This window comes from Podarcis pityusensis (genome assembly GCF_964106645.2).
Source record: "Podarcis pityusensis genome assembly, chromosome: 15".
Taxonomy (NCBI): domain Eukaryota; kingdom Metazoa; phylum Chordata; class Lepidosauria; order Squamata; family Lacertidae; genus Podarcis; species Podarcis pityusensis.
The window spans coordinates 24,913,038-25,148,725 of record NC_138040.1 but is presented as its reverse complement, the minus strand read 5'-3'; the positions used below and the strand labels follow the sequence as shown (position 1 = coordinate 25,148,725).

General features: G+C 45.6%; 6 protein-coding genes and 2 long non-coding RNA genes across 19 annotated transcripts; 5 read left to right on the top strand and 3 right to left on the bottom strand.

Moving 5' to 3' along the window:
• The first annotated feature begins 9,580 nt into the window (after positions 1–9,580).
• Positions 9,581–31,622, top strand: NLRX1 (NLR family member X1). The gene is made up of 9 exons (XM_080983417.1): positions 9,581–10,258; positions 17,539–17,688; positions 18,784–18,865; positions 20,368–20,465; positions 21,539–22,155; positions 22,948–24,368; positions 26,401–26,487; positions 27,949–28,200; positions 29,303–31,622. The coding sequence occupies exons 2-9, from the start codon at positions 17,565–17,567 to the stop codon at positions 29,619–29,621; spliced, it is 3,000 nt and encodes a 999-aa protein (XP_080839543.1). The 5' UTR covers positions 9,581–10,258; positions 17,539–17,564; the 3' UTR covers positions 29,622–31,622.
• A 2,065-nt stretch (positions 31,623–33,687) lies between these two features.
• Positions 33,688–55,288, top strand: NHERF4 (NHERF family PDZ scaffold protein 4). 3 transcript variants are annotated; one of them, XM_080983606.1, is made up of 11 exons: positions 33,688–33,746; positions 33,937–34,092; positions 36,810–36,837; positions 37,208–37,272; positions 45,300–45,472; positions 46,503–46,689; positions 48,016–48,152; positions 49,000–49,204; positions 50,403–50,599; positions 52,337–52,543; positions 54,983–55,288. In XM_080983606.1, exons 2-11 carry the CDS (start codon positions 34,044–34,046, stop codon positions 55,010–55,012), a joined length of 1,278 nt encoding a protein of 425 aa, XP_080839732.1. In that variant the 5' UTR covers positions 33,688–33,746; positions 33,937–34,043; the 3' UTR covers positions 55,013–55,288. The 3 variants fall into 3 exon arrangements, with proteins under 3 accessions (XP_080839732.1, XP_080839731.1, XP_080839733.1); XM_080983605.1 differs by having other exon boundaries at positions 33,689–33,746; positions 45,300–45,511; XM_080983607.1 differs by lacking the exon at positions 33,688–33,746 and having other exon boundaries at positions 45,300–45,511.
• A 145-nt stretch (positions 55,289–55,433) lies between these two features.
• DRC12 (dynein regulatory complex subunit 12 homolog) lies at positions 55,434–65,349 on the bottom strand. Of its 4 annotated transcripts, none has more exons than XM_080983668.1 (8): positions 65,168–65,349; positions 62,320–62,601; positions 62,009–62,091; positions 61,586–61,642; positions 59,544–59,663; positions 57,063–57,155; positions 56,180–56,310; positions 55,434–55,688 (listed from the first exon to the last, which is right to left on the bottom strand). In XM_080983668.1, exons 1-8 carry the CDS (start codon positions 65,332–65,334, stop codon positions 55,560–55,562), a joined length of 1,062 nt encoding a protein of 353 aa, XP_080839794.1. In that variant the 5' UTR covers positions 65,335–65,349; the 3' UTR covers positions 55,434–55,559. The 4 variants fall into 4 exon arrangements, with proteins under 4 accessions (XP_080839794.1, XP_080839795.1, XP_080839796.1 ...); XM_080983669.1 differs by lacking the exon at positions 65,168–65,349 and adding an exon at positions 63,785–65,148; XM_080983670.1 differs by lacking the exon at positions 65,168–65,349 and adding an exon at positions 64,703–65,144.
• Positions 65,350–65,523: 174 nt separating this feature from the next.
• Positions 65,524–115,567, top strand: CBL (Cbl proto-oncogene). Its single transcript, XM_080983429.1, has 16 exons — positions 65,524–65,872; positions 76,837–77,084; positions 95,484–95,630; positions 96,706–96,862; positions 97,573–97,694; positions 98,677–98,814; positions 99,562–99,649; positions 100,202–100,333; positions 101,279–101,482; positions 104,477–104,608; positions 105,016–105,393; positions 106,590–106,684; positions 107,586–107,741; positions 109,049–109,152; positions 109,507–109,689; positions 111,430–115,567. Exons 1-16 carry the CDS (start codon positions 65,726–65,728, stop codon positions 111,711–111,713), a joined length of 2,715 nt encoding a protein of 904 aa, XP_080839555.1. The 5' UTR covers positions 65,524–65,725; the 3' UTR covers positions 111,714–115,567.
• Positions 115,568–116,396: 829 nt separating this feature from the next.
• Positions 116,397–173,321, bottom strand: MCAM (melanoma cell adhesion molecule). 6 transcript variants are annotated; one of them, XM_080983498.1, is made up of 16 exons: positions 173,149–173,321; positions 144,732–144,862; positions 141,940–142,153; positions 140,464–140,534; positions 139,227–139,314; positions 136,125–136,304; positions 134,697–134,824; positions 133,152–133,302; positions 132,426–132,553; positions 131,443–131,590; positions 131,219–131,340; positions 130,509–130,650; positions 129,338–129,370; positions 120,173–120,314; positions 119,112–119,229; positions 116,397–118,226 (listed from the first exon to the last, which is right to left on the bottom strand). In XM_080983498.1, the coding sequence occupies exons 1-16, from the start codon at positions 173,219–173,221 to the stop codon at positions 118,197–118,199; spliced, it is 1,899 nt and encodes a 632-aa protein (XP_080839624.1). In that variant the 5' UTR covers positions 173,222–173,321; the 3' UTR covers positions 116,397–118,196. The 6 variants fall into 6 exon arrangements, with proteins under 6 accessions (XP_080839624.1, XP_080839622.1, XP_080839623.1 ...); XM_080983496.1 differs by lacking the exon at positions 173,149–173,321 and adding an exon at positions 156,663–156,777; XM_080983497.1 differs by lacking the exon at positions 173,149–173,321 and adding an exon at positions 145,951–146,187.
• Positions 120,327–124,302, top strand: LOC308464413. The gene is made up of 2 exons (XR_013980027.1): positions 120,327–121,674; positions 121,720–124,302. It is a non-coding gene; the product is annotated as an uncharacterized lncRNA (long non-coding RNA).
• A 38,198-nt stretch (positions 173,322–211,519) lies between the features above and the next one.
• On the bottom strand, positions 211,520–222,474 carry LOC308464386. 2 transcript variants are annotated; one of them, XR_013979990.1, is made up of 3 exons: positions 222,284–222,474; positions 220,870–220,969; positions 211,520–213,615 (listed from the first exon to the last, which is right to left on the bottom strand). It is a non-coding gene; the product is annotated as an uncharacterized lncRNA (long non-coding RNA). The 2 variants fall into 2 exon arrangements; XR_013979991.1 differs by having other exon boundaries at positions 222,280–222,472.
• A 40-nt stretch (positions 222,475–222,514) lies between these two features.
• RNF26 (ring finger protein 26) lies at positions 222,515–228,791 on the top strand. Its single transcript, XM_080983571.1, has one exon. The coding sequence runs from the start codon at positions 223,534–223,536 to the stop codon at positions 225,037–225,039; it is 1,506 nt and encodes a 501-aa protein (XP_080839697.1). The 5' UTR covers positions 222,515–223,533; the 3' UTR covers positions 225,040–228,791.
• Positions 228,792–235,688: the final 6,897 nt, after the last annotated feature.

The window sequence follows — 235,688 nt, the reverse complement described above, 5'->3', positions numbered from 1 at the left end:
CCAGAAGTATGAATTAGGTAGGTTTCCCTTAAAATGTGGACCAAGTCGGATTTCTTCTCTGTCCCTAGTCATGAAAGAGCAGGTAGAAATCACAGTGGTTTTCATCCTGATCTTGTGCAGCCCTCTCTCTTTGCACTTCCAGCTGCTAGAAATGAATAAATTCTATCTGTAAAGCAGATTTTGGAGGGGATTCTTTCTTTTTAAACAAAAAACAACAAAAAAGCAGGCAGCTAGGGTGGATGCTTTGCAATCTGCTGCAGCACTTTAATGCAGTCATGTGGTGTCCTAAGCACTGCCTTTCAGGAACTAAGCTGCCCACTGCATCGGCAGAGATACAGCTTTCCATTTTTAACAGAGACTTATAGCCCAACCTCTCACCCAAACGCTGAGATGGTGAGCATCATTTCCTCATCTCATTTATTATTTTAATAGCATGCCACTATTATTCCTATTTTACAGATCTTGAAACTGAGGGCTGTATCCAGCGTTCTCTGTCTATTGGTGCAAAGGCTCTTTGCACTATCCAACCAGGGAGTTTTAATGTTGCACAACGGAGGAATCCAGCACAACAGTTGCCCTAGCAGACTGCCCTGGCAGTTGCCCTGGCACAATCTGTTGTGCAAGAAAGTTGCTAGCTTCCTGCTTAAGCCTTCTGCTGCGCAACAATGTTCTGCCGGCACTTAGCCAGCGAAGCAAGGAGATCGCTAGGTGACTTTAACTTTGCGCTATGTGCAATGTTGCGCTCTCCATGAGCAAATCCAGAAAAATTACCCCTTCCAGTTTCAAACCTGCACTCCCAGCCAGTGCTAGACACCTGATCTAATCCAGCAAGACAAACCTTGTGACTGCATGGATAGGGGGGAAGCCTTCCCTTTAACTTCCTCCTTCATTAAGCAGATGCCCTTTTATAAATATTGCTGCTGGGACAGGAGCCAAAGACAGTACACAGACAATGAATGGAAATGTATTGTACCTAGAGCCAGCCCTGCCATTAGGCAAAGTAGGACAATCGCCTCCAGCAGCAAATGCTGGAGGGTGGCAGTGACAGAACCCTGTTGTGCCTCTTCAGCCACCCCCTTGTCCATCGCCCTGTTGGAGATCAGAGCTGTGTATGTGCCACTTGACCAACCATGACCCCTGGAAGCTAGCCTGCTGCCCTCAGGTGCAACGGAGGATACAGTCCCATTGCCAGTGTTGTAGTGAGATTGAACTGCCAGTCTAATCAGTTTATGTTTGTGGAACAGGAGGGACACCATCTTGTCCTTGGTCTTTGGCCAGCTCTGGATGTATCCAAAAGTTGTGGTTCAAAGGTGCTATAGGATAGCAGTAGGGATGCGGGTGGCGCTGTGGTCTAAACCACCGAGCCTCTTGGGCTTGCCGATCAGAAGGTTAGCAGTTTGAATTCCCACGACTGGGTGAGCTCCTGTTGCTCTGTCCCAGCTCCTGCCAACCTAGCAGTTCGAAAGCACACCAGTGCAAGTAGATAAATAGCTACCGCTGCAGCAGGAAGGTAAATGGCTCTGGTTTCCATCATGGTGATCCGTTGCGCCAGAAGGGTTTGCCATGCTGGCTACAGGATCCAGAAACCTGTCTGTGGACAAACGCCAGCTCCCTCGGCTTGAAAGTGAGATGAGCGCCACAACCCCATAGTTGCCTTTGACTGGACTTAACCGTCTAGGGGTCCTTTACCTTTACCTTTATATGGTAGCAGTACTCTGTTAAGGCTGTCTTGTGCCCATGTTCTGAGAGAATTGTTTGGGGAATCTATGGTTTATTGGAGACCTGCCCTCAGGCTGCCTGTAGTAGGGCTGGTCCTACCATTAGGCAGAGCGAGACAGCCATTTTGGGCGGCAGGTGCTGTGTATACCATGAGACCTGGTATGTGCCCCCTAAACTGGCCTGTGGCTTTTGGTTTCAGTGAAGGCCACTGTCTCATTGCCAGTGTGGAAGAAAAACCCAGCTGTCCTTCTGGTCGGCTTTCATACATGGAATTGTGAAGAGTAGGGGGGTGTGTGTCATCTGGTCCTTTGCCTCAGGCGGCAAAATATATTGGGCTTCTGAAGGCCTGTGGCTACCGGAAGAAGTTCTGAAATGGGGACAGCCTTTAAAAGAAGCTTCCCTTGCACTGTGACCCTCCCCTACCCAAACAGCAGGCAAATAAATGCAAAAGGCAGCCCCTGCATGGTGATGCAGTTTAAAGCGCGCACACTTTCAGAAGAAAGCAGATTTGCAATCGAACCCGTTGGTGCTAAGAGACTGAGGATGGAAGATGAGATGCAAGAGGGGAAGGAGGCCCACTCATTCCTCCCTCCTCCGAAGTCAGGCAATAATTTTTTTAAAGGGGTTTTGTTCTCCATCCTGCATAGATTTGGAACAATTCCGCTACAAGCCTTGGAAGGTGTGTGTGTGTCTTCCTAGACATTTTGATCGCTGTGAGCTTCACGGTATCCTTTTCTTAACCATGGAAATCTGGGGCAGGGGAATGTGTGGTTCCCTTCCTTGCTTTCCCTTCTTGTCTGTCCTCTCAGTGTGATGGTGTTATTTGCGGGTGGAATCCTGTATGGGACTTTGTACATACAGCTTTGATGGTACTAAAGCAAAACAACTTAACAGTGCTGTTTTTCTTGAAAAAGAGGTGCCGGAAGTCACCATAAACACCTCCCTTGTTCTCTTAGAATGGCAATGACTCCCATTTGAGAGGTGCCAGGACTGAATTCTGGCAAGTTCTGGCTGAAAAAAAGCCCTGCTGGCCACAGGATCCACTGGACCTTGATTGCAAGAGATTTCTGCTATTTTAAAAAAAAAATTAAGGGAACTCAAGGAGCTCATGCCAAAACTGGAAACACCCACCACTGATGATTAAAAGATTCAAAGACAGCACAATACCTTAGGCATGTTGACTCAGAATTGAGTCCTGCTGCGTTCAATGGGTCTTATTCCTGAGTAAGGGAACATCTAGACTGTTGTTATTTTCCAGTGGGGTTTCAGTCACATGCTGGCAAAGACTGGGAGCTCTTACGCAACAAACCGGCTTCCCCCTTTCTGCGATAAGGAAAAGTTTCGGGGCAAAGTAGTGGGAAGTGTGGGTAACATTGGCTTTGACACAACAGCCCTCTTAGTATTGCTCAGCCACTTCCAAAAAGTGCCAGATTTTTTTGCTGGTTTCCATTTTGAGCCTAGTTCAAGGAAGGTTGCTGAATTCAGTCAAAGGACTCTTAAGCATCCCTCCCTTGCCACTGTGTCTGTCTAGAGGAAACTACCACACTGGGAGGAAAAGCCAGTCTCTCTCAGCACCGAGAGCTCTCCGCGTTCACACAAGGTGGGGAGCCAGCTGAAAGGCCACCAAAGCAAACAGATAGGGAACTCCAGATCTCCAAAGCTGAGTCTTTAGTGTAGGACCAGGGAGGCCTGCAAGAGTTGCTGACATGACTTGTTTGTTTCAAGTGTACATGTGGAGACCTCCAGTTGGATTTCACACATTAATAAAACCTATATTTATACGGTAATGGTCTCTCTTGTTTCTGGAGGATCTGTGAAAACGGCATGAGGGTAGAAAGAGGTCTGCTTCCGTGTTCCTAGAATGATGCACGGTTTTGGCATCCCAATTTCTGCGGCATTTCCTGGGGAACAGAGAAGATCTTGTTATTTACTTGCCCTTCACCCTAATGTTCAACAAATAAAATACAACATTAAAAACAACTTCCAATACAGAAACAAGGTGGGTTCTAAAGATAGGCATTTCAAGCAGCCTCTTACAGCAATCGCGGTACCATTTTGTGTCATGTGCAGAGGCAAGATACTATTGAGGTTCCAAGGGCTACTGTGCCTTTGAGTAAAAGCTTCCTTTTTCATAGCTTCTGCCCACCGTTTTACTGCTTCCTGTTTAAGACCATCCTCTTAAATTTGTAATTTGTAACCTTCCAGATAGAAGTTCTAATGGCAGTTCATCATGACAAGAGACAAACAATGTAAAAAGCTGATCGATACGAATCAGAAATAATAAAATAGCAGGTGAAAACACAACAATAAGGAGGAAAGCTTAAAGCATACTGTGGCTTTAAAGGACTAAGAGAAACTGGGGACTGGGGGGGCACAATTTAGTGAATAATTGTCACTTAATTTCCTTTAATTAGTCTGATGCTGTCCCTATTATGGGACGGGCAGGCTTTAATTACTGCTTTCCTTACATTCTTATGATTTTTTATTTTAAAGCAGAAGAGAACCATGGGTGTTTGTGTGGTAGTGGAGATATGCATAAGAACCTTATTTATGAAAGGAGGGAGGAATGATGTATTTCTGCCCTGTTCAGTCATTCATGCAGGCCCAGGAAACTGGAAAAGCTGGAAAACTCTTCTTAGTCACTTCTCAATAAGATTCCCTCCCCTCGGTCCAAGACCCAACACTGCTTAAGGGTGTTGGGCGACTGGCAGAGAGAATGTAGATGAGGAGAGCTGCTGCCAGTCAGTGTCAAGAATACTCAGCTTGATAGGCCAATGGTCTGACTCAGTATAAGGCAGCTTCCTACACTCCTGTGGGTAAAAATATATTCAGTGGTACCTTGGTTCTCAAACTTAATCTATTCCTGAAGTCCCTTCCAAAACCAAAGCATTCCAAAACCAAGGCAAGTTTTCTTATGGGAGAGTAATGCAAAATGGATCAATACGTTCCAGACTTTTAAAAACAACCCATAAAACAGCAGTTTAGCATGAATATTACTATCTAACGAGACCATTGGTCCATAAAATGAAAGCAATAAACAATGTACTGCAGTCACACAATCAATCAATCAGTAGCTGAACTGGGTTCCACACAGACACAAAAACAAAACAAAAAGAGCTGCAAAAACAAAAATGCAAAATAAATATAAAAAACAGACAGACCTCAGCATAACACTCAAAATGGAAGTGTGGCACTCAAATCGGAAGCATAACTCTCAAAACGGAGCACATTCAGCTTCCGAAAAAAGTTCGCAAACTGGAACACTTACTTCCGGGCTTGCAGTGTTTGGGTTCCAAGTTGTTTGAGTACCAGGGCGTTTGGGAACCAAGGTACCACTGTAAATATATTTGAAAACCTCAGATTGTTATGGCCCTTCAGTTAGAATGTTTATCTGAAAATACATATCATACCTATCCCTGGATGATAATTTGGGTGTTGTTGTTTTTTAAAAAAGTTTTTGTTGAACATTTTTTCACAAAAATGTAGTACAACAAAGTACTACAAAATCACCATAGTGACACAAAGCCATGAGGAAAGTGAGGTGGGCAGTGAGAGACATAATACAGAGGGATTTTTATTATTCTGAAATTGCAGAACTGAGTCAAACCAAAAAGCACAGATGAGATGCTGGATTACAATTAGTCACATCCCAGGAAAAACGTTGAACCTGGATGCAATGAGTCATCAAAAGGCACACCTTGACGATATTTACATTATCAGGTCAACACACATACAAACACACCTTTTGATATTGGTCGTAGTAAGTGGGCTGTTTTCCCCGTTTCTAAACAATATTAAAATACACAAAAAAGGTACAAACTGTATACAAACACTCTATTTCGCAAAGACTGTACCTTAAATTAAAAAATAATAATCCTGCAGTTTACATCACAGGAAAAAAATGGTTATACCTATTAATATCTAGAATGCATTGATTTTTCATGAAATAAAGTGAAGAGAGACTGGTTTATTTGTTTGCTTTATATCCCACCTTTCCTCCACACAGCTTAAGGTGGCAAATATGGTTTTCCTCCCTCCCCATTTTATCCACACAACAACCCTGTGAGGTAGGCTAAGAGACAGCAACTTGCCCAACGTCACCCAGGGGGCTTCATGGCAGAGTGGGGATTAGCACTCTGGTCTCCCGGGTCACGGGTGGCGCTGTGGGTTAAACCACAGAGCCAAGGACTTAGAATCATAGAATCATAGAATCATAGAGTTGGAAGAGACCACAAGGGCCATCGAGTCCAACCCCCTGCCAAGCAGGAAATACCATCAGAGCACTCCTGACATATGGTTGTCAAGCCTCTGCTTAAAGACCTCCAAAGAAGGAGACTCCACCACACTCCTTGGCAGCAAATTCCACTGTCGAACAGCTCTTACTGTCAGGAAGTTCTTCCTAATGTTTAGGTGGAATCTTCTTTCTTGTAGTTTGGATCCATTGCTCCGTGTCCGCTTCTCTGGAGCAGCAGAAAACAACCTTTCTCCCTCCTCTATGTGACATCCTTTTATATATTTGAACATGGCTATCATATCACCCCTTAACCTCCTCTTCTCCAGGCTAAACATGCCCAGCTCCCTTAGCTGTTCGTCATAAGGCATCGTTTCCAGGCCTTTACCATTTTGGTTGCCCTCCTCTGGACACGTTCCTGTCAGAAGGTCGGCCAGTCAGAAGGTCGGCCAGTCAGAAGGTCGGCGGTTCGAATCCCCGTGATGTGTTGAGCTCCCGTTGCTCGGTCCCTGCTCCTGCCAACCTAGCAGTTCGAAAGCACATCAAAGTGCAAGTAGATAAATAGGTACCACTCCGGCGGGAAGGTAAACGGCATTTCCATGCGCTGCTCTGGTTCGCCAGAAGCAGCTTAGTCATGGTGGCCACATGACCCGGAAGCTGTACACCGGCTCCCTCGGCCAATAAAGCGAGATGAGCGCCGCAACCCCAGAGTCGGCCATGACTGGACCTAATGGTCAGGGGTCCCTTTACCTTTACTCCCAGGTCTTAGTCCAATACTCCGCCACTACACCAGACTTGGCTTTGAGAGTTCTCAATCTTGTTTAAACTTGTACAAAAAGTTGCATACATTCCAAGACACCTGCCTATCAAATATTGTATTAATGGAGGAAGTAAATTACGCACCAGTCAGGTGCAATTCTCGCATCCACATCTATCCAACAGTTCTAAAGGAATACGGTAATGAAACATTAGGCTGACTGAATACCGGTATATAATTCTCCCACAGACCATTCAATCTCCATGAATTTAGGTAAGGACATGAGAAGCGCCTGCTGGATCATGCCAGCGGCCCGTCTCACCCAGAATCCTGTTCTTACAGTGGCCAACCAGATGCATATGGAAAACCCACAAGCAGGACCTGAGGGCACCTGCAGTTTCCGTCAACTGGTATTCAGAAACCTCCATGTGTAAGAAATGGGTCCAAGCTCAACTTACCGTATTTTTTGCTCTATAAGACTCACTTTTCCCCTCCTAAAAAGTAAGGGGAAATGTGTGTTCGTCTTATGGAGCAAATGCAGGCTGTGCAGCCAGCGGCGTAGCGTGGGTTGTAAGCACCCGGGGCAAGGCAAGTAATTTGCGCCCCCTAACCCGGGGCAAGGCAAGTAATTTGCGCCCCCTAACCCGGGGCAAGGCAAGTAATTTGTGCCCCCTAACCCCTAACCTGCCGCCGCTGCCAGCTTCTTCTTGCTGCTGCCTGGTCTGGTCTGGTGTGGTTCTCTCCCGCGCTCAGCGCTGCGCTGGGCGGCCGCTGCACTGTCCCTCCCCCAGATAGTCCCTCGCTCTCTCTCCGCACTGCACGCCTGGCACCCACCCCCTCCACAGTGGGCGGCGACCCAGCGGCTCGGATCGGATTCGCACAGCCAGCACTGCAGTGAGAGAGAGTGAGTGAGCCAGGTAGGGGCAGAGAGCTGCGAGTGCGAGCGCGCGCCCCCCCCGATGTTGCGCCCGGTGTGGCCGGCCCCCCCTGCACCCCCCACACTACGCCACTGTGTGCAGCTATCATAGAAGCCAGAACAGCAAGAGGGATTGCTGCTTTCACTGTGCAGCGATCCCTCTTGCTGTTCTGGCTTCTGAGATTCAGAATATATTTTTTCTTGTTTTCCTCCTCCAAAAACTAGGTGAGTCTTGTGGTCGGTATTTAAGCAGCTACAGAGGTTAGTTCAGGTTGCATACTCCCATCGAATTGCATCCATTTTATATTAGGCAAAGAAAGGATGAACTCATTTGATGCCCTGCATTTCCTTGGGGGATGAGAGATGAGACGCTTTTCACTGCCACGGATTCGGGAGGCAGCCTGAGCACCTGGAATGACTCCCTTCCTGCCAGCAGCCAACACCACCCTTAGCTGCTGATGAAGGCGGCTTGACTAAGAGGCCAAACCAGAAGGGCTGGAACACCATCATTTCTGGTTTCACAGGGAGTGGTGCTGCAGCTTAAACCAGTGTTGCAAATTCTGGCCAGGCACATGGGTGGGTGGTGAAGGATGCTGAGCTGAAACCGATGTGCTGAGCCACATCAAGGGGTAAACACTGCCGATTAGACTGGTGACATTTGCACATCACAGTAGGCAAGGGTTCCTGATCGAGCAGCGCAATGCCACATTCTCCCTGCACTTCCTTTTTGTGCGGTTGGTTAAAACATGCCAGGACGTCACTGTTCTGCTCAGCTTCCCATGACACGTGGACCTGACATTCTGATTTGTTAGGAAGAGATGTAGCTCAGTGGATTGAATATCTGCCTTGCATGCAGAAGGGCCCAGGCTTGATCTCTGACATCTCCAGATAGGGCTGGGAGAGATTTCCCTGGTTGCAGCCCTGGAGAGCTGCTGCCAGTCAGTGTGGACAGTACTGAGCTAGATGGACCCAAGGATGGACCCAAGTCATTCTGGACTCACAGCTGTCCATGGAGGCGCAGGTCAGTTCTGTGTCCAGGGCAGCTGTTTATCAGCTCCATCTGGTACGCAGGCTGAGACCCTACCTGCCCGCAGACTGTCTCGCCAGAGTGGTGCATGCTCTGGTTATCTCTCGCTTGGACTACTGCAATGCGCTCTATGTGGGGCTACCTTTGAAGGTGACCCGGAAACTACAACTAAGCCAGAATGCGGCAGCTAGACTGGTGACTGGGGGCGGCCGCCGAGACCACATAACACCGGTCTTGAAAGATCTACATTGGCTCCCAGTACGTTTCCGAGCACAAGCGTCTCCACCCCCATCGTTCTGCCCAGACACTGAGGTCCAGTGCCGAGGGCCTTCTGGCAGTTCCCTCGCTGCGAGAAGCCAAGTTACAGGGAACCAGGCAGAGGGCCTTCTCTGTGGCACCCGCCCTGTGGAACGCCCTCCCACCAGATGTCAAAGAGAAAAATAACTACCAAACTTTTAGAACACATCTGAAGGCAGCCCTGTTTAGGGAATCTTTTAATGTTTAATAGGTTATGTATTTTAGTGTTTTGTTGGAAGCTGCCCAGAGTGGCTGGGGAAACCCAGATGGCCAGATGGGCGGGATATAAATAAAAAATTATTATTATTATTATTATTATTATTATTATATTATTATTATTATTATTATTATTATTATTATTAGGATCTGGCTGGGGAGAAGGTAGCTTTCTATGTTCCTGTTTCAATCACCATCCTCCCCCCCCCCAAATGCATCTGAAATTAAAATCTGCCATGTTGTTCTTTCTGTTTTCCCAAGGCCTCTACTCTTCTCTCTAGCTGTGCTAGACAGAGGTGGCTACTCAGACTGAGCAACAGCCATTTAGTATTAGCGTGCAGAGAACAGAACCTCCGTATTCAGGGCAAAAAGCACTCTGCCCATGCTCTTGGCCACTCTTGTTTAGCATTGCTTCTCACATTCCAGGGTTCTTTGCAAACAGGTTTTGCAGCTGAACCTTCAGGTAACCCCCAGGAAATAATAAGAGGGTTGCCAATGGCTTTCCAGACCCCAGCAGCATGTCTTGCACATCTGGAGAAGGTTTAGGACAGGCAGAAATCCCACAGGTGCTTGTTTCCAGCAGAAGGGATGCAGAGTCACAGGAGTGGATATCTCCACGTTTACGCAATTCTGCATAGAGGCGGCTGCATCTGAAGCAAATCCAGTGGAGCAGTAAGCAAGCCGTTCTGCCTGTGCCAGAAAACGCACACAAATGCACTCTGTGGTAATCCAGCGCCTATCTTGCTCGCCTTCTCTGCTCAATCTTCCCCTCCCTGGTTTTGTGTTTTTTTCCCCCTTCTGGAAGCTCTGCCAGCTGCGAGAGAGGCAGTTTGTAAGGCCAAGTGGGAAGGGCTTTCTTTGCAGGAAGTTACGGCTGCAAAATAAACTGACAGAGGGCAGGAGCCTTCACAGAGACAAAAATAAACCGCCGGGGAGGCGAAGAGAAGCTTGCTCTGAATGCAACGCGAACCTCCCAGAGGCCTATTGAAAAAGCAGATCAACACAGACAGAAACAACGGCAGACGACAGAAAGACCCTGATGGAACAAAGGGCACGGCTGCATCGGCCATCCGCGCGGAAGATCCTTCGCCGGAGGTAAAATTTCGCGGGTGGTCAGAGGGGTCACGCCAGCGCAGGGCCAACTCTGAGCCGTTTTCCCGCGCTTCTCTCTCGGAGGGCTCTGGTGACAAGGGAGGGTTGGTAAGGGAAGCAGTAAAGTCATCCCAGCTGCCCCGATTCCCTTCGATTTTTCCTTGGTAGGGGCTCAGGGAGATCATGCGTTCTGATTTGCTTCACAAAGTTTTTTGGGGGTTTTTTCCCCAATTTAAAACAAATATATCAACAAACATAAAAAGAAAACATCAAAAAACAAGCAAGCAAGCAAACATATGTTGTTGTTGTTGTTTAGTCGTGTCCGACTCTTCGTGACCCCATGGACCAGAGCACGCCAGGCACTTCTGTCTTCCACTGCCTCCCGCAGTTTGGTCAGACTCATGCTGGTAGCTTCGAGAACACTGTCCAACCATCTCGTCCTCTGTCGTCCCCTTCTCCTTGTGCCCTCCATCTTTCCCAACATCAGGGTCTTTTCCAGGGAGTCTTCTCTTCTCATGAGGTGGCCAAAGTATTGGAGCCTCAGCTTCACATCTGTCCTTCCAGTGAGCAAAACAAACATATATCCTAACTCTAAAAATTCCACTTTTGTTAACATCAAGTGACTTCCTCGAATCCCCCTAGCTGAGTTTCCATAGAAATCATTGTAGCAGTTTTCCAAAACTAGTTTCACGTAAAATTTACTTAGTCCAATTAACACCTTTCTTTCTTTTCGTTTTAACTTTTAATCCATGGTATTCTACAATATCACATATTTAAATCCTAGGCCAATTTGGTACTTGCAAGTAATTCTATTTAAGTTATCTTAACATATTTAACTGAATAATCTTTGAATTTCTTCCATTCCTCTTGATACTCTTCCTCCTTCTGGTCGCAGACTCTTCCGCTCAGGTTGGCTAGCTCTGAAAAATCCATCATCTGTTTCACAAAGTTTTAGGTGTCAGCTGTTGGTTCACTATTCATTCTGATTTGTTTCCTGGCAGAGGTGCCAACTTAAATAAAATATTGGGGGGTAAGCCCTGCCCCACCTAACTGATCATAAGACATGGGGCACACACACAATTTTAATGGCAATGCCTATCAACTATTGGGGGCAGGCCCCCTCAAATATTTCAGGGGGAAGCAAAGGGCCCTTGGACCCCAGGAGTTGGCTCCTATGTTTCCTGGGAGGTTATATGATGTTGCTTCGAGCAAATGTTGTCCCACATTTTCCTTTGCCTTTCTCTGTCACTTTTCTTATTGCAAAAAGTCTGGAGCAGGGTGGGGGGGGAGCAGGTTTGTTGCACAAAAGCACCAAATTATCTTGAATTGCGCAAGCTGAATTTGCCGGTATGTAATTGAATTTCGTCAAAAGATAGCAAGAGCCTGGAAACGCCCACAGACAACAAAACAAAAATATACTGTATATGGTATAATCCTGTCAGGTGTTTTTCTCCCAAGAGTAGAGGGAAGTGCAAGGTAGCTAAAAAGCTAGCTCCCTATATTCCTACTCTCTACATTCATGAAGATTTAGCAAATCCCTCCCTATTGCGATATTTAAGATCAGCTGAAACACCTTGGCTATATTCTCTGAGCACCCAAGTTCTTCAGGCCATTATCATTATGGGGGAAATGCAGGGGTGGGTGACAGCCCCATGGAGATAGGGGAACCCCCAGAGTCTTGCCAAAGTGTTGCTATACAGTGGTACCTCGGGTTAAGTACTTAATTCATTCCGGAGGTCTGTACTTAACCTGAAACTGTTCTTAACCTGAAGCACCACTTTAGCTAATGGGGCCTCCTGCTGCTGCCGCGCCACCGGAGCATGATTTCTGTTCTTATCCTGAAGCAAAGTTCTTAACCTGAAGCACTATTTCTGGGTTAGTGGAGTCTGTAACCTGAAGCGTATGTAACCCGAGGTACCACTGTAACTTCTTGTTTGTGCTAGCTTTGAATGGACAGAGTTCATTCATTTCCAAGGCTAGAGAGCAATCCCAAGTTATTAAGGATCACCAGCCCCATTTTGTGATACACATTAAACTGTTTCCACTGTTAACCAATTACGAATTGCACAGAAAGGTTCTGAACTTTAAAACTTTAAAAGAACACAAATGTTCTACCTAACTGAAATTTCGAGGAGAGTGAGTTACAAATGTGTTGCATCAGTGTTTTCCTTTTAATTGCCATTCAGATGTATCACTCTTTGGTCAATCTCTCTGCTGACTTTGAGGGGACTGCTGGAAGCTGGGCTGAATCTGAGCTGGGACTCAGTCCAGCATGACAGAGTTCAGTGTTTGATCAGAGTTCCAGAATTTTTTATTAAAGTTCTCACAATACAATAAAATACCTATATCTATATATCTGCAACAAATGTTTGATCAGAGTTCAGGATACCTGAAGGCTCCTGAGCATGTACAGAGTTAATTTTCCTCTTCATGCATCAGAAACAAAACCTAAGCCAAGAATGTAGCTCCCAGAAGTCTGAACCCGAGTATCTCTCCTTTAGAAATGAACCAATAGCTTTAGATTAATTTCATGTTAAAGCTTTGTATACACCGCTTTTCAAACACTTGTAGTAAAGCAAATCTACAATAAAACAAATTTATTGGAACAAAAAAAAGGAAAGTCAAAGATGAAATGAAGCAGTAGCAATATACCCCAGCATTAAAAATGAGAGGCTCCTCCCATTTATTCAGCATTCAGCATTTGTTTGAACAAAGTATGTGCAGTGGTCTTTATTGCACATACATCCTGATTTGTTTGCAGAGGGGTTGTGCAACAATGAACATTCATCCCAGTTTGCTTGTGTGTTGTTCAGCTGGGCTGAGGAACAACAACTTACTTGTCCCTCTCCCCTTGCTGTTTGCCTTGCCTTGCTCAGCAAGGCTTGTTGGTGTGAAAACACACACATCTCAAGGTAACCAAAGAACAGCAGCAGATACAATTCCTTAGAGATAGGCCTGGATTTACAGGTAATGACAGGTGTGAACAGGCACACTCTCTGATGCTTTAAAGCCTCTCATCTTAACTTTTTGATGCCTGCCATGATGTATTCAGCTGCATAACTTTAGCCAAGATTCCAGACTCTGTAGTTTGACTTAAGATGCAGTGGCTGAGCCTTGCAGTCTCTAGGATTCTGTTACCAGTTAAGCCAGGGGTAGGCAACATAAGGCCCAGGGGCTGGATGCAGCCCAATCGCCTTCTCAATCCAGCCCGCAGACGGTCCGGGAATCAGCGTGTTTTTACATAAGTAGAATGTGTCCTTTTATTTAAAATGCATCTCTGGGTTATTTGTGGGGCATAGGAATTCGTTCATTCCCTCCCCCCCAAAAAAGATAGTCTGGCTCACCACATGGTCTGAGGGACGGTGGACCGGTCCATGGCTGAAAAAGGTTGCTGACCCCTGAGCTAAGCTATAGCCACAGGGCTGCCAGCATGTGCTTTTGTTTTAGCTTCTCAGATGTCCACTGGAGTTTTCCCTTTAGCAGGAGGTGGTTGTACAGCAATTGTATTTTTTCTGCCTATCGATTTCTGCACATAAAAGCTACCGTTAAAAGCTCAAGGGAAGGCAAGGCTGATTTATTCCTGATCAGTTGCAAACCCCTGGACACACATGGGGATGTAGCAGGTTCTGCAAAATTGAGCCCATTTTTGCATGCATTTGCTCGGAGAAAATCCATGCCTTCTCTCTCCGTCTTTTGCTTATTTGCGAATGATTGTACCATGAATTCTGAGAGCAACGTTTAAGCTGCCTGGCCTCAGAGCTCAAATTTCATTTGTCTTTTCCCCCACTTTCTAACGGCACAGTGTTCTGAGCTGGCCTCTGCACCAGGAATTGCTAAGAGCCCTTCCGTTCCAGGAAAGTTCCAGGCCAGGCCACTGCGGCAAAGCCAGCTATAAATGTGTCCATCTTTGCCAGCTTGGTGAAGTCCTTTAGTGAGGCCTGCTGCTTTAAGGGGAGAGAGAGGAGGAAGAGGAGGACAGCGGATTATTATTTCAGCTGGCTGTCAGTGACAGCAGAAAGGCACACAGCGGAGCCACAAACAGGCTGGCATTGTGATGATGTGCAGCCACTGGAGATGGCAGAGAATGAAGCGAGAAAGACCTGCTAATTCGCCCCCAAGGTGCATGTGTGAATTTTACAAGAAGGACTCCCTCTTTATTCACCTTCTTTCCAGGTTCTCTTCTCTCCTCTGTTTTCCCTTCCTTCCGAGGGCCTTTCTCTCTTTCTTCTCCCCTCCTTATTTACACAGCTAGTGCTGCCCCGTGTACTATGGCTGCATGCAACTTTTACATACATGTAGGCAGCAGGCGGAAGTCAACAGGTGAAGCTCATCAAATTGGGGGTCTCCCAGAATGACAATATGTAGATTGGTCTGATGCATGTTTCCTGAAAAGTTCATTTTAGTGGGACTTGCTGTCAAGAAAGCGCACGTAAGGTTACTGGGACTAAATGTGTTGGCTGTTTTTCTTTAAAGTTATATTTTTCCTTACTTCGTAGTGGAAAAGTATAATGAACCATGTTTGGGGCTTGTGTTCAGAGGGCTGCGGAGAAGAGACAGTTGCATGGATTATTGTAAGGTTAAAGAAAGTGGAAGAGAGGGGTTGAAGGAAGCATGGAATGGGAGGTGGGAATTTGCTAAAATGAAATTTGAAAATAATCTAGACTGGGTGATGTTGTTCCGTGCACAGCCATTAGCACCTTGGGCAGTGCAACCAAATTAGCCATCCTCACAAGGTGCACTTCTAAGCCCACCCAGTCTAAAATCCAATCATACTAGCCAAGGTGTGACTATGCCAAGGAAAGATAACTAAAGATAATCCTATTAGGGCAGGGACCCACCCCACCTTGTCATGAACCAAAAGGATTGGCCAGGAGCAACACGTCACTAATCCAATCAATTTTGGAATTCGCTTTGAAGCTTTTGTCCCCCAGAGTATAAAAACCAGGCTCCTGAATCCACTCTTGGCTCCTTTTCTGCTGGCCTCCACTACCTGCCTGAAGTCCTTCTTGCTGAATTGCTTTGCCCTGGACGAAACCCCGGTCTCTAGTGCTGCGTTCTCGCCTCTGCTTTTCCTCCACTGCCTCCAGTCTCCTGCTTCCCTGGGTCTCTACTTGGTGAAGCAGAAGTCCTTGCTGTTTCCAGCCTTACTTAGGACTTTCAACAAGCTCCAGGACTCCTTCTTTGCAATTGTCCACAGGGACTGAAAAGGTACCTTTGGCTTCCTCCCCTGTTTTCTGTTTTCACAACAAATGGTAGCCTCCAAACTTGCTCCTCCTTTCCTGTCTCTGAGAATGTGTGACTGTGTGTTTAGATCTGTTTTTTGTTTCCTACCAGTAGTGAGCATGTGTGTTTTGGAAGCCACCCTCTTGCATCACCTCTTGGCCTCTGTGGCCTTGCTCCTTCTTGGGCATGTGTAGTCAGGGAAGGGCTTGTGGGGTAGGTCATCTGCCTTCTATGCAGAACATCCCACATTCAGTCCCTGGCAACATCACCAGGTAGAGCTGGAGGAGAGACTTACCTGCCTAAAATCTTAGAGAGTCCCTATCAGTCAGTGTAGACCAACTTTGCCCCCATCCTCCCGACCACTTGAAAATAGCGGATAGTCCTGGCAGACCACTTAATGATCTTTTCTTCCTGTTGTAGCAATTGTAATGTGCTGTGCTGGATGCTGTGCAATTTCTAATTATAATTCTATTTGTAATACAATGAATTACGGCTGGGTGATATATCGCTACAGCACCCAAAACCAGTTTGCAGTCCATATCATATCGGTTTCATAATATTTGACCTGGCAATATATTGCAAATCATGATGTGTCTTAGGGCTGGGCAATATATTGCCCAAAACCTGTTTGAAGTCCATATCATGATATCGGTTTCATAATATTTGTCCTGGCAAAAAATCACAAATTGTGTGTGTGCTATGCAAAAAAATCACAATGTGGGGAAAACCGTGAAGCTAGCCAATGTTTCTCTCGATTCCTGTGGTCCCAATAACTTTGCTGGCTCAGCTCTCCCCTGCCTCATGCAGGGGGCAGAGAACCACAAGAGCAGGCGTCAGCAAAAATCACAATGCAGGAAAAACTGGGGCCAGCCAATGCCTCTATATAGCTCCATCCTTATTTCAGACATTGTGCTATATCAGTATATTGCGATGTTTAGCAGGTGATTATATCATGATGTTGAAAACCAGATATTGCCCAGCCCTGCAATGAACTGCAATATAAAAGAAGCAATAAAATTACAATTAGAAACGAACACAAGTACTTAATGCAGGCATGTTGTGGACCACAGTTTGGGGACCTGTGGCATATAATAGCTCGGTTGTTTGATATGGTACAAGGCAACTTCCTATGTCCCTGTGGTTTAGAATTAGCTAATTCTCCCAAACCATTCTCTTGAGTCGTTCGCCATAATAGAAATGTACTGTTTGCTGAGCTATTCCCCACTGAAGGGTTAAATGTGTATATTTGATTCTTTCTGTGTGCGCTGTGAACATTCTCCCCATTCTAAGATCTGTGTGAGTGCAAGTTTCTAGATAAAACCTGCTATCGCCGCTGTCTGGAGTTCCTAATTTGTGAGACTCCTAGAATGTGTGCATGTGAAACCCAGGTCTACCAAGGAGGATGGGGAGGAAACTGTAATCCTTAGATGAAGGGTGGTATATAAATTTAATAAATAAAATAAATAATAAAATCAGAACCGTCTGTGAGACCTCTGGTTCCACCTGCCATTAGCTCCCCTGCCACTCACCCCACTGTTCCCAATCTACAGTGGGCTCTGAATCGGCTAATTCAGGTTGCTCAATTAACGTTGATTTTGCACTATTGTGCAGCAAGCGTGCTCCCCTCCCCATCCCCCAAAGGTCAGATTGTTTGCTGTAAGGACAGTGACAGGTAATTTGCTCTGGGAGATAATGCTTTTTTGATGCAACACTGTCTAATCTCCCCATAATCAAATCGAGATGAATGCTCATTAAAGAATAGCTCTCACTGCAATCAAATCATGCTAAATGGTCATTAAACAGCTTGTCTGGAAGTGACCCTACAGTATTGATGTGAGCTGTTTTGAGGAAGGGAATTATCTGAAAGAAGTGAGAGAGAAATATATAGTATAAAATAGATATAGTGACAGAGGCAGGCTTGCTCAGGAGGCCTCTGGCCTCCAAGCTATGTCTGCCTCAGTGATGAGATTTTTGCAAATCTTGATTATCAGATTCTGGGGGAAAGGGTGGTGGTGGAAATTCCAGCTCTGCTTTCTGACCTTTTTACGTGTGTCTTCCAGTTGAAAGGCAGGTTCCTTCTGCCACCATGCCGTTCAGGAGATGGCCGTGCCAGGCAGGGAGCAGCTGGAGCAGGCTGAAGCAAATAGAGGCCAAGCAGAAGGCCGGCAGAGGCGTTGTAGCTTCCGCGATGCACCTGGACTCGGCGCTAGGTAAGGCAGAGTTCAAACTCCAGGCCCCTGCTTGCAGAGTCTGGAAATGGCTGAAGTAGTAAGAGTGTCTCTGAGCACGTTTGTTCTCTGGGCAGGGTGTCTTTCCTTCCTGCTCCTTATCCTTAAAAACTCCCTCTCTCAATGTCCAGGGGGTGCAGAGGTGATGGCTCCCCTTTTGCGGAACGCTCTCCCCAGAGAAATGCACCTGGCACCATTGTTGTCTGTTTTTAGTTGCCAGACATTTTTAAAAAAATAATTTGCTTTCTCCTTTGAACCTTAATTTGGAGGGTAGCTGGTTATGTTTGTTATCTTTATATTTCCCTCATCCTTTTAAGTGGGTTGGGCAGGGATTGTTTTTGTGATTAGATAGATAGATAGATCTGCATTTTGGAGTCTTCTTTTATTGCTGTTTTTATATTTGGTTTTAACATTTATTTATTTTTTGTTCGTATTTTTATTTTGTAAGACGCTTTGAGACACATATGTTTAAAAAGCGATGCATAACTGTAAAAAATAATTAATGTATTAGGTAATAGTGCATTAAAATATGTATATTAGGAGAAAAATTTACACTAAGATGCTGATGAATTTTCATGTCACCTTTTTTTAAAAAAAAAATATGCAAACTGATATGGAAATATAGAGAACTGAATTTAAGACTGGAAAAATTAGAAACAGAGAAACTAAACTTCAGCCTTCCCTCTCCCTACTTTTCCTTTAAGGCTTTCCTTAAAACCAACCTGTGAAGCCCTTGATATGTCCCCTTCAACCTCATCTGCCACTGAAATTAAGCCCAAGTGCATGCTCCTTAGGGCAGAGACCTTCCTCCCATATTCCTAAGGACTAGAAACGTGCTTTTGATTTTACACATAAGATGGGACTGAACTTGGGCCCCATTGAAATCAACAACCCACTCATTTCAGCTAAGAGAACTAAGTTCAGCTGATTTAGTCTGGATCCAGCTACCTTACACGTGGTTCTGTGGCTTTGTTTCTCAAGTTACGTTTATAATAGGTAAATAATAAGTAGTAATGTGTAAATAATATAACATAAACCAATGCTGTAATAACTTTGTCCTGGAATCTCTCCTTGAAGGCACTGGGAACCGCCTGGTCCTCAAGAGGATCCTGCATGTGGACCGGACCTTGTTCTTCTTAAGATCAGCATCTCCTGTCAGGTAAGGATGCCCTGATGGGGTACTGAACTCTTGGCAACCTAGAAAACGAGTGGGGAACCACAGGCCCAGGGTCCAAATGCAGCCCTCCATTCTTCTCTACCTGGCCATTGGAACTTTAATCAGGCCACGCCCCTTATATGCCCTGCTACGCATATAAGTGTTTTTGACTGGCTGGAAGGTGTCCTTGATCTCTGAGAATGCCTCTCGCTTTTCTGGACAGAGGTTAGAGAGAGGTGCACGAATGGGTGCAGAGGCTAGCCTTCTGTACAAAGGGGCCCTCTTTGGTTGGACTACAATGTCCAGGGTCCTTGGCCATTGGCCAATCTGGCTGCTGGGGCTGATTAGAGTTAGAGACCAACAACATCTGGTTAGCCACCCCTTCCTTGATTAGATAAAGAAGTGGTTCCCAATTAGCAAAGTACTGTGGACGCCCTGTTTTTCAAAAGCCAACCCACGAACCCCCTACTTTTGGTAGTTTTTGTTATGTGAATGGCGTCACCGTACCCTCCAACATGTCCCAGTGATGTGACCTTTTTGAGAACACGGTGCCCAAGAAATGTGCATTTTGGGGTGCTACAATCTTGTTCAAGACACAGCCAACCTCCTGGATGGGTTATGTGGACCCCTGGAGTCCACGGACCACCAATTGGGAACCACTGAGACAATGCAAGGGAAGCCTTTTTGAACATTCAAAAGTGTTCTATTACTTTTATACAGTCATACCTCGGCTCCCGAACGCCTTGGGAGTCGAGTGCTCTGGCTCCCAAACGATCGAAAACCAGAAGTGAGTGCTCCAGTTTTCGAACATTCTTTCAGAAGCCAAACGTCCAACAGGGCTTCTGATTGGCTGCAGGAGCTTCCTTCAGCCAATCAGAAGCTGCGCTTTGGTTTCTGAACGTTTTGGAAGTCGAACGGACTTCCGGAACAGATTCCGTTTGACTTCCAAGGTACGACTGTATCTGCCTTCCTCCATATTTACTTTTATCATCTCTTGCTACTTTGTTAGCCATAAATTTATGTTGAAGATCTGTCTGTCTGCCTGCCTGTCTGTCTCTCTATCCAGACATAGGAAGCTGTCCACAGTCTGTTCTTTCTGGAAACAACTGAATACATTTTTGTTTGTTTGTTTTCAAGCTCTAGAATGCATTTGTATTTGCAAAAAACAGAGCTGCCAGCTTGATAGGGGTTCCCTCTTCCTTAGCCACCTTTCCTTTCTTTTCTTTTCTTTTTTTGAATAAACATTCACAAACTTTTTATTGATAATAATCAGTTAAATAATTTAAGGATGTATTTATTTATTTATATTAAATAAATTTTATTAGTATTTTCCACACAACAGCAACATGAAAAATATCGAAAAATAACAATACACAACACACAAAAACCAACATTCGAAAAACTAAAAAAGCAACAACAACAACAAACAAATCAATATCTTACAAATTAATAATATAAACACTAAAAAAAAACACCTCACATTTTCTTTCCCCTCTCTCTTTCAGGGACTTTGTCTGTCATGTGGGAGGACCCCAGGGGTTCCCATCTCAGCCAACCTCCCCCAGACCAAGCCAGCCAGCACTGAAGAATGTGCCCACCTCTGGTAAATCTACTACTTTATGTTTCTAAGGAGCGATGCTGTTGCTGATCACTAATCTGTACCAGGGAACACAACTAGATTGCGTGGCGGGGGTGGAGTGGGACATTTCTACCACTGCCATTGGGGTCTGGGCAAAAACCCTTTGTGGTTTTCTCTTTTTAGCCATGCGCAAGAGATTTATGCAATTCTGCAATTACATTCAGACGTGCAATTTGATATCGAGGTGTAGACATGAGCAGCTTGGGAACCTTCGCTTTGGTTATTTTTAATTTTTAAAAGCAGGTTTCTATTTCTGATGAATTAGAAGGGATGCTTGAAAGCTGGGATGGAGAGCCTTTTCTGGCTGTGGGTGGGGGCAGATCTTAATCTCTCCAACCCCTGACGGTTTGGTTCCGACAAACGACTAGGGGTGCCATAGTGACGTCAGGTGATGCTGTGCTTTGAAGCCCCACTTGTCAGGACTTCAAAGCACAGCGCAGGACTTTCAAACAGCCTTTTGTAAACATCTCATGATGATCCTTTGGTTTACAGATTCTTTGAAGTTAAGGAGCAACAAAGGACTTTCAGACATCCCCGTGCTGCTCTTTGAACCTCCAAAAATCAGAAAAGAGCAGTGGAGGAATGTTAGCAAAGGGCTGATTGAAAGTCTTTCTCCTGACATTGCGCTGCTTCTTAATCCCCTGAAAATTGGAGGTTTAAAAAGCAGTGCAGGGCTGTTTGGGAAACGGCTATCAAACAGCCCTTTGAACATGCAGTTTTCCAGTGGAAACTGCTTTTCCTGCATGAGCAAATAGGAACGTGGCTTGCTCCAGCAAAGGAACAAACTGTGCGCTTACCTGCATTGACATTGTGTATGGCTAACGGGGAGGATGTGTAAACATCCCACAAGCAAATCAGGATGAATGCAGGAGGAATGTTCATTGACTTGCAACCTCTCTGCAAATAAATCAAAACGAATGCTCAATAAACCCTGGATCTAATCTAACCTCTCTATAAGTGTTGTGCTAGCAAATCGGAACCAATGTGTAATAAATAGGTCGCCCAGGAGCCCTAACTCTCACTTTTCTCCTCCGCAGAAGCCATCCAGAAACACCGCAAAAACCTCTCTGACTGGTTCCGCCAGCAGCCAAACGAGGAGCGTCAGTTTGGCCCGTCGTTCTCACTAGACACCACCCACGTGGACCCCGTGATCCGGGAGAGCTCCCTGGAGGAAATCCTGAAGCCTTCTCCTGAGATGACCATCCAGAACCAGCTGCAGGCCTCCCGTAGCCACACCATTGGCCTCCAGAACCTCTTTGATGTGGACGCCTGCGGGAATCAGGTGAAGAACGTGGTCCTCTATGGCACGGTGGGCACCGGGAAGAGCACCCTTATCAAGAAGATGGTGATGGACTGGTGTCACGGCCGCCTCCCGCGCTTTGAGCTGCTTATCCCATTCTCCTGTGAGGACCTTTCCCAAGGCAGCGCACCCATCTCCTTGCGGCGCATGATCACCAAGAAATATCTTCATCTCCGGGAGCTGGTGCCCACGTTGGGTTCCAGCCACCTCAAAGTGCTCTTCATCCTCAATGGCCTGGACCGCCTCAATCTAGACTTCCGCCTGGCGCACACAGAACTCTGTTGCGACCCCAACGAGCCGATTCCTCCATCCGCCATTGTGGTCAACCTGCTGAGGAAATACATGATGCCAGAGGTTTGTGTTCAGGGAAGATTGTTCTTTATGTATTTAGAGCCTTTGAACCCGTTGTTCCACCAAAAGCTTCCCAGAGTGTCAATTAAACAAGACAGACCCTGCCTGCGAGCTTAAAATCTAAAACACACGGAAAAGGAGATAGGGAGGGAAGGGGGGGGGAATCGGAACTCAGGCACCAGTTCTTACTTAAGCAATTGTTCTTATAATGACTGTCTGGCACAGTTCAGAGGCAGGAGGCATCTGATGGGGTTTGATGCCTTCGGCAAAGCTGATGGATTGAGCTCAGCTTCCCATCTTTCATGCTGGTGGAATGGGTGGCTCCCTGAGTGAGACTGCTCGCCTCTTTCCCTTGAGGTCCACAAATGGTAGATGCTTAGAGAGAGAATCAGCAGCAGAATGCAGTTGCCTTCAGCAAACAAAAACCCATTTAATGGTGGTCCATTAAATTAAAATACAGCTGAGGAGCCTGTGACCCTCCATATGTTGTCAAACTCCAACTCCCTTCATCCCTGACCATTGACCATGCTGGTGGAAGTTGAAGTCCTACACATCTGGAGTGCCAGAGGTTCCCCATTCTGTGGCATAGACAATACTGAGCTGGATAGACCAATGGTCTGACTCAGAACCCAGGGGTAGAAAACTATCATTATGTTCTCAACTGACAATCAGTGTCAACAATACTGAGCTAGATGGAAGAGTGTTCTGCCTTGGTATAAGGTAGTTCCCTAGGTTCTATGTCTTGTGTTCTGACCTTGGATTTCATTGACCAGCCCATGTCTCCTGTCTCTCCAGGCAAGCATCATCGTCACCACACGGCCCTCAGCAGTGCGCCGCATCCCCAGCAAGTTTGTGGGCCGCTACGTCGAGGTCTGTGGCTTCTCTGACATCAACCTCCAGAAGCTCTACTTCCATTTGCGCCTGCGTAGGCCTGAGTGCCTCGGGGCCTCTGGCCCTCCAACGGCGGAGGAGGCAAATGAGCAGGACAACTTGGTGGAGATGCTGTCCAGGAACTTGGAACGGCACAACCAGATTGCGGCCGCCTGCTTCCTGCCATCCTACTGCTGGCTGGTTTGCACCACATTGCACTTCCTTTACTTTACCAAGTCGGTGCCCCCCACTCAAACCCTCACCGGGATCTACACCAGCTTCCTGCGGCTCAACTTCAGCGGGGAGGTGCTGGACAGCACGGACCCCTCTGACATCTCCATGATGAAATACGTGTCCAAAACAGTGGGCAAGCTGGCCTACAAGGGGGTGATGTCCCGGCAGACCTCCTTCTCGGAAGAGGACCTGCGCCGCTGCTTTGAGGTGGAGATGAAAACAGAGAGTGAGCTTAACCTCCTGAATGTTTTCCGCAGAGACGTCTTCAGCTTTTTCCTGACGCCCAGCGTGCAGTCGGGCAAGGAGCACACCTTTGTCTTCACCATCCCTGCCATGCAGGAATACCTGGCGGCCCTCTACGTGGTCCTGGGCGAGAAGAAGACCCTGGGGCAACGGGTGGGCAAGGAGGTCTCCGAGATCATTGGCAAGGTGAGTGAAGATGTGACTGTGGTCCTCAGCATCGTCTCCAAAGTCTTGCCTCTGCGCGTCCTGCCGGTGCTCTTCAGCCTCATCAAGGTCTTCCCTCGCTACTTCGGCCGGTTCACCAGCAAGGACCGCGACACCATCGCCCACACCATGGCGGTGGAGATGTTCAAGGAGGAGGACTACTTCAACGACGACGTGTTGGACCAGATCAACTTCAGCATCCTCGGGGTGGAAGGTCCCATGCGCCACCCGGACGAGGCTTCGGACGACGAGGTCTTTGAGCTCTTCCCCATCTTCATGGGAGGGCTGCTGTCACGGCGCAACCGGGCCATCCTGGACCAGCTGGGCTGCTCCATCAAGAACCTGGCAGCCTTTGAGATCGCCAAGGCCATGAAGAAGACGGTCATCCGCAACAGCCGCAAGGGCTTGCCACCGTCCGAGCTCATGGACTACCTCTTCTTTCTGCACGAGTTCCAGAATGAACGCTTCACAGCCGAGGCCATCCAGTCCTTGAGGACCATCAACCTCTCCTCTGTCAAGATGACCCCTCTCAAGTGCTCCGTCGTGGCATCTGTCGTGGGCACCACCAGTCATGAAGTGGAGGAGCTGAACTTGGCCTCTTGCCACCTCGACATCAACAGCTTAAAGATTCTCTTCCCTGTCTTGCTGCGGTGCAAAAAACTCCAGTGAGTGTTGGTTGGTTGGTTTATTGAATTTACATCCTGCCTTTCCTCCCCAAGGAACCCAAACAGACAATTTAGAAACAAAAGCACAGCAAAAACATTCTAAAATAGTTTAGAACTTTCTAAACTAAACTTTGCTGACCTTTAAAACTCTAAACAGCCTCAGCTAAGTATACCTGAGGGAGCGTCTCCACTCCCATCATTCAGCCCGGACATTGAGGTCCAGCTCCGAGGGCCTTCTGACAGTTCCCTCACTGCTAGACATGAGGTTACAGGGAACCAGGCAGAGGGCCTTCTCGATGGTGGCACCCGCCCTGTGAAATGACCTCCCATCAGATGTCAAGGAAATAAACAACTATCTTTTAGAAGACATCTGGAGGCAGCTCTGTTTAGGGAAGTTTTTAATGTTTGATGTTTCTTCATATTTTTAATATTTTGTTGGAAGCCGCCCAGAGTGGCTGGGGAAATCCAGCCAGATGGGCAGGGTATAAATAATAAATAATTATTAAAGCAATTATAGTTAGAAACTTAATTCCCATCTAATATTATTGAGGTCCCAGGAACAGTATTCTTCAGCCAACCAAATCCCTAGGTAAGCAGGAATGTTTTCAAATTCCTCCTGGAAGTTAATAATGATGGAGGCAGGTGTGTCCCAGTAGGGAGGGCATTCCACAATTGGGGAACCACCACTAAAAAGGCCCTGCCGTGAGTCAATACCAACTGGGCACATCCCAGTGTTGGCACCACCAAAGAAGACCTCCTCTGCTGATCATAGGGTCCGAGATGGTTGGATTATGTATTCTCTCCAACGTTGCCCTAAGGAGAATTGTTATGTCAGGGCGAAGATTTAAGTTTGCGCAATGGAACTTGCCCTTCTCTCCCCACACATGTCCTGTATCCTCCCCTATATATGCTCTGAAGGGCTGGAGGGACCCCTAGAACTGATTCTGCAGGGCATGAGTGGGGGGGGGGATGTGGAGGGGGAAAAAACCCATGTTACTCAAGCATAAATCCTTGCATGGATGGAGTGAGTTAGTTAGATACCGCCCTGAATGTTCCATAGTGACTTAGCACTTTGTTCACAAGCTCACATGACCAAGCTGTTGCTCAAAGACAAGCTCAGGTTGTAGAAACATAGGAAGGTCCTTTGTACCGTCCAGCCCAGTATCTTCTACTCTGACTTGCAGAAGCTCCCCAGGGTTTCAGGCAGAGAACAGTCTTTCCCAACCCTTGCTTCTTGCCATCTTGGAAATTGGCGGTAGCAGATTTTCTGCCTCTGGGCTATGGAGGACCCCTTTTGCACCCCAGATTCCACCAGGCACCAGGAAGAACACCCACTGAGTAGACCTAAAGAAATAAATAGCCATGGCTCCTTGCTTTCAGCGGGTCTACTCTGAGTAAGACTTAGCTGGATACAGTCCCATGTCCTAACAATTTGCCAGGTTCGTTGTAATGTGTCTTCCCTCCGCAAGGTCACCACAGGTGACCAGGAATTTCATGCAGGCTGCCAGAGGAAGAATGGACTGCTCCATTACTCCTCCATCAGCCCACCTGGGAGAAGCCCACAAAAAGGATGTTTCCCCAAGCTTTGAATCACAGACCCTCCAGGTGTCCCTATTTTCCAGGGATGTCCCTGATTTAGAGAAGCCGTCCTGGTTTCTGATTTGATCCCAAAATGTCACGCTTTTCCTTAGGATGTCCCTATTTTTATTGTAGAAACGTTGGATGGTTATGGAGTTATTCGACCCCCGAGCCGTTTGGAGGCAATCCTGTATACAGAATATTTTTTAAAAGGTTTTATTATGCTTTTATATATGTTGGAAGCTGCCCAGAGTGGCTGGGGTAACCCGGAAAGATGGGTAGGGTATAAATAGTAAAATTATCATTGTGGAATGAGACGTCCCTATTTTCATTGGAGAAATGTCAGAGGGTATGTATTCTTGCCTTTCGCCAGAGGGTGGCAAACTGTGATTAGGAAGGGAAAAGAGGAAGGAAAAAAGCAAACTGATTTTTCTGTGTTTGTGTCTTCCCTCAGCTTGCAGCTCAACAGCCTGGGGCCAGAAGCATGCAAGGAGATCAGGGACCTGCTGTTGCACGAGAAATGTGGTGTGAGTACCCTAAGGTGAGTGTGAACAGGGAGACTGCAAGTCCGGCAGAGAGGAGAGGGTGCACTCTGTCTCTAAATCTCTCCCAGTCCCCCCCCCCCAAACAGTTTGGTAGAGCAAAACGAAAGGAATTCTCATCCAAATAAAAGCTGGAGAATCAGATTATTATTATTATTATTATTTATTATTATTATTATTATTTCCAAGCTTTAGTAAGGAAGCCCAGAGCAGCAGGAAACACACCTATAAAACAATACACTTTTTTTAAAAAGCGTTTTGTTGTCTCCAGTGCTTGTCCTGGGCCTGACTGAGGTGCATTCATTTCAGTGAGTCTACTCTTGAGTAGAACTGAATTAGATACAGTCCAACTCTGGATGTCAGCATACTACCACACCTTTCAGTTTGAGGTTTTGGAGGTCTGGAGGTTTTTTTAATAAAAAAAACCCCCGCAATCAAGCCGCAAATAAAATTTATTAAATAAAATTTATTAAATAAAATAAGTAAATAAATTTCCCACAGTGCCCAGGTGGACATGGGGTCAAAGTGCATTGTGGGACATCAGTAGAGCAGCCAGATTCTGCTGCCCCCTCACCGCAGCTCTGAACCAGCTGCTCTTGCTAACTTTTAAAGAAAATGCAGGAGGTTCTCCTTATGGTTCTCCTACAGTCAAGTGTCTAGTCAACTTTGTCTCTTTGAATCCAGGATGAAACCCCTACACCCATTTACGCAGAGTAAACACCACTGAGTTTTTGCTGGGATTGCCTTCCCACTCAGTGTGCAGAGGAACGCAGACAACTTCTTTAACAGAGCTAGCTTGGTCTGACGTTCTCATCTCAAACTGTTGTTTTCTGACAGTTTAATCAGCACAGAATTGATTTGTCAAACTGTCTACTGCCTTGCATCTATCCTTCGAAGCAGACTATAGGGAACCTTGATTTCCCTTCCAATGAATTCCTGCGTGTCTCCCACGCAGCGAGTCCTGGGCCATATTCCAAGGCATGCCCACCCATTACATGCAAGAGGGATGGCAAACCTGTTAGACTTCATTGCAAACCTGCATGAACAGGGCCCCAGCCCTATCGTTGAGTAGGGGGAGGCAGTGGCTTCAGCAGGCTCTTCCTCTGTGGGCAGCTCTTCCCGCTGTCTTTTCACTGGGGCATGTTTTGCTGTTGGTTTAGGAAACTTAAGAAGAAACTATTTCCAGGGCCAAAGGTGCTTGAGTTGAGAGGCCCAGGGTGCTCCTTTCAAAGTCACAAAGGTGCCCAGAGAGCCTGCATGATAAATATATGATGAATAAATTAGGGCAAAAAATAAAACTTCTGGAAAACCCACTTTGAAAAGGACTGTTTTAGACCGCGGGTAGGAAATGCGACAATTATTCATCCTCAAACAGCTGTTGATGGACCTTATCTGTAGGGTCACAATCTTGGCTAACCCAACTTTCACTGTCTGCTCTTCTTCATTTTTGCCACTTGCAGGCTGGCGGACAACCCCCTGACAGAGCAGGGTGCCCAGTACCTCGCTGAAGGCCTTGCTGGCAACACCTCTTTGACCCACCTATCACTGCTGCACACCTCGTTGGGGAACCGGGGCGTGGAGGTGATCACCCAGCACTTGGCGCAAAACCAGCACCTGCAGGAACTCGACGTAGCCTACAATTCGGTGTCCGACGCAACTGCCCTCGCTCTGGTGGAGGAGGCCAAGAGGCACGCCACTCTGGAAACTGTCCAGTAAGTCTCAGCATCCTTTTCTGCCACTTCCTAGCTTAATATACTTATGTACGCAGGCACAGAGGCAAGGGAATAAGCTCCTGGGTAGCTAATGATTTTCCGCAGGGGCCATACTTTGAACAGTCTGCTCAGCCAATGCCTTGGCCAAAAGATCTTAGGTTCCATCATCCATTACTAGGGATGGGGGAGGCATCCAATTCAGTTCTCATTTAAAGGTGAACTTACTGAATTTGCACCTTCTGGTGCAGTACATGAGCCGAAATGCAGACATCCTTTATAGAATTGTAGAGTTGGAAGGGTCATGTTGTCCAACTTCCTTTGAAATCCAGAGTTCTCTGAATTTTGCAGTGTGGCTGTCTAGCAGAGCAGTGTGTAGAGAAATTAATATTGTAGGGTAAAGTTTGCCTAAAAATAACATTTCTACTGATGAACACAGCATGGTGATATGCTTTATATTAGGGGGAAATGCTTTGCAAAGATGTGCTTATTAGACAAAGGTGCATACAAACATTTATATTAGGAGAAATTTGCAATGAAATGTGCCATGAATTTTCAATTTTAAACTCTTTTGGGGGGGGACACACAGGATAAGTGGGTGTAGCTTGTTAAATGGCGGTGGGGATTTCCTCTCCCAAATTTGTCAGAAATTGATGCACATCTGCGTTCTAGCTAACTGCCTAAGTCTGGGTCCATGCATGTGGGTGGGAGAAAAGACTGCACCACTTTGGACTGCAGGTGAGGGGGCACTCCTTTTGGATACTTCTCTGGGTTTTTTGTATCTTTTTACCATTTTCCTGCATATAGAAAGCTAATATCTCAAAGTAAGAGGTTATAGCCCTTTGCCTGCTGAGCTGGCTTTCTATTTGCAGGGATGTTTCGACATAAATAGTTGTTCGGAAACGTGACTCTCTCCCTTCCACCCCTCTACCTCTTCTGGGCCGAAATGGTGCAGCCCATTCTAAAACTCCACCCTGTTAGCACCACCTTCTGCTGCCGGCGTTGGTTACTGCCTCAACATGGCGGCTCCTCCAATTGGCTGTTTCTTCTTGGGCGCAGAGGCCTTTCTCGCCTACTTCAGCTCTTCCTCTTTCCTTCCCTCCAGCTTGTACTTCAACGACATCAGCGAGGAAGGCAAGCAGGCCCTCCATGCGCTGCGCAAGGAACGCGACGGCATCAAGGTGCTCATCTTCCTGACGATGGGGGCCGACGTCTCCGACTACTGGGCCGTCATCCTGAACGTAGTACAGAAGAACTTGCCCGTCTGGGACCGCGACCGGGTGCGTCAGCACCTCGGCCTGCTCCTGGAGGACTTGCGGTGCAGCCGCCAGGAGACGGCCAATCCTTGGAAGAAGGCCAAGTTCATCCGCGTGGAGAACGAAGTCAAGCGGATGCTGGGAGACCTTCAGCAGGGCACTTCCTAGTGCCCCACTCCTGCTGGAGGCTCCTGGAAAAAGGCAAACGCCAGGGGATAGTGTTGAGCCGCAGGGTGGGTACAAACAAGCCGTTGCACAGCAGATTCATCCGGGTTGAGCGACTGCCTTCATGACTTGCCTTGTGAGCTTCCTGGAGCCTCCTGATTGGCCGCTGTAGGATACAGGATGCTGGGCTACATAGACCTTTGGTCTGTTCTAACAGGGATCTTCTGGTGTTCTTATGAGCAACAGCCAAGCAGGGCTGCTGCCTTCATGCCCTGCCTGGGAGCTTCCCGGAGCCATCTGATTGGCCACTGTGAGAAGAAGTTTCTGGGCTACATGGACCTTTGGCCTGTTCCGACAGGGATCTTCTGATGTTCTTAGGAGCCTGGCTTCCTTCCCAATTCCTTCACAATGCATGTGGCAGATATAATACCACCATTCGAACTCTGATTCCATAGTTGCGTCTCCCACATCTCTCTCATATTTCGGATAAGCTGCGTGCCTTAATATAGACCGTATTTTTCTGTGTATAAGACGATGCTTTTTGCTAAAAAAAGAGGCAAAAATTGGGTGTCGTCTTATACACGGATAGTGAATGCAGAGGGGGGACGTGTGATTAATGGTGGCATCAAGCAGGAGATTGACAGCGGCAATTTGGCGAGTAATTGGTGGCTGCGGCAAGTGGGGGGGCTGTTGGTGGCAGCGAGCGGGCAGACAATTGGCGGCTGCAGCGACATGTGTGATCGGCAATGGCTGTGTTAAGCGATCAGCAGTGGTGGGCAGGCAGGCAGGTGAGCTATTGGTGGAAGTGACCTCACCCCCCCCCCCAAAAAAAGCTAAACAATTTAATTTCATAATTTTGGGTTAAAAAAATTAGGGGTCGTCTTATACATGAGGGCGTCTTATACACAGAAAAATACGGTATATATGTATTTCATCTATGCATATTCATTTAAATGTTTATTTGCTACCTTATTGGTGTTTCGTTTTTAATTCAATAATGTTTGTGACGTCACAGGCAGATGCCAATCTGTTCTGTGCAGTGTTGCTGAAAAGCTGCAGAACTGATTTTTACCCAGAGCTTGATCGCCCGGAAGAGAAAACTGAACAGCATGCAGTGGGTCAGTTCCAGACCGATCCCACTCTCCAATAAGATATTGCGTATAGATACAGACCCTGTGGGAGCCAGGGAACCCTCTTTCTGACTGCTCAGCAAAGGGAGGTGATGCTGAATGAAACTGTTCTCAGCATCCCCACCCGCTATGCATATGAGGTGCTGTTTTCCAGGGAAAGGCAGACTGAGGACCACAGTGAGCTGTGCACTGGCAAAGCTGGCTTTTGTGTGATCAAAGTGAGGGGGTGCTTCTGTGTTGCCTTAAGGAACACAGCCTTCCAAGTGACCCTGCTTCTCTCTAACCTCTGCCATCAATTCTAAACACAAATACCTCATGAGCCATGCTTCCTTCCCCGCAGTGGAGCAGCTCAGCTTTTCGAAGATTCACAACTTCACACATGGAATCCGCCAGTCGTTTTTGGGGCCAAGGACTAAAATGGTTCACTTTTATCACTGAGGTCTAGCAGCATGCAGAATCTGGTAGTTCATAGCCCTGCTGGGCTTCTTCCCTTTGTTTGCTGCGGCTGTCCTATAGCTATGCAGTGTGTGAGTCATTCCCACCCGCTGTCTCCCTAGCGATTGGATTGATTCTTTTGAAGAATCAGAAAAGGAGCAATTGCCTTGGCTCAGTTGTTCATCTCAGGCCAAGCTTCTAGGCTGGGGTTCGGATTGTGTCCTTGGGGGTGGAAGCAGCAAACATGAAGAAGGGCTGAGTTGGGTTTTTGTGGAGTGGGGGGCTCTTATTTGTTATGTTTGTTTCTGTAAATTGCTTTGAGTTCGCTTTCCTGTGAGGGAAGCAACTAGTAATTATTATTATTATTATTATTATTATTATTCACAGTTGTTCCGCCATTGTGCCTCCTTAAAAATAAAAGCACTTTGTTTCAACAGAACACATCTGGTTCCTGTGCCTCCTTTTGATACTGTCATCAAAAAAGTCTAAATAGGTTTTTGGGGGTTGGGGGGGGTTGCTTTATCTGCCGGTATGGAGTCCAGCTGCTATGGGGTGAGAGCTGGTTAGACAGACAAAAGGAAGTTCTATTTCGCACAACACATAATGAGCTGGCGGAACTCAATACCGCAAGACGCAGGAATGGCTAGTGGCCAGAACAGCTTTTCAAAGAGTGAGGTTATGGCAGACAGGAACCAGCAGCTCTTCGCTATGAAAGCAACAGAGAGCCTCCAAAGCCAAAGGCAATATACCTTGGAATTGACTGGGGATTTAAAAAAAAAAATGTCTGTATTATGAGTTTTCAGGAAACATCTGGTTGAGCATTGAAGGAAATGGGATGCTGGATTAGGTAGTTCAGGTGTGGGGGACCAGATGCTGCTGAACTACAACTCCCATCAGCCCGAGAAAGCATGGCCCATGACTAGGGGTGTTGGGAGTTGTAGTTCAGCAACATCTGGAGGCCCAAAGGTTCCCCGGAGCTGGACTTTTGCAAGACTGCTCTTGTGCATACGTTCACTGAAGAAGTAAGTGCCACTTTGTTCGGTGGGGTTTACTCCCATGTAAGTATCCGTAGAGGGACGCGGGTGGTGCTGTGGGTTAAACCACAGAGCCTAGGACTTGTCGATCAGAAGGTCGGCAGTTCGAATCCCTGCAACGGGGTGAACTCCCGTTGCTCGGTCCCTGCTCCTGCCAACCTAGCAGTTCGAAAGCACATCAAAGTGCAAGTCGATAAATAGGTACCGCTCCGGCAGGAAGGTAAATGGCGTTTCCATTCGCTGCTCTGGTTCGCCAGAAGCGGCTTAGTCATGCTGGCCACATGACCCGGAAGCTGTACACCGGCTCCCTCGGCCAATAAAGTGAGATGAGCGCCGCAACCCCAGAGTCAGTCACGAAAGGACATAATGGTCAGGGGTCCCTTTACCTTTACCTTTAAGTATCCGTAGGAAAGTAGCCTCATTTGTTTAAACTTAAATTCCCCACCCCAATCCTATTGGGCTCCAGGCAGTAAAAAGATCTAAAAGCTTTCTTCATTAAAATAAAATAAAATTCAAGCAATTCTTTCAATTCTTTTAATCCCCTCTTGTTAAAAAAATTGTAAAAAGTAAACAACAGGATGTGAAATTATAATATTAATCCATGCTATAAAGCAACTGTAAGCTAAAGATCTGGAAATCTGCAAGGGAAATGAAACCTGACCTGGAACATGTTGATTGTTGCTTATATATTTTACTAATCACGCTCAGTCACAGCCCTATCAAAAGGCCTGGGTGGCGCACGATCAATGTGTAATGGTAAAAAACAAAGAAACAAAACCAGGTCCTCTGAGCATGTGCTGAGTGCTCATCCTCTGCTACACATATGGCTTGCAGAACTAGAGGTATTTGCTTTATTGGCATCCCCCAGTTAATTAAGCATCGTTGGTGGCTTGCCTATCTATCTATCTATCTATCTATCTATCTATCTATCTATCTTGCTAGCACATTCAAAGCATGTTCCTTCCCTCAAAGAATTCTGGGCATTATGGTTTGTTATAGGTTGCTGGGAATTGTAACTCTGTGAAGGGCAAACTATGGTGCCCAGAATTCCTTGAGACAAAGGACGCACTCTGAATGTGCCTTAAAGCTATAGTACACATTGCCCCAAGCAATTGTTATTCCACACCTTCCAGGCCATTCCGCCATCCTTATAGCAAGAAGGCTGATTTCGGAGGGAAGTGGGTTGTGTTGCATTGAAGAGCGTGAGGTCAACTTCAATTGTGCAACCTGGATTTGCCGGTGCGGCACTGAACCCCACCTGAAAATAGCAACAGCCTGGAAATGTTTGGGTGTCCCGTTCCCCCCCCCCCCGACAACTCCCCAGGAATGAAAGAATAGCTTTCCTTTCCTTGGTCAGCTCCTGAGAAAAGGTGGAAGTAAGTAAGCACAGTTGCAGTGAAGACTCCTGCCCCATTTAAACATTAAACTCCGGTGATCTCTTTAAAAAGGCGGGGTCCCCAGTTTCACTTGCCACTTCAGGCTGGACCTTGGACCTTCACACACTCAAGCAGTCCTGAAGCAGAAGGAAGGTGAGCTGAGAGAGGTGGCTGGCTGGGGGCACCCTTCAAGTGGTAGCTTTGGGTTCCCCAAGGAAGGGATGTGTAGAGTTTTGATGGGCACTGGGGTGGGGGTGGTTGTCCCAACAGGGAAGTAAGCAGGCAGGATCTTAACCAATGGGACTGTTGGCCACCATGAAAAACTAATACTTTCTCTCTTGAGTGAGGCTTCCGTGTGTGAACAGCTGCTTCCACTGTACAAGAGATCAATGTCCTACTTTACACCCACATTGTGCAAATTGCGACACTCCTTTAAGACGGAGCATTTCGATGGCATTGGTGGCTACGAAGAAGCATCGGCGACGACTCAGCTCAAAAGGTAGATGGGGTTGTGACTTTGTGTGGTCCTCCTGGCTGCTATTCGCAGGTTAGAGAGACCAAAAAACAAACACCATGGTGCTGCCCTTTTGCTCTAGCAGGCTCCTATGCCTTGAGCAACTGCAATTCCACAGGTGGAGCTTTCTCCATTGGGGTATTCCCAGGTCATGATGCTCCTCACTTTCTTTAAGGCAAAGCACGGGTGCCTTTGCAAGGTGGTGGGGGAGGAGATGCATATATTTAAAGCACACACGCAGCCCAGAAGGAATCCTTGTAGCTGTAGTTTACCCCTCACAGAGCTACAATTCCCAGCAACCTTAACAACAAACTGCAGTTCCTGGGATTCTTGGGATGTGTGTGCTTTAAATGTGCTTTAAAAGTATGGTGTGTACACAGCCAGAGAGTGAGAGAGAAGGCGAGTCCACTGTACAAGAGATCAATGTCCTCCTTTATACCCACTTTCCCTTTACTGTGGTATCTCAGGTTACATACGCTTTAGGTTACAGACGCTTCAGGTTACAGACTCCGCTAACCCAGAAATAGTACCTCGGGTTAAGAACTTTGCTTCAGGATGAGAACAGAAATCGTGCGGCAGCGGCGCAGCGGCAGCAGGAGGCCCCATTAGCTAAAGTGGTGCTTCAGGTTAAGAACAGACCTCCAGAACGAATTAAGTTCTTAACCCGAGGTACCACTGTATTTGAAAAGCAGGGGACTAATGTCTTACTATATTAACTCTGAAGTGTCAAAAGTTAACTGTGGCAAATGCTCTTAAGACAATCCACTGCTTGGATTTGCCATTGAGTTTGGAGATACGTACGTATCTCACATCTCACCTTTGGACTTTTGCTTGGAATCTTGTCTCTCTGTTTAAGGTTGCTTTAGGACAACCCATCTGTTGAGTATTCATTCTTATTTGTTTGCAGTTAGATGACAGGTTAGATGACGTTGCATCGAAACAAGTGCTATCCCCCACCTTCCGGTGCATTTTCCTATCACTTTCATTATCATACTAAGTATTACCTTTTGGAGAAGCAGAAGATTGCTTGTGCAAGAGCTTCCAATCCGCTGCAATTGTGTGGTCGGAATTGCTCCCCGTGCCCTGCTAATTGAAAATTCAAATAGTTGGCCCCAGCCAGTGTAGCCAGTAGTCAGAAATGCTGAGAGCTGGAGTCCCACAATATTTGGAGGGCCACTGACTCCCCATCCCTGATGTAGACAATTCTTGGCTAGATGGACCACAAGTTAAAGCATATTCCTATGTCCCTGGGATCCAGGGATTGCCTGCTTTTCAGATCTGCTGCTGGTCATCTGACACAGAACTTGATTTTGCAAGTCTGCACTATAAAGAAAGGCACAGAATTGGTCACTGTCAAGCTGCCAGTTCTCAGCTTCACTTCCTTCCCTTCCGTCCCTCCACAAACTGGCTCAGTTTTCCCCAACCTGTTGCCCACCAGACCTCTGGGGCTGCAACCCCCACCAATCTCCACCACCACAGCCCTATGTTTCTGCCCGAGGTTAGCGGGAGTTGCAGCCCCAATTGCCTGGTGGGCTGCCAGTTGGTGAAAGGTTGAGCCAGCAGGAGAATTTTCATTTTGCTCTAATGGCAAGTCGGGAGGCGGGGTAGCAAAGAGGAACTTGCAGAAGAGAATCCAGTAAGGAGAAGCTGCGACCATATCCTCTTTCACTTGTGATATGGCTTCTGGGCTCGCAGGCTTCTTCATGTGACTGCTCGGGTCAGGGGGAAAGCCACACCGTCTACCCTCTCAGGGCTGTTGGAATCAAACAACATTTGGAGACCCCAACTTCACCATCTCTAGCATGGGCCCCATCTGCACTATACATTTGAAGCAGTATCGTGTCACTTTAAACCAGTGGTCCATACCCCTCAACTGTCCTGATTTAAGCAGGACATCCCTTTTTTGGGGAGTGGGGACATGCTCCTGTACGAGTCACCTGGCTCCTGCATGATTGCATCCCCAAAAGATGTGCATTTGGGGTGGGGGCTGTGCTCTCGCGTGAATACATGTGCAATGGCTGTTTCAACGGTACACACGGCAGCTATAAATGTGGCTTGCTGGTTTGAGGGAAAGCACATTGAACATGGGGGACACGGGTGGCACTGTGGGTTAAACCACAGAGCCTAGGACTTGCCGATCAGAAGGTCGGCGGTTCGAATCCCCACGATGGGGTGAGTTCCCGTTGCTCAGTCCCTGCTCCTGCCAACCTAGCAGTTCGAAAGCACGGTAAAGTGCAAGTAGATAAATAGGTACCGCTCCGGCGGGAAGGTAAACGGCGTTTCCGTGCGCTGCTCTGGTTCGCCAGAAGCGGCTTAGTCATGCTGGCCACATGACCCGGAAGCTGTACACCGGCTCCCTCGGCCGATAAAGTCAGATGAGCGCCGCAACCCCAGAGTCGGTCACGACTGGACCTAATGGTCAGGGGTCCCTTTACCTTCACCTTTACATTGAACATGAGCATTTTCCAAGATCCTACAAGGTACCTATGGGTTGCGTCCTTGGCTTCACCAATAGTTGGAACGCACTGGAGCTGGAGTAAATGGGAAGATGTAGCTACCCTGAGTTACTCCTAAAAGTAAAACATAGGTATCTTCATCAAAGGGGAAGAGGATATGCAAGCCTTTGGGATGAAGGAGGGTATCTGCCTTTCAGGAGTGAGTATGATGCATTTCATTAACCCCCAAATCTTTCTTTTTTGCAGGGCCCAGGGACACTGCAGAGCCAACTATGTAAGTGCCAAGTTGAGCTACTCCACTGAAAATGAGTGGGCATTGCTGGCATCCCTTGGACAGCAGGTCGAGGGCACACACACACACACACACACACACACACACACGGGAGAGCACTTTACACAATCAGATTAGCCTGGTGGGTTGAAACTGGAAGCACAAAGCCAAACACTCCTGTACTGAGGTTTGGGGCAAGCGCAAACATATTTAAATTTAACCCACTCATGAAACGTATTAAAAACGCAGGCTGCGAATGGGTTGCCAAGGCTGATTGGATTGCCTTTGCCTGACGTAGGTTCTCAGGAGCCTGAGAACCCTTGATTGCCTCCAAGCTGTGGCTGACACTTCCTTCTCCTTCTTGGTGTTACAGGAAATTTGAATTTAACCCCAGAGATGGGATCGATAACCCAGCCCTGTCACTGGCAGAGGATTCTGGTAACAATGGGGAGCGACATCTGGGGCTGCTGCGTGGGTGGCAGAGGAAGGACCAGCTGTTTCCCTCTTGGTGCTTGCAAAGTGGGAGGCTTGCTTCCCCTTCCACGTCAGGGACCTGATGGCTGTTTACCACCTCGTCCTGCAAATAGCACATTCAGTGGGGCACGCATTTTGATGTGAATCTACTTTATTTGCACTTAGTCAAACTGTGTTTATTTATTTACAAAACAAAAAACATTTAACTATCACTGTTCAGGGGTGGGAGGGAAATTAGCATGATTTACAATAATTCTACATCATTTGCATCTTTGAGTGTGGCAACGCCTGCTCTTTGGTACGTTCGACAACCAAGGGACTGTCACACACACACCACAAAATGCCTGCTCCACAGCCAAAAAACTTTTCAGAAACAATATCACCACCCAGGGCTTGTCCACACTGAAAAAAATGTGGCTTCGCACTGCTCTGTCTCCTCATTAATGTATCCACATAATATTTTCCCTATCCATAGGAGCCACTCACACGGGATGAAGTCTCTTCACCCTCCCCCATAAAATATTAGAGGGGACAGCCCCCTCCCCAGTTGATGGGCATCGCCATTCAAATGGTGTGTGTGTGCCGTGTCATGTGATTGATTATGTGAGGTGGGGCTTAGCTGCCCCCCCATATTTTCTTCAAATTGGCACCTCTGTCCCAGTCTTGTCCCGGGCCTTCCCTGTTTATATGTGGGTTTTATCCAAACATCCAGGATCAGTGGGTGGGGTTAGGGGGCAGGAAGGCTGCATTTAAGTGATGTAAAGGTTGGGGTCAAGGGACGTGGGTGGCGCTGTGGGTTAAACCACAGAGCCTAGGACTTGCCGATCAGAAGGTCGGCGGTTCAAATCCCCGCGACAGGGTGAGCTCCCGTTGCTTGGTCCCTGCTCCTGCCAACCTAGCAGTTTGAAAGCACGGTAAAGTGCAAGTAGATAATAGGTACCACTCCGGTGGGAAGGTAAACGGCGTTTCCATGCGCTGCTCTGGTTTGCCAGAAGTAGCTCAGTCATGCTGGCCACATGAGCTGTACACCGGCTCCCTCGGCCAATAAAGCGAGATGAGCGCCGCAACCCCAGAGTCGGCCACGACTGGACCTAATGGTCAGGGGTCCCTTTACCTTTTTAAAGGCCTGAGTCAACCTGGATGGGAAGGATGTTGTCAGAGTTGCTTCCAGATCCAAGCTCACAGAGGATCACGCTAGCCAGCGATCATTAAATAAAAGTCTTTATTGAGTTACAGTTTCCATTCTCAAGCTGCTGCGTGCAACCCTACGTCTAATGGTTAGATCGGCGAAGCCCCATCTGAGTCTCCGCCCCTTGTACACCAACTTAATATCCTAGCCTTGCTCCACCTTTTCCGCCTGACTGTTCTTCTCTGGGTCCCTCTGCCCCCCGGGGTCTCTTCCTTCCGGGATTCCTCTGACGCTGACGCTGACCCCCCTGACTCTTCTCCCTCCTTTCGGCGGGCTTTAGGACCTGGCTCCCTTTCCGGGCTGCCTACTGCGCCACCTTCCTGTGCATTTGAACTTGTCGCGCGCGCCCAACCTTCCACCTTCCGTCTGACCGTTTCTTCGCTCCCCGATGGAGGTGTGGCCACTCCTGACTCGTGCCCTCCCCCCTGTTGTGAGCTGCCAGCGCTTGATCCCTGGCGCCCTTCCTCTTCCCTGCTCTCTGGCGGTGACGCTGGTCCCGATTTCCAACTGCTCCCCTCTGAGTCCCCTCTGGCTCTATCTTCCTGGGGTGTCCCCCTAGGCTCCCCCCTTGCCCTGGCCACTGGTGCTCCTTTCTGTGAATCTTCTGATTCACTGGAAAGACTCGGAGATCTCGGGTCGTCGTCATCACTCATCTTTTCTTCTGCCTCCTCCCCCTCGCTCTCTGTTTCCTCCCTTGCCCTTGCCTCTGCTCCTGAACCCCTGACATCCATCCCCCCCTCGAAGCCCCCTCTTCCCCCCTCCCCTCCTTCCGGTGCGGGATCTGGGTGCTGCTGTGTCAGGGGGACGAATGTCGGATACAGTTCGCTTCCCGTGGCGGGCCGCCATCCGAAGTCTTCCGGTTCTTCCTCCCTGCTCTCGTTGACGACGGTCACTTCCGCTTCCATCTCTGTGCCGCCGTGCTCGAAACCCGGGTCGTCCCCGAAAACGTCCATGTCCGTCTCTCCCTCGTTGCCTTCTGGAGACGTTGCTCGTCCTGGACCCTCCAGCCACCTTCTGCGGAACTGCTCCTCTGGTCGATCATCCCACCAATACGAGGGTTCTGAAGCAGATCCCGAGGGTGACCCCTCTGGGGAACGGGCGCCTCGTGTCGGTTCCTCGTCCGAGTCGAACCCCCGGAACGTGCTGGCTGAAAGCGTGGGCGTGAAAAGCCAGTCGTCGAAAAAGTCTGCTGGCATTGGCCTGTGTGGGAAGAGGGCATGAAACTCTTCTTTGAGCAGAGGTTCGTCCAAAGCGTAGCCCGGCACCCAGCTGTTGGCACTGGCCGGGGTGCCCTCCTTGGCGAGAAGGTATTCTACCCCCTCTTCCCCCCATCTGGAGTCCAAAATCTCCGTGACTTCGTTGATGCGCTCCTCCTGTGCCACTCCCCCTTGCCCGGTTCTCTCTCGGAGCGGACCCGGTGCCGTTCCTGGTTCCTGAAACCTGTGAGGTGCCTTGTAGGGAGTGAGCACCGATCTGTGGAACACCGGATGCATTCTGGAACCCTCCGGAAGAGCCAGCCTGAAAGCCACCGGGTTGACCTGTTCTTCAACTTGGTAGGGCCCCAGTTGTTTATGCCCTAGTTTCTTCTTCGCCAACGACCTGGCCGGCACTGCGTGGGCTGCTAACCAGACCCAGTCTCCCACATGGATCTCTTCGCCAACCCTTCTGTGTTTGTCCGCTTGTACCTTGTATGCGTGTTTAGCCAGCTCCAGGTGCCGCCGCAGCTGATCGTGGACCTCCTGCAACTCCGACGCGAACGCATCTGCTGTCTGCGGCTCCCCCTCCCCCATTCTTTCCAGTCCCGGGAAGGTTCTGGGGTGCCTCCCGTTGTTGGCGAAGAACGGCGTGACCCCCGTGGACACGTGCTTCGTGTTGTTGTAGGCGAACTCGGCGAGAGGCAGGTAATCCACCCACGTCGCAGGCTGTTGATTCGCATAACATCTCAGGTACTGCTGCATGATGGCATTGACCCGCTCCGCTTGCCCGTTGGTCTGCGGGTGTCTAGCCGACGCCAGGTTGATCTTGACGTTCAGGAAGCCCATCAGCCTCTGCCAGAAGTTCGAGATGAACTGTCGCCCTCGGTCGGACAGAATAGACCGCGGCAGACCGTGAACCTTGAACACGTGGTCTATGAACAGTTTGGCGGTTTGTTCCGCCGTGGCCACCTTCGCACACGGAATGAAATGTGCCATCTTGGAGAACAAGTCCACCACCACCAGCACAGCCGTCTTGCCCCTCGAGCTGGGCAGATCCGTGACAAAGTCCAGGGCCACTCTCTCCCATGGTTCGAACGGAGTTTGCAGCGGTTCCAGCAGTCCGGCCAGCGGTCTGTGCACTGGTTTGGCCCTCTGGCAGGTGTCACACCTCGCCACGTAGTCCGCGACTTCCCCTCTCATTCCGGGCCACCAGAAGTCTCTGGCTACTAATTCCACCGTCTTCTCCTTGCCAAAGTGCCCGGCAGTGGGCGCGTCGTGCAGCTGCTGCAGTACCTTGGCGCGAAGTTCGTCTCCCGGCACGTAGATGGCCCCTTTACGGATGAGCAAACCATCTCGCAGCTGGAACTCGTCGGTCGCTGCCGTGCCCCTGTGCACCTCTGCCATCTTTGCTTGCGCGAAGGAGTCATCCTGCAACGCTCGTCGCACCGCATCCAGGTCAACTGTTGCCGCCGCGCACGCCCACACTGTCGGTGCGAAGATGTGCATGGCGGCCGCTGGCGTTGCCTCCTCCAGATACTGTGGCTTACGGGAGAGAGCATCCGCCATGATGTTGGTGTCCCCCGGGACATATTCTATTCGGAAGTCGAAATTCGCAAAGAACTCAGCCCAACGTATCTGCCTCTGGTTCAGGAACTGTGCCGTGCGCCAGTGCTCTAGATTCTTGTGGTCCGTGCAGACCTGCACCGTGTGCTTGGCGCCGATCAGGAAGTGCCTCCACGCTTTGAACGCTGCATGAATGGCCAGCAACTCCCTGTCCCAGATGGTGTAGTTCTGTTCGGACTTGCTGAGCTTCCTTGAGTAAAACGCTCCCGGCCTCCAAACCCCCTGCGGGTCTTTCTGCAGCAGGACTGCTCCCACGGCTCTGTCTGAAGCGTCTGTCTCCACCCTCATCGGCCTGCTGGGGTTGACATGAAGCAGCTGCTCTTCCGACGCGAAGAGACGCTTGAGTGCCTGAAAGGACTGCTCCGCCTGCTCTGTCCAGATGAACTTCTTTTTCTTGGAGCTGAGCGTGTCCGTGATGGCCGCTGTCTGCATCGCAAAGCCTTTGATAAACTTGCGATAGAAGTTCGCGAAGCCGACAAACCGTTGGACCTCCTTCCGGTTGCGTGGGCTTTTCCAATCCAACACTGCTCGGACCTTGGCGCTGTCCATGGCGAGCCCTTTATCAGACAACTTGTAGCCCAGGAAATCCACCTCCGTCACGTCGAATTGGCACTTCTCCAGCTTGGCGTAAAGCCTATGTTGCTGTAGCCTGCTCAGCACTTCCTTGACGTGTCTGTCATGCTCCTGCTGCGATTCCGAAAAGATCAGGATGTCATCCAAGAAACAGACGCACGTCTTGTAGAGGAGCCCCGCCAACACGTGATGCATGAAAGCTTGAAAAACGTGGGAGCCATTTTGCAATCCAAAAGGCATAACTCTATATTCGTAGGTGCCCAGGGGCGTGAACATGGCTGTCTTCCACTCATCTCCCTCCCGCATGCGAATGAGGTTGTATGCCCCTCGCAGGTCCAACTTGGTGAACACTCTGCCCTTCCGTACCTTTGCGAGGAGGTCGTCGATTCGGGGCATGGGGAAGTCCGATGGCTTGGTCACACTGTTCAAGATGCGAAAGTCCACTACAAGTCTTTTTTGGGGCGTGTCCCTCTTCTTAACAAAGAATACCGGACTGCCCCCCGCTGCCTTGGACTCTCGGATGAAACCGCGCTCCAAATTATGATCTATGAACTCTTTGAGTTCCTGCAGTTCGTCCTCAGACATGGAATACAGCTTCCCTTTGGGCAGCGCCGCCCCCGGCAGCAGGTCAATTTTGCAGTCATATGGTCTGTGGGGGGGTAGCCTGTCTGCCTCCTTCTCGCAGAAAACCTCCAAAAATTCTGCGTACTTGTGGGGAACCGCTTGCAGCGTGCCTAGCTGCAGCTGTGACTCCTCTTCCTCTCCTTCCTGCCTGGGCACGATGCAGTGTTCAGCGCAAAAGGAAGAGCCGAAGGTCAGCTGCCTCTGGTACCAAGCCAGCGTCGGGCTGTGCTTGTCCAGCCAACTCATGCCCAATACAATGGGCGTGTCCGATAGTTGAGTGACATTGAAGCTGATGATTTCCCTGTGATTCCCAAGTCGCATCACCATTGGTGGCGTCTGCTTCACCACTTGCCCCCCTAGCAGCTCCCTGCCATCCACCGTGACAACCTGCAGGGGCAGCGTGGCAGGCAGCAACTGTATAGCGTGCCGGTCGACAAAGTCCTGCCCTATAAAGTCCGCATTGCTTCCGGAGTCAATGGTGATTGGCACGTCCATGGTGATTCCATTGGGCAGCTGGAGCGACGCGGTGAGCCTCACTACCGGTTTGGGCGGGAGGGGGTCCATGGGCTGTAAAATCTCTGGGGACTGCTTCACTGACACGTCTGGCTGGGCCCCAGTGCCTCTTCCAACCAGACTCCGTCGTTTCCCTGCTGTGGTTGTCCTTGCTGCGTTGCTGCAGTTACCATTGCTGAGGCTGCAGTGTGCTTGTGGAGCCTCTGGGGACACTCTTTCGCCATATGCTGTGGATCATCGCAGATGTAACACTTCCTGTTCCCTCTAGGAGGCTTCGCTTTCACTGCTGCCGGTGCTAGGGCTCTGGCTGCTGACTGAGCCCTTGCACCTCCAACCTCCATAGGTTCCGCTCCTCCTCCTGGCGGAGGCGTGGATTGCGCACGCGCTGCTTCTCTGGGAAGGAAGGAGGAGCCCCTGGCTGGTTCGCGCCCTCCACGCCCTTCGCCACTGCTCCACGGACGTCCTTCCAGCCGCACCCCCACCGCCAGCGCCCTCTGAACGATCTCCTGCGTGGTCCGGGGTCTCTCCCCCCTCGCAATTTCATCTTTAACCGAGCCGTGCAATCCCTCCCAAAACAGGTCTCTTACAGGAGCCGAATCTCTGTCCCATTCCAGAGCACTGACCAAAGCGAAAAAGCGGGCATGGTACTGCCTTACGCTGGCCCTCCCTTGCTTCAGTCCATGTATCTGCTGCCGAGCAAGATCCACGTCAATGCTTGACAAAAAGCACCCATCCATCGCTTTAATAAAGGCATCCGCATTTTGGAGCGCTGGATCATTATCTCTCCACAAATTGCGCAGCCATGCTTTAGCATCTCCATGCAAATGGGACATGATGAATCCCACCTTCTCTTGCTCATCTCTAAAGTCTTTGTTCAGCAGTTGCAGTGCACACATTACATCTGCTCTAAAGTTGGGGTACTGTTGCAAATTCCCATCGAAGTGAGAGACCAGACCGCCTGTTCGTCTCCCCAACCCAATCCCCTCCGGTTTGGGTGTCAGTTGCCCTTGCTTCGTAAGCACTTCCAACCTGACCTGGAGATCCCTGTAGGCGGCAGCTGCGTCCTCCTCTCTCTTCCTGGATGCAAGAGCCTCGGCATTCAGGCGCGACACTGCTTCTCTGAGTTCCACTATCTGCTGTTCGGCCGTCATGTTGTCTGCCGTTCGTGAGCTCGCTAGTAGGCACCCGCTTTCTCTCCTCTCCGCGAGGCTGTAGATGCCCACAATTTAAGAGATGGGGCTTACTGTCAGAGTTGCTTCCAGATCCAAGCTCACAGAGGATCACGCTAGCCAGCGATCATTAAATAAAAGTCTTTATTGAGTTACAGTTTCCATTCTCAAGCTGCTGCGTGCAACCCTACGTCTAATGGTTAGATCGGCGAAGCCCCATCTGAGTCTCCGCCCCTTGTACACCAACTTAATATCCTAGCCTTGCTCCACCTTTTCCGCCTGACTGTTCTTCTCTGGGTCCCTCTGCCCCCCGGGGTCTCTTCCTTCCGGGATTCCTCTGACGCTGACGCTGACCCCCCTGACTCTTCTCCCTCCTTTCGGCGGGCTTTAGGACCTGGCTCCCTTTCCGGGCTGCCTACTGCGCCACCTTCCTGTGCATTTGAACTTGTCGCGCGCGCCCAACCTTCCACCTTCCGTCTGACCGTTTCTTCGCTCCCCGATGGAGGTGTGGCCACTCCTGACTCGTGCCCTCCCCCCTGTTGTGAGCTGCCAGCGCTTGATCCCTGGCGCCCTTCCTCTTCCCTGCTCTCTGGCGGTGACGCTGGTCCCGATTTCCAACTGCTCCCCTCTGAGTCCCCTCTGGCTCTATCTTCCTGGGGTGTCCCCCTAGGCTCCCCCCTTGCCCTGGCCACTGGTGCTCCTTTCTGTGAATCTTCTGATTCACTGGAAAGACTCGGAGATCTCGGGTCGTCGTCATCACTCATCTTTTCTTCTGCCTCCTCCCCCTCGCTCTCTGTTTCCTCCCTTGCCCTTGCCTCTGCTCCTGAACCCCTGACAGATGTCATTAGCTGGTGCACACAAGTCAAAACATCTACTTGCACCCTAAAAGAGAGAGAGAGAGAGAGAGAGAGAGAGAGAGAGAGAGAGAGAGCAGCAGCAGCAGCAGCAGCAGGTGACTTTCCAGATCAACAAGCCAAAAACTCCAATTAAAATTAAAAATTGGGCAATGTCAGAAGGCTGTGTCTGAGGAGATTTCAGTGCCCACAAGTGCTGCGTTGGGGACCCCGGGTCTGCGGGGTCGGCCTCTGATCTTGTTTTCCACAGAGCCAGAGGAAGGTGCTCAGGTGCGCTTCTGCTTTCTGAAGAAAGAGGACAGGGAGAGCTTTGGGTTCTGGCTACGGCAGGAGGCAGGCAGCAACGGGCACATCGTGCGACAGGTGACACCGGGGGGCCTGGCTCACCGCAGAGGCCTGCAAGATGGAGACCGGATCTTAGAGGTGAACGGGGCTTATGTCGAAGGCCTGGAGCACTTCAGGGTGAGGTTTGGCTGGGAGTAGTGGCTCCCTGATTCCCATTTGAGGTGGGCTTCCCCCCCCCCATAGAATTCACATAGCAATACAACAGAATGTGATGCAAGAAATCAAAGGAGCGATAAAAATGCAAATTAAAACCATCCAGCACCTAGCACAGTGCATCGCAACTGCTGCAATAGGAAGAAAAATCGTTATGCAAGCCATCAAGGCCCTTATCAATTTTCAAGTGGTCCAGGGGTAGGAGGAAATTTGGGGGTCGCTACTCATTAAGAACTTATGACCATAAGAACAGCCAATCTAGTCCAGCATCCTGTTCTCTCAGCCTATGGGAAAACCTCAAGAAGGATGAGAGCACATGAGTGCTTGTCCCATCCTGTGGTTTCCAGCAACTGGCATTCAGAAGCCTCTGACTGCATGTTCAGAGCATAGGTATTCTGGTAGTCCTCTCCTCCATGCATGGCTGTCAAGCGTCCCTTATTTGGCGGGACAGTCCCTTATCCCAGCGCCATGTCCCGCTGCTGTCCCTTATTGATGATGTCCCTTAAATAAGCTACTGAAGGTAATGGGGCCCTTTCTATGTCCAGCTGTCCTTTGTCAACAACAAATTGTTGCTGTTTTTTTTGTGTTGAATATATGCTATATGGTAATTTATGGACCTAATAGGTATCTAAATCCATTTGCATGCAACAAAATATGTATTTTATCAAAGTAATTGTTGATCCCTTATTTTGGCTGCTGATCCCTTATTTTCAAGGCTGCTGGTCCCTTTTTTTCAAATCTGTAAGTTGACAGCTATGCCTCCATGACTCTGTCCGATCCTCTTTTAAACCTTTCAAATCCCTGCCTCCTGCAGAAGTGAGTTCCATAGTTTAACTATGCGCTGCGTGGAGGACTTCCTTTTATCTGTCTTTGCAACACTCGGCTTCGTTGGATGCCCAGGAGTTCTACTGTTACGAGTCTCTGTTTCTGAGGTTCTTCCCCTCTTTCTTGGCAGGTGGTTTGGAAGATCAAGAGCAGTGGGAAGCAAGTCTCTCTCACTGTCCTGGATGGGACAGCCTACGAGTTGGCAAAAGCCCTCGACCGGGACCTTGGCCAGCTCTTGCCCCATCACAACAGGCCACAGCTGTGTTGCATCAACAAGGACCAAAGTGGCTTCGGCTTCAGCGTTTCAGCTCCAGAAGGTAGTGAAAACCCACACTGCAGTTCGTTGCGTTTTTCACCACGAGTAACCAAATTCTGCCATGAGGAAAACCAGAATTTTACCATCAGATTACACTGTGCAAATCCAAGACAGTTTGCACACACTTGCTTTCTTCCGCGTTGTTTATTCTGCTGCCCAGATTGAAATTTGCCATTTATTGCAAGGGATATTATTTTTTATTACTTTTTATTGCAAGGGATAATAGAAGGGAGCGGAAGAACAAAGAGATTGCTGTTACTGAGTGGGGAAAATAAATACCCACTTCAGGAAACTGTTCCCAAACTTGATTCTAAGGGTATGTTTACAGAACAAACTTATCATCAGGGTTTAAATCAATTTATTTAATGGTTGTGGTTCGCCCCCCACCCCAAAAAAAAGATTCCCGAGAATTGTAGTTTTTGTAAAGTTCCTTTAAAATCTCTGTTTGAGATTCTTGGGCCCCCAGAACAAAGATGAGAGGGCTTCAAAACCAGTTTTGAGTCTCTAGGGTCGACACTTCACAAAACAGACTAATATTTAAAGACCATCAGTTGTACAAAATAGTAAATGAAATGAAAATATGTTTAAAACAATACACTGTTGCAATATGTGTTGTTTTTCCACCACAACAGTAACTATCACTATTTTTTTTATTTAAAAACCCTATAAGAATCACAAAAAGGTAGAATAATACAATTTATAATTGAACTCAGCATTTTTGACACATAATTATGCCTCCCCCCCTCAAATTTGGAATACTTCATCCCCTTTCATTGTTCTAAATCCAAGGTGGCAAACTCCTTCTTTTTAAATAATTTTTATTTGATTTTATCAATACAAAGTTATAAAAAACCAAATATGTATCCATATGCAGAGATTTCTCCAAATCTCAGGATTTCCACCTACCCCTTCCATGGATTCCCATTTTAAACATTTAAAACTGCATCTTCTTCCGACCTCTGACTTTTATATCATACCATAAGGTCCCTACCAGAGAGGAATGGCAAACCAAACTGATGGGAAAAAATTATAAGTTATATAAGAGACCACTGTAAGCAGATGGAAACATTGGCAGGATTTTGATTTCACTGGTAGTGAAAATCAACATGGACAACAGGGTGGCAAATGTCTTCAACTTGAAAGCTACATTCTGTCTTGGCCAACCTTCACCCCTGACCACTGGTCTTGCCAGCTAGGGATGATGGGAGTTATAGTTCGAAAACAGCTGGGGACCCAAGTTTGGAAATCCTGGAGTAGGCAAAAAGAGGCCAATAAATGCTAGTTTTTCCCCTCTCATGCTCCTGTTTTTGTATCCTTTGCTTTGCAGGTGTGAAGGGAACATTCCGACTATCTGTGCCAAAGGACGGGCCAGCTCATAAGGCAGGGGTGCCAGATGGTTCATGGCTCCTGGAGCTCAACGGTGCTTGTGTGGAGAGTTGGACTCTTGCACACCTTCACAAAAAGGTACCAGCGCTGTCATTCGATGACAGAAATGTTGGCTTTAGCCAACTGACTGAACAACTTGAGGACCAGCCAGGTCACATCCAGGAACACTTTCTATAGAAGGTCCCTCGCCACCTGATAATTTCAATCCTTTGTTGTTGTTGTTGTTTAGTCGTTTAGTCGTGTCCGACTCTTCATGACCCCATGCACCAGAGCACGCCAGGCACTCCTGTCTTCCACTGCCTCCCGCAGTTTGGTCAAACTCATGCTGGTAGCTTCGAGAACACTGTCCAACCATCTCGTCTTCTGTTGTCCCTGTTAGGTTGTGGGCGAACATATCAGATGACACAGTGATTCTTCCAAAGCAGCTCTTTATTTGTAAGCTGGAACAGAACTGAACTGAGGAACTCAGTCAGCCTGCTTATATAGAGCTCCAGAACAATGTAACTGTTGCCATTTTCTAAAACGATCCAATCACTGAACGTCACTTTCGATCCTTCATTTGCATAACTATCTACAGTATCCCCCTGCTGGCCCAGGGTAAGAACTTCAGTACATAACAGTCCCCTTCTCCTTGTGCCCTCAATCTTTCCCGACATCAGGGTCTTTTCCAGGGAGTCTTCTCTTCTCATGAAGTGGCCAAAGTATTGGAGCCTCAGCTTCAGGATCTGTCCTTCCAGTGAGCACTCAGGGCTGATTTCCTTAAGAATGGAGAGGTTTGATCTTCTTGCAGTCTATGGGACTCTCAAGAGTCTCCTCCAACACCATAATTCAAATCCTATTTCAATCCTAGCTAGAGGGAAAACTCTCCAGCAGCGCACTGTATCCTCCCTGGGTTTGGCTTATGTACCCAAATTTTCGATTCCAGATCAAACACAGCAGCAACCCAATGGGGCTGCTGGTGATCGACGCCAAATCAGAGGAGTTTTACCGGCAACGCGGCGTTAAGGTCACAGCAGCCATGGCTGACGCTTCCTGGGTTCCTTTTGAGGTGAGGAAGCTGCAGATGGTGAGAGGCCAAGACGGATACGGATTCTTGCTGAAAGAAGAAAAACGTTGCTCAGGAGAAAGAGGTGAGGCCCCTTGCCTGGAAAAGAGCCAGACTGCACACAGCACGTCGCTCCACGGTATTTAAATTTGAGAGCAGAGTAAGTGACTTTGAGGTAAGACAGAGGGCTGCTCGAGCTTTCCCCCTTTCATCCAGACAAAACATTTCCTCCCACCCAGCTGCGTTTCTCCCCGAGGAAAAAAAAAAGAGGACCCAACATCTTTCCCCCTGTACTTTGAAGGGATGATTTGAGAGGAAACAGGCAATGTTCATTCTGCATTTGCAAGGAATCGATATTTCACCATGGCTGCACTGAGACATTGGAACTCCCTGCCCCTTGATATTTGGCAGGGCCCTTCACTGCACTGTTTTCAGTGTCCACCAATGGACTCTTTTTTCGTTTTGTTTAAGCAAGCCCACCCAGATGTGTACATCAGACGTGCATTTTAATATGCGATTTTAGTTTTAAACGGCTGGTTTTCTTGGACATATGTTAGGCTGGCTTGTCTTTAACTTCTGATTTTATTAGTAATTTTAAGGTATGTTTTATATAAACTGCTGGAAGATTTTGATGCTTCAGCAGTATATAAGCCTTCATAAATAAATATGTTTTGAATATTCAAATGTGGGGGTGGGCAGGGTTGAGCAACTCCTCTCACTGCCAGTCATCTATTTAACTTCACAGATATCATTTGGATGTTTTGCATCTTTGGGTTGTTGTTGGTTTTGGGTTGTTGTTTTTTTTTATAAAAAAAACCCATTCAGGACAAACTTAATGGAATTTTGCGTAAAGTTTTTTTATGCACCATCTTAATAGAGGCCAAACCAGGTCTGTGTGGCTTAGGAAAAATGTCCTCACGTGCCAAATTAGGACCAGTGCTGGAACTAAACAGGTCCCTGGCCTGGTCAGTCCCAATGCTGGTCTACACTGATAGATGGCAGCTCTCCAGGGTTTAAGACTGAGGTTTTCCCAGACCTACATGGAGATGGCAGGGATGAACCTGCGAACTTCTGCATTTTGCTCTTTCACTGAGCTGCAGCTCCTTGTTCCCTAGCAAATAGGACAGAAGAGAGCTTTGCTTATTCACCTATGGCGACTTCACTAGAGGAGCACATGTAAGACATGCACACACGTAAAATGCTCATAAATGTAAAGGAAGCAAGGTGCAACCACTGGGATAATCAACGCCGCTGCTTTTGTCTTGCCCATCTATGACTTGCAGGTCAGTTTCTGAGGGAGGTCGAATCCGGGTTGCCAGCTGAGAAGGCAGGGATGAGAGATGGTGACCGCCTCCTGGCTGTGAACGGCGAGGGCACTGAGGACCTGGACCACCAGGAGGTGGTGCTGAGGATACGTGCGGACAGCAGCCGGGTGACCATGTTGGTTATTGACGCAGAAGGAAGCAAGTTCTACGACTCGGTATGGCAGCAGTTTGAGAATGAGCACCAAGGAGATTGCGGTGGGATCCTATAGAAAGGTTTCCCCTCTACCATAAAGGCCACAAACTTCTCGGGGCAAAGATAACCATTTATAATGAACTTACACAATGGGCCAAAGATATCATACAATAATAAAGTTATTGAATTGGGCGAAGATGCTCTGAGGTGGGATTGCCTTCCGTATCTCTGAGCACCTGCACGCTGCAGAAAAACTAGCTGAATAGATCTCCCTCGGGGATCTACAGATTTGGAGGCTGGAAGAGGGATCTCAGATAATTCTCTGCACTTGGGCTAAAAACTACATCTCCCAGGATTCTTTGGTGGAAGCCATGACAGTTAAACTGGCATAAAACTAAGACAATGGAGTAGTGTACCTACATACTTTATATCTCAGAGCACCTAGCACAACCACTGCCAACCTGGACTACAACTCCCATCATCCCGATCCCCAGAATGACTTTATGATGCTTGGGCTTATGGGAGTGGTACTCCCTAACATCTGGAGGGCACCAGGTTGGCAGTGGCTGAGGTTGCACATGCCATTTGTGTACTATCAGGAATGGTTTGGGTCCTTTGACTTGGTCCACGGTGGGGTAGGAAAGAGGATAAGTTGGTTTCCTTCCATGATTCTGTTATATATATATATATATATATATATATATACGAATGAATGTTATATATAAAAGGTAAAGAGACCCCTGACCATTAGGTCCAGTCGTGGCCGACTCTGGGGTTGTGGCGCTCATCTCACTTTATTGGCTGAGGCAGCTGGCGTACACCGGGTCATGTGGCCAGCATGACTAAGCCGCTTCTGGCGAACCAGAGCAGCGCACAGAAATGCCATTTACCTTCCCGCCGGAGCGGTACCTATTTATCTACTTGCACTTTGACGTGCTTTCGAACTGCTAGGATGGCAGGAGCAGGGATATATAAGCTTAGGAGTTAATTGTATTTAGATATGCATTTCTTAGGTGTCCTTCTTCATAAAGTCCCAGGACGGGTTACAACAATGTAACATATACAGTGGTACCTTGGTTTACGAACTTAATCCATTCCTGTAGTCCGTTCTTAAACCAAATCTGTTCTTAAACCAAGGCACACCTTCCCTAATGAAGCCCCCCGCCGCTGGTGCCCTTCCACCGTTTGGATTCCATTCGTAGACAGAGGTAAAGTTAGCTAACTTGAACACTACTTCCGGTTTTGCGGAGTCCGTAAACTGAATAGTTTGTAAACAGGACTGTTTGTAAACCGAGGTACCACTATAGTTACAAAAAACAGATAAAACCATCAAGATTATAAAACAAGCAAAATCATCCCAAATGGAGCAGAGACTCAGCAGAAAAGAGGTGAGTTAGCAGTCACAGGCATGGTAAAAAGGGACATCTTTAGCATACAGCAAAATCTATGCAGCAAAGAATATGCACCTCTGAGGAGAGGGAATTCCATAATTTAGGGGCAGCCATGGAGTAAAAATCCTTTCCTGGGCAGCCACTCCCTGCACTTCTGTCGATAACTGAACTGCCCACCCTCCTGGAGGTCTTAACACCTGAGGGGGTCTGTAGGAATGGAGACAAGTGTTTCATATCTTTCTTGGGTCCTAAGTCATTTTCGGGTGTCAAACGGTAATGTGAGCACCTTCCATGCATCGGAAGGGTTCTGTTGGGTTTGCTGACAATACCCTAATTGTGACATTTGCAGTCTCTTTTTGCTTTCCCAGGTTGGGTTATCACCTCTCCTTTTCTATGACGACCAAGAGCCCCCACTGGGCTTGCACGTTGTCCATGCCTCCCCCTCTCCCAGCATGCCCCAGGAAAATAGCAACGCTGGCTTCACACCCTGCCTCTGTCACCTCAGAACGGACCCCCATGAGAACAGACTACCTCCGGAGCAGTCTGGCAGCAGCTTGCCAGCTTTCACAAAAGAGGTAACGATGCCTAACTACAGGGACACTGTATGGTTGCTTACAGCCATTTTGAACACCTCGGTTATGGATCACGTGGTAATATTGTTTCTGGACTGTATCATTTCAAGTGGGGGACCACATAATTAAAGATATCATTTTGATCCTCCTCCTCATCATCACAAGTGTCATGGAAAGCTCGAAGGACACACAGGTCAGGAAGCTACAATATTGTTATACCTCTCTCCCAGCAGCAACTGGAAACTCCTGACTGCCCCAGATAGGACAATGTATGGTTCCTTTAGTGAATAAATCAGCCTTCGCCAATTGAGTGCCCTTCAGACTGGGCAGGGGCTGTGGTCAAAATCATCTAGAGGGCACCAAGTCGGCAAAAGCTAGCTAAACCATGGAATGACACTGTTCACACAACAAGCTTATCCATAGCTCAGTTGAGTAGAGCATGAGACACTTAATCTCAAGGTCATGGGTATACGCCTCATATTGGGCAAAAAGATTCCTGCATCACAGCGGTTTGGACCTCGTGATCCCTTCCAACTCTATGATTCTGTAATTCTAAGAAAGACAGACTGGAATCCCTCTTTTTAATATCTAGCTTTCAAAAAAATGATCTTTGTGTTGGGAGATGCATTTAATAATTTCCCCCCAACTTTGGTCTAACTAAAGTAATATACAGTCATACCTTGGAAGTCGAACAGAATCTGTTCCGAAAGTCCATTCGACTTCCAAAACGTTTGGAAACCAAGGCGCAGCTTCCGATTGGCTGCAGGAAGCTCCTGCAGCCAATCAGAAGCTGTGTCAGACATTCGGGTTCCAAAGAACGTTCGCAAACCAGAACACTCACTTCCAGGTCTGCGGAGTTTGGGAGCCGAAATGTTTGACTTGCAAGGCGTTCAGGATCCAAGGTACGACTGTATATGCAAACTGGTTCTGGAGTTCAGGGTTACCGGTTTTAAATATGGAACACTCCTGTGATGAAAAAAAGCCTTATGTGTCTGAGAAGCGTGGCAGAGATGGGAGGTGCTGCTCGATTAATGATCAGGAATGGGGGGAGAAATTCATTCAGTTTGCATTTGATTCAATCTAATTTGTGCTTTCTGAAACAATACACAAACTGAAAACACAGCCAACTTTTGAAACCCACACTTCTCCAAATTTTGCAATGCTACTCTCCAGCCAAGTAATGTGTTCAAAAATGCATATACTAGGGCAAAGTGCACATGGCTAGAAATGCCTATATTAGTAAACATAACATACAAAAATGTGTCACGTTAAGGAAATATTGCTTTCAAAAATGTGTACTTTGCACGCAGAATTGTGTATATTAGGATAAATTTGCACTAAAATGCTGGTGAGGACTCTTAAAAAGAGACTTTGCAAAATGATGCATACTAAACTTAAGTTTGGAGAAATGATAAATGGAAAGAAAAGGAAAACGACAGATTAGACACTCCCTAGGACTCTAGGTCTAAACCACTGAGCCTAGGGCTTGCCGATCAGAAGGTTGGCGGTTCGAATCGCCATGATGGGGTGAGCTCCCGTTGCTCAGTCCCAGCTCCTGCCAACCTAGCAGTTTGAAAGCACCTCAAAGTGCAAGTAGATAAATAGGTACCGCTCCGGCGGGAAGGTAAATGGCGTTTCCGTGCGCTGCTCTGGTTCGCCAGAAGGGGCTTAGTCATGCTGGCCACATGACCTGGAAGCTGTTTGCGGACAAACGCCGGCTCCCTCGGCCTGTAGAGCGAGATGAGCGCCGCAACCCCAGAGTCGTCCGTGACTGGACCTAACGGTCAGGGGTACCATTACCTTTACAGTCTCATGATCCACCTAGGTTACAAGAATTAAGGTGCATATCCGTGTGCTGCTCTGGTTTGCCAGAAGCAGCTTAGTCATGCTGGCCACATGACCTGGAAGCTGTACACCGGCTCCCTCAGCCAATAAAGCGAGTTGAGTGCCGCAACCCCAGAGTCGGTCACGACTGGACCTAATGGTCAGGGGTACCTTTACCTTTACCGTTCTACAGCGCTTCTTGCACAGGTCCTGCCTGTTTTGAGCTGGCAGAAGACACCTTCCTCCTTGGTACTCCATGCCTCACTCTGAGCTGCCCATCTCTCAGTGAAAAGCTGTTGCCAAAGGGCGAGCCCTCCCTGTCCCGTCTCATGGCAGACCAGTCTCTGTGCTGGCTCTCACAAATGTACATTGGCATCCTATGTCACCCTGCAATAACCATACAAACGTTTCTAGCTAGCTTGTCTTCCCACAACACAATTATGCAGGCCGTTTGGAGTGTATACTGTCAGACTGAAAATGGAATTAACTTTGTGTCTCCCCCAAGCTTTTTGTGCCTATCACCTGCGACCAGATATTTCTCACCACTCTTTTTAAGCACATCTCAGCCTTCAAATCATTGGTTTGGTTTGATCAGCATTCTCTTTCTTTTGTACACAGGGCCAAGATGCACTGAGCCATGCATTCTAGAAGCTGCCAGGCCATTATCACCGAGCACAACTTCAGCCCGGCTCGGCAGGGAGCTGAACTCCTGTTTGTGGCAGAAGTGAGCACAGCTGCACAGATGCTAGCACTGCAGTTTGAGCCTCTCTCCCTCATGGCCTGGCTTTTCCCTGTCGCACCGATGCCTTGTTGAGCAATCTGTCTCTCCAACCCCTGAAAATGCTTCCTGTGGATTTGGACAAGCGGGCTGCGGTCTCGAAGCAAGGCATGCTGATTAGAGGAAGAACCCTGCGAGAATCAAAGAGACTGTGTTTTTTGCCTGCTTTGGGGTGTGACTTTGTGAACAGAAGATTCGTGTTAAAATTAACCTCTGTTTAGAATGACTGCTGCTAAGGGTAGACCTTTCCCACTACAACAGAAAAGGTTAGTCACAGAAAGGCACTCTGCATGCGCTCAGACACACTCTTTATTATTCCTCCACATTTGGGGGCTGATAGCAGCTGAAGTCACAATATCAAACCGAGTTGAGGATTAGATAGGAGGTGGGTGGCACATGCTCTGATGACCCCTCCCTTCAGATGTACAATGGATTAAGACCAAAGTCCTTCAGCTGGTGCTTATAGTCCATGTGGATGACAGTAGCTTCCTTCTCCCAGGTGAGCTTGGCACTTTGCAGTTTGGAGAGGACGCAGTCCAGGCTACCCTGAGGAAAGGAGAAGTCAGAGGCAGGATGAGGGGTGCGTTTGGCACCAAGGGATGGCAACCAAAAGTGTGGCATCCTTCCAGTTCTGTAGCTGCACACGACTGAACAGCTGCTGCTGCAGAACAGCAAGAATATGTACCCAAGAATTTCATGTTTGGACACAACAACACTCAGAATGCTGGAAGCAAGCTTCTGAGTTGCACAGAACACTTCATCGGGCATGTTTCAGAGCAAACCATTATTATTTTTTACCATTTTATTTCTAAAAGCTGGCTCTATTTCAATAGCTGGTAACAGATCAAAGAGGCACTACCCTACAGTCTCTGTGTTTGAAAGCAGGCCATGAGCCACAGAAAGGGATGCATGGCACCTAGAGACTCACACCTGTGGGAATAAGACACTCCCTCTCCCTGAGCTTTAGATAATGGCCCACAAGCTGAACCCATTATCTCTTCTTTGCAATCTGTGACCCGCCACCCACCCAAACTCACATGCAGGATTTTTTCATATTCTGTCTCCATCTCGTCAACCTTGCGCTGCATCTCGGCCACAGCCTTGTCCTTCTCTTCCAGCATCCTTGCCTGGTCCAGCTGGCTTTGTAGCAGATCACCTTGGCAGGCAGCTGCAGGGCAGAAAGTGTTGGGCAAGGAGAAAAAGGAGACAAATATGTGTGGGAAGGAAAAGCAGAGAGGGGACCTTCCAAGGCCTCTAGCTAAGTGGTGGAGCTCCGACTTCGCACACAAAAGCCCCCAAAGTCAATCCCCGGCATCTCCAGTTTTTGCTAGGAGAAAGCCCTGCCTGAAGCTCTGGAGAGCTGCTGCCAGTCAGTGTAGCAATGCTGAGCTCGATGGAACAGTGGTCTGACTTGTTATAAGGCCATTTCTTATGTTCCTAAGACAGCAGGCGACAAACATCTCAGAACAGAGAACTAAGAAGTTTGGGGGATGGCATATAATGGGGCTTGAGAACATCTATTTTCTACTGTTTTTAAGTGGCAAAATGTAGCAAAATGTGCCAGAATGTATTCCCTTAACGCAAGCTTAGAAGGGCTTGTAACAGAATTAGGCAAAATGATTTCCATCTCAAGGTTTGGAGGGTTAAGATTCATCCTCACTCCACCCCCATACCCCACACACAGATTCCAGGTGCAAAAAGAGAGAGAGAGTGTTTGCAAATGAAGAGTATCACTTTTTAACTTGTTTTTCCCCACAGTCCTTAACTGAAAGATGAACATGGGCAAAGAACAGTTGCTACAACCATACCATGTGTGATCATCTCCAAGGCCAAGGGTGTGTGTGTGTGTGTGTGTGTATGAGAGAGAGAGAGAGAGAGAGAGAGAGAGAGAGAGAGAAGAGAGAAGAGAGAGAGAAATACCAAGCTGTGCTTGCAAGTTCTGCGTCTCCACTTCTAAACGATTGATCCGGGTATCAGTCTGGTGCTGAAGCTGCTGGTACTTGCGGATCATCTCTGGAACGCAAGATGGGAGAAGGAAACGATCGCTTCATCCAACACCCTTGCCCTTCATTAACAGGCCTAAGATTTATAGTTGGGATGGAGGAACCTCCAGACAGTGTTGGATTCCCACTTGCATCAGCCCCAGTCAACATGGCTAATGATGATGGGAAGCCTCTTGAGGGGGGTGGGGGCAGGTTCTCCACCCCTGATTTGTAGCATCAAGTCTATCTGGTTTAACAGAAGGTAAACATGGGGAAAAAATCCTTGCCTCTATGTGCTTACAAGAGAAGTTTTGCCGGGCAGGGAGGAGGGGGGGGAAAGCAGATAAGAGTCGCAAAGGGTCTGTGTGCAGAATGATATACCACAGTGTTAGCTGCGGAGGGAAACGCTACCTTCATCTGAACTTTTCAAAGCCAACATCCTGTGATTGCGTTTTCCTGAGGAAGCGTCTTGCAAAGGCCAACTGGCTTACTGCGTCATGAACTTCTTCTGCCCACATCCGATTAATGAAGTGGACAGAGAAAGTGATGTACACAGGCATGTACTACCCTGGTTCTTGAACTTAATCCGTTCTGGGAGTCCGTTCGACTCCCGAAACCATTTGAAAACCAAGGTGTGGCTTCCAATTGGCTGCAGGAGCTTCCTGCACTCAAGCGGAAGCCGCAGAAGCATTGTTGGTTGTTTGGCTTCCAAAAAACGTTCGCAAACTGGAACACTCACTTCTGGGTTTGTGGCGTCCGGGAGCCGATTTGTTCAGAAGCCAAGCCGTTCAAGTATCAAGGTACCACTGTACATTGTGAAGGTGCAACAGAGAACAAAACGAGGAGCAAGGTGTTAAGCAGGGCAGGAATGTGTGCTGATAATTGGGGTACGGGAAAATGAACAATCCTCTCCCTACTAATAGGAAGCATCCCCCACACCCCAAGGCCATGTGAATGTAGCATTTGGAGACTGAGTAAAGTGGCAGGTAGATGCCAGAGACCCCCTTGGAAAGACAGTACTGCTGATTTGCAGAAAATCTCACAACTGCACGAGTCAAGTGGAAAGGGAACCACTGAGTAACAGGTTTGATACCCAAAGAGGAAAATCAAAATAAGGCAAAACTACTGAGCCCCTTAAGGGACGCGGGTGGCACTGTGGGTTAAACCACAGAGCCTAGGGCTTGCTGATCAGAAGGTCGGCGGTTCGAATCCCCGTGACAGGGTGAGCTCCCGTTGCTCAGTCCCTGCTCCTGCCAACCTAGCAGTTCGAAAGCATGTCAAAGTGCAAGTAGATAAATAGGTACCGCTCCGGCGGGAAGGTAAACGGCGTTTCCGTGCGCTGCTCTGGTTCGCCAGAAGTGGCTTAGTCATGCTGGCCACATGACCCGGAAGCTGTACGCTGGCTCCCTCGGCCAATAAAGCGAGATGAGCGCCGCAACCCCAGAGTCGGCCACGACTGGACCTAATGGTCAGGGGTCCCTTTACCTTACTGAGCCCCTTGAGGGTCAAAATTGACCCTTGAATGCTGCTTCAAATCTTCTGTTGAAGCTCTTCTCTTCATTGCAGGGTCTGGGCACGGCACTCAACTACAGACACATTGCACTTTCAGAAAGTTATTATTTGGGGATAGAATTCAGTCACATAGCAGCATATTGCAAGTTGCACAATTCAGGTTGATTGGAAAGTCTTGCACAAGAAACCCACTTCCCCCTGAAGACCAGAGTTTTGTGATAAGGAAAGTGATAGGAAGATGCACTGGGTAGTGTGGGGTAATGTTTGTTTTGACACAACGTCACCTAATCTCCCTGCAAATAAATCAGGGTGAGTACTGTTATAGGTTTAGGGGCTCAGTCTAGATGGTGCCTGTGGGTCCCTTCCAGACCTGTGACCCTGTATCTGTGAGAATACAGAGGATACAAAGGATACAGAGAATACAAAGGAACCAGCTGGTTCCTTTGTTAAGGTAATGGCCTTGGCTGGCCAGTTAAGTACTGCCATTTACATGTCCAAAGAGGTTGCCTGCTGCCATAGAGACGAGTGGGTGGACCTTTTCCCACCTCACCTGGCTGGATGCCACATCATCCTAGGAGGGAGAACAAGAGCCCAAGGGGTGCTGTGTATGCATATATTTTGGCTGATGCTGGAAGCTAGAGACATGAGAGACTGGTCTTGCTGTGTGCCAAACCCAAAGTTACAGCTTGGGGAATCTCCCAGAGAAGCTGAAGGGGAGGAAAGATCAAATTGCACATATGTGTAAATAAAACAATATGTCCTAAAGATACCAGGGTTTCCATTGGCCTTCATTCCAAGGCAGCCAAACTCTGGAAAGGTGAAAGTATCCCTGGAGTGTCTTGTTGCTCAGAGATTGGGGCATGTACAACAATACTCAATGAAGAGGTCATCTGGAAGAGCCCTCCACCTTCATAAATATCTTTTTTGTCCCCTCGAGCCTCCTCCAGTTCTTTCTCCAAATCTAGCAGCCTCTGCTTGAGTCCTTCACTGTCAGCCATCGCCTGCCTGGCCATATCCCTCCGGAGAACTGCAAGTCAGAAGAATAAACACAGCAAACATGCAAATGTATCCAATCGAGGCTCAATGCCTATTTTCTCATTTGGCTCCCCAGATCCTTTGTACAAATGATTATCTCCATATCGGAGAGGGCAAAACAACTAAAAGGTGTACCTTTCCTGGACTGACTTGCTTTACAGTGGTCCCTCGGGTTACATACGCTTCAGGTTACATACGCTTCAGGTTACAGACTCCACTAACCCAGAAAAAGTACCTCAGGTTAAGAACTTTGCTTCAGGATGAGAACAGAAATCGTGCGGCGGCAGCGCAGCGGGAGGCCCCATTAGCTAAAGTGGTGCTTCAGGTTAAGAACAGTTTCAGGTTAAGAACGGACCTCCGGAACGAATTAAGTACGTAACCTGAGGTACCACTGTATTTGTCTTTATGAATATTTATATACTACTGTTTCATGGTAACTATAGAGTGGTTTACAACAGTACATAAAACTAAGCAATAAAAACCATTTTTTGAAAAATAAAAAATCAGAATGAAAATCAAACCTCAATTAACTATTGTGGAAAGATGCATCCTTAGTTGCCTACATAGGCATGGCACGATAGAAAGGTTTTTAAAAGGAGGGTGCCTGTTGAAAGTACCTGTTGGCTGATTATTCCAAAATACTTGGCTGGTGACACTAAAGGCTCCATTTCTTCTTGTGGACAAGTGAGCCTCTTGGACTTGAGGCACAGCCAATAACACTCCGGCTCATGATCTCAGTGTTTGAGCATGCAAGCTTTTGCGTTACACAGAGCTCTTCATACGATAGAAGGGGTACTCTCATTTTCCTATTTATATGGGAAAGGCCAAACTTAGATTCACAAAATGTTTAGGGGTATGCGTACCCCCCCCCCCAAAGAAAAGCACTGTGCTGATGACTGAACTTGGGGGCTTGCCCATGTTTTGCATGTGCTCTACTTAGCTGCATCTGCCGCAATTATAATGCAAAGTATTTAAAAATTACTCCCAGCAGAGTACTCATTTTGGAGTCCTTTATTAAAAGGACTGCGTGGCAATCACTTTGCTTCGCAATGCACTTGGAAACTACTTCCCATTTTCACTTCTCCATGAAAATGCTTGGATTGGTCAACTGAGAAGGGGGTGGATCAGAAAGGGACAGCAGTCCTGCTACTAGTCTGGTCCAGACAGCCATGCTGGCAAACCCTTGGCGCCTTTGTTCAGGGAAGGGTCATAGCTCAGTGGAAGAGACCTGCTTTGCATGAGGAAGGTCTCGGGTTCAATCCCTGGAATTTCCAGTTAGGGCTTGGAGAGACTCCTTGCCTGAAACCCTGGAGAGCTACTGCCAGCCAGTATACAGTGGTACCTCGGGTTAAGTACTTAATTAGTTCCGGAGGTCCGTTCTTAACCTGAAACTGGTCTTAACCTGAAGCACCACTTTAGCTAATGGGGCCTCCTGCTGCCGCCGCGCCGCCGGAGCACGATTTCTGTTCTCATCCTGAAGCAAAGTTCTTAACCCGAGGTACTATTTCTGGGTTAGCGGAGTCTGTAACCTGAAGCGTATGTAACCTGAGGTACCACTGTATTGTATTGTACTGTATTTGTATCCCATCATTTTTCTCCACAGAACTTGAGGTGGTGTACAGGGTTCTCCCCATCCCTGTTTAATCCTCACAGCAACCCTTTGAGGTAGGCTAGGCTGAGAGGCAGTGACTGGCTTCCAAGGTAAGTTTCAAGGCTGAGTGAGAGTTTGAACCCTGGTCTCCAAGTCCTAGCATGTAGACCCTAAGATGGATCAACCGTCTGAAGTGGTATAAGGCAGCTTCCTATAAGATTAGCATAGAAAGCTTGGCAGTCCTTCTACCTGACCCTTCCAAAAATGCCGCCTCTGCTGTAAACTCTTAAGGCCCTTGCGCAATTTCAACAAATTCTCCTTACCAAGGTGCTGCTTTAAGGTATCAACCTCCAGCACTGCTTTTCTGTACTTTTCCTCATCTGCGGAGAGAAGGAAAGAGAGAGAGAGAGAAATTGAAAGACTTCGGCTGGGTACTAATCGCCACTGATACTGAGACCTCCTGATCGATGCGCCATTGTTATTATTTAATTTATGAATTGTTTCCTAGGAAGCAACCTGAAGCGCTTTCACAAAACAATGACAAACAGATAAAAGTATTGCATATATAAAACGTCAACCAATTGCGCAGGTAAACACAAAAAGCAGTGGCATAGGTACAAAAACAGTTGAAACAATGGCGTATGTAAAAGGCAGTCTCAAATCCCAAGAGATGCAAGGCACATGGAAACGGGAATTTGCAAGGCGTGGGGCTGCTGGAATCTCCTGCATGCTGCATAAAGCCTTACCTGGCCCAGTGCTTTTCTTCTGCTTTGCTGATTTTTTCCCCTTCCCTTTTTTGGTGGGGGCCATCCTTGCACGTTCTCCACAGCTTGCAAAAGGGAAAAGATGAACAAACACTGTAATATTTTTGGTGCATTCCAACTCCTGACGTTCAAAAAAGATCTTAAAACTGGTACTGATGGGGAGATTCCGGAGGGCCATCCTTATACATGAGGCATACATTTCTTGGCAGCGGAGCGAGGGTGGTCTCTGCTGTTTGGGTGGACAAGTGAACAACTGTTTGTATGGTGGAAGAGAAAGGTGGAGGCAAACATACCTGGGAGCAAAATGCTTCTTCTGCCTTCCTCCCAGGTTCTCACAAGTTAATCTGTGGGCAGTTAAATAAACACTCTTTGCACGAATGTCACTCCAAGCAGCCAATGCGCAAGGAGGGGGAAGAGGCGCTGGCTTTTCGGCCAGCCTATCCCAGCTGGCACAGGTTGGGGCTCCTTGTGTTGCTAGGCAACCGTCCTTCTTCGCTGCCATGGTGACCAAAGGAAGCTTGGCAGACACACCGGTGCTCCAGCAAAGGAGGTCTGCAAAATTGCATCCAATTGACCTGAAAGAAGAGAGGTTGGAGGATTTTCAGGCCCATCTTCAAAACTTCTTTTGCAGAAACAGAAAGGGGTGGGAAGGGGGTTAGAATCAAATAGGCCCCAAATTCTCTTATTCACAGAGCTTCTTAGAGCAAAGCCATTTCCCCCCATAAAACATTTGGCTCAGCTTTGACACCCAGGTCCTCATCTACAATTGAAGACTGAGTACATAGAACAAGATTTCCACATGTGCATTGCTGACTTCCCCTCTTCTGCTGCTGAAGTTTAAATTGGAGGATCTTTGGGGCAGGGATCATTTGGAAAGGGTTGTGGGTTTCTTATGATTTTGCTTTTTATGTTACTTTGAGAAATGTTGTATCCTCTCATGTTGCAATTCTACATTTTATTATTATATGTCACCCAAGTGGCCCCTGCAACTAAATGTTATTATTATTTATAACATTATTATTATTTATTTAATAGCCTCCCCGTCCTTCCAAAGGAGCCCATGGAAGCAAACACATCCGTGATAAAACAGTATAATTAATGTTGCAATGTAGTTTGCTCCTGTACAAGCAGATGCAGCTAGCCACATCTTCTTCTATGGTCCTCTATTCTGTTCCCAGTTCCCCACTCTAACAGCCAGCATCCCATGCCCACTGATCATATTCAGTCTTCATTGGACTGGTTTTTTGGGGGGGAGGAGGATCTTTCCCCTTTTACTTGCCCCTTTTTTTCTGCAAACTTGCAGGTTCCTCTGAGACTGCCGATTTCTTCCTTTTGTGTGTTGTTGTTGTGGATTTGGCTACATAAATATAATGAATAAAAGCATTTACAAAGCTTACCGCTCAGCAAATGAATTTGCTATTACTATCTATGATACTTCTTGTCTAGCTGCTTTCAGAATAGCCAGCATGGTGCCCTCTGGATATTGGACTACAATTCACACTACTAGCAGCCCTCATGGCTAACGGTCTGGTACATGAGGAGAGCCCTGCATTGCTTATCTCTGCTTTAGAAAGTTCAGGGAGGCTCAAGTAGGGTTTGGAGGCAATTCCCACACTGTACACAGTTGCCAATGTCATGACTGTATCCATCCTGTGATGCTTGAGAGCAGCTGCCAGTCAGAGCAGACAATACTGGGTTAGATGAACCGCTAGTTTGGCTCAGGAAGGACTCTGCACTCTGCAGCTATCTTCCACTCACCAAAATTCCTGAAGATCAGACCAGGCTAGGTCCACACACTTAGCAGCTGAGATCACAGCTAGAAAGCATGACATAGCCAATGTGGACAGCACATCATGTGGCTACAGGAGAAAAGGGAAGTGCCTGTCTGCTCCCTTTTGAACTTGCTACATGGGATTTGTTTTGCTGTTGTTGTTTGCTTCCACATCTCAAGTTCAGATGTGGGGTGAAGACCACAAAGGCTCAGTGAGAAAGGGCATGATCCCTGCCAAAGCTGCAGGATCCAAATAGGACTGATGCAGCACCAGCCAGGCTGCTCCACTTGGTGCTACAACTCCAATTCATGAGACGATTCCAGACTTTGTGATGTTTTAACAGCTGGGTGCTGCATTTTAGGGCTGACCTCTGACCCCCCTGCAATTTAAGTCTATGGGTCGTGGGAGTTTCCCCCCTTTGCCACAGAACAGCCTTCTTCCTCACCCTCTTCCTGTGGGGTAGTCTCCAAACAAGATCTTCTGTTGGATTGATTCCTCTTAGTTGTTGGTAACGTTAATGACTCACTTATTTCAAAAGAAAAAGGCTTCTCTCCATTTCTGCTTTCCTATTTAAAGGAGTGTATTTAGTTCCCTTATCTGCTGTGGAACAGAGCCCTTTACTACTCCCAAGTCCCTCCCTTTCCTTGGCACAAATACTCTTAGTTAGGTTTTCACAACTTTGCAAAGAAATCGATTTCACATGCATGGTGTTGTAACTGCATTCATCTTTAAGGAGTTAAAAACAAAGGGGTCCCAGCAAACCACCCATTGCATCTTTTATTTGCATGTCTGTCCAAATCTCTCCCTTCCAATGCTGGGCATTCACTGCCTCATGAGGTAGTCTGCCAGCTGGCTCAGGTTCGCCAGCTAGGCTTCCTTCAAGAACCCAGGCATCAATCCTTACTTTTATGAAATTTGCATAACTTTGCATATGCCTGTATAGCATCCATGAAGTGCTTCTCCCGAGTCTCGGAAGTTTTTTATGGTGCTCGCCGCGTTCCCAGGAGCCTGCTGCGGTATTCCGGCCAACGTTGCCCAAATCCATCATGGCCACCCTGTTGGCCTTTTCGCACTATTGCGCATGCTAGGCCCCGCTCCATCTTTGACCATGCGCAGCAGCCGGCACACTGAACTAAACGCCAGTGAGAGAAAAGCCAATCAAGGCGGGACTATGCTAATAAGGCGCTAGTTGGGCGGGGCGTGCTCTTTTTCCTAAGTGGGCCGGTTTTCCTCTTCCCTTCAGCGTTGACAGTCGGGAGCGCGTGTCACCCAACGTGCGCGCTCACGGTACTAAAGAAGAAGAAGAGAGCTCGCTAAGAACGAGCCAACCACTTTTAAAGCCGCCTGCTCGGTCGCGCGCCTAACTCACCGCGCGCTCACGAAACATACTGAGACCTCCGTCGCTCCGCCCCTCGCCCATCCCCCTTCGCTGTTTGGGAGGGGGCGCTCTGGCCAATCAAAAACGCGACTCAACCCTAGGGGCGGGCTGTTGAAAACGAGCGGCCCAATCAGAACGCGCCTCTCCTCAGGGAGCATTTCTCCCCTCCTCCACACACACACACACACACACACACACTCTCTCGGCTTTCCTCCCACCCTCGCCACTGCCACAGCCAATCAGAGCGCCCCGCCGGGGGAGGCTCGCGAACCTGTCACGGGGGGGCGGGGGTTTAATGCGCGCGCCTCCCCCTCCGTCGCGCGCAACCTCCTCCTGCCTTCCTGCCCGCCCGCTTCCCTTTTTCTTCGTCAGTCGGGCGCGTCCCCGGCGCTCCTGGAGCCGCCTCCCCTTCTCCTCCGCCGCCTCGACAGTCGGTGGCCAAGCCGGGGAAGGAGCGGCCTGGCGGAAGGGACACGCCTTAGCCGCCCTCCGTCCCTCCCTCAGCCGGAGCCGCCGCCGTTGCCCCTCTTCTCCGCCGCCGCCGCCCCCATGTCGGCCCCGCTGAAGAAGGGCCCCGGCGGGCTGATCGGGCTCATGAAGGACGCCTTTCAGCCGCACCACCACCACCTGGGCCCCCACCAGCCCGGCACCGTGGACAAGAAGATGGTCGAGAAGTGCTGGAAGCTCATGGACAAGGTGCGAGGTCGGGGGGCTGGGGCGTGGCCGCGGAGGGGGCAGAAAGTGGGGCGAGGCTGGAAGGGGGTGCAGAGGCAGAGAGGGGTCGTGGGGGCAGGGCGGGGACATGGGGAGGGGTCGTGGGCGCTGACGACGGTAGCATTGCCATCCTCCTCCTCCTCCTCCTCCTCCTCCTCCTCCTCCTCCTCCTCTCCATGTACCGTTGGATTCCAGGTTTCCTTGCGACGCGATCCTGTGCTACGCAAGAGTAGGTGTGTTTCTTCACTCTGATTCACTCTGTCCTGAGGAATTGCGAGGGCAGTCAATCGATTGCTAACAGCTCGGTCTGGGGGGGGGGAAAGCCGCTTTATTAGCATAATAATACTAATACTAATACTAATAAATAAATGCGAGTTCAGCTGCAAAAACTGGGATGGCTCAGTCAAAGTTCAGGAACAGTTAAAGGGTTAGCGTCACTGTCAGCGTCTTTTATGAAGGGCCTAATATGTGCTGATCCCTATACAAAAATAATAAAGCGCAAGTCCCTTCCTGTAGGCTCAATCTCTCCATTTCACCTCATCAAGGCCTTGTGGGAGGTTCATTGACCATTTGTAATGTGGGACTGCTTTCCGGTGTGGGTTATGGTCTTGTTAAAAAATTTTTTAACAGCACTTAGTCATATTAGGCTTTTTATAGGTAATAGATGTGATGGGACAATAATTGTAAATCACTCCAGAGCAAAGAGATTTTATAGTCTATTTTGCAGCTGTCCATTGGAGAAGAAGGGTGAGGCTGGATAGATCCAGGCCGGCTGACCTGGGAAAATTAGGAGCTGAGGGGCCGAAGTGGAAGTGATGGGCCAGAATGAGAGCAGTGAGGCAGGTAGGGCTGGAGAGAGGTGCTTAGTGTTGGCTTAGTGCTGGCATCAGAAGTAAAATTTAGCAGCTGCCATTTGATAAAATGTTTGAGGTGACATACAGCATACTTATTGCATATGTACAGTGGTACCTTGGATTAAGAACTTAATTCGTTCTGGAGGTCCTTTATTAACCTGAAACTGTTCCAAACCTGAGGTACCACTTTAGGTAATGGGGCTGCCGCTGTGCCACCACCGCACAATTTCTGTGCTCATCCTGAAGCAAAGTTCTTAACCCGAGGTATTATTTCTGGGTTAGCAGAGTCTGTAACCTGAAGCGTCTGTAATCCAAGGTACCACTGTATTGCTATCAGCATACTTCAGCTCATTACGAAGTGATGCAAGCCATGGTCCTTGAGGAGTTGAGTCTTTATTTAGTGTAAAGCAGGGGGAGAAATTGGAGAGGGGTGAGGGAGAGGCAAAAGTAACATGGAATGAATGCAAGCAAGTGGGCAAATCCAGTTGGAGCAGGCGTTTTCTGCTAGCTGACGAAAAGGACTGGAGCTGGGTAGACTAAGGTAGTGCATGGCTTGACCTGTGGAGAGGGAGATGTGATGTGGAAGGGGTTGTAAGGGCCCCAGTGGTTGAATTGAGCAACAGGGAGTTGGAGGGTAGTTTTGAGATTGCATGCTGAGTTGGAGGAAGAAGTTGAAGAAGGGCCTGCTGTAGAGGGCTTAGATTGATGCTCAAGGCAAAGGATTGATGGAATAGGAAGTGGCTGAGCTTGAGCTGGGAAATGGATTTGGAAGGCTGAAGGACCATGGGGAATAGGTAGGATGGATCATTTAGGAGCATAAAATGATTGGCTCCGTTAAAGCAGCTCAAGTTCTAGCTCTCTATAGCCTTTTCCCATGTTATTTCCCCTATTTTAATGAAATCATCACAGAAGTTTGCTCAGACTTCCTGATTAAAGGTTTCAAAATAACAGTTCCCATTCACGGGATAGCAACTATGTTTGCTGACCTTAGTGTTCTTTTTTAGGAGAAATGTGCCTAAAGGGTGAAGGACGGGAGCAGTAGAGGAACAGGACCTTCCTGCGTATGTTCTTGGGCAATGTGCTGTGAAAGGGTAGACTTTCCCATTTGCTTCTGGGCCTGCTCTGAACCCTCGTGAAGGCATGTTTAGAGTGCTACAAAGCTCAAACCGTTTGCTAGACAGGAAGTTGTTTATTGTGATATCATGGTTCAGAGCAGTAGAGTAGCACAAATGAAAGCTTTGCAGTCTTGCAAGCCTTCATAATCCTACTTTGGAAGCATGCACTTGTGCTAAACTATGGGAAACTGGAGCTTTAAGGGATGCTCCAGCTTTTGTAGGATTTAGACCAGCCTCTGTGTTCTTGATCTTTCCAGTATAATCCATCAATTCATTTGACTGTGTTCTATTGATTTGTCAGGTAGTCATTACTGCTGGACTCTGGATTCTGGTGTAGTTTGACAAGTGTGCCATTAAGTTGTGGTAGATGGAAAATATAGATAAAAATAACGTTAAATATTTAATAATCTTTTTATCAAGTGGATGTGGTATTCTAGCTCGTGTGATCAAGATGGCTGATAAAACGGAAGTTGCATTAATAAGTTGCATTAGTTTTAACACAAAGGACATGCTCACAAGTTAGCATATTGCATGGTCCTGAGTACTCAAATAGTCAAGTTTCATGAAACCACTATTGACTTTTGGGGAGGATGTAAATTTATAAAATTATGCCTGGCATGGAGAAAAGTGATGTTTGCTCCCTCTTTCTTAATATTAGAACCTGGGGTTATCCAGTGAAGATGAATGGCAGGAGGTCCAAGTACAAATGCAAGTATTTTTTCATAGACAAATTCCTGGAGGATATGACTGTCAATGGCTGCTGGTCATGGTGGCTTTATGCCATCAACAGAATCAGAGGCTGTTGAACACCAACAGGAGAGGGCTTTTGATTCTCATAAAGACATCTGGTTGGCCACTTTAGGAAATAGGATGCTAGACTTGATTAGTCTGATCTAGAAGGGCTCTTCTTATGTTCTCTTCAATATGGTACTGTCTCACAGATATGCCTGAGCTAAATAAGGCTTATTTTGCTGCCAGAGTGGAAATATTAAGTTTATATAGATTTGAGCTATAAATGAATTGAAAACTAGATACTTTTCAATACATTGTATTGGTGAGCTAAGAATAAATATATTTGGAAGCCCGTCGTAAATTACTTCAGAATATGTTGTCGTTTACTCTTTCCTCCAGGAAAATGATATTCATTGCTGTGTAGATCCCATCATAACTGCTTTTGAAGCATATAGCTACCACCTCTTCTTTCCCACACAACAGTTATATATAGCCTGGTTAATGGCTTTCTTTGGGTCCATCCAGAAAAGGAAGTGGGCAGTGCATAGAATTCTAGAGGTGGAGGAGCTCAGGAGGACAACTAGAAAATTCTCAAACAGGAATGGGCATGTGTCAGAAGCGATCTGAATACAATCACTCAAGCATTTTTATGGTGTTATATAGGATTTATCTCAAGATGCAATCTATGCCTGCTGTACCAGTAGCAGTCCTACTGCGCTCCGTATGCCTAGAACTGCTGTCTTGATTTAACTCAGTGGCTTATGGGAAAAAGAAGAGTTGCACACCCCAGTTCCTGTCCCTGTTCCCCTGTCCAAGATCAAGCAGTGATATTTGCACCCGATGCAGAGAGGCAAAACTGATTTGCAAAGTCTACAATTGAGTTTTAAGGAAATTTCTTCCTTTACAGAATGTGTGACACTATCAGCTGCTTATGATTTGCCTAAGTGTTGAAATCTGGGAGTTAACTGACCTGCACTGGTAACAGATTTTGAGCAATGAATCTCTGATGCAGGAATTCTGCCTTCTAATGAAGGTAAAGGTGAAATGAACTGGGCCAGTAACATATTGATGAAAACTTCAAATGATGCCTTTTGGTGAATGTAAACTGACTACCTAAATGTACCAGTACTTTGAACCAGTTGTATTTTAATATATATACAGTATATTGTTTTATTCATTTCTAACCATTTATATATTGCATATTATTAGTAGGAGTATTTTGGTATATATTAATGTAAATACATATTTTGGTCAACATTGTTCCTCAATACTGTGCTAGTGTGTATATTATTATTATTATTATTATTATTTGGTTGATATGATTGTCAAAACAGTAATAAATGATGACCTAGCTGCTTATAGAGAATCCTGATCACCTTGTGACAGATGCTTAAAATTAATTCCTAACAAACACTGTAATCGGGATACATGCTATCTTCATTTCTGCATAAGTAAATACAGTTTTCTGATGAAAATCTTAATGCTTACATAGACTAAAGAAGAGGAATTTGTTCAGCAGTGCAAATGATAGTCACCACAGCTGCTTTGCATTGCTTAATAAAAAATGGGAAGTGTGACTGGCAGATTGACAATTCCCTTTTTGCTAGTTGAGTTTTTCCATCAAGCTGGGGTGACCAAGAGATATTGTTGGTTAACCCTAGGTATGGCACAGAGCTGAGATGTTTCAGAATGTTATTCATAAGCACATGTGTTGGAGAAATGTAGCTTGCAGACTCTAGGATTCCCCTAGGAAGAAAACTTCAAAAGGGGGAACAGTGAGATGAAGGCTATGTTTATGCCATAAATTAGCCATAATCTGATTTTGATCCAGTTCAGCTGTTGTGGCTTCCTCATGGAAACTTGGGAAATGTAGTTCTGGAAGGCAGAAAGGATAATTCTGTTAGAAGTTCCTAGTCTTTTCCCATAACATCTGTTCTGAAGATTCCTTATGAGAAGTCCTGACATGTGCTGGGCTCTGACCAGCCCACATATTAAACATCAAGAGGCTAGGAGAATGCTTGAACTTCCTACTTGTATTTCCTAGCAGTGGGTTTGTCTTCCAGCCCATCACTCATTCAAGTCATTTTCAGTATGCTTGTGTTTTTCTTTCCTACAATTTGTTTGAGTTTAGAGTACTGAGGACTGTTGAGGTTACACTCTCTTTCTTTTCTCTATTGCTTTCATTGGAAGTTTAGCTCGAAGGATGTTGCAGTCCTACTTCCTGTCCTTTACTTTGATCTGCTTACCTCCAAACCTGCTGTAGATGTTGCTGGTGACAGCTGAGCTTTCAGTCTCTGTTTTGCCCTAGTTACGCTTGAGATTAATTTGGTGGAGGGTGGGTTCTTGTCTGTAATTTGTATACAAACCCTTTTATAATTAATTTTATATTCCATTTCACAGGCTCAGTGGAATGGCAAGCTTGTTAAATTGTCTTTTTTAAAAAATCCTAAGGTTACAATGTGAATCACATGCGCTAGAGAGCCAGTGTGGTGTAGTGGTTAAGAGCAGTAGACTAGTAATCTGGGGAACCGGGTTTGCGTCTCAGCTCCTCCACATGCAGCTGCTGGGTGACCTTGGGCCAGTCACACTTCTTTGAAGTGTCTCAGCCCCACTCACCTCACAGAGTGTTTGTTGTGGGGAAGGAAGGGAAAGGAGAATGTTAGCCGCTTTGAGACTCCTTAAAGGGAGTGAAAGGCGGGATATCAAATCCAAACTCCTCCTCCTCCTCCTCCTCCTCCTTCTTCTTCTAGGGACAAAGTATCCATTGGACTTCAAGTACTGTAAATATGTTTAAGATGAGGTACAAGTATTTTAACACCATTGTATTACACCATGTACAAGTATTGTGTGATATTCTTTCTAGTACTTCAGGTTTTTACCTTCTGAAAATGTAGATGCAGATAGGCCAGTGGATTTCTACATTCTTGAATGAAAACATATTCATGTTCCATTCCGTAAATACCATCAGAGATCTGACCAAATTATGCTGATAATTGAGACAATACTTTAAAGTGCACTTTAGTTATGTTGTTTCTTTAGGTATTAGTCATTTTTACATGGTATTCCTTAATGTGATCTAGCAGTTACTGATGGCAATCAACTAAAATTGTTTGCTACAGCCAGTAGTCAGTTTAAATATTAGAACATCCATGTGGAAGTAGACAAAATTTTTACCTGTATTTGTGCATCACATGGTGGCGATAACATGTTTTAGACTGCAAAGTGAGATGTTTTTCTATCTTAAGAAACTCTGTAAAGTGTGAGATACACTGGTATTAATGTGTATTAATGGGGAAAGCTCCTTAATCCCTCACTTCAGCCACTGTGCATATAGTGCCTTGCACATCTGTCCTGCATACTTCTATGTTGGTGAGCTTTCACTATGTTTGGGGGCTAGTACAAGAGGTGAAAGGTTTTTTAGATGTTTCCACTGTGTGTCATGCTGACATGGGTCAGGCCTCCATGTGAGGTGCAGATTCTGTCATAACTCTGAGCCTCTTGATTAAATGCTTTGTTGTACTTTTCCTGCCTGAATAGTATTCAAGTCATTATCTTTATTCTGCCTGTAGCTATCCTATATATTTTCCTAAGATAATGTCAGGGGAAATGTTTTCCTTGGCTTGATCATGCTTCTAGTTTGCCTGCATTATGTGTGGCGATTTAAATAACATTTTTTAGAGTATAAAATGTGAACAGGAAATACATAGTTCCATATTTTGGCTGCAGGTGATATATTTTAACTTAATGATGCTGTTTATAATTAGGAGTTGAAACATAAATTACAGTCGAATAAAGCAGAAGTGTAGCACATCTTGGTATTTGGGGAAAAAACCTGTAGAAAGTCTGGGAGGTTTTGAACTGGAAAGGAGGAAACACTACATAATGAGCTGTTGCAGAAGAATGATCTGAGCTTAGACAATGAATACTTACGTGGGTGTGCAGCAAGCGTTTCCATTGGCATGTTAAATACCTTGAAGGGGGCAAAATCAGGTAGTTTATTTGCTAAGAATTCAATGAAGAATAGTTACCAACAGGGAAGCAGCAAAGTGGTGTGCCTATTGTGATAAAACCTAATGGCGAGTGCCTTTTTCCTGAGCAGGAAACATTCCCAAACTGCCTGTTTTTGGTTCTGTGGAGAGTGTTTTTTTTTTAAATAATAGCCAATAACTGGAGGAAAGTGTTCTAGTTACAGGTAGGTAGCCGTGTTGGTCTGCCGTACTCGAAACAAAATAAAAATATTCCTTCCAGTAGCACCTTAGAGACCAACTAAGTTTGTTATTGGTATGACCAACTTAGTTGGTCTCTAAGGTGCTACTGGAAGGAATATTTTTATTTTGTTTGGGGAAAAGTGGTCCATTGTATTGCCCCTTAGACACTAACCAGTTCAGTGTGGCATGGTCATTTATAGCAAAGAGGCTGATTCATTAGATGCATGTGATGCATTAGATGCATACGATTTGACCAAGAAGGCCATAGGTGAGATAGGTATGTGAACTGAGGAACAAGAAGGTCCCTCTACCAGTGCATTTGATAGCATGAACCTATGAAAGCTCCTTCCAGATCAGGGGTCAGCAACCCGCGGCTCCGGAGCCGCATGTGGCTCTTTTACACCTTTGCCGCGGCTCTGGGGCGGATACTAGCGAGGGGAGGAGGCGCATTGTGCGCCCCGACACTCCCCACTGTGGCGGGCGCTGTACTGGCTGTGACGTCGCATGGGGGCGGTGCGTGCGTTAGTCACGCACCGTCCCGACGTCACCTTCCCGTCCGCTGTCAGATCACGGCTCCGGAGATATATTTGTTTTAAATGTCGCAATGGTTTTGCGGCTCCCAGGTTTTTTTTCTTCGGAAACGGGTCCAAGTGGCTCTTTTTGTCTTAAAGGTTGCAGACCCCTGTTCCAGATAAACAAAGTAGCTGTAAAAGTTCTGTTACAATTTGCTGATATAAGCTAGAATGGTTTATTCTTTTCAAAATAGATCCCCAACTTTAAGTTACGGTTTGTAAACAAGTTCTTGTAATTCATCTGTTTGTTGTGCCTTATTAAACATTAAATTAGCAACTTGAGGTTGTTTATAGTCACGTAAAAATAAACTGGGGTGAGGTGGGGAACCCAGAGTGCCTTTCCGTTTTGTGTATTTTTGCCCTGCACACTAGGCATAAAATTAGTTTTGCTGTTTCCCCTTTTTTGTTTGGTTTCCTTAAACTATTGGGTAAGAACTTGTGGGTATTTGTCTTTCTCTTTCTCTCCCTATCTTTGTTCATCAGACAAAAAGAGCTATGTTGTCAGCCTAGGAAAGGTTTTCAAAATCTGATATTGCCAGATTTTTTAAACTTATTATTTTCATCTTGAATCTAGCCCTATATAGATTCTAGTAACTATATTTGTTACTTTTCCTTCCTGCTGAACAATTAAAAGCCTGCCTTGGACATTTGGGGGAAGGTAGGATAAATTCTCACAAATAATCATGGGAAAACCCCTTGAAATGGTCACAAAGTACTTGCCTACACCATAATTGCTTCTTTTAAATATGTTCACACTTGATGTGAAGAGTTAGCAGACTATGGCCAAGGAACAAATGGCTTCAAAAGACAGCTAAGGAGCCAAAGAGGGAGAATGAATGCAGTGTGTGCTAATTTGCTGGTACGCTGCTGATTTCCCAGAGCTGTGAACATTGCATCTGGCAGTAGTTGTGTTCTGCAAGGGCACACGAAGGGAGCTAAGTTGAAGACAGGTTTTTGTTATGTTTTGTTCAAGGGAGGATCAAGTCATACATTCTGGTCTGGTTCAGACATAATGCTGAGGCTTAGCTTAGGATTGATTGATTGATTGATTGATTGATTGAACAAGCTGCAGGGAACTTTGGGCTCCCCTTTGCTTCTGTCTATCTCTTCCAGCATGGTGATGAGGAGCAGTTTGGAAGTTTTCACTTCAATTTTAGCAGTGCTTTAAAACAATAAGATAGAAAAAGAAAAAATGTGTTGGTATTCAGCATGAAGTTACTGTAGTAAGTGCCACACTCAAGATTTGGGGATGTGTGGAAGGTTCCTCACTTTAAATAACAGAATTCCATGCTGCACCATAAACTGATTTGGAAACTCCTCAGGATTTCAGAAGCTCCTTCAGAAGAACAACATATGAATTATAGCAGCATGGGAGTGGGACCATGCTAAGTAGCCTCACTCCCAGGATTGCACACTGTGTAGCCATGACATTCATACACATATTGAAAACATCTGCAGAGTTGAGCTTTCACACCTGCAGCTGTGTACGTGGAGCCTTACCCAAAGTCTGGAAGCCCTAATTTTTTGGGCTTGCCGATCCCATGAACTCCATGGAGGACATCACTTGTACACAGCTGTACACTCCAAGGTTCTCTCGTTGCACACATTTGTGCTGTATACAGAAATTCTTGGGCAGGGAGCTACTTGGAGTGTGTAGCATCAAGCTCCGGGGAGCTAGTTGGTCTGGCCCTGCTCTCTGCTCACAAGTTGATAGAATACTTGAGTTGGTTCTTCTTTGAATGCCATTCTGTGAAAGTGTGTGGCAGGATGCTGTTCAAGAATTCCAGAGTTCCAGTGAATGCACAGAATTTGTGCAGTTGCTGAATCCTGGTTGTAATGGTTAATGAGAAAAAAGTACTGCTATGAATTACACACATCTCATGAAGGTGAATGGTTGTTGATATGATGCACTGGTTGTGAAACAAACTGGTAGAAGATGATGTGTGCCAACATTGGGCCAAGCCCATAGTTAGAGCCTGGATAGGACCCATCCATAGTAACAGGTGAAACTCTTGTCCAGAATGGTAACTGCTGTTCTTGTGAAATATCTACGATCCGCAGAGAGGAAAAGATTTACGCTTTGGGGGCATTCGTTGCTGTTGGTAACATCAGACAGATTGCTTGGATTACTGATCCAGTATTTTTCAAATAAAGTCTTCTGTTTGGTTGTTCCAATATATAGTAAATTCTTTAGACTTGGGGAGCTGGGCAAGTTGCTCATTTTAATACTGTACCCACTATAAAGCTATTTGCGGTATCTCAACAAAGTACTGCGTTTGGGATGTGGATCAGCATAGTGTTTGTCAGTCTTCTAGAGCTGCATTTATATGAATAATTGATCAGATATTCAGGTCCATTTCCTTTCTGATAGTTTGGGTGCCAAGTGCCATCAGTGCTTATAGGCGAATCTCACATACCTTGCAGAATTTGACATAGATGGCTACTCTATGGTTGATCTTCTCCACTTTTAAAATGCTCAATCAGTATAAAAGTTTGGGTGTGTACCATATCAGCCACAAACCTTTTGCACAATAACATACATTGATTTAGATGCTCACTAGATTGAGCAAGTCTGTAGTGAGCAGGAGTATCATGTAGTTCTTTCATCACTATTTAAGTAGCAAACAAAAATGAGATGCCCATGATGGAGAGATAAAAGCAAAGTCTGATAGACTGCTTCAGTTTGCTCAGTAACTATTTTTATTAGGTGAGAATGAGAATGTTTATGATCAGATTGATTATTCATTTACACAGCAAAGCCTCCCTTAAGTTTCTGTGTCTGGTAGAGAATATTGATTCAGTTGAGAGAATGGTCTAGGTTGCACATATTGCTGAACCATTGTTGGCCTGTGTTCCCCACTCCAGCACAGCTGCTAGGAGATCTGAATCATTTGCTTCCATTTTCAACTAACTCCTGTCTTTGGAAGAGGATGATAGTGGAGGGGAAATCCATAAACCCCAGCCTCATGTTTTTCATGTGAAGTAGTTTATTAACTGTAGTTACCATGCTTTTATTCAGATTGATAGTAACCAAGTTGATCTTAAAGATAAAGTTAGTATTTACAATGAAAAAGAGAAATCTTAAATTTTAATCTGATATTTTAAGTTAACAACATCCATTTTTATTCACACTGAATTTCAGTAATATTGTTTTGATTGTAGCTTAAACATTCTTTTTAGATTAGCAGAAAATAACATAGACCTCTTAAACCTACTTCTTGTCTCGTGTTTCAGGCTCAGTATTTTGCATGGTTTGAATATAACATCCTGTAGTGTTGCAACTTGCAAATAAAAATGTATCACATTATAGGTTGCGGCTTTCATAATGAATATTGAGTTTCTGGGAATTCAGTTAAGCATGTTGACATCTTGGTTGTAAATCCATTTCTTGCATTTGCAAACATGGTGGCACTAGTTAAGCTAGAATCTTACATTTCATTATCCTTGTTCATTCTTTATTTCTAGGTTGTGCGTTTGTGTCAGAATCCCAAGTTGGCACTAAAAAACAGTCCACCCTACATTCTAGACCTGCTTCCTGACACTTATCAGCATCTGCGAACCATCCTGTCACGCTATGAGGGGAAGATGGATACTCTAGGAGAGAATGAATACTTTAGGGTGTTCATGGAAAACCTGATGAAAAAGACAAAACAGACCATCAGCCTCTTTAAAGAAGGAAAAGAGAGAATGTATGAGGAGAATTCCCAACCTAGGTAACGTTTTGTGTTCTTAATTGCTTGTAGTATTAAAATCCAAGTGGGTCGTTGGAGAGCACTCTTGAAACTCTTCTTATTTCAGTGGTTCTTGGGCTCTTATGAACTCTTATGGTTTCTTTCAGAACATAATGTTTCTCTGGAAGTTCTTGACTGTAAGTTGGGCTTGCTATTTTGTGTGATGTCTTGTTGGTGAAATCGATGGTATAATTTCAAATAATTATTAAGAACTGTAGGTGGAAGTAGAGAAGGTCTGGAGATGCAGTTAATATTCATGACAGATGCATGTAGCTTACAAGCCCGTTAATGCACTGGAGAATTTATGTTATATACATGGCTAATGTTTTGCTTTAGCATTCATAGTATTTTACACATAATATCAGCAAGTTTTGCAAAAACCAAGTAAAGTATGTTGGTATTATCATACGGATAATATTGAGTGAAAAAACAATTATACATACTCCAAAGATACAGGGCTGCTGTTGCCCATTAGTCAATGGATCCTGATGATGAGCCTGCAAGGAGGGACTCAGGCAGATGTTAAGACCTGGGCAGATTTGTATGGGTGTAGATAGCCAGGTCCCAAACCAGAATAAGAATTGTATTGCTAAGCTTAGCTAGCCAAAAGATTCCTCAGTGATATTTCACTGCTAATTTTAACAAGCTGGGGAAAAAGGGGATGGGGGAGAAAAGAGAAGTATTTAGCTTTGCGGTTTGAGATAAGGGTCTATTACAACTTGTTCAACATGGTGGATGAGTGCTCTGGTCTGAGTGGCATGGTGGCAAACTATCTCTGTGTGACCAACCCTAAGCTGCTTCCCAACCTTGACATTGCAGCAGCAGGAGGAGACAATCTTCATGGCGTGGAGAAACCCTGGGCTTTGTTTTGGGCACCGAGTGCTCCAAGTTGCAGGCATGGAGCAAGGGCTTGTTTCCACATTGTTTGAAATCTGTTATTCCCCCAGCTCCAATCATGTAGCTAAAGAAGCAGGGAGGTGATTGCCCCTTACTTTATGCTTACTTTATGGTTTTAGCTTTAACATTTGCGCCAAGGCCAGGACAAATCATGCTCCTTTACCAATCTCTGAAAGACATAAGCAGTGTCAAAACTATAGGAGCATCTGGAATTATGTGTGGTTCTGTTCAGGTCAGCATTTTGTTTTGTTTGTCAAACTGATAGGGTTGCATTTCCCCTTGTGTATTTGCTGAGTAGTTTTGCATGTTACGGGTTGTGTAATGAACACTGACTTCAGGAGGCTGGGGGAGTGTTGGTGTGGGTGGTGTGAGCATTTACTGTACAACGTAAACCTGATTCAGTTCAAATATTATTGGCAAATGAGAGCAAACCATAGTAAAGCAAGTTTGCATAGCAAAGGTAAAATGCAGAAAATATGCACTTGAGCTCTGTGCCTATGAGACCCATCATCTAATGTAGGTGTCTCAGGGAGGGTGTATGTGTCTTGTGTGTCATAATTGGAAGCTTTCATTTTATTCTCCCTCCCCCCCCCCCCCCCGTATTTATATGCTGCCTTTCAGGGCAAGTTCCCCATGACATAAGTAAAAAGCATTCCCTCCTCTCCCCTCTCCTCCCCTTTTGAGGAAGAAGGGCAGTCTTAGATCTGTCTTTAAGAGTTATGGGAGGTGCAAGCTTCAAAAGGAGAAGAGGAGTTTGAGGTGTAGGAGCTGCCTGTCGAGGCAGATTGTGGCTAGAAAGTGTGTGGGAGGAGGAGAGTCTGTATATGTACAAAGCAATTTGGTAGGCCAAGCTGCGTTCTAAAAATTACCTCCTGACATTAGTGCATCATTAAAAACACCTTCCAGTTCCAAAGAGAAAGCTGGTAATTTTCTAGTGGATAACAGTGTGTCAAAACTTTGTGAATTACTTTTAAGATCTCTATTGAAGTTTTGTGTGTGAGAGGGAGGGAGAGATGATAGGTTAAACTCTGGATTCTAGACAGTAAAGTCAGCACTTAACTATTGCCACGGTGAAAGTTACACTTCTCATTTGTCTAATGTGCCAGAATTCACTGTTCAAAAAGCATCCGCTACTGTGGTTAAAACGGAAAACAGACTTGGGTGCTCTGCATGCTCCTATGCATGCAAGTTAATCATGTGTATTTTTCCTAGACTCGTAGCTCTTTCTGTTAACTTGCTGTGATAATACTCATGTCAAGACATTCAGTGGTAATGGCAGTTGACTTGTGCCGAAATTTGATATCTTACGCACGTGCAACAGTGTGTTGCTTAGAGGCCTTTAGAGATGTCATACAAAACAACTCCAATTTACACATCTATTTAAAGTTCACATCATTATGAGCCATAGCTTTTATCTATTATGTAGGCATGTCACACTGAGCTAGGTGCTGTGGTCTTGGTTTCATTGAGTTTTTTACCACCTTGAACAGCACTGAGCAGATACAGTGGGAGGGCAGTGGGAGGAATCCTTTGTTGTTGCTGTATTTGTGTGATCAAATTAATACTGTGCGACATTCACCATTCTTAAGTGGTATCCTGCAACCTCAAAGCTCCCACTTCCTTACTAAGCCAAAGACTGAGAAGTGAATAGAGGGGGGCATCTAGTGTGTGTGGGATATCAGTAGCCCAAGGTTGACCCGGCTGTGTATGGAGCTGCCAGTTTCAGCCACAGATTATCTTCTGGAATACATTTGGATTTGTTATATTTCATGGAAGCAGTCATATTTGAGTACTGCTTGCCTCAAAAGATGTGCTGTACATTTTAGTCCACTGTCATCTCCAGAGGAATTGAGGTACAAAAATTCATATATAATTATCTGACTGACTGACAAAGATGAAGTCAAGGACAACATATGTGGTTTAAGTTCTGTAGCATGTTATAATATCCCTGAATTCTTAAATCAACCCTTCCCCCTTTATGGGAATTGTATGTCCTGTCCTATATAGAGAGGTTGCAGTAAAATTCTAATGGCAGCCAAGGTGTTGAGCTTGGAACATTTGTTGTCTCTCCTTGCAGCCAGACTTGTGGGGTTGCTGTCTCAGCAAGATTTTGTGTTCGTCATCAGCTCTAGGGCATAGAGGAACAAATCCATACAGGAAAAAGCTGCAGATACTTAATATCTCTTCTGTGTATAAATTGTGTGCAGCCTTACCCAGGAAGGAAACTGATACTACTAAGAGGTTTGTTTTTTGAAATGTTGATTTTGAAATCAAACTGGCTATAGTTATAAACTGCTTATAAAGCACTAAAGCCCCCAAAGCACTAAAGCCCCCAAAGTACTAAAACAAATTCTGTCCTGATAATTTTGTCTCTTAAAGTGAGAAGCTGTGTTAGGAAAACACTAGAACGCATTGTTGAGGCAGCCTATCAAAGCCTGTTGTGAAAGAGTCCCCTGTCACTTCCTTCGAATGAAACTTGCACTTCAGAATGTGGAAAACTTGTGAAGCCTACTTCTGCATTTCAATTAGAGTATCTTAGAGAAAATTCAAAAGCTGCCTATTAAAAAAAAAAAGAGTCTTGACTGCCAGGTTGCTACATAAGAACGTGAACTGCTTGTTGCCTAAAGAGACCCCATTGCCATGAAGAAAATGTGCTTAGATGTTGATCTTTAATTAGGCACACTGGGATGGGTAAACACACCCAGGTTCCTGTCACAAATCCTGGGACCCAAAGCTTTCATTTCTAAACTTCTGATAATAATAATTTAATAATAATAATTTATTATTTATACCCCGCCCATCTGGCTGGGCCTCCCCAGCCACTCTGGGCGGCTTCCATAGAAACCAAAAATACACTAAAATATCACACGTTAAAAACTTCCCTGAACAGGGCCACCTTAAGATGTCTTCTGAAAGTCAGGTAGTTGTTTATCGCTTTGACATCTGCTGGAAGGGCGTTCCACAGGGCGGGCGCCACTACCGAGAAGGCCCTCTGCCTGGTTCCCTGTAGCTTTGCTTCTCGCAATGAGGGAACCGCCAGAAGGCCCTCAGCGCTGGACCTCAGCGTCCGGGCAGAACGATGGGGGTGGAGACACTCCTTCAGATATACTGGACCGAGGCCGTTTAGGGCTTTAAAGGTCAGTACCAACACTTTGAATTGTGCTCGGAAACGTACTGGGAGCCAATGTAGGTCTTTCAAGACCGGTGTTATATGGTCTCGGCGGCTGCCCCCAGTCACCAGTCTAGCTGCCGCATTCTGGATTAGTTGTAGTTTCCGAGTCACCTTCAAAGGTAGCCCCACGTAGAGCGCATTGCAGTAGTCCAAGCGGGAGATAACCAGAGCATGCACCACTCTGGCGAGACAGTCCGCAGGCAGATAGGGTCTCAGCCTACGTACCAGATGGAGCTGGTAAATAGCTGCCCTGGACACAGATTTGACCTGTGCCTCCATGGACAGCTGTGAGTCCAAAATGACTCCCAGGCTGCGCACCTGGTCCTTCAGGGGCACAGTTACCCCATTCAGGACCAGGGAATCCTCCACACCTGCCCGCCTCCTGTCCCCCCAAAACAGTACTTCTGTCTTGTCAGGATTCAACCTCAATCTGTTAGCCGCCATCCATCCTCCAACCGCCTCCAGACACTCACACAGGACCTTCACCGCCTTCACTGGTTCTGATTTAAAAGAGAGGTAGAGCTGGGTATCATCCGCGTACTGATGAACGCCCAGCCCAAACCTCCTGATGATCTCTCCCAGCGGCTGCATGTAAATGTTGAAAAGCATGGGGGAGAGGACAGAACCCTGAGGCACCCCACAAGTGAGAGCCCAGGGGTCTGAACACTCATCCCCCCCCACCACTTTCTGAACACGGCCCAGGAGGAAAGAGCGGAACCACTGTATGACAGTGCCCCCAGCTCCCAGCCCCCCAAGACGGTCCAGAAGGATGCTATGGTCGATGGTATCAAATGCCGCTGAGAGATCCAGCAGAACTAGGAAACAGCTCTCACATTTGTCCCTAGCCCACCGGAGATCATCAACCAGTGCGACCAAGGCAGTTTCAGTCCCATGATGAGGCCTGAATCCCGACTGGAAGGGATCCAAATGGTCCACTTCTTCCAGGCGTGCCTGGAGTTGTTCAGCAACCACTCGCTCAATCACCTTGCCCAAGAATGGAAGATTTGAGACTGGGCGATAGTTGGCCATCGTGGCCGCATCTAAAGATGGTTTTTTAAGAAGCGGTTTAATAACCGCCTCTTTCAGCGGGTCTGGGAAGGCTCCCTCACGGAGGGAAGCATTCACCACCCCATGAAGCCCATCGCCCAGTCCTTCCCGGCTAGCTTTTATAAGCCAGGATGGGCAAGGATCCAGGAGACAGGTGGTTGGTTTCACTCGTCCAAGCAGCCTGTCCACATCCTCGGAGGTAACAGATTGGAATTGATCCCACTCAACTTGACTAGACAAAACTCTAGCACTCTCCCGCCCCGGCCATGCTCCCATGGTGGAGTCTACTTCTTCCCGAATCTGAGCGATTTTATCTGCAAAAAACTTTGCAAAATCATTGCAGGAGAACATGTGGCCCGTACTGGGCCCCGATGTTGCAGGTGGTTCCGCTAAATTGTGAACCACCTGAAAAAGTCTCCTGCTGCTGTTTTCTGCAGATGCAATAGAGGCGGTGAAGAAATTCTTCTTCGCCATCGCTATCGCCACTTGGTAGGCTCGACGTTGAGCTCTAACCTGTGTCCAGTCAGATTCGGAATGAGTTATCCGCCACCGGCGCTCAAGCCGTCTCAACGATTGTTTCATTGCCCTCAGATTCGTGGAAAACCACGGGGCTGTCCGGGCTCCATGCAATCGGAGAGGGCGCTTCGGAGCCAAACAGTCAATAGCCCTGGTTAACTCCGCATTCCAGCGGGCCACCAGGGAATCAGCTGAAAGGCCATCAACATGGGCTAAAGCATCCCCTACCACTCTCTGGAAACCATTTGGATCCATTAAGTGGCGAGGGCGGACCATCCGAATTGGTCCCACCTCCCTGCAGAGGGGATGGGTCGCAGAGAAGTCCTGTTGCACCAGGAAGTGATCTGACCATGGCACTTCTTTCGTTTCACTTTTACTTAGTGTCAGATCACCAGCATCCATAGAGGTAAACACCAGGTCCAAGGCATGTCCGCGGCTATGGGTTGGGCCAGACTTATTCAGGGACAGCCCCATGGAGGCCATGCTTTCCACGAAGTCCCGAGCGGCCCCTTGTAAGGTCGTGTCGGCATGGATGTTAAAATCCCCTAGACTAGGTGTCTCCAGGAGAACATCCGCCACGACCTGAAGCAGCTCGGGCAGGGAATCCTTGGTGCAGCGGGGAGGTCAGTACACCAAAAGGAATCCTGTACTGCCCCTATTGCCCAACTTCCAGAACATGCACTCGGAAAACTGGGTCTTCCCAGTAGGACGCCTGGTGCAAACTAATGACTTCCTAAAAATCACTGCAACCCCCCCTCCCCACCCACATGACCTGGGTTGCTGTGCGTAAGAGAAACCTGGTGGACAAGCAGCGGCAAGGACAGGTCCATCTGCTTCATCCAACCTTGTCTCTGTCACACATGCCAGGTCAAGTCCTCCATCCATGATCAAGTCATGGATGGCAGTGGTCTTATGAATCATTGACCTGGCATTGCACAGCAGCACCTTCAGGTCATGTGGGTATCCCTTGCTGATTCTAGTATCCATCCGGTCAGGGCCAGACCCGGAGGCAGAAATAGTCCTCAGACAACGACTAAACCTGCCTCCTCTGTAATGACATGGTCTAGTCTTAGCGTAACTCCTCCTCCTACCCGTGATCACTGAGATCGGTTGTCCCAGTGCATCCCCCCCTGTGGAACATGCCCCAGCCATTTTGTGGGCTGGGGCCCACTCCCCGGCAGCCCTGACCCCTCCCCTTAAGAACAAAATAACACCTTAAACAAACAAACAAACAAACAAACAAACAAACAAACAAAACCAATAAAACAATACAAACAAAAAACTGTAAATGGTTTCATGGAAAGTTTGAAAATGTGGTAAAATAGCAATGCATGCAAGTAAAAAGGATCTCAAATTCAGCTCACCACAATTTCCAATAGTCATTAAAGGGATTACTCAAAGTATGCATTTCTGAGGGTAACAACTTCTAGTCCATGGTACAGTCCTTGGTGCTGAACATGTCTACCTTCATCTACATTAGTGCTAGTGGTGGAAGCCACTTTCCCCTTTCCATTTTCTCCCATAGGAATCCCATATCAAGGTAATTCTAATGTTGATATAACAAGTGTGAATATACTGATCCCAATCCAGAAGCTGCTTTTCCCTGCATTACTAGGTTTGGATATGTGAGAATTTGAATAAGAGAGTCTCAAATTCTGGTTTGCATCTGTTATCAGAACCTCATCTCAATGAATTAACAATTTCAGGTTTTGCAGTGCTGTTTATTCATTAAAATATTCTCCTCATAAATCATTTTAGCACTTAATGCTTCATGCATTTCCAAACAGTTTCAAATGATTAGAAAACTCATAATCTTGTTTTGCTTTGCTGGAACTATAATTTAATATAGATTGTAGCCTTTTGTATTAAATCTTGGTGTCTGATAGAAAGGCACTAAGGAGATGTGGCGTTGAAAGATTGCACAATTGCTTTATGTCAGACCAGTGAACTTGAAACAGGATCCAAATGTAACTAGGCAAATTCCAGCATGCTTTGCGTGTTAAATAGCTGCAGCTGTCATCCAATTACAGAACTCATAATCAGTTATACAACTAATATGATTATGATGATTAATCATTAATTGGCATTAGTGACCAGGAAACTGAGCGATAGATCAGGAAAGGTCCTGGTTTGAATGTAGTTTCTGCCATGAACTGATGTAATGGCCTTAGGGCAAGCCACTCTCTCTCAGCCTTGCTCCTCGCCACTTGTAACGTAGGGGATAATAACTCTAGTCTTAATCTTTAAAGTGCTTAACACACAGGTGAGGAAACTTTGACCCTCCAGGTGTTGTTGGACTACAACTCCCATCATCCCCGGCCATGGAACTTGTGGGAGTTGGAGTCAAGCAACATCAGGAGGGTTAATGGTTCCCTACCTCTGTCTTAATGGCTTGAGACCAGGTTACATAAAAAAGATACTCTCCTTCCTTTCTAACTAAACTTTAAGGTCCCGTTTAGAGGACCTGCTCCTGGTGCCCCACCCAGGGAAATGAAGTGAATGTCTACTAGGGATAATTTTTGGTAGTGGGATCTTAGCTTTGGAATAGCCTCTCCAAAGAGGCTTACCTAGTACCTTTCTATGTTTTTTCTGGTGCCAGCTTCTTATTTCTTAAAAATTGGAAAAATAAAATAAAATATTTGCAGTTGAACCACTGAAGGGATCAACAAAGACTTTTGAGGTAAAAATGTTAGAGGCTGTGTCCAGCTCAACTGTTGATTTTTTCTGATAGTGGGTTTACAGCATCTAATTATGTCGACTTCCTGTTTCATGCTGGTTCCTTGGCGAATCAGTCCACAGAATCAATGCAGTGCTAGCTGTCTGGCTGCAGACTGGCATGATGGACATGTAATTTGATGGCTCTAAAATCTGTCTGGATGAGTCTCCTACTAAGCAAAAGACCGTGGGCACTTCATTTTGTGTATCAGTTTGCCCTGCAGTTCTCTGGAAGGTGACTTATGCTGCTATCAGTGAGAGTGAAGTGGAATTTCAATCGCTTCCTGTGTTGAAAGTTTACTTGAAAGTAGTTCCGTTGTATATCTATTTTTAAAAACTGATTACTCTGTGAAAGGCTCTGAAGCTGCACAAATCTTATAAATGTTGACATAGGATGTTTAAGCATGACTATTCAGCACTTCTTTGCAAGGGTCAGAGTAAAAACTGATAGCAGCAGGGCAGTTGTTGCTTACATGGATATCGTCCTGTTACAGGGACTCGGTGCAATCATTCATCGGCCTCAATGGGGTCTGACATGTTAGATCAGAGGTGGAAAACACATAACCTACATGCAGCATTTGGGCTCTTTTGTGAGGCCAGAGAAGATTATTTTAGTGCTTCCCCCCCCCCCAGCTCCGTACATTTGTTTGAACATAAGCTTTAATGACTTTAGAGAGAACAAAACAGCAAAGACACAGTTGCAGCAGTGGCTCAGGATAACAAGAAAATAAGAAGCTCCAACTAATTGCTTTTCATTTACATTTTTGTAAGTTAGGTCTGTAACCTAACCCATCCCACTTAGGGTTGGTATCCGAAGCACTGCCATGCCACCTCTTCCCCTCAAAGGAGAATAAAATGTATGAGCTTGTAACAAGAGGACGTGGTTGCTACAGAATGTTTGTCCTAAGCCCTTTAGGGCTTTATGGGTTAGTACAAGAATCTTAAAATGCTGTTTTTAATATTCGGTTGGGAGCTGCCCAGAGTGGCTGGGGAAACCCAGCCAGATGGGTGGGGTATAAATAATACAACATCAACATCATCATCATCATCATCATCGTCATCATCATCATCATTAAATGTGCCCATAGAAAAGAGAGTGAATAGAGACATCAGAGTACTGGTGCAGTCTGCTTTGGTGGTGGTCCATTTCTTTGGGGAGATGGGTTGCTGCCTTTTGTACCAGAAGAAGCATGTGAACAGTTGTTTCCAGAGTCACCCCATATAGAGTGCATTTCCTGCACAACCCCCCATGTGCATGTGCATGCAGTCACTTTTGGCTCTGAGCTTTGATACTCATCTGCTCCTGTGTAGAATCAGTACAGTGGTACTTCGGTTTTCGAACATCTCCACTGATGAACATTTTGGTTTTCAAATGCTGTAAACCCAGAAGTAAATGCTTCGGTTTTCAAATACGCCTTGGAAATAAAACATGCCATGCAGCTTCCACTGTGTGCAAGATCCTGAGGCCTAGCTGTCAGCCATTGAGTTTTCAGTTTTCGAACGTTTCAGAACTCAAACAGTCTTCTGGAATGGATTACGTTCGAAAACCGAGGTATCACTGTACTCAGAAATTACTGCAACCTTCTAGTGCAAAAACAAGCAAACACAACACCCACTAAAGGTCTGGGGACTAAGGGCGTCTCTGAAGTGAAATACTAGTCTTGTTTTACAGAACAGCTGAAACTAAGCCTATTCTGTTTCTTGATGAGTGTGTGGCATTTGTTAGGGAAGCCTCCAGTGAACATTTGGGAGCAAAGCTCGCTGAATTGACTCTTGAAATGCTTCTTTGTCATGAGACCTAATATCCATATAATCTAATTTTTCTGCATAGACGAGTTTTCTTTCCAAAGGCAGACCTAAACCTTTGGACCATGTTTACTGTACCAGTCTGTCTTTAAGCTACTGATGCAGTGAGAGTAAGCACATGACATTGTGAGGAAACATCACATGTTGGCACTATTTACAGCACCTAGAGAAGTATAAGGGTGCTTCTGAGTGTAACTGTTCTTGCCTTGAGGTGCATGCTTCTCTTTATGTAGCATTAATTGTTCATTGTGTTTTTTAAGTACTTGAGAATGCAATATTTGGCTTCCATTTCTTCTCCCCGCAACAAAAGGTGTTTTTTTAATATTTTTTTTGTTAGATTCAGCCAGAAGTTGTTCTGATGGGAAAAGCACAGAGGTGGGAGTTGGGAGGACTATGATAGTTAACTTGGCTGATTCTGGACAACCAATCTGCAGTTCTGGACTCCTCATTTCTATACAGCTATGGCTACACTGCCTTGTCTTAGTATAATTTTCAACCTCTTTGCTTTCATTGATTCTACTAGGCCTGAGATGTGCACTTTGAGAGACTCCAAGGCTTCCTAGTAAGATGTGTTATTGCCCTCTTTTGTTATGTTATGTTATTGCCCTCTTTTGGGAAAAGTTGGTTTTAGTAAAGTGGGCTGCCAGAAAGGGGGGAGGAGAGTCCAACCACCAACATTGAGAGTCCAACCAAACCAGCTCCCCCAGCCCCGCAGGCCTTCCCCATGAAGTTTTATAGCAGCCAGTCAGGCCTTCCCCATGAAGTTTTATAGCAGCCCTCCAGTTCCTCGTGCCTCAGAGGTGTCTGGGTTGCTACTTGCTTCTTGCCCCATCCTTGATGAAAGCCTGGCTGGCCACAGCAGAAGAGCTGGCTGTGCTCAGCTTGAGATGGTGTCCGTTGCTGGATTTTCATCCCATCTTGCTGCTGACCTCCTTCCCTAAAACCAACATTTTCCAAATGGGGAGAGAACAAATTTTACATCTTGCTAGTAAGGCTCAGGGTGTCTCAGAGTGCACATCACTTTGAGAGACCCAGAGTCTTTCTAGTAAGATGTAAAATACATTTTCTTCCTCAGTTGGAACAAGTTGGTTTTAACTTGCAAACATCTTGTATCTTCCCTTCATCAACCCGTGACAAAAACTTCCCTGAGACAGAATATCTGAGTTACTTAAGGAAAGCAATATGCTTGTTAAAAGTTAATACAGTACAGTAATAGAGCAGGTCTCTAATGAGAATATGTATCTTCTAAGGGAGAAACATTCTGATTTTTCCATCATCAATTTTAATGTTAGACATTTTGAATAAACAGTGCTTGAAGAGAACAACTTGCTTGCACAAGGTGTCCCTAGGTACATTTTTAGTCTTCCTCACAAAATGTAAATAAGGAAGCAGGGTTGTTATTTTTATAGGGGATATTTGTATTTCCAGGAGTCTCGTGCCTTTAAATCTATTCATAAAATTAGTGTTTGTAGAAAATTAGGCATTCCCAGTATTTCTTCTTACTATGTGTGCATAGAGGAAATGGATGGTGTACTTTTGTAACCTTTCTGCAGACTTGTCAATTGTAGGATCAATATGTCTCCAAACTGTTTTTCTGCTTAATTACATTACCATTCACATTTTTGGCTAGAATTTTCTAATTATAAGAAATTGTAAGTACATTATTTTAGGGCCAAGACTAGAACAGTAATTACATGCTTAATTCTAATGTTAGTTTGAAAATTGCTACATGTAAAATGAGCTCCCTGCTGGAGCTTCTGCTAAATGTGCAAAGTGTATTAACTCTTCTCTGCATGCTTAAAGCAACACTGTAGGATTCTAACCATCATAAATCTAATTAATTATAGAAACCTGTATCAGGAAGTGATGAGTAGACAATAAAGAACCTTATTTTGGACTCTCTAATTATCTGTGTGGTATGTAGCTTACTTTTACATTGGAATTTATATACTTCCTGCTTAAAATAGCTATATGCCCAGAAGGGGTAGATTTTGTATGTTGAATAAATTATGCAAATTTTCACTTTTTATTTGCATACTTTTACTTCTGCCTTAGAAATGAAGTATGATGTGCAGGTCATTAAAGCACAAGTTACGGATCACAAGGGATGGATGAATCTGTCAGTTTTGGTTTCTCTCAGTTCCCCATTTTTCCAACCTTCAGTTTGCTCCATTTCCTCATCAATTTGCAACTTTTAAAAGTTGCACAAAATTCATATGTACATATCTCCTAATATATGAATTTTTGGATACAGTTTTGCCAAGCATACACATTTCTGTTAGCATCTCCTCTGATGTAGTGCAGTTTTTCCCATTGTTTTCACTGATAGGGAATTAAATGCATTCTTTATGGCTGGAGAACTGAATCACAAAATTCTAAGAAGTGCAAATTTTGAAGAATCCTCTGTGTTTTGGTTTGGGAAGGGTGAATTGATGATACTATGTAGGTATGAAAATGAAAACGGAATCAAGTTCTCTTCCATCTCAAATGGTCACTGGGAGATTTCCCAGTACTCCTGTGCTTCTAAGCCTCTTCGTATCCTTCCCCCAAAAAATGAAACCCGAGATTCAAAGAATGCTAAATCCTGTTCCCAGTGCTAAATTTCACATTTACCCTCTGCTTGCTTTTACTGTAGTTGTTGGGTTGGTGCTTAATTTTGTTTAAGGTAGAGTCAGTCTTGTGCTAATGGATAGCAGCATAAGCCAGACTTTCTAGTGAATATGAATTATACTAGTTTTGTTGGTTTGCTCTTAGTTCTGAGAGTAAGATGAAATTATTCTAGGAACCCCAGTAGGGGTTTTTCCAGGTACAGCAGGTACTGGTTGGGCATGTGGAATTGTCTGATTATCTTACTGGTGCAAAGAAAGTCATAAGGGGTTAAAATGTGGTTTGCTGTCTTCTGCAAGACAAACGCTTACTGTGGAAGAATGCTTTTATCCAGCAAACAGGAAACAGGAAAGGAACAGCCTACTGCAGGTCAGAGGGGAGCAGGTTCAGAAAGCTGAACTGGGGGAAGTGGGGGCCCACTGAGAGGCTGCTGTGAAGGTTTCGGCAGGACTGGAAGTACTTGGTTGACCTGTTGACTTCCTGCAAGACATATGGGGCCAAAACAGTAATGAAGGGGGGAAGGAAGTAGTACAACCACAGCAAAGGGGAGGGAGAGAGCCGAGGACAATATCCGTTCAGTGTCTTCAAAATTGGATCTTGCACGGCTTGTCTAATTTTTAAATCTGTTATCTGATTGAACTACTTTGGCTACAGGAGGTTGTGGATGCTTTATGTTTAGTGAAACTGGAAACTGTAAAGCTGGAGTGGAAAGGTGATCCTATCTCCAGTTTCTTAAGTTCTGAGAAACTCACTTAATAGTAGGATTGAATTAAAAGGACTTGTCCCATCGCTAAGCAATTAATTTTTCAACAGCTATATCAGCGTTCAAAGTGATTGCCTGTTCAGGAAGTATTGGTTTTGCTCTCAATTCTTTATTTGCTTTTAGCAAGGTTATCACTTAGCCAAATCTGATTGGCTGCATAGTGACATGACACGATCCCTGATTGGCTGGGGTTGCCCGTGTGACTGATCCCAGAAGAGGATGTAGTAATAAGAAAATGGAGAATTGTACAGAAGCAAAAAGCAGATGGGAGAAATAATATTGGTGCACAGGTTTGTAAAAAGGGAAACTAACTTACAATTAACACTTCTTTCAGGAAGGACTTCTGTCCCCTGAAAGCACTGCTTTTAACCTGACAATGGAAATGAAACAGAAAAACATTTGACACAGCCCTGTGTTATAGTAGATTTAAATACAGAGGCTCTTGTTAAATGCTGGTAAACGCCAATATATGCTAAAGAACGGCTGTTTCTGGGCTACAGCTGTGGCCACAACATCCAACACACCATTAATTCTAGACAAATGTTTCTTAGTAGAATATGCATGATGATGCCTGGTATGTGCTGAGCGCTTCTTCCATATGCTGTTGCATCTGATGCCTTTGCAAGCAGGATTTTCCTTAAAAACATCTTTACAAATTAAATGCTTCCACAAACTTGTTGCTGCTGCTGTCATTATGGTGGCTGATGCCAGATCAGTTGTTGTTCTTTCTTTTCTTTTCCAGAAACTAAAGTAACAATTTTAAGTCAGACCCTCTGATTAATCAGGCCAAATTTGATATTGTTTCAAAGTGAGGAAATTCCATTAGAGTGTTGTTGTTGGTGGTGGTAGTAGTAGTAACAACTTTCAGGATAGAAATGTAGCATATGAACCTAAACAGTAAAATGCATTATTAAACATACAGTAAGAGCAAGTTTAGTAAATAATAAGTAGTAACTAGTAAGCAGGCACATTTGTAAAGCTTCATTCATGGGACGGCGTCTAACTAAAATGGCAGCTGTGAGTCACTTGGGAGAGTTGGGAACTTCTGCTTTCAGTGGTCTTCCACACATTGTGCCAGATCTACCCAAAATTGCAAGATAAGACTTGAGTAACCAGATGCTTCTAGTGTTTACTAGCAAGTCTATGTTCCCACCACCATGCTACCATTTTGGATGACTGTTGCTTAATCTCCTCTAAGTGAAACAGAAGTGGTTTTAATGGGTGCTTTTCAGGAGCAAGTGCTGGCCTGAAGTTTCTGTGTCCTTCCTGTGTATCACCTGATGGCTTGAAGGAGAGCAAATTGTGTTTACCTTGTTAACCGACTTTCAGGTGTAAAATTAAACGATGTGGGTTTTTGTTTTCTTTCAAGCGTACTATATTCCCAGTTAAGCCACAGCTCTCGTTCATTGCCAGGTGGATTCTGGATCTCAAGCCCTGAATGGTTCCCTTTGCAAATGTGTTCATGCCCTGCCTGCCAACCACAGGCACATAAAATAGTCATTCAGGGTTTTAGCTTTCCCTCAGGCTTGTGAACGTTGTAATTTTATGTCCTCGTTTATACTTGCAAATAGTCTTTAAATTTATGCTGCTTAAGCACCTGAGAGCAGCTGTTAAAAAGTTAGCTCGGCTAATTGTGTTGCTCAGTTATAACTTCAGTTTCCTGGAAAAACATTTTCCATCGGCAAAGTCCAGTGAGGCAAGAGATCACGTTTCCTATTCAGACTTTAAAGAAGCTGCCAGTTGGATATGTATGACTTTGCAAAGCTGTTGTGTTTGAGTATTTAAAATAAAGTTGTGGTGCTCCTGCGGCGTCTTGTTAGTTTATTACCTTGAGCCCACCTATGCAGTGCTCTTTCCTAATCCTAATGCAAGGCAGTATTAGCCTGAGATGCTGAATAATCTTTGTGTCTGTGGGTTCTTTGAGACATGTGATCCTTTGAGTATTTTAAACAGCCGTCCTCAAAAGTATCTACTCAGGAGAGTTCAAGCTAAAATCATGCTTACCTCCTTTTCATTTTAAAATGAGAGCTGTTCTAGCTATTCTAATGAAAAACTAATGGGGAGCATGTTCAGCACAGCCACAATAGTTGACTTGTCCTTGAGTGCACATTCTCACTTGAGCAAGATATGGAGAGGAGGGGGACCTGTCATTTTCCCTGTAATGACTCAAATGAGTGTCATTCTAAAGGAAGCTAAAAAGATGCTAAAAATAGGAGGGTGGCTATCCCATTCACTCCAGTATTGTATTCTCAGCCCAAGAAATGGATGGGCAGACATAGTGCACACAGCTGTCATGTTAGAGCACATTTTGATGTGGTGAGGGTTAGTGCATTGATCCAGTCAAGATGTGCACAAATGAGGCTGGTGAAGAGAGGCCTGAGTTCCAGTGGTTCATGAGCCCTTAGAAAAGGTTTCCTCCTCACTTAATTCCACGCTTGAACCAAGGGTCTTGACTCTGTTGTCACAAGCTTCAGTTCATCTGGAAAATCTGCCAGTGTACCTGTCTCAAGAATTCCAGTACAGCCCAATCTTAAAAATCTGGATTTGACTGGTTTTTGTAAGGAAAGAAATCAGTGGGGAGCTGCCTGATGCTGCAAATGGTTGGCTTTTGTACTATTTTTAAGTGATTGCTCTTGTCTCCTTGTTTTGTTAGCCACCTGAGGTGTCTCTTTATTTAAGGTGTAACGCCAACATAGAAATGTTTAGGGCAGCATAAATTAAAGGTGAATAGTTGAGAATGAAGTACTCGTTTGTACTTTTGTTAAGAAATTGGGCTTGGCTTCGTTAACTTCTTCTAGCATGCTCAATAGATTAACTGAACACTGCTAACATAATCAACGCATACTACCAGGATCTGCCAAGATGAACAAGTTTGGAATAGGCTGACCTCAGGCTGGGCTTAGCTGGTGCTACACTGGTGTAACTCCCTTAATCTGGCACTGCAGTGCATATTCCAGCAAAATTCCCTCAGCCTGACTGAGACAGGGCTATGCTGGCTCAGCCAGGGCTCAGCCACTGGAACTTAAGCTAGCAGAGTTTACACTGGTGTAAGTCCCTCAAAAGGGGCTTTCCTGCGGTGTGGCAGGGATGGAGCAAGGAGAGACTTGCACCTATTCTAAACTTTTTTCAGCTCAGTTACGTAATGTGGCAACCTGGCAGAACCTATGTGGGCAAAAAGAGTGTTGTAAGTGAAACTTTATTTTAAGGGCCTGTTTCCTCTTTTCTTGGTTTGGGCCATCTCAGCCAGCAGCCAGGAGCCTCCTGAACAGAATTTGGAATAGGCTTAATTTATGCCAGCTTCCTATATTTAGGATTGCTTTGTAAGGTCGCTTATGGTTGCTCTTGTTTTGTAACATTCACAAACACCTTCTTGTTTGGAGGAAGTGAGTAGTGATCGGCATTTTTAAAAATTTCAGATTTAGAGAGTGGGAACTCTCTCTTGCAAAGCTGCACATCTGGAAAATAGTTGTAAACAGCATCAGTTTTTGTGTGTGTAATCCTTGAAAGAACGTAGTAGGTGTTTTAAAAACAACCACCACCAAAAAAGTATTAGGTGAATAATGACAACGGGTGCAAATTTAGGAGTTACACAGTACAAGTTTGAGCCCTGCCCCCCCCCTTATAAAAGAAGAATATACATTCCTAGCAGCCCATGTAGCACTAATCGGTTAAAAACACAGTGCAACTTAGTTGACCTTGTCTCACTTTTTGATACAGAAAAAGATAACGAAAGAGTTAACGGCTTTAAGAAAAAAACTGTCTCATATGATTAGAAGTGAGCTGAAGTCTGGTGTAACAGATTAGGCATGTTGGGGAGGGAAAGACCCCTTTTGCTGCACTGAAGATCAGTGATAGACACGGGGCAGCGGCAATGTCCCTTCAGCTGCTGCTGACTCCAGTTGTCTTCCTATCGTTGTTCCATTTTAAAAAGTGGGAACTCTCCTTAAATTTGCAAGAACTAGTCTTTGCATATTGCAGTTTTCTGTGTGTTTTAAACATTGCAAAGGGAAGCAAGCCTCATGTTTCTCTGGGGCATTTTAGTTTTATTTTTCTTTAGAAAAACTGCCTGGTGTAAAAAAAATAAAAACCTTGGCCATGAACCAAGACTTCCCTCTTTGAGCCCTTAATTTTATTGTAAAGATTTATTTTATATATGCAGTTTCAAACTATGAAAGCCATTTTTAAAAGTGTATATGCAGAAGGGAACAGTTGCATTGTGCTCTTTGAGGGACAAATTTTTGTGTTCAGGTATCAAGGCAGGAATTTAGAACTTGGTGAGAATTTACTTGTAAAGGAGTCAGCTGGCAAAATTCTGGTCCTGGCTGCAACATGAAGGGAATACATTGTGGACCCTACGTGCCAATCCATTCATTCCCCTTGCTTCTGATTCTGCCAGCCTCTTTCTCTCACCTCAGATGCCCTTGTTCCCCCCCCCCCTTTCACCACCTTCAGATTTGGGGATCACAAGGTGCTTTCTCTATAAAAACTTCCCCTTGTGAAATCTTTAACTGATCCAGGTTAACGGAAAATGGAACAGAAAGGTAACCAAAAAAACAACAATGAAGCATTGAGCAAGGGCTTGTGAATTCTAGCTTGGTAATAAACCTCCTGTGTAGCTTAAATCATTCTCACCTTTCCATTGCATATCTAAAAGTAGATAACATACTTTTCTGCAAGGGACTTGAGAGGTAAATCTAAGCTTCACAACTGCTGTGCAGTGTACTGCAACAAATGTATCATTGTTGGAAGAAGCATTCCAAAATGTGACTCAATAATCCGGCTTTCTGCTCCTTTTTCTACCCCCCATCTGGCTGTTTGTTTCACGTTTCAAGACAGATCTGTGTTTGTGATCCTGCAGGCGCAACCTTACAAAACTGTCCCTGATCTTCAGCCATATGCTAGCAGAACTGAAAGGCATTTTCCCAAGTGGACTCTTCCAGGGAGACACATTCCGGATCACAAAGGCAGATGCAGCAGAGTTCTGGAGAAAAGCTTTTGGGGAAAAGTAAGTACTCTTTCCAGTATAAGTTTCTGCTTTGGCTCCAGCAAATCTGTTGGCGAATGTGGAGCAGCTGCAAAAATCACCTTTCTGTTGGTGTTGGCATCTGTAAACAGCATAGGATGGAACTGCGAGGGGGAGCCCACACAGGAGGTTGCATGGGAGTGGCTATCAATCCTCGCCTTCAGGGATCTTTCTGCCAGAAACAGATGGAACGACCTGAACTTCTCCTAACTCCCACTGTGGCCACCATCCACTCACAGGATCACTACCCGAGAGTTTGTTTCAGCCTTGCTGTGTCATTGGCATGTTGGTCCTGGCTCTTATGCAGTGCTGCATTGATGTTAGGGTGACTTTTAATGGAACAGAAGACAACGATGAATAGTCGCAAAATAGGCCCATCACTCAAATGATCCAGGCATTGCATGACTTCCTACTAGTTCTGTGAGACATAATACCACTGGATTAGTCTTTTTGTATCTGCTTTAGGCAGAATGGGAATTAACATGCCCCTTGGATACAGGGATGGAGACTGTCATAACTCTAGATGGTTGTCTGCAGAGATTAATTTAAGTGTTGTTGGACGGGGGGGGGGGAGAGGTGGGGGAGGCAGGGCCATACATTCATTTCTAATAGATTGTCTGTTTATGAAATATGCATTGCCAGTCTCCTGAAAGGTACTTGGAAAGTGCTGGTTAGCAAGATGCTCGCTCATAGATTGGCTTCCCTCTTTCCTCCCCGCAGTTAACTTGCCACTAACTTAACATCTGAAAGCCGCTAATTAAACTGGTTTACATGAGAGACCTTGTTTAGAGAGAGATTGTGTCGCATCTTTTTCTCTTGCAACTACACAAATATAAGTGCTTCAGTCGTCACTTCCATCAGTTAACTGAACAGATTCAAAATTAGAAATGATGCTGTCCATTTGTCCTTTAGCGTGAATCATTTCTCTTACGCAAAATGTCTTGTTCTTGGCATCCTGTTGTGTGCGTTTCACATTCCTCCCTTCCGCTGTGGCTGTGAATCTATATGCATATGGAGTTAGGGAGTTTCTGAGATCTTCTTTTTCTCCCACTTCCAGGACCATTGTTCCATGGAAGACCTTCCGTCAGGCCTTACATGAAGTGCATCCTATAAGTTCAGGGCTAGAGGCAATGGCACTGAAATCTACTATTGATTTGACATGCAATGATTACATTTCAGTGTTTGAATTTGATATCTTTACCCGCCTCTTTCAGGTAAGTAAAACAAAAGGGAATGGCTTTCTTAAACCCAGGTGAAGCTTCGCAATTGACAAGCTTTCCTTGGTCTATAGTATGCTTATGGTGTTGTTATCTCTTGTGTTAGTGGTGAGCTAGATCTGTTGACCTGCCGTTGCCATTTCTGACTTCTGGAAAAAGGAGGATCATTTTTGGCACAGGGGGACTGTTCATTGCAGCAACTTTGACAGGAAAGCTCCCTTGCATCAGCTGACTTTGTTCTGTGTCAGTACAGAAGGCTGGGATTCATTGAGAATTCAAATCATAGTTTAATCACTCACTTCATATTAAGCTTCATTAGCTTCCAGCCTCTGATTGAAATATTAAGCAGCCCATTCTGCAGGATGGTTGATCAGATAACTGAGAGCAGGATTGTAACATTCATCTTGCGGAATCCTACAAAATTGTGTGCCACAGTTTTAAATCCACTGGATGCTTACTTGGGAGTAAGTCCCATTGAACATAAGTTATACCCAGCCAGATGAGTGGTTAACAATAGCAATAACAATAGTTATTATTTAATAAACCTGGGTAATCTGGCTGCCTGAGAAATAGCAGAAGAGGCCTGGTCTGATTAAGCAAAGTGTTTACGTTTATCTTGGGTTGGAAGTGGGAGGGGGGGTGGAATTGGACGGCCGATTTTCCTATTGAAATGGCAAAGCTGTTTTGTTGGCATTCTTCTCCTTCAGCCATGGTCATCTTTGCTCAGGAACTGGAATAGCCTTGCAGTGACTCACCCTGGTTACATGGCATTCCTGACGTATGATGAGGTCAAAGCACGGCTTCAGAAGTTCATCCACAAACCCGGCAGGTGAGTTCTTGAAGGCAGCATCCTTTTCTGAAGCCTCTTGTTATCCTACTGTCTACTGCACACTGCACTCTTGTCAAAGGAAGTTTGACATGACTCAAGGCCGCTGGAAGGCACTGTGGCATTGCTGCCAGAGATCTAAGCTTAAGGCAAGACATAAAGGGTTTTAGCATTAACCCATTGGTCTCCCTAAACTTCAGCAGTAAAAATAATAGGGCTGCAGAGCAGGTTGTTTTAAAAGGTGTGGGGAAAGCTCTTCATTTTTGAGAAATAAGGACAGGGTTTAAGGTCTGTCACTGATGGCGTGGGTAGTTTTGCAAATAACAGGTTGCGCGCGCGCGCGCGTGTGTGTGTGGAGTGCTCTCCACCTTGAGTAACAAATCCCAAAGCTCATTTAGGGCAGAGATGTACCGCCAAGTCATCACTTCTGCGTTGTGTAGTCCAAAGCAAAATCCAGCGCTTGCAAGTCTCTTCAAGTCTCTACTCCACCTCTCTTGTCGGCAAGCCAGGGGTGGGTGAAGGAGTTGTGCAGGAAGTGTCTAACCTCCTGGAAGTCCGGAAAAATATCCCGAGCCCACGTGGTAGCTTTGGACCTGGCCAAGGGACTAGAACACACTGGCTGCAAGTCTTGACGTGCTCTTCAGGCCTAAAATCCTGCAAATATATCTCTTCCTGGGAAAGAGATTATTGCTTTACATTGCCGAAGAGCTGCCTTCTAGGTATTTCCTTCAGAAATGGAAAGCTGCTATATAATGTAAAACTAATTTACTGCCTCTAGGAAGTCAGGAGCATCCTTGCAAGTAAGAAGGCTCAATTTCATGTTGAAAGAGGTCTTCAGATAATTTGAATCCTTTCTGTCTGGCTGTAGGGTTCTGCCTTTGATCTGCAGGCGAAACTGTTTCAGCCGTTCCGTCTGAAAGAAAGAGCTCTGTCCAGCTAGCAAGTTTATCCTGCCCTCAAGTCTGTGTGTTCCTTTTATTTTCAGTTACATTTTCCGTCTGAGCTGCACGCGGCTTGGCCAGTGGGCCATTGGTTATGTCACTGCAGATGGAAATATTCTCCAGACAATCCCCCACAACAAACCCCTTTTTCAAGCACTGATCGATGGTTTCAGGGAAGGCTTGTAAGTAACTCATCAGTGTAGTTTGTCATGACTCCTGCCCGTTTCTGTTAGTGTGTCTGTAGGATGATGCCCTTCAGATGCAGGTTTTACCTCCTTGGCTCCTGCCCCTGGAAGGCAGATGGAACCAGCTGCATTCATTATGCTGGGACCTGGCAAAGGTGTAGTACTTTTGAAATGTCAAGCAGTGATAACTCCATTCTCTATGATTTTTTAAGGCATTTTCCCATTCTGTTGACCATGTAACTGCACAACCTTTAGGCTTATACATTCACAGTTTTCACAAACACATGCTTAATTGTCAGATTTTGGAATGGGCTCTGAATTTGAGATTATTTTTGCAGTCCTAAAATGTTTGTCAGTTTCGCCTTTCAGCTTTTAGGCTCTTCAGTTGGATGTTGTGCTCAGAGCACAAAGAGCACAACTGTGATGCAGTTGTGGCCTTGCCCAGTTGTTCGGCCAAGGTGTTGTGGCAAGAGTGACTAGGCGAGGAAGTTGAAGTTAAGAGCACATGTCATTTATCATCACCTTTGTTTTAGCACATATGGCAACCAGAAAACAAGCTTTTTAAAAAAGCATTCTTCATTTTATAGGTGCTTGCCTTTAAGACAATTATTCATCAAAATCACCCCCCGCTGCCTAAAGCATTATATTTCCCAACTGAGGGAGTTTCCTGAATAGTGCCACATTCATCTGGTTGTACTGTAGACTTTTTATTTCTATTGAACCAAACAATGTTCTGCTCTGTAGTTACTTATATCCTGATGGACGGAATCAGAATCCTGACCTGACCGGTTTGTGTGAGCCCACACCCCAGGATCACATTAAAGTTACGCAGGTGAGCAGAGACTGCCACAACTTCATTCCTTTCTTTCCTTACATGTTGGCCAGCAGCATTACAGTGGTCCTGTTGCAAACAAGCTTGGAAGACTTATTTTTGGCCTTGTAAACAAATTCAGAGCTCAGCTTTGGGAGGAAAGACCATTAAATCTCAATTGGATCCCAGGGCAGTCAGGAATATGGTTCAGAGTGGAGAGCTTGCAATGTTAATTTTTTTCTTCTTATCCAAGGGCACCACTCTGGAAACCTTTGTACTTAAGGGGTGGGGTAGTATAATCGGGCCAATTCCATTTTGGTGACATTTGACTGCCACCTCTTTGGAGGAGAAAATATGTAGCCATAGGTGAGGCCTTTTTTTGTTTTGTTTTAAAGTGCATGCCTTAAATTTTTCATTGCCAGCACTGGGATTTTGAAAGTCATCTAGGTGATGCTCTTGGTTATAGTAAAGAACACAAATGTTACCACCTCGTACATTTGGGTTATCTGGCAGTTATTACAAGGAGCGGCATTATTAAACCCTCTCACATGTTTTTTCCCCTCTTGCTCTTAGGAACAGTATGAATTGTACTGTGAGATGGGCTCCACCTTTCAACTCTGTAAAATTTGTGCAGAAAATGACAAGGATGTGAAGATAGAACCCTGTGGCCACCTCATGTGCACTTCCTGCCTCACTTCCTGGCAGGTAAGGAATTTGCTTCCTTTCAAAGCAGGCCTTGGCCCTCCGCAGCTTTCATGCCATGATGACCTGCCTATGCTTATGTTGTGTACTGATGAAGCAGATACTGGCAAGTCTACAAAAGGTGTCTCTGTGGGGGTTGGGAGTTGTCTTTAGGCCATGTGGTCTTCAATGCAAATAAGCAGTTATGCACAGGAAGAGCCTGGTGGCTGGATCAGGCCAATGGCCTATCTAGTTCACATTCCTGTTCTCACCGTGGCCAACTAAGGTACCTAGAAGAAACCTGAAAGCCAGACCTGAGCACAACCATATCACTCTCCCAGTTTGCAATTCCCAGCAACTGGCATTCAGAGCTGTACTGGGTTGTAGCCAACCCAGTTAAGTTAATGGATTAAGTTAGGCCCATTAATTTTAAAGTGTCTACTCTGAGGAGGACCAGCACTCCCAACAGTGGAAGTAGAACATGGCCATTGTGTTTAGTAACCACTGATAGCCTTATCTTCCATGAAGTTGTCTAATCCTCTTTGAAAACTATCCACATTGATGGCCGTCCCTGCCTCTCACAGGAATGAATTTTATCGTTCAACTTTGCACTGTACAAAGAGGTACTTTCTTTTGTCTCTCCCGATGTTCAGTTTCCTTCAATGTCTACAAGTTCTATTCTAGAGAGAGAGAGAGAGAGTGAAACACTTTCCTTGACTCACTTTTTTATGTGACATTGACAAAGAATAGTTCTAGCAAAAATGCTGCAGTTGTGGGGCACCTTGATTTTCCTTTTCTTTCCTCTAGCTGTCATTAGTATGTTCTTACTGACAAGGTTTCTTCTTACCATGGGTACACCATTATCTGTAGGCTGCCTCGAGGCCTGTCAGAGAAAAAGGCAGGGTATAAATAAATATAACAACAACAACAAACTTACAGCTGATCATCTCTCCTTCTCTTTTTCTGCAGGAATCAGAAGGCCAGGGTTGTCCGTTCTGCCGATGTGAAATTAAAGGCACAGAGCCCATTGTCGTGGACCCGTTTGATCCCAGAGGAGGGGGAGGGCTCCTGCGGCAAGGGGCCGAGGGGGCTCCCTCCCCAAACTATGATGACGATGATGATGACAGGGCTGATGAATCACTCTTCCTGATGAAGGAACTGGCTGGCGCAAAGGTAATTTTATTTTATTTAGATCCTTCTTGTCTTCAGCTCAAGGTGGTATCGCATGTAGCTCCCATGAGGTCTCCTATCTAAGCATTGACTCACCCCAGACCTGCTTGCTTTCAGCAAGGTCGCAGCCGCCTCTGCCTTCAGATCATGCCCTGGGACCTGACTCCCTCCCAGTATGAGCTGTGTGTGCTGATCTTGCCTAACATCTCACTTGTCCTTTTGGGTGGCTTAAGACTTCCTGGATTCAAATGCAAGTCATAGATCCAGTGGTGGTGCTCTGGTGATGGTGTGATTTCCTTAATCCTCTGGAGCAGATTTTGGAGGGGCAGGGGGTTGCAAGGGGGAGAAGGAATCACCAAATTTGCTTCCTTCCTCATTTTGTAGAAAGAAACAACTGAGTGAGAAACTTTGGCTACAAACCACTTCCAGGAGATCTCTTTAACACACACACACACACACACACACACACACACACACACACACACGTGGATCAGCAACAAAATGTTACGGTGTGGAGCTTTCCTGTTCAAGATGCCTGCGTGCCAGCCATGCCCATTCTACTACACACCATTCCGTTCTGATTGTCCCCTTTCAGCAGTTACTTGGAGCATGCATTGCACCCAGCGTGTTTTGGTCCTCATGAGGCTGTTTTTTTCATACCATCATAGAACTGTGGAGTTGGAAGAGGCCTCACGAGTCGTCTAGTCCAACTGCCTGCAATGGAGAAATCGTAGCTAAAGAATCCCTGCCAAATGGCCATCCAACCTCTGCTTAAAAACTTCCAATGAAACAAGAGCCCATTGCCTTCCGACGGAGACCATCCCACAGTTGAACAGCTCTTACTGTCGGAAAGTTTTCCCAGATGTTTGATTGGAATCTTCTTTCTTGTTATTTGCATCCATTGGTTTGGTCCTGGCCTCTGGAACAGCAGAAAACAAGCTTGCTCCATCCCTCATGTGACAGCCCTTCAGATATTTGAAGATAGCTTATCATATCACCTCTCCAGTTTAAATATACCCAGCTCCTTCAAGCGTTCCTTATAAGGCTTGGTTTGCAGACCCTTGATCATCTTGGTCACCCTCCTCTGCATACCTTTCCGTTTGTCAGTATCCTCCTTCAACTGTGGTGCCCAGAACTAGACGCAGTATACTCCCAGTGGTATCTGACTCAGGCACAATAGAGTGATATCAGTACTTCCTTTGATCTGGACACGATACTTCTGTTGCAGTACAGAACATTAGGGTTTTTTGGCTGCTGCATCACATGGTTGACTCACATTAAGTTTGGGGTTACTGAGACCCCTAGATCCTTTTCACAGGTACTGCTGCCGTCAGTTGTCCCCTATCCTGCATCTGGCTTTTCTGGCCTAAGTGTAGAGCCTTACATTTGTCGCTGTTGAAATTTGTTTTGTTAGTTTTGGCCCAGTTCTTCAATCTGTTAAGGTAATATTGAATCAATCTTCTGAGGTATTGGCTACCTCTCCCTCAATTCTTTCACCCAAGTCTTTTATAAAGGTGTTGAACAACAGAACCTTGCAGCACCCCACTTGCCCCAGTTTTCCAGGATGGCAAGGAACCATTAGTGAGCACTCTTTGGGTTTAGTCAGTCAACCTGCTACAAATCCACCTAACAGTAACATCATCTAGCCCGCATTTTACAAGCTTCTCTGCAAGAATATCATGGGGGACTTTGAAAGCCTTGTACATGAACTCAAGCTATGTACATCCACAGCATTTCCCTGATCCACCAAGCTTCTAACTCTCTCTGTCAGAAAAAAGAAAAAAAAGAAGATTAATAAGATACAGTGGTACCTCAGAACTCGAACATAATCCATTCCAGAAGACCGTTCAACTTCTGAAACGTTCAAGTTCTAAGGCACTGCTTCCGATTGGCCGACAGCTAGGTTTTTGCACAGTGGAAGTCGCGTTGGATGTCCGTGTTCCAAGGAACATTCTAAAACCAGAGCACCTCTGGGTTTTCGGCGTTCAGGAGCCAAAATGTTTGAGAACGGAGCCATTCGAGTTCTGAGGTACCACTGTAATAGGAATAGTTTGTCTTCTTCCTTTTAGCAGCCTTTTGTATTGCTCTGTTTTGTAATTCCATGGTTCTCCCAAGCCCAGTGATTCTCTTGCACATGGATCAAGCTGCTTTTGGCTGTAAATGGATCCATACCTGGAGAAGGTGCTTCTTAACCTTGGCCTACCTTAAAGCAATTTTATAATTGCATATAGACTTCTGGCATTTGGTTTGACTTGTATGTGAACCATGTTGTTCCTTGTTTTGAGCACATATTCATGGCAAGAGACCATTTACACAAGTATTTCCTATTTCTGTGTCAGCTGGGCCTGTGCTCATGATGACAGAGCACGCCATCTAGTGGCTAAATAAAAAAAAAATAGCCAGGTTGAAAATCCAGTGCCTGTTGTTTGGTTATTTAATTTCTATACCACTTAATATATTGAAAGCCTCTCTAAGCAGTGTACAGGAAACCGAAGCAACCACAGATGAATAAAATATTACAAAAATGCACGGTTACAAATAAAAATGTTACGCTGATGCAATGTTACCAATATATAAGAATCTGTACAAATTCATTTTCCTTCTGATACACCTCCCACTCAGCTTCCAGGTTCTCACCCAGAGTCCAAGCAAACTCTCAGCTCACCCCCCCAAAAAAAATCCCACAATGAGAAGAGTTCCTGGAAACAGTGGACATCACCCTTGCCTCTCACTCTACAGTAGATGTGCTTTTCATGGGCAGCCCAAGGTGGGCATGCAGTGTGGTGTGCAGACTTGTTGGTGACAAGTCTATATTCAGAGCATGTTCCTTTAGAAATGAAGTATCAGGGCTGTGGAGAAAATTTGGCGTATCTCTATATGCCCAGCACTGTGTTCAAGGTAAATTGCTAGCTCACAGCCTCAGGCAGTGGGAACTTTGTTATTAACACACACACACCCCAACACCTTTAACCAGGGCCTCCTTTGAAATATTTGCAGGTAGAACGCCCTCCTTCTCCATTTTCAATGGCTCCTCAGGCATCGCTCCCCCCAGTACCTCCCCGATTAGACCTTCTGCAGCAACGAGTGTCCAATCCATCAGGAGCTTCTAGTCCAGGGACCACCTGTAAGGTACAATCTCCACCTGTCTTCTTTTGTAGTGGTGAAAGTAGGAATGACACCTTCCTCTTTCCGAATGGGGTAATCTTCCTTTTATCCGGGGAGATCTGTGTGGAAGCTGTCTCGTGTGTTTCATTATTTTGCTATCTGGACCATCTCTTCCTTGGGTGCAAACCAGGGTACGCATTGGCTTGCCATCTTGACTGGTGTTTGACACTCCTGGCCACCGTACTGATGGATATCGTGTTACTCAGCACAACCATTTAGTGGTGCTTGCCCTCGGGACATGCCGCAGTTTCTTGTTACCCTGCAGTTGCTACCGGGATCAAGTTTTTGTGGGACACCAGGATTCTGATTGCAAGCTTAGACTTCACTTGCCAGCTTTTCCCATCTTACTTACTGGTCTTTGTTTCTCCTAGGCTGCACCCGGCTCCCTCCACAAGGACAAACCTTTGCCGATCCCTCCGACGCATCGAGATCTCCCCCCTCCACCACCTCCGGACAGGCCGCATTCCCTTGGGCCCGAGAGTCGGTCTCAGAGGCGGCCTCTGCCCTGCACTCCAGGAGATTGTCCTACGAGGGACAAGTTACCCCCTGTGCCTTGTAACCGCCAGGGGGACCTCTGGTCGTTGCGGCCGATTCCGAAAGCTCCAGCTGTAGCCCTAAGCCCCAACGAGCCTTGGGCGAGTCGGGAGTTGACGAACCGGCACTCGCTTCCATTCTCGCTGCCTTCTCAGATGGATTCCAGAGCTGACACTCACAGGCTCGGGAGCACTCTCAGCCTGGACACCCCGGCAGTAAGTGCATCTCAGGCCAGCGGCCGTGTTCGTTTTGCACATTCATACGCCCTGCGTGGAAAATTGCTGCTCTGTATTATTCAGACGCGGGTGGCGCTGTGGTCTAAACCACAGAGCCTAGGGCTTGCCGATTGGAAGGTCGGCAGTTCGAATCCCTGCAATGGGGTGAGCTCCCATTGCTTGGTCCCTGCTCCTGCCCACCTAGCAGTTCAAAAGCACGTCAAAGTGCAAGTAGATAAATAGGTACTCCTCCAGTGGGAAGGTAAACGGCGTTTCCGTGCACTGCTCTGGTTCACCAGAAGTGGCTTTGTCATGCTGGCCACATGACCCGGAAGCTGTCTGCGGACAAACGCCAGCTCCCTCGGCCTATAGAGTGAGATGAGCGCACAACCCCAGAGTCGTCCACGACTGGACCTAATGGTCAGGGGTTCCTTTACCTTTATTATTCATTAAGTGTTAGATCAAAGATTTTGGAGGAGGGAATCCAGCTCCTTGCGGCTGACCCTGACCTAGTGAGATCTCACAGAACAATGTTTGCCTGTGAGTTGGTTCATAAACTTAGCTGGAACTCCTCTGGAGGGTGGGGGGGGGGGGTGAATCAGTATCAGTTTTATGCCTTCCCCACCATGTGTGCAGCATAACCAGCAGAGATGTAGGCTGTAGATACTGACATCTCTGGCAGTTGCACTTGAGTTCTTGGAGTGGGCTAGGAAGCAGTGTGCAGAATACTTGTCCACTGAAACCACAGGTACACACTCCCAACAATGACTACTTGGAGCACTACGCAAGAATAATATTTTAGCCACTAAGCCAACTGTTTCTGGTTTGTCCAGAACATCCCTACTGGACTCAGGGAACTGTTTTTTATAATCTCACTGAACCAGCTTCCTAACACTGTATGCTTTACCCATAATAGCAAGCAGCCCATAATAGCAAGCAAGGAAAAAAAGCTTGGGGTTTTTTTTTTACCCCTTGCCCTGCTTGCTTGGTCATATTTTTTTTCCAAGCAAGTTTCCAGACAGTAGCTGTTTCGAAATTGCAAAGCAAGTCTTTCTGACATACGGCCCTTTAGATTGGGTAACAAGCAACCCCTAGGAATTCCTTCTCACCGTGAAAAGGTAAACGTGGGCTGCGTGGGGATGTCTCCCTTTTCTTTCAGACCATCTGCCAGTGCTGGTATTTGATTTGTCTTGCAGAATCAACCTGGCGGGGTCCCAACTGGCTCAGACAGTGAACATTCTAAAATAAAACCTTCTTCTTCTGCCAACGCCATCTACTCTCTTGCTGTAAGGTATGCTCTGGAGCGGGGGCTTCGCCGACAGAAATTTCCTTGAATTGCAGCCAGTGTACAATTGATGTATACCAAGGGTCATCAGTGGGTGCATTTCTGAGATGGATTACTGTACAGTCATACCTCGTGTTGCGTCCGCTTCATGTTGTGTCTTTTCGCGTTATGTCCCGCAGCAACCCAGAAGTACTGGAACAGGTTACTTCCGGGTTTCGCCGCTCATGCATGTGCAGAAGCGCCAAATCAGACACAGCGCTTCGAGTTGCGGGCATTTCGCGTTACGGGCGGGCTTCTGGAATGGATCCCGTCCGTAACACGAGGTACCACTGTATTGTATATGAATGCAGGCCTCCCGCCTTGTTAGTGTCAGCATGTGGATTCTCTTGCATTTGTCACTTACCGTGCTCCCTAGAGGGGTAGGGGGTGGAAATATAAAATAAATAAAGTGCAGGAACTATAGAGTAGATCAGATATTTTACATTAATCTGGCTGAATTGGAGGTTTTAAAGGTTTTTTTATGTTACTCTGTTTATGTTTTTGAGTTATTTCAGTCCCGAAAATCAGTCAAAATGTCCTGAGGACTCCCAGAGTTGTAAATTTATAAACCCGTCTGGAGAGTAGATAGAGCATCGCAACCCTAAAAGGGTGTAAGAAATCAGCTTATTGAAACTGACCCTCCTTCCGCGTTTACCCACGAGGCTCTGAGGCCTCTGCTACCTGACAGATGGCACACCTTGAACCGCCCTGTGTGACACACAACACAGCACAATGTTGCATTCCTAGAATCTGATTTTTGAGCTGGAAGCCCCTTGTTTGACACTTTGTTCTCAGAGAGCCGATTGCTGCTATTTTGTCCTCGTTAGATGTCACCGTTGACTGTGAACCTTCTCGCTCTCTCCTCTAGACCGTTGCTTGTGCCAAAGCTACCGCCTGGAGAGCACTCGGAGAATGATGAAGACACAGAGTACATGTCACCCTCGTCCTTGCCTCTTGTGCCCCCTGGCTCTGCTGTACAAAAACCAGAGGCCAAATTGCCCTTGGAAATGAGTCAAAGCTCACGGTGAGGCGGCCCATTCAGGGCAGTATAAGGGCTCCTCCACAATGGCTGGATTATTTACTTGCTTGCCATTGGGTTTATTTATTTTCCCATTTCTAGATTCCAAAGGCTTTGAGTAAGTTGTGATACTTAAAAGCAACTACTGATAAATTACGGATTTATATCAATACTCCATTTGAGTCCCACCTTGAAAGTTTTGGCATAGCCTTTGAAAGACAGCCCATCACCCAAAAGTTTCTTCGTTATGTCCCTTGATTTATGTAGTATTGCCACCTGCAGCTGAGTTGCTTTGCATCTGGGTGTGGATTCCTTTTGAATGTGCCCAAACAGCTGCTGCAGTGTGAGATTCATAAAATATTTTGAGGCAGCTGTCAGCTCCTCCTCATAAGGATGCAGCCTTCGTTTGCCTTGCTTAAAAATCTTGAGATGCTTTTGGGAAGTTATAAATACAAAAGGATATTAAAGATGTATTATGCCAAAAAAAAAAAAAAAGAAAAAGCTTGACTTAGTTTTGTATGGCAAATGTTTGAAATTCAGTTTTGAATACGACCAAAACAGAGACTTGCCCTGCTAGGGTGATCTAGATCCTTTGGGATGGGGGGAACCTCTGGTCCTCCAGAAGGACGGGACTCCCAACTATCAAGAGTGATGGGAATTGTTGTTCAGCAACAACTGGCAGTCCACAGGTTCTGAAGCTTATTCTGGTGTGGCAAATGCTTGCTCTCCTCACCTCATTTTGTCACTTACTTTTTTAAAGGGTGTGTTGCATTTGTATCTAATGTACAGTCGTACCTTGGATCCCGAACGCCTTGCGAGTTGAACGTTTTGGCTCCCAAATGCCGCAGACCTGGAAGTGAGTGTTCTGGTTTGCGAACGTTCTTCGGAACCCAAACGTCCGATGCAGCTTCCGATTGGCTGCAAGAGCTTCCTGTAGCCAATCGGAAGCCACGCCTTGGTTTCCAAATGTTTTGGAAGTTGAACGGACTTCCGGAACGGATTCCGTTGACTTCCGAGGTACCACTGTATTGATTTTCCATTTCCCAAAAACAACTCAACACGATACACAAAGTTTCTGTGTAGTAGTAGAAAAATACAGAATGGGGCCTTGGTGTAGAAATGTATTTGAAAATATGGTGGTGAGTGATGCTTCAAGGTTTGCGCAATGTGGGGGACAAATGGAGCACAGTTTTGCTAGGTGGTTGGCAGTATGTAGCCCAGATATGTTCTGGGTGCTGATGGCCCTGTCCTCCTGCAGGATCCAGCTGAGTTCCTGAAGCCAATGCCCTTTCTTTTTCTTCTTCTCTGCTCAGAATGTTGGACTGTGACCAGGAAATGGACGGGTGCACCTATGAAGCAATGTTCAACATCCACTCCCAGGCAGCTCCTTCTGGCTCTGAAGCTACCAATATTCCTGGTAAGTTCCCAGAGGAGAAACATCATGATTCAACCAGGAGAAATACCACAGACGAGTCCTCTCACTTTCACAGATGGGATTTTTGTTTTACGTAAGGAAATCAGGGTGTCAGTAAAAGAGAGCCTAATATAAAATAAAAAAGGTGGATGGTGTTTCGCAGCCTGTGGCATTGGGACAAGTTTTGCTTCCCTTCTGTTCGTTGCACTTTCTGATGTTTGTACAACATCCTGTTTTGGGTTTTGGCTGTGGAGTGTCTCCCTTTGAAACGTTTCCACTCAGACGAGGTCTGCCGGAACTGGGGCTGGAGCCAAAGGTGTCTTCCTTGTTTTGTAGTTTCTTGCTTCTTCTTTTAAGATGGAGGGGATGTAGCAGCTGCCAATGCCAGCAACGGCCCCGAGGAGTCAGAGAACGAGGAAGATGGTTATGACGTGCCCAGGCCAGCCCTCCCATTGACTCTGGCTCGCCGCACCCTCTCAGATATCTCCAATGCAACCTCTGCCTTCAGCCGGACCTCTCTGGATGGGGAAATCTTATCAGGTTCGTTGGTTTCATATAGTGTTTCTGTGCTGCTCAACAACAAAAGTTCTTTGGGTGTTTTAAAGCATCAATCAAATAATAAAGTATAAATTTGAGACCACAATACAAAAAGAAAGCATAAAGGTTTAGAATCAATACAGGCAACTTCCATTTACGCATGTTCACGGCACACACACACACGCATCGCCATGAACCCGGAAGTGGCACAAAAAGGGGCAGAAATGGTGTCTAGCAGTCCCACAAACTTTTGCACCAACCTTTGAGGCCTGTGAGGCATTGGAGTTTGAGCAAGGAGGTTTGGAGGAAGCATGTGTGGTAGAATTTGGTGGATGTTTGGTGGTGGTTGTTTATTATTATTATTATTTATTTTATATTGATTGATTGAATTTATATACCGCCCTCTACTCTGAGGTCTCAGGGCGGTTTTTTCCAAGGGTTTTTCAAGGACTTACAGAGGCATTTGCAGGCTTTTTCGATAGTGTTCCCAGTACATGTGACTTCACTTAAATGCATGGTGCCTTGGAACGTAACTCGCGCGTAAATGGGGAGCTTTCTATATAAGCAGTGGAAGATTTTTAACTACATTTTTTAAAATGCAAAAAACCTCCCCCCACTCAAGACTTAATGAGATTAATAATAATAATAATAATAATAATAATGTTTTATATTCATTTATACCCTGCCCATCTGGCTGGGTTTCCCCAGCCACAGATAGGCGCCAGGTAAGCCTTTGTGCAGAAAGCATTCCACCAGCAGGCTGGCATCAGGGCACCCTTTCCATTTTGCTGCATGGTAGGTCTTACAGGCCAGCCCTGTACTCCCCTCTTGCGCAATTCCATGGCTCGTGCACAGTGTCGGGCAGGAGCATCTGCTGTGGTTGACAAGCTGCTCTCCACCTGTTGCCAAGGGGATCTTTTGCACTAGATTTTGATGCTGCAAACCCACCGGTCCCACATCCCAACTTGTGAGAGAGCTGATCCGCAGCCCTTTGTGCTCTGGAGTGAGCTCCGAGAGAGACTTGCGCATGCTTTTCCTCTCTTTGTTTGTAAGAGAGGCTGGGAACTTGGCAGGCAATGCGGTTTTGAGGCGTTCCTTTTTCTTGCACTTTCTCAAGCACTTCTCAGAATGCCTGCAGCACGAAGGCTACTTCTGCTTAACATCAACACACCAGATATGACGCAACCTAAACCACAAAGTTTGCCATTTCTCAACCTCCCGAGGTGGTAAGAGAGGATTAATAGTTCATTTCAGCTGTTGAGGATAACTATTGCGTTGATGCAAGTAGCACCAAATTTAATTGAGTTTTGATTCCAGGTAAAATATGTGACTGTTCCTCTAAGCAATTGACTAAAGTGGTGTATCTCGCCTTGGCTGATGAAGTTAGCGTTTTGCATGTTTTCACTCTTTAGGTTGTGTGTAAATAAAATAGTGCTTTATTGTGTATTAATGCTCCTGAACAAGGGAGACCAGGTTATAAATAAAAGAATTGGCTATCTGGGTGTTCAAGCTGCTGAATATCTGAAATCTGTGAATTTTTCTGCATACAAGGTTGCAATTATATTCAGGTTAACCATAGGATTTAATGGTGAAGAGTTAGGTCTTGTGAAAGAGAAGGATTTCGGCTGCAGATTCCCAGATGTTCAAAGAGCATGAAGCTGAGGCTGTGTGACCTTTAAGAAGTACCTGTCCTCCTGCCCCTGCCCCCCCGCTCCCCAAATCATATGCTTCTTTCTCTTCCAGGTTTGTCTGATGGCTCCCAGGTCCCAGAGCGGCCTCCGAAGCCTTTGCCCCGGAGGATAAACTCTGAACGCAAAGCAGGCAGCTGCCTGCAAGCTGGTGGAGCAGGGCCGGCCCCTGCTCCCTCCCCGCAGCTCTCCAGCGAGATTGAGAACCTCATGAGCCAAGGCTACTCATATCAGGACATCCAGAAAGCCCTCGTCATTGCCCATAACAATATCGACATGGCCAAAAATATTCTGCGGGAGTTTGTCTCCGTCTCCTCCCCCGCTCACCTAGCCACATAGCACACATCCCCTTGGCCCTGCCTGGGACACCCCTGCGCATCCAACCTGCCTGGGCAGTCTCCTGCCCAGCTTCTACCTAGAGGAGGCAATGGGCTCCGCGAGAGACTTCCTGCGAAGGCAGGCTTGCCTCGACAGAGAGTAATCGGTCATCAGGGTTTCATGCGATTCCAGGTTTCCAAGCAAACAGAACGAAACGGAGCAGATAGGTGCGTCCTCTCCAGTCTGTGTGTGTTTTTGGAGTCCCTCCCCTCTTGGCCCCTCCCTCCCGCACGTCCTCATTGGAGGGGGCGGTTGTGTCGCTTTGGAAAGACCTCTTGGTTCCTGTGCTGGTGGACAAGGGGGCGGGAGCGGAAGGGCGTTTGCCGGGGTGTCTTGTGTCGTGCTGTGAATTAAAAGGGGATGCCAGTCTGTCGAATGGCATCTCCACCTTTCTTGTGGCGTGCCCTCCTGTGGTTCAGGGTACTGAATCGGGGCCTCTTTGCTGCTGTATGTTTTGGCTCAGGCTTTTTAGACCACCTGTTACCGGGTACAGATTCTCGACTAAGGAAGTGGTTTTGGTAGCTTCCTTCTGCTACAACACCCTCCCTCTCTCCCCCCACAACTCCCCCAAATGTTCTCCTTGTTCCCTTTCTACATCTCCAGTCATTTCTGGCTCCTCCTCGGTCTGAGTCAGGCGTCTCCTGTTGCCAGCATTAACCTGACGCACACTGGATTTTAAGGCATTGGAGATGCAAGACTTCTTGCCTGCGCTCGGGCTGGTGCGATGATTGGATGTAGCTGTGCGCCCCCCAGCTCCAAGCATTCTGTGCTGTCCTGCTTTTACGTAATCGAGGCTGTTGAGGACTGGAGCAGCTGCCCTTTAACACACCCAGAGCTGCTGCTTGGTCAACGTGGCATGTCATCTTTGTAGCATCTACAAGTCCCGTGGCCATGGATCCATTATTTCCTTTCACTTCCTGTGGATGAGAGTTAACTGTGCTGGATTACTTATGCATTGATGTGGGCAGCTGCATCCAGCATCTGTGGAAATAATTTTTGACCAGCTCAGCAGTCAAAATGCAACAACTCCCTGCAGGGCTTTTGTGAAAGGGGATGATTTCTCCCCCTGCCTCCTTCGCTCTGCTTGTTGCATTTTTCTTTTTAAAGTTCAGGTTCTTTTGACAAACAAGTCAAAAGAAACCATTAACGGGAGGGGAGGAAAAGAAGAGTGTGGCTTCTGAATGTTGCCCTTGTTTGGGCAGGCTAATGGAGGTTTAGAAAGATGAATTTGGACCTTGATGGACACTGTCTGGCTGATGGACAGCAGGCAACCTGAATTTAGAGGACGCCTTCCCTCTTCCATCCTCTTCCTCAAGCCTTCACTACAGTCTCCCAATTACAGCATTAGTCATGTGAAAATTTATATCTCAAAACAAGTTGCATGTTTGGTTTCCCCTGCAGTTGCCCTGTTTAAATAGGCCTGGTTCCTCTGCCCCAGATAAGGATACTAAGACTTTCCCCCCAGAAGAGGGGGGGGGGCATAGAAAGAGGCTGCTTATCTTGTGTTTCTCTCTAAATGGGCAGCCTTGCTTGTCCACGAGTGCTTGGATCCCTGGGGAATAACTGCAGAGGATGTCAGAGATGGCACCTGGTTGTGCAGGTACCGTGGATGCACCTACCTGGCACTTTGTTGTCAGCAGTGCTGTTTGAATGACACACTATGAAGATTTGAAGACTGGCAGGAGTTTGCTGTTGCCTGCAGTGGTCCAAAAGCAGAATTGTTGACCTGGCAGCTGTGGCCCTTCTCTTGCTGCCCAGAGAAAGAGTTGTCAGTTGCCAACACCTCACAGAGGCTTCAGAAGCCCCCTCCATACATGGGACGGGCAGTGGCAATGTCGGTCTGATCTTGCTGCTTTCATGTGAAACACTGTGAAGATGATTACCTAGGAGTGCATTTTGAATAACTTGATAGCATTTAGGAGCAGGTGAGCAGAGGGTCTTTGCAACAACTGCAGAGTATAGAGTTGTGGCCAGGCAGTTTAGGAACCAAGGGGGCTGTGCAATTTCAGAGTGTGAAATGTTGGAGCAACCACTGGACGCTCCTCTTGGATATTTCTTCCCACATCCGGGCCACGAACTCCACATCAGTTTTGGAGACTAGTTTGGTGAGGACTAGCTCTTTGCAAAGCTGATTTCCTAGTCCGCTGGAGAAGCTGTTGGCATAGCACTGGAAACTCGGTTGCAGTCAGCCTTAATCTCCCCCTTTGTGCAAAGCGGCAGCACCAACTTGCCTTTGCAGATGGGCCTCTGCAGATGCTCTCCACGCCCTGAGCAGGGCCATCCTCGTTTTGGGACGCCTTCTGCCAGACAGGAACACTCCACATACTATAGCTGACTGGACTTTACTGCATGTCTCCTTTTTGTCCGCTTCTTGTGTCTTACATTTACATGAGAACTTTTAAAGTGGCTCTTTCTCCTCGAACCACATGAATGTCTTTGTTTGCAAGCACAAGGGAGGCAGAGCGAAAAACGCTTCCTGGGGTGTGTTCCCTGCTGCTTTTAAAATTTTTACCTTATTATGTTTCCCCCCTGTGTCTCTTAATCTTTAAAAAAAGAAAAAAAGGTTGACTTATTTTACTTAAAAGCCAAATGTATAGTGCCTTTTGATGGGGGAAATGCTCTATCTCTAATCTTGCATCTGAAGAAGAGACAGATTTAAAACTTGACCAGGGAAATCCATGGAGCTGCTCCTTGGAAGGAGAAAGCTGTCGCCCCAAAGCTAACATAGTGGTGTGTTTGTTTTTGTGTGTGTGTTGTTCAGCCTGAACAGGTTTTCTCTACCTTAGTCCTTAGTGTTGGGGAGTTGTTCGTATTGCTGGCTGCCCTAAGCTTGAAGGCAGTAATAGCGCAACTCCGACGCAGGATTTTGACACAACCAGTGTGGGTCACCCAAAATATCCCAGTTTGTCACCCCCCGTCCCCGTCCTTTTTCTTTTTAAAAACAAATGAGGCTTAAGACTGGAAGCAAAATACAGCTGCACCTCCAGGCACATGTGCCAAGTTTCCTGTCAACTTCTGAACCTCTCTGTGTGGGGGGATGGAGTGCAATCTTCTGGGATCGTCTGTTGAGGCTCCAGTCAATTCCCCCACATAGTTTTGCAAGGAGTTTCCTGTGGATTTTGCCCTGAAGTATTAAATGTCCAGTGCCTGTTCAATTTGCAGCGTCCGTTTTGCAAATGCTGCCTCCCCCATCTTAGAGCTGCATATGCATTTGGGGTATGGGTGTGCGGCTTTACGAATGTCACTTCTAGTAGCCAATTTTGGAGCAGTGCAACTTGCCATCGGCGGCCCTGTTAGCTCACTGATGTACAACCGCTGCTCTCGTGACTAAAACTGCAAGGCGGGGCTAGGAAAGCTGAAATGCTTAATGGATAAATTACCTTTGAGTGGGAGAGAGAGGTTATTAGTAGCTTTATTTCTCCTGAAGGTTGAGAACCAATTTTAATATCAGTGTTAAAAAATAAATGAATTCAGATTTTCACTGACTATTTTAAAAGTTATAATAATGTCATTAATATAAAAAAATATATTAGCAGTATTTAATCCTTTCAGACCTGTAAAGAATAAGAACAGAAGGTAAATATTCTTACAGAGTAGCTGAGCTTTAAGGTTCATTTGGTCTAAAGTCCTCATTTTGTTCTGCAAAATGCATTGTTAATGTTTTTAGAGGTTATACTAATGTTATTTATTTTTTATTTTTCATTCTTGTAAGCTGCCCACGAAAGAGCTTGTGGAGGATTTAGGGTATTTCATGTGTGTCAGTAAAATAAAAAAACAAAGTTTTATTTTTAAATAAATTTCTTTGTTGTAGCATATTGCTTCTGTTGTGTCATTTGCAACTCCAGTGAAATTGGGCCTCTTATCCCAGTAAGTTTTACGTGTACTCAAACTTCACAAAAGTGTAGACTCTGGCTGTCGCCCTGGAACTGATGCTCCTCGCTTAGGATCTCTGCTCACATTCCATCCAAGTCAGAGCTCTGCTTCTAGGTGTGGGTCGTATGTTGATTTGGTGTATTGCTCAAAAAATATTATCGTGCAGTTGGGAAACCTGTGATCCCCCCAGATGATGTTGGACAATGACTCCCATCCTCTTGGGAATCATAGAACTGTAGAGTTGGAAGGGACCCTGAGAGTAATCTAGTCTACTCCCTTGCAAGTTTAACAGCATATGAAATACTGCAGAAATAAGGACTAAACTCCAGCATTCTAGTGACCTTTGCCTTTTCTGTAAGCTGGCACCCTTAAGTCAATGAAAGATAAGGCTTTCATTGGGACAGTGTTTGTGGGCAGGGCCAAATGCCTTCTGCAATTTTTCCTATCTGAATTCTTGCCCCTATCAGCCTGAGAGGAGGATTACAATTCCTTCCCTTGCCCACAGAACCTGGTTTCACCTACGATTGTGACAGAACTCCCACCCACCTATACAGAAATGCCAGGCAAACATTGCTTACATTGATAGAAGTGGAGAGGGGAAGATGGATGTTTAAAATGAACTAATGTTCAGCAAGAATTTTTAGACACAATACGTCATGTTACCTGCTAATCCATGCTGTGTGAAACAGGTTTTTTAAACTTTTAAGTGCTTTACAGTGACTGATGCTTTCTCCTTGCCATGTATTCCATTCATTAGGAAAGAGCCAATGCTTGAAGACTTTAGCTTTTTATTTTTCATATACATATATATATATATAAACCCTGCAACTCAGACACTCTTAAATTTACACACATCAACAAAAATATATAACAAAAGCATTTTTTGTTTGTTTGCTAATTTTATAGCTTACACGGAAAGCGCAACACCCCCTTCTTCCCCCCGTTTTTGGTTGATGAGTTTGCACTTTTTAACCACTCGGAAAACAAAGTGTCTAAAGCAAAACCTTAACTGTTTTACCCAGTTTGTGTTGAAAGCTGTTCACTTCGCTTTGAAGGGAATGGAAAACCGAACTCTGCAGGAAGTAATTTTGTATGGAAGCAGCTAGCTACAGTATTTCTGTCTGGTGTCCATTTAGAATTCTGGGGTGTGGACAGAGAAGCAGAAAGCTTTTCTTAGGCACTGGACCAGCATGGTGAAATAGGTCATCCTGTAATACTTCCTGGCATGTTTAAGGACGAAGAGAGTTGTCATCAGCACCTGCTTTGAAGGCTGCATGACAATTTCATTTTGGTACAGGCACCAGCTTCCTTCACATTTTCCGTGTGTCACCTGCTGCTGCTGCTGCTATCAGAGCAGAGCAATTCAAGATGAATTTCAGTGCACTCGATCTGTTAGCACAAGAATGTACACTTCTCTCTTCCTTACCCCCTCATCTGCCCTACTCTGAAGGGTTGAGAAAACAGATTTTTGGGGGGGGGGGAGGACCACCAGGGAGGAAGCATAAATCCTTGTGCTAACAGAGCAGGTTCCTTGGTGCTACACTGAAATAAAACCCAAAATAATTGTAGAAAACTACCTCATGTGCTTAACACCCTATTTTAGTGCCTTGTTTCTCCTCCTGTGGCCTAAGGAGAGGCAGGACTTCCAAAGACTGGCAAGTGTGTCACCTGCAGCAAGGTAACCCAGAAGATCTGCAGAAAGGTTTTTTTTGGGGGGGGCAGAAGGGACAATAACCTACGTTCTCGGGTAAAAACAAGTGTGACTATACAGTGTTTGTACAAAAAGAGACTTTATTCCTATCATAACATCTGAAGTGCAGAGAGAACCACCTCTCTGTACAGTTATCCTTTATATTAAATTGGAAGTAAGCAGCACTGACTTCAATGAGTGAGTCCCTAGTGAGTGTCCTTAAGACTTCTTACCTCCATTCCCACACCACCCTCTGCCGTTTTGAGGGCTAGGGCTTCTGAAGCTGATTCCTTCAGCACCTTGCTGCGAAGAACAGCAACAGTTCAAGGAACAGCTGAGGCAACTCTGGCTTTCCACAAGTATTCTACATGCCAGACGGAGCCAAACCCATCACACACACGCCATTCTCCAATCCTGTCTATATGGTAAGATTTTTAAGTTTTCTTCTCCAATTTACCAAGTCTCTAAAAAAAAAAAAAAAAATCTCCAACCAATTCAGCTCAGCAAGCGCTTCGCTGATATAAATTTTTCTTTTCTTTTCTTTTACAAACTGACTGAAGCCCCATACAATTATGGTAGACTATATGTTCCTCTACCTGCCCCCGCTCAACCCCCCCCTTAACATGGATCCTTTAAAGGGAGTCATTTTTAAACTAAGACTCCCCCTTTTTTTGGTCTGAAAACTGCTGATTTGCTTCAGCTGCTTTGTCCTTCAAAAACCTGAGGGTGAGGTTGCAAAGTATTAATTGCTGTGGAGCCATCTTGTGCCTTATTTGCTGCTGCTGTGCGTCTGAAAGACTATGACCAGGGGAGCAAGAGGGGTGGAGGCATCGAGAAGGAACAGGAGAAATCTTCAAAGGGGCGCAGCTGTCTCTCCTTTCTCAGTTCCTCAAATCGATGTATTTCTCTCCCTTTTTAAAGCAGCAAAAGAAAAAAACAGAGTTACATTGTGATTATGGCCCAGTAAAATACAAGCACACCCACTTCTGTTGCCCTGTGGTGTGAGGTAAGATGATGGCAGCCGTTCTGAATGAGATTGCGTGACTGGCTTGGAGGCACAGTAAAAAATAAAAAAGCACATGCAGGACCATTTTTCTGTTTGGAATAGAGAAGCTCCTCTGGCTAGACTGCAGGAGAGAGGCAGGAAAAGCCCTCCCATAGGTGGTTGCTTATAGAAAAGCTGAAGGGAAGAGAGAATGGGGCTGCATGCACACTGTCCACATGGAACACGAAAGCTGCTTGATGGGAAGCTGGCAGGAGGGGCACCTGCCAAACGCAGGGAGCAGCAGGGGCTGAAGTTGCTGGATCAGGGAGACCTAAGGGGACGGGCAGAGGGGCATCTGCTGACACTAAGAAACCCACTTTTGGCCCATGCTAAAAGGTATGGGGGAAAAGCAAGAGCTGTACCCCTTATGCAGAGACACAGGCTCTTCCTGCTTGGACGTCTCAGCAGTGGAAAATGCTAAGCTTCCCCCGTTCAGTTCACTATCACACTTTAAGAAGCAGTGGTGGGCTTCCTAACGTAACCACAGCACATTCAGGAGTGGGAGTGGGGGGCAGAAGGGCATAGCAGCTGGGCCAATCTACACCATGGGTTACAAACCCCCCCCCCCGAACATCATTTTTTTCTTTAAAATGAATGGATAGCACGGGCCAACAGCCATTTGTGCAACCCAAGAAGGTGGATTTGGGGAAGGATGACACATTGCATCAAAAACAACGCATACACCATATCTGGGTCCTCTGAAGCATCGCCTCTGCAAGCCGCCGCTGCTAGTCATGGCGAACTGGCCTACCTGGTCACCTGCCGATCTCTTCTCACCGTTGGCGCCCTGCAGGAGCCCCGCCTCTTCAGGAAGTTTATCTGACTTAACTTCAACTACAATCTCGTCTTTATGCGCTTCGGGCTTTGTGCTAGGGAGGAGGGAGGGTAACAGTGTTGAGACGCATCCCTGCGGAGTGGGTGGGCTGCAGGCTGGGACAGAACACCAGTTCCCGGGGGGCTTATCATTTAGCTCCTCTGGGTCCAGCAGAGGCTTGAGCTAGGCAAGTGCTTCAAGGGAGTGGAAGGGAACCCCATCACAGACCTTGTCCCTGCTGGAGTCTCTGGCCAGCTTCGGAGGCGCTTATAAAGCTTGCAAAGGATGCGGGTGGCGCTGTGGGTTCAAGCACAGAGCCTAGGACTTGCCAATCAGAAGGTTGGCGGTTCGAATCCCCGCAACGGGGTGAGCTCCCGTTGCTTGGTCCCTGCTCCTGCCAACCTAGCAGTTCGAAACCACGTCAAAGTGCAAGTAGATAAATAGGTACCACTCCAGCGGGAAGGTAAATGGCGTTTCCGTGCACTGCTCTGGTTTGCCAGAAGCGGCTTAGTCATACTGGCTACATGACCTGGAAGCTGTATGCCGGCTCCCTCGCCCAATAAAGCGAGATGAGCGCTGCAACCCCAGAGTCAGCCACAACTGGACCTAATGGTCAGGGGTCCCTTTACCTCTATAAAGCTTGCAAAGCACTATTTGACCAGTGACTTGGGTGGGACAGAAGTCAGAAAGGCGTAATCTCATGGCCAAGGGCAAATGTCTTCTGCCTGCAGCCATCACCGATCAAGCTTTATGTGTCAGAGGAGCTGCTCCGCCCCTAAGGCTGCTGAGTTGGAAATGACGTTGCAAAGGGCCTAGTGGGCAACAGCAGTTCAAGGTCCACCCCACTTCCTCCCTCCCATGGGATCAGAAGAAGCGCGCTGCTTGGTGCAAGGAGACTGGGAGGGGGCAGGAAGGGAAGAAGCGTGGTCTCTGGTAGATGGATGAGAGGGAAGGAGGGAGGCACCCAAAAGGCTGCAAGGAAAGGTGTGTGTGCTTACATCTCTTGTTTGCCTGAGCGGCCACAGGTGAGCTTCCCTTTCTTGTGCAGGAAGTAAAGGACGGCGCCCAGGACAGCAATTGCCAGGATGCAGATGACAACGGCCACAATGATCACACCTTTGCTCTCCTGTGCTGTCTGCTCTGCTCGGGGAGGGGGGTGGGGGGTGGAGGAGGAAAGAAAATCCAAACAGAATCACCCTTCTTGCAGCCACAAAGCAGCTCTCAATATTTCCCTGGCTTCCTCCCAAAGTGTAGCTTGAACCAGGACTGAGCCCTGCAGGTTGAAATAGAGATGGGCTTCTCTGAGCATGGGCAGAGGGCCACGAAGGCACAATTCGTGCAGGCATCACTTCACTGTTCTGTGAAGAAGATTACGGCACTGCTGCTATTTCCGCTCGCCGCTTTGGAAGAACTGCCATTGGGAGGAAGAGAGAGAAAAGGCATGTCTGGGCAGATCTAAAGCGAAGACCTGCTCAAATGCAAAGGCCACCCAAGCAGTTGCTGGAGAGTTCTGGCAGCAGATGTTTTGGGACTACAATTCCCATCATCCCTGATCACTGGTCAGGCTGGCTGCTGGGAATCTGTTGGGAGTCCAAAACGGTTGAAGGGCACCAAATTGGGGAAGTCTCCAATACATCTCAGAAGGAGATGGAGGGAGTGGAAGGCTCCTGGATCTTATGGCAAGACTGCCACTCCTTCCTTGCAAAGCTATGCCCCATAATGCTTCATGGCGAGGCTCCGTATGTTGCTGTTTCTGGAAACACAGAGGGACAGCACAACATGGAACTCAAATTCAGCTCATTTCTTTTTTTAAAGGAAAAAAAGCAGTTTCCTAGTCTTCTTGGCAATGGCAATGGAGTTTAGCCAACACCTGCTCCAACCTCAGGAACTGACTTAGATTCCCAGAGGAGCAGGAGGGCAGCTGACTTACAGCTCCTGAAGACTAGCAAAGAAAGAAACAAATAAGACCATCATGCACACTGACACAGCTTCTCTCCCACCCCACCCCCCGGTAGCACAAAACTTTTGGTTGTGTTTTTCAAAGCGCACACGCCAAATTTTTGGTTGTGTTTTTCAAAGCACGCACAGCCCTGGCTACGGTCTCTGAGTTTGGAGTCAAGAGGACCAGCCAGCAAAATGCTAACAGGCGGCAAGATCAAGCATTGGTCCGATTGGCTGAGGAAGCCCCTCAGGATGAGGCCCCCCTAACCAATGGGAGAGGCGGCTAGAACGGAAGTAGAAAGGATACCTTCCTCAGCCCTTCCAGGAGTTTGGGAAGTTGATGTCTGGTTGTACCCAAACTCGGAAGTTTCGTTCCCTGGCAAGGTGGTGTTGGAAAAGTCATCTGGGCAGCGGCGGGTGGAGAATGCAGGCAAATGTTAACATTTAGTGCTAAGGATGCTGGGAAGCTCTTGGCTTCCAAAGGAGAGGATGGCTCACATGCCCCCTACCCATCGCCCCCTGGCTGGAGCGGCAGATGTTAAAATGAGTCCATACAAATGTTCTGTGCCAAGACCCATTTTCAGTGAACAAAAAAAAAAAAAAGGTATTCAGTTCCCCAGTAAGCAGATTACTTCCCCCACCCCCCACCCCAAAGTTAACAGTACGACAAGCTGATTAATCAAGTTTTAAATCTAGGAATCACCAAACCGATCTACTGACTAAAGTTATTGTATTGACTTACTCAAACACCCCCCACCTTAGATTACACGGTAGGTTACAACATCAGAAAACATAACAATGGGCAATCAGTAGAAACAAAAACCGCTAAAACATCTAAAATCTGTATCAACAATCTCCACCACAATAGGCAATGAATTCGCACATTGAGCAATGCCTAGATTTCAAAAGAAAATTTATATACATATTTACATATTAAATTACACATATTTTATTATGCTTTCACTATATAGAGCAAGAGTATAGCCTAAAAGAAACAAAAACGAGATATACTACCTGGATCCATGGGAGGTCCATTTGATAAAGGACACAAACGTCAGTTTTGCAGGGTTATGCCAAACATTTCCCCTCTACAGCATCCCACTTCTGTAGTGACTCGTCAGCTACAACCCACCCCTGCGAAAGCAGGACAGGGCTAGATTCCCCAAGAAGAGAACGTCAGCCAGAAACCATCACTGCCACCACGCCCTGCCCCACAGCACACCCCCTTCTTGAATCCCCAAAGCATCCCCTGACGTTCTCTCCAAGTTCAGTTTCAGCACAGGCCAAGCCCTGCAAATTGGAAGGAAAAGTTTGGCTCTGAGCACGTGCAGAGAGCTATGCAAGCAACTTCCACACCAGCCTGAGTTCTGGCTTATCTCATTTTGGAGGAGAGAGAGAGAGAGAGAGAAATTTAAGCACAGCTGCCCAGCTAAACTGCTCCCAGGGTCCTCCCCTAATATTTCCTTTCCCTACAGGCTGCTGTGGAAGAACTGCAACTGTTTTTGAGAGAAAGAGAGACACGGAGAGGGGATTTTCCTCAGGGGCCCAACGCAGGCCTGCTTAAATGCAAAAGCAACTTGAGCAGCAGCTGAACAGGTGGTAACGGAAACGACTTTCAGATGCAGAATAAGAAATAACACAATATCACGGAAGGTGCTGGAGGGGACGGTGGCTCCTGGTTGCTGTAGCAAAGCTGATTTTTTCCACCCCGTCCCATCTCCCAACAGAGCTACCCCATAATGTGTGACATGGGGGGGGGGGCACAGGATTGGAATGATGTGCTACACGCAGGGCTGGGGATCATCTGAGATTTCCTGGAAGCGCAGAAAAGCTGCAGGGCACAAAAATCCAATTTGGCTCCTGTTGCTTTAGGAAAGCAGCTCCCTAGCCCTTCAAGACTGTAGGCATTTTGTGAGAGAGCATCTGGTTGCTGAAACCTCAGGAGCTGAATGACATTGCCGGGGGTGAGGGTGGAGGGGCAGAATCAAGCACATTCACAGACCAACGTTGTTCTTCCTGCAAAAAACCCACATTCCACTTTTTGTTGCTGCTTTTCAAAGTGTTCACGTAGCTCTGACATATCCCTGTGAATTTGACCAGTCTGCATAAATGCTAACAGGCAGCGAGAGCATGCGTCTGTCCAATTGGTGGATGGGGACCACCCCTAGGGGTTGCCCCACACCAATGGGAGAAGCTGCCTCAGCAGAAGGAAAAAAGATACCTTTCAGCAGGTGACTTCACGACATACCTTCTGCTGTCTGATTGTACCCAAACTCTGAGGTTTCATTCCCTGGCATGGTGGGGGTGGGAAAGTCCTCTGGAGAGCAGCGTAAGGGGAAGGGAGGAAGTGTTAATGTCTAGCGCAAAGGATTGTGGGACTCCTGTCGTTTGCCAGATCATGTTAGGCTTCTCACCCGGAGGACAATTTCTTGCCCTACCCCCTACAGCAGGCATGAAAGAGTCTATAGGCAATAGCACACAAACGGTCCTAGCCAGGGCTCTGCTTTTAGTATGAACCTCTCGCAGGATGTTGGAATGGAGGGTTAATAAACCCAAGAGGCTGGTGGCAGCATCTCAATTACGCCAGCGACGTTTTACCAATAAAGCAATTAAAAGCCATTCTAATTGAAAAACAATTCCTCAGCTCAGTTGAAAAATCAATTAAATAGCACCAAAGTTAATGAAGCTTTCAGTCTAGGAATTGTGAGTTTTTAGCAAACGAGCAATTCATAAGCGCTAGAGACAAATACTAAAGGCCAAAAATGCATTTAAGCTGTTATAAAGTACGGTAGTCGGACAGACATAAACGACAACAGTTTTGCAGGTAATGCCAAACATACCTCATCTATGGCAATCCATTCCCAGAGTGGTAAGCCAGACACAACAGCCACACACCTTGCCTCCTGCTTTTAAATGAAATGTGTGGAGCGCATGGGAACTGGCTGGGCTCTCCAAGCCCCAAGGACAAAAACAGCAAGCAGAACGCATATGTACATACACCGCCCCCCAGTCTCAATATATAGTCACCTTTCTCATATCCAGAAAACAGCTCTCAATATTTTCCTGGCTTCCTCCCAAAGCTTAGCTTGACCCGGGGCTGAGCCCTGCAGGTTGATATAAAGATGGGCCTCTGAGCATGGGCAGAGCGTCATGAATTGCCACACAGGCCTTAATTCTGGTATTCTGTGTATTTTGTAAAGAAAATTACCCTGCCATCATTGCATTGCTGCCTGTTTCTGCTTGCCCACAGAGACCAATTCAGAAGAAGAACTGCTGCTGCCATTGGGAGGAAGAGAGAGAGAGAGAGAGAGAGAGAGAGAGAGAAGACCTTTCTAAACAGGACTAGCAAGGACCTTCTCAAAGGGAACCCAAGCAGCAAGAGCTTTCAGGGGCATCAGGGAAACAGTGCAGTATCAGAGAAGATGCTGGAGAGAGGATGGGGAGAGGCTCCTGGACTTTGTCAAAACGTGTTGTCTCTCTCCCTGGCCTACAGAAAGGCTACCGCATAAAACAATTCACTGGATATGCTCCTATCAGGACGAGGTGTTGCCTTCAATATCATGGAAGCACAGAAAAGCAACAGAACATGGAAATCAGATTCAGCTCCTGTTTCTACCAAAAAGCAAGTTCTTAGCCCTCAAGACTGTGGGCATTCTGTGTCAGCAACTGGCCAAGGCCTGCTGGAACTTCAGGAGCTGAATGGGATGGCCAGGAATGCAGCCTCAAAAGGAATTATCATGCACATTCACAGGGCATTTTCTTCTCCCTGCAAAAAACCACATCCCACTTTTTGTTGCTCACATTTCAAAGAGCTCACATAGCTCTGACGTTTGCCTTTGGGTTTGGCCAGTCTGCATAAATGCTATCAGGCAGAAAGAGCATGTGTCTGTCCAATTGGTGGATGGGGACTGCCCCTAGGGGTTGCCCCACACCAATGGGAGAAGCTGCTTCAGCAGCAGCAGAAAAATATACCTTTCAGCAGGTGACTTCCCAACATACCTTCTGCTGTCTGGTTGTACCCAAACCCTGAGGTTTCATTCCCTGGCATGGTGGGGGTGAGAAAGTCCTCTGGAGAGCAGCGTAAGGGGAAGGGAGGAAGTGTTAATGTCCAGCGCAGAGGATTGTGGGACTCCTGTCACTTGGCGACCATTGATGGGCTTCTCACCAGGAGGATAATGGATTGCCTGCCTGCTATGGCAGGCATGAAAAAGTCTATGTGCAGAGGTATACAAATCTTCCTAGCCAAGGCTCTGCTTTTGGTATGAACCTAAATGCAGGCATTGGAATGGAAGGTTAATAAACCCAAGAGGCTGGTGGCAGCATCTCAATTAAGATGTTTTAATATGGCAATTAAAAGTCATTCTAATTTAAAAGCCATTCCTCAGCATATTTGGAAAAATCAATTAAACAGCGCCGAAACTTGGTTAATGAAGTATTCAGTCTAGGAATTGTGAGATTTTAGCAGATCAACAACTCGTAAGCACTTGAGACCAACACTTAAGGCTAAAATGCATTTAAAATGATACAAAATACAGGAATCCAACAGACAAGAACAGCAAGTCTTTCAGGGCCATGCCAAACATACCTCATCTACTGCAGTGGTAAGCCAGATACAACAGCCACACACCTTGCCTCCTGCTTTTAAACAAAAGAGCAGGCTGGGCTCTCCAAGTCTGAAGATGAGAACAGCAAACAGGATGCACACAAACACCCACACCCACCCCTCCCACTTGGAATATATAATAGCCTTTCTAGTATCCAGAAAACAGCTCTCAATATTTCGCAGGCTTCCTCCCAAAGCTTGAACCAGGGCTCAGCCCTGCAGGCTGAAATAAAGATGGGCCTCTGAGCATGGGCAGAGCGCCATGAAGGCAATTTCCACACAGACCTTAATTCTGGTATGTTTGAGGTGTGCGTTTTGTAAAGAAAATTACGCCACCATGATAGCATTGCTGACCGGTTTCTGCTTGCCCACAGAGACCACTTCAGAAGAACTGTTGCTGCCATTGGGAGGAAGACAGAGAAAGAGAAGGCCTTTCTGAACAGGACTAGCAAGGACCTTCTCAAAGCGAAAAGGCACCCAAGCAGCTGCTGGAGGGATTGGGTAGCAAAAATTTTCAGAGGCATCACAGAAAAGGTGTCATAGAAGATGCTGCAGCGAGGATGGGGAGAGGCTCCCAGACTTTGTCACAAAGTGCTCTCTCCCTGCCTTCAGAAATTGTTAACCCAAAAAACACAAGTCACTGGATATGGGGGCACTAAACATGTTGCTATCAGGACTAAGTGTCACCTGCTATTTCCTGGAAGCACAGAAAAGCCAGAGAACATGCAAAACAAATTCAAGTCCTGTTCTTTTTTTTTTTAAGCAGGTGCCTAGGCCTCTTGCCCTTGATGCAAGAGAATGTGTGGCAAATACCTACTGAAATTTCAGGAAATTAATCAGATTGCCAGAGGGGCAGGGGAGGGAGGGAGGTAGAACTGTGCACATTTCTAGCTTTTCTTTATCCTGGCACAAAATTGTGCTTGCTTTTTAAAGCACGTACATGATCTGAACTCAGAAGACCAGCCTAACAGGCAACAGCATGCATTGATCCGATTGGTTGGGGAGGATTCTCAGAGTGCCACTCTGCAACCAATGGGAGAGGCTGCCCTAGCTGAATTATAAACAGATACCTTTTTGTGTGTCATTCCCAGCGGTACCTTGCTGCATTGCTGCAGGAGTTTGGGGAGTGGGTGTCTGGTTGTACCCAAACTCTGAAGTTTCATTTTCTGGCAAGGTGGGGGTAGAAAAACCATCTGGAGAGCAGTGGGCGGAGAATGTAGGTAATGTTAACAATTTAGCACAAAGGGATTGTGAGAAGCTCTTGGCTTCCAAAGGAGATGATGGCTTAAATGACCCATTGGAGGCTCACTCATTAAATTAGATCAGCAGCATCTTGACGATTCATCAATTTAAAACAAATTTCACGTAACTAAAAAGGTGCCGCCCTCAATAACGCAGTCAGAAGCATTTTTCCCATTAATCTTATTGATTGAAACTGTGTATGAAGAAGTTCTGGATTTAAAAAGAGGGGGAAATGGAAACTATATATATAAATTAGGCATATTTTCTTGCTCTTCAACTATAGACAACAACAGTATGTACTAAAATGACACAAGAAGTAAGTTATAATACCTGTTTACATGGAGGTTCTATTTACCGTATTTTTTGCTCTATAAGACTCACTTTTTCCCTCCTAAAAAGTAAGGGGAAATGTGTGTGCGTCTTATGGAGCGAATGCAGGCTGCGCAGCTATCCCAGAAGCCAGAACAGCAAGAGGGATCGCTGCTTTCGCTGCGCAGTGATCCCTCTTGCTGTTCTTGCTTCTGGGATTCAGAATATTTTTTTTCTTGTTTTCCTCCTCCAAAAACTAGGTTCGTCTTGTGGTCTGGTGCGTCTTATAGAGCGAAAAATACGGTAATAAAAAGACGAACATTTACAATCTACAGAATCCCTTTCCCAAAGTGGTTAACCAGAAGACCTCCCGCTGCCACACACCTCTCAAAGCCCCAAGAAACAGAATGGCAGGCAGGCAGAAACCAAACCCCCTCCCCAAATTCTCTTCTCTCCAAGATTAGGAGAGGATACAAATTTTAAGACTTCCTTGCTTAAGAAAAGAAAAAGTAGACCTCTTTAAAAGATTTTGCTAGAGATAAAGACAATGAATGAGTGTTATGACAGACTGCTACTATTTGCAATTTCCAGAAACGATGGAACATATTTTTGTTTTGATACGTTTTTCCAACTGGATGGGTGGTTGTTTTCATTGTTCTACAACTGATCTTTACTGCGGTTTTGTGTTTTTTAAAAAACCCATTTTAGTTGTTTTTATGACTGCAAATCATTTTGGGCTTATGTGAAAGGCAATTCATAAATTAATAAAACAATAATAATCTTTTTAAGGAGTTCAGGGCCCTAAGGTGCAAAGGTTGGCATCCGGTACAGTCTCCCTCAGGCCTTCAGAGGGTGGTGACCAAATATTATCACCCCTCTCCTGACATCCAGCATAACCTTCTGCGAGGGCAAAGGGAGCCGAGCAGATACGCACTCCTCTTCCTCTTCTCTCACATTTGATGTATTTTACTTACTCAAAACGGTTACCACCTTTCTTCTAGGATAGAACAAATGAGATGATGGCGGCGCTACATGGGGTTCTCAAGCAAATTGCCCAACCAGGCTCATCTTTGGTGGGTTTCAGAAAGTCACCTCTCTTGGTGCAGAAGCTTGGGGCCCCGACTGTAGAATTCAAACGGCAGTGCCCTTCCTGATAGGCGGTGAGGGCATAACCCCCTGCCGCCTATCAGGAGCCGGATCCTAGCCTGCACCCTGTATTGGCCAATGGGAATGCAGGCTGGGACGTGGGCTGTGCCAGGGGGCGGAGCCACTGCAGCCAGCGGTGGGCTTCCCTCAGATCCACCCCCTGCCCATTTAAGCAGCCCACACTTGGGACACAGCCTGTTTGTTCCTGCGCCGGGTTTCCCCATCCCACTCAGCCACGGTTTACGCTGATAGGCAATGACTTTGCTGTGAATATGGTGATCGCCATTCTTTATGGGGCCGGGTAGGAATTTGCCCACTGGGATAATTGGCTCTTACCCGGTGGTTTTGCCTACCTCATAGCAATTCGTCACAACTGGTTGGGCATTGGGACAATCCCTTGTTTTGGATGGAGGGGAGGTTGTAGTCCCTGTCTGCCCCTCCAAACGCTGGGGTATGCTGTTAAAGGGATTCGGGGGGAGTGGCCATGTCCGCATGCCCAGAGGGGCCAGGGCCGAAGGCACTCCCCCAGACGGCAGTCCCTGTGGGGGTCACCCTATTGGATGTAAGTCTTAGGAACCCCCAGCCTGGACTGACCGCACGTCACTTCCAGCAGGCGGGCCGGAAGTATTTAGATTGCCCCATGCCCAAACCAAACCTCTTTCATCTGTATTCAATAAAGTTGTGGCCTGTTTTTACCCAAAACCCCAGTCTCATTGATCTCTTATTTATATGGGTTGGGGTATGGGAAGTCAGATGCCTGGTCCTGCAAGTAGCCCTCCTTGTTCACCTTCAGGACACTCACACCCTCCCCAGCTTCCTCCTTCCTGCAAAGCCCAAGTCATCTTCTGTGGGTTCGCTCCCAGAACATTGACAGCACATTCATGTGCGTTTGACAGTTGTAAATGCTCAGTAAGGGGCTTACCAGTCTTGGCATTGGGAGTTCCTCCTTCTTGCCCTGAAGAAAGAAAAGAAAGAGGAATAAATACAAGCTGGAAGTGGACTGGTTCGTCATAGGTTGCCTGCCTTGCTGTGTAAGGAAGGGGCTGACACAGCCACTGGCTTCATCTGAAACAGACGAAGAGAGAACTCAGCAACCGGAGGTCCGTTCTTAACCTGAAACTGTTCTTAACCTAATGCACCACTTTAGCTAATGGGGCCTCCCGCGCCGCCAGAGCACGATTTCTGTTCTCATCCTGAAACAAAGCTCTTAACCTGAGGTATTATTTCTGGGTTAGCAGAGCCTGTAACCTGAAGTGTATGTAACCCGAGGTACCACTGTATAGGAGTTTCAGGGTATTGGTGTCGGAAGATGCAAGACCACACCCCCTCTCAGGATTCCCCTTTACACCAGGTCATGGGAAATAACCACAGCCTCTCACTGAACAGCAATAGTCACATAAAATGACACTCAGTGTAGAGCCGTGGTTCCCAATGTGGGGCACATGCCCGACAGGGGGGCAATTTGATGTTTAAGGGGGGCAATTCGAGAATGACTTATTAACAGTTAATGGCCTTTTAGACTTTCTCCAAGTGAATAGTTCACTTTTTGAATAATAAGGGTTATATATCACCAGGGGGTGGCACCCGGATTTTAGAGATGTTTAGGTCGGGCATGGTCAAAAAAAGGTTGGGAACTGCTGGTACAGAGGAAATACTAAGCTAGATGGACCAGCAGTCTGGCTCAGCATAAGACAGCGTCCTATGCTCATGAAAGTGGAGTGACATTTTCAGCACAGCTTTACTTCAAACCACTTTCTGGGCCTGACAGACTGATGCGCCTTGGCATACTTGCTTCTGGTGTTGGGGACAGCTGTGATGGAAGAAAAAATATTGGAGGGTACCATTATTTCCCCAGCCCCAGCCCTTCCCAGAAGGGCAAATGTACCCGTCACCACCAACACATTCTGTGCTCATTCAGGCTTTCGCTTGGCTCGCTGCTTTCCCCTGCGGATATTCCATCTTTACTGTGGAATCGGAGCAAACGCCCATTGGGTTTCCCGTGAATTGAAGTTTGCTCTGATTCAGTCCTAATGAGCGAGACAAGCGGGAAGTGTGGATGAGCCCTCTTCTCAAGACAAAAGGGATGGACTTACTCTGTGCCAGCATGAAGTGGTGCTGGGTGGTGCCCATCCTGTTTTTGGCGGTGCAATTGACTCCCGATTCTAGAAGGGCTTCAGTGACTTGGAACAGGACTGTGCTGTTGCGCTGATGACCCTGCATGACTGAAGTAAAGACCTGTGGAAAGAAAAGGGAGGGAGGATTAACGCTCCTACGGAGAATTTAAAACAAAACAACCCAAAACAGGGCAGCAAGCACTCTGTCCCTCCAGATATTGCTGCTCTGCAACTCTCATCATCTCTGACCATTGCCCATGCTGGCTGGGGCTGAAGGGAGTTGAACGGCCGAGTCAGGGATGAGAGGAGTCGCAAATCAACAATATTTGGAAGGACACAAGTTACCCATCCCTGCACACTAAAGCATATTGAATGGGGGAAACACACATTATACTTTGTTGAAACAGTCTTCGGACATGAAAAATATGGAACATTTGTTAAATATTATTGCCTTCTGCAGCATGTTTCATAAAGCATTCACATCCCATAAAGCCTTACAAATACCCCTGTGAGGTTGACCATTATTATTATATCATTTTATATTATTGGGGGGAGTGAGGTAGACAGCAGTGGCTTAAGCAAGTGCACCAAGTGAATTGTTGATGAGGTGAGATTTGAATCGGGGCCTCCTCGCTTCACAGTTCTCCATTTATTTCTTTGAAATAAACCCCACAAAGAGCACATCTTACCGATCCATTGACACTCCATGAGATTAGCAAGGGGGGTGTCGAGTACCCGGTGCACGTTAAGTTCACCATCTCGCCTGATTGGACATGCACCACTTCCTTCCGTGCGACCAGCACTGGTTTTGCTGCAAGGAGAAGAGGTGGCTAATTGTTGTTGCTGCCCCAGCACCCAGGACTGGGATGGGGGGAAAGATACTTAGAGAGAGCGGTCACTGTGCGATGCCTACCATGGACGGTCACTTGAACCTGTTTGGAGCGGGAAACAGCAGGGGTGCCTGGCATCGGCATCTCTACAACACAGGTGTATTTGCCTGAGGTGTCGAAGCCGACGTTGGTCAAGTTCAAAAGATTCCCCTTCTGAATCACCCTCCCTTTCTGAAAAAGCACAATATACATTGGGCGGTTTAGTTTGGTCAGAATCAAGTAGATACTTTCAGAGTTAATGCTAAATATATTACAGTGGTACCTCGGGTTACAGATGCTTCAGGTTACAGATTCCGCTAACCCAGAAATAGTACCTTGGGTTAAGAACTTTGCTTCAGGATGAAAACAGCAATCGCGCAGCAGCGGCAGCAGGAGACCCCATTAGCTAAAGTGGTGCTTCAGGTTAAGAACAGTTTAAGAATTGACCTCAGGAACAAATTAAGTTCTTAACCTGAGGTACCACTGTACTTCTGGTAAATGAGCCATATAGCTGCTAGAGGGCTGTGAAAATTTGTGTCCTGGGCTTTTTAGACTTGTATACCCATGTACTATCTGCCCCTCAAGGGGTGCATTGGTTGCCAGATGTGAAATATACAGTGGAACCTTGGTTCTTGAAATGGCTTATTTGACGAACAAATTGGCTCCCAAACACCAAAAACCCAGAAGTGTTCTGGTTTTCGAACACTTTTCAGAAGCCGAACATCCAATGTGGCTGTCAGCTATTGTTTCCAGGGCACCTGCGCCAATCGGAAGCCACTCCTTCATTTTTTAACATTTCGGGAGTCGAACAGACTTCTGGAACAGATTAAGTTCAAGAACCAAGAATCCATTGTATTGGTTTACCAACTGGTCAACAGCCAGACAGATAACCAGCTAACAGAGCAACTGTGTGCACGTTTACATTGTGTGCAGTGGGACTTCAATGTGGCTTACTGCAAAGTAAGTGTTTTTGATTTGCAATCTAATACACCATTAACTCAAGTCAACAGCCCTAAAATGAGAATACCTTTTCCCAGTGGAATGCCAAGGGCTTGGAGCCTGTTGCATTACAGGTGAGGAGCGCATCCTCTCCTTCCTGCAGCTGTCTGAGCGAGGTCACTGGAGGCACAGAGGTTATCACAGGCTCATCAAGATCTAAGGGAGAGAAATCATATACTTGAGGCAACACAGATGAGATTCCTTCGCTTCACCCCATCTTTATGCACTGTGGAGAAGCACCTATTTCTCTCTGGCAGTTACATCTGCCTGGGAATCAAAACCTGAAGAGCCACATCATTCTGATAAACAGAACAGCTCAGAACATCCATGAAGGCTTTGCTGAAGCAAAGAGGAGTATATCCACTGCCTCTCTCTCACTGCCTCCAGTGCTTCTGCTTGGCTCTCACACATCCCTCATACTGATGAAATTCTGGGTTCTCTAACAACTATGGGTACAAAGTTTAGTCCATAGATTGGCTGGCATGTTGTGAAAAACATCTTAATTATATTAGCACTGTGCCTCTATTGTAAGGCAGATGTCAAAACAAAAACCACCTGTCCCAAGAAGATTCCTGTGAATGCCATATTCAAAAGCAAGGAAGCCAGCTTCCCATCCCCACATTTATGCAGTTTTAAATCAATCAGCTCATGCTCCCGAGAACAGCCAGCTAAGATTTCTCAAAACCAGATGAAGGCTCTAATGAAAACCCAACAGGCCACTTTGTACTGAATAAAACCCACAGGTCCTACTCACAGTTCACCAGCAGAGTCACGTTGGCCGTCAGCTCAAGCGGAACATCCTGCAGGTCAAGCACTTTGCACAGGTAGACTCCGTTGCGCTCCTTGTTGATGTTGTAAAGGTGCAGGAACCCCTGTTCAGAACCCTGTTCGGTGACTTCCTCCTCCTAGCAGAGTGCAAGACAAAGAAGGACAAAGGCTGAACCTGCAAGCTGATGACAACAAGGAGGAAATACTGCCCAGCCAAGAGAACCAGTCACCAACATCCTATCTATCTTTTCAGGACAGGGTTACATTTTCCTGCTGCCCCTCCCAGATATTTGATGGCCTGTCTGTTCTAGGTTTCTGATTTGTTTTCACTTATTATTTTTTTACCAGTGTTGGTTTTTTAACTCAAACATGTATTCAGGGTCCCATCTCTTCATCTTGTACTTTATATCTGCATGGTGGTAGTGCTTCTGTTGCAACCTGCCTTGAATCAGGGGATGACCGCTCAGCTGAAGACCAGTGTGGTAGACAGCACTAAGCTAGATGGACCTAGTGCCTGTGGCTTGATATACGGCACCTTCCTCTGTGCTGCAAGCTCACCTCCATTCTTTCATTATTATTATTATTAAAGAGTTTCTTGTTTTACAGAAGTATGTGTAATGTCTCTCATATTTTTTCCATGTAACCTTTTTACAAATCCATTTCATTTGTTAAGACATTATGCATTTGTTGAGTGCCCCGCAAGACGAATGCCTCGCAAGACGGAAAACCCCCTAGACGAAAGGGTTTTCCGTTTTGGAGGTGCTTTGCAAAACGAATTTCCTATGGGCTTGCTTCGCAAGACAAAAATGTCTTGCGAGTTCCTGAGGGGATTTTTCCTTTCCCCCCCCTTTTTCCCAAGCCGCTAAGCCGCTTATCAGCTGATCCGCTAAGCCGCTTATCACCTGATCCGCTAAGCCACTAATAGCGCTAATCCGCTAAACCGCTAATGGGCTTGCTTCGCAAGACGAAAAAACCGCAAGACGAAGAGACTCGCGGAACGGATTCTTTTCGTCTTGCGAGGCACCACTGTATGTAGGGTTTGGTGTCAGCGTTGCTTGTGCTGCTCACTTGTGTTCCTTTGGTGGTGAGAGAGGTTGGAGTTGGCCTAGGGTGTGCTTGTTTGTTTGTGATTGGCTGTGGTGAGCTTTGTTTTCGTGTGTGAGTGGGATGGGTGGGTGTTTTGGATCAGGTTAGCCATACTGATTTGTATGCTGTTGGTGGAATATTGTCATTGTCTTGTTGGGCTGTGTATGTGATAAAGGGGAGCTATACCGGGGAAAAGGCGTCTTTTTCTGTTTGTCCCCGTGTCAGTTTCAGTTTATTGGTTAATTTTTCTAGTAAGGCTGTTTCCCAGACTATTTGGTACCATTGGTCCATGCTTACTCCTGACAGGTCTCTCCAGTGTCTGGTTATGGTGTTTCTGGCGGCTGAAAGTAGGTGGGTTATGAGTTTTTTGTGGTGTAAGTGGGCATTGTTGTCTTGGAAGATGTTTAGTAGGGCCACAACCCCCCTAGATGCAATCAAAGCTCACCCCCATTCTGTACAAAGTATACAGAGGTGGCGGATTCCCATCCGCTTCGCAGCGCAGGGTCACATTATCTCCCTCCTTCACATCTGGGCCTGGAGCATCAATCACGAAGCGGAGACTCTCAGAGGGGTCTACAGAGAGGGGCAGAGGAAAAAAGAACCTTCATTCGCCTTCTGGTGCTTCTCCTAATAAGCGCAGGCAGAGAAACATGGGAGAGACAGCAGATCAAAGAATCCTAAGAGCTGGAAGTGGGGCTTCTCATCCAATCCCCTGCAATGCAGGAATCTCAACTAAAGCGGCCATGGCAGATGGCCACCTAACCTCTGCTTTAGAGCCTCCCAAGGACGGAGTGTCCACCACCTTTCATGGGGATCTGTTCTACTGTCTAAAGAAGCTCATACTGCTAGAAAGTTCTTCCTGATGTTTAGTTGGGACTCTCCTTTCTTGTAACTTGAAACCATTGGTTCAGGTCCTAGCTTCTGGAGCAGGAGAAAGCAAGCTTGCTTCCTCCTCCTTGTGACAGGCCTCTTTTCCAGGCTAAAGAAACCCAATTCCCTCAACTGTTCCTCATAAGACACTTGGTTTCCAGACCCTTGATCATCTTGGTCGCCCTCCTCTGCATATGTTCTAGCTTGTCAGTATCCTTCTTAATATCGTGGCACCCAGAACTGGACACAGTATTCTAGATGTGGTCTGACCAAGGCAAAACAGAGCAGAACTATTACTTCCCTTGATTGGGATACTTTCCTTCTGTTGATGAAGCCTAGAATAACATTAGCTTTTTTTCTTTTGCTGCTGCTGCATCACACTGCTGACTCATGTTAAGCTTGTGGTCGACCAAGACCCCTAGATCCTTTTCACATGCGCTGCTCGTAAGCCAGGTGTCCCCCATCCTATATTTATGCATCTGTTTCTTCCTGCCTAAGTTAGAACCTTACACTTGCCCATACTGAAATTCATTTTGTTAGTTCTGGCCCAGATCTCCAATCCATCAAGTTCATATTGAATCCCGATTCTGTCTTCTGTGGCATTAGCTACCCCTCCTAGTTTGGTGACATCTGCAAATTGGATGAGCATTCCCTAAATTCCTTAATCCAAATAATTTATAAAGAGATAAAGAACTGCTGGGAGGGGCAAGGAGGAGGGGACTGCCACACCTATTTATTTATTTATTTATTTATTTATTTATTTATTTATTTATTAGAATTTATATACCGCCCTATTACATGTCATGTGTTTCCCCCCAATAACAGCACCCATGTAGCTCCCCTTAATGTACTGGTTGGTCCTCAAGGTCCCTTGGGATGTGGGGTCCTGGGTTTTGGCCCCAAAGTCCATCCCTAGTTGCACTTCTGCATGAGGCTCGGTCTTCTCCTTTCTTAGACCTCCCAATGAATGTGCTCAGTGCTGCTAAAAGGAGCTCAGCCTTACAATGAACGTCGACTTTGAAGCTGTCCGACTTGGATGTCTTGTTATTCCCCATCAGGGTGTAACTGACTTGGCAGTAGAACTCAGCACTGCGGTCTTCTTTGGTGACTTTTGCCGAAAGGGTGCTGCGGACAGTCCACAGGCCACTTGATTCCTTAATGAGGCCGGGACGGATCTCAATTTCTGATTGAAAGAGGAAGAGAGGAGAGGTTTAGGAAGAGCATTTAATTCGTGAAAAGTGTGCATGGGTGAAAACCTGCTGGAGGAAGGGTCAAGTAGAAGACTATTCTGAAGAGCAGCTACAAACCTTACATGTTACTCTGCTAAGGAGCAGTTTATGCTGCAAAGGTCACCTGGCCTTGTTTCTCCAGCTAAGACAACCCTTACTGCAAACTCAACATACTGGCATGTGCTAACGCAGGGGTAGGCAACCTAAGGCCTGGGGGCCGGATGCGGCCCAATCACCTTCTAAATCTGGCCCGCGGACAGTCCGGGAATCAGCGTGTTTTTACATGAGTAGAATGTGTCCTTTTATTTAAAATGCATCTCTGGGTTATTTGTGGGGCCTGCCTGGTGTTTTTACATGAGCAGAATGTGTGCTTTTATTTAAAACGCATCTCTGGGTTATTTGTGGGGCATAGGAATTTGCTGATTTTTTTTCTTCACTAGTCCGGCTCACCACATGGTCTGAGGGACGGTGGACCGGCCCACGGCTGAAAAAGGTTGCTGACCCTTGTGCTAACGTTTCACAGATCTGTAGCACTGATGTTTTGCTTTTCCCATGAGCTTTGATGCCCCATATTGTATCATTTAACATATTATAACCCACTTTACAGGCAAGATCAACTCCCATGGCAGCTTACGATTACAGTCCGCCCAATATAATTAAGGATAATTGTTGGGTTGAAATCACGACAGACGAGTGGTGAGTGTCAAAGGAGAGGCGTCTGCCGGGGCAAGCCCCGGGAACTCTCTTTTATTGAATATTACAAACAGAGATTTACTACAACAATTACAAGCTACCATTCAATTTAATGAGTAGCTTGCACTTCCCCTCAACTGGAAATCTTCTGGTCGTGTCCTGGCTATATGTTTAATTACATTCCAGCAAACATCAGCCATGGCACACCTTGCTGTTTAAGCCGTTTGTCCATCATTTTATCGCCGCAATATTGAATTGACTAATGATTGTGATGCTTTTGTCTCTCTTCTCAGTAGGTCTGAATATATCTCTTTAGCTGTTTCTCTCTTAGGAGTCCCTGGATTGGCTGTACGGAATCGTATGAACATTAATTCTCTAGCCTATTCTGCAGCAAAAAAGCCCTGAATTATATTTCTCAAGCCCTTCACCTTTTGAATAAAGAACAGAGTGAACTACAAAATGGACTTTTATGAAATCGTGCTGCTATCACTATTTGCTGATGTTTCATCATTATGGCTGTGAACAAGTGAATGACATGTGTTGTTTCAATATTACTGACAATTCTAGAGCCATTCAAAGCCAAATCTCTCATTTGCAAACATTAAACAGGACATTGGTTTTCCTGGCCTCTGGGATTCTTTCACCCAGTGGCTTACGGCTTGGCTGCCTAACTTTACTTGGCTTCGAAGTCTCTTTCAAAATGCTATTTTCATAATTTGTATTCTTATCTTACTATGCTGTTTTCTTCAATGCGTTCCTAGCCTCATGAGTCTTTTCTCTCGGCTTCTCTCCCCCCCTCAACCACCCAGTAAACTCCTTGCTGCTTACTTTGCGAAATGGCAACACCAACAGTAAACCTTAGGGGAGATGTGGGCGGATTTATTTTGGGCATGCGCTGGCAAACCACGTATCCTGAAGTATTTTTGTCCCATCGACCCTGGCAAGCTTATTTTGGGCATTCGCTGGCACACCACTAATCCCGAAGTATTTTTGCCTTATCCACCTGGAACGCCTCGCAAACAAGAAAAGAAAGGGGGAGATGAAGGGAAGTTTTTCTTTCTGCAGTTCTCTCACTGTGAAGTTCTCCTTCTGCAGTTCTCTTACTGCACATAACTCTTGCATTCTGGGAAGTCTCGCTCATAATCTTTTCTCTGCTTCTGCACAAGAGTCTGAGAATGTTCTGAACAGTTCCCATTGAGTTCATGAAACAGTGTATCCTGACCTGTTCTTAATGCATTGCTGACCACATTTACGGAACGTGATTGTTGTATTCCTTCATGTTATGTTCTCTCAATATCAATCTTTAGTTATAATTTAATTAGGAGGTTTCATGCCTGTCTAGTTCCAGCTCCGTTTCCCAGTCTTTGAACTATCAGTGATTAATGTAATATGTAATGCCCGCCTTGTACCTATGTTAACCAATCAGCAACAAGATGCTTTGTGTTTGTATCAACCAATCAGCTACAAGTACACCTGTGGCAATGTTTGTAATATTCAATAAAAGAGAGTTCCCGGGGCTTGCCCCGGCTGACGCCTCTCCTTTGACACCCACCACTCGTCTGTCGTGATTTCAACCCAACAGATAATTAAGTCACTTCCTCCAGAGGCCGAGGATGGAGGGAGCTGCCAATAACACCAGCGGATGGGTTATGGAGATGCCGATCCATGAAAGCAGCCCTTCCTTCCCCTGCTGAGCTGCCCCAACTTGTACTATTCACCCATCATTACTCATACTGTTCTGCAGCCAAGACTCTGCCTTTTGGGGCACCATGGCCTATTGTCACAATTCCCTTGAAGGACTCTGATTCAGACCAGGAACTGCAGGCACTGGAGCAAGAAGATGACAATGGCAACTCAAGAAAAAAAGAGGAGGCACGTCCCTCCAAAGGCAGCAGCTTGGAGCCCCCATAGGAACAGGGCTTCTCATGAGGAGTAGCTGGCCATCTTTGCCTCTGCTTAAAAGCATGCTGGGTAGGCAGGGAAACTTGATAGAACAACATCACAGCTCCTGTGCCAGATTGGAATTCTTAATATGCATCTTGGACTTGTGAACCCTGGGCCCTTGTGCCTAGACTGGGCTTAATTCCTGCTAACCCTTTGCCTTGTAATAAGCTTCTGGACTGTACCCGGCTTTTCTATGCCTCCGAGTCTGCCTTAACAGATTTAACCTGTTAATGACTCACCATTCCCATCCAACTTCAGAGGGACTCCATCCTTGTACCAAGTGAGGGTTGGTGTTGGATAGCCATTGCGGCTGGTGCAGGTTGCAATCTGAAAGACAGACAGACTCAAACACTCCATACTCTTCAGAGCTTATAGTCCACAGGTTCAAATCCCAGACTGATTTATCTTGTTCCATTCTAGATCCAGACAAGATTACATAAAAAGGCTTCCTGCTAGTGCAACAAAACATCACTTCCATAAATCAAGGCTGGGCAATTGGCTCATAGTCTCCTTTACGATATCTTGATAGCTGTGGGCTGTGCAAAGTCTCTAACGCACCACTGTGTTGTACTCCTAGTGATTTTTTGGTGCTAAAATTACATTCTTGCTGCTTCAGCAAAAAATGTAGTCTTTACTGCAACATCCCCCTTACTGCTAGCAATAGTCAAATTTGGCTCTCTTGAGAATGTTAGGCTTTTGGCCGGAAAGGAAAACCTGGACATACAAACTGTCAGGCAAAGGGAACTCTGGCCTGGGCTTTAGGTGGTCAGTGTGTGGAGTCTCAGTGCACTGCCACTCCCTCTCCCTTTCCATTCCACTGCTAGATGAGACAAAAGGGCTAGGATTTGCCTCTAGGTTAAGGTTACCAGATGTCCCCGTTTCCCGGGGACAGTCCCCGGATTTACAAATCAGTCCCCATACAAAATCGATTGAAGTTGAAAAGTGTCCCTGGATTCATTGAAAAAAATCTGGTAACCTTACTCTAGGTTTAGTCTGGTTTGAGTGTAATTCAAGGAGTACTTCTACTGTCTGCAGATTCCCACATAGCCAAGGCTCTCTACTTTGTGCCCAAACAAGAGCAAGGAATAATCCTACTCAGAACCCATATAGTTTTGGAGACATCTCAACATTTACAAACTTACCTGCTGGACCAAAATAACTACAAACCTGCAAAGTGTATATTTAAAAAAAATTATTAATAAGCAGAGAAGGCGAGGGATGGAGAATTCTGTGGCAGATACCAAATACAACTTTGTGAAGTGCAACGGCCAGGTTGTTTCCAGGCCCAATTCAAAGTACTCATATATAAAGCTTTAAACAACTCAGGACCCAAATAGGCGAAAGACCATCTCCCTCCCTACTTGCAAGTTTTAAACTGTTTTTAAAGTTGTATATTAATTTGGGACGTTATGGTAAAGGGCAGGTAATTAATAATAATAAAAATTGCAGGTGCACTAAACACGGCACAGTTCTTACCTCACTCAAATGAGGTTCTCCTGTGCTGATACCACGATTAGTCTTCTGAATCTCAGGTTTTTCTGGAGCTTCTAAAAGAAGAAAGAAACCAGGCAGGGCTAAGTGGTGAGGCAGAAGGGAATAAAACAACCACAGCCTAGACTCTGCTGGGCATGTCCTCTTACTGTGCAATAAGCCCCATGGGCAAAATAGACACACAATAAGCCCTCTTACCTTCAGTGCCCCATCAACTCTCTGCTCTCATATCCTAACTCACCCCCATCAATGACCTTCATTCCTCTGGCTACACCACCATTCAAAGGTATTTTCCCTCTTCAAAAGGCTTCACTCTTTTCGCCCTTCTTGACCATAAGCCTGGAACAGACTCCTATACAACCAGCACAAGTCCACCTCTCTTACTTGCTTCAAATCTCTCCTCAAAACCAACCTTGGCGGAACCCATATTCTACCGTAACCAAGCTTAAGTGTGTTAACTGAAATAACCATATATTCATCCTCTGGTCACTTCTCCCTCCCCTGCCCCAGTGTTGGACTTAAGAGATGTAAACTCCTTGGGTCCTGTTCTCCTCTTCTTAGCAGAGGGTCATGCGCATGGAAGGCCCAGTCCCGAGCCTTGCATTTAGTAACTCAAGAGGGAGAGGAGAGATGGGTTGTTTGTCCCTCTTCTGCTAGCCCACCCAGTTTCCATACTGGTCTGGGGGAAGGAGGGATGGCTCACTGTGTTTCTCCTCTGCTAGGCAGCTGGCAGAAGGCAATTATTTTACTAGCCTGGCTTAAGGTCTGCATTTCCATGCTAGGTGCAAAGGAAGGGTCTTTCCCCTCTTCCATGGTCACCATGACATAAACAAGAATTATGGACCAGCAACTGTTGTGGGCTTATTTACAAGGCTGACCTCTATAAATATTAGCGCAAGTGGGTTAAAACCCAGCCTCCCCAGTGCAAAAGGCTGCCACCAAACTCCAGAAGAACTAAGTTTGGGTCCCAGGGTGTGTTCTGAAGCCGCTTTGAAGCAGCCACCTTTCTAAATGTAAGGAGACCCGAGTCTGATCAGTATGTGGGAACCAAATGTGCACTACACCCTGGGTCCCCTTACGGGAGGAAGGTGGGATACAAATGTCAAACCAACCCACGACTGTGGCACGAACAAGGGCCAAGAGCGTAGAGAAAGTGTCATGGTAACAGGGGCAGAGGGGGCATTAAAAAAGAAGAGAAAAGCTTGGCGCAACTACGCATCAGGCGCACGGCCATTCTGTGAGGTTCAGGGGACCACAGTGACGAAGCAACCAAAGGATGTGCCTCCCAGTGACTAACAAGAAATCTAGTTGGGATGAAGGGGGTGCTGTGTGGTTGCCTGTGGACAGTTAAGCACATGCCCCACCTGCAATCCAGCAAGGTATGCAATCCGAGGAAGGTCTGGATTGCAAAAACACTGTGTATTTCACCTGTGTAGGATAAGGGCCCCCAGAACCACTCACTGGAGACGCGCAGTTCACTCCGGTTCTCAGCGACGCCGTGCATGCCGAACCCCACCTGGCACACGTAATTCTTGGCATCCTGCAGGACCACCTTGTTAATCTTGAGGAAGAAATCAGGTGTGATGCTTAACCGGTCATTGGGAGGCTCATCTTGGTGTTCTTTGCCCTGGACCATGTAGATGAGCTTCTTCCTTTCCATTTTGCCCTTCTCCATCTAAAACATCAGGGAGAGAGAGATAGCACGCACTACAATGCCGCAGTGCAAATAGAGGGCAAAACCCGGCCTTCCCATCCAAGGTCATGCATGCCCTACTGCCAGTAGCCAACGCCAAGTAGGAGAGGATGTGTGTTTGACGAGAGAGAAGCACCTGTGGCAACAGGACTTGACAGCTGTCCATGGGTGGAGAAGGCCAGGAAGGGTTAAGAGTCCTGACTTCCAAAAGTAAAAGAAGTCTAGGTGCTGTTCAGGAGCACAGGGACATTCAAGTTTGCAAATACCTGGGAGAAGCATGGAAGGTTGGTAACACACAGGAGGAGTTTGAAGCATTTTTTCCAGTTTTGACGCTTTCTGTGAATGAAGCTCAACTTCTACCGTTGCTGCTGTTTAAACAGCTGCCCGTGCTTTTACACATTTAAAAGATCATTCAGTCCATTTATGAATGGACCAGGAAGCGTGGGTTTGTTTCTGATGTCACAAGATTCCAACCAATAAGCATAGTGCATAGATTGCTCCTGCCACAAACAGCCTCCCCTTGATCGCGATTTCCTGAATGTCTGCATGCTCTCTCTGTTGCACTGATGTTCAAAAGGGACATTCTGAATATTTTTAAGTGCCTTTAACTGTGCTTTACTTAGAATTTTAATGCTTTTATATTTTTGTAAACCACTTTGGTTTTCTTACAATCAAGTGATACATAAATTTTGTGAAATAATAAATAAATAAATAAATAAGAACGAACAAAAGAGATATACTGAAGAGCAAAAAGTGCCATCTATTGAAAAAGAAAAGAAACTCACAATAAATCACTTTTGATTTTAGCTGCCAACACTCCATTGCACAACTTCATTAGGATGTGCTTTACAGCTGCCCCTATTTTTAAAAAACCCTGGGATTTTTTAGGCCACAATCCTATGGGACTAAGTCCCATTGAGCAGGACTTACTTCCATACAGGCATTCATAGGCTTTTACTATTATTGTGTCTTCAACACGGTGGCTTTGTGCATTGCATTCAGTTAAAGAATTTTGATAAATGCAACACACAAGTGGTGCAAATCTAGCCAATTATGAAAGTTTACTTAAAAATTCACCAGTATTTAAAATGTCTAAGTGTTAGAATGAGATGTTCCCTGGTGCCTACAGTTATAGAATGCCTTCATTCAAATAAACCCCAAATTTGTTTTACTGAAGTTTCTTTGAAACAGGGTTAGGTCACGGTGGAGGAGCTTTTTCCTCCTAGAGGGACTGCCCAGTGGGTGATTTGCCACACGATGGCAGTGTGGGAAAGCCTGTAAGAACTCAGTCCTGCTGGATCAGAGCAAAGGCCCACCTAGTCCAGCATTCTGTTCCCTCTGTGGCCAAACAGATGTTTATGGAAAGCCCACAAGGAAGATAAGAGTGCAACAGTCCATTCCCACATGTGTTCGCCAGCAAGTGGTAGTCAAAGGGCAATCTGCCTCTGATACAGGAGTTACAATATTCTTGTCCTCTGTGAATATTCTAATCCCCTTTTAAAACTGCCCAAAGTTGGCAGTAATCACTACATCCTGTCACAGCAAATTCCATAGTTTAACTATGTACAGTGTCAAGTACTTCCTTTTGTCTATCCTAAGTCTTTCCACATTCAGCTTAACATAGTAAAGACCTCAGCCCAAAGGAATTACGCTGTAAGGCTAGAGACATAGGGTTGGCAGGAGAGGTAAGAACTAATAAAAAGGCAGTGAGGGTGGGGGTAGAAGGGAACCTGGTGCAAGCAGAGAATGAGAGATTTCAGTGAGATACAACAAAGGATTGCTGAAAAATGGGATTTAAAAGGGAGACCAGGGGAAAGGGGAATATGATTAATGCACAAGATCATGCTTTGGACAAAGCGGACAAGCACAATGGAATGTGAAGGGGCTAATTGCAGATTGTGGGTTCAAGCCCCATGTTTAGCAAAAGATCCCTGCATTGCAGGGGGTTGGGACAAGATGACCCTTGTGGTCCCTTCCAATTCTATAATCCTTTGATTCCATGATTCAGAGTGTTCCTCCAGAGTGACAAATAGCTCTGCATCACTCATAAGCTTCCATTCACTTTCAACTCTGGTTGAGCCCAATGAAAGCACAAGGACACAAGTCCTCTTTAGGTGTTCAGTTTAAAATACTCAAGAAAAAGGTGTGTAAGGAACTAGGTGCCCATGCACTGGTACCACAATGTCCCCAATACATGCTGGGTCCGACAGCTGCCCTATCCCCAACCTTAACACATTGCATCAAAAGGGGCTTTCTACGCATGGTCAGCTGAATGCACTTGGAAGCCTCCTCATAATTCTGAACCCTGATAGTGCAGAGTTCTAGACTGCGGGGATGGTTCTCTAAGCAGAATGAACTTGGAAGCCCTCTTCAACCTTCCACACTCAACAGGAGAAGGTCAGGAGAGGAGCACATAGGGAAGCTGGGAACAAGGGTAAAGAACATGTCCCTGGCCCGCTATGTACTTCTTGCTTTCAAAAGTTAAGGAGGGGACTATGGTGTTTCTCCATCCCCAACCCTCTCCCCAAAGCAACCTTTCCCAAACCCTCTTTTGACTTACCGAGTACCAGTTGACATAAACGTAGCTGCCATTCTCTGGGAGGGCGAATTCGCATTTGATAATGGCTGTATCCCCAAGCTTTGCCTCCACCAAATCCGGCATATAGACTGCCACATTGCTATCCGCTCCTCCTGAGAGAAAGAGGGGAGGAAACATTTGAGGTAAGAACTCCAGGCAACACCTCAGCTGCTTTCTAGGGAGAGCAATTTTTGTCCTCCCTTTCCAATCCTCTCTGGGAAAATAAACAGTCGTACCTCCACTTACGTATCCCTCTGGATACGGAATCTTTGGGTTATGGTCACGGCAAACCTGGAAATGTATACTTCTGGGTTTTGCCGCACGCGCATGCACAGAAGTGCTCAATCGCGCTGTGCGCGTGCGCAGAAGCACGCCTCTATTTACATTATTTTTGGGTTGTGAACGAATTAAGTTCGTATCCAGAGGGTCCACTGTATTCTTTTTTGGACCTCCAACAAGTGAAAGAAGGAATGCCATGCCCATTGTGTGAATTTCCTAGCAGGCAAAAGCCCATAATATTTGCAAGACTAACTTGTTCCACAGATTATTATAGTCTCCCTTCCTTGCAAGCTCTTCACACAATGTTAAACATCAGCGGCTGCAACATCTAGTTGGTTAAATGGTTACGTTTCTGGGAAACATTTTTTAAAAAAACAAACAAACGAAAATACAAGTATTTATAAGAATATAATAATCCGGCTGCTGGAAGCAGGACATGAGTGTAACGGCATTCTCTCCTCCTGGGGATTCCAGCAACTGGTATTCAGAAACACCCATCCTCTTAATCATTTTGATTGCCCATTTTAGAGCCTTTTTAAAAAAAAAAGGGGGGGGGGACCCCACAGGTTCATTTTAGAAGAAGCCTTGCCTGCTGGGACATAAAAGGGACTAACCCTTCTGAGACACCAGGTGTGACACCTGCACACATGATCTAAAAAAGAAAGTACGGCTTTTCTCTTTAGAACGGTTGACTGCTTTTCTCACACATCAAATCTAACCACTTAATGAACTGAATATTTGTACAATTAAAACCCCTACCATTAATTGTCTGAATACTAACCATATAATAAATTGGCAATATGATTCCACACCCCCCCCAAAAAAGACAGTACAACTCACGTACCCTGCAATATTTCACATCTGTACCACACCCACTTAAAAGCAAAGGAGAATTTGTTCTTTTTCCCATATGTTATCATACTTTTACCACAGTTCACACCTATTAATCCAGGGGTGGAGATGCTGTGGTCCTGCAGTTGTGGTTGAACTCCAAATCCCATCAGTCCTAGGTCCTGGCTACAATATATCTTTAAAGCAACATCCTACCACTTTAAACAGTCATGTCCTCCCTCAAAGAATCCTGTTAAGGCTGCTGAGAGTTGTTAGGCAAAATCCCTTTCCCCCCTTCACAACGCTATAGTTTCTAGAGTGATTTAACAGTCAATCCATCTTCCCAATGAATTCTGGGAACTGTAGCGCTCTGAGAGGAAAAGCGGTTCCCTAACTACACTCAGCACTATGAACTATAGTTCCCCCAATATCCTTGTGTGAAAGGTGCAACCGTTTGAAGTGGTATGATACCGTTTTAAATGTATAATGCAGATAGGGCCCTAAGGAGTATGGCCAATGGTCAGAGATAATTGAACTCCACCAATATTTGGGGGTCCACAGCACCCACAGTTCTGGATTATAGCAATAAAAACTTTTTTTTTAAAAAAAAAGATTAACCGCAGACAGGATTAATTTTTTTTAAAAAAAAGAATACAAGTGCTTTTAAAAACTGCAGGTAGCAAGCATCGTCTTTAAAGAGGCATTTTCACATCACTAAAACAAATTAGAAAAGAATCCCCCCACAGTCCCCTCCAAGTATCAATAAGTTTATGTGAATTTCCCATTGACTGTACTGGTTGCTTGGCAACAGGGTGGATGGCTGGTCTCTGAAGGCCTCTCCCCTGGAGACTCCTGGAGAGGTCATTCCATATTTACCCCAGAAAGTCTTTAAACTGGTTCAATAGTCATTTCTGCCTCTCTAGGAAACCATTCTGGCTCTTTTGCCAAATATTCAGCTCCTTGGCTACACAGAAAGCCTCAGGATTCTTTGAGGGAAGCCATGACAGTTGAAATTGGTATAAAACCAGCTTACATATGTACCCCTTGAGCATCAAAGAGCTGCCAGTGTGGAAAGGGGAAAAGGAGAGTGTATAATCATCACCATCCTAACCCTACGAGCCAAGTACCTCAGAGCATGTGCAGAGTACACTTCCTTTATTAATGTTTCCCAGTTCATGATAGTGTGTCTCTTCAGTTGGAAGGGGCTTCCACCTTATGCAAGAAGCCAATAAGACTTTCTAACTCAGCCACACACCCTGTATCCCATCCCACCCTCAAACCATCCCCATGTGAGGAATTCTATATTACACTAAAAAACAACTGCTTCCCTTATTTTATACTGAAGACTAGTTTCCTCAGTAAAAAAAATATCTTCTCCCTTGTTCCATTTCCCAGAGGCTGGCACATTTCTTTATTTTCCCATCAAGATGCATATACCCCTTAATCAGCAAAAAAAGACCCCTTTAAACAGTTTACATAGAACAATATAAAATATTCATAACAAAATGCCGATAAGATCAAAATCGAAAAAGCAGACATAAAATTTATCGAAAATTCACAGGTGAATGGTAGGAATCCTTTCTGTGAGTCACATAATTGGCCTTTTTCCAGGCCTATCTTGGCCCGGGGCTTTTATTCTTATTTTTAAAGTCTGGAAGGACAGGGGAAACAGCAGCTGTGTTTCCTCCAAGATGCACACACAGAGGCTGCTGTTTCTATCAAGCCCAAGAAAGGGAAATTGGCTGCACCCACTAAAGTGACTTTCCAGACGCTGTTTGCAAGGGAACAGGTGGAGGATCCGGAGATTAGGCCCCTACACAAGTAGGTTTCTATTCAACCCCAGCTGTGGGCAGACCTGCCAGGCTGCTCCAATTACCCTCTTCTCTTCTTCCTCCTCACCACCAGCGATATCCTGCCCGCCCATTCCCCACCTCCCATTTGTTCCGCGATGACATCACAGATCCCCCCAAGCAGGATGCTGGACCCGTCTGGGGGGATATGGCCCTTTTGTTGAACATCTGCTGGGGTTTGATTCATCCAGACAACAGACAAACAGAAAAGGCTTGGACGTGTATATATGGCATTACATGTGCATTTAACTGGTGGGATTAGAGTACCACCCCCACCCCACCTCCATCCTACAAGGAAATCCCAAATTACTTCTGCTGATGTTATTTGCTTTATCTGAATAAAGCAGATTTGGGAAGGGAGGGAGAGACGCCGGTGTTGCTTCCATGTGCTACTGAGACACTGCTTCCACAAACAGCAAGAGACCAACCCACCGCCAGGTCAGGGCAGCTTACAGCAATTTTAAAAATCAGCATTAAGAACAGTTTAAAACAACTTACAGTCACAATAGCAGGGTTGGTCTTAAAACACGTTCACTAGATGTCAAGGCCAAGGGTAAAGAGGTGCATCTGCAACACTGAATTTAAACTATATGTTGAAGATTTCAGATGGACCTCTTTAGAGAGGGAATTCCACAGCCTAGGGCCTCTCAAAGGCTTCCACCACGACCTCCAAACCTCTGAGGGTGGTTGAACTACCAATAGACCCCATAGCTGATCCTAAAGCCAAGGATGGTCTGCAGGGAAGGAGGTTTTTTTTCCAGATGCCTTTGGAAAGGCCAGAAGCAGGATATGACAGCAAGAACCCTCTGAGAAGACCTGAACCCCTAAAGGGGAAGGTTGGAGAAGACCACCATTGCCTTCAGTGACCATCTCAGCTTTCTCAACTTGCTTATCTTCCCAAGTTTCTATAGCCTCATCTTAACAAGAGTTAATCACATGCATCTTTTTTTGACAACATAATTCTGAATCAAGGACCCACAAGTATGGTGGTCGGAAATTTAATTCTGACAACCAGCAGGGAAAGGCTCTGCCACAGAAGTAACACACACAGCCACCAACCACACAAGAAAAGCAGAGAGTGGTTCTTCCAAAATGGCGCCTTGCTATGTCTGGGACTGGGGTTCAGTGCCCGTATTGTGGGCTGCAGGGGACAGGCTGCCACAAAAGCCCACATCCTGCCCATAGCTTTTTTTTCTCTTGGAATACTCCCCTCACAAGGCAGCAGGGGAAAAAGGGACACCTATTCTGTTTTTTTTTTTTTTTTTTTAAAGAATTTTTATTGGTTTTACAGAATAATTTTAAACAATACAAACAAATAAAAAAAGACATACAAACATGTAAAATTTCATAACCTTTTTTTCATGTCCCTCTCTTCTCAGACTCCCCCAAACCTCCCCTTCCTACATCCCAATTTCCAAAATTTATTTCAGCAAATTCTAATTAATTTTATCAAATATATTTTTTCTTATTCTTTTCTTCAACTTAATCTTATGTCACTGTAATCTCCTTTTCTTTCTCCAAACCTCGACATTTTAACATTCCTCAATTTTATAATAGTTCTTAAGGTAAATTTTAAATTTCTTCCAATCTTCTTCCGCCGTCTCTTTCCCCTGCTCACGGATTCTGCCAGTCATCTCAGCCAGTGTCATATAGTCTATTACCTTCATCTGCCACTCTTCCAAGGTGGGTAATTCTTCTGTCTTCCAATACTTTGCGATGAGTATTCTTGCTGCTGTCGTAGCATACATAAAGAAATTTCTATCTTTCTTTGACACCAATTGGCCGACAATGCCCAAGAGAAAGGCCTCCGGTTTCTTAGGAAAAGTACATTTAAGTACCTTTTTCATTTCATTATATATCATTTCCCAGAAAGCCTTAATCTTCGGGCACGTCCACCAAAGATGATAAAAAGTACCTTCCGTTTCTTTACACTTCCAACACTTATTATCAGGCAAATGATAAATTTTTGCTAGCTTGACTGGGGTCATGTACCACCTATAGATCATTTTCATAATATTTTCCTTTAAGGCATTACATGCCGTAAATTTTATACCAGTGTTCCACAACCATTCCCAGTCAGCAAACATAATGTTATGACCAATGTCCTGTGCCCACTTAATCATAGCTGATTTAACTATTTCATCTTGTGTATTCCATTTCAGCAGCAGATTATACATTTTTGACAAATTCTTAGTATTGGATTCTAACAGTTCAATTTCTAATTTTGATTTCTCCACCTGGAATCCAATTTTCCTGTCTTGTTTATGTACCTCCATTATTTGATAATAATGGAGCCAATCTCGAACCTTGGGTTTCAATTTCTCATAGCTCTGTAACTTCAATTTATCTCCATCTTGTTCCAAAATTTCCCAATACTTTAGCCATTCAGCTTCCATATTAAGCTTTTTCAGCGCTGTAGCCTCTAAAGGTGACAACCATCTAGGGGTTTTACTTTCCAACAAATCTTTATATCTTATCCAAACGTTATATAATGCTTTCCTGACAATATGGTTTTTAAAGGCCCTATGCACCTTAATTTTATCATACCATAGATATGCATGCCAACCAAATGTATTATTAAAACCTTCTAAGTCCAAGATATCTGTATTCTCGAGGAGCATCCATTCTTTCAGCCAGCAAAATGCTGCTGCTTCATAATACAGTTTTAAGTCCGGCAGGGCAAACCCCCCTCTTTCTTTTGCATCCGTCAGTATTTTAAATTTTATTCTGGGCTTTTTGCCCTGCCAGACAAATTTCGAGATATCCTTCTGCCACCTCTTGAAACAATCTATCTTGTCCAGAATTTGTAATGTTTGGAACAAAAATAACATTCTAGGCAATACATTCATCTTAATAGCTGCAATTCGGCCTAACATTGACAATCTCAAATTTGACCATATTTCTAGATCTTTTTTAATTTCCGACCAACATTTTTCATAATTGTCTTTATACAAGTTCGAATTCTTAGATGTCAAATAGACCCCTAGGTATTTCACCTTCTTTACCACTGTCAAACCTGTTTCATTCTGGAACTTCTCCCTTTCCATGACTGTCAAATTTTTTTCCAAAACTTTAGTCTTTTGTTTATTCAATTTAAATCCGGCCACCTGACCAAATTCTTGAATTAGCTCCAACACCCTTTTTGTACTAGTGTCTGGCTCTTGTAAAGTAAGTACTAAATCATCTGCAAAGGCCCTAGGGACACCTATTCTGCACTTGTGAGCAAGAAATAAAAAATAAGAAAAGGAAAAGGAAACCCATGATGGGCATCTGGTTGGTCACTCAAGATCGGTGGCCATTAAGAGACCACCATTCTATGAAGCTCAGCCATAGCTAATGTAAGAACATTTGGGAGCCAAGTTCCCAAGTCCTCTTCCCACAAGTCACTTCCAGACAACCTGTTTATTTAGCATTCACTACAACTTGCTTGCTAGGAGGCTGGACAACACTGCGTCAAGCAAATGTTATCCAGCACATCTTCCTGTCACCTCCTTACCTCTAAAAGTCCATTTAAAAAAAGAGGGGGAAGACATTTTGTTGTGTGTAATTTAATCCCACCTGAAAATTGTGAGGTGGGAATACCCAGAGACCAACCAAATGCCCATGGAAACCCTACAAGTATGATAGAAACAGCATAGCACCGCCTCCTTGAGTTGGAGGGTGCTTGTTCTGAATATACAGCTCCTCCTGCCTCTTAAAGTAACACTGGACACTTTTATTGCTTTTTCCAAATGTAGAAGAAGGGTCACAGATGAAAACCCTCTTGTGCAGCTTTCAAGACTGCTGGGCCCTCTTGTTTGTTCAACTCCCCTGTTTGACAGCTTGAGCAATTTTTACATTAACACAAGCCAAGATTCAAACTTCTCCTTTCACTGGTGCGTGCCGTTCACCATTTCTTAAACTTCCTCTTCCACAGACTGAGAAAGCAGCACCTATAATTTGGTTCTTCCATTTCTTTAGTTTACTGTAACAGCCACTGGGAGCCTGGTAACTTTGGGATCTGTAACTCAAAACGTCTGAGAGGTGCCAACCAGCACAGTTGTGCTGGCCAAGGCTGGTGAGAGCTGTAGTCTCAAACATCTGGAGGGCACCAGGTTGGCAAAGGTTCTACATGAAATTTCTCCACGTCCTTTAGGTCACACACAACTGCGGACATGGGTCGCCTGGTCCCATCTATCATATTTGCTTTTTACTGCTGAACCAGCAAAATGTCCATCCAACTGGCAGGGACATTTATGAAAATCCAGTTAAAGATGGGCCATAAGCCCAGTGGATGAGCATTTGCCCTGTCATGTAATGCGTCACCAAGCCGGCCACAGAGTCACGTTCTAGAGCCAGCCTTTTACTAACTAGCTGGTGGTTGAGAACCATTGACACCTGTGTCCATGCCCAGCTGGAGATGAAAATTCAACCAGCTAATGGGCAGGCAGCATGGCAGAGAGAACATCAGCTCCTTAGTGTATTTGGTCCTCAGGATTTTCTCCAGGTGATACTTCCTCCTCAGCCATTCCTTGCCTGGCCAGTATGTGTCACTGAGCTGTGATAATGCCTTTTCCTTGCCAGGTTGGAGGTTAAAGATGGGTGGTTTGAGTGTGTAGAAACTAGTATATTGCGCTAAGGTAGCGTTTACATCTTTTAATGAGGGTGGAAGAGGAGAGCGCAAAATATGGTCTGAAGCTCAACATCAAAAAAACTAAGATCATGGCCACTGGTCCCACCACCTCCTGGCAAATAGATGGGGAAGAAATGGAGGCAGTGAGAGATTTTACTTTCTTGGGCTCCATGATCACTGCAGATGGTGACTGCAGTCACAAAATTAAAAGACGCCTGCTTCTTGGGAGAAAAGCAATGACAAACCTAGACAGCATCTTAAAAAGCAGAGACATCACCTTGCCAACAAAGGTCCATATACTATATTTTTTGCACCATAACACTCACTTTTTTCCTCCTAGAAAGTAAGGGGAAATGTCTGTGCATGTTTTGGAGTGAATGCCTGCGGGTGGCAGGGGGGATCTGCTGCAGTCGTGAGCAGAGGATCCATGGTTTCCCTTCCTTCCCTCCTCCATGGTTACATAGCATGGATCCACATGGATCCTCAGGATTTTTGCATTTGGCTACTCCAAACTCACTGTCAGATCACATGTCTGTGGCCACAGCATGAACCACAAAAATCATATATCCACTATTTCATTTAGAATATTTTTTTTTCTTGTTTTCCTCCTCTAAAAACTACGTGCGTGTTATGGCCTGGTGCGTGTTATAGAGCGAAAAATACGGTAGTTAAAGCTATGGTTTTCCCAGTAGTGATGTATGGTAGCGAGAGCTGGACCGTAAAGAAGGCTGATAGCCAAAAAATTGATGCTTTTGAATTATGGTGCTGGAGGAGACTCTTGAGAGTCCCATGGACTGCAAGAAGATCAAACCTATCCATTCTTAAGGAAATCAGCCCTGAGTGCTCACTGGAAGGACAGATCCTCAAGCTGAGGCTCCAATACTTTGGCCACCTCATAAGAAGAGAAGACTCCCTGGAAAAGACCATGTTGGGAAAGATGGAGGGCACAAGGAGAAGGGGACGACAGAGGACGAGATGGTTGGACAGTGTTCTCGAAGCTACCAGCATGAGTTTGACCAAACTGCGGGAGGCAGTGGAAGACAGGAGTTCCTGGCGTGCTCTGGTCCATGGGGTCACAAAGAGTCGGACACGACTAAACTACAACAAAGTGTTCACATTCATTGAGCCACCCCACTTTTGCCCGTGGACATGCCCGCCACTGGAATGCGGCCCCCAGAAAGCTGTCCCAGAACAGAATGTGGCCCTCGGGCTGGAAAAGATTCCCCACTGCTGGGAAAGAGAAACCCTGAGCACATCCCTCAATCCCTTCCGACTGCCTTCCTTCCTAGCTGCATACTTCTTGTCCCCAGCCCTGGATGCAGGAACTAAGTCACTCCATGGACAACGGGAGATGGTTTTAAGCGCTGCAGTCTTTGATGGAAGGAGATGCAGGGAGGGGTGGAGAGGGGTTGGAGCTTCAACGTGGAAGGGATGCATTGTTAGAAAGCACCCAGCCTTCAGAACAAGGCCTGACATGCTTTATGACAAGACTTTGGAGTTCTCTGACAAAAGGCAGAGAGAAATATAGAGGGAAAGGGGTGGCTCACTTAAATGGCTTGAAAGAAACTAGATATCATTACTGAACCGTGCAAGAGAGAAAGCAAACATGCTGAGTTGACTCTCTCCTCAACCTGCCCCCTCTTTCTCCAGCCCCTTCTATGCACCCTCAAAGCATCTCCAAGGAGTCAGGGAGGAACAGACGGAAGCTTGCAGGTGGGCCGGTGGTTGGGCTGATTCCCGGCTCAGCACAGATAATGGAGCCTCTGGCTGGACTCCAGGGGAGAAGTAATGAGTTCAAATCGATCTGATGCTATGGTTGGGGCTCCGGGGAGCGAAGGCAAAACAGAAGAGAGGGTAAAACAATTTGCAGTATATAAAACAGAGTGGTAACCAGACCTGTGGGAGAAGCTCCCCTCACCCCCTCGCTGTATCCATTTCAAATGACCAAGAAAAGATCCACAGAGACTGTATCCCTCAAGGACACATGTCCCTTTCCCCCAAGATTGGATCCGGCCCATCTAGAACTCAGCCAAAAGTATGAATGGAAGACGATGCCCACCTAGAGAACAATATCCCCAGAAAGACAGCCTGCCTTCTCTTGGTAGAGCTCACCTGAAATCCCAAAATTACTAATTGCAGATCTGAACTAGGGTAATTAGAACCAGGGATTGGGGAGGGGGGGAGACAAGGGAAGGAAGCCGCCCCCCCCCCCCGAAGGTAGCAAGGAACTTTTGGATCAATACAAAAGACTTTGGCGCCAGAGGCGGAAGACCCAGACTCTTAAGCAAAGGAGTTGCAGGGGAGACTGGCCTCAACTTTGTGGTGTGCAAACACAGACGTTTGCTTAGCAAACAGACAAGACTGATGGAGACAAAAATTGGGTGGAGCAATGGATATAATTTTTACCCCTTTACAGTAGGCCAGCTTTTACACACTCCCTTTCCTAGCCTGCACCCAAACCAGAATAATAATAATAATAATAATAATAATAATAATAATAATATCCCGCACATTCTGGACAGCTTACAGCATATTTAAAAACACAATAAACATGATAAAACCATCAAAAATCCCCCAATATAGGGCTGCCTTTAGATTAAAGAATTATCAGAATTCAAGACAGGCAGAAACACCTCTAAAGGGCCGCAAAGAGAGGCCTAGAGGGCCACATTTTTTTAAAAAAACAATTTTTATTGATTTACAACACAAACATACAATTTTAGCCAATCTTTAACAAACAAATTCTCTCTTTTTGGACTTCCCTCAGCTTCTCTGTCAATCATCCATCTTTACCTCTTAATTACGCATTCCTTCTCATTAGTATTGTCATTAATCTTCCCTCCCATTTCTCTTATTTCTTTTAACAATACATCTCAAATTTCACAGTGCTTCTTGAAATCCCACTAACGTTGTTTGCACATCACATGTGTTCCTAGAGGGCCACATTTGGCCCCTCAGGCATCTAGTTCCCCACCCCAGTATGATCCTATTGAGTCCGGGTGATGTAAACCACCCCCCAACTCAATTAAGCAAAAGGTTAATAAAGGCAGGAAACCATTAGTGAGCTGCAAAGGAAACTGGAGCATAAGCTTGCAGTGAGGAAGACTTAATGGCGTAGAAACCGTGGGCAAGGAAGGATGGAGCCATGTCTCCGGCAGGAAAACCCCGCTCTCCATCACGGAGGGAAATATGAAAATCTCTCTCCCTCTCTCCCTTGCAGCCCAGTTACTGTAAATTGCAATCAATATTCACTACATTTAGCCTTAAAGACTATTATAACCTCCATCACAGCAAATATATTTCTATACAACAAGGTCAAGCCCCCCCTCATAAGCTTGCAGGAAGCCGCCGTCATAAGACTGGGCAGACTTTTCCAAGACTTCTAAGAACTGATCTTTGTGGGATCTAGACGCCTACAGCAAAAAAAAGGGGAACCAAAATTTCAGACATGTGAGGTGGAAGACTGGACTCTGCAGGGAGAGGAAAAGCAAAATAGATGGTGTAATGGAAAGAAGAGAAGATTGCAAGGTAAGCAATCAGTTCACACCACTGGCAAGGTATCTGTACCCCTTGGCAGCTGTTGGGTGGAGAGGAAGAGAAAGAAGGGGTAAAGGAAAGAAAGAGATGGGGGAAAGGGGTACCCTACTTTGGGGTCTGGTTCCTCCCGCTGCTGGCTACATCGCTCTCCACCATCAACTCTGGACCCCAAAATACCCCCCTCAAAGGGATGCACATCCTTTCACAGGGGGGAAAATAATCCTCGTATCCGTGGTCCACGGGCTGCTTCTGGGTGAACTCTTTATCCCAATATTCCAAATTTGGACTGCCCCCTCTCCAGCACAGAAAGAGAATCAAGGAAAGGAAAGGAAGAATTTTATTTTAAAAAATCAGCCTAAAATAGCTTGCACTGCAGAGGTCGATAAATAGATGGAAAATGTGACACAGCTGAAACATTTTGACTATACAGACTGTCAGAAGGATGGAATTTATGAAGAGAGCCAAAGTAGATAAAAGAAAAAAGAAAAGAGGTTCTTCATTATTGGGGCAACTGAGATAAAAGTGCAGGTAGGAATGGGCAAGCTTTCAAGCTTCGCAGAAATCTTCATCGCAAAACCGCCTCCATTTCTAGACTTTGCTTCCCCCATGCCTGGAGGGCAGGAAGCTGCAAAGCCAAGTCAAGCCACGCGAGGGTTGATGTCAGAATACCAGTCCACCCATGTGCCCTCCTCATCCATCTACAACGCCCCCCCCCTTGGCACCAACCATTTCCTGCCGGTGCCATGAGCTCATGGCCCAAGAATTGCCTAGCGTGCGCCACTCAGCACAAGTCAGAAAACGTGCCTTTTGTTAGCCCGCTGTCCGAAAGCTGGCACCCGGCTCGTGGCTGGCACGTCGGATCAGCTGCTGCCAACGCTCTCAGGGAAAGGAGGGGGTCGTGCATGTGAGGGAGGGGGCGCAGGCCATTTGGCGAAAGTGAGAGCTTGGTCCCACCAGCATTTGAGACAGATGGAAACGGCAAGGGGGAATGAACTCGTGAAAGGTTTCTTCACTCCTGCATGCATTTCTGTTTAGGAATCACAGTCCCAACCAACTTCGCTCTTCTTCTGGACTGGGAACTCACTCACTAGGCAACCCTCCCCCCTGTCAGGCAGGCCTGAGGCCTGAGGAAAGAGTTCAGAGGGGTCCACCCCTCCTCTCCCCTCCCTCTTTTTGGGAAGGCGAGTGGGAGCCCGCCAACACAATGGCTTTATTCAGGGCGCAGAAGGCCGCAAGGAGCCCTGGGGAACTTTCCAAGCCGGGGCAAAGGACACAGCAGAGACCGGCTGGAAACAGAGACCCGATTCTCCACGAAAAACGTCTCCAGTTTCCAAACGCCCACCGAGTTCTGCCTGAACGAAGGGGGGGGGGGAAGCAGAGGAGGGGGCTGCTGAGGTTTTTGAGCCAAGATCCATCTGCAGCAAAGGTCCTATGCAGGTCCCAAATGGGTAGGGGGGCAGCCCTGTCCAACTGTGTTGTCAGATAAAAGCTGCTCAAATGAAACCCCCCCCCAAAGGTCATTTGGGGGCATCTAAAGCAAGAGATACACCCACTGCAGGTTCCATGGACATGAAAATGAAGTATAGACACTATATGCTGAAGACTCCAATTCTGGGGGGAGAAGAGGATTAATCCTTAATAGACATATAGGAACCATGACACTGTTAACAAGCGGCTTTAAGAATACACAATATTAGAAAGTTAGCATTATTCTGTCTATTTAGCCCTGTCCTTTCTTCTCCTGAAATTTCCTTCCCTCTCTCCCTCTGAGAAGACTCATCTGAAGTTAGGTTTCCAACCCGGCTGCCACTGGAAAACAATTCGCTACACCTTTTGCCATTTATCCACCCTTTTGAGCACTCCCAACTACCTCCATTTCATTTATTTCATTTATTATTCCCACCCTGTCCACCAAGGAGCCCGGAGTGGGGTGCCTGGTCCCTCCCCTTTCCTCCTCACAACGACCCTGTGAGGTAGGCCGAGAGCGTGGTTAGCCCAACGTCACCCAATGAACTGTAGAGCTGAGCAGGGGTCTCGCAGCCCACAGCTCCCCCTGTTGCCAATTCAACACTCTACCTCAGGAAAGGGATGACCTTTCAGGTGTTGCTGGACTACAACTCCCATCGCCCCCCGAACGCTGGCTTCACTAGCTGGGAGCTGTAGTCCATTAACATCTTGAGAGCCACAGGTTCCTCAACCCTGATAAAGTGATCATAGATTATAGTATCTAAGAGTTGGAAGGGACACCAAGGATCATCTAGCCCAACCCCCTGCGATACAGGAATCCTGCCCACAGCCATCCTTGTGCAGGTTCAAACCACCAACCTTCTGGTTAACAACCAGATATTGAGGTGCTGCCTGCTTAGGTAGACCACTGGAGGGGTTCTAGGTCATTGCTTTGCATGCAGAAGGGCCCTATATTCAATCCCTAACATCTCCAAATAGCCAGTACCAACCACCCATTGCTCAATCTGATCAGAGCCAAATGAACAGCATCTTCAGATCTGGTTTGGGTACAGTTGGTACAGGCTCTGATTTAGCACCGAAGTGGAACTGAGTATAGAAAAAATGATTGTGTAATAGTCAAGCCAAGCCTTTATGGAATTCATTTCCAGTATTAACCACACAGCCCACTATTAGAGAGATCTCTGCTTCCACGAAGTCCAGGCATCCAGACTTTTAAATTCCCAAGAAATACTCATTAACTGGCAGGTAATTGCATGAAGCCACAGCGGGGCTGAGCAGGGTAGGGAAACAGCAAAGAATTACGATTAGAAGGGGAAGATGAGAAACCGGCAGATCATATTTTACTTGCTTTTAGCTAATTTTGCCAAAAAGAGCTAAGCCAATCAGGCACAGAGCAACATTATGATGGAGCGGCAACTGGCAGACCTCTGAAGGAGTGGGGGGAATCTGAGAGACAAACTTACAACTCCTACATCTATGGCAATGGAGGGGAGCCAAGGTAGTGCTTTCCAGATGCAGCTGAACTATCATCCTGGGGCTGATGGGAGTTGTAGTCCGACAGCATCTGGAGAGCAGATTGGCTACTCTTAACCAAGGGGGATTTGCTTTATTCTGAAGCCAGCATTCTTCAAATTCTGGCAACTTAAAAACAAAAAATCCAAATGCTGTACGAGGTTATTCATTGAGTCCACATTTCTATCCCAAAGTGCAGGTTATAATCTAAAAGAAAACAAGAGATTAAAATGCTACTTAGTAAAACCTTAAACCCACTAGAAGGTGCTTACATTGACATACAGAGCCCGAAGTGACTTGGGGCCCCACATTTCTGAAGTAGTGCCTTCTCTCATGTTCAGGTGTTGAGATCTGCAGGGAATGCTCTGACAGGGACTTCTCTGTAGTAGCCTCCCAGTTGTGAAATGCCCTCCCTTTTGAGCTGCATCTGGTCTCATCACTGTATACATTTCAACACTGGGGTCAAGAGGACCCACCATTCTGCACAGGCTTTGGGTGAAGGAGGAGGTCAGAAAACCCCTTCCATTGCAGTGCTGTTGCTCTTTCTCACTGCCACTGATTTGGTTCTATTCATGGTCTATTAAGGTTTATGCATTGCTTACTGTATTGAGATGTATTGGGGGGCGGGAGGTAAAGGACCCCTGAACGGTTAAGTCCAGTCAAAGGCGACTATGGGGTTGCAGCGCTCATCTCACTTTCAGGCCGAGGGAGCCAGTGTTTGTCCACAGACAGCTTTCCGGGTCATGTGGCCAGCATGACTAAACTGCTTCTGGTGCAATGGAACACTGTGATGGAAACCAGAGTGCACGGAAATGCCGTTTACCTTCCCACCACAGCGGTACCTATTTATCTACTTGCACTGCTGTGCTTTCAAACTGCTAGGTTGGCAGGAGCTGGAACAGAGCAACGGGAGCTCACTCTGTCACGGGGATTCAAACGGCCAACCTTCTGATCAGCAAGCCCAAGAGGCTCAGTGGTTTAGACCACAGCCCGTCCTGGGACAGCGTAGTGAAGGGTGAACTAAAAATGTGTATATTAAATCTCCCCTCTTGAAGAGCTTGGGCAGGAAGCTTTCACAAAAACCTACAGGAAAGTGTAGCTTGCTCCTTTTGCCTTCAACATCTCCTACAGTGAAAGCAGCACATGAAATGGCTTTGTTAGTGTGCATTTAGGTGTTTGTAAGCACACACCCCGGGCTTTAAGCTGAGAAAAAATGGCATTCTCTACGCTGGAGGAGTTCCCCCATCATCGCTGAGTGAGGTGACAGTTACTAGCATGTCCCAACCACCTTAGGTCCAGGACCCTGCCTTGGACAAATCACTATCCCTGGCTCAGTTTTCCCAATCCATACAATGGGAACATCAGTGACCCTACTCATAGGGGAAATCAAATCGAAGTCTAAGAAGCTATTAGCAAATGAAAGAACTGGCAGAAAGGTGGGAAACAGTGGCAGAGGGCAAGCGGTCAGTTTTCTACCTGGAAAGCAACTGCAGGAAAAGAGAGAGAGAAAAGAAATGAATGTGTCAAAATAAGTCAGGGTGGAAATATAACTAGCAGAATAAAGCCCTTGTTAGAGCGAGAGCTGGGGGGGGAGGTCTTTGGAGGGGGGGGGCTGTGTGCCAGATTTGGAATGGGAACAATCTGGACGTTTCAGCTTTCCAGCTTTGCTCACTTCCCCAGCCCAGGCCCCATCTGTTTGGTGTTTGCAGCTCAGCCTCCCAGGTGACAAGTCTTGCAGCCCCGACAGTACAGTCGCCAGAAGCAGGCCTTTTGTTGTTGAAATTTCTTTGGCAGGTGAACGTGGGCAAAGGATGCTTCTGGCTTGGAGCGTGTGCTTGTGTGCACACAATTACACACATATAACGTGGAAGGAAAACTCTGTCTGTGAAGGAGAGGGACCTGTCCTTGCCCACAAACAGATTTTCTTTGTTTTGGGATGGATGTTTCTAAACCTTCCCCCAAAGGCAAAATAAATTAAAATATCCCAAACATCAACCTCGGCTTTAAGAATATTTATTTTTCCTTTTTTAAAGCGCAACACTTAACTGCTATCTTTCATTTTCTGCTGACCAGGCCGATCTAGTAGGAACCGAACAAGCACAGAGACAAAGCACTGTGGCTTGCACTCTCAAGAACCCTGTGATGTAGGTGACCTGTTTTCCTGCATTTTCTATATGACACGGAGCAGAGGTGTGTGGAGAGAGTGGTTTGACCAGAGAAAGCCAGTGTCAAGGAGAAACCAGTTTTCACTTAGAACTCCAGAGCTAAAGCATTTGGGGAAGGCTGGGGAGTTTTTTTAGAAGAAAAATTGAATACTAAGGAGTGGCACAATACATTTATTCGCAGTATGGAGAAAGTGGAGAAAAATTAAGTTTTTTCTCCCAGTTTCCCATTCTTCTAGAACTTGGGTCCACGGCATAACTTCTTCATACCCTGTCTAGCTAATCAGCAGAATTCACTGCCCTAAGATGTGCTGATGGACACATGACCTCAAATGGCTTTTAAAGGGGGCAATTAGACAAATTTATGGAGGTGAAGAGGTCTACCAATGGCCACTAGTCATCATGAAGGCCAAGTAAAACCCAGGTTCAGGGGACAACAGTGGGGAAAGCTCTTGCCTCCAAGCCCTGCGTGGTGCTGATAATGCCAAGGTTGCAGTTTTGATCCCCGTGTGGGACAGCTGCATATTCCTGCATTGCAAGGGCTTGGACTAGACGATCCTCTGGGTCCCTTCCAACTCTACAATTCTATGATTCTCTCTCAGCCTAGATAGCTCCATTGGTTAGAACTCCCTGGAGGCATGTGCTTGGCCACTACAGAAAGCAAGATGGAGGACTAGGTGGGCTTTTGCTCCAATCCAGCAGGGCTCAGCCACACAATTCTTCAGAGGCACCAGCCTTTGGGCTGGAACTAGTTGAGAGCTACAGGTGCCTATTTAATTTCTACTTGCATTTCAACCACCAGAGTCACCTGTGCTACAAAATCTGTTTCCAAAGACCTGTCAGCTGCTGGAGAGAGAGGGGTGAGGGTTCTGTCAGTCTTCAGGGTGATGTAGAGGTCTGCAGAACCTGATTTTCCTGTATGGTGTTGGCCGAAGGGATATATATGGGTGGGACAGCAAAAAAAAAAGGCATTTGTCACCAAGCTGCTAGGAAAAGGAAGATCAACCTGGCTACTACCCCCAGGTTGACCCAACAGCCCATATTCTTCCCCTGTGATGTCATTTATGGAGAGTTAAAAGGAAGGGGATAGTTAACACACATGCTCACTCCTCAGAAACCCTTCTCTCTACAACAACCGAAATGAATTTGCATTCTTAGCACGCATATCAAACACACAAACATGCAGCGGGATAACTTTAGTCCCGTTAATATTATTATTTATTCAATCTATGACCTACCCTTCACTGTTAAGGTTCAAGGGTGAGTCACATCAATTTAAAATAAAATATTAAAAAAATAGTTTGAAGGAAGGAAGGATGCTGAGAAGCCTCAGCAAAGCCCTGCTGACACTCTGGCTCACGAGGAGACCCTCCCTGGAGCCTGAAGAGGTCTTCTTTGGGCTCTGGGGTAGGTCTCCTCAGGAGCCAGGAGGACTCTGCTCCCCATTTTGCGCAAATTTTTGTATGCGCAGGGGGGTTCGGAATGCAACCCCCATGTAAATGTGGAGTCACATGTAAAACAAAACAAAATGCACACTGCTGCACTCAGGTCCTGCTTGCGGGGTTTTCCTCTGGCCGGCCACCATGCAAAGAGGATTCCCGACTAGATGAGCCACAGGCTTGATCCAGGAGGCTCTCCTTTTCTTCTTATCTCCATGTCTTCTTACTTACAACCAGCCAGGGGTATCTCTATCCTTCAATGGCTTTGACTCTACCTACTGTTGGTCTTGGGACGCGGGTGGCGCTGTGGGTTAAACCACTGAGCCTAGGGCTTGCCGATCAGAAGGTTGGCAGTTCGAATCCCCGCAACGGGGTGAGCTCCCATTGCGTGGTCCCTGCTTCTGCCAACCTAGCAGTTCAAAAGCACATCAAGTGCAAGTAGATAAATAGGTACCGCTCCTGCGGGAAGGTAAACGGCGTTTCCGTGCGCTGCTCTGGTTTGCCAGAAGCAGCTCAGTCATGCTGGCCACATGACCCAGAAGCTGTACGCCGGCTCCCTCAGCCAATAAAGCGAGATGAGTGCCGCAACCCCAGAGTCGGCCACGACTGGACCTAATGGTCTGGGGTCCCTTTACCTTTACTGTTGGTCTTCCTGCCTCCCTACAATTCCCAAATGCCCAGGCCCCAGCCGAAGCAGAACTGCACTGCTCTCCCCCACTACAGGCAACAAATGATGCTGGTGCAACAGCTTTGTCACCAGAAAGAAGCGCTTTCATTCAGCAGAAGCCAGCAAGAGAAGAAGAACCGTTGCAAGAGGATCCACCATCCCACCCAGATGATTTCCAGATTGGGCGCAGCACACAGCTTTTTCTCTCCAGCATGCCCACAGAGACGGCTGGGCCAGGATGAGGACGGAGGGTCATGGGAGAAGCGCGCAGCAGCCTGACTCACAGGGAGGCAGGTTTCGGAGGGCCCTGCTTCAGCTAACCATATTTAGCTTGCCTGGGAACTATCAGGACGCAAGACTTGCAACCCGGCCAAGAATGACGGGACACCAGCCGGCCGCTTCCAAAAGACGAGGCAGATAAATAATTTTAAAAAGGGTTTGGATGGGAGTCAGCCAGGCAGAGAGAGCTCCTGTCTTGTGCGTGTCAGCCTGGAGAAGGGACAAAAGGAAAGAAACGGGATGCTCTGGCCCAGTGGGAATTTAACTCGCTTTGAGAACGGAAGAGGGGCTGGATGGGCAGGGAGAGAAGGAAGCTCCAAGCGGACAAAGCACAGAATAATAGGCATGCCAGAAGGGTTAAAATAGCATCTGGAGGGGATAAAAAAGGAAGAGCAGGGAAGGGCACTTGGGAGGGCGGAAAACTCCATAGATGGGAAGGAGAAGGCTGCCTCCCATTACGAAGGAGTAGCCCAGGAGGGACCTGATTTATATTCCACTATCGCTCAACACGAGGTTGCATTTTCTTTTCCTATTTACTCACTGTATTTGTACCCCACCTTTCCTTCAAGGACCCTGAAGGACCCAGTACAACCCTGCAAGGTGTGTTAGGCTGAGAGGTAGCAAGTGGCCCAATAAGCTTCAAGGTGAACTGGGGATTTGAACCCCAGTCCAACATCCTAACCACTGCACCACACAGATGTTAAAAAGGTAAAGGGACCCCTGACCATTAGGTCCAGTCGCGCATGACTCTGGTGCTGCGGCGCTCATCTCGCTTTATTGGCTGAGGGAGCCGGCGTACATCTTCCGGGTCATGTGGCCAGCATGACTAAGCCGCTTCTGGCGAACCAGAGCAGCGCACGGAAACGCCGTTTACCTTCCCGCCGGAGCGGTACCTATTTATCTACAGTGGTACCTCGGGTTAAGAACTTAATTCGTTCTGGAGGTCTGTTCTTAACCTGAAACTGTTCTTAACCTGAACCACCACTTTAGCTAATGGGGCCTCCTGCTGCTGCTGCTGCACGATTTCTGTTCTCATCCTGAAGCAAAGTTCTTAACCCAAGGTAATATTTCTGGGTTAGCAGAGTCTGTAACCTGAAGCGTATGTAACCCGAGGTACCACTGAACTTGCTTTTTGTGCTTTCAAACTGCTAGGTTGGCAGGGACAGAGCAACGGGAGCTCACTCTGTCACAGGGATTCAAACCGCCGACCTTCTGATCGGCAAGTCCTAGGCTCTGTGGATGTTACTAAAAAAACCCATCCATGCGCACAATGCTTTACAAAGGCCCCATATGCACTCTACAGTTAAAGCAGCAGCATGGAACTTTAGACCAGGCATCCCCAAACTCAGCCCTCCAGATGTTTTGGGACTACAATTCCCATCATCCCTGACCACTGGTCCTGTTAGCTAGGGATGATGGGAGTTGTAGCCCCAAAACATTTGGAGGGAGAGTTTGGGGATGCCTGCTAGACAGTTGTGAGGCTGAACTCGCTGAGGCACTGGCCTGATCCCAGCAGGCTCGTCATTATGTTCTTATGTCCCTAAAATAATCCGGGGAACTGCGGTTTGTTAAGGGTGTCGAGAGTTGTCACGAGACCCCCTACTCCACCCTCAGAGCTACAATTCCTAGAGTTCCCTGGCAAGAGGGGTTGATTGCTAAATTTCCCCAAACTTGGGCCTCCAGCTGTTTTTGGACTACTGGTCCTGCTAGCTTCGAATAATAGGAATTGTAGTCAAGAAACAGCTGGAGACCCAAGTCTGGGAAACCCTACTTTATAGCCTCCCTCAAATCTACCGTTTCACATGAAAGTTAAGGGAGTGTTGGGAGGGAAGACCTCACTGAGAGCGAAGTACCTCTTTGCTACAAAAGCACCTGTCAAGCTTTGCATGTGATTTAGCAAGCTTTTAAAGCACAATGTGTACCTTCGCACAGGAACCAGAAAGGTCAGTCTTTGCAGGGAAGGAAACAGATCAGCTCAGACTCACTGGAAGAGAATGATGTTCGGGGCACGACTTTGGGTCAAATGCTCCCTGGCTCCAGCCTTTTCTTGGGGGCGACAGCTCAGAGGCAAAGAGGCTGCCGTATATGCCGGGGTAGGCAACCTAAGGCCCGGGGGCCGGAAGCAGCCCAATCGCCTTCTAAATCCGGCCCACGGATGGTCCAGGAATCAGCGTGTTTTCACATGAGTAGAATGTGTCCTTTTATTTAAAATGCACCTCTGGGTTATTTGTGAGGCCTGCTTGGTGTTTTTACATGAGTGGAATGTGTGTTTTTATTTAAAATGCATCCCTGGGTTATTTGTGGGGCATAGAAATTCATTCATTCCCCCCCCCCCCAAAAAAAATATAGTCCGGCCCACCACAAGGTCTGAGGGACGGGGGACCGGCCCACAGCTGGAAAAGGTTGCTGACCCCTGGTATACGCAGTGGGCCTCGGGTCCAATCTCAGGCCCCTCCAGCTAAACGACAACAAGGTTACCTCAAATATCCCAGAAAGCTGCTAGCAGTCCAGGTGGACAGTACTGAGCTCGATGGAACAATGGCCTGTCTCACTCAGGGCAGAAGGCAGTGTTTGTGTGTTCTCAGCCCATGGAATGGGTCCCTCACTGGGAAAAGGAGTGAGAGTTTTCGGGAGGGGCTGTGAGGAGTTACTATCATACCAGAGTCACGCCTCTCCCACCCCCAAGCCTAAGCTGTTTAACATTCCTGGCCCTTGTTGTACATAGCAATCCTCCTCCAAGTTTTCGCCTTTTCTCTTCCTCACACCCTTTTTAAGCTTGACTTTGCCCATCCCCTCTGGAAGACTGCATTTAAGGCAAGGAGGGCTCAGAATGTACCCCGCAGTGCAGATCATCGTATCTCCCCCCAAAAAGTATTGCATTTCTCACTTTGACACCGAAAACAAAGCTGTAGCCTACTCAGAGTAGACCCACTGAAGTTAACAGGCACGATGACCGTAGGTTCATTAATTTTAGTGGGTCTACTCTGAGTACAGCTTAGTTGAATACAACCCAAAGGGTGGAAATTCAACATAGTGTTTAACCAGCAGAAAGGCTCTCCCTTCTCCTCCCATCCCACAGTGTTTTGAGGGTTCATCTGATCCTCCAGAGCAGATTTCGGGAAGATTGGGAGAGGGGTAGGAAGCAGGGAAACCCCACTGGACTAGTGGGAATCTTTGCACTGGCTTCTGCTACCAGAACAGGGTAGCTGAATTGGGCCTTAAGTTTCTGGTCCTCGTGGTTTGTTTGCCAAGCTGAAGGACTTGTTCCGGTTGCAGAGGTCATGCCAACACCACAAACATAGGAGTGCCTTAAAAATCACGACTAGCACCCTTGTTCCCAGAACTTCTGGACTCTCGTTATCCACACCAAACGACCATTTCCAGCATTCCTTCAAGTTGCAGTGGTTACACTGGTTTTAAGACGCTACTTGTTCCAATAATGTGCAGGCACCCACAGACAATTCTGCTGGATCCTTTTTAGTGGCCACAAGGGGGCAAGTGCTAGCCAGGGTCCAGTCCGTACCTACACAATTCCGAGGCAAGGAAGTACACTCACTTAGGCTGTTGTTCATGTTACTTTTGCTCCCATGACAATCCTGTGAAGGAGGGCAGTATTTTAAGTTCCCCTTCTCCAGAACCAAAGCACACCGTAGCCACTTTCTGTGCAAAGAAGCCAGAGCAGATGTGAAATGTGGAGAAAAGTTCATAGCTCCGTGGTAGACCACCTACTTTGCAAGATAAGCTCCCAGGTTCATTCTCTTGGAATGTCTGGAACTCTGGACAGCTGCTGCCAGCCAGTGTAAGCAATACTGTGCTACATGGGCCGAGGGTCTGACTCAGTTACAAGGCAGCTTCCTGTGTCCCTGTGAGATCAGGCCCTCAGATCCTAAGTGAGCTCTTTGTTCATTGATCCACACTGGCTCTGACTCAAGGAAACCAATTAAACAAGCCGTGTTAAGAGGATGATGAGCAACTATGACCTCATCCATCAGAAGAATTACAAGTTCAGTCATTAAGGTGTGAGGAAATTACACATAACTATAAACGGGAGGGGGGAAGAGTGAGCAAGAACCTGACTGACTGTGAGCATCATTCAGATCCTCTCTCTCTCTTTTAAAAAATATATTTTTAAGTTTTCAATTTTACACCTTAAAATAAACATTTTACATACTGTTAAATATCCAGAGACTTCCCTCCTTCTCTTTCCTTGGTTTATTAGTCTTTCATTCCTGCATATTTTGCTATAACCATATTAATCTGTTCTCCGCTTTTACATCACTCAAACATTAATTACACTGTTGATGTTATCTCCAGGCTGCCAAAGCATTCAGATCCTGTCTCCTTGGGATAGACATTCTCTCTGCCCCTGCAATGTGCCCTATTTTACAAAGTCAGAGGAGTGTAAATATGAGAGTGTTGGGACTGGTAGCTGGCAGACCAGGGTCCCAATCCCCATGTTGCCTAGCCTACCTCTCAGGCTGTTATGAGGATAGCAATTGAGAGGTTGGGGAGGAGAATAAACAAACAGTGTAGACCACCCTGAGCTCCTTGGAGGAAATGTGATACACAGACATTAAGAACCAATAATAAATAAAATAAGCATTAAAGCAAGATTAATGGGTGGTGCCACAAACACTCTGAACCAGTGGAAGCAGGTCCATTTGAGCAGATGGGGCATTGCCCCATCAACCATAGTCAATACCCCCACCTCAGTGTTTGAAATTCGCTAGGCACATTTTGCTCCTGGCCACTTGCGACCAAATGAAGATGCCCAGGTGCCAGGATGGTGACTGGCAGCTCCACCATCTGGAGACGCAAGCCTGGGGATCTTTGGATCCCCACTGTTTTCACACATGAGCAACACATCCTGTAGGATTCTATCCACGATATTTTATCTGCACCATCAAAATGAATTTCAGGAACCAAAAGCTTGTATTGAAAAATGCAACTTTCAAGCCATCTTGGCCCCCCAAAATGGCAACTAGACATTCCGTTTTGGCGACTGTAAGCCTGGTTTAAGGAGCCATTTGGCGCCTAGCTTGTATATCTGAGTTTCTAACACTGCCCCACCTGCCTGCCTCCTTGCTTACTACCAGAGCAGGGGCTGGCACTGCCTGTGAGATTCTTCCTCTTTGGCAGGGGTCAGCAAACGTTTTCAGCAGGGGGCCGGTCCACTGTCCCTCAGACCTTGTGAGGGGCCAGACTATATTTTTTGGGGGGGTGGGGGGTTGAACGAATTCCTATACCCCACAAATAACCCAGAGATGCATTTTAAGTAAAAGCACACATTCTACTCATGGAGAAATACCAGGCAGGCCCCACAAATAACCCAGAGATGCATTTTAAATAAAAGGATACATTCTACTCATGTAAAAACATGCTGATTCCCAGACCATCCGTGGGCCGGATTTAGAAGGCAATTAGGCCAGATCCAGCCCCCCCCCCCGCCCCCGGCCTTAGTTTGCCTACCCATGCTCTTTGGCCTCAGCACTGTCCTTGTTGAACTCAGCAGGGAGGAGGATAAGAATAAAAGTGGAATTACCGTATTTTTCGCTCTATAACACGCACCCGACCATAACACGCACGTAGTTTTTAGCGGAGGAAAATCCGTAGGCATGCCACCCGTAGGCATTCCCTCCATAACACGCACAGACATATCCCCTTACTTTTTAGGAGGAAAAAAGTGAGTGTTATGGTGCAAAAAATACGGTACTTCTGCCAATCTCTGACTGTGGCTCCGCCTTCTCTTGGTCCCTCTCTGCCCTCCCAGTCCCAAAGGACACCAGCCACCAGTTATTTAAAGCGATATCTAAAAGCTATGTTATAATGAATTAATACACCAGTTAGCCTCTCATGGGGACCAGCAAACCAGTGGCTGTTTGGTTAGCAGTGAGACTGCTCTCCTTAGTCCACAGGGACCAGGAAATTATTATTCCCCCCCCCCCTTACATCCCAAGGATGTATCAAATACATAGGAGAGCCCCAGGTGAGCAGCTTGCTCTGGGCTCCTAAAAATAAACCAGTATGATGTTAGGAATGTGCCCAGCCCTGCAGCTACACACTGAAAGGCCCTCCTTTCCACAGCCATCACTGCAGCAGCAGACTTCACAAAGAAAGACAGCAGCCGAGCCGTGGTGGGAAGTGCTGAGCAGGCCATTCCCATTAGCCAGGGGGTGGGGAGTGGAATTCAGGCAGGAGTCCAAACGACAGAGCCTCTTTGCAGATATTTTATGGCTCAGCTTCTGGGATGAGGGCTTGAGGAGATCTCACGAGCCGCATGGGACACCAACTGCAAATTCTTCCCAGTTGCTAATGTTACCCTTCCGCTTACTCTGAAGGGGCAGCACATACCCGATTGTTTTATGCAAGGCGGGGCGGGGAAATAAATTTAAAATGCATAGCTGGGGCTGCGCATGACCCCACACAGCAAGGTCAGAACGCCATAGGAGTGTAGGAGGCTGCCTTATAATGAACCACACCTTCGGTTTATCTAGTTCAGTATTGTCTAAAGTGACCAGCAGCGGCTCTGATGGGCACCATTATATCCTGGAGGTCTTCCCTGCTGCCCACAAAGCCCCAAAGCCAGCGGATCTCAACCTGTGGGTCCCCATCATCCCTGAGCTCTGGCCTTGCTAGCTAGGGGTGATGGGAGTTGTAGTTCAACAACATCTGGGGACCCACAGGTTGAGAAAGGCTGCCCTAAGCCTTCCCCACCCCAACACATGCAAACACTCACTGCCCCCTTGAAAGTGATGAGAGTGGCTACTTTTTTCCCTTAAAAAGTACACAGAGGTGAAGGATAGAGGGCTGGGCGATATATCGCCCAAAAACCGGTTTGAAGTCCATATTGTGATATTGGTTTCATAATTTTTTGTCCTGGCAATAGATCACGAATGATGATAAGTTTATACTCATGCTACACAAAAATAATCAGGTGGGGAAAACTGTTAAGCCAGCCAATGCCTTTACATAGCTCCACCTTTATTTCAGACATTGTGATATATCAGTATATATATCATGATATATCATGATATATCATGATGTTGAAAACTAGATATCATCCAGCCCTATTCAGGTACCTCACTATTTTAAATGCAGTTGGGGTGTATAGCTTATCCAGAGCAAGGCCTTTTTTGTGTTGGCACCTTTCTCTGCCCTTCGTTCCATTTTTGCTACTAGCTTTGCTGTAACAAAGTCACTGTAGCTTTGCTGTGTTATTTCAAAGGACTCCACAAGCCCTCTGAGTTGCCAGATAAGCCTCCCACCTCCCAATTGCCACTGACTCTATCTGTAAGCTTAAACTGCTACTTTACATAAATGTTAATGTGTTGACTATGCATCTCATTTCATTGTTGAGCACTGCCCTGGAGCGTTTGGGCAGAAAAGGCAGGTTATAAATATTTTAATGAGCAAGTAATAAATAAACCAATAAAAAAACAGGAAAAAAACTGTATTCCCTTATCTGAAGAAGTTTGCTCATCCTTTTACTGAAAACATACGCAGCAAAAAGAAAGCTTTGCACACACAAAACTGGAGACTGTTTGTACAAACGAAAGGAAATTGTTGTACAAACGTTACAACAATTTGTCAGCTTTTGGTCACATGTAGAGTCCAAATTTTGAGATCCCCATTTTTGGAGGGCAGATACTGAACAGCATCTTTGGGGTGCATGCCTACAGGTTTGCTATGACACACCAACAGGAAAACTGGTGCCACAGCAGCAGCCTTAAAACTTACACTCTGGATGATGCCGCCGTTAAAATCTCAGACAAACAGGCTCCGATGATGCAGTCTGTTCCAGACAGAAGCTGAGCTCAGAGCATGTGCCCAGAATCCCTCTGTGCCCTCGTTTTTTGGTGGGTGGGGGTGGGGAGGAGGCTATGCCGATCCTCCTGTCATCTCAACGGGGCTTTGGCTTCACTCACTTCTCAAAATCTATAAATGCTCCCTCTGTCCAAATCCCAGTTGCCTAAACTTGTGGGGGAGACATGGGAACCTTCTCTTCAATAGATGGCCAACAGGAACTTTTGAGGAAGGGACTCAGCTCATGGGCAGAGCAACAGCTTTGGATGCAGGTTCAATCCCCAACAGCATCTATCTCCAAGCAGGTCCTTGCCTGAAACCCTGGAGAGCTGCTGCCAGCCCGTGTAGGCAGCACTGAATTAGATGTCCCATTGACCTGACCTGGTATAAGAGATAGCTTCCTACCACCCTACCTCTGGCTTCAACCTTCCTCTCTAGGCATCTTAGAACAAGTCTTGCAGAATCAAGGGATGGGATGTTCCGCCCCCACCCCAAGTCTCTGCTTCACCCAGATCCTTTCCCCCATACTATGGGGGGGGGGAGCGTGTAGAGGGGGAGCCTGAGGCAGCCAAATTCACAATAAACAATCCCACTGAAAACAAAGCATGAGCTGGGGTGCTTAACCTGATTAAGACAGCTCAACCCCATAGGAGGGGGGCAAGGAGCGTGCTTTATTTCAGAACAATAGCGTCTGCCAGATAATAAACTGTGGCCATATAGTAAGACTCAGCACCCCGCTTACAGTACATACAATTATCAGTCTTCATAATCTACAACTCTTGATTATCAACGCTTCCCGCTGTGCACAGCATAGGAGGTGCACAGATCCTGCCCGGAGGGGCTCAAAACGTATACGAATATGTACTATAATAGGAACGGGGGCTGATGCACACCCCCTTCCACCAACCAGCCTCTCACGTCTGTAATAAAACTCCTCCCCCCCCCCAATTCTCAGTACTTGGGGGTGGGCAGATTGATCATTTGGGAAATCCCCGTCCTAAACCCTTTACAGTACAAAGGACAGGCTGTTTCCCTTCTGGGACTTCTCTTTACCCCACGAGGCTCAGAGGCACTCGCAGAACGTGGAAGGTTTTGACACCCAAATATTCCGCAGTAAATCAAAGATGGGGGAAGGAAAGGGTTTGCAAAAGGGGAGAACATGGAGGGGTTTCTAGACAGCGCTTCTGATTTTCGAATGGGGGTCTCAGATATCGTTGGCAACAGGTTTTCCTTTCTTATTTTTTTTAGCTTATTTTCCACATAGATCTGTGATTTAGGGGGGAGCTGGTATTTTTATGCCAACGATGTCGTGTGGACTCGGGGGGGGGATACTTGAATGCATCAGGACCCCCAATCCCATGCAAAATATTTTTTAACAAAAATATGGGGGGGGAGGGGGAATCCAACCAAAATCCCCCCCCCCCTGGTGGGCCGGTTTGCACACAAGCGCAACGCAACACGCCCCCTTTTCTGCCACCAGTTGCAAATCACTTACAGTAGCGGTTACACCGCGGAGGAGAGGCAGTGAGAGAAGGTGGGTGTGTTTTTGCAAAACCCATTCTGCAAACTGTGTGCGTCTCCTTCCCCACCTGTGTGTGTTTATTTATATTTATATGAATCCAGCTCTAGACACCTCGAAATATGCATCTCCTTGTGGCTTGGACAGAAATACATTGGGTGGGGTGTGGAAGCAACCCCCCGGGGGGAACATTCACACCTTCGGTTCTAACACCATAAAAAACTAATCGTAGCAACCCGGGGAATCCTTGCAGAATTGGAATCGGAGTTCGGCAAGAGTTAACAAGACAAAGCACGTTTCTCCCGCGCCGCCTTGATTTGCAAACGGAGGGGAGCAGCGCCGCGGTGCCCAAGGCTTACCTGGGACAGCGCTGCCCTGCAAATCTGCAGCGCAAGTTGCCCGCTCAGCCCCTCTTCCTCTCCCTTTGTTGCCCGCCACTCACCTCTGCTGCAGCAGCAGCCGGCCAGGAGCAGGAGGCAGGCGCGGGCGAAGCTTGCAAGCCGGCAGCGACTCATTGTTCCTGCTGCCAGAGCCGAGAGTCCAAATGCATCGGAGGGGCTTGGAGGAGAAACCCAGAAAGCTGACGTCAGGTGCGAGGGGGAGGGAGCTGAATGCAGGGGGGGAGGGGGCTGCACTGCTCCGAGGGGGGGGGATACACACCCACCCACCCACAAGAGCACCGGGAGCCCAGCCCTCCTCGCACGCTTGCTCCAGAAGACTCGCCTGCAACAGCAGAGAGGAGTCGCGCTTAAGCGGAGCGCCAGGGGGCGAGGCGAAAGCCTACCTTAGACCCCCTTTCTCGCTAGAGCCCTGCTCTTAAGGCAAGACTTCGGTGCAAAAAAACCCTGGAGGGGAGTCGAACCTTTTCAGCCCGTGGCAAAGCAAGGAAGCCTTAGTCCGTTGCAGCAAAAACAGACGAAGGGGCTTCTTCCTTCCAGACCCGGGTTTAATCCTGTTGCTCACAAACTGGTCGTGGGCAACAGGTTCTTCTTGTAATTGCTCTGGTTCCCCCCCCCCCCCGCCTGCTCAGAAAGGCTCGATCAGGATCAAGGCGGGGTGGGGTGAGGAGAAACAGGGGTTGGCATTTGACGAAGCTGCAAAAAAACCCTGCATCTATTTCCACCTGCCGGGAAAAGATGTTGTCTTACGTGCTATTTTTATTATATTCATTCATTTCCCTCCCTGTTGGTTGGGTCTATTGTCTTTTGCCATGCTGTTTTGCTTATAGCAAAATAAATTATGCTGTTTATTCTAAGCTGCCTTGAGGCTCCGTTTGCAACATGGTGGGATTAAAAAAACAAACAAACAATAACTCAATAAATAAAGATGGATGGTTGTGTTACTGACCGGTGCACTGGGACAGGAACTTTGCTAGGCTCTTTCCCCAGGGAACTGGAAAGCAGCAAACTGCTTCCAAGTGACAGGACAACCCAGACGACTGTTAGCTGAACATTCATCCTGGTTTATTTGCAAGGACATTAGACAACGTTGGCTATTTGATGAACACCCTGATTTGTGTGGAGATGAGGCGATGTTGCGTGAAGGCAAGTGTTATCCCACACTTTCCAGTACGTTTTTCGGTCATTTTCCTTAGTGCATAAAGTCATATTTTGGGAAAGCAGGCTGGTTGCACAACACCACCTAACCCAATTAGTACAGGCAATTCCCAATTTACATGGGGGTTACGTTCCAAGGTACCAGGTGTTTAAGTGAAATGGGGGTGTATTTGAAACATCATTGAAAAAGCTTGCAAACACCCCGTTCCAACCCTTTTTGTTGCGTTTTCGGGTCACTTCCAGGTTCAACGTAATGCACCCTTGTAGCGTCGCATGTGCCTTGAATGCACATAAATGGGGAGTTGCCTGTAACTTGAATTTGCTGGGATGTGACTGAATCCCACTCAGAAATAACAACAGGATGGAATTGCCTAAGGTATACCCAGAAGTAAGGTCTTGGCCACAGCTCATGGTTAATGAGGAGAGAGAGAGCTTAACTGTTCAAACAATGCATTAAACCAAACCTTAACTCAGCACAATAACAAAAAGGACAAAGGAAAGGGAACGCTCCTCCCTCGGGGTCTCAGTAAACCAAGGTTTGGTGCAAACCAAGCTGATAGGAACCGGTTATTGCAGCTGAAGATCAAAGCTTTGGTAAGCTCCAGTATCCTGAGCCACCTAATGCATTTCTAATATTTGTTTGTTGTTTTCAAATTGTAATTACACAATTGCAATTCCACCCCCTCCAAATATAGTCAGCAAGAACTAAAAGGGGCAGAAAACACAACCTCTAAGAGGTATGTAAAGGACAGCCAAACACAATCTCACCGTGGCTGAGTTAAGAAGTGAAGCTTCTTTTACTGTATTTACAGGAAGAAGGGATCAATCACAGCACATCTGGTATGACCAGCCAATCAGAGCACATTCTCTTCCCCGGGTTCAAATCCTTGCCGCTCCGCTTCCTCCAGTTAGTCCAGGCGTGGGACCTTTCCCATGATGTGGGCAACCTTCTGGGGGCTGCATTCGAGTGCTGGACGGGGCCAGAGGATCAATGGATGGGAGTGACTCCCAGCCTCTGTGCACTTGGCTGCATTTCAGCCAGGCGAGAGCCAGAGGTTTCTGTGCCTGCAGCTGCTGCCCACCCCCACCCCCACATCTCTCCATCATCCAAGTCAGCGAGAGGCATTCTCGTAATTGAAGGCCAACGCATTCAAAAGGGCGTGCAGAGCAGGGTGTGTAACTCTTAAACATGTGGTCGCTGGTTCTGAGGTTCCCTACCCCGCAGTCAGTCCATTAACCACTTTGGAAAAGGGTGTGTGTGGCTGTTGCCTTGGCAAGTGCTTCGTTCTGCAACAAAGCTTTCAGATTTACATTCCAGAGGAGCTGTGCAAGTGCAGAAATCCAAAGATTTTTTAAATTATTATTTTAAATAATTTTTATTAAAGATTTTTGTTTACTAAAGCACATGCATTGTCTCTTGAAGGGCTGGCCGGTGTGACCTATCACCCGGCAAACTGCCAGATTGCTGCAGGGAACTCTGGATCGCACGAGAGACCTGGCTGACCCTTTGCCCTAGTTTACTGTCCAGCCTGCCTTGCAGATATTGCAATTCCCTTCCCCCACCGTTTGTATCTGTCATTTAGAATCCAGGTGTTGCACTCAGGCAGCATGTGCATGACATTCAAGGCACACCGGCATCTTGTTTTTTCCTACCGAGTCCACACACAATCTGGACCTGCTTCCATTTTATTATGGAATGGAATTTATTATGGAATGCCCCCAAAAGCACTTTTTCACAAGCTAGTTTCATTGCCAAAATATAAAGCTCAAGTCAAATTGATTTTGCATTAGCCATTTGTGTGTGTCCATTTGCAAAAGGATGGTGGCGGTTCCAGCAATGGTGGGGGGTGGGCTGTAGCCTCACCTGCCTAATGATTTTCTGGAGAGGGGAGCCATATATCAAGAAAGCAATTACCACTTCCTTCCTTATTCACTGGCGCATGTGCAGGGAGGAAAAGGCATGGGTAACCCAATGTCTTCCAACAAAAAACGGGGGTGGGGGTGGGAGTTCGTGCGGATCAAACCACCCTTGAGGGCTGCAGAATCTAGAATCACTCTGAACTGAAAGCAGCATGTTGAAGACAAGCACACACAATTCTGTACAGAGGAAAAACTACTTTCCAGTACACCTAACACACACACACCCCGCCTGTTTTCCAGAAAAAGTCTTTTGCAGTTTGGAAAACAAAGAGGAAATGCATTGAAAAGTGTGAGATAAAATAAATGGTGAACAACAATGCTTTTTTCCCTAGAAAAAACTTCCCACAAAGTTGTTACAGTTAGTGTCCCACTTTTTAACAACAACAGAAAGAGGTGCCTGTGCTGTGTACCCCTGAGTATCCCCTAAAATCACTGGTTAACAGGAAGACGTGTAAATACCCTGCAGGCAAATGGAGATGGTTGCAGGAATGAAAGTTCATTGTCATCCAAATGCGGCGTAAACAGATCCAAGCAAATGCTCAGTAAAAAAACCGGACATACTCTAACCTCGCCGTAAGCTTTTTGCAAGCAAATCAGGATGAACAAACAGATTGCCCAGAAAAGCCCAGTATTAGCCTCAACCCCCATGCTTTGTCTGCAAAAGAAGACAAAGGCATAGCGACTTGCCAAAAGGCTCCTAAAACCCTTTCACACACCTTTATATAAATGTGTGGAGTGGAGACTTAGCTGGATCATGAAACCCTAACCTCCACATGTTCGTAAGAAGGTTCAGAAAGAGCCCCTGTGCATACGATTGCTTCTGTACACCTTTAAGAACACAGGGCTTGAGGTTGGCAGGAAAAGAGGGAGGTGGACACCAATCTTTGGAGTTGGTTAAGGCCACAAATTGATTGACTGATTGATTGATTGCTCGCTCCAGGGAGCTCAAAGTGGCCTACATGGTTCTTTCCCCTCCTCTTACAATCCTCACAACTCTGTGAGGTAGGTTAGGCAGAGAGGTGGTGACTGGCCCAAGCTCTTTTAATGACCAATGGGATCAGTGTCCATGGAGTGTGATGGAGAGGCCAGGCCATTTCCCTCCGGTGGTGCCATGCTCAAGATGGAGACTACAGGTTTCCCACAGACCTTCCCCAAGTCTCACCTGACCATGGTTAATGGTAGAAGAGAAATTCAAGGCAAAGGCCAGGCTACCTGGTTGACAGTTTTTAGCCACGGTGCAACTTTAGATCTCTCGAAAGCTTTGCCTGATCTGGAACTCCTGGAGCAACCGGCCCTCTTGCCGCAGCCATCCTGCTGGTGCACCAGGCAATGCCTATGAGATGCCCTCAAGTTTCTTCTCTAGCATCATAAAAAAGCCCTTGTAACTCTAACCCCAGAGGAACTGCAGGGCAGGGTTTCGGAACATTCAATTTGTTTCATTGCTTAAGCTCTGCCATTGCTTTCTAATGCCCATTTAGCTGAGACAGCTTGGCGTTACAAATGCACACAGAGTATTTTTGTGTGCGTGCTGAGTGTCCCTGATGTCTTCCTTCTCCATTTCAGTCTCAAAATCAGAGTGGTGTTGTTTTTTTTAAAGGACCTTCCTTGCACCAAGGCAAGGGGACCTTCTCCTTCAGCGAGAAAACACTTTAACCCATAAATATTACTAAGCTGTTATCTCACGCTGGCCTGTTTACACAGTCGCCTAAGCTGACATAAACACCCATTTAACTGGCTTCAGCTTCCAATTTGTTTACACTAACTAAGAGGCAAAGCAGCGGAGGGGAAAGCAGGCAAGAACAGACATGTAGGGCAGCAAAGCATTATGCACTTGGGGCCTGCCACACTTTTCACCCCAACTCATTGCAGAGGATTAATAAATTACAGGAGCCTGTCTGGATCAGACCCAAGGTGTCTCTTGCCAGTACAGAATCCTGCTCCTTACTGAAGCCAACCGGATATCATTGTTATTTATTTATTTATTTCACTTTATATTCCCACCATTTTCTCCAGGGAGCTCCAGGTGTTATCCTCGCAACAGCCCTGTGAGGGAGGTTAGACAGAGAGACTGCGACTGGTCCAAGGTCACCCAGTGAGCTTTATGGATGAGCAGGGATTTTAACCCTGGTTTCCTAGGTCTTAGTCCATGGTATTCAGGCCTATACCATCCTCTGGAAAGGGGTTGTGCCGCTCATCTCGCTTTCAGGCTGAGGAAGTTGGCCTTGTCCACAGACAGCTTTCTGGATCATGTGGCCAGCACGACTAAACCACTTCTGGTGCAGCAGAGCACCGTGACAGAAACCAGAGCACACGGAAAACTGTTTACCTTCCTTCCACAGTGGTACCTATTTATCTACTTGCACTGGTGTGCTTTTGAACTGCTAGGTTGGCAGGAGCTGGGACAGAGCAACGGGAGCTCACCCCATCGCGGGGATTCAGACCACCCACCTTCCGATCAGCAGGCCCAAGAGGCTCAGTGGTTTAGACCACAGCGCCACCCGTATCCCCGTGGGTTCTATTATTATTATGAGAGAGGGAGAAAGGCGTGTGCGTGTATTTTCCAGCCCAGTGGTTATTTTGCTTGCCCTTTTCTGCATCTTCTCTCAGCAGTATAACATCTCTCTTGAGATGCGGCCTTGATGGCCAGAACTAGGCTCAGTATCTCAAGGGTGGCCTCACCATTGATTTCTATAATTGCATTACAATACTGGCCATTCCATTTTCGACCCCTCTCCTAATAATCCCTAGTGTGGAATTCACAGTTTTCGCAGCAGCTGCTACATGCAGGGTCAACATCTTTATCGGACTATTCACCACAATCCCAAAATGTACAAACAAACCCCTTCATTATTTCTGTTCAGGGGATGAATACAAGAAACAGGGGCCCTGAATAATTAGGCACTCTTAGCATACCTCCCCCCTCCCTCCGACACACAGTAAGTGATCCTTGGAAACAGTGACATTACTCAAAACACTCAGGTGAGTAGACTTTGTGAATTCAGTGCAAATATCAAGGCCTGGGAGAGTTAACGTCAGATAGTAATCTAAAAGGCTACAGCTAAATTATCCAGAGATTCCTTCCTAGGGTAAACAAAGACCATTGGTTCAGTCTGACACCTTCAGGTATTGCTGTTTGTGTGGGCAACCTTTATGCGGCACACTGATCTTCAGCCGTTGGGTCAGCAAGGTTGCAGTCTGATCTGAGGTGGGTTGAAACAGCAATACCCACCACCATACAAATATATGGTGAAAATGGTTGCCCAAATGCATGTTTGCATTAAAGGTGGGTCCCAGGTTTGGAAAAGCCAAAGATTGCTTATGTAGCACAATACCACTCAAGGGATCAAATCAATCCAGAATCACTTGAGTTTCAGTTTCGGGGCTTAGCTTGTAACCTCACATTGCCCAGAACAACGTGAAAAGCTACACAACGTGAAAAAAACACAAAAAAACCAACAAACATAAATCCTAACTGTACACAATACAATCTTAATAACATTGTTAAGTGACTTCTTCAAATCCCCCTGACTGAGTTTCAAGGTATATCATTGTAACAGTTTTCCAAAACAAATTTCTCATAAAATTAACTTAATCACTTAACATCTTTATTTCTTTTCATTTTAACTTTAAACATATTATTCTATAACATCACATATTTAAATCCTAAGCCTATCTGGTATTTGCAAGTATTTCTATTTAAATTATCTTAGCCTAGTTTGTTTATAAATTTTGGAAAATCAATAAAAAAATTTGGAAAACACACACAAAAAAACCTTTATTCTACTTAAACAACAATACCCACTCAATTAAATTCTGGACCGAAAAGACCTGCTAGCTGGATATGCAATGCAAAACTCTTTATATTGCTATACACCTGTTTGTATGTGATTATTTTTCTTTTATGCTGCTTTTCCAGCTGTGCAGTATACCTCTGTTGGACCTCTGTGACACTTGTTCAGGCTTATTGTGGCTCCTGGGATCTGTAAGCTCAGAAAGGAACTTGCTATAAAGAAGGAGAAGAAGCTGAATGGGGCACCAGATATTTAACTCTACATTCACTTGGTTCAGTTGCAAAATGTACAGAAAACATGGGCATGGTTATGACTGCCCAGAGGACTCAGCTACACGGGCAAAAGATAAAGCAACAAATAAACGAACAAGCAAATAAATAGCTCTGCGAACATCAAGGCTTTGCCCTTCGTTGCGGCTTCTGATCCTGGAGCAGAGAAGCTTGAGAGCAAAAATGCCACCTTGACAAGGGTCCTCTTGTCTTTCTCTCTCTTCCCCTGACACACAGATTCCAGATTGGAAACGGGTGGGCACAATAGCTCTGCGGGGTGGAAGGGGAGAGAAAGTTTGCCTTGCGCCTTCCTGTCCTTCCAGTGTGAAATGAGGCATAGCACAAAAGTGGCAGCCTCGGCCCTCCCCAAACTCCTTAGCCAGCCTGTGCAGCTGTCGGGTCATGCCTAGTGTGGCGGCTGTGAGAAAGCCGTTATCTGTCCCGTAAGGCAGAGGGGGAGGCCAGAAACCAGGCGGTGGCGGTGGGAGCCTCTTGCGTGCGCTGAGAGGCTTAGACAAGGCTTCCACTGTCCAGGAGGAGCCCCTCGGAGCCTGCCTCTTTAGCGAGCCCTTCAAAGCAGGCGTGGGCAGGACTGGCCTGTTTCCACTGGGCCCAGAGTGGTCCATTCAAACCTCTCAGGGGTATCACACGCTGACTATCACAACATCGGCCGGGAAAGGAGGCAGCCCTTGAGCTCAAGAAAAGAACCACAGAGGAGCACTCCCACTAGCCTGCTGAATCTGCCCCTTCCATCAACACCCGCCACTTCTCTCCCCGTCACAGCCAGTGGCCGCTAAATGTGCCCAGCGTGATCTCTTGCGGCCTGTCTTTCCTTGTCGTTGCCCATCTCCCATAGGGATGGCTACCATCCTAAAGGTAAAGGGACTCCTGACCATTAGTCCAGTCGTGGCTGACTCTGGGGTTGCGGCGCTCATCTCGCTTTATTGGCCGAGGGAGCCGATGTACAGCTTCCGGGTCATGTGGCCAGCATGACTAAGCCGCTTCTGGCGAACCAGAGCAGCGCAGCGCACAGAAACGCTGTTTACCTCCCGCTGGAGCAGTACCTATTTATCTACTTGCACTTTGACGTGCTTTCGAACTGCTAGGTTGGCAGGAGCTGGGACCGAGCAGCGGGAGCTCACCTCATTGCGGGGATTTGAACCGCCAACCTTCTGATTGGCAAGTCCTAGGCTCTGTGGTTTAACCCACAGCGCCACCCGCGTCCCTGGTGGCTACTATCCTAGATGGCTTTAAAAGAGGATTGGACAAATTCACAGAGGACTGCTGATGGCTGTGCTCTGCCTCCACAGCTGGAGGCAGCAATGCTTCTGAACACTTGCTGCAATTCACAGGAACGGAAGAGGACTTGTGTGCTCAGGTCCTGCTTGGGGGTTTCTCACAGGCATCTGGTTGGTCAGTGTGAGAAGAGGATGCTGCACTAGATAGGTTTTTGCAGGCACTGGCAAACTCCGGGCCTCCAGATGTTTGGGACTACAATTCCCATCATCCCTAGCTAACAGTGATCAGGGATGATGGGAATTGTAGTCCAAAACATCTGGAGGGCCGGAATTTGCCTATGCCTGGGCTATTGGCCTGACCCATCAGGGTCTTTTTAAGTTCTTATGGAAAGCTTTCCCAACTAGATGAATATGGCTGCAAAGACACTACTATTTGTTCCGACTCCAGTGTGCTCCAACTGCTGGTGTTTGAAGCCAAGTAGTCTTGACGTTAGCCTATCTGGTCCAGCATCCTGTTCTCACAGTGGCCCACCAGATACCTGTATGAAGCCTGCATGATGGACATGGAAGCAGCACTTAGGATCCCCAGTAACTGGAACTCAGAGGCACAATGCCTCTGGCAGTGGAATTAGCACACAGCCATTATTGCTAGTAGGGACGCGGGTGGCGCTGTGGGTTAAACACAGAGCCTAGGACTTGCCGATCAGAAGGTCGGCGGTTCGAATCCCCGTGACGGAGTGAGCTCCTGTTGCTCGGTCCCTGCTCCTGCCCACCTAGCAGTTTGAAAGCACGTCAAAGTTCAAGTAGATAAATAGGTAACGCTCCGGCGGGAAGGTAAACGGCGTTTCCGTGCGCTGCTCTGGTTCGGCAGAAGCGGCTTAGCCATGCTGGCCACATGAGCTGTACGTCGGCTCCCTCGGCCAATAAAGCGAGATGAGTGCCGCAACACCAGAGTCGGTCACAACTGGACCTAATGGCCAGGGGTCCCTTTACCTTTTAGAGTTGATGGCTGTGATTGCCTCCTTTGGGAGCGAGTTCTATAGTTTTAACAATGCGCTGCACGAATACTTTCTTTCATCTGTTCTGAATTTCCCAACATTCAGATTCACTGGCGTTCTAGTGTTCTAGTTCTCCCTCTAGAGAGAGGGTGGAAAGCTTTTCTCTGTCCATGTCTTCTCCATGCTATGGATAATTGCATACACTTCAGTCATGTCCCTCTTACTTGCCTTTCCTGTAAATCAAAAAGTCCCAAACGCTGCAATCTTTCCTCAAAGTGCAATTGCTCAAAAAGTTCCCCCAACTGCCAGGTCCCTTAATCCCTGGGAGGACTGTGCTATACTTCCATATTTCATTGTGTCTTCTGTTCACTTCCCCCAACAATTAAGCCACAGTCTGATTCCTTCGTCTTTTGTTTCTGTAGTGATGTACAGCTCTTTTGTCTTGGGCACAGAGGGGGAAAAGGAAGAGAAGAAATTGGAGGTGGGGGTGGGGGGAGAGAGATAAAGGGCTTGGCCATGGAAATGGAGTGATGGAAGCCCAGAAGTTGCCAGAATCAGCTTCTTGATTCATCTCTTTCCCAGGGCTCATGTATGAAATAAAAACCTTGTAGCATCATACTTGTCCTCTGTTGTAAAGAGATGGCCCTCTACATATGCTTAGGACCAGTCTTGTCATGATTGTGAGATTTAAATTGGCTGATAAATCATTCAAACCCTTGGCAAATTCATTGATGGAAACCATTTTCAGCTGGGAAAGCAAATCATAAAAAGAGCTGTAGTAGACAACTAAGTTTAAAAAGGGGGGGGGGAAAGATTGTTTTTGTTTCAAACTGGTCCTTCAATTGGGAATGAGAACAGAAAACAATAAACCCTAGAGGCCTCTCTGAACGAGTGGTAGCTTTTGTTTATTAACTTGTAAGTTAATTTTGACATTGTGCCCTTTTATCTACATTTTGATAGACCAGTCTGTTAAAGTGCAGACAATGAATCAAGTAAACATTATTACAATGTTGTCTGTTCCGGAGATGCAGGAGGAGATGGCTTTGCCAGTCCAAAAGGTCCACTGAGTTGGGCCTCATTAAACAATAGGTTTGCTTTGTCCTACCCATACCAAGCCAGCACCCAAATACCTGAGCTATAAGAGCAGATAAGCACCTCCTTGGAAGGTCGTCTGCCTGGTGCTCCTGGAGAAATGCAAAGTGTACGTGCACCTTACAATGAAACTGCGGCTTCACGTTAAACATGCAAAGGTCAGTTTAGTCACCCACACCCCTTCCCTTCCCTTGCCCTGCCCTGGGACACAGTTTCAGTGGAGCCGGCCTTTCTCTGGAAGCCCTCTCCCTTGCCCTTCTAGAGATAACATATTCTGACCCACCGCCATCATTTCAGCCTTCCTTCCTGCTCCTTTCAGATTGGAATGGGTTTGGACGAATCATCAGAAATGATTAATTCCCCTTCCGAATGAGATTAGTTGCTTAAAATGGCATCATTGGGCTGAGATAAGATTGCGGGCACCAAAATGTTCCTTTCGCAGCCAGGGAGACTGACTAGTGCAGCAGCTGGAAAGCAGAATACAGGCCAGCAGCAAGTGGATTCTGCCCCCAAACAAGGAGGAAATAGGATCTTTACCACCTGAAACTTAAGAGAGAATTGGCTTCCAGCTAACCTGCTTATTGAGCATTTATTTGTGTGATTTGGGCTGTGCAAAACATATCTGAAACACAATTGAATGACCACTAAACATTCTGGACACCATATTTTACGCCTTACAGAACTACAATTCCCAACAACCAACTACAGTTCCCAGAGCTCTTTGAGGGAAAGAATGTGCTTTGAGTGTGATGTAAAGATTTGGTGTGCTTATACTGCCTTGCTTGCACAGAGTGTGCAGCGAGTTATTTGACGGCCACTATTTATAGAGCATTCTAATTTGTCTGGTGGGATTCTACAATGTTGTGTTGAAAAAATTGCAGTTCTATGCTTTCTCATCACTTTACTTGCCACAAAAAATTATGGCTTATTTTTGAAGTAGGCTGGTTGTGCGAGAACACATGCAATTTTTACCGCTCGCAAAATAACAACAATATGGAATAGCTGCTGAAAAGCAATAAAAGGATAGCAGCTGCAATTTTTTATTTTATTTTATTTTTAATGTAAAGTGCTCTTCTGGCCATGCAGCAGTTTTAGATCCCTTTGCCAAAGACTGGAAAATGAACGTATGAATGAATGGACGCAGGAAAGTATTGACACTTACTACACAAATGCCTCCCTGTGGAACAGCTACACAGGTCTATCAGGCCAGGATTCAAAGTGATTTCCAACCTTTAAAATTATCTTTGCTTGAGCAAGAGTTCTGTGTTGCTCAAATGTTGGTTTGTTTATATCTTTTGGCTGCAATGCGGTTCTTGTGGTCTCTGTGCAAGGCAAGTGCTGTATGGACTCTTGCATCAGGAAAGTGTGTGTGAGTTGTGATGTTACACCAGCACAGCCAAGCACGAATCCAGGTGGTGCACCAACAGGATTGCACAACTGCACAGTGTGATGTTTTGCATCAGTCAGATGTGGCTGGAGAGGTGGGGATCTGGTGACTGGGGACCGTATATGACACAGTCAATTTTATGCATAAACTTTTCCATAACAGTATTGCATAAACTTTTCCATATCTTCAGGACCCTTTACAAACACAAACACCTTCTTGGAAACACTTGTCAAGGCAAAAGAGGGAGCGGCCTCCGTTCGGACTCTCTCTGTTGCCTTTATCACTTGTCATTTTTATTTTATTTTCTTGGTGTCGTTGGTTTAAGCTCTGCAATTTGCTGTCAAAACAAACAGCAGATTAGGGACCGAAGAAGGTCAGCCAGTTTCATTCCCATTCAAACAGCTGGAGATCAAAAGTTCAGACCAGACCCGGTGTCTGTGGATAAGGGCCAGCACAGCCAAGGATGTAAATCAGAAAGGTGTGTGATTTTAAGGAACTGGCTGTGGGTGGTTTCTGCAGGACTGGAGGGTCTGGGACGGGGTCAGCAACCTTTTCCAGCCGTGGGCTGGTCCACCGTCCCTCAGACCATGTGGTGGGCCGGACTATATTTTGGGAAAAAAATTGAATGAATTCCTATGCCCCACAAATAACCCAGAGATGCATTTTAAAGAAAAGGACACATTCTACTCATGTAAAAACACTAGGCAGGCCCCACAAATAACCCAGAGATGCATTTTAAAGAAAAGGACACATTCTACTCATGTAAAAACATGCTGATTCCCGGACTGTCCGCGGGCCAGATTGAGAAGGCGATTGGGCCGGATCCGGCCCCCGGGCCTTAGGTTGCCTGCCCCTGGTCTGGGAGATAAGGTGCAGGTTCAATATGCGACACATGTCATAAAAGACTTGCTGTACCAAGTCAAACTAAAGTCCCATCAGTCCTTGCATTCTGACTCCCAGAGGGGCCAGTCAAAAGTCCTTTGGGAAGCTCCTAAATAGGACAAGGTGGTCATCACCATCCTCTGGTGTGGGGTGGGGTTTTTTGCACCTGTATCTGGTTGTTCTATCTGAACATGCATATTCCAGACCTAATTGGAAGTGGAGCAGGAAGCTAACATTTGGAGCAATCACTCTCAGGGCTCCCTGGAGAGGCGCAGAGCTCTGCCAGACAGGAGTCAGCTTCCTTTGGACTCCTCCAAGTACAGGTCCCAAGTGAAGTCGAAATCAGATCGCGTGGCCAGCCAACACACTGTGAAATGTTATCCTAGTGGCCAAGTGTCATCTCTATCATTTACATATATCTTGCATGCGTCATGTTCAGAATTTCCTGAGAACACAGATTTGAACCTCCTGGCTAAAATGTTGAGACCTCGAAGGCTCATAACTTATGTAGAGATATTAAATAAATATTGTCATGGTCACTACGTACTTATTCTGTTACAAAATGCACACATTGTGCAGCTGTGTGCGAAAGAAAATGAAGCTTGTGAAATCAGCCCTCGACAACCATCTGTTGGGATGCTAGAAACTCCGTCCCAGCTCCTCCTGGTATCTCAGTCTTTCCAAGTTATGGAAAACTTATGAATTTTCAAATTCCTCTTCAACCGTGAGTGCTAAAAGCATGCTATGTCCGGTGCCAAATTAGAAGTTATAAATTTCCTGGGGTGGTGCTATGGGTTGACAGAATACTCACACCAGTCTTATGTGATATGTATATATATATACGTGCAACTAATATGAACTCAAACTATCTGAGGGTGGACTCTTTGGGGAGAAAAATGCCTATTTATTAGCAGGGCTTAACAAATTTAAATCAAAGAGACAGGCCTTGATCCTTGCAGGTCTTAACTCTGGGAAAGTTTGGGTCAGAATTTTTATTACCCTGGCTCGTTTCCCATAAACACATAAGAAAATAAGCTGCAGCAAAATTCCACAAGCAGAGAGACTGGGGAGAAGCAGCTCTGGGGTGAGGCAGATTCAGTGGGAGCCCCACCCCCAAATTCCTCCCAGCCCCACCCACAAATAGCATTTTGACCAATATGGGGTAGCGGCAGCAGAACCGAAATGGTAGCTGGTGCAGCCCTCAGTGTTGGGTTGCTGTAATGAAAAACTGTGTGGAAGCAAAACTGCTGTGTTTATAAACATTTAGGCAACGCTCCACTCCAGACCCTTAACAGGCAGCAAAGAGTGCTCCCCCTCTGTTTCAAAGCAAATTGAGTGGGGAGAAGAGGTTACAGAGCTGTTTATGATTTCAATTAAGGGGCAGATAACACATTTTGTTTTGTTTCCTCTCCTCGTCCCTGCCCCAGCAGCTCTCCACAAAGGCTATTAAGAAAGCATCATGTGGGGATAATGGGATGGTAGATACAGGAGACATCTCACTGGGCTTCAATAGCATCTGGTTAACAGGTCTCTGAGAGATGTGGATGAAAACCTGATATTAAAATCACACTTTTCATTCCGTCCAGGTCCATCTGCACTGTGAAACCAACACCTGCTAAGCTTGGTCATTTACTGTAATTGGAGGAGGATAAAGGTGAACAGGACGTGTCTACCTTTAGTCTCACATGGACCGTTTTGAAGAAAGCTTTATTGTTATACGCTTTCTGCTCTTCCCTTACATCCCCCTTTATTCAAAAACCACTGATCTGACAGCAAGCGTAGTTCCCTGTCTGTGATAACTCTGCTGAAATCTGCACTGGTTCAATTAGAGACCGGATTATCATGCTCCCTTGCCAGTCTTTCCTCTTTCATGTTTGCTCTTTATGCAGAAAGACCGAACTATTCCAGTGTTGCACGAGTGTGAAAGTAGTAACACAAAAGATCAAAACTCTGGATGTGCAGATAACATCATTAAATAGTTTAGGCGGCATGGACTGAGGCTGTGTTCACATTTCTGTTCACTGTGCACTCACTGCATTTCTAGTCCTGAGTTTTTAATCCATGTACACACAACGCAATACAAAATGCATGAGTATCCTTTACCTTGTTATAAAGTCCTACAGTTTGATGCGTTGTTTCTCAAACCAGCTTCACAGTGACTGGAGTCCTTAAGTCTTGGAGTCCTTAAGTTGCTCCTTATTCATCTCTAGCCAAGGTGCAAACACTTTGGCATAGGGTAAAGACATTCCCGTCATGTCAACAGCCCCAGCAGGGTGTCCAAATCTGACACTAAGGAAGCTGTGTAAGAGCTGTGAAATGCATTGGGGTGGGGGGGACAACTTCACTGCACTCTAAGGCGGTCATGTGAACACACCCATAACTGTATCTGGGTGGAGAGGAGCGACCTATTACTGCTTTATTTATTTTTCCTTTTTTTAAAAAAAAAAATATATTTTATTGGTTACTGTTTTACAGACCCTCCAAAGTGTCCCTATTTTCAAAGCTCTGTAATTTTAAAGCTCTGTAATTTTAATCTGTCACCCTCTTGTTCCAAAATTTCCCAATACTTCGGCCATTTGGCCTCCATATTGAGTTTTTTCTGGGCCTTTGCCTCCATAGGTGACAGCCATCTTGGGGTTTTATTTTCTAACAAATCCTTATATCTTATCCAGACATTAAACAGTGCTTTTCTTACAATATGGTTTTTGAACGCTTTGTGTGCTTTGACCTTATCATACCACAAATATGCATGCCAACCAAATACATTATTGAAACCTTCCAAATCCAAGACATCCGTTTATTAGACTTCCTAATAAACATTAGGAAGAACTTCCTGACAGTAAGAGCTGTTCGACAGTGGAATTCGCTGCCAAGGAGTGTGGTGGAGTCTCCTTCTTTGGAGGTCTTTAAGCAGAGGCTTGACAACCATATGTCAGGAGTGCTCTGATGGTGTTTCCTGCTTGGCAGGGGGTTGGACTCGATGGCCCTTGTGGTCTCTTCCAACTCTATGATTCTATGATTCTATGATTTTTCATAGTAAAGTTTTAAGTCTGGCAGGGCAAATCCACCTCTTTCTTTAGCATCAGTTAAAATCTTAAATTTTATACGAGGCTTCTTGCCCTGCCAGACAAATCTGGAAATATCTCTCTGCCACTTCTTGAAACAGTCCATTTTGTCCAAAATTTGCAGTGATTGAAACAGAAATAACATTCTTGGCAATACATTCATTTTTATCACAGCAATTCGGCCTAGCAACGATAGCTTCAAATTTGACCAGATTTCTAAGTCTTTTTTCACTTCAGTCCAACATTTTTCAGTTATCCTTAAATAAATTCACATTCTTAGCAGTCATATTGACCCCTAAATATTTCACTTTCTTAACCAGTGTCAGACCTGTCTCCTTCTGAAACTTCTCTCTCTCAATCACATTCAGATTTTTCTCCAGAACTTTAGTTTTCATCTTATTCAGCTTAAAACCTGCTACCTGGCCAAATTCTTGAATCAATTCTAATACTCTTTTCGTACTTGATTCTGGCTCCTGTAAAGTCAATACTAAGTCATCTGCAAATGCTTTCAGTTTGTACTGTTTAGCTCCCACTTGTATACCTTTAACCAATTGGTCCCTTCTAATCATATTTAACAGAACCTCCAGGACCGAAATAAAAAGCAATGGAGAGATTGGGCAACCCTGTCGTGTTCCTTTCTCAATCTTGAATTCTTCCGTCACTACATTATTCACAATTAATTTAGCCTTTTGTTCTGAGTAAATTGCACCTATGCCATTTCCAAAACCTTTACCAACCCCCATCCCCGATAAATTATTCTTCATAAAACTCCAAGAAATATTATCAAAGGCTTTCTCCGCGTCCACAAAAATCAGAACTGCTTTAGTATTGATCTTCACTTGTAGCTTTTCTAGAATATTAATTATATTCCTCGTATTATCAGACAAATGCCTGCCCGGGAGAAAGCCCGCTTGGTCTTTATGAATTTCTTCTGCTAGGACCTTTTTTAATCTTTTAGCCAAAATGTCTGCAAAGATTTTATAATCCACATTAAGCAGTGATATGGGACGGTAGTTTTTAAGTTGCGTCTTTTCAAACTCTGATTTTGGAATAAGTGTAATGTATGCTTCTTTCCACGACTCAGGTGCCCTTTTCCCTTCCAATATTTCATTACAGACTTCCTTTAATGGTTGTATTAACCATTCTTTCAAAGTTCTGTAGTATCTAGAAGTCAGTCCATCCAGTCCTGGAGATTTACCTAATTGCATATTCTGTATGGCCCCTTCTACTTCCTGATACGTTATTTTGTAATCAAGCATTAATTTATTTTCTTGATAAATTTTTTGTAGTCCATTTATTTCCAGAAATTTATCAATATCCATTTCATTCTGCTTTTCTTGTGTATATAATTGTTTGAAATACCTCTGGAAGCACCTTCTAATTTCAGCTGGATTCTGTATATTCTTTCCTTCCACTTCCAAATTCGTAATGGTATTTAATTTTTGTCTTTTTTTCAATTGCCAAGCCAGCAGTTTCCCACACTTATTTGCCGATTCAAATGTCTTTTGTCTCATCTGTTTAATCTTCCATTCTATTTCCTGATTCATCATTTTCATATATTGTACTTGGTAAAGCTTTATTTCTTTTAAAATTTCCTGGGACTTTGGTTTTGCCCTCAGTTTCTTCTCTCCTTCCTTTATTTTTTCCAAGATTTTATCTTTTTTCTCATTTTGCATTCTCTTCTTAATTACATTCTGCTGAATCAAAAAACCTCTCATTACAGCTTTACTTGCGTCCCAGATTACTCTTTTTTCCACTGTAGTATTCATATTTATCTCAAAATAATCTTTCAAAGTTTTTTGGACCTTTTTAATAAATTCATCATTCCTAAACAAATAATCATTCATCCTCCATCTGAAGGAACCAGTTGGCATTAATTTCATTTCCATCTTCACAGCATTGTGATCAGAGCTAGTCTTTGGGCAAATTAAAAAACAGAGTGCGAGATTGGCTCCATTATTATCAAATAATGGAGGCATATAATCAGGATAAAAAACTAGGCTTTCAGGTGGAAAAATCAAAGCTGGAAACAGAATTGTTAGACCCTAAAGTTAAGAATTTGTCAAGAATGTATAACTTGCTGTTGAAATGGAATACTCAGGATGAAATGGTGAAATCTGCTATGATTAAATGGGCACAGGATGTTGGACATAATATTATGATGGCTGACTGGGAACAGTTATGGACCACTGGCATGAAGTTTACGGCATGCAATGCCTTAAAAGAGAATTTAATGAAAATGATTTACAGGTGGTACATAACACCAGTCAAGCTTGCAAAAATTTATCATTTGCCCGATAATAAATGTTGGAAATGCAATGAAACTGAAGGTACATTCTTTCACCTTTGGTGGACATGCCCAAAGATTAAGGCATTCTGGGAGATGATCTATAATGAAATGAAAAAGGTATTTAAATATACCTTTTTAAAGAAACCAGGGGCCTTTCTCCTGGGCATGGTGGGCCAATTGGTGGCAAAGAAGGACAGAGTTTTTTTTATGTACGCCACAACAGCAGCAAGAATACTTATCGCAAAGCATTGGAAGACACAAGATCTACCTACCAGGGAGGAATGGCAGATGAAGCTGATGGATTATATGGAATTGGCGGAAATGACTGGCAGAATCCGAGACCAGGGAGAAGAGTCGGTGGAAGAAGATAGGAAAAAAATTAAAGTATATTTACAGAAATATTCTAAAATTAATGAATGTTAGAAGGATGCTGGAAAGAAGCTATATGACTTTAGTAGAAATATTATAAAGAATTAAGTATGAATAGATTGATATTGGGTAAAGGTGTAAATTTAAGGCTAAATTGCGTAAAGATAAATTATGGAACCAAATCTGAGAAAGAGGGAAAGGACTTGCTGGAATAATTAACTGAACTAGAATACAAAAAAGGAGGTGTGAGGAAGTCGAGGAAATAAGCAAATGAAAGATAAGGATATGAAAATACGGGGTCCTTTTTATTTTCGTTTGTTCTTTTTTTGGTTTTTTAAATGATTTTGTTTTCTTTTTTTGTATTGTTGATGTTTTGTATTACTGTATTTATTTTTGTGTTTGAGGTTTTGTAATTGTTTATTGCTTGTATTTTTCTTTTGTTCCTCTTTTCTTTTCTTTGTAATGTTTAAACTTTAATAAATATCTTTAAAAAAAACAAACCAAAGTGTCCCTATTTTCCAGGGACAGTCCCAGATTTACAGAAGCCATACTGGTTTCTGGTTTGATCCCAGAATGCCCCGCTTCTCCTTAGGACGTCCCTATTTTCATCAGAGAAATGTTGGAGGGTATGGAGTTATCCGACCCCTGAGCCAAAGAGACAAGTAACTATGCAACCTTTAGAAGGCATCTGAAGGCAGCCCTATATGGGGAAGTTTTAAAATGTTTTACAGTGGTACTTTGGGTTACATACGCTTCAGGTTACATACACTTCAGGTTACAGACTCCGTTAACCCAAAAATAGTACCTCGGGTTAAGAACTTTGCTTCAGGATGAGAACAGAAATCGTGCTCCGGCGGCGCAGCGGCAGCAGGAAGCCCCATTAGCTAAAGTGGTGCTTCAGGTTAAGAACAGTTTCAGGTTAAGAACGGACCTCCGGAACGAATTAAGTACTTAACCTGAGGTACCACTGTATTATTATTTTTTACACATTGGAAGTTGTCCAGAGTAACGGGGGCAATCCAGTCAGATGGGCGGAGTAGAATTATTATTATTATTATTATTATTATTATTGACGTCCCTATTTTCATCAGAGCAATGTTGGAGGGTGTGGTTTTAGTCACCTTTGTGAGATACTATAACATTCTTGCCTATCTTCGTGACAGGTGTCCCCTCTAAACCAGGGAATGGGAGCCTTTCCCTCTCTGCCCTGACTACAATTCCCATCCATCTCTGACCATTGACCATGCTGATGAGAGCTGGAGTCCAACAACACCTGGAGGGCCACAGCTTGCCTACCTGCATCCGAACCCTTCCCTGATAGTGGGTGCATTCACACTGGTAGTGAACTGCTGAATATGGTCCTGCAAGAGCTTTGGCACCATCATTTCAGCAGAAAGAATACCGAGATTTTGGCAGCAAGAAGATAAAGAAATCAAAATACTGCTTCAGGTTGAAGGGTTGGAAAAAGCTTGATTCCATAGTCCACATATATTACGCAAATCTGCATAGATATTACTAATTATGCATAACTTCTATTAGTTAAGGTGAAATAGCATAACCCCCTCTCCCAAAACATTGGGCGTCCTGTTTAGCCTCTCCCCCTACTGACTGACCTCCAGGATTTCCCCTGGCTTTACCCACCAACATAAAGTCTGTATTCTCATGCTTAGGGACTAGAACAGGCTTCCTCAAACTCAGCCCACCAGATGTTTTTGGCCTACAACTCCCATGATCCCTAGCTGGCAGGACCAGTAGTCAGGGATGATGGGAACTGTAGTCTCAAAACATCTGGCGGGCCGAGTTTGAGGAAGCCTTGACTAGAAACTTTAAAAACAACATCAATAATTATTATCAGTGTTCTAAACTGCTGGCCCAAAACTCTACACTTGAGTGTTGTGTATGTGCTTGAATAACAATAGACTAACTACTGTTCTGGTAGCAGCAAGAATATAGAAGTAGCTTATTGGATTGGATCAAGAATCCATTTGGTGCAACATTCTGGTTTATTATACTGAATAACTTCAAGCAAGTTCAGAAGCGAGGTATTCAGGGGCAAGTATGAGACACATCTATTTTTCATTATTATTAGACAAACTCGTGTAGTTCATAAACCACTGTGTGAGAGAGGTTATACTCTGCCCCCTCCTCTTCCTCTGTCTTGCTTTATTTGTGGATTATTAACCATAGCTACAAGGATCATTGTTTATACAGCATGGAAGGCTGGTGGGGAAACTGAGATGGCTGAGACTAATGAGAGAAGAGGAAGGAAAACGTAAGCTGTGGAGGAAAGGGCTGAGTTTAAAATAAAACACATCTGGATTTTCAGGTTGGGTTAGCACAAGACCACGGTCACCCCCTTCAGAGGCAAGCCACATGCAACACACAAAAGGAGCTTGAGTCACACCATCAGGACACACCCCACCTTCTCTGCTTGATGCAAGCAAGGGGAGAACAATAAACTTGTTGTCTAAACTCCTGAGACCCATCTCCAGCCCTTTCTGACAAATTAAGGGGTGGGAGCAGAGAGGGGAGGCTGTCTGAAACAAAGGACAATATGGTGCCTCTACCCCACATTCAAAGTACAAAAGTATACTAGGCTGGTCATTGAATCTCACTTTGGCAACAGGACAATTTCCTCCATTTCACCTAAGGGCAGCAGAATAGTGCCGTGTGTGTGTGTGTGTGTGTGTGTGTACACGCGGGCGGGCGGGCGCAGGGCAGGCCACACACAGCTCTCTCTACCCCTTGCCCCTCAATATTTGTTGCCTGAAGCAGCTGCCTCACTCTGTCTCAGAGTAGGGCCAACGTAGTGACAGGTGAGCATAGAGTGAAGTAAAATTGATGGAAGGCAAAAGAGCAACTCAAAGGTACCACGCAGGAGGAAAGCCTAATGAGGATTTCCAGATTATAAAGGGAATAAAGATCCCATGATGTCATGCACCTTTTCCAATTATTTCCTATCTTACTGCTATACTTGCATTGAGGGTATCTCTCTAATCTCATACCCTCCAAAATTTGTCTGATGAAAATAGGGACGTCCCATTCAATAGTAGTAGTAGTAGTAGTAGTAGTAATAATAATAATAATAATAATAATAATACAGTTTATACCCCACTCATCGGACTGAGTTGCCCCAGCCACTCTGGGCGGCTTCCAACATATATAAAAACATAAAAAAACATTAAACATTAAAAACTTCCCTATGCAGAGCTGCTTTCAGATGGCTCGGGGGTCAGATAACTCCATACCCTCCAACATTCCTCTGATGAAATTAGGGGCATCCTAAGGAAAAGTGAGTCATTCTGGGATCAAATCAGAAACCAGAGCGGCCTCTGTAGATCCAGGACTGTCCCTGGAAAATAGGGACACTGGGAGGTCCGTCAAGGGTGCAACAAGGTATGTGGCAGAGGATATTTGCAATGATGAGAATCTCAAAGCCTTCCTCTGGCTGGTGACAGCAACCAGCAAAATAAGGCAAAGTAAGGCTGGGTCCCATATTTGAAGAGGCCACCAAGTGAAGCTCCAACAGCAGTGCAATCCCTAATATCCCCTTCCAATGCTCTTTTAAGCACTGAGGAGACCGTCAGGGAGTGTGCATTAGGAAAGATGGAAGGGAATTTGGAAAGGTCTCTTCTCCAAAGTCACCCACTCATCACCCTACCTGCGAGCACCCACAAACCATGCAAACCTTGTGCTCAATAAGGGCAAAATGCTTTTAAAAAATTTATTTCTGGGGAGTGTGACTCCAGCCACCCAGGGCTTAAGGCATTTTCGCCAGGGGACAGGGTATAGGACAAAGTGATGAGCCAAGACAGAGACACAGCCACATTTATGATGCCTGCGTGATCTCTGGCAGAGGCCGAGGAATTTGCAGAGCAGAGGGTGAGCAAATTAGGCACGTATTTTAAAATGTGTGGGGGTGAGGATGGAGGGGAAAGTGGCAGGAATGTTTGCCCAAATGACTATAGCTGGTGAAAAGGTGTACTGCAATATATTGGTGCCTCGTGGTGAGGTGTGTGGAGTTTAGCACTACCACCACCCAAATTCTACTACCAAGAAGTATTAATATAGTTCTTTGCCCAGGTGCTCCAAACGCCAGTCGGTCTTATTGCCCCCATGTTGCAGATGTGGACACTGAGGCTCATAAAATAGTATCTTGTCTAAAGCTATCAGGAATGTTAATGTTAATGGTTGAGGTGAGTCTTCAAAACATTGTCTTTCTGGTTCACAGCAATTCACACACTTTTTCTTCTTGTTTATTATAAACATGAATATGGAAACATGAATGGATGGAAACATGAATATAAACCATGAATGGCTCCCTCCCTTCCCCTCAGGGGTGCCAACTGGAATGAAATATTGCAGGGGCCCAGGTAAGCCCCGCCCCACATGGCATGGTGCACACGCACCACTTGAATGGCAATGCCCATCAACTTGGTGGGGGCCCAGCCCCCCTCAAATATTTTATTGCAGGGATCAAAGCCCCCACAACCCCTAGGAGTTGGCTCCTATGCCTCCCCTTCAAGCCACTGAGGTGTGTTAAGTTCCATGTCTTACATAGTAAACAACTTACGCATAAACTGGTTTGGAAATTCTGGGGATACAGACTAGAAAAAGAAAAAAGGAAAGGGGAATTTAAACAAAAGGGTTTTTTTTTAAAAAAATAATAATGTGTTGATTGTGCAGAGGGCTGATTAGTGCAAGGAGAGAAATCCGCCTTCTATTCCTCAGTCTGCAAAAATGGTTCTCTCACTCTCCATTTGTCTTTGCAGTGTTTCTGTGCTAAACCACTAGCACCCCACTATCGATAGCACATGAAAACCAGGTGATGTAGACATACTGTACTTAACCTGCAATCTTCAGCTTGACCCAGGTTATAAAATCTTACTGTGTTGCTTAGGTTCTGTTTCATCCCAAAATGTGCAGGGCCTCTGGGTAAGCAATGTCCTGTTGTCGATGCCTCTTGACTACAGCACGCACCCATGCTTGTTTCCAGAGCAGCCGGCAGCATCTGTTCACACAAATGTCCCTGCCCGTCATTCATTTGCTCCTGATTAAACAGCACCCCACAAAGGCCTGGTCTCCTCTGTGTATTAGAGGAAGGATGGAAACAGAGGGAGTCAAAAGAAAGAAAAAAGAAAAAGAATTAGCACACTTGCAAGTGATCTTGCTCAGCTAAAACTTTGTTCAGTGCTGGCATTTCTAAAAAACACCCCCCCCAAACCACCCAAGGGGATAGGGGAGCTATAGTCTCCAGGATCTCTGAATCCTCCTTTTAGTCCCAGATAGTTTGGGGCAGGCTGTCATTACTCAGCAGAGAGGGAAATGAACTGTGCACATGATGAGGCACCTACATTTTTTATTTCATGTTCACCTGTGCAGAGGCACAGAGCCCTGGCATTCAAAACAGCCCTGGTACAATGAAGCCCCAAGAATCATCTCTCTTAGGCGATGGAAAGAGCACAAGAGAGGGGCTTTGAAAGGGATGCTGCAGCAGTGCCAAAACCATGCGGATAGAAAGCTGTGTGTGCATTGTTGCTTACTCTGGCTCCAGCACGCTATCATCGCTTGACGTTCGAAGCCAAGTGCACATGACATTAGCCACAATCCACCTGTATCCTGTAGCTTTTTGATAAATACTCCCGTTTGATGTGTTTTCCCACAAACCAGCTTCAGCCCAGTTAGGCTATGGAAGCCGCAGTTAAACTGAGGTGTGTACATTTTAGGCATTGCATATGCACAGACGAATAATAATAATAATAATTTATTATTTATACCCCACCCATCTGGCTGGGCTTCCCCAGCCACTCTGGGTGGCTTCCAAAAAAAATATTAAAATATTGTAATACATCAAACATTAAAAGCTTCCCTAAACAGGGCTGCCTTCAGATGTCTTCTAAAAGAATGCTTTAGGGGAACAGAAGTTCAGTGCAAGGAAACAAATCAGGTAATGGGTGTTGTGCGAAGACATCCCCACACTCCTTCTGGTGTGAACAGCAACATAAAAAAGCAAATCAAAACACAGTGGGCGGAAATGACCTCGCTGTGTTTCAAGCTGCTAATATATACATAGCCCAAACATATAAATCCCTTTGACCATACTAGGTGTTTTGTGTATGGGCACAGGAGTGAATCTGGTGTTATCATATATTTGGCATTTGGACTGTCAGCAATAACGTCACACTTTTCTAGCGTTTTCGGTTTTATTTTTTCTTTCTAGGCCAATGCAGACTGGAGGGGAACATTCAAAATTTGGAGGGCAGAGCACTGATTCTGCCTCCAGGAAATGGGCTGTGCATTTCTGAACGGAAGAAGCAAGAGGGAATCCCCGGGCTTCTATTTTTAAGCTCCTTTTTTGGTTTGCACGAAGAAGAAAAAACTCTTGCGTCCATGTTGCCCTTTAGCACACGCACGGGCAAAAAGCCTCCATTGTCCTGGAGCCAAAGGGATGACGAGCAAAGCACTCGGCAGCACAAAGGCTGGGGTTATTTGGCCAGCCAAGCGAATGCTGTGGACGGCAGGAGGAAAGTGAGACCGCAGGAAAGAGAGCAGCTGCTAATCCTCCTTCCTGTTCTAATGAACTAATTAATCACGGTCAATAGGACTGGCAATCAATTCCATCCTCAAGGAGCATGCCAGGTGGGCTCCAGGCAGGAGGGAGGCTCAGGTGGCAGGCAGGCTTGCAGCGGCAATTTATCCCTGTATCTGGGAAACCCCCAAGCCGTGGATGGAGATGGGATGTCACTGTCAGTCAGCACTGTGCATGATGCGGGACTCCCGCTGGCAATTCCTGGCACACAGACATGGATCAAGTCCTGATCAAACAGTGCCTCTGAGATTTCCCTCCTCAGGAGACTGCTCAGATACTCAGATTCCTAGTAGCCATGTCAGCCCCTCAGGATGAAGGCCTTTTGAGGGTTTCAAGCACAGCTAATAGGCCCTATTAGGCATACTGAGGCAGTCATATAAGGCAGCTGATTTTGTTTGTTATGAAAGGGCTGCAAATTGTCCCAACATTTAATTTATTATAGTTGTATTTTTGCTGCCAGGGAGGGGGAGAGGTGTTTGTGAGGGTTTGTGCTTCAGGTGTCAAAATAACCTGGCAGTCCTTGGGTACTGTGCACCTTGATTTGGGATGGTGGGGACCTTTGTTGCTCTGCTTCAGGCAGAAAAAATGTCTAGGGGAACCCTAGTTTCGAGAACGCAGACTTAGGAGAAGCAGAAGACAAGCATCACTGGGAGAAAAAATGCACCAAGTAACAACAGCAATAACAAATTTAGCCGTGGTAGAAACTGCCATATCTGGATATAGCTTCTGTAAAAAGGATGTTGGAGCAAGTGAGACAATGCTTTGTCTGGATCTTTTTCAAAAGTGCACAGGCTGCATGCCATCAGGAGACGGTGTTTTCAAAGCAAAGACTAGCCCAAGAATAACGTTCGCAGGGGAAACACCAGGACATACTTCCCCTGGAATCATTCCCAGTCTTTAATTTCTACAAGGAGAGGTTGGTCAAACCAGGCAAATTTATCTCATCTAGAATCCCTTCAAGCTTAGGGCCAAATGTTGCAGGGCTGGTTGTAGTTAAACAGTAGCAATAAAATCTTTACATGATTGGAGGCACTCTTATTATTTTGCATGATTCTGGGGCCGAGCTCTGGCACTCAGAAACACGCTATGCAGCTGTGCTGTGGCTCACATTCAGACATACATTATTCTATTCTTCTTTTAAAAGCAGCTTCTGCTTTGTCATCTCTAAATTCAGGCACCCAGCAGGCCTGCATCTCCTGACCATCTCTTGCATCTCCTACTGTTGCAGCAGTGTAGGTCTTCCTGGATGCAACAGCAGCCCAGACAGACATCTTTGGTGTTCTCAGCAGCAGCAGCATCTTTCTTACACTCTGCCAGGCACTACCCAGACACTGATGGATGCTGTAATCACTGGTAGGCGAGCAAGGGCAGAATGTAACAGTCCCTTCCTGCTTTGGGCTTTGTGCCAGTACCTATTCATAAACCACCTCACAGCAATAGCAGGGAAACAGGGAGATAGAAGCAGCCAGGGCCATGGCTCTGTGATCCGTCATCCTTCTGGACAAGGTTTTAAATAATTCTGCCTGGCACTGCCTCTCTCTCCTGCACAGCACGTCTCAGCCCAAGCAGCTTCATTGCCACAATGCCAATGGCTTGGACTTTTCACATCTTTCTGCAAGTGCTCAAATTATTCAGTGTGTGTTGTGCAAGAGAAATAAGGAACTGAGAGTAGCCAAGACTGGCTTGGAACTTCTCATCTTTACACACTGCCCCCCCCCCCGACACCCATTTCTCGTTTCTCTTATTTTGGCAGCATTTATATAATGATATTGCGCAACTTTGGCCATCTCATGAGAAGAGAAGACTCCCTGGAAAAGACCCTGGTGATGGGAAAGATTGAGGGCACAAGGAGAAGGGGATAACAGAGGACGAGATGGTTGGACACTGTTCTCGAAGCTACCAGCATGAGTTTGACAAAACTGCGGGAGGCAGTGGAAGACAGGAGTGCCTGGCGTGCTCTGGTCCATGGGGTCACGAAGAGTCGGACACGACTAAATGACTAAACAACAACAAATTGCGCAATATTTTTGTTAGCAGGATTGAATCCTAGGATAGTTTGCTACAATATAAATTTGCCTCTGAGCGCCTTTAGAGTGCCCTCTCATCCCATTACTAAGCAACTGTATCACGTCCACACAAATTTCAGATTATAGAGCAGAGCTTACAAAGCGCACTGGGAAATGATTGAAAAGCAGTGAGTTCCTTCACAGACGTGGAACTTAAACTTGAGGACTTTGGCGTGTTCCAACTGGCAGCTCTCTCTAGGTCCTATGGTTAGAGGCAGAGGTTTTTCACGTTGCCTGCTACCTGCTCCTATTCAACTAGAGATGCCAAGGACTGAAACTAGGGCCTTCTGCATTCAAAGCAGGTGCTGTAACCATTGAGTCATGATGCTTCTGCTGCAGGAATGTTAATAAGGAATTGGCTTGTTTGGGCTCCCAAATATTTTTAGCTCTTTTGGCGCAGTGTTTTTAGTGGCACCTGCGTTTGTTCACAGAACACTTACATTCTATTGCTGCTGTCTTTATGGGGGGAAAACAATTCTCAAAATGCTCAGTCAATACAATCTTGAGGGCCAGCTGGCTGAGTCTTCCCTGCTTTCCAATAGCCTGATAGGAAACAAGCAACAGTTCCAATCTTGAACATCGTGAGAGTTGATTATCAGTTTTTGCAACATAAGTAGCTCATTTATCTGTGATGGTGCTCACCTGCACATGCAACCATCACCTCTTTATTTTTGCTGTCCATGGCTGCCAGTTTGTGTTGCCACCCATGACCCTTCTATCAAGATACGAGTACCGGCTGCTCATTCGTGTTCCTGGAGGAAGAATTGTGAGGGGAGAGACTCCCTCAGGCAAGGCCTCCTTCCACCTGCCTTGCTCTACCCTCTGCTTCTCAGTGTGTATTGTATTGTTTTATGTACTGTGGCTTGCCGTTGTTTTATTGATTATAGTTTAGATATTATTGTAACTGTTGAGTGGATTTCTGTTTAACTTTTATATGTTGATATTATTATTTTATACTATTCTAATGATTGTTGAATGTTACTTTTTTGATGGAGGTTGCCTATTTTAAAGTTATGTTTTATTATCACATTTTTGTATTGCATTAGATTGTTATGAGATGTACATTTTTTGTTTCTTCAGCTTGTAAACCGCCTTAAGTATTATAAGATAGAAAGGCGGTATACAAATTAAAAATGATGATGATTCCCTGTCCCCAAAGCACTGAAGGTAAGTCTCTGCTCTATAACCCCACCCAAAGATATATACTTACATTGAAAACCATGCTTCGTGGTCCATCTAAAGCAACTTCAATTGGGTTTTGTACACATAATCATTTACTTTGGCTCATGGGTGCTCCTATTGCTGGTGTTTGAAGCCAAGTGTACACAGTGTTAGCTATAATTCATATGTATTGTGTCATTCCTTGAGAAATAATGCTGACTGACTTGTTTTCTGTCAAACCAGCTTCTATTCAGTTTGAACATGTAAGCTGTGGCTATGCTGAAGTGTGTACATTTGAAACAGTCATTGTACATTTGCAGATGGTGGCTTCATAGAAATTCTGGTGTGTGTTGAGGAATGGGGGAACAAACAATGTAATGTATACCCTCCAAAATTTCTCCGATGAAAATAGGAATGTCCTATTCAAGAAGAAGAAGAAGAAGAAGAAGAAGAAGAAGAAAAAGAAGAAGATGATGAAGAAGAAGAAGACTTGGGTTGCCCCAACCACTCTGGGTGGCTTCCAACATATATAAACACATAAAACATTGAACATTAAAAAGCCTCCCAATAGATGTCTTCTAAAGCTTGTATAGTTTCTTATCTCCTTGGCTCACAGGGTCACTTAACTCCGTACCCTCCAACATTCCTCCGATGAAAACAGAGACTTCCTACGGAAAAGCGAGACATTCCGGGATCAAATCAGAAACTGGGGAAGGATTCTGTAAATCTGGGACTGTCTCTGGAAGATAAGGACACTTGGAGGGTCTGTTTAATGTGTGGAGAAACAAATCAAGCAATTCAGTAATGGTGTGTATAGTAGTTTAAAACGCAACATGAGGTGCAGCAAGGAGGAACAACTCTGCTGCATTTTAAGCCGCTCATGTGTACATACTCCCTACTCTCTTGACTGGCAGCTAGAGCTTGGCCCATGAAGAAGAGATGCCAGAAATTAAACATAAGGCCTTATGCATGAAGCTCATGTGTTCCACCACACATGATGCCTCTAGAGGAGATGGATGTTCAATGATACTGGAAAGTTGCTTAGTACTGGGGAATGGGACTGGGCTTCAGTTATAATAATCCTGCTGATGTACTTTGATAATAAGAGTACTGAGTGTATCCATGTGTTTTCTTGTTTGAAAAGACAATTGAATCCGCAAATGAATAGAGCCTGCCTCATTCTCACACTGTAGCTTCTTGCTACAGATTCCTGAGTACTTAAAAGCATCTGAGCACAAGGAACAGAAATGAAATATATTGAAGGGTGAAATATAGTGAAGGGCGTGTGTGCGTTTTCTTATGTCAATATTCTACAATCTTAATCTGTTTTTTTTAAAAAATGATATTTATTAAAGTTTCGAAGAAAAAATTACATAGATAAAAAGAAAAGAAAAAGAAAAAGAAATAAAAAAAGAAAAAAATACAAAATACAGAAAAAAGATAAGAAACACTTAAAAAAAAACACGTCGATCTTTCCATAACTTACATTTCATTTCCTTACTTCCCTGACTTCCTCACACCTCCCTTTTTTGTATTCCAGTTCTATTAGTTAATTCAGCAATTCCTTTCCCTCTTTGTTTTTGTCTTAATCCTTTAACTTAACATATTATAACTTTAGATTCTCATCTATTAACAATCCATTTGTACATACACCTTTATAACATTGCTGCTAAGACCACTTAATTTCATTCTGACATCATTCTAACATTCATTAATTTTGCAATATTTCTGTAAATAGTCTTTAAATTTCTTCCAATCTTCTTCCACCGACTCTTCTCCCTGGTCTCGGATTCTGCCAGCCATTTCCGCCAGTTCCATATAGTCCATCACCTTCATCTGCCATTCTTCCAGAGTGGGTAAATCTTGTGTCTTCCAATACTTTGCAATAAGTATTCTTGCTGCTGTTGTGACATACATAAAGAAAATTCTGTCCTTCTTTGGCACCAATTGGCCGACCATGCCCAGGAGAAAAGCCTCTGGTTTCTTCAAGAAGGTATATTTATATACCTTTTTCATTTCATTATAGATCATCTCCCAAAAAGCCTTAATCCTTGGGCAAGTCCACCAAAGGTGAAAGAATGTACCTTCAGTCTCTTTACATTTCCAACATTTATTATCGGGCAAGTGATAGATTTTTGCAAGCTTGACTGGTGTCATGTACCACCTGTATATCATTTTCATAATATTCTCTCTTAAGGCATTACATGCCGTAAACTTCATACCTGTGGTCCATAACTGTTCCCAGTCAGCCATCATTATGTTATGTCCAACATCTTGTGCCCACTTAATCATAGCAGATTTAACCGTTTCATCCTGAGTATTCCATTTCAACAGCAAGTTATACATCTTTGACAAAATCTTAGTTTTGGGTTCTAACAGTTCTGTTTCTAATTTTGATTTTTCCACCTGGAAGCCTATTTTCTTATCCAAATTGTATGCCTCCATTATCTGATAATAATGAAGCCAATCTCGCACTTTGTTTTTTAGTTTCTCAAAGCTCTGCAATTTCAGTCTATCTCCCTCTTGTTCCAGAATTTCCCAATATTTCGGCCATTTGGCCTCCATATTGAGCTTTTTCAGAGCTTTCGCTTCCATCGGTGACAGCCACCTTGGGGTTTTATTTTCCAGTAGGTCTTTATATCTTATCCAGACATTAAACAATGCTTTCCTGACAATATGATTTTTAAATGCTTTATGTGCTTTGACCTTATCATACCACAAATATGCATGCCATCCAAATACATTATTAAAACCTTCTAAGTCCAAAATGTCTGTGTTTTCAAGAAGCAGCCATTCTTTCAGCCAGCAAAAAGCTGCTGATTCATAATAAAGTTTAAGGTCTGGCAGGGCAAATCCACCTCTTTCCTTTGCATCCGTTAGTATTTTAAATTTTATTCTAGGCTTCTTGCCCTGCCAGACAAATCTAGAGATATCTCTCTGCCACCTCTTGAAGCAATCCATTTTGTCCAAAATTTGCAATGTTTGAAAGAGAAATAACATTCTAGGCAATACATTCACTTTTATCGCAGCAATACGGCCTAGCAGTGAAAGCTTCAAATTTGACCAAATTTCTAAGTCTTTTTTCACTTCAGCCCAGCATTTTTCATAATTGTCTTTAAATAGATTCCCATTTTTTGCTGTCATGCTAATCCCCAGGTATTTCACTTTCTTAACCACTGTTAAACCTGTCTCATTCTGAAACCTCTCTTTCTCAATCACAGTTAAGTTTTTCTCTAAGACCTTTGTTTTTAACTTATTCAATTTAAATCCTGCAACCTGACCAAATTCTTGAATCAGTTCCAAAACCCTTTTAGTACTAGATTCTGGCTCCTGCAATGTCAATACTAAGTCATCTGCAAATGCTCTCAATTTGTACTGTTTAGCTCCGACTTGTATACCTTTAACCAATTGGTCCCTTCTAATCATATTCAGCAGGACCTCCAGGACCGATATAAATAGCAATGGGAAGATTGGGCAACCTTGTCGTGTCCCTTTTTCTATCTTAAATTCCTCCGTCACCACGTTATTTACAATTAATTTAGCCTTTTGTTCTGAATAAATTGCACTTATACCGTTTTCAAAACCTTGGCCTACCCCCATCTCCTGTAGGTTCTTCTTCATGAAACTCCAAGAAATATTGTCAAAAGCTTTCTCCGCGTCCACAAATATTAAAACTGCCTTAGTATTTATATTCACTTGTAATTTTTCTAAAATATTGATTATGTTTCTCACATTGTCAGATAGATGTCTACCCGGGAGAAAGCCTGCTTGGTCTTTATGTATCTTTTCCACTAACACTCTTTTTAGTCTTTTAGCCAAGATGTCTGCAAAAATTTTGTAATCCACATTGAGCAGTGATATGGGGCGGTAGTTCTTAAGCTGCGTCTTTTCAGTCTCTGTTTTTGGTACAAGTGTGATATACGCTTCTTTCCACGACTCTGGTGCCCTTTTCCCACCCATTATTTCGTTACAGACTTCCTTTAAAGGTTGTACTAGCCATTCCTTCAAGGATCTGTAGTATCTAGAAGTCAGTCCATCCGGTCCTGGAGATTTACCTAGTTGCATATTCTGAATGGCACCTTCTACCTCCTGTTCAGTTATTTTATAGTTCAGCATTAATTTATTTTCTTGAGACATTTTTTGTAATCCATTTGTTTTCAAAAATCGGTCTACATCAATTTCTTTCTGTGGCCCTTGTGTGTATAGTTGTTTAAAATACCTCTGGAAACAATTTCTAATCTCAACTGGGTTCTGTATATTCCTTCCTTCCACTTCTAAATTTGTGACAGTATTTAGTTTTTGTCTTTTTTTCATTTGCCAAGCCAACAATTTCCCACATTTATTAGCCGACTCAAATGTCTTTTGTCTCATTTGTTTAATTTTCCATTCTATCTCCTGATTCATCATTTTCATGTATTGTACTTGATATAACTTTATTTCTCTCAAAATCTCTTGCGACTTTGGTTTTGCTCTCAATTTCTTTTCACTTTCCTTTATTTTCTCCAATATTTTATCCTTCTCATTTTGGATTCTCTTCTTTAATGCATTCTGTTGTATCAAGAACCCTCTCATAACTGCTCTGCTTGCGTCCCAGATTACTCTTTTTTCCACATTGGTGTTCATATTTATCTCAAAATAGTCTCTCAAGGTTTTTTGGGCCTTCTTAATGACTTCTTCATCTCTAAATAAGGCATCATTCATCCTCCATCTGAAGGAGCCGGTTGGTGTTAGTTTCATCTCCATCTTCACAGCATTATGGTCGGAGCAGGTTTTTGGGCAGATTTCCGCTTTTCTTGTCTTTGGTGCCATTCCTCTAGTTACCCATATTTGGTCAATTCTTGTCCATGTCAGTTTGGCTTCAGAAAAGAAGGTTCCCTCTCTGGCCAGGGGATTCTTTGTTCTCCAGATATCAACTAAGTCCAAGTTGTCTGTCATCTCAAAAAAGGTTTTCGGTAGTCTACCATCCTTAGTGACTACCTGTCTTTGTGCCTTGTCCATATGTGTAGATACCACTCCATTCATATCTCCCATCAAAATCACATTGTAGTCCAAATAGTCCATCAAGGTCTCATGCAACTTTTTAAATAATTCAGATTTCCCCTCATTTGGTGCATAAACTCCTACTATTAAGAATTTATCTCCTTGTATTTGAATTTCAATTGCCACAAATCTTCCTTGGTCATCTTTGAAGATAAATTTCGGTAATAGTCTCTCCTTTGCATAAATCACTACTCCTCTTTTTTTAACTTTATCCGAAGAAATAAATTCCTGGCCCAGTCTTTTGTTGATCAATACTTTCCTGTGTAACCTTGTTACATGTGTTTCCTGTAAACAAATCAAGTCCAATTGTTCCTTTTTTAATAAATGAAACACAGATTTCCTTTTCTGAGGGGAGTTGAGACCATTACAATTCCAGCTTAATAGTTGCAGAGCCATGATGTAGTTACTTTACTTCTCCTCCAACTGCACCAAGTGCCTGTTCCTGTTCTGTCGGTGGTATCACCTTCTCCAGGCGGTCTTTTAATTCAAAACGTAGTGTTGGTATGTCTAAAGTTCTTCTTTCTAGTATTCTTGACTCTTCTCCAGCTTCTTTCTGCAGGTCTTCTCCGTGGTCTCTCAAAAATCTTTCTTTGTCGTCCTCTGATCTTATTTTTATCTTTCTTCCTTTGAAACTAAAGGAAAGGCCTTGGGGGAATTCCCACCTAAAGATGATTTTGTTGCTTCTCAGCAGGGCAACCAGATCTCTATAATTGGATCTAAGGTCCAAAAGATATTTCGGAATGTCCTTAAATATCTCCACCTTTGACTGATGTATCTCCAAAGTCTTCTGGAAGTGCAGACTCAAGATTTTGTCTCTCTCCTCTTTTGTTCGGAGGGTGATCAAACAGTCTCTCACCCTGTTCTTCTTCCCTCCTCTTCCAAGCCTGAAAGCGCTCACTATCTTAAAGTTGTCCTTCTCCAAGTCTGGATTCCAAAAGTCTGCAAATTCCTGGGTAAGGAAGTCAGTCAAGTTGTCTTTCTCAAGTTCAGGTACGGCCCTAATCCTCAAATTCGTTTGTTTCTCCTTCAATTCAATCATAGACAATATTAACCTGTGGTCTTCAAGTTGCTTGTGTATCGGTGGTATCTTCTCTTCTACAGCAACTGCTATTTCCTTTGCTTCTTCAGCTGTCTTTCGGGTCGAAGTAGATTCCTGTAGCAATTTCTCAATGGTTTCTGTGTTAGTATTTACCTTCTGTCCCAAATTGTTAATACTTGTGGTATTTTGATCAATTTTAACTGATGCTTCAGCTACTTGTTTACTTATTTTTTCCAGAGATTCATTAATTTTACCTAGTGCCTGAGCTAAAGCATCTTCGGATGCCATTCCTTTGGGTTTAGATTGTACCAATGCAGCCCCTGTTGGTAAGCCAGAAGGGCCAGAAGGGCCAGATGTTGATGCTCTTCGCTGCAGCCCAACGTCTGGGCGAAATGATCTACCAGACCTTGTTGTTTTTTCCTGAAGCAAATCTATTTTCTCTTTTCCATCTGCCATAACACTCTAGATAAGGCCCAAGGTCAATCCCACGACCAGAATTTGTTTTGAAGTGGAAAATTCCCATGGCCCAGTTATTATTGTAACAGTTTCAAACTTCCTCTAGGGGGACACAGTAGCAGTCCAAAGTTGTTACCTTAAAATAAATAACCTTTTTTCTTTTAATCCCCCCAGTTCACAAAATAGACGACAGTTTCAATTTTCAGTTATTTTCCAGTTACTTTGAAACCAGGAGAAGCCAGCCAGAAATATTGTATCCCACTTGTATCTCACTTGCAGAGTTAGCTGTCAGAAAGTACTTTCACCAATAGCGCATTTCACAGTATGCCATTCTTACTGTTCATTGGCAGCCCGTTCCCAGGGTTTAAGCGGTGGATTTTAGCTTCCTTTTCTCTCTTTTTGCAGGGAAATACAGTTCACACCTTCCCCCCCTCCTCTTGTTTTGATGATAGAATTATAGTCCTTTTCAAACGTCTTTCAAGGTTTTAGCTTACAAGTTCATTGCTTTACTCTATTTACAAAGAACGGAAGGCAGACTTCCTGTTTATGCCTCTCCGCTTCAGTATCAAATTACTTCGTTATTCTTTGTTCTCCTTTAATTCCCAAATTAGCCTACTCACGGATCGTTGTTTTGTAGCCAAATTGTCACAGGAAAAAGGTAGTGCTCTCCGGTAACGGCTGTGCGGCTTCACTCCACGGAAGAAGCAGTTGACTCACAGCACCACGCCGCTTCCCCGCTTCACTCCGGAACTTGTAATCGGGCTCCTTTGCAAATTGGGGGGGGCGCAAAAGGTGCCCGCCGAGTCCCACGGTCACAGGCTTCACCCGCCTGTGATTTTTGAAGGGTCCCCGCTTTGCCGTAGCGGTACAGACCCGATTTCCGCAGAGCCGGTCCCCTCCGAGTCAGAGGGAATCCGCCATTACCAATGGCGCCACCCCGGAAGTCCGCTGCCTTCTCTACAATCTTAATCTGGTTTAATGTCATACAGATCAGAAGTCCTAATCAGTTTGGCAAGTACGGAATGAACAGAGTGAGGAACATCCCATCATGGTGCTACATCTACTAAAAAGTGCTTAATAACCTTAACCTTAATAACACAAGACATTCTGTGAATTCAAGTACCGTATTTTTTGCTCTATAAGATGCACCAGACCATAAGACACACCTAGTTTTTGGAGGAGGAAAACAAGAAAAAAATATTCTGAATCCCAGAAGCTGGAACAGCAAGAGGGATCACTGCGCAGTGAAAGCAGCGATCCCTCTTGCTGTTCTGGCTTCTGGGATAGCTGCGTAGCCTGCATTCGCTCCATAAGATGCACACACATTTCCCCTTACTTTTTAGGAGGGAAAAGGTGAGTCTTATAGAGCAAAAATATGGTATCTATCCACTTACAGTAATGGAAAATGAACTGTTTTCCCCCACAGCAGACTCAGAAAACTCAGACATCATTTGAAACAAGGCAAAAAGAAAACAATCAGCTCTGTCAATTATGATCTAAAAGATGATGGCTAGGAGGATATAAAGAACGGAAACTTCACACTGGAAGGGAATTCCTGATAAGGATTCAGAGCTAAAAAGCAGTCCAGCACAAAGCTGATCAGTAGGGCAGAGAACAAAATTCACCTTTAGACCCTGAATAATTTAGGGGAAATCCTCCAGGAAGCGACAAAGGAATGTGTCTGTGTATAGACACACATACCTTTGTTCCAACAGTGTGCGTTTTTGAGCCCAAACCCATGAAGACGGTATCTGGCTGCAGTTCAGGAAGCTGCAACTGAACTGCTATAATCATAGTTCTTCAAATGGAGAAAAACAATAATAAACTTACTTTATGAACTACCATGAGGTAGGTTTCCAAGAGCAAGACACTGAATTTGTTGCAAAAAATTGGGGGGGCAGGGAGAGGCTGGCCTGCTGAGCTCTTTTTTCACTCTTGGCTACCCTGAAGTGATTTAATTCAGGGTTGCTGGCCTAAAGAAAAAGTTCATCTGCCATTCACTACTAGAGAGGAAACAGCAAGACTGAAGAGGAGAAAGGTGACTTGGCTTGGGAGTTGTCATGGCTGCCTGGGTAAAAATATGGAACATATGATGACAACATATATATGCAGAATAAGAGGGCTGGGTGGGTAGAGGGCATTGGAGAGAGTAGTGATGTGTAAAAGGAGGAGCTCAATGGGACCATGTGTGTGCCCTAAGGAGAATCAGAGCCAAAAAATGCAGGTTTTTATATGGTTAATTCATTCTGTACACCTAGTTAATGGTTTGGGGAAACAATATTTGCTAGCCGCTTTTCTCAGAATATCTATACTGTATAGAAGATGGCAATTACATTGGGATGGGGTTCCAAGGATAGGGTTCTCACCCTACCAAACAGGAAAGACCTCTAGTAACTTAATGGAATTACTCTCATCCTGTGGGAAAGCCTTTGCAGGAAATGCTTTCTTGTACACTACTAAACAATGCTTTGGTGTCCTCCAAGAAACCCATTTGTCATCCACTGGGGCTCACTGAAAGTTGAAATCTCTGGCTCTTTGTTCTAGCTAATTTTCCCCATTCCTCTAACACCCACACAGTCCATTCTTAAGAGATTCTTCTGGGATCAATTCAGTCTGCTCAGAGTGAAACAGAACCTTCTTTTCTGGCTGCTGACATGAGGATTGGCTTACAGTTTAACCCTTACAATGCATATTCTCCTTGTATGGTAGATAGTGGCACTGGGAGTCAGTCTTCTTTTCTCCTAAGATTTGCCTCTGGGTTCAGTTTTGTCTCCCAGACTATTTAGCAATGTACAGTAGTTTGGATATTTTGGGCAATGTGCTATCAGTATGCTGACTACACCCAGCACTGCTTCTCTTTTTCATTTGATGCAAGTGAAGCAGTGATATTGCTTAACAAGTGGTTGAAAACTAGTGTTTGATTGTATGAAAGCAAGTACAGTGGTACCTCGGGTTACATACGCTTCAGGTTACATACGCTTCAGGTTACAGACTCCGCTAATCCAGAAATAGTGCTTCAGGTTAAGAACTTTGCTTCAGGATGAGAACAGAAATCGTGCTCTGGCGGCACTGCGGCAGCAGGAGGCCCCAGTAGCTAAAGTGGTGCTTTAGGTTAAGAACAGTTTCAGGTTAAGTACGGACTTCCGGAATGAATTATGTACTTAACCTGAGGTAACACTGTAAACAAAAGCTTGGTTCAGATAAAACACATTTGCTCATGTTGGGTAATCCAATAAACCAGAATGCTGGTGGTTTTACCTGCTGTGGATTAAATCACTCTTCTACTTAAGGAATAGGCTTTTTATATATTTTTTCTAAATACTCAGAGACTAGCTGTCACCTGAAATGAATTTTTCAACTTCATCTACCACGGCAGCTGTGTTCTCTCCTGGAAAAAGAGGGACTCTTCAAACTTGACACATGCTTTTTGTAACTAGATTCTAAAGGAGACGACTGCACTGTATTCTACGTGTGGCTGGCCTTGAAGACAATCTGGAAATTTCAACTGACTCCAAAAGCACTTGCACTCTATGCCTGAGGTGCTGAAAAACTCAGTTCTTTTTGAAAAGGAAATTTCTACTCTAGGATTCTGGAGCACAGGACCATTCTAGATTTTTAAAAGAGTTTTATTTCTTCTTTATGTAACCACCATCTCTATGTATCCTTCACCAATCATTACATGAAGCAGAAACACTCGTAATAAAATCCGTCCACAAGCAAACTTGTTTTCTCATGCCTACTTATCAGAGTAGCTTGGAAGCCAGGCAATGCTTGCTCACAGTGTCAAAACAAAGAGACAGATCGTGAAGGGGTGATTCCTGTTGAGTTTTGTAGCCACATCCCTTTTCTGTTGCTGGTGCTGCAATCTTCCCCTTCCCCTTTCATAGCTCCATATTTTATAACAACCTCAGAGAAACAGACAGCTGAGGAAAAGCCAGCTCAGATGACAAAGCAATGAAAGAAGCGGGTGAACTGGAAATGCAGCAGGACAAATATCAGCCACCTGCCCATCAGTGACAGATTTGCAGGGTTTAGCCACCAGCTGGGCGTCCTGTCCCCCCCCCCCATCAACTTTCACCAGCTTTGCCTGCCTTTTTGCTCCTTCCACAGCTGGGGCCCCTCCATCCTCTCTCTGGATAACAAGGCACCTGCTCTTTTCCCTCAGCTATTCAGGGTTTCCACCACCGTTTCAAACACATCGTAGTGGTTAGGCAAAAAGAGTTAGACTTGCACGTTTCTGCTGCTCCTAAGAGAAAACACAGCATAGCACATGGCACCAAAATAATTTTCTTAGAAGCGCTATATTTTTAAAATCTTTTGCTGAATGGTGGAGCATGCTAGGGGCATGGATCTATGCTGGTACTTATCTCTTAAAAGTGTGGCTGAATGTTCAAATTGCAGTCAATATTTTGTAGGGCTCATGATCAACCACATCCTACACAGCAGTCATAACAGCAGTGGGCACACAATACTGGCTTAAAATGCAGCAAGGTCATTTTTTCTGCTGGGTTTTGAATCACATGTATACGTGATTGTGTTTGCAAGTCTCCTACACCAGTGGCAGAGGGTGGGCCCAGATGCCTTCATATGGTTTATGTTTCAAATTGGATCAAAGCTGGTTGGGGGCATAGCTGTCAAGTTTTCCCTTTTCTTGCGAGGAATCCTATTCGGAATAAGGGAATTTCCCTTAAAAAATGGGAAACGTTGACAGCTAAGCCAAGTTGGGGGGAAGTGCATCAAAACACAGTACATTCTCAAAAAACTTCAGGATAGATGTGGAGCGTGGCTAATGTTATGTGTTCACTGCTTCAAAAACCAGTAGTGGGAGCGCACTGGATGCAGAGGAAATCTGACTATGTACACAGCCACTAGGATGAATTGTGTAGACCCCTCTGCAAATTTTGGTGGGTTTTGTGTTAGAAAAATGTAATATTCGTGCAATAAAAGCATAACATTGAGCATTTAATACCCATGCAGTTCTTATGCAAAGACTACTAAATAATAGTCAGTCATTGAACAGCTGCCACTAAACCACTTTTAAATTGCCATTTTAGTGATAGTGTTGGGAGACTTCTGGCCACGCAGATATTGCCAACCATGACAAGTTTTTAAAGCACTTGGAGAGAAACTGTTTTGTCTTTGCTAGAAGACCAAGTCACACTTTCCTACAATAGATGCTATTGCCTGGAATTCTGGCAATTCTCAGTGCCAACTGCCAGAGGCTGTTCTCTTCCAGGGCTCTGCCCGCATAAATATAAGCATAAATGACTCCTAATGAAATTAGATAAGGGAGGCTGGTAATTTGAGAATGAAGCATGAGGCAGATCTGGGAAGTTCATTCAATTCTCAAAATCAAAAACAACAGTAAATCAGAGTCATCTGAGTCAAACAAGCATGTAGGAAACAGTGCACTATATTCTTGAAGCAAGGATGACACAGCCGTAAAGGGACAGCTGTTGATTTGTTTTCCAAGCAAATGAGTGTGTGCCCACCTTCAGCAACTGTCTGAAACAAGAACCAGCTTTGCAAAGGAACTTGGAGTGAGGCAATGCTTGACTGTACTTTCCAAGCAGTAGGAAATTGAGTGTCCTTCTGTTCTGCTGTAGGCCTTCAGCTGCTGCATGTTAACTGAGTCGCCTCGTTATTTCCAGCTTATTGCCAAGAGCTGCACTCATGCTTTTGTAAGAGAGATTCCCAGATCCTGTGATGTAAGCAGTTATGACAGAGTGAAATAACAACCTCTTATCATGACTCAGGTATTGTACTGCAGCTTTGGGGATACAGCTGACACATGATAATACCTATCTCATGGTGTGTAGGGTCACCTTATAAACAGGAGTCTCCAGGAATGTCTAGGAAAAGGGGGAAGGCAGGTGAGGAGAGGAAAGCAGCAGTAATATGGGAAGGAACTTTAAACTGAGGCCGCTGAGGAGAATAGCCCAGAGCCATGCAAAGACTCTATTATTATTATTATTATTATTATTATTATTATTACTATTACTATTACTATGGCTCTTTGGGATTGGTCATCCATATTTTTAGTGGACCAATACCTGGTGTTATCTGTTCTGTCCATTTTCAGTTGTATTGATGGCCAGGAGGGTTATGCTGATTTAATTATGTGATTTTATTTTGTTGTAAACTGCCTTGAGCTGTGTTCCCTGCACTGGAAAGACAGGGTATAAATTCTCTCAAATTTATTACTAGAATACAGATGTACCATAGCTACAAGAAATTTCAGAGCATGGTGTCTCTGTCTGTACTCAGTTCTCCAAGCTGAGTGCTGAATTCTAAAATGTCCTTTGCTCTCTTGGCTGGGAAAAGTGCCAGGAGGTCAGCCTCCTTCAAATATTTCAGATGGGCACACCAATAATATTTTCTGTTTGAGACCTGCCTATCAAAGACAATGTCTAGTTTGGAAGTGAAATGTTAGGTTCAGGGAGAATCCAGTGCATGCAGAAGGAAGTTATGAATGGGACTGGAATGAAGAGCAAAAAAGCCCCTCCATTTAAGCAGAAAGAGTGGCCACTTCCAGGCTGTTACTATTTTCAGGTGGACTTCAATCACAAACACAATCCAGGTTGTACAGGTTGATTTAGCACTCCAGGTTGATTTAGTACTCTTGTTCAACAAGCCCACTTCTCCCTGCCCCTGCTCCCTGGTCTTTTTGCCATAAGGAAACTGATGGGGAAAGTATGGGATGACAGTTACTTGACATAATGTCATATAACCTCCACAAGACCAAACCAGAATGAATGCTGAATAAATAGATAGCATTGTCTATCCTCCCTGCAAATGTCGTGCAAACAAAATCAGCATGACTGCTCAATAAACTGGTCAACTTGAAGTGACCAGTGACAGGAAACAGTGTTAAGGAACAGAAAAGAAAGCATAAAGATTTAGAGGAGCATTTCAGGAACAAATCCTAGCTTATCCTGGGATGCCTCTTATATGCTTCATTTCCCCCAGCTCAACAGCCTGCCACAAATAAAACTGAATGAAATGGACAGAGGCCATCTTTCTTTCTTTTTTTAGGGATCACAAATCCAAACATTACCATAAATGCCGAAAGCATCTCCAGCTCTGTTACGTTGTAAAGGGGTGTGTGAGATGAGGAGCAGGGGAGGATGGCACAAGCAGAAAGAAATGTATGAAATTAGAGGAGAAAAGACAATCACACCAAAGAAATCCACAAAATGAAAATTGAGGGGAGTAAGTTAATATCAACATGAAAACAGAGACTGTTATGGTGAGAACTGAAGAGACTGGCTCATTGCTAATTTAACAGGATTATAAATAAATGCAATCTGGTGCCTTTTTTGGTAGCTGCATTGACTGCACGATTCAGATTATTAAAATAGTGATAGCATGAGTGTTGCGTATACAGACAGTAATGACGGTATCTTTGAATGGAGAAATACAGCTATGGTTTTGTTTAAACAGCCTACAGGCTACATTTTCTCCCCGTCTCCTTGAGTCCACTGTTAAGTACTAAGAGCATGTGTTGTGGATGTTGGGTAGTGTTTCCCTTTGGCCTTTTAGTCAATAATAAACAGCATAAGAGCCAACTGCAAGCTCATGTGTAGCAATGAAGCTGTTGTGTATAGTGCAATAATTTTAGACCAGGGGATTTCAATGTATAGCTGGCCTCTCTAAGTATAGAGGGAACAGATGTTCAACCCTTCAAGAAAACAATAAAGATCAAAATGAAGGCAACAGTTTGGCTAGTGCAACTAATTCTTGTTTTATGGCCAGGAAAAGGCAGATCAAAGAAGAAAGCAGAGAGCATGGATAAAACTGTAATGACACATGAAGTGTGTATTATCAGTGCTGCCACCCACATTGCAGTCAAAATACTTTCCCCTGCTCTCCCACTTCAGATCACTTGTGCACCCCAAACTTTGCTAGCAAGCTTATAGGCTCTCCATGTTGGATAGTTACGTACTGTTACAAAGTCATACTGTACTATAGAGCTTTCCAAACCTTTCATGTTGGTGACATACTTTTTAGACATGCATCATTTCATGACACAGTTATTCAGTTTTACTAGCAAAACAGTGGTTAAACTAAACCCTTTCCAGCCATGGGAGGAGCACAGGGAGTGTTCACGCTACACACTGCAGCCGACACACTAACGTATCGCGACCCACAGTTTGGAAAGCTCTGCTGTACTACATGTCCTTGTCCAGGCATGAGCCCCTTGCTCTTTTTTATGTTGTTGCTTGTCTTGCCACACTGCTGTAATTATTGAGAGGTATAAAAGATTAACAATAAATCTCCTTAAAATACATAAATTGAAACTGTGTGTGAACACAGTTGACATATCCAAGACAAGGAGTGGTATCTGGGACCATATTTTGTCCCCTTCCCCCAAGAGAAATGACATCCTGGAACCACCAGGAGACTATTGCTTACACTAGCAGGGCAGTGGGTCAAATCTTACCTAGGAAGACTCTTGCTCTGTCTACAATTTCAAGAACCATGCTTTTATTCTGTAATATTTAAGAAGAATTTTCCATACAACTAGCTTAAGAGGTATTCAAGAGTTGCAAAGCTGCAACACACATTGTCCACAGCCACACTAAGGATATGATTAACAAACGTCCACAGTGAACTGTCAAGGATGCTCTCCTAACTGAGCAAGTGAGAAGATCTTCTGCTCTCTTTCCCATAGAACATTTTTCTCCTTCCCTTCCCTTAAAAAGCCTTCTGCTTGAGGGTCTTGCTCAAAGAGCTTGCCATCACTGACTTCAGAGCTCAATGGGTGTGGAATGCTGCTCTCCAGGGAACCTAAGTGCTAACCCTGCAGTTTGCCTTACAGTTTACATACAGATTCTTAACCTGTTGCTTTCAGTATTGTGGGGAAAGGAATGCCAAGCCCTGAGCACTTGTGTTTGGAATCAGGGAAAGGAATGTAAGCTTGATTCCTTGAAGTGAGCCTCTTGGGGTGGCACTGGAATAGTTATGGATGCTTGGAAAGCAACACAAAAATGTTAATTTCCAAGCAAGAATGGGCCCCTAATGAGGGGGTGTCTCTGTGTGTTTGTGTTGAGGAGGGTCATGCCTCAAGAGAAGAAATTTAAAGCATGACACATAATGTAATGCTTGGGATGAGAGCATAAATCTTGCTGCAGCATGGCTGTACTGAGCTATGGGCAGGTGCTGAGCTTCCTGCCACCACCATGATGAAGCACTGCAACCCACAGCCCCCTCCCCAATCCGCCTTTACTGCAGGCCTTCATATAATCTTATCTATATGTATTATGTTCAAATATGTCTTACGTTATGGAGCTCAGCTCTTGAAATGCTGCCAATACACCTTTGTTCTCTTTATCTGCTGTGTCCCACTCCCATCCCACTTCAGTCCTGGTACTCACTATATGTCTCAAGATATACCTTATGGAGAGGATGTCAATCTATATTATGTGCACAAATGTTTTCCAGTAGCTAGGACAAGACCTTGCTGTGCTAAATTTCATCTGTGGCTCTGAGCAGTGTTAGAAACTGAGATATGAAAGCTAGGAGCTAAATGGCACCTTAAACCTAGCTTATGGGCCCAACAACAGAATGTCCAGGCACGATTTTTATATAACAAGAATACAAGGCTGAAAATGAATGAATATTCTGAAGAGGGTCTCTTTCCCAGTCTTCAGAGAGTAGCTGGAAGTGGAGAGGCAGGAAAAGGTCCTCCTTTCCTTCCACTCTGCAGTTTTAATCTGAAATCTTAGGTGCACTACTGTGCCCAGAGCTGAAAAACTGCTCGCACTAATGAAATTCCCTGTCACAAAATGCACCTAGAACAATGGGAGTTTTGAAAACTGGCTCTGAGGTTTAAGCTGTTTTCATAAACAATGCACCAGTTTTTTTGCCTCCCCTTCCTGCATCTGCAGTTCAGATGTAAAAAACTGGATGGATGGAAAACAATATATAGGCTAAATGTCCATCTGAATTTAAAGTGTCTTTCATTCACTTTCTATCCATCAGGCTTTCTGTTCCAGTACGCAGTATAGAAAGGAATCAGTCTAGTCATATCTGCACGGGCCATTTCTTTAAATAATGTTCCCCATGCTGTTTATGATTTAAACTAATAGCAAAGGAAATTGTGCTAAGAAGAATTGCTCTTATGTCTTGGCTTATTCTTTCAATCTAATTGGTGTAAATACTCAGTTCAAGTTTGTTTTCTACAGCTAATGAAGAAAACAGGACAAATGTGATAATATGCAGCCCTGCCTTTAAGACCAGGGCATCTGGCTTTAAACAAGACTCAGATTCTGTTAAATCAATTAAGCTTTGACTCTCCTAGACTTTGGAGAAAGGGCACCTGCACAAATAGAGTACAAACAGCTCTTCATAATGGAAAAATACAAACACCAAAGAACACCAGGAAAGCAGAGCTGGGGGGAAGCAGCAGACAAGACGGCTTTGGGAGCAATAGCAGAATGTTGCTAGGGACGCCACTGTAGAGAACACTGCGCTGCAGGACTGAACTGAAGCCAAGATATTTTTCCATTACCTTGGCCCAAAGTCATGATTAACCCTATGACTTCCCTGTCTAAAACAATCTCTTTCAGTACAGCTGAGAGCACTTTTGCATCCCAGCTAAACCACAAATGTGGAAAATTATACTCATAAGAAGGCATACTGTTTCATGTGTTTTTCAGCAACCACAATTTTCTGCAGAAAGGTTGTGGGGGTTTTTTGTATCAGAAGCACAACCTAGAGGGAATAAATTCACACTCTGCCCCACACTAGAGTACACATTGTTGGGGGGGGGGCGGATTGCCTGAACAAGTGATTGTCTGTACATGATACAAGGACAAAATGAATTAAGACAAGTCTGGCTGTTGAATCATCACATATCATAACGCCTAGCAACAAACAAACAGAAGGAGGGACTTTTTGTATCAGGTCTCCTACTGGAGGCTTATTGTATGCTTCTTACTGCAAATACTTTTCTGAAGAAGCTAAAACAACTCATGAATTCTGGAAGGAATGGTAAAATGTTCCATTCTGTTCCAGGCATAACACTTTCTGAAGTAATGTCAACTGCTGTCAAAATAATGTATATAAACAGTTTGAAACAAAAAAAAGATGGAAAACAAGAACTATTCTAAAATAATATGTTTTGGTTGACTGCAAATAAACTGTCACATAACTTCCTTGCTTTCTTTCCACTGCCAGAGGGAAAAAGTTTTTATATTCCTTGGAGCTTGTCTTGCCTATTAAATATTAAATGTTGCTACTGCATGTTTTATTATTATTGTTTACATCATTTCTATACAGTGGTACCTCTGGTTGCGAACGGGATCCGTTCCGGAGGCCCGTTCGCAACATGAGCAGAAGGCAACCTGCAGCGGCATGTCTGCACACACGCAGGTTTCAATTCGCCGCTTCTGCGGATGTGTGCGGCGTCATTTTGTGCACCTGCGCGAGCGGCGAAACCTGGAAGTAACCCTTTTCTGATACTTCCGGGTCACCACGGGACGCAACCTGAAAAAAGTATCATGAAGCAAACGTAACATGAGGTATGACTGTACTGCACAATGTATTACAAATATCAAAGTGGTATACAGAAATCTGAAGTGACAACTTAAACAAGTTGTGGTCAGTGTGGGAAAGCAATATGTAGATGGACCTTTCATTGGATTGAGCAGGGCTCCTCCTTATGTTCTAAAATCTCTTTTGCTAAAACAAATGGAAGGAAATCTGTGGTGATAACCTTTTGCCAGGACAAATAGAAAGGCATCGGTTTTGATAACCTTGCTACAACTTTTGGAAGGTACAAATCTCAGCAAACAGGAAAAGAGGCTGCTTTTGTTTTGCTTTTTTGCAATTTAGCCTTGAATGAATTTAATAGCAATTTAGCCTTGACTTCTTGCTCAGACAATCAGCATTTGTAGCTTTTTCTAATTTACCCCAAGCACGCACAAGATGGATCAAATTTCTTACTAGGTTTAATTTAAAACTTGCCAGAACAGGTTTTATGACCCTAAGTACTGAACAAGCATTTTTTTAAAAAGAAAGAAAAGGTGATCAGTGCAACCCCTTATGGTGGGCCAACAACCAAGCATATATGCTTGCCCTTGTAGCTAAAGCAGGTAAACAGCACCCAGACATTGCAGGTGTGTGTGTGTGTAGGGCTGTTGATGTGAAAAAGGAAGCATAATATGTGGTGAACAAAGAATAGCCTTCAAACTGAATTAGGTTATCAGGTCTCCTGAGGTTCAGAGTACAGAACTTGAGTCCTCAAGGGTAGTCCTTGTGGAAAATGGAGCACTGCTTGGGGAAGAAAGCTCATGCCATTCTTAATGTGGTATAGGCAATTGACAGGGATGCGGGTGACGCTGTGGTCTAAACCACCGATCCTCTTGGGCTTGCTGATCGGAAGGTCGGCGGTTCAAATCCCCGCAACGGGGTGAGCTCCTGTTGCTCTGTCCCAGCTCCTGCCAACCTAGCAGTTTGAAAGCATGCCAGTGCAAGTAGATAAATAGGTACTACTGCAGCAGGAAGGTAAACAGCATTTCCATGCGCTCTGGCACTCATCACGGTCCTCCATGGGCCAGTGGCGGTTTAGTCATGCTGGCCACATGACTCGGAAAACTGTCTGTGGACAAACACCAGCTCCTCGGCCTGAAAGCAAGATGAGCGCAACAACCCCGTAGTCGCCTCTGACTGGACTTAACCATCGAGGGGTCCTTTACCTTTACCTTTTACCTTATAGGCAATTGAGTTAGGACTATGAAGGCCTGGGTTCAAATGCTCACTCATCCAGGAAGCTCACTGGATGACCTTGGTCCATTCCCTCCCTCTTAGCTTAACCTCTTAGCCACAATCTTGTGGGGATAAAATTGGGGGAGTAAGAGAACAATGTAGCACCACCTTGAGCTCCTTGGAAGAACATGATATAACTAGATTAAATTTCATTTTAAAAGCCTGAAAAAAGCAGGATCACTACCTTCTTTCCTGCTTCGAGATCATTTGCTATGCTATGTGCATGTTCACCACTCAGTCTATCCCACAATGAGAGGAATAGAGAACGCCAGGGCTGGAACAAACTGTGGAGATATAAAAAGATGGTTTATATTTGGCTATGTGGAATTTCCAGGCTCACAGGTAGTCTACCTCAGGAAACCAATTACTGGTAGGAGAGACTGGGGGGGAAAGGGGCAGGGAGACAGCTGTTGATTCCATTTCTTGCTTGGGGGCTGCTGAACTAGACGGGCCTTTGTGTTAACTTTAAAAGTGCATAAGAGACAATTCTGCAGGGTGGGGATGTCATAATATATGTTTCTGCTTCCTTAACCCAATATTTAACCCTCGTCTTCCAAAGTCTCTGAAGCAAGGACTTTTTAACAAAGGAAGCATTAAGTCACTATCTTTCCCAGAGTTCCCTTCTGCAATGGAATTGTTTTGAATATATTTTTTTGTTACTTGTTTGTCACCCTGGGCTCCTTTGGAAGGGCAGGATATAAATGTAATAAATAAATGCATCCTGTTTCTGCCTACTCAGAAGTAAACCCCGAGTTTAAAGGGACTTACTGCCACATAAGCGTAGTCAAGGCAGGGGGACGGGGGCAATTGCCCCCCAATCACTAAAAATCATTGCAAATCAATACAAATCTTAGGTTCTGCCCCCCCCCCCAAAGCCCCCAGGAAAATCCCAGCTATGCCGATGTACTCCCAGGAAAATGTACAGCCTAAAACCCCAAAACCTCGGGTCAAACCTTGAGACCTTGGTAAGGACCTCTCCCCCCCCAACTTTTAAACATCTGAAGACTTTTCAATTCCATCAGGCTTATGCAAGTAATTAAAAATACGGTACGTCCTTTCACAATAGTTAGCTGATTCTTAAGCATTTCGTGTGGTTTTTAATTGTATGCTTTTGTGTATCACTGGTGTCTGATGTTTTCCATGGGGCAAAGAAAGGCAAACCGTTACACATAGCAAAATTACTGGTTTCCTCTGGATTTTCCTTCTATATAAAAGAAACGTGTTGTTTTTCTCATTCTATTTTGTTAATAACATTATCAAAATAGCACTTTCACTGAAATAGCAGACAAAATTCCTTCTTCACTTTTTTAAATGCTACAAAAAACATTCCCGCCCCCCCCCGAAAGTGTGTGGGGCGGGGAAATGAGCTCCTTCCTTCGGTTTGCAAGCTGAGCTCCTTTCACAAAATCGTGAAATTTCACCTCAGATTTAAAATAACAAAAGAGTCTTTTGTCTACACTCCCCCCCCCCGCCTTTCAAACGAGGGGGAGAATCCCCTCAAGAAAAAAGGCGGGAAAATTATACCCCCCGTCACAATAATACACTCTCCTTTTAAACCTGGGCGGGGTGCCCACCACAGAATCACGTGACCTACTAACAGTCGTGCAACGTCCGTCCTCCCTCCTACTATTATCCTCCCACTGTATTGGGGCGGGGCTGCCCCCTCTCAAAGGCCTCGGCAAAGCCACGCCCCCTCGGGACTCTCCGTCAACCGCCCAGTGGCGTTTTTCAAAACTGCCCAATCGTGGCACGGAGGCGAAAAACAACAACGACGACGAGCAAATCACGCGCTGGACGGTTAAACGTCCATCGGGTTCCCCTGGGTTGATTGGCTGCGGAGCGTTGGCCCCGCCTACCAGAATGGCGGCGCCCATCAGCGCGAAGGTAAGAGCTTCGGATGCAGCGGCGAGTGGGAACGATTGATAGACTTAACGGGATCGAGCTCCCCACCTTCCTTATTCCGCTGCTTGCAAGTAAGAGAGGGGTGCAACGCAAGAAGGTGGCAGCGGTTGTCAAGGCGAGGAGTGGGTGCTGTCTCCTCCCCTTGGGGAAGGGGGCTGCGGAGGGAGACCCATCCGGTCTGGGCTCCAGTTCCCTAAGCTGACTTCGGAGACCTTCTTCAAGGAGCCCCCTCAGGGGGAGGGGATTTCACTGGAGCCTTTCGTCCCCTCCCCCCTCCCCTGCATGCGTCCCTGGTACACTAGCGGGCATGTCCTGACTTGCCTCCCCCGTCTACTGTATCCCCCGCTTTTTCGCCACAGCGGACTGATAAGAATTTCACCTTTCGTCTGGTGGGGGTCTTCCGTATTTTCCCCATGCAAATAAAAACACACTCGCTTCTACCCCTTATCTGTCAGCATAATCCTTAAATAAAAAGCTCAGCAGGAAGAAAGAAGCATATGTAGCATATGGGGACATTTGCTTAGATCTCAATAACTCTCAGTGAAGTGAGAGTATTTTTTTCTTGTCAAGTGACTGATTTAGGAGCCAGACGTGCTCCCTTCGGAAAATGGAACTGTTTCTACCTGGTCTGAAATAAATACTTTGTATATTCAAATTGGAGAGAGACGTAACTAAAAGCAACTCCTCTTCCAAATTGGGCATTCCTACAAATTTTAAAAGAAGGGATTAAGCCTCAAGGACAAGGGAGCATCGATGTTTGTCTTCAGTGCACTTTCCATCTTGATGCCGAAACAGTCCCTTATTTCATAAAACTCTGAAATAACGTAAAAATCTATTCCTAGGATACCGGGACCTCTCCTTTCAGTCTTTTGGGAAGCGGTGCAGCTCCCTTCAGTGGCAATCAAACTCTTGTGAGTCCAATTATTCCTATTTTTGCCCACTCTCCATGTGGAGCTCCGCTATGGATCTAGTGTTTCTGGTTATCAATGGTGTGGGAATGATTTTGGACCTCTTGGTTCTCTTGCTGGATGTCAACTTCTTCCTCTTTTCCACACTAGTGTCCTTCCTCGTCTGGCTCATTGCATTTGTTTGTAGCCTGCCCAATACCTTGGTTGCTTGTGTGATCAACTGCTGGAATGGGATTACGTTAGCCTCGCTATGTATTGCCGAGGCATTGTATTACTTGACTCTGGGCTCTGTGCACACCATTGTCAACATGCTGCGGGGCTTCTTCTCCAGCATGGAGAGCTTGAAAGTAGTGGGCCACCTGTTCACCCACCTGACGCTTAAAAGCAAAGAAATTATGCACCGTGGTTTCTGGAACCTGGTTGGATCCGGCCAGTCACTTCTCAGGCAAGTGTGTGAAGTGTGTGCCATCGTCATGAGCCTTGTGGCTTACTTCGTCAACAGCATCATCAACATCTGCCTCATCGGAACCCAGAACCTTTTCTCTCTGGGACTGGCCCTGTGGGAAACTGTTGTTGGCCCCTTTCTAAGGGTCACCGATATTTTTGCAGCTTTTGTTGCACGGCTGTCCAGCAGTGCCATCGCTATGGCCATCCTCCTGTGGACTCCCTGCCAGTTGGCGTTTGATCTGCTGGCCTCTGTGAGCAAGCTGCTGCTTAATGTTTTCTTCCTCAACCTCTATGGTTTGATGTTGCTGTCTGTGATTCTTGCCACCAGCATCTTAATCCTCAACCCTCAGCTGACATGGACACTGGCAAGCCAAATGTCTGGCTATTTGAACACCATGCCTTCTTACCAGCGCCTGCTCAGAGACATGCACCGCCTGTATCAGATTGTACTCTTGTCACTGGAGATGGTCTTGAGCTCGCAAGCTTGGCGCAGGTTAGCTGACTGGAGCCTCCAGATGGCTAGCTGGAACAGAGGTGGCAGGGGAGGAAACCACCATGTGGAACAAGAGCAACAGCTTTTGATTGAGGGCAACCAAGAAAGGCCAAGAGGACCTGCTGTAGTTCAGGGACCAGCTCCTCCTGGAGCAACTCATCCAAGAAGACAAGGACCACCTGTGACCAATCAGCAGGCTGTACCCCGTGCCCGCCAGACATGGCAGGCAGCAGCTCGAGGCAGCAGGAACCAGCACAGAACAGAAGATGATCTGGAATCAACTACACAACAGAGTCTGCAGTCAGGGCAGCACTTGCAGCCTCCTGGTGAAGGACCAAGCACATCACATGCCAAACCTGCAACAAAAGAGCAGCTTAATGCTCTGGAGGACGACGATGACCCATGGCTTCTTCTCAAAGAACAAGAAGAGCGGAAGAAATGTGTCATCTGCCAGGACCAAACAAAGACAGTTTTGCTACTTCCCTGCCGGCATCTTTGCCTCTGTCAGCAGTGCACTGAAATCCTGCTGCAGCAGGCCATATACCAGCGCAACTGCCCACTCTGCCGGCAGATGATCCTGCAGACTCTCAATGTCTACCTGTGACCTATGTGGAGGGGATAGCTTTTTCCACATTCCTTCAAGCTTTCCATGTGCATTGGCCAAAGCATGTGGGGCTGCTGGCATTTTGTACCTGCTGCTTTCTATGGCAGCTGGTTGACAGCAGCTTTATGCTGATCGTTGATATTGGCAATGGCTACCCTTTTTATTTCCAAAGAACTATTGCAGTCAGTGCAACTTGGAAAATACTGTGGATGGTTTCTATGCACCTCTGTTTTCATTTTCTTGTTGCTGCCACTAGCCAATCACAGTAATCATCTAGAACTTTGCTGTTGCTAAAGATGTTGAGCCAACATGTTGAATATACAGAAGTGTGGCTTTAAAAAAGCAACCGGTAAAATGTCAGCCAGAAGCTGACGAGTAATTAAGGTAGATTTCTGGTAAGGAGCTACCTGTTGCAAAGAGAGCAGGAGCTGAAATTGTAGATTTTTTGGCTTTCCTATAACTTAGCATGTAAACAACAACAACAACCCTTAGCAGGCTTGTTTGGTAAACACTTGGGGAAAATATGTTAATCCTTCCTCCATTCTTTTACTGGGGGTATGAAACAATATTCTCTCCCCTGCATTTCTTTCTAGAGCAGGGGAATGTTCCTGGACTACAGCTCCTGTAATCCCTGACCATCAGCCATTCTGACTAGGCTGATGGGAGTTGGAGTCCAATAATGTCTGGAGAGCCATAAGTTTCCCATGTATGTTCTAATAGTGAGACTTCAGCAACCTGAAACTGACCAGTAGGCCAGTTTCATGGTTCTCTTCAGAATATTGTCTAGTTACCTTAACATGTATTTGTGCATTCTGTAGTAGGAAAGTTCATACTTCCAAGCACTGGTGTGTAGATTTCTGACAGGTGCTATACATAGAAAGCCTCACTAATTTAGCTTGCACTTTTAAAAACCATGCACCACAGAATCCCTACTTCCAAGAAGTACTTCCCAGTACCCAGTGAGCATCTTTTTGATGTGTAATTTTGAAAGAGCTGTGGCAGCACTGTCATTTCCCACCCCCCTCCAGGTTTTCTGTGCTCATTTGTTTCAAGACTTCATATAAAAAACAAGCTGGACACCAAATGTGCAGTTGTGGAGCACAGAGACACCACACACAGTAGTTCACTAGCAAGCTGAAGTCAGGATCCTCTTGTCTCTGCTGGCATGTAACTTCCACAGGTCACCTATGCAAAACGATTACATTCCAGCTTTATTGCACAACTGATTGATTGATATATATTTTCCCTCTTTGGGGTCCAGCTGGGGAAAGCTGATGTAACCAAATATAGTCGTAACAAGTGGCAAGCCTCTTATCAACAGTGCTGGAGACTGCATGGTTTGACTCCAGGCTCTGGTGTGGACTGATAATAAGATAAAGTTTTTTATGACTACTTGTCTGGGTAAGATTTGAACAGGGTGGTGACCTCAGTAAGAAAGCCTGGTTCTGGGTCTGATCGCTTAAGTCCAGAAGACGAAACCAGTCTCCCAGGTGCAAGTAACATTTGTTCTAGAAGGAAAATTACGAAAGTAGGAAGGGACATAGGCTAGAGTGGTTTGTTTTGACTGTTGCACTTGGCATAAGAGTAACCTCTGGGCTCCCTTTTTCCCCAGACCTAGTCAGAAAGCATCCATAGCTTTGCTTTTTGGAAATTGGGCACGAGAGCAAATCCAAAAGCATAGAAAACTCAGTGAATAGCTGCTGCTAATCGTCATCTCTCCTGTGTCTAAAATGTGGAGATGAGAAAGACAGATAGTGGTTTACCCACCCTGACCAGAGCCACCTGGTTTCTTGAATGTTTAAACTGGGAAAAAGAAAGCTGAGAGGTAGAGGTATGAAACCCTGACAAGTTTTATATTTGTGGTGTTCTTTTGAGCTTTCTAAATTATTGAAAGCTGTTCCTAGTCATAAATGGAGTGCTGCACCTGGGCCAGAGAGGTTTTTGCAGCCTTGTTGAAGCTGTGGCATAACATGGCTTGATCCTGACTGTATAAAAGCACCGGATGTCAGCGTCCTTCACAGAATCGTTTTAATAGCATTAGAATGTGGCTGGCACCCTGGTCCTTAGTGTTTGCTTTGAAGTATGCCCTGTTGATTTTAATAGCGCTTACTTCCCAGTGAATATCTCTTTGTAACAGATGAGGTCCACAGCTGAAAGGTCAGGGTGTCATGAATTCCACCATCGTGACCTTACACAGCACCCTTTGCAGCAGACTTGAGCAATGCATCCAGGAGACCTTGCCTTTTGTAACACTGCTCAATGCCCTCTGGGAAGGTTGTTCAACCCTCACCCCCAAAAGCTTCAGGGGCTAAACTTCACTTTGCAAAATGAGAATGAAGACTGGAATCTCAAAGCAGATTTTCCCGTCCTGAAAACTAGAGTGTCTACCTTGTTGAAACACATTGTCTGCTAAGTCAGATGCTAAGATTTGATGACACTTGGTTTGAATGTTGCGGGGGGAACGCAGTGTGGGGCTTTCAAAATCAGAATTTTTCAGTTGCGTTGTAAAAACGGGACTGTTTAAAACCCTCCCAAAGTGTGGAGTTGTTGTTTTTTTTAATTGGAAAGTCTTCTGCATTATGCTTTTAATTTTCTTTTAATTCTGAACCTTGCAGTTAAATCTGCACAGTGCAGCTGAATCCTAACAGAGTATTTGCCAAGTTCTTTGGTTTTAAGAGAGAGCTGTGGCACCCCTCTGAATGATATGATGTACTATTGTGTGGAGCCAAAGGTTTGGTAGCTGAAAAATGGATTTGAGCAAATGCTAAACTGAGTGCCTTAATGATGGCAGGTCAGAAAGGAAGACGGTGCTGAAGGCAAGCTAGCTATAAAGCTAACAAACTCAAGTGAGCTTGTGATTGTGTGTGTGTGTGTGTGTGTGTGTATATATGGGATCAAAGAGAGTTTATATAATCAGTTGGATCTAGACAGTCAACGTGTTACAAGGTAGTAGGGCAGACTGCAACTTCTGGCTGCAGATGGGTGATTCTATTTTTGTAATCTTCTACATAACAAAACTTTCTACAAGTTAAAAACAAAGTAGCACATCAGAGAGGGGTTCTTGGTCATCCTGCTCATTATTATTTACAAGTAGAAAGCTAACAAATTATTATTATTATTTATTTATTTGGAGGGGAGCATTCAGTAATGTGAACCTGCCCACCTGCAGTCTGAATCAGTACAGGCTCCTCTGCTCTATAGTTCTGCTAGCATAGACCAGAGTTTACATGCACTGATTTGTACTGAGCAACTAAAGAAATGTGCAAGGTGGAGAACAACCTAATTTAGAATAATATGTGATTCTCTCTAACCATCCCACCCCCCCCCCAAAAAAAAATCTGTATCTGAGAATTTTATTCCAGTCTTTCTAAGCAGTTAGATGTGTAGAACTGGACATTTTGCATTTTTGGGGGGGGGAAGGGTGGATGGAGAATTGAGCAGGAGCAGAAATGTGTGGTGTTACAGCAAAGGCCTGCCTACTGTCCTGTGGAGCTAGCTGCTCACTCCTGATCTGTGCCTTGTTCAAACTGCTGCCCACTCTCACAAACCTTCTGAGTGTTATTTTATAAGAAGATGAAGATGACGTGCAATTGCCTTTTATCCAGTACCTGCTCCGTTGTCTCCTCTTGCAGTTGCCCTTCTTGCTGCCTCTGGAGGGGCCTTTTGGTTTGCTTATGTGGTAATGGCAAAGTCTATTCTTTGCACTATGTAAAATGATTGTTTGCAAATTAAAAGGAACCCTTTTCACAAAATCAGCTCTTCCCACTGTTCTTTATAAACGATTTTATTAAAAAAGGAAGGCACTCAAGGCCTCTCCTTTTTGTTTATTCCATTTACATTTTCTGGGCTGACGTGTCACCGAAAGAACCTAGTGGCTCTGGTGGAACTGAAGAAACTGGATACAAATCCCACACAGAGCCACTGAGTGGCCTTAGGTAAGTTATTATCTCAGCTTCAGTTCCCCAGCTACATGATACAGTTGAAATGAAACCTTCGTTGCCTTCCACAGGCAATGCAACCACACTTTTATTTCCCCCAACTTTGAGGACGAGTAATTTAAAACATATCACTTGGGTAGCATTTTCTACATAATATACCAGCTTGTGTGCGAAAGTCTAAATGAATGAGGTCTTCCGAAGACGTCCAGAATTCATTGAGGGCAAGTCTTATCTTGGGTAACGTTCTGCAGTCGGTATTTTCCACCTCTAGATTTAATCCTTCAGTCCGATGAGGTTGGCTTCTTATCTGCATTCTGACTTGGGGCTGCTGTGAGTTAAATTCTAGCAACCACTTCTGCAAAGGAAAGTCCCTTTTGAGGCACAGCTGGAATCTTGCCAGGCCAGATCGTTGTGGTCTCTCTGGCAGCCACTATGATTCCCTTCACGAAGTTCAGCCAAGAAAGCGAAACCTAAATCGAGTGACTCTCTCACCCTGGAATCCTCCACTGTAGGATGAGAGAGGTAGCTGGATGGGTTTCCAGAGCAAGCTGGGAAAATGCTGATTAAGAATTTAAAGAATGCACCTGGGGTGATGATAGTGGTGTTAACATATATTATGAATGAGCTGTTTTTCTGTTAATAACAGTAAAAGCAATTTGCAATCGATAATAACAATGAATACTTAAAAGAGTGTTCAAAGTGCTTTGCAGATTCGGTGGGGTGATGCAACAACCCTGTAAATCAGCCTGGTATCATTGTTCCAAAATTTCAGAGGATGGGGTGAGGGAATGGGCTGAGGCTGAAAGACAAGTGGCATACTTTTATAGCTCAGGGGCAAGTTAACTCATTTTTATTCTATTTATTGAATTTCTACCCACTTTTCCTCCCAAAGGAGCCTGGGGTGGTGGACATTACACACAGAGACATGTAAGGAGTTCTCAACTTTTCATAACTGAAAAGCAGCCACAGCTGGCTGTGATTTTGTCTTTTCATGCAGAGGATGTAAATAATGCTTTTCCAGCTGACTATTTTTCTCTCGTGTTACATGATTCCAGGTGAGTATTTACAAGAGAAAATGTTCACCTAGATCGGATCTAAAGGTTTAGCAGCTTGGGAGGGAAGAAATGGCTGTCCGGGAGACAAGCAAGTGGAATGGATGTACTTCAGTATCAAGAGTAGCAGCTTTGCATGCAGAAGGTCCCAGGTTCAAACTCTGGCATCTCCTGGTGGAGCTGGGAAAGACTCCTGACCCTGGAGAGCTGCTGCCGGTCAGTGTAGACAATACTGAGCCAGGTGGACCAATGCTTAACTCGGTATATGACGCCTTCCTATGTTCCTATGAAGGGATGCGGTTGGCGCTGTGGATTAAACCACAGAGCCTAGGACTAGCTGATCAGAAGTTCGAATCCCCGCCATGGAGTGAGCTCCCGTTGCTTAGTCCCTGCTCCTGCCAACCTAGCAGCTCGAAAGCACGTCAAAGTGCAAGTAGATAAATAGGTACTGCTCCAGCAGGAAGGTAAACAGCGTTTCTGTGCGCTGCTCTGCTCTGGTTCGCCAGAAGCGGCTTAGTCATACTGGCCACATGACCTGGAAGCTGTACGCTGGCTCTCTCGCCCAATAAAGCGAGATGAGCGCCGCAACCCCAGAGTCAGTCACGACTCGACCTAATGGTCAGGGGTCCCTTTACCTTTATGTTCCTATGATGATGTACTCCCTTCTCAGCCTTACCCAACGCGGTGCCCTCCAGATGTTGTTGGACTCAAACTCCCATCAGCCCTAGTCAGTGATCAGGGAAGATGGGAATTGTAGTCCAAAGCATCTAGAAGGCTTGGGGGAAGACTGGCTTAAACCAATATAAAAGCGACAATAAAAACAATATACTTATGAGCAGGGCAAAAGATGGGACTAACTGCCTCTTAGGAAATGGTTTCTGAAATAGAGTGAAAACAGCCACCACCTGCTTTTGGATCTTCAGTAATGAGGGATCTAGATAGGCATCTGCAAATGAATAATTTCAAGGGGTGAATGGCACTGTGGTGAAAGCACAAAAGAATGGATTGTTTAAGGAGATTTATATTGCAACTGGTGCATAATTAGGCTTTATTAGAACACCACCTTTAAAAAAAATATTCAAAGTTGCTATATCTTATGCTTTCAGAATTTTTTTAATGTGCAAGCTGTGGAATTTTTTTTTTTTAATGTGCAAGCTGAGGTGGGATTTTTCCTTATTCTGGTGTGATGTGAAGAATAAATTGCAATGGCAATGCAGAGTACAGAAACCTGATGCAGACGGGCTTTCTGGTTTTACAAAAGGAATGGAAACGCTTTTACCAGTTGAAAAGTTTCTTACATAAAGGTCAGTAACAGGCAAGACAGTCCCTGACCTCAGGCTCGCTTGCTATCTGAAAGACATAACCCAAAAGGAAAAAGGGATAAGGAGGGAAGAAGAAAGAAAGAAAGCTCAGATCAGGCATAGGCAAACTTGGCCCTCCAGATGTTTTGGGACTACAACTCCCATCATCCCTAGCTAACAGGACCAGTGGTCAGGGATGATGGGAATTGTAGTCTCAAAAAAAGCTGGCGGGCCGAGTTTGCCTATGCCTGGCCCAGACCTTAAAAATCTCAAAAGTTCTCAGAATAACTAGCTTGACTGGAAAGAGCTCAGGGAGACGAGGAACTGAGGGAGTGGGGTTTGCTGCCTTGTCTCATCAATTCCTCTCTTGCTGTCCCGTGATGGTGGAGGGTGTCTCTTCCCTCCTTCCTTTCCAGTTTCACCCTTCTCTCCATAGCTTCTTTGTTTTCTGTTACTCCAGCCCTTGCTGAAATAAAGACCAAGCTATATGAAAACCCAAATACTGCAACCACAGGAATTTTTTTTTTAAAAAACACAACTTCGGATATGTGCAGAATATTTTTTTTTAAATACTGAGGTCAAAGTTGTTGCTTTAAAAAAATAGAACTGAGCACCATTTTAAAAAACCCTTCATGATATATCTTGTTCACACACCAGAGATAATTCATTAGCTGTTTGTGATGGGACAAAGGTTTGCCCTTTCAAAACAATTACGCACACATGCATATTCCTTACACAGCCATGTGTATGTGGTGATCTGGTGCTGAGATAGCAGCTATGTGGAAATTTCCTAAGGAAGGACAAGTAGGGCTGAGAGAGACAGCAGGTCTTGTTTATCCACACAGAATCATTAGCCCTGTTCCGTGAGAGGGAACACAATAAGCTAAGAAACCCTTGAGGGGGGAAAAAACCAAGAAAATCTCGGGACACATCACAGCAGGCTGCACCGACCTTGCAATCACCATATGTTCTTGGACTCCAGCTCCCATCACCCGCAGCTAGCATAGCCCATGGTCAGGGATGATGGGAGTTGGAGTCCTCTAACAGTAGGTGGAATTGTGCACCCCTGTTCCAAAGTGCCATGAAAGAGCATCATCGCTTATGCCAGCAGGAAAGTGAAGCACAGACTGACATTATAATTCCCTATTAGACGGTAGTAAGAATGGTATATCCAGTCTGGTCCTTGAGCCAGTGTGGCTTAGCTCAGCTTCTGCTCGTGTACACAGAAATATGTCTCTGTGATAGAAGAATCAGATAAAGCCAGTCTGGTTGGAGAGCAGCTGCTCCAAAGGAGAAAAAAAAAAAAACCCCAGCAAGGAGTTTATCTGTAAATCAGAGCACATTTGTATCTTTCTTGTAATGCACATGACCAATGTTGCTCTTCCAGCCTGGTATTTTCTCCCTACCCATACAGTTTGCACACGGCAGGGCTGTTGGGAGTGATTTTGTCCTGGAAGTTTCTTCTCTCTCTGCTTCTCCCACCTGAGCTGAATGTGAGGAAACTGCCCCCTGTAGCCATGAAAAGCAAGAGACAGCCCCTGGACACTGGCATCTCTGAAAGAATCAAGCAAGCAGGTGATGGGAAGGACCTCTGGCTGAAATCTTGGACAGCCACTGGCACTGCCAGTTATAGTGGGCCATACTGGGCTACATTTATAAATTGTCTGACCCGTTCAAAAGTATCTTCCTGTGATGTCCCAAGAGGCAAAAGGAACAGGGCAACTGAAGGTCTGCTCTGATGGATTGAGTGGAGTGGCCTTTCTATTGATATTCCACATGCGACATCACGATGCAGAAGCATTTCTGGTGGGAGGTTAGTTTAGGAGGTTGCCAATACTTAGATTTGTGCAAACTTTCCCGGCCAGGAATAATTTCCCATTGTAAGCGCAACACAAAATGCTGATTCAGGCAGAGTGATTGTGCTCTTTCCTGCATGCATGTTCATCACCTAGTGGCTATAAAAAAGCATTTGACAATGTGTGAAGGAGCTGTCTCATATATTGCAACATGAGGGTAGGCGGGGGCAAATCATTCAATATTTGGTTCACACGTGCAGCTGCCCAGTCGCCATGACAGCAAATCAAGAGATCTACACGGCCACCCTTAGATCCTTAGGGAAATGTGGTCTAAGTAAGGGTAATCTGGAAAAATGCTTCCTCTCTCCATTTGTTCTATAAAGCCATTTCCGTCCATGTTCAGAACACATTCCTCTTTCCTGCCCAGCTGGAGAGCACATTGTGGAGATGGGGAATGGAGTTTAGATCTCACGTACAGATAGTTTTGCTTCTCTCCATGCCTCCTAATCATGCTCTATTTATAAACTCGCCTAGAAAAAGCTCCAGTCTCAGTGGAATTTTTCTTCTTCATATCTTCTTAAAACTGGTGGGAACAAGGGACTGTAAGAAGAGCTTCAAAACAATGTGCCGTTATCTGATTTGGCAACCGCTCATGTGCAATTCCTCCAAGTGGCACGGACCAAACAAAATCCATCTCTTCCATGACGATCCCTGCTTGGACTTCCCAGAGCTCTCCATGTTACTCGCCAAAAGGGCACAATTCCAAGAACCAGCATGGTAGGAAACATGGATCAAGGGACAAGTGGACAAGGTGCAAGATGTACCTGATGAGAATCCCCCTTTAAGAAGAAGAAGAAGAAGTAAAAAAAAAAAACCGGGAAGGAGGGAACACAAGAGATTCAGGATAGAACTGTGGTGGTTTAACTTCTTTCCCTACATTATTTTCCCAATGTAAGTTTCTCCTCTCAGTGTTGCACACACCCTGATCATGAAATTTATTATGGTCAGAGACCAGCTTGAACCCTGGTCACATGCATAAGGTGCATGGCTTACCCAAAGAACTCTGGAAACTTATTTATTGAGGGTTCTGGGAATACGGAAAGTGGAAAGTGTGGAGGAGAAACCCAATAACATGTTTTTGTGAATTTGAAAGGTAAAAGATGCATCAACCCAGAAGCTTCTCATTTCTAAACGAAGCAAAAAGGGAAGGAGGAGAAATGGATTGTGGCAGTTCATATGACTTTGACACAAATGAATCTTTACTGCGATGGGGAACAAATGACTCACTCAATTCTGGGGGTGAGGAGGAGGCTGGATGAACGGATAATGACGCTCACTGTTGACCGAAGTCCCTTCTGTTGCTCAGCCATGACTGTCCCACCAGTCAGACAGAAGCAAGGGCATACAGGATTGCACCCGAGGCAACTTGTGACACGTGATTCAACAATGTGGTTCCCCAAAGTCTGGCCCGTGAAGAGAAGGATGCAATTCCCAAAAGCTCATAAAGGTCCCACAGCCCTCCCCTTGCTAAAACTCATTGTGATGTTCTGTGCACCAGAGAAAGCAGAATGATGTGGCCTTCTGCATTGTGGGTTTAACCATAGGCAGTGCAGTTTACACACTGCTTAGCTGTTACGCATAGAGAGAAAGGCAACTTCATATAGAACAAAAAGGGCTATGTGTCATGTAGCCTTACGGTTTTGGGTTTTTTCCTCAACAGGAAAAGCTGAGAGACCTCCTTAGCTATCACCAGTGAATAATAATAATAATAATAATAATAATAATAATAATAATAATTTAAAAAAAACACTGCCCATCCGGGCCCACAGCCACTCCGGGAGGCTTCCAGTACAATATAACAAATTTAAAAATGTCAAAAACTTCCTGATACAGTGCTGCCTTCAGATTTCTTCCAAAAGTTGTGTAGTTCTTTATCTCCTTGACATCTTAAACCAGGCATGTCCATACTTGGCCCTCCAGCTGTTTTGGGACTACAACTCCCATCATCCCTAGCTAACAGGACCAGTGGTCAGGGATGATGGGAACTGTAGTCCCAAAACAGCTGGAGGGCTAAGTTTGGCCATGCCTGTTGAGCACTAAGGTAGCCTTGAGTCCCCAGATGTTGTTGGACTACAACTCCCATCATTCTTAGCTAGCAGGACCATGGGGTCGGGGATGATGGTAGGTGTAGTCTAAAAACATCTGGGGACCCAAGTTTGAGGCTACATTGGGGGCACAACATTTTCTAAGTTCAGGGTGGGGGCAATCTCATGGCTTCATCACTGGGTGAGATACATTTTACGGTGACACAGGCTAGGGCCATGGTTCCCAAACATTCCCCTCCCCCCCACAGACCACTTGAAAAATGCTGTGTGTCCTGTTGCGGCAACATCTGGTGCAGGGGGCTGGACTAGATGACCCTTGGAAATACCTGCCAACTCTACAGTTCTGTGAACTGTAATGTGCTATGCTACAAGTGGTACGATTCTTAATTGAATTTTTACAGACATGCTGCAGACCACCTGGACCAAGCTTATAGACCACCTGTGGTTCATGGACCAC

Coding starts and splice junctions, on each gene's coding strand:
- NLRX1 (XM_080983417.1), top strand. CDS start 17,565: ATGCCGTTCAGGAGATGGCCGTGCCAGGCAGGGAGCAGCTGGAGCAGG. Junction 17,689..18,783: donor GCACCTGGACTCGGCGCTAG/GTAAGGCAGAGT, acceptor CTCTCCTTGAAG/GCACTGGGAACCGCCTGGTC. Junction 22,156..22,947: donor GGAAATACATGATGCCAGAG/GTTTGTGTTCAG, acceptor CTGTCTCTCCAG/GCAAGCATCATCGTCACCAC.
- DRC12 (XM_080983668.1), bottom strand. CDS start 65,334: ATGCTCCCTGAGGAGAGGCGCGTTCTGATTGGGCCGCTCGTTTTCAAC. Junction 59,664..61,585: donor TACCTTAAAGCAGCACCTTG/GTAAGGAGAATT, acceptor TCTGACTTGCAG/TTCTCCGGAGGGATATGGCC. Junction 56,311..57,062: donor GAACTTGCAAGCACAGCTTG/GTATTTCTCTCT, acceptor TCTGCCCTGCAG/CTGCCTGCCAAGGTGATCTG.
- NHERF4 (XM_080983605.1), top strand. CDS start 34,044: ATGGCATTGGTGGCTACGAAGAAGCATCGGCGACGACTCAGCTCAAAA. Junction 36,838..37,207: donor GACACTGCAGAGCCAACTAT/GTAAGTGCCAAG, acceptor TTGGTGTTACAG/GAAATTTGAATTTAACCCCA. Junction 50,600..52,336: donor GAAGCAAGTTCTACGACTCG/GTATGGCAGCAG, acceptor TTGCTTTCCCAG/GTTGGGTTATCACCTCTCCT.
- MCAM (XM_080983496.1), bottom strand. CDS start 156,762: ATGCACGACCCCCTCCTTTCCCTGAGAGCGTTGGCAGCAGCTGATCCG. Junction 144,863..156,662: donor GGACAGCGGGCTAACAAAAG/GCACGTTTTCTG, acceptor TCTTTCTCTCAG/GAGGAGCGGATAGCAATGTG. Junction 119,230..120,172: donor CGCTCAGGCAAACAAGAGAT/GTAAGCACACAC, acceptor CCTCCTCCCTAG/CACAAAGCCCGAAGCGCATA.
- RNF26 (XM_080983571.1), top strand. CDS start 223,534: ATGTGGAGCTCCGCTATGGATCTAGTGTTTCTGGTTATCAATGGTGTG.
- CBL (XM_080983429.1), top strand. CDS start 65,726: ATGTCGGCCCCGCTGAAGAAGGGCCCCGGCGGGCTGATCGGGCTCATG. Junction 77,085..95,483: donor GAGGAGAATTCCCAACCTAG/GTAACGTTTTGT, acceptor GTGATCCTGCAG/GCGCAACCTTACAAAACTGT. Junction 105,394..106,589: donor TCAGCCTGGACACCCCGGCA/GTAAGTGCATCT, acceptor TTTGTCTTGCAG/AATCAACCTGGCGGGGTCCC.